At 41.8% G+C, this 250,439-nt stretch overlaps 2 protein-coding genes across 7 annotated transcripts; both read right to left on the bottom strand.

Annotated features, from left to right (window-relative positions):
* Positions 1–23,822: 23,822 nt before the first annotated feature.
* On the bottom strand, positions 23,823–59,937 carry USP14 (ubiquitin specific peptidase 14). 3 transcript variants are annotated; one of them, XM_073331431.2, is made up of 16 exons: positions 59,728–59,937; positions 56,782–56,927; positions 55,448–55,480; positions 52,970–53,074; positions 50,709–50,812; positions 40,932–40,990; positions 38,806–38,936; positions 38,351–38,431; positions 37,351–37,430; positions 34,829–34,943; positions 31,468–31,533; positions 31,031–31,123; positions 27,828–27,956; positions 25,890–25,950; positions 24,710–24,817; positions 23,823–24,538 (listed from the first exon to the last, which is right to left on the bottom strand). In XM_073331431.2, exons 1-16 carry the CDS (start codon positions 59,741–59,743, stop codon positions 24,387–24,389), a joined length of 1,479 nt encoding a protein of 492 aa, XP_073187532.1. In that variant the 5' UTR covers positions 59,744–59,937; the 3' UTR covers positions 23,823–24,386. The 3 variants fall into 3 exon arrangements, with proteins under 3 accessions (XP_073187532.1, XP_073187533.1, XP_073187534.1); XM_073331432.2 differs by lacking the exon at positions 59,728–59,937 and adding an exon at positions 59,512–59,669; XM_073331433.2 differs by having other exon boundaries at positions 24,451–24,538; positions 24,710–24,779.
* Positions 59,938–63,709: 3,772 nt separating this feature from the next.
* ROCK1 (Rho associated coiled-coil containing protein kinase 1) lies at positions 63,710–249,773 on the bottom strand. Of its 4 annotated transcripts, XM_073331427.2 has the most exons (34): positions 248,755–249,773; positions 188,440–188,521; positions 171,178–171,278; positions 170,245–170,382; positions 168,504–168,679; positions 165,959–166,043; positions 163,379–163,523; positions 154,547–154,685; positions 150,662–150,753; positions 143,016–143,175; positions 136,370–136,436; positions 131,808–131,896; positions 128,424–128,472; positions 127,612–127,747; positions 127,145–127,236; positions 126,763–127,009; positions 124,277–124,383; positions 119,793–119,943; positions 118,032–118,192; positions 116,467–116,651; positions 115,712–115,781; positions 104,427–104,521; positions 99,284–99,449; positions 97,463–97,556; positions 93,560–93,648; positions 92,700–92,888; positions 91,780–91,945; positions 85,940–86,010; positions 77,521–77,609; positions 75,844–75,922; positions 75,489–75,750; positions 74,479–74,686; positions 66,291–66,347; positions 63,710–65,211 (listed from the first exon to the last, which is right to left on the bottom strand). In XM_073331427.2, the coding sequence occupies exons 1-34, from the start codon at positions 248,845–248,847 to the stop codon at positions 65,208–65,210; spliced, it is 4,134 nt and encodes a 1,377-aa protein (XP_073187528.1). In that variant the 5' UTR covers positions 248,848–249,773; the 3' UTR covers positions 63,710–65,207. The 4 variants fall into 4 exon arrangements, with proteins under 4 accessions (XP_073187528.1, XP_073187529.1, XP_073187530.1 ...); XM_073331428.2 differs by lacking the exon at positions 66,291–66,347; XM_073331429.2 differs by lacking the exons at positions 63,710–65,211; positions 66,291–66,347; positions 74,479–74,686; ... (1 more) ...; positions 75,844–75,922; positions 77,521–77,609 and adding an exon at positions 78,456–78,630.
* Between the last annotated feature and the right edge of the window lie 666 nt (positions 249,774–250,439).

Raw genomic sequence — 250,439 nt, 5'->3', positions numbered from 1 at the left:
TAGGGTTGTTAGGTCACCTGACTACCCAAAATTCACCTCTAATGTAATGTGGGTGAGGTATTCTATCCTGGCCTGTTGTAGAGTGTTGCTGAGTGCTAGTTTAAGCTTCCTTCTTCAAATGTAGGGATGGCTGCATTTTATTGATGGGTGAAGCCTTTCTGGATATAGTTTTATTGAAAAAAAAAAAAAAAAATTTTTTTCAGGAGCTTTTGATGGTGTATAGTACTTGGCTAGAACCTACTTCAGCAAAATCAGCGTCTCTCCATGTAGAGTTTGCTTTATTAATTGAAGTGCATCAGTCGTTGAATACTCAGAAAGCTTTAGGCATCATTGGATTTTTATTTTTGAAAAAGTCTCTATTCTAGTTGCAAAATCATCTCTCTCAATTTCTATAGATGCTTGCCAATGACTGCGCAGCCTACTACAGAAAAATTATAAATGTTTCCGTAAGCGTTTCTGTCAAGTGGTATTAGATTAATTGTTCCTACTGCTGAAAACTAACAGATCAGCTATATATCCTGGCCTGGGAAGCCACCAGGCTGCCATGGCCATTAGGACCCTTGAAGCAGGACTGGCAACCATAAGGAGGAGAGTCCTTTAAAAAGCTGGGAAGGTGTCAAGCTACTGTGGCCCCAAACCTGATTTCACTGACCCCAAATTGGGGGGGGCTTTTTAAAAAGAAAACTCCGTCCTTTCTTCCCCAGCCCAACAGGACTCTTGGACGGGGACACGTACCGTGTTTCTTTGTGGGTGGAGCAAGGTAGTGGGGAGTTCTACTAGGTAGTTCTCTCCTGCAGAGCCAGTCATTCTGGGCTTTTTCCCCCATTGTTTTAAACCTCTAAGGAGTTTTGTCCTCGTGGTGTGATCAGGATCTCTATTCAAAGGACTGTTTCTGTCTAATGTGTAGATTGCTGATGTAGGTGGTTTTATGGAGAAGATTGATCAAGTATTCTTTCTATCACAGAACACAAGAACAGGGTGTGGGGAAAGGAGTCAGACAACAGGAAATAATTTTTTCCATTCAGTGTGACAGGATGTCAATTGAGGCCAAGAACGTAACCAGATTCAAAGAGGGACTGCACAGTTCTGGAGATAACAAGACTATCCAGCTCCAGTACATGCTAAATACTTTTATATCCCTTCCAAAAAAAAAAAATTCTGCAGAACATAAACCCTGCCCATTAAGGGTTAGGATGAGACTTTCATGCAGATGGTAGGTTATCCCACATCTGCATACTGCCACCTTTATTTTCAGGGAGGTGCATCTGATGCTTGCATCTGATCTGATGCTGTCAGAGACAGGATATTAGATTTGATGGGCCACAGGCATGATCCAGTGTGGGTGTTTTGCTGGTTATCGGATTGTGATTTGGGTAAAATATTAAGGGATTATTTGCTTTAGGGGTAATTTGAATGTGTGACAGTGTTGGGAACATATTTCAAGGCAGAGGTTAGATGCTGTGGAGTTGCAAGGAGATTATCTCATTTGTCAGGGAAGTAAGAGCTGTGAAATAAGAGCACTGTCCTTCAGCCCAGCATCTCCCACAATTCTGAACATCTGGGTTGCTCTCCTCCCAATGAAGCAGATGAGCTGTTTGACACTGGATGGTTTGGCCTTGATCCCTCTGGCCCCCATGGAAGTAGAAAGCAGCAGTTTCCTTTCCTCCCCCTTTGCAGTGGGGAGCAGTGTTCTCCCTCCTCAGCATTTCTCCTCTCTAGGTCGGTTGACCTTATGGGGGTTTAACCCTCCCTGCAGTGTCTCCCTGCTGGCTCCTCTGCACCTTATCCAGGCAGTGCTGTCTGTGTGAGGCAACCATCCTCGGCTTGGCAGACAGAGAATTATATCCTGCCTGCACCCAGCCTTCTATCCCTAACTCTGTTAGGTCCCTGGGCTGTGAGTCAGACAGGCAGCTGGGGTCCCCTACCCACCAGAGCCGTCGCAACTCCAGTGTGGGAAAGATGGACCAAGAGCGCCAGAGCAAAGGGGCTCCAAAAATAAGCAGGACAGTGACCACTCAACTTGGGGCAGGGGTACATAAGTCCCAGGGAACCCTCACAGAACAGAGAGGGGAGACTTGCAGGGTCATGAATCCCATTCTCCCCTCCAAGTCTTAAGGTGTGTCTTGAGTTCCCTGGGAAAAGGAAGCAAGGCTTCTGATCACCCTCAGCCAGGAGGGCTCTGACGAGTTGTCCTATTCCCTCCCTTCCAGGGAGAATGGGACGCAGTAGGGGAGGATTCTGAGACAGATCTCTTGAGAAGGCAGCAGGCCCTAAAGAAGGCGAGGCACAAAAAGCCACAGCAGAGCATCTACACATCCAAAGCACGCACACATGGTTTAAAAAAATCGAGAGGCTATAAAGGGAAAGGAAAAGAAAAAACACGTTTTAGGATCTGTGAGTCCTCTGACTCTCTTCCACTGAGGAAGGTGAGCTGTCTGGTGCTGAATCTGAACAGGATGGAGGAAAATACACCAATTTTTTTTTTCTTGCTTGCTTTTTCTTTCCCCTGAGAAACTTCAAGCTCTGTTCAGCAAGGTTGTCTACATTATTCAAATGCAACATTAGCAGGCTCCTTTGAGTAAGCCTCAGAATATATTTCTGCCCTCAAAATCCTTTCCCAAAGTTGCAATACTTCTTCATTCCTTCAATGAAGTTTAGGGAAGAATGGAACACGTCTGATAAGGGCAAGTGATTCTTGAATGTTACAGAGCCTAAGGTTGCTCTTATTAATACAAAGAGCTCTATTGCTGAGATACTAAAGGTGGAAACGCACTTTGCCGGGGGTATGGTTATTCCCTCAGAGGGTGAGTTCTACCCCAAGAACCCTGTGGATAGAAAGCCACTCTCAACAATAACTTTGAAGTCTCCTCCGCTATCCTCTGAGCATCCCTGGCATCTACCTGCTTTGTTAGAGCATCCCTTTCCTGGCTAGAAGATCTCAAAGCCTTTAAGAACAGAGAATCACCCTGACTTCAGCTCCACTTTAAAGAAAGCATCTCCCTAGCCAAAAGCATTTGTTGCTGATGCCTCCCTGGGCTTCCAGTTCAGCAGCCAAGTGCCACCTATGGCTCTAACTCTGGAAGGTGGACACTATAAGCAGGTCCTAGGCTCAGCCAACTTTATCCGCTCCCTGCTTTTTGGAGAAAAGCTGGATAAGGTGGTGGCGGAAAATGCAGCAAAATCCAAGTCTCTCCCTTCCCCACTAAGTGCCATCAGGAGAGACTATAGATCAGCCTTCAGACAGAGGCACTGCTTTTGCTCCTCATCCTCACAGAGAACCAGTAAAGAGACAATAGATTCCCCAAAGGAAATCATGGAATTGAGGTCAAGGGGAAAGTCATGAGGGACCTCAGTCTGCCCCCACTCCCCAAAACCACTTTCTTACAAAGATCGCATAGGCATCCATCCAGAACTGAAGTTAGGGGGCAGGATTTCCCATTTCCTAGAAGAATAGTTTTCATCTACCACAAACATGTGAGCCAGGGATCCTCCCTTAAGCTATGGGCTCCACCCAATCCACTCTTCATCTAGTCACCCAGCTCCAATGATCCCATAAAACACAATCTGATCCAGAATGAAATATCTCATCTTCTAGATATGGAAGTAATCCAATTAAGATTAATAGTATGTTTCTTTCAACGAAAGGGTCTACTCCGTCTTCATTGTACATGGGACAGGGGGATGTATCAGAGCCATTCTTGACCTCACAAGGCTTGACAAGTGAATGAAGAAAAAGACATTTCACCTTCAGAGGCCCCTGGCCTCTACAGTGTCATCCCTGTCCCAAGAGGTTGTCTTGACTTTTTGGTAGATCTAGCAGATGCGTATCCCCATCAGACCATGTCACCGCAGATTTCTAAGGTTTGCCTACGGTAGGAAGCATCAGTACTGAACAGTGCTGTTCAGCCTGTTCTCAGCCCCAAAGGTTTCTACAGAGATGGTGGTAGTGATAATAGCCAGACTCTGTTTCACAGGGAACTCGCTTGTACCCTTCCTGGATGATATCTCGATCAGAATTGTAGTGTACAGGGCTACGTCTTGGATGCTGAATCTTATCCAGGTGCATGGCTTCATCATTAATGCCAAGAAAAGTTCCATTCTTCGAGTGCTTGCTCATATCGATTCCAATTAGGTGTGCGCACCGCGTGCATGATCGTCGGAAGATTTTTACCCTAGCAACACTCGGTGGGTCTGCTGAGGCGCCCCCTGGAGTGGCACCGGATATATGCCCCAGCCAACCCAGCGCCCCCTCAGTTCCTTCTTACCGCCCGCGATGGTCGTTGGAACTGTGGAACACAGCTTGGCTGATCTCTACTCTCCCTAGCATTCACTTTAGTACCTGTTAATAGTTTGTGATTAGTTGTTTGTAGTTAATAGTTACTTAGTATAGTTAGATTTAGTTTACTTAGGGGGGTGGAACAGGGTCTTCTCCCCTCCCACCTGTCCCAGTACTCTAGCCCATGCCTGGGACTCCGGGCTTCAAACCCTGCTTGGTTTGTCCTGAAGCCAATGCCAATGGGAGACCCCCATGACTCTTGCCTAAGGTGTCTGGGGGAATCCCACAAAGCAGACAAGTGCCACATTTGCAAAGCCTTCAAGTAGAGAACCAAAAAGAAGCGGGACTTTAGACTGAAGCAGCTCCTTAAGGAGGCAGCACTTTGCACCGGGACTCTGCGCTGTTGTCTTTGGTGCGGAGTGCCCCTGCGGCGCCGACTGGTCCGGCACCCCGTTCGGACTCTGCTAAAGACTTGCGGCGCCAGATCTCCCTGGCACCACCTCCAACACGGCGCCGGTCCCTACCTCCAGGCCAGAAGAAGAAGCAACAGCAGCAGCCCAAACAGCTGCCGACTGCTTCTTGTTCGACAGCCACCAATGCGTCCCACACTGCGGTTGGAGCTGTGTCCATTGCCAGAGCACGCAGGACAAGTAATGGCTCCTACACTGTCGAATCTGGTACATGTAAGCTCCCCAGTGCACACTGCTGTCGAGCTAAAGCTGCCCTCCATGCCAAAGACCTTTTCAACAGTGTAGGACTTGATTGCGCTCACAGAGCCGCTGACTCTGCAGCCGGCGGCTCCTCTGGTGCGGGCAGAGCCATTGAGGGAAAAACCGTCAAAGCAGGACAGCACCGGTCCTGGTCCCGATCTTGGTCCTGGTACCCATCACGGAATCGCTCCCAGTCCCGGCACTGATCTCGTTCTTGGCACTGGTCATACTTGCGATGCCGCTCCAGTTTGCGGAGTTCCGGATTGCGGTACAGCCGGTACTGATCGAACTCCTGACACCGCTCCTGGTACCGGTCAGACCGGCACTCGACCCGGAGCCGATCCCAGCACTGATCTCGCTGGAGGTCACCAGCGAGATCCAGATCAGGCTTCTGGTACCGATACGACCCCAGGCACCGATCGATGTCTCGGTACCGTTCTGCATCACGCCACCAGTCCCCAGCACTGTGGCACCATACAGCACCGGGGGACTCGGTGATGACACGTACAGCACCGCCTTGGCCGTCTCTCTCCACTTTGGCAACACCCTCACAAGGTGGCTACCACGACCAGGGCAAGGGCGGTGCAAGCCAGTGGCTGGACGAAGGCCAGGACCTGGGCCAAGGACCTCCACAGTGGTGTTTTTGGACCCCTTGGGCATACCATCAGGCCCAAGGGGTTCCTTCGGGGGGCTTCCCACTCCGCCCTTCGGAGCCCTGAGTACCGGAGGCCACTGTGTCTCGCCGCCCCCCCACTTGGGGAGTTTCTGAGGTGACTGCTCCAGTGCCAGAACAGGCCTAGCATGGTGGACCTTAAGCATCAAGATTCCCTGCAAGAGGCCCTCACACAGGATCCCTTAGTCCCGGGGATATCTTCCTCATCCTCACCTGATGAGGCAGTGGCGGGGACTACGGTTTCGGGTCCTCCTCCTATGGACCTCCACGCCCACCAGGAACTGCTCCACAGGGTGGCACGCAATATGAACCTCCAGATAGAGGAGGTGGTGGAGGTAGAGGACCCAGTGGTTGATACTATGTTGGCAGAGGCACCGTCCAGAGTGGCCCTCCCTGTCATATGGACTATACAGGCCAAGACAATCTGGCAATCGCCAGCCTCTATTCCGCCTATGGCAAAGGGCATGGAAAGGAAGTACTTTGAAGGGACAAAGGAATATAAGTACCTCTAAAAACACACACCCCAACCGTGCTCCCTTGTTGTGGCTTCGGTCAACGAGAAGGAATGGCACGGTCAGCAGGCCCCAGCGCCTAAATCAAAGGACTCTAGACACCAAGGCTTGCAGCTCAGGGTGGTCAACCAGCAGGCACTCCTGAGCCAATATGATTATAATTCGTGGCACTCTATGGAAAAATTTAGAGTTGGTTCCACAGGAGTCCAGAGAGGAATTTGGCGCTCTAGTAGAGCAAGAAGGTGGCCAGAACCTCCCTATAAGCCTCTCTGGACACAGCGGACTCAGCGGTTAGGACCCTGGACTCCAGCATAGCCATGCACTGCATCTCATGGCTGCAGATCTCTGGCTTACCACCAGAGTTGCAGCAGACCCTCCAGGACCTGCCCTTTGATGGCCAGGGCCTATTCTCCTAAAAGACTCTCAAGACTGCAGAGTCTGAAGGACTCGAGAATTATCATGTGCTCTCTGGGAATGCATACCCCAGTAATGCAGAGAAGGCCCTTCAGACCACAGCCTCAAAGACCCTACCCTTCCCCTCGGCCAAGACAGGACTTCTTTAGAAGATGCGGCTGAGGTGGTAAAAGAAAACAAACTGGCCACCAAGCCAGCCAAGGCCAGGGCCCTCCCAAGCCATTGGCAGGGCCTAAGCAGAACTTTTTGAAGGTGCGCCCAAGGACGGAGCACTAGTCTCCAATCAGGATCCTTCTCCACCTTTCCAAAATTGTCTCTCCGATTTTCCTCCATGCATGGTCTCACATAACATCAGACCGTTAGGCCCTACGCATGGTGGAAAGGGGATACTTCCTCCAATTTGCTTTTTCCCCACCCTCCTTCCCTGTACCTTTTCAGGGACCCTCCTCATGAGCACCTCCTTCTACAGGAGGTCTAATCACTCCTAGCTGTGGGAGCGATAGAGGAGGTTCCAAGAGAGTCAAGGGGCAGGGGTTTTTACTTCCGCTACTTCCTGATCCCCAAGGCCAAGGGCAGGCTTTGGCCCATCCTGGACCTACGCGGACTCAACAAATTCGTGGTAAAGTTGAAGTTCCTGGAGACTGGTACTCCGCCCTCAACATGAAGGATTCGTACTTCCACATTGCAATCTACCCAGCACACAGACGCTTCCTTCGCTTTGTGGTCAATCAACAGCACTTTCAATTCACCGTCCTTCCTTTCGGCCTGTCCACAGCCCCCAGGGTGTTTACCAAGTGCATGGCTGTTGTGGCTGCCTCCCTTCGTCGACAACAGATCCAAGTGTTTCGGTATCTCGACAATTGGCTTATTCGGGGTCGCTCCAGGGATCAGGTGCAGTCTCCTGTTTAGCTCACCATGAATATGTTCAATCGACTGGGCCTCCTGCTCAATCTTGTGAAATCCACTCTGGTACCAACCCAGAGGATAGAATTCATAGGAGCAGTCTTAGACTCAAGCCTAGCCTGGGCACTTCTGCTGGAAGCACACTTCCAATCCCTGGCGAACATAGTCCACAGCCTACAAAACTTCCCAACCTCAACCGTGAAAACATACCTATGCCTGCTGGGACACATGGCCTCTTGCACATATATGACCATACACGCCAGGTTGCGACTACGTCCACTCCAAGCCTGGCTATCAACAGTATACCACCTACGTCGGGACAGCTTGAGCACGGTGGTTACCATCCCACCAGGGATATTAGCCTCTCTAGGCTGGTGGCTGGACCCCAAATCAGTGTGTGAAGGGGTACCATTTCATGCCCCGCAGCCCTCCGTGTCCCTAGTCATGGATGCGTCATCCCTGGGATGGGGAGCCCACCTCTGGAACCTCTGTACACAGGGTCTATGGTCAGCAGGAGAGTTATCGCTGCAGATCAACGTACAGGAACTCAGAGCAGTGCGCCTGCTGTGTCAAGCATTCCAAGAGCGCATTCAAGGCCATTGTGTTGCAGTCCTCACAGACAATACGACGGCTATGTTTTTTACATCAACAAGCAAGGGGGAGCCCGGTCGTGTGTCGTTTCCCCCCCCCCCCCAGTCCCGTGCCCCCCCCTTCCCCCCAACCCCCATCAGGAGGCCACTCGTCTGTGGGAATTCTGTATAGCCCACTCGATCCATCTGGTGGCGTCGTTTCTCCCAGAAGTCCAGAACACCTTAGCGGACCACCTCAGCAGATCATTCCAAGCTCACGAGTGGTCAGTTCATCCGTTCTGTCTTCCTGAAGTGGGGCTTTCCCTTGATAGACCTATTCGCCTCTCGCAAGAATCGGAAATGCCGGGTTTTCTGCTCTCTCAAAGGACGCTCTCCGGGTTCCCTGTCAGACGCCTTCCCAATACAGTGGAAGGATCACCTGTGCTACGCCTTCCCTCCATTCCTGCTGGTCCACAGGGTCCTGCTCAAGCTGCGCAGGGACAGAGCCCGTCTGATTTTGGTCGCCCCGGCGTGGACCGGACAGCACTGGTATACCACTCTTCTAGAGCTGTTGGACACTCCAATTCCGCTCCCCCCTGTGGCCAGACCTGATCGCACGGGACCACGGACGACTCTGTGATCCCGACTGCAGTCTCTCCACCTCACAGCGTGGATGCTGCATGGCTAACTCAATCTGAGCTCTGCTGCTCTCGCTTGGTACAGCAGGTCCTTTTGGGTAGCAGGAAGCCCTCTATCAGGTCCACATACTTAGCCAAGTGGAAGCATTTTTCCTGCTGGTGCACTCAGTTATACGCACAGGCGTCGATACCTATCATCTTGAACTATCTCCTGTCCTTAAAACAGCAGGACTTGGCAATATCATCCATCAGAGTGCACCTGGCAGCTATTTCGGCTTTCCACCCGGGTGAAAACAAGCGTTCAGTCTTCTCCAATCCCATGGTCAGCAGATTTCTCAGGAGGTTGGAGCACCTGTTCCCATGAATTTGACAACTAGTCCCTACGTGGGATCTTAACCTGGTCCTCTCCAAACTCATAGGTGCCCCGTTCAAGCCAATGGCCACCTGCTCGCTCCTGTATCTTTCCTGGAAGACAGCCTTCCTCATAGCTATCACCTCAGCGAGGCGTGTGTCTGAGCTCAGGGCACTCACATCGGAACCACTGTATACGGTGTTCCACAAGGACAAGGTACAGCTGCAACCCCACCCAGCCTTCCTCCCTAAGGTGGTGTCGGCCTTCAATCTCAACCAGGACATCTTCCTCCCCGTCTTCTACCCGAAGCTGCATGCCTCTCGATGGGAACAACAGCTGCACTCCCTGGACGTTCGTAGGGCCCTCGCCTTCTACATTGAGCGAACAAAACCTTTCAGGAAAATGTCGCAGCTGTTTGTTGCTGTGGCAGACCAGATGAAGGGCCTTCCGGTCTCCTCCCAGCACATCTCGTCCTGGATCACATCATGCATCCGTGTGTGCTATGACTTGGCTGGTGTCCCAACTACGCACCTTACCACCCACTCCACGCAGGCTCAGGCTTCATCCTCTGCTTTCCTGGCACATGTACCAATACAGGAGATTTATAGGGCAGCGACTTCGTCATCCGTGCATACCTTCGCCACCCACTATGCGATAATTCAGCAGTCCAGGGGTGATGCTGCATTTGGTTCAGCGGTCCTTCACTCCGCGACATCTCACTCCAACCCCACCGCTTAGGTAAGGCTTGGGAATCACCTAATTGGAATCAATATGAGCAAGCACTCGAAGAAGAAAAGACTGTTACTCACCTTTGTAACTGTTGCTCTTTGAGATGTGTTGCTCGTATCCATTCCAAACCCACCCTCCTTCCCCTCTGTTGGAGTAGCCGGCAAGAAGGGAACTGAGGGGGCGCTGGGTCAGCTGGGGCATATATCTGGTGCCGTGAAGGCGCCTCTCCAGGAGCGCCTCAGTCAACCCACCGAGCGTTGCTAGGGTAAAAATCTTCGATCATGCACACGGCGCGCGCACAAACCTAATTGGAATGGATATGAGCAACAGTTCTCAAAGAACAACAGTTATAAAGGTGAGTAACAGTCTTTTCACGAAAATAAACCACCTGGAGGTGGAAATAGACACCTAAGTAGCAAAGATCTACCAGTCATTAGAAAGGTTTCAGAAAATCCAGGAATTTATTTTTTTGCTCCTGAGCCACAGGAGACCTACCATAGCATTGTGCCTTCAACTTCTAGGACTCCTCATGCATAGAGATCGCTCCATGGGCACAATCATGCATCCAACATCTTTAAGCCTTCATATTAAACATGTGGGACCGCTCCCTGGAACACAAAGATCACTTATCAGTTCTGACACAGGTGTTCAACTCCTTAAAGTGGTGATCAGCCCACAACAATGTCCATAAAAGTATGCCCATCTGCCTTCCTCAACTAATGCCCACCTGGAGGGCTGGGGAGCCCACTTGGAGACCTAAATAGTCCACCTAAACAGTGAGGAGGAAAAGGCTCAGAACATAAACCTCCTAGAACTGAAAGCAGTCGATCTAGCTCTCTGAAGGTTCCAGTCCACCCTAAGAGTGAACCAGGATGTGGTTCCATCAGACAATATGACTGTGGTTACATATTTAAACACCAAGGGTGGCAGGGGGAGACATGGAGTCAAGCACTATTTGCAGAAGCATTGGAAATAATGAAGTGGACAAACGGTCCCTTATTTCCTGCAGTGATCCTCCTCAAACAAAAGGCAGATTTGGCTGAGCAGGCACAGGGTCAACAATTCTGAGTGGTGCCTAAATCAGGAGGTTTTCAATCTCATTGTTCAGATGTTTGGCCTTCCTTCAACTGACCTGTTTGCAAACTGTATGAACACAGGTTTCAGAGTAACAGCCGTGTTAGTCTGTATTCGCAAAAAGAAAAGGAGTACTTGTGGCACCTTAGAGACTAACCAATTTATTTGAGCATGAGCTTTCGTGAGCTACAGCTCACTTCATCGGATGCATACCGTGGAAACTGCAGCAGACTTTATATATACACAGAGAATATGAAACAATACCTCCTCCAACCCCACTGTCCTGCTGGTAATAGCTTATCTAAAGTGATCATCAGGTGGGCCATTTCCAGCACAAATCCAGGTTTTCTCACCCTCCACCCCCCCACACAAATTCACTCTCCTGCTGGTGATAGCCCATCCAAAGTGACAACTCTTTACACAATGTGCATGACAATCAAGTTGGGCTATCTGAACACAGAGGCCAAAATACTTCACAAGAGAGGCAAACCCCAGATGCCGTATTCCACAGTTGGCCTATTTTAAACATTTCCACCCCTTCCTTTTCTGGGGAAGGTAGTCCAGAAAATAAAATGAGAACAGATATTAATACTTATAATTTCCCTTTTGGTTGAAGAGACCTTGGTTCTCAGACCTGATGGAGATGAAACTGGAGCCTCCATTCCTGCTTCATTGGAGACCAGGCATCCTGTCACAAAGTTCTCTTCATCTGGACCTGAAACAGATTCAACTAACAGCCTGACTAGTGGGAGCAAAGTGTTAAAATGTCCTGATCTGTCCTTCAGTCATTTAGACATTGCTTTAATCTGCAAGAGTATTGACACTAAAACCATACTCCTCTATCTGGTGACAAGCACACGGTGCAAATCCCAGAAATGCAGGAATTCCAAACGTTCTGGACTTTCTCTAAGAAGGCAGAGGCCTTCAGCCTAGTACCATTCATGTCCAGTGTCTTCCCTTAGTAGTGTGCTGTTCGCAAGATCCCTTAGCTCTCTGGTAGACAATCCACAGGTAGCCAGATTCCTTTGAGCAGTCCAGTTAGCCAGACTGGCAGTCAGGTCACTTTTCCCAAAATGGGACTTCACTAGTTTTGAAGGCCTTAATAAGCCATCCGTTTGAGCCTCTGACTTCAGACTGGGCCTTGTATTATCCATTGACTTGTTTTAGTACTATCATGTCTGCCAAGCAAATGTCTCAGCTCAGCTCATCTATAAAGGAAAGCTTACTGCATGTTCCACAAGGGTAAGGTTGACCCTAGAATCCTTTCTTCCCTCCCTCTGCATTTCTCAACTGAGGTTGTGCTTTGTTCATTCTATCCAATACACGCCATCCAGCTGAAAAGTTGTGGCCACCTTACATGTCAGAAGAGCATTGACTTTAAAAGGCTCAACAAGTGGATGAAGAAAAGTTTCTGATGGAGCTCCTGCCCTTAATGGTATCATCCCTGTCCCAGAGAGGACTTCTCTACTTTAGTAGATCTAGCAGACCTATATCCCCAACAGACGACACACCACAGACTTCTGAGGTTTGCCTATGGCAGGAAAGGTCTCAAGCATACAGAATCTGAGAGACTATTTTAGACTATTTGTGTCTTTCCCTCCAAAATGCCAGGAACTCAGTTTCCAGATCCTCCATCGATAGGTGGATTAGACTCTATAATATATTCTGGAAGCCTACAAATCAGAGCCGGTCCCAGAACGGGTCCAGGCGCACTCTACGAGATGCTTAGCCACCTCCATGGGCAGAATGAGCGAGCACGTCCACCTTGTCTAGAGCTAGCTTCATTAAGCACTGCAAGGTGGACTTGTCTTCTAGAGGCCTCCTTTGGCAGGAAGGTGCTAGCTGCAGGCAGTGGTTCAGAAATAATACAGACATTTGAGCGAACTCATAAAAAGGTGGCTGGTACTTGCTTAGCAAACTTTTTTTTCATAACCTTCCCTATATCTGTTTGCTGCTCATTACTTTCCGGGCATCCAGAATTGTAGGAGATGCTGGGCTACAGACTGGAAAACTTCTTACTGATTTCCTTTCTGCTAGCAGCATTTCACAGTTCTACCTAGATGGCTCATGAGTCAAGTGAGAGATATTAAGCGGGATTGTTACCATACATCTTCCCTGATCTAAAGTACAGTTGGAATAGTGGTTTATGATAATGCTTGGGAATAACTCATTTGGCATCAAGGAGGAGCAGAGGGGGCATTGCCAGACTGCATGGTGCCAAAACGCTGATCCACTCTGAGCTGCAGAGAGGAGAGCAGTCCAGATGTCCAGAATTGTGGGAGATGCTGCTAGCAGAAAGAAACTTATGGGTAAGAAATTTTCTATTCTATGAGTGGGAATTGAATTCCATGGCACTTTGGAGGTAGGAGTTACGCAGAGAGGGATTCTGATTGGTTATGGGACTTGAGGGAATATCCTTGCTTTGAAGGGAAAAGAGATTTCTTTGGGCATGGGGCTGAATTCCTTCACTTTTGGACTGGCACCTTGCTATGGATGTGACTACTCCTGCAGGAGGCTGTATCCCCCTTTTGGGGGCAGGGGGAGGGTGATTATCCTTATTTGGGGAAGGTTGAGAGCCCCATTGGACGAGGATTCCTAAGGATTAAAGTCTTATGTTTGTTACTTTCTTGCTCATTGCCCTTGGATTTGAGACTTTTAGAGGACTAGGAGAGCAATAGTATTATAAGGTGGGTGGAATTAGTTGAGTACTAGGTGTTCTGGGACTAGATTTGTTTTTGATTCCTGAGTCTTAACCATTAATGGTGGAGTTCTGATGTTTTTGATGATTGTACATATTGTCAGGGAAAAGATTGTTAGCAAATGACTAATCCTGGCACATCCACATCATGTTTTATGTCATGAGAAAGAAAAACAAACCCACACATTGGTGCACATTGTTTGAATTGGTTCACTAAGTAATTGAGTAAACTCCCATTAATGATTTTATAGTAGTGAGTCATTGCTTATACCCAGTACTTCTCTCTCCTGAAGTGTTTTGGAGGATTGTCATGGTATCCGCCTTTTACACATGGTTTTTCTTAGCACTATAAAATATCAGGCAAGTTATCTTCTCAAGAAGGCAATTAATAGCACTATGATTTTTATAAATTTTAGGGATGTAATGAAGTCCAGATAGAACAAAGGCTGCTGTCTAGAGAGATCTCAGTGCTATAGTTTCTTTTCTAACCTCCAGAACAATCCTCATGCTGTGGAGTATTTCCAGATCAATCTCTCAAGAGACAAAGTAGTGTTTATAACTACCAGGCTGTGATCAGTGTAAGGGGCCAGGATGCAACTTCCTAAAAGCACTTATGAGTGCTGGATCTACCTTCTGCTGTAAGAATACATGGTTTCTGTAGAAAGCATGTTTTTCTTCTGAGCAGTAGCAAGTAGGAAGCTGAGCAAAATTAAGGTGTGGCAACAAGACTTACTCGTGCTCCCACGTGAGAGTGCGCCATTAATCCTGGAGAAGGAAACCGTGGCAGCCAGCCATCTGTCTTGCAAGAAACAAAACGGAAATGGGGAGCTATTGCATCTTCCTGTACAGCAAAGATACTAGAGTAGCCAAGGGCCATCTTATCCTTATGGAAGCTCTTTCTATCTGCCTCATATCCCCAAAGAATTGGGGACAAAGGGCAGAGCACCTGAGGTTCCTTTCCACAATATCTGCTGCTGAACTTTCCCCTCTATAACAAGAACCCCACTCTAATCACCATGCTATGGAGGATGTAAGAAATAATGTAGCTGACAAAGTCTCCTACCACTACAGTAGCATTCCTTCTAGCTAAGGAACTTTTTTGGATATACAGTCACTGTAGTAGTGCTTGGTGCTGCTTGCTACAGGAAATCGCAGAAAAGATGGTTCCACATCATTTAATTTTTCTCAGCTGGCTTTTTAGAAAGCCTAGGGAAAAAAGGGTTACCTACCTCTTGTAACTTGTTCTTCGAGATATGTTGCTCATGTCCATTCCAAGTAGGTTGCTGGAAGGTTTTTCCACTAGCGGTACCCATCGGGTGGGCTCGGGCACCTTCATGGCACCACATGTAGGCTGACCAACTGCCTCTCCAGTTCCTTTTTGATGGATTACTTCAGCAGAGGGGAAGGTGGGTGAGTCTTGAAATAGACTTGAGCAACACATCTCAAAGAACAAGAGTTACTAGAGGTAGATAATCTGTTTTTTCTTCGAGTGCTTGCTCATGTCTGTTCCAAGTAGGTGACTCCCAAGCCTTACCTAGGAGGTGGGGTCAGAGTTCATGGAATTGTTGATTGAAGCACTGCTCTGCTGAATGTTGCATCGTCCATGGCATGCTGGGTAATGGCATAATGCGACATGAAGGTGTGGACCGAGGACCATGTTGCTGCTCTACTGATCTCATGGATTGGGACCTGGGCCAGGAAAGCTGCCGAGGAGGCCTGTGCTCTAGTAGAATGTGTCATCAGTGTGGGGACAGGTATCTTTGCCAAATCATAGCATGCTCGGATACAGGACGTGATCCACGATGAGATCCTTTGAGAGGACACAGGGAGGCCCTTCATCCTGTCCACCATCGCGACAAACAGCTGGTTCAATATATGAAATGGCTTTGGCTTTTTTTAAAAAGCCAGTGCCCACCAAACATCCACAGAGTGGAGCCTGAGCTCCCAGCTGTTAGCGTGAGGCTTTGGGGGGAAAAAAGCTGGGAGAGAAATGTTTTGGTTGGCATGAAATCATGAGAAGACCTTAGGGGGAGAGGCTGGATGTGACTGAAGCTGTACCTTGTCCTTGTAAAAGATGGGAAAAGGAGGGTCAGATGTGAGGACCTTCATCTCGGACACCCTTCCTACTGAAGTTATAGCGACCAGGAAAGCCACCTTCAATGACAGGTAGAGTAGTGAGCATGTTGCTAAGGTCTCGAATGGAGGCCCTGTGAGCCTCGAAAGCACCAGATTAAGGTCCCAAGCCGGGGTCAGTTGCCAAACTTGTGGGTATAACCTGTCTAGTCCTCTAAGAAAACAACACACCATTGGGTTAGCAAAGACCGAGTGGCCTGCCTTTCCTAGGTTGAATGCTGAAATAGCAGCCAGGTGAACCTTTATTGACAAAAGCCACAAGCCCTGATCCTTTAAATCAGGGGTTCGCAACCTTTCAGAAATGGTGTGCCAAGTCTTCATTTATTCACTCTAATTTAAGGTTTTGCATGCCAGTAATACATTTTAACCTTTTTTTAAAAGGTCTCTAACATATAACCAAACTATTTTTGTATGTAAAGTAAATAAGGTTTTAAAATGTTTAAGAAGCTTCATTTAAAATTAAATTAAAATGCAGATCTTATCCATTTTGTGTGATCCTTGCCCTTGCTTTTTCTTGCTGAGTTTTCCAATGTCTGGCACATATTTGGATACTTTAAGCTGCACACAAGCTTCTGAGTGATCAGTTAACTGGCTCCGAGAGGGACAGAGGAGAAATTTCATGTGTGCAAATACCTGTTTACACAGGTATGTGGATCCAAATCCTGAAAGCATTGCAAATGCAGTTTTCTTCAAACAGTTAAATTTCACTGGCAGGGATGTCCAGCAGATCAGAATAGAGGCCCCATTGTATCTCTTGGTAGCTTGAAGTGCACTCCACAGATCTCCAAACATTGATGCCCACAATTCTGAGCTTTTTAACTGAATGAGCTGCATTTCGAAATTTTCAACACCCATCCACTGAAATGCAGACAAATCCAAGTCGCTTTCATTGAACTTTTCAGGTTTAATTAGGAAAAAAAAGCATTGGGCCAAATCACTGGAAATCTTGAAATCTGTCAGAAAATTCTGATTCCAGTTCTTGCATGTACATTCCAATCTCATAGACACTGACAGTGCAACGTGTCGATACCTCTTTTATGTTTTGGAAGTAGTGGAAAGTCAAAGTTTGAATATCCTGAGAAAAAACTGCTTGTTTTACAACATGATTTCCAGGTTTCATAAAGATCCAGAACCGTTTGCCCTGCACCCTGGAGATGGAGGTTGAGTTTGTTTAGGCAAGTGGTGATGTCAGTTAGAAACATGAGCTTACACAGCCATTTGTCGTCATCCAGTGCGGGGTAGTTTTGTCCTTTTTCCTACAGAAAGGACTTGATTGCATCAAAACAGTTTACAAAGTGCACAAAAACCTTGCCACAACTTAGCCACTGAATGTTGCTGTGAAGTGGAATGTCATTCTAAGCACTGTCTGTCTGTGAGTCAAAGCAGATCAAGCAACAAGGAAATTCACAATTCGCACCACTGTATTCATCACATTATTAAGCTCTGAAATAGAAATTTCAGCACACAGGTTTTCTTGATGGATGATACAGTCAAATTTGACTGTCGGGGGGCCAATTTGATCTTCAAGTAACTTTACAAATCCCTTCTGTTTTCCGACCATCTATTATCACACACAATATTTTTCTGATGTCAACTCCTCGTTCTTCAAAATGGTTTACAAAAGTTTCCGCTGTATCTTTCCCCTATTGTTGTGCTATGCAGGGGTTTTAGGCAACAAAGTTCCTCTTGGATTTCATCAGAAGCACAATATCTTGCAACAACTGCCAAATGTGGAATGTCGTTTATATCCATGCTCTCATCAACTGCAACCGCTTCTTTTAATGCAGTTGTCTGCTTTTTGTTAATGTTTTCTGCCATTTCGCTTACTCATCTCTCAACTGTTCTGGCAGAGATAGTAAGTTTTTATTCTAGATACGATCGCATCTTTATTTGGCAAATCATTGAACAAAACCTCCCAACTGCTGAGAAAAACTTTTTATATATATATATTCCCCATCTGTAAAGGGCTTTCCTTTTTTTGCAATGCACTATGCAATCTTGTAACTTCCTTCTCTGGCTTTATTTTTACTTACACTTAAGCATTAAAACTGCTTTGCTTCTCATATCCTGCTACTGTCTTTTTGATCAACTTCAGTCTTGTCTGCTTCAGCAAGAGAGGTTTCCTCATGCTTCATTTGCAAGTATTGTTGAACACTTCATGTGCAACAAACAACCCTTTCACAACAGAAAGCACAAAAACACAGTCCTTCTGAATAAATCTAAATGTGTCTGTCCAAGAAGGCTGAAATGAACGGACATCTAACTTTGCTTTCTTAGAAGCTGACACTTTGTCAAATGTACCCCTCAACTTAGGGGGAAAAAAATTGTGACAGACGGCACGCACAATGTCAAACGCAGTGCACTGTTCCACATGACATGATCGGGATGTAAGCAGCAACTCAGGACTTTAAAATATCCCAGGACAGGGGTGCTGCAACAATTTTTAAGATAGGGTTGCTGAGCTGTGCCCCATTTGCCTGTCTGTACCCCCTCACTGCCCCAGGATGCCGGCCAGTGGGCCACAGCTGGGAGCGGCTGCAGAGCCACCAGGACCCAGGGCTGGCAGCGGGATGAGTGGGGCTGGCAGACGGGCCCTGGGGTGGCATAGGCTTGGAGCAGGACTTGCAGGGCTTGAACCCCTGGGTCTTGCTAATGAAAGCCCTCCCAAGAAAAAGCAGTTGGGATAGAAGGCAACCCCTCTTCTCCCCCCTCCCCAGCCCAACTGCTAAATACTAATACTAAGTAAAAATTAAACTAACTGAAACGTATAAAAAATACATGGGGCTAGGAAAATGTGGTAGAACTTGCTGAGCAAGATGCCACAGTTCCAATGACTGTCACTGGCGGTAAGAAGGAACTGAGGAGGCATTGGGTCGGCAGGCTCATATAATGAATGCCATGAAGGTGCCACTCCAGGGGGCTCCACAAGTGATCCGTTGGGTGCTGCTACGGGAAAAACTTTCTGATGCATGTGCACACACACACCCTAATTGGAATCAATATGAGCAATCACTCTAAGAAGAACTTTAGTTTCTTGAACTTGTTGAGGTTGTGCAGGTCCAGGATGGGTCTGAGACCCCCTTTGGCTTCTGGTATGAGGAAGTAACGGGAGGAAAAACCCCTTCCCCTTGGTTCCACAGGAACCTCTTCCACTGCTCCTGCCACTAGGAGAGTTTGTACTTCCTGTATTAGGAGTTGCTCATGAGAGGGGTCCCTGAAGAGGGATGGGAAAGGGGGGGTGGGAGGGAGGGGCTGAACTAAATTGGAGGGAATATCCCAGTTCTGCTGTGCGTAGTACCTAATGGTCTGAGGTAACTTGGGACCACACATGATAGAAATCATAGAATATCAGGGTTGGAAGGGCCCCCTGAAGGTCATCTAGTCCAACCCCCTGCTCGAAGCAGGACCAATTCCCAGTTAACTTTGTCAAGCCTGACCTTAAAAACCTCTAAGGAAGGAGATTCTACCACCTCCCTAGGTAACACATTCCAGTGTTTCACCACCCTCTTAGTGAAAAAGTTTTTCCTAATATCCAATCTAAACCTCCCCTACTGCAACTTGAGACCATTACTCCTTGTTCTGTCATCTGCTACCATTGAGAACAGTCTAGAGCCATCCTCTTTGGAACCCCCTTTCAGCTAGTTGAAAGCAGCTATCAAATCCCCCCTCATTCTTCTCTTCTGCAGACTAAACAATCCCAGCTCCCTCAGCCTCTCCTCATAAGTCATGTGTTCTAGACCCCTAATCATTTTTGTTGCCCTTCGCTGGACTCTCTCCAATTTATCCACATCCTTCTTGTAATGAGATAGATGGGGCGAGAAGGGTAGTAACGGATCCAGCATTTGGGTTGGTGTGTTGCCCCTGTGCATACCTTCCTGTGGGTTGTGTTGCCAACCCTGAGCGCTGGTTGATAGGGGGTTGAAACTGGCGATGCCAATGATTTCTGCCCCTTCTACTGCAGTCCTGCCTAGAATGCCCGGGTTACAGGCACAGCATAGGTTGAGGTTTAAAATGCTTGTGTTGAGTGGCAGGTGTATGCAGCTGCACAGATTTTGAAGTGGCTCAAGCGACTTTTAAACTATGCAGCTTTAAGTCTGCTTTTTTCTGAAAATAAGGTGGAGCCTGTGATAGTGCCCCCCCCCCATAAGGCTTTATGGAAATATACTATGAATATATGTGACATAACTGGAATATGTTCTATGTAACATATCTATGTGAAAGTTATTATCTACTGAATCCATTAGTCCTATTTGTATGCATGTATCATTTTTGTATTTGAAGTTATGAATATTGGCTGTGTACTGGCTTTATTTCTAAAGTCCGGTGGGGGGGGGGGATTGTGTAAACAGATACTCGTATCTTTTTGATGGCACAAAATATTTTCTTTCAGTCCCTTTTGCTGTGGGGGTTAGAGAGGCCAGCATCTGCCACAGGGTCTTAGTGGTCATCTGTATTGTTTTAATAAGGGGGAGTGCCACCCTGGTGGGGCCTGTGGGGCATAATATGTCCATCATAGGATCTGACACCTCAGTGACCTCCTCCATCTGGAGCCCCAGATTTTGTGCCACCCTTCTGAGGAGCTCCATCAGGTGGGACAAGGATGTTCCTGCTACTGCCTCATCAGGTGAGGATGAGGAGGTGGCTTGGGCCAGTATAGGGCCACCTTGTCTGTCTGGTTCCGCAATATGCAGCCAGTCGTCAGTATCTACCCCTGTCTGCTATGGCACTGCGAGATAGCTGTCTGGCCCTGGATGGGGCTCATCTAGCTGAGGCAACTGAAACAGACCCTGGGGATTGGTGGTATGCCCAGGGGGTCCAAAAGGGCAACTACACTGGCATCTGCCACTGCCCTTGGTGCTGGCTCCTCCTAACTACAAAGGACTCCAGCTCTGAGTCTGATACTGAGGAGTCTGAGCCCATGGTGGTGGGGTGCTGGACAGTCCCAAGGATCAGTAGAGCCCTGCAAAGCTGGGGGTATCCACTTCTATCTGTGGACCATTTCTGTAGATACAGATACTGTCAGAGCCCAGCCCGGATACAAAATTTGTAAGAGTGGACAGGCAGCTGTGAGGAACCACAGTGTGGATTCTCCACCTGTCTTGGGCAGAGGAGAGGGTCTCCTGTGGCTCCCCCCAACTGCCTGCCCGGCTCTTACGATGGCTCTGAGCTGCCCTCCTCCCTGACCAGAGCCTGGGCAGTGAGAGCAGTGCTGGCAGCTGTAGGGAGCCTGGGTCCCTCTACCTGCTCTGGGTAGGGGGCTGCTTGCCCCCCCCCCAGGGCAGCTGGAGGGACCCAGGCTCCCCTCAGACCCTGGCCACCTCAAAGGTCTGCAGTGTGGAAGGGAGATCCAAGTCCTCCATTTGACCCTCTTCTACTGGCTCTGGACTAGATGGATCCCTCTGCAGGCCTGGAGTCAATGGTGCTGCCTCCTGCACAGATGAGGTGGAGTGGTGCAGTATGGGTCACGCTCCGCTAGCAGGCTCAAGCCATTTGAGAGCCCTCTGTCGGTCTTTTTAGGTTTCTTACACAGCACTGGCCACCGAGCGGTGCTGGGGGAGGTCTCCGAGTCCTACCTTGGTACGACATCCCTGATTGAGGCCAGTGTGCCAAAGAAACCAGGGCCAGGTCTATGGGACTCAACTCAGATTTGTGGCCTCAGGGCTGTGTCCATCAACAACAGTTTCAGTCTGTGGTCCCTTTCCTTCTTTGTGTGGGGGTGGCATCCTCTACAGGTTTTGCACCTATCCTGATGGGATTCCTTTATGCACTTTAAGCAGGACGGGTGCGGGTCACCCTTTGGCATGAGCTTTTGGCAGATCCTACACAGCTTAAACCCCTAGGACTGAGGCATGCCCTGAGCAGGGGAAGGGAAACCTGACTAACAAGGGTGTTCAAGCACTGCCCTAAACTACAAACTGACTCTTGAAAACTATTTATAGGTAGGATATGAGTACACGAGGGGATCATTTGAAAATGGGAGAAGAGAATGCTCTGAGGACTGTCACTGGTGGTAAGAAGGAACTGGAGAGGTGGCAGGTCAGCAGGGACCTATATGTGGCATCCTGAAGATGCAACTCCAGGGGGCACTGAAGCTGACCAGACAGGTCCTGCTAGGGGAAAAACCTTCCCACGACTGTGCATGTGGCAAGCCCCCCCCTACTTGAACTTAAATTTAACACTTCCCCCACCCATTAAAAGACACATTCAGGGAATGCTAAGGCATGCATTCTAGTTAAGAAATAAGAATTAAGGTTGCCCATTCCTAGTGTAAATGCCTTATAATTCTTAAATACATCACTGCTTTTTTTTTGGTTCATGCAACAGTGCTTAAGGAAAAATTCAGCCTTGTGTAGTCAATGTATCTGGCTCTAGGACCCTGGTTCATTTACTTTAAAAGTTGGAAAGTATGTAAAAAATGGGGTAGGATAGTGCAGGAACAGCAAGGTTGGTCTTGCAGTTAGGTAGGTGAATACCATTAGAGAACTTGATTCTATGTATGACTGTGATGATAGAAAAACCATGTAAATCAAAACTTTCCTAGGGGGTCACTTCTTTCTGGGTGCACAGCTTAAGACAGCAAAGGCCTGACATTTCAAAGTGCAAAACATTCAGAACTGCAGCTGAAGTCAGTGGGAGTTATGGATACTCACTGTGGGATGGAGGAATGAGCACAGGCTTGAGTCAGGAGGTCCTGTTCTCTGTGGGCTCAGTCAAATAACACGTCTGCTTTTCCTACTTGCAAAATATGTAGCTACCTCTTGCATGTGGGTGCTGAGAAGACTAATTACACAACTGCATACACTACTACCTTTTGCCACAGGATCTCCTACCTCAGTCAGTGCACAAGCTGAACGATACTTAGAAAGGGGGAGCTGGTTGGTTGGTTTTTTTTAGCTCCTGCTATGGAGACCTAGGCCGCAAACTCTGCCCTGAATATGGAATTATGACCTCATAGACTTTCCTGGGGTGCTTATCACACCTCAGCACTTAACTATCTGAATGTATCGTCATCTTCCCTGCAACAAAGCAAAGTCACCCCTGCCCCCCTTTTAACAGACTTAACTAAAGCAGAAAAATAAGCCTTAATTCATAGAAGTGCCCATTAAAACACACCTCCATGTCTTTTTTTTTTTTTAGAATATTTAGTTTTGTACATTTGAAGCACAAAATAGGAATTAAAGACTGTTGTACCACACATGCTTACCCAGGCAACCTTAATTGAAACTATGTAGAAATTTAAAATATTGGGTGCAGAGTAGTTCTTAAGCTAGGCCACATACTAAATGTTGCCATCAGAAGCTAGCTTGGACAGACCACAGACTCCTAAGTTTAGAAGTGCTCTGCACAGTTCTACTAATTGGACAGAAGGCAAGTTAAGTGGGATAATGCAGTTTGAGACTCCCACATGGTTGTGCACAGGTTGAGCTGCTGAAATCTAAATATCCTGGGGCCTAACAGTTTAAGGTGTTCTGTATCAGTATAGTTAAAGTGGTACAACCTACCTCTTGTGGACAATTACCGGTGGTTTGAACAGTCATGCCCCTAAAAACAGTGGATGCAGACCAGGCCTAAGTAAATATAGCTAATGTTGAGAAATAGCTAACAGATGGTGCTACCACCATACAGGCACAAAGGCTCTCTTGTTCCGAGAGCAAGGCAAGGTACATACTTCCTCCATTTAACCAGCTTTAAAGGGACAGCAACTTGCCTGAAAAGCTCACTTCCACCTTAAAATTTCTCTAGTTTTAGCATTCAGTAGGGGTTACTTCTGTTTTACTTTCTCCATTTGATAGCACTTCAGGTATAACCACCTTTCCTGCTGAGCTCCTCATGGAGTACTTTTCCATAGGACAAGGTAAGAGGCATGGCACTAGTTCATAGAGCATGCTATGAAGTAACTAAGCTCAACGGTTACTTTTAGGATATTGCTCTACCAGTTACAGATCTAGCTTTTAAAAACTAAATTCCTAAAGAACTAATAGCATTTACCTGTATGTGCTAACAGTACTGCTAGCTGACAGTGACATGATTCTGTGGTCACTTGTAGTTTAGTTCTGGTTTAAGAGGCAGCATAAGTGCTTGCTCTAAGCACAGATGGCATGTCACATTTCAAGATAAAGAATGAATTTTAAACAGGATCGTTGTTGTTGATCACCATTTATTTTAAAGACATGAAATGCCAGCAACAGAACATACTGAGTCAGCACGTCAGGCTGGACAAATACTTGATTGTAGCCATGTTTCTGTGGGTTATGGGCAGCAGCACTGAGTTACACAAGGAGACAACAATTTCCCTTCCATGTTCCTGGCAAAATTGTCAGACAAGGCAAAGGATGGACAGCTATTGAACAAGTGGTATAAACCATGCAAGAGTAACAAATGATGTAAGAATAGGTGTGTAATAAATATTTGGTTGAAGTTAGAGGAGAAAGAGGGAGGCTCAGTTTAGTTAATTAAAAAAAAATATCCTTAGGTAAAAGCTAGTTAAGTGTCCTACTACCACTGAGTGAGCAGCAGTACAGTCCAGCAATGATTTTTTGTAAGTGTTTGGTACATAGATCAGTTTCAAATAGATTAATTTCCCACTTCATGTGAGGAGAAAGGGCTTGAACAAATTGTCTCCAATGCTAAAGCTCCCAGGATAAAGAAATGATGAGTGATCAACATTTATTTCACACCTAGGCAGGAACCACTAACACTGTAGACTAGTGTTCAGCTTCATCTTCAACTACTTCAACTCTGCGAGGTCCATAAAGTAGAACATAAGCTATATGCCAGTCTCCACCCCCAGATAACCTCAAAATATCTTCAGGTGTAACAATGCTGACTTTGTCATCATCAAACTTAATCCATTCATCTACAAAAAACAAAGATAAATTAAACATGTAAATATAAGAATTATGTCTAGTATCCTTTAGGAGGAAAGTTTAAACAGGACCTCAGTATTGACAACACTTTGTTTAAATGAAAAACTTAACTGCACTGGTTAACTTGTACAGTTAGTTAATAGCACTGAAAAGGATATTACCTTGTTTCCTTTTTACCCAAGATACATAATGACCAGAGGAACTAGATCTTCCCTGATGTGTTAGCACTGCCTGTAGGTCGTAAAAACCACAGTTATTGGAGCCAATATCTGGAAAAAAAATTGCACCATACTGATTACACAGAGCCCAATGAGTAACATCAATCTGCACGCAGTTTAAGCTTGCCTTGCTAGAATCACCTTTAGACTGCAATGTTTACGGCTAAGGATACAAATGTCACAGAGTTCATGGATTCTGTGACTTTCCAGGACCTTTGTGACTTCTGGGGCAGGACTGGCGGTCCAGCTGCAAGCCCCTGCCAGCACTCAGGGACAGGTTGCGGGCTTCGGTGAATTTTGTTTATTGCCTTCCACCTGTCCCTGACTTTTACTAAAAAAATTTAACCTTACTTACTGCAGATAATACATTTTTCCATTTAAATAGAACTGTTTTAAGCAACCCAGGTCAGCTTTTTCCTTGTACCAAGAGTTAGATTGTACTGGCCTGACATTGGTTGTCAAATGTATCAAAACCCAAATGCAAAGTACAGCTCTCTACTGCAGGTTACAGAATGGTTCTACAGTCAATGGGAAATAGAACATTTCAGGTAAATAAAGAACAGCTGTTTTTGCAGATTTAATAACTGACATCATTCATGCTGTTCAACTTGAAAGGAACCCCAATGACATCACTACCATTCACATGTAGTAATTTATCACCACACTAAATGCATCACTTAAGTCAACTATTTACTAGGGTTATTTTTTTTAGAAAAGGGGAAACGATTTTGTAATCTGAATTAGGATAGAAGAAATCCTGCTGAGTCCAGTGAGCTACCTTTGAGAGCATGCTGAACTTAAAAGCAGATCTCATTTTACCTGCCAACATTAGTTTTGGAAACAATTCTCTTTTCACATGGTAACTTAGCCCTGGTCTACACCGTGAATGAATATAGGGCTCCTGTGTTGAAGTGTCTTAAATAGATAGCAAACATGTCTTGACTTGCCATTAATCTCTCCATTCCATTACACTGCACCAGGGTTTCTGATAATTCATTTTTAAAGTCATGAAAAATAAAGTTATCTGATGGAGAGATTTTCCCCCACATACAAGATAATTTTATCCTTGCTTAATTAGGATACAAGTTTTAAAGTGACATTAAACCTCTCAAAATTCACTTACCATCAGGAAAGGAAAATGGTTCATATTTAACTTCTTTCTGTGCACCATCACCTTTACTAGACTGGAAAACAATTTTTTTATTATTAATTTTAAAATGCTTTACTATACTGTATCAAAATGTATGGCCTACATCTTTCAAGAGAGATTGTTTGCCTTGATTTTTTTGGTTGCTTGACATGAAACACCTTAACAGAACCTGATTTCCAAAATATGCTCAACACCCACATTCTGAAAATGACACCAGTAAGATCTCGAGGTGGGCACCCAAAAATCACCCAACAGGGACAATATAAGCAGCAGAAAATGTGAAAATGGACTGGAGTGCCAACAAGATTCTGCAATAGAAAGTTTTCATCTCTTCCTAGGGTCACTCTGAAAGCAGGGGAGAGGCTAGAAAGGAAAATAAAAAGATGGGAGGCAAACTAAATGCAAATCAGTTCTGTTCACAATAAACCCCTCTTCTCCCCCATCTAAAAGGGAAAAAAATCCTCCTCCTCCAAAGACTGAAATGAAAGCTGATGGGGCATGGGATATGAACAGTCCAGCTTTAGCAACAGCTATACAATGGTATAGCTTAATGTACAACTTAACATCTTTTTTAAAGAAGAACCTAAAGCAGTGTACCATACAGGATACAACAAAATTGCTTATAGAAATATCCTGTGCTGTAACAAAATCAAAGCACATAAATAAATAACTAGCAGTTTTTAAAACATACTATTGAGCCAATAAGACCACATCTACTTCCGCTCTTCAATTCAATACCAATCACAGCCACTTGGCACCCCTTTAGGATATAGAGCTGAGAGAGCAGCTTCATTCTATTGAGATTTAAATGATCTGCCAGTAAGCAGCAGTATTTGGGCATGTCACCATTTACATATTCATAGAAAGTACTTGTGCATAGCAAAAAGTACTTTGTTCTATATGAATGGTCTCCATCTGCCAAAAAAAGATCAACTGCATCATATTTTTGGAACAGTCCGTCTACTGAAATTAAAGCATAAATAACATATTTGTCTGGTAAGAGTGATTTAACTGACAATTCTTAGAAGTTGATTTTTCAGGGAATTGCCACAAACAAGTTGCTCCCATGTAAGAGCTAGCATCAGCACTTTTTTCCATTCAAACAACTATGCTGACAGCTTTGCTACACTTAGACAATATTGTACATGTATGTATGGGAGACATTTTGCTCAGTTTTTCAATAGGCAATGAGAAAAATGTGTAATATTTAAGGGAATTGTTTTTCTGGCCTATCCTTGGATGAAACTTTTACGTTGTGTGAGTTGAATTTTTTAATCAGATTAGGCATGTATTTTTTTTTTTCCAAATACTGTTGAATATTCCAATTTTGAGTTTTGAAACACATTTACTCCAAGCTCTTGAAACAAAGCTGAAGTTCTGTAATCTGATCACTATTCCTGGGCACAGCCTTGTTTATGTGCAAGTCCTTCTAAGTTAAAGTTGGTATGAATGACATTAAAGCACATTGGTATAACCAGGTCAACATTCTCTTACATAATAAGCAGCTTTCACAGCCCTCAAAACTGCAGTTTAAATTGCTTGAATATATCAATTTATGAAATTGAAAAAATCACTTTTTATTCAGTAAACCTAAAGCATCTACTATTCATCTTACCAATTACAATTGTGCGTAGAAGCTAAGATGGAGACTTTTCCGTGAACAGTTTGTGGAATTAACCTATCAAATCCAAGAATTCTTTTTTTTTTAAGTCATGAAAAAAATTCAAACTATGGCCCATTATGTCAGCATGCAGGTTTGTAAATTACCACTTGATACTATTTTATTATTAGTTTTGATTAGATATTAGTTTTAAGACATGCTGTCCCACTTTCGTTGATTATATGAAACCAAAACATTAATTCAGGATACTACATAAATCAAAATGGCTAAAAAATATTCATGTAACCTACATTCTTTGGCTGCTGATTTATTTTTTTGTCTTCTAGATCCTTGAATTTTGACCGAAATGAAACCATCTTTTCTTGAAGTTCTGATGTACATAACTCATACACATCCAACATAAGAGGAAATTTGACATCCTAGGAACAAGTTACAAAGAGAGTCAGGCTATTAGCTCAATTTAGAACTCCGTATTAAAGAAATGTTTTTTCATAGAAAGCCAATCCCATCTGATCATTTAAATGCACTTAGCCATATTTTTGACACAGCCTTTTCTTGATTTATTCAAAAAGTATAAAATAATTTAAGATGTCCACATAATAGATGTTATAGAAATGCACACAACTGTCCGATTAGCTCTCTGCTGAAAAACTGACTACAAATATTTGTGTATGTCTACATATCGGGTAGCATTGATGTGTGTTTCTGTAACAGGCCAATGCAGTGTAAGCTGCAACAAGCTAAAAACAGTTAATACCAACATTTACATGTTAACAGTCCTTTCTCTATAGACACACTGAATAACGGACATCTCAGTGGGATTCAGTTATTTGTATCTGAGCCTACAGTTTGGATTGCCTAATCACTTACTGATACTAATTTATAATTTAGTTTTAAATACAATTAATGAATGCTTTCTCAAAGTGTTCATACCTAGCACAGTTCTTTATTTTACTCTTTTACAGTACTACTTGCTGTCATAAGAACGGCCATACTAGGTCAGACCAAAGGTCCATCTACTCCAGTGTCCTGTTTTCTGACAGTGGCCAATGCCAATATTTCCCAGAGGGAATGAACAGAAGAGGCAATCAAGTGATCCATCCCTGCCGCCCATTCCCAGCAAACAGAGGCTAGGGACACCATCCCTGCCCATCCTGGCTAATAGCTATTGATGGACCTATCCTCCATGAATTTATCTAGTTCTTTTTTGAAACCTGTTATAGTCTTGACAGAAGATGTTGTGAAGGCCAAGGAGTTCCAGAAGCTGACTGTCCGTTGTGTGAAAAAATACTTGCTTTTGTTTGCTTTAAACCTGCTGCCTATTAATTTCATTTGGTGACCCCTAGTTCTTGTGTCATTTCACCTTTGGAGGAACAGATATTTCTCTGCCAAGATCAATCCATTTTTGAGTGTGAAGAGTATGAAAAATATACTCTTCAACCTCTATTCAGCTGCACGCCTGAAAGAACAGGCCATGCTCCCTGAGCTGCATGATGCCAGTCAGCTAATGGGCCTGCTCCACAAAAGGGAGAGCTTTCATTGAGTATTCCTGGAAACCTGTTCCAGGCATCTGATTTGCTGACAGGGACACGAGGCATTGAAGAGCCAATCCAGGCAGAAAAGGGCCTCTTACGCCATCCCCTACCACATGACAGGTTTCAGAGGAACAGCCGTGTTAGTCTGTATTCGCAAAAAGAAAAGGAGTACTTGTGGCACATGATTGGCCCCTGCCATTCTCAGTGCTGTCATGTTTGAAACTCAGTTTCTATCATAATTCCATTTTCACTAAATCTTAGCTTTCCTTTGGGACTGAAACTTTCCATTCTGTGTCTCATATCCATGTTTTTATTTTCATTATTTTAATTTGGCAAATGCTGAATCTCCCACACAAACCTTCCAGAAGGGAGACAGATATTTGTGCAAACAGCTGAATTTCTGAATTAAACACTGCATGTGACTATGTTTATCAGAAATTGTCACTTTGTTGGTTTTAAATACAGGCAAGTAAAATTAAAGTTATGAGGAGTTAAGAACTGGCTTTTCGCATGCTAACTACATTATTTCTACTATGTTTTCAGTTGCATAGTCACTAATGGCATCTAATTGTATTAGACACCACATGCATGGCTATTTTTCAGCTGCTGAGCATAAAAATGTGTACTTGCAGTCTAAACTAAAAAAATGATAGAAACTTAAAACTAGGCATAGAACTTGTCCTGAATTCTTGGGTGAATTATTTTGTAAATCTGTGTGTGTTAAATTTTTCTAATTGACATCTAATTGACTTATGCCCACTATAAAATTTCTGCTGTTTAACTGTGTATTCAAAAGTGGCACAATGCAGCAGCATTCATCACTACTGTGCAATTTTGTAGTGGCATAGCTAGAGGACAAAAACATGCATAACCACCACAAGTAAACACATCTACAGCCTAGCTACATATATGCTGTGCAAACAAAAAGATCCATGTATACACCTCACTAACAACCTACATATAAATTGGCATGTCTGTGCTCTATAGCTATGCACACCTTCACATCTTCCCTCATTGCAGCAATCTCTCTACTCACCCCTAAATTGTCTCACTATCCAAAACAGAGTACTAAATATAGGATCTGTTACATGCAAGCATTCAGATCTTTTCCCACCTCTCACAAAACCAGCCTTTACTTCATGATAGAAGGAAGCGAGACTTTTTTCTTGGGCTGCTTTTCAGCGGGTTTCAGGAAAGGGCTGGCTTAGGACTTGTCAAAGCAGTAGAGGATTATAGGTCCCTCCAAATAAGTAAAGCCCCAACAGGGTTCTTATACCTAAAGCTGCCTCTGCCCTCCTGCTCTAATTTCACACACATCCTTCTTCCATTCTATGCGCACACATTTTCTTGGAGACCCAGTCATATCATAATGGGCCACACAAGCCTTTATTTTATATATTTTCTACTTTCTTTTTCATTCCTTTTCCTAAAAGCAGGTGGAGAGGCAGGTTCTTCCCTGTCTGACAGTCAGGAAGTAATCTAAGCATCCCTGCTGCCTGAACACTACAAATGAAGCAGTCAGTCAAAGATAAGAGGCCCACTAAGTTTGGAAGTTCTCCCCTCAGAGTGTTGATAGGGGAGTAAGCTGAAAGCAAGAGCCCTCACCCCAGACAGGATAGTCACAAAGTGGCAAATGTGACATCCTCCTCTGAACTAATGGAGAAAGACAGGGTAAAAAATGCTTAATAGCATCAGGGCAATTTAACTTCAGTCCCATGCAGAAAAAACAACATTTAATTTGACAATGTAGTTTCTCTGACAGTTTCAATATATTTCTTTATTCAAAAATACTGTATGCTTTTGGAATTATGTTCTGTCTATATAAGGAGTAATTTGAGAGCAAACACACTTCAACCGAATAGTATCTGTAAGTGTTAATGAACTAGAATAAAATTCTGATCTCCAAGTGTATAAAAACTCTAAACTTCAATATAATGTTGATGAAGATTGCTACTGACCTTAAGAACTTTGGCATTCACTGATTCCTTCTCTTTGTAAAAAAATCGAACCATCTGAATAGTCAGGTAGGCAGGCAAACGACTAATCTTGGACTAAATAAGAAAATATTTAGAGGGATCCATTATACTTCAGATTTTCACAGAGAATTTAGACATTTAGCATTTTTGTCTTAGATTGTAGGCTCTTCTTGGAGGGACTTGGGTCTTCCTATGTCTTTGTGCAACACCTAGCACAAAAGTGCTACATCTTGATTGGAGCCTCTGGATTAAATAAAGTAATAAATTGCTCAGATTTTTACACTTCTTGGTTCTGGAAATCTGCAAAGGTTCACCACATTCTTTTCCAACAGCAACTTAGTGTTTTGAGCCACAAAATTCTTGTCAACATGATGAAGTTAATAAGATTACAAGAATAGTGATGACTGATTACTACTCACAGATTTGATGTACAGAGCATTTCTTTGCAATGTTGGAGAAAGTTTTGTGATTTCCTCTTGAAGACGCTGTGAAAGAAATTAGTGATAATATTAGCACTGAACTAATAATGGACACCTATACAACATAAAAACCAAAGCAGTTGTATGGAACATATACAATCTTAACCCCAGTCCTTATTCTACCAAGCGTACTCTTCTACCTGGTTGCTACAGCTTGATATTTTAGAAGAGCTCAGAATATGAGAACGCTCTGCACAAGGACCATGTTTTTCTTCAGTGCCATAAACATTTGTGATGCTTAACTTAAAGATACCATACAATTATCTGCTATCATCAAGCTTTTTTCCCCCATTAGAAAATTACATGCTATAAACTAGTTGTGCAGTGAGAGATTTTAGATAGAAGCAATTAAAATATTTACAGTATTACTATTATATCAGTGTAATTAACAAAAGAGGAGTATAACCCTGAACTGAGTAACAGACTTATCTTAGAACACTGTTTGAATTATTTAGAAACACATTGGTAGAAAACATAAATGTAAGATCCAAACAAAACCAAGTAACATGAAAACCAAAGACTAATTAGGGGGAGCTGATAAAACATTCAGATTAACCACCTGGTATCCATCTAGGTTCTTAAAGGTTTAGGAACCATGATTATTAAAAAAAATGTGATTAAGTATATCTTTGTATAAAAGTTTAACAAACACTTAAAAATAAGATCAAGAAAATATATCACCAAAGCTAAGCTATTACTAATAGTAAACTACAGAATAAAGCAATATTAACTATTAAATCAATACATTAGTCTCAATATTGGACTGGGGTTAAAATCATGTAGTTAAATAATCAAATATCAAAAAACCAGTCAATACTTACACATTTTACAGAGGATTCTAAGGAGATTGCTGGTTGTTTGGTAAAATTGATTAGTTGGGATTTGTAACCAAAGTCAATTAGATTTATAACTTGGAGCTGATTAATACTGAAACCAAAACCATCTAATGTCTAGAGCACAACCTCAGAGCTAATTATAAATCTATCTTCTTAGAATTCAGTTCTTTGTAGCAGCTACTTTTCTTTCCGCCACCCCCATCAGAGTTATCATCAAAGGAGTCTGTTAACGTGTATTATAAACATAAGTTTCACCACTCTTATTTACCAGAAATTACAGATGGAAATTTCAAGCCTTTCAGGATTTTTAAACACACTTTAGTGAACAGTTTTATTTGCAAGTATTTAGAGCTCCTTCTGGTGCCTTCCTCGTGTGGACTTTACGCATGCACACTGCACACACCCTCAAAACAAAAAGGCTAAAATAGACTGGGATGTCTCCAGACAATAAAAACAAAACAAAAAAGAAAAATATGACACTTAAGGTAATGGGTTTTTTTGCAAATTCTTCAGTTCAGTCTTCTGGCTCTCAGAGCAGGAGCTGGAATTGCAGTTCAGAAGCCAGACAGCGATGTTCTGCTGGCACAGCATTTCTTGGTCATGGACCTCCTTAAGACTAGTAAAAGGCTAGACTGGCCTGGTTGTTGAGGTCATGAATTTCTCTCCCCAAGTTTACAAGTTTGGGGAATTCTGGAAGGTCAGTCTTCCCTCAGGTGGCTTGTCCCAAAAAGAGAAGATTCTCAGCCTTACCTTTGATTTTTCTAGTTGGAGAAATTTACTTACTCTACTTCTATTTAGATGAAACCCATGTAATTTTTTAAAAATTTATCTAAGGTTTCTTACCCCATATACACTATTTCTCTCACAAACAACAGTGAACTCTTGTGGAAATAATTTATAAAATGTAAACAACTCTTAAAGTACTATTATTTTATACAAATACGACACCTAGTGGTAATCTAGGCCATGCATATATCATCGCATGTTAGGCTCAAATTCACAGGAAAGCCCCGCAATTTTTGCAGGAGTTTAATAACTCACTTTTAAATGTTCCTCTACTTTATGCTGCTGTAAATTTGTTTGCCTCAGAATTTATTGCTGACAGTACACTAACCGTTCTAGCAGTTGCCACTGGATGAGTGAAGTGGAAGAAAAAAATCTAATAGTTTGGCTGCTGAGGAAGCAGGGAGAGTTAACAGATACTCCTTCCTCTCCCTTGCTTCTAGGTTTCTCAGCTTAGCATTCCCCTACACCATCTGTGTAGAAAGAGTTCTCAGATTTGGCATTCTGCTTGCTCTGCCCGTCAGTATGCTTCTGCTCCTGCTTGGTATGACAGCTCTTTCACCAACAGCCAAACCAGCATCTTTCTGTAGGTGGTAGCAAATTCAACAATGGCCGACTTGATAAACATATCCGCAATTACGAATGGTGCTACCTACATGTTTCTCTCAATTGTACAAAGTACTTGGCCTTATTCCTGGAAAGACATGCTCCAAGCGTTTAAGTCATTTGTTTTTTCGTCTCAGTTCAAAGGAGAATATTTATCTAAACCCTATGCTAGTTTGGGAGCACAATTCAGCATGATTAAGGCTACAATTTAATCATGGGTATTTTTAGTAAAAGTCATGGACAGGTCCCGGACAAGAAAAAAAAAAATCACAGCCAGTGACCTCTCCATGACTTATACCATAAATACCCCTGATTGAATCCGGGGTGGGGGGACCCCAGGCCGCCCGCTGCTGCTGCTCCTGTCTTTGCTGGTTGGGGGTGGCGCGGAAACCCCAGGGGGCCCGCTACCGCTCAGGTTGCTGCTGGGGGGAGGGGGCAAGCCCCAGGGGGCCTGCTGCCACTAGGATTGCCGACAGGGGGCACGGAGAACCCTCTGGGGGCCAGCGGCTGCCCTGGCCACTGAACCAGCCGTCTTGGCTGCTGCTCAGGCAGCCCCCAGGGCCAGCTGCCCAGGGCCACCAGAGCAACACCGGTGCAGCTGACCCTGGGGCCACCCTAGCGGCTAGCTGCAGAGTCACTCCAGCAGCGGCCGGTGTTGCTGCCTCCAGGGCCGCCTGAGTAACTGGCCCCAGGGGCAGCCCTGGGGTCAGCCAAAGTAGTCACTTCAGAAGTCAAGGTGGTCGCAGAATCCGTGACTTCCATGACCTCTGTGACAGACACAGAGCCCTAAGCATGATCAATAGATTTACCTGAAGAGAGCTGGAATTAGAAATCAATCTCTGGCTGCACTACGTCAGGTTCCAGCTAGTGCTCCAGTTTTTTTGGTTAATATGCAATTCATCCCCCCTTTTCCTCTTGCCATATTCTACTCAAAAAGGTCTACTCATATTCTACTCAAAAACTACCTTTTACAGTTGGGAAGTGAAGCTTGCTGTCAAATATTGTCTCTGATAGCCAAGGGCACTGATATAGGTAATTTAGAATGTAAATCAAACAAGATATTTAATACTACTCACCAATTTAAGTCCTGTAAAAAGATATTTGACTTCTTGATTAATAAAGCAGCTAAGTTGAAGCTGATTCTCTTTTCCTTTAGTTACTTCCTCCTCTTCTGCTTCTGTACATTTCATGCTTCATGCAATTAAGGAAAACCATCACACCCTAAGAGCTGAACTATTGCTCTATTTACACGAGTAGGATCAATGGAATACTAAATCAGTTAATACAATCTGAAACTCCTGATTAGGCAGCATTTTTATTCATCCCTTTAAAAGGCTTAATTTTTACATAAATGTGGTTTTAATATCAGAAAGAAACTACTAAGATTTGGAACAATGAAAAGCCCTTCTGTTAAATAAATCCCCACCCACTTTTCTCTGCTTTAACCAGTCTAATGGCTAGAGTGTTAGTCCATGGAAACAGCAACAGCTCACAATACACGTTTTGTTGACACTTAGCCTTGCAAAGGCCATTTTACTGCTCTATTTAGTTTGCCAGTATCAAATCCTAGGATCAGCTTCAATATTACACTCCACGAACAGTGGCTGAGTGGAGTAGAGACAACTGCCCTAAGTTCTTCTACATCTGCTATCTCCCAGGCTCCCCCCACTTCTTTAGACCACTGAACAGCCTTCTCTTTGAAAACTGATAGGTATTTTATCATGGTTAAGGTTAAGATTTTATCATGGATATTTTTACTAAAAGTTGCAGACAAACAAAAGTTCACAGGAGTCTGTGACTTTACTAAAAATAACTGGGGGGCAAGGCTAGGGAGGGAAAAGGAATGATGACTGGAGCCCCATTTGGAGGAGAGAGGGGATATGACAGAACAAGTCCCACTGCCATGGGTGGGGAGGGGGCACAGCTTTGGCTTCAGCACCAGACACAGTTTGTGGGGGGGGAGGGAAGGGGAGAGAGTGGGAAGTAGAGAGCGCACAGCCATGGTTCCGGCCCAGAGGCTGCAGAGCAGGGGCACATGGCCTTGGCTGCAGTCACTGGGCACAGCCCCGAGGAGGGGCACAGCCCCGAGGAGGGGCACATGGCCCTGGCCCCAGCCATTATTTTGGGGGGCCAAGGGGGAGGAGGGAGAAGAGCAGTAATCGTGGCTGCAACGCCAGCCGAAGCTTCAGAGGGGGCACACAGTCCCGCCTTCAGCTGCTGACAGCTGAAGGTCAGGGACATCTGGTAAAGTCACTGAATCAGTGACTGCCGTGACTAAATCGTATCCTTAAAGATGGTATACATCCCCTTCCATACCTTCTCCCTTTCTATCTCAACTGCCTTTCTTTCTTCCCTAATTCTATAACTAGTCTCCCCATCACTTCCTCTTCTGTAGTTTTATCCATCCCCTCCTTTCACTGTTCTTCCTATCAGGTGACCTAGTTGATAGTGGACCACTTATGTCCAGGCTTTCCTCATTTGCAGTTCCTTTCACCATGCACCTCCTAGTCTCCCTATCAGCTAATTTTTCCCTTTCCTACACCTTCATCTCTGTTCCACATACCCTTCCATTACTACGTTCTCCCCATTCTCCAACCTACACCCCAAACTTTCTGTGGACTCATTTCATCATGCCACTGACCTATGTATCTATTCTCCTACCATACTCATTCTGTTCCTCCACCCACAGTTTACAGGCTCAGAAACTGAAATGAGGTCCATGGTATGAAAGCAGAAAAGCATGGCCCTCTTGCTCCAAAAAGATCTAACACCTGACTCTGCATCAAGAAAGTTGTATAAGATTACTACCCTAATCTTAACAGATATTTCCCCCTCAACAACTTAGAAAAGCAAAATATTAAAAACTGCCTCAGGTCCTTCCCCATATGTCCAGGGGAAAGAAAAAAAAAAAAATACTCCACAGGCCCAAATATGGCATGCACTCAATTTCATTATGGGTAGGTGATCAAGAATAGTACACTATGCCTGAAATGCCACTTCCATGGAGCATGTCAATCTTGATCCACCTCCCAAAACAAATTATTTTTCTATAAAAAACCCTACTCTTTGAAAACTGTATGATGAATCCACTTCCTAGTCACCTGATGGTGTGAGATTTATTTGTTATATATTTATTGCATTTGACGAAATTCCTCAGGAAAGGGATAGCAATGTACAAAACGTGGAGTAGACTAAGAACATCAGCAACCCTCAAATTAGCAATTAAATGCGTGGCCATCTAGTCCCTTTTGTATTACGATATCGTTGGTATCCATGTAAAAGTAGACTTTCAGCATTTCCTGAGGCAAAGAATTTCAAATGCTATTAGTTTCTAGAGAAGAACCATTGTATATTTAAGTTTTGTTTTTAAAAAAGTTTCCAAAGGTACCATTTTTCCCATTACTGCTTATTCTAATTTTTGTGATGTGCTTTTATGTACTTCTACAATACAGATGTATCTTTTCCCCAAGTATCTTCTCTCTCTAGCCTCTTCTGGGTTAAGTTTTTCATTTTTGTTATCCCTTATGTGTGAAATCCCCTCCCCACTATGAGTTACTAAATCACTACTGCTCTTTAGACCTTAAAATCCTTAGGATACGTTGTTTCAAATTCAATGCTGAAGAACTGATCAACTAAACTCTTCTTTTTAGAAGCTGCTGCTGAAGCTCCAGAGTCAGTCTGCAAAACAGGTTTTCTTATTATAATTTTAAGTAGCAAACAAAAACACCATCTCTTCCATGCAGACAACAATTAAGTACTTTTAAAAGATAGTTCATGAATGCCTATTCATTCAAAAAGAACACATACCTATGGTTACATAAGAAAACTAGATATGTTGAAATTTCATCTGCTTAGTCTCCCTATCAGAGTGAAAAAGATTTAGACTAGACACCAACATTAGCATTTAATTACTGTGAAAGCAGTCTCTTTAGACCATAATACTGGCAAGAAACAGCAAATGTCTTTATTAAAAACAGCACCACTTTATTTTTCACTGAAAGGTAGAGTTCTCTATAATACTTTTTAAACTATAAACAAAACTGTTTTATCACTGATCTTTGTAAACCAAGACACTCCACAAAGTATTTTTTTTAAAGCTACACTTGGGGGGAAGTTTCACCCTTACCCTGGAGAAAATAAAGTTCTCGGTGAATTGACTAAGCTAATCCTGTTTGCTGCAGCATTCCTGCTGACATCCTTCTCTGAATCCCAAACCACAATAATGCTTTTTAGAAACAGCCAACATCATATAAAATTAATAGAATGTTAGGGTGACTGGACTCACATAAGCACGGATCTTGTGGTCTTCCACACTGGCTTATGTAGGGCCAACATGGAAACTCCTTCCATAGCATAGGCACCCCAATGTGCGATTTAAGTGGCATGGAGGGCCTTGCACTGGCTCTCAACATCATGAGGCAATTTCATTTATTAGACTATAAATATAACCTAGGGAGAACTTGGTAGTGCTCCAACCTAATGAAATTTGTTCAACTATTTATTGATGTACCCCCCAATAAGAATATCAGTCATGAATACTGTATTATAGCCTCATCTATAGTCAGAATCAAAGAATAATACAAGATGATGTCTATTACCTCCATAAGAGCATCACCTTCTATCCCTTCCAGCTTTTGCTGTAGTACCCTCATCATTTGTACCCAGCATTCATTGGCATCCTATGAAAAAACAGAATATTGAAATTTGACTAGATACCAGTAATTTGCATTTATGATTTTAGGTATGTACTCTTATGAAACTACTATCAATCCCCTGATAACATGAAATTTGTAATCTGAGTAAGCTGAGCTGGTGTTTGACTCTTCATGCAACTTTTTCTCTACACCCTACAAAAAAACATCTAGCTTTTGGAATACAAAAGGCTACAGAATAATATTTGGACTTCAATAGCTAGAAGTAGTAATTTTCTGTTGAGTTAATGTTTTGCAACTGTATTCTATGACAGAATAAGTTATTTGATAAATACATCTTTTCCAGAAATGTATTCCTTGGACACTGTATAATATATCGGAAGTTAAGTGAAAGTCTTTACCTGTTGGAGATATTGGCCTTGATCACCTTTCTCTGCAAATTGTGGGAAGGCCATGTGTAAAAACTGCAGGAGAATGATGGGTGGGATGCTGGAGGACGTTTTATCCATGGAATCAAACAAATCTCTAAGAGCTTAAAAATAAAGCAAGTGAGTTTTGAAAATAAAAAAATTAAATGTAAAAAAATCCTCTTAAAAATACTACAGCAAACTAGTAGTTAAAATGAACAGCAAGAAGGCAACAATATCCAAAGGGAACACTTATTTAACAGTGTCAAATTAGAACTTTTCACCAAAGGGCCCAGTTGTTTCACAGTAGGTACAATAGATGCAAAATGTGCCTGCAAACATGATTACGCAGGCATAGCAAATGACCCAGATATGAAAGATAGGCACATAGTGCCTTGCCCTTTGATGCCACTTGAAGCTGGCTCCTCACTAACAGTCCACAAATAGAAATGTCGTTCACCAAAAACTATTTAACACACTCCTGAAGCACAATGTCTTTGTAACATGTCTATACCTAAAAACAAAAGGTGTTCAGGTTAAGATCCACTTTCTATAACTGAAAGCCACAGTGACTTAAGTGTCACTTATTGCTGATAGGACCAAATCTAAACTTGATTTTTCCACACTTAAAATTCTTCAGAGAATACTTAAACTTCGCACCCAGGAAAAGCAAGTCAATGTACACTAGTGCAGAAAGTTCAAAGCTATTTGCAGTGTAGTGGATGATGCTGATTAAGAATATGTTGAGTGGCAACATACACACACACCCCCTTTCCTTCCATTCCTAGCTGCATATATGAATCTTATTTCTAAAAATGTATCCATTATACAGAACTTCAAGTTTCCAAACGCTTTACAGACACTGACTGCTGCTCACAACAGCCTGTGATGTAGGCTTTACAGGTAAGGAGACCGAGGCATGAAGCTTTTATACCAATGGATATAGCTAATGTTATTTTATAACAAAAAAAACTAAATTTTATGGCCAGTTTCTTCCTGTCCCTGTGATCCAACATCTCAAACACTGACTCCAAGAGGCATTATCTCAATATGACACAGGCATTAAAAAATGCGTGTGTGTCATGCAGGAGCTCCTGACCAGCCCAGCACCAACGAGTTAACTAAGGATTTACTTATCAATGTATTAGACTCCTCAGAAGCAACGTTGTCACCTCAAAATAAAATAATAAGGGACACAAAGTAGAGGCAGTGAGAGGGGAAGGGGCAGGCATGGTTGTATAGAGTAACCATTGAACTTACCACCCCAAAATTCGATCAGCAGGCATACCCACAAACTGGACCTTTCCTTCTTATTTTGTTTTGTTTTTCCTTAAATGGACTGGTAGAAATCCCAGTGTGCTGGCCCAGCATCTTAGTGGGGCAATGAAATAGAGTAAAAAAAGAAAACAAAGTGGACAAGTAGTACCCTTGTTCAAATGTAAAGGGTCTAACTAGAGTTCTAGTTAGAGCTCAGAGATACTGGGCCTTTGTGAGCTCCTGCTACCCAGACCACCATCACCACCACCAAAATAAAATGTTACTTTCCCTTTGGAGATTAAATATATGATGCTATTATGAAGTTTAGGGTAAGGATTATGGCATATTGAGGATAGCAGTCAATATTACTCCAGTGGTGTTGCAAGACCAATAACATCTATTGAATGTAGTGTCACTGGCATGGTGAGTTCCAGAAGTACAGTTATAACCTACTATTAAGTGAAAAACAAGAACTGTCGACTCAGATGTTTACATGGGAAGTGTTCACCTCAAATGATGGAGAGGAGTGCTTTACAAAGTCCCAATTACTTTAAACCACACTTAAGAAATAAGGGCTAATGCTTTACATTTAAGGCTAGATTGTGCCTAGTTTCAGGTGGGTAATCCACACTACTCCAAATATACCTTTGTTGGAGTAAGTTTTGGAAGGTGCAGAAAAGTATGCTAGATTAGTCTAGTCCTTAGAAGTACATTAGGTGGTAAAGGTTAAAATGAACCCCTCAGTGCTCTGGAGTTCCTAAGGCATAAACTCCAAAGAAAAACACACATTAAAGACTTGCAATAACAATCCTGGACTCCAGCAAATAATAGCAAAAACACTCTGTTCTAATCCAAATACCGACCTGCAGTAATATACTGAGCAGAGGCCATTTCTCCTGAAGCTCTCAAGGCACCGGCATACCTAAAAGAGATTCAGATAATTTGCATGCAATTAAACTAAATCATATAAAATAAATTTTTAAAAACAAACACCAGGTTTTTAATTCACAAAAGAGGGGAGTGGATAAAATGGTCAGATAGACATTTAAAAACATTCTGAAAAAGGGTTCTGGGTAGATTCACTGAACTTGATGTAATCCAAGTATTTACCGCCTGGCAGCATTCATCCTCTAGTGCTTTGACACCCACCCCAAACCATCATTTCTACTATAATCACGCTGAAGCAAAGGAAAGGCTGGCATCCCTCAAATCACTTTTGCTTAAGAGTAAATGAAAAAAAAATCTTATTAAAAATTTGATTACTTTAATTCTATGTGATTTTGCATACACTCTACTTCCATTTAATTCTGTCCCCCCTTCTCTTCCTGTTTCTTGGAAGAGGAGCCTTTCCTTGCTTAGCACATGAAAAGTAAGGCTGAACACTTGTCTAACCACAGGTTTCTACTGCTTCACATGGGAGCAACAGCTACCTCCTAAAATGATTTGAGTCAAGGTGGGGAGGAATAGTCACACTCAGTGGTAAAAGCAGATGAAAGCTGAGCGGAGATCACTAGTTCTGGTAGCTATCGTCACACATCTCCCTCTTATGAAACAATGCAGTGTGGCAAGGGGAAGGGAATGGGGACAAGAGAGTAAGTAACCAAAAGGAGTTCATGTCCCCAAGCAGGTTCCCAGCCAGCTAGGGGGGGTGGGGGAAGCATGCACCAAGAGTATGGAACAAAATGGGGCACATTTCTGGTGTGTCCAATCGTGATTTCTACCAAGGAGGACAATGTATTTTAGAAAAGCACAGGAAAGGGGGAGCACATGCAGGAGTTACTCCTTAGAAATTTCTGAAGTATCGAATGCAACTTCCTCCATCTTATGAGATTAAGATATTTAGAGTCACTGTGGAAAGTTCTCTGAAAACTTCCGCTCAACGTGCAGTGTTTGAAAAGGCTAACAGTATGTTATGAACTATAGGAAAAGGATAGAAAAGAAGACAGAAAATATCATAATGCTACTATAAATCATGGTGTGCCCACAACTTGAATAGCGTGTCCAGTTCTGGTCACCCCATCTCAAAAAGTATTTAGAAGAACTGGAAAAAGTTCAGAGAAAGGCAAAGATGATCAAGGGTATGGAATGACTTCTATGAGGAGAGATACAATACAAAAAATAGGGGTCACCCAATGAAATTAATAGGCAGCAGGTTCAATACAAACAAAAGATCATTGCCATGAGATGTTGTGATAGCCAAAAGTATAACTGGGTTAAAAAAATAACTAGATAAATTCATAGATCATAGAATATCAGGGTTGGAAGGGACCTCAGGAGGTCATCTAGTCCAACCCCCTGCTCAAAGCAGGACCAATCCCCGATTTTTGCCCCAGATCCCTAAATGGCCCCCTCAAGGATTGAACTCACAACCCTGGGTTTAGCAGGCCAACGCTCAAACCACTGAGCTATCCCTCCCCCCCTAAATTCACAGAGGATAGGTCCATCAATGGCTATTAGCCAAGATGATCAGCAACTGAAACCCAAGATTGAGGCAACCCTAAACCTCTGACTACCAGAAGCTGGGAGAGCAAGACAAGGATGGATCACTTGATAACTGCCCTGTCCTGTACATTGCGCCTGAAACTCTGGTATAGGCCACTGCTGGAGACAGGATACTTGGCAAGATGGACCATGGTCTGACCCAGTATAGTAGTTCTTATGCTCTTAAGATAAAGTCTGAATAAAATTTATAGAGCTGGTGGGCACCCCTTCTTCCTTGCTCCACTCAGAGAGAAGTAATGGATGGAACAGATCTTTCTTTAAGAAAAGAAGGAGTAGGTCAGGTACATATTTTCCGTCAGGTGATGCTGCTGCTTCACTCACTGCTGGGCAAGAATGGGAGCCTCTCCTGCTACTCCTATATCAGATTTCTCTTCCTAATGAGACCTTACTTTAGTATGTAAAGGAAGAGCTCTGAGGAAATAGGCTCCTCCAAGATAGGAAGAGGGATCTGTGATTCTCTTACTTCAACCTTGGACCTGGCTTCCACAAAAATTCATGTCAGGGAGGACCAGGGACAGTATCCCTTTCATCAGAAAGCCGTACATCAACCATGAGAAGCTAAAGGGGGATGATGCTCCTGGATACCTCAATGGGATCGCTGATGTGAAGTGAAACCAGAACACTAAGCTTGCCAAGCTGAGCTAACAGCTTTACTTTCCTCCTCACTATCCTTTTGTGCTGTCATCAAGAGAGAAGAGAAAGGGTGAGTCCTGCTAACACCATTCAAAGCAGTGGATTTGGTTTTTCCTAGGGCTGGTTTCCCAGAAGATAGAATACTGCCACCTTTTATTGCATCCTCCTAGTTTTATAGGATATATCTTGACACAACCCATGGGACATTTAAGATACTAAATACAGCTCTAAAACTAAGTGTGAAAAAGATTTCCTGACTGAAATTAAGATTTATGGGATTTCCCACACAGATTATTTCTGAACAGTTTTCCAGTGTATTTAAATGTGTACATTTTACAGCCTAGAAACAGCTATCAAAGTTGTTACAAGGCAACGTTTATGCCAGACTCATTACTTTAACAGTCAAATCTTAATTATTTAATAGAATGGAAGGCAATTAATTTGAATAAGTATCTGGATAATCAGTATTACTGTACTGTTACTCCTGGGGGAATTCTGCACCACTGTGTGGGTGCAGAATTCATGTGAGTGGTGCAGAATTCATGTGCCCTACAGATTTCTTTGCTTCCCTGCAGAAAATGACTCTGAGCCCTGGTCTACACTAGGACTTTAGGTCGAAATTAGCAGCATTAAATCGATGTAAACCTGCACCCGTCCACACGATGAAGCCCTTTATTTCGATTTAAAGGGCTCTTAAAATCGATTTCCTTACTCCACCCCTGACAAGTGGATTAGCGCTTAAATCGGCCTTGTCGGCTCTAATTTGGGGTATTGTGGACACAATTCGACGATATTGGCCTCCGGAAGCTATCCCAGAGTGCTCCATTGTGACTGCTCTGGACAGCACTCTCAATTCAGATGCACTGGCCAGGTAGACAGGAAAAGAACCGCGAACTTTTGAATCTCATTTCCTGTTTGGCCAGCGTGGCAAGCTGCAGGTGACCATGCAGAGCTCATCAGGAGAGGTGACCATGATGGAGTCCCAGAATCGCAAAAGAGCTCCAGCATGGACCGAATGGGAGGTATGGGATCTGATCGCTGTATGGGGAGAGGAATCCGTGCTATCAGAACTCCGTTCCAGTTTTCGAAATGCCAAAACCTTTGTCAAAATCTCCCAGGGCATGAAGGACAGAGGCCATAACAGGGACCCGAAGCAGTGCCGTGTGAAACTGAAGGAGCTGAGGCACCCCTCAGAAAACCAGAGAGGCGAACGGCCGCTCCGGGTCAGAGCCCCAAACATGCCGCTTCTATGATGAGCTGCATGCCATTTTAGGGGGTTCAGCCACCACTACCCCAGCCGTGTTGTCTGACTCCTTCAATGGAGATGGAGGCAATACGGAAGCAGGTTTTGGGGACGAAGATGATGATGATGAGGTTGTAGATAGCTCACAGCAAGCAAGCGGAGAAACCGGTTTTCCCAACAGCCAGGAACTGTTTCTCACCCTGGATCTGGTGCCAGTACCCCCGAACCCACCCAAGGCTGCCTCCTGGACCCAGCAGGCGGAGAAGGGACCTCCGGTGAGTGTACCTTTTAAAATACTATACATGGTTTAAAAGCAAGTATGTGAAAGGATTACTTTGCCCTGGCATTTGCGGCTCTTCTGGATGTACTCCCAAAGCCTTTACAAAAGGTTTCTGGGAAGGGCAGCCTTATTGCGTCCTTCATGGTAGGACACTTTACCACTCCAGGCCAGTAACACGTACTCAGGAATCATTGTACAACAAAGCATTGCAGTGTATGTTTGCTGGCGTTCAAACAACATCCGTTCTTTATCTCTCTGTGTTATCCTCAGGAGAGTGAGATATAATTCATGGTCACCTGGTTGAAATAGAGTGCTTTTCTTCAGGGGACACTCAGAGGAGCCCATTCCTGCTGGGCTGTTTGCCTGTGGCTAAACAGAAATGTTCCCCGCTGTTAGCCACAGGGAGGGGGGAGGGTTGAGGGGGTAGCCACGCGGTGGGGGGAGGCAAAATGTGACCTTGTAACGAAAGCACATGTGCTATGTATGTAATGTAAACAGCAAAGTTTACCCTGAAAGAGGAGTGTAGCCACTGTTTTATAAAATGTGTCTTTTTAAATACCGCTGTCCCTTTTTTTTTCTCCACTAGCTGCATGTGTTTCAATGATCACAGGATCTTCTCCTTCCCAGAGGCTAGTGAAGCTTAGAAAGAAAAAAAAACACACTCGAGATGAAATGTTCTCTGAGCTCATGCTGTCCTCCCACACTGACAGAGCACAGACGAATGCGTGGAGGCAAATAATGTCAGAGTGCAGGAAAGCACAAAATGACCGGGAGGAGAGGTGGCGGGCTGAAGAGAGTAAGTGGCGGGTTGAAGCTCAAATGTGGTGGCAGCGTGATGAGAGGAGGCAGGATTCAATGCTGAGGCTGCTGGAGGACCAAGCCAGTATGCTCCAGTGTATGGTTGAGCTGCAGCAAAGGCGCTGGAGCACAGACTGCCACTACAGCCCCTGTGTAACCAACCGCCCTCCTCCCCAAGTTCCATAGCCTCCACACCCAGACGCCCAAGAACACGGTGTTGGGGCCACCGGCCAACCAGCCTCTCCGCCACAGAGGATTGCCCAAAAAAAAGAAGGCTGGCATTCAATAAATTTTAAAGTTGTAAACTTTTAAAGTGCTGTGTGGCATTTTCCTTCCCTCCTCCACCACCCCTCCTGGGCTACCTTGGTAGTCATCCCCCTATTTGTGTGATGAATGAATAAAGAATGCATGAATGTGAAGCAACAATGACTTTATTGCCCCTGCAAGCGGTGATTGAAGGGAGGAGGAGAGGGTGGTTAGCTTACAGGGAAGTAGAGTGAACCAAGAGGCGGGGGGTTTCATCAAGGAGAAACAAACAGAACTTTCACACCGTAGCCTGGCCAGTCATGAAACTGGTTTTCAAAGCTTCTCTGATGCGTGCCGCGCCCTCCTGTGCTCTTCTAACCGCCCTGGTGTCTGGCTGCACGTAACCAGCAGCCAGGCGATTTGCCTCAACCTCCCACCCCGCCATAAACGTCTCCCCCTTACTCTCACAGATATTGTGGAGTACACAGCAAGCAGTAATAACAGTGGGAATATTGGTTTCGCTGAGGTCTAAGCAAGTCAGTAAACTGCGCCAGCGCGCCTTTGAACGTCCAAATGCACATTCTACCACCATTCTGCACTTGCTCAGCCTGTAGTTGAACAGCTCCTGACTACTGTCCAGGCTGCCTGTGTACGGCTTCATGAGCCAGGGCATTAAGGGGTAGGCTGGGTCCCCAAGGATACATATAGGCATTTCAACATCCCCAACCGTTATTTTCTGGTCTGGGAATAAAGTCCCTTCCTGCAGCTTTTGAAACAGACCAGAGTTCCTGAAGATGCGAGCGTCATGTACCTTTCCCGGCCATCCCACGTCGATGTTGGTGAAACGTCCCTTGTGATCCACCAGAGCTTGCAGCACTATTGAAAAGTACCCCTTGCGGTTTATGTACTCGGCAGCTTGGTGCTCCGGTGCCAAGATAGGGATATGGGTTCTGTCTATGGCCCCACCACAGTTAGGGAATCCCATTGCAGCAAAGCCATCCACTATGACCTGCACATTTCCCAGGGTCACTACCCTTGATATCAGCAGATCTTTGATTGCGTGGGCTACTTGCATCACAGCAGCCCCAACAGTAGATTTGCCCACTCCAAATTGATTCCCAACTGACTGGTAGCTGTCTGGCGTTGCAAGCTTCCACAGGGCTATCGCCACTCGCTTCTCAACTGTTAGGGCTGCTCTCATCTTGGTATTCATGCGCCTCAGGGCAGGGGAAAGCAAGTCACAAAGTTCCATGAAAGTGCCCTTACGCATGCGAAAGTTTCGCAGCCACTGGGAATCGTCCCAGACCTGCAACACTATGAGGTCCCACCAGTCTGTGCTTGTTTCCCGAGCCCAGAATCGGCGTTCCACAGTATGAACCTGCCCCATTAGCACCATGATGCATGCATTGGCAGGGCCCACGCTTTCAGAGAAATCTGTGTCCATGTCCTGATCACTCACGTGACCACGCTGACGTCGCCTCCTCGCCCGGTATCGCTTTGCCAGGTTCTGGTGCTGCATATACTGCTGGATAACGCGTGTGGTGTTTAATGTGCTCCTAATTGCCAAAGTGAGCTGAGCGGCCTCCATGCATGCCTTGGTATGGCGTCCGCACAGAAAAAAGGCGCGGAACGATTGTCTGCCGTTGCTCTGACGGAGGGAGGGGCGACTGACGACACGGCTTACAGGGTTGGCTTCAGGGAGCTAAAATCAACAAAGGGGGTGGCTTTACATCAAGGAGTATTTCAGGCAGGACTTCATGGAGGGTTCCAATAAGAAATGGTGCACCTAAGTTATTGTTCTTACTGGAACAAGGAGGTTAGCCTGGCCTCTGATTGATATATGGCTAGATTTACCTCGCTGCACCTTCTCTGTGAGTAACTGCAGCGTGACCTAGAGGAATGAGTCCCCTAGACGGGGGAGGAGGCAAATGATTACAAAACAAATCTGGTCTATTTCTTGTTTTGATCCACTCCATCTATCTTTTACATCTTTGGCTGGCAGCAGACGGTGCAGAAGGACTGCATGCCATCCACATCTCATGGCTGCTCAGCAGAAGATGGTGCAGTAGGACTGCTAGCCATCCTCATCTCTTGCCTGCCCGGCAGAAGATGATGCAATAGGATTGCTAGCAATCTGTATTGCCTGCCTGCTCACCATAAGACAGTTCAATAGGACTGACTGCAGGACTAAAGAGAATGACCTGGTCAAGTCACTCCAAATTTAGTCCCTGCGCCCATGTCTGCCCAGGCACTCCCAGCCAACGTGGCCAGGAGCACCTCGGACACGACGAGAATGGCTACCAGTTGTACTGCACCGTCTGCTGCCAGAAGGCAATGGGTTGCTGCTACTGTGTAGCAATGCCGTACCGCGTCTGCCAGCACCCAGGAGACATACGGTGACGGTTACCTGAGCGGGCTCCATGCTTGCCGTGGTATGGCATCTGCACAGGCAACTCAGGAAAAAAGGCGCGAAACGATTGTCTGCCCTTGCTTTCACGGAGGAAGGGAGGGAAGGGGGGCCTGACGATATGTACCCAGAACCACCCGCGACAATGTTTTAGCTCCATCAGGCATTGGGATCTCAACCTAGAATTCCAATGGGCAGCGGAGACTGCGGGAACTGTGGGATAGCTATCCACAGTGCAACACTCCGGAAGTCGACTCTAGCCTCGGTACTGTGGAAGCACTCCGCCGAGTTAATGCACTTAGAGCATTTTCTGTGGGGACACACACACTCGAATATATAAAACCGATTTCTAAAAAACCGACCTTATTCCGTAGTGTAGACATACCCTGACAGGGAATCAAAGAGAAGCTGCAAGAGCGGTCAAGTGCCACTCCCCAGCAGCTCAGGCGCATCCTTTCGGGCACCTGGGGCAGCCAACAGTGAGCTAAATTACTGTGCAAGGGGGTGGGAGGGTTTGGGGACTCCCCAGGTGGTGCATGGTAAGACCCACCCCCGTCCACCCAACCCCCATGCATGCAGACTCCTCCCCTGATACTCAGATTCCCCCCCCAAATCTTCCTCTACCCAAGTCTCAACCCCACCCCGCACTTGGATCTCCCCAGCCCCACCTGGTGGCTCCTACCCTGCTATGGGCTCAGCCTGCAGTCCCATCTGGGCTGGGGGAGGAGCACAGCTTCCCTGCACAGGGTAGCTGCGGCTGAGGCTGGGTCAGACCCACCCCCAGAAAACTCCCCCAGCTGCCGGAAGTTCTGCATCCCTCCTCAGCTGCATGGGGAGGGGTCACTGTACAGGTAGCTGCTTCCCTGTTCATCCGGAAGCCCCCATTCCCAGACCTCCACACCGAGCCTCACCCCCCCCCGCATCTGTACCCCCCAGCGAGCTCCTCCCCCTACATCCAGACCCAACAGTGTACCCAGACCACCTCCCCGCCAAGCCCCACCCCCTGCATCCAGGCCACCGCCTGATGAGCCCCCGCATTTGAACCCATACCCCAAACCCCACTCCCTGTTCTCCTGGACCCCCACTGCACTGTGCCCCAACCAGCTGCATCCGGACCACCACCCCACCAATCCCTGCACCCCCAGCACCCAAACCCCTGCCACACCCAGACCTCCCCACCCCCACTGAGCCCCAACCGCCTTCACCTGGACCCACTGCAGCCCAATTGAAGCTGTAACCCAATCTCCCATCACATCCAGACCCCCCCACTGAGCTTCCTGCACCCAAACCGCCTCACCCAGAACCCTCTCAACCCCACACCTCAATCCTTTCAATAATAAGCTCCTCCATACTTAGATCCTGCTGGGTTAAGCCTGCCTGCCCACAGTTGGTACAGAGGGGCAGGGCCCTGGGGTGTTTCTGAGGTAGGCCCAGCCCTCGTGCTGTTTCAGGCTTAGGTGCAGCCTCACCGCTGAATCCATATCCCGGGCTCGGGGGTGAAGGGGGCGACCTGCAGGGTGATCTCCCATCTCCGTGCAGCCATTGGCCTGTGCTCCCCACTGCCATGCTGGAGCCGCCACATTTTTTTTTATTGACAAATAAAATTTGTTGGATGTTTTTTGGCACAGAATTCACTCAGGAGTACCGGGGAAACCAAGTCAAGTACAGAGGTGTCAAGAGTTCTGATCATTCTACATGAGTGAAGTAATCCTGCCTAAATAACCACTATTCCCACAATTCTTGAATGTTAAAGACCTCTCACATTGTGTGCCTGTTGGCTCTCTCACTGGAATTCTCCAAAGGTAAGTCTGGAAGAACAGATTTATCTATCTTGCTGACCCTCAAGACGGTAGAAAAATCCTTCATGCATTACTCACAATTAAATCTGTGTAGAAACTGGTTGTTTCCAGACCTCAATCCAGAAGAGTCAGGAAAATTAGGAAGTACCAAGTGTACTAAGAAAATGCTTGTGGATTTCTAAAACTAAATCTTCCGCTGTGTTGCCAACAAAATGTAACATACTGAACATCACAAGCTACATAATCTGTAATTGGACAGTTTGCAAACAAACTAGTGGACAGAGTTATGGAAAAGTGTTTTTGCAAAGGAATAGGACTGTTTCTTAAGTTAACTGCATAACACAGGTTTTTAGTTTTTTGTTGTGTGGGGTTTTTTTTTTTTTAAAGGAGAGATCATAATTCTTTAGACGAAAAAAGAATATACGTTAATCCCAAAAGAGTAGATGATCAAAGTTCACAAAACTGTTTAGGCAGGTTGCTGAAGACTTACTTGCAGTAGACTGCATCAGAATTTGGATGTGAACTTTTTTAGTGAGACAGAACCAATTCTCTATTAAAAATATTTTAGCTCCTATAAATATGCAGCTGCTTTGACTTCTTAGTAAGGACAAAGATGTAACCAACACAATGATTCTATTAGTCTGTAGCTCTATTAAAACGACAGTTTTACACAGACACTTCATAATCCAAAGAAAACAATTTTCATCTTAGTACTTTTGTACTGAACCCTACCTCTTAAGGGCCTCTTTCAGTTCTGGCACAGAGCGGATACACTGAACTGTAGCATTCATGTAACAAGTGTTGCCAAGATTTGTCAAACCACATGGTAACTCCATCTGCCAAGGAAATATACATGGTGCTTGAAGATTTAAGAGACATTTGAAATTATTTTGGTATACACACTGTAACTCAGACAGTAGCTTGTTAAGACAAATCTGAAATTAAAAGAAACCTGATCAACCATCATGTTACATCAAATTTCATCTAACAGATCTATTAATTCAGATTTATTTTTATAAAAAGTGTATTTATTTTTAGTTCTATTACCTTGTTAGTTTGAAGTATTTTACCTTTTAGTGCACTTTATTGCTTTTAAAAACATTAAAGAGTGCTTCATTTTTGTGTACCTTTTGGTATAGTGAACAGAATTAAATTTAGAGGGCAAATCTCCTAAAAGTAAGACATTTACAGAGGTTCCAATTATAATCAAATTCAAACTTTAAAATATCTTTTATCTTGCTGATTGCCTTGATAATCTTGCATACGCGTTTTTAAGGATAGTTGTAATATAATCAAATCAATGTTAAAACAACATCTATGTTCTCAGCAGAACTCTGAGAAGTAATGAAATCCATAGTTAAATTGTTAATATTGCTTTTGCTTTATCACTAGTTTACAGGGAGGAGTTAAAAGAGTTTTTTGAATTTCTGAGGTCCTGAAGTTTACATTTTAAAAATATTGATCTAACTTCTTAAAAGAAGAAAATGGTCATACTCATGTAATAACTGGACCATAACAATTTCAGAAACCATTAGAAATAATTACAAAATATCATAACATATTTGTGCAACACTTATTTAATACAAAGTGAGCCAGATATCAGGAAAAATTCATTTGTACAAAATGAGTCAATTACACATTTGGATAAATTCTTGGGAAAAAGCATTAATCTAGCTACACAATCTGTGTTAATGTGTCTGCTAAAAAAACCAGCAGCACAGAGTATAGGCATATTTGAAATTCAGAGACATAAAATTTGGTAAGAGAAAAAGTAACATGTAAAGTCCTTCAAATTTTATCCAAGATTGATGTCTCCTTGTTCACCTCTATTATTTATAGTTAGTCTAAGTGACTGGATAGCTCTAGTCTCATAGGTTTATATAATTTAAGTATCAATTATTTTCCTCTTAGACCATAGGCGGATCTTACGTAAGTATTAAAATACATATCAGTCCTAAATTACAAAGCCATCATCATATGGATATTTATAATTGTGCAGTAGCCAGGGTTCAAAAGTCACCATGACTGTTTTACGTTAATTAAAAAAATACCATAAGAGCTCCTAGTTCAGACTAAGGACAAACAAAACTATTCAAGTTATTAAAAAAATACATCCCAAACTAGGGAAACTTTTGTTTTCAAACATTAAGTCAATTTCCCCCCCGCCCAGATCCTTCTCTCACAAAGAAGATTTCTTCTACTCCAACAGTTTAAAAAAGGAGTTTCAAATTTTCAACTAGGAACCAATGTTCCCAAAAAGGAGACTAGGATATTTTCAGGGTGCACTACTGTAAATATAGAAAAGCCACCAAATAATTTGACACTACTAGCAGTCTTTGTTCAAGAGAAGCCCAGGATCAAAACCACAAGGAGGATACAAGTCTGGCTTCAGATGCCTCTCCAGGGACACATCTGGGAAGTTTGTACTATGGTAGAACCTGAAAGTTACGAACACCTTGGGAATGGAGGTTGTTCATGACTGAACCAAATGTTATGGTTGTTTTTTAAAAGTTTACAATTGAACATTGACTTAATATAGCTTTGAAACTTTACCGTACCGAAGAAAAATGCTGCTTTCCTTTATTTTTTTTTTTTAAAAAAAAGGTTTACATTTAACAGAGTATTGTATTGGCTTATTTTTCCTCTGGTGCTGCTGCCTGATTGTGTACTTCCGGTTCCAAATGAGCGTGTGGTTGACTGGTCAGTTTGTAACTCTAGTATTCATAACTGAGGTTCTACTGTATGCCTACCCCACAATAAGGTTGGTTCAAGCCAAATGATATTAGTTAAATGAGCTATAATTTAAAATACACTTTTTACCATTTCCTCCAAAGTCACATTACACTGTCAACACTTTCAGGTTTGTTAGATACTAGAAATGATAACTAAATATGCTATAGTTGAAGATCCACTTTTAAATAAACATTATAAATACACTGAAAAGTGCAGTTATCCAAAACATAACAGGAATCTGAGGTAAAAAATGTGCTTACAGCTGAGGCTAACTGCTCCTCTGTCATGTCTTCTACAAAGACAGGTCGAGCTACCGGTTCCTCAGGGAGTGCCTCTGCAGAGCCCATCATTAATAAGGTCATCCCCTGTAAACACAGCAAATATAATCAGACACATTAAGGAACATCCATAAAATACAAGAGCAAGAAAGGTAGAAATCTGCATACCTCTAAAATTTAGTAATTTCAGATATCTCCTATTGGAGATAAACAAACAGCTCTCTCTTACAATGTCTATTTCATACTGTATTATTGTTTCTAAAGACAAAGCTAACCAATGGGAAAAAAAATTAAGTGAATCTACCGCTTTATTCTTTTATATTTATATTGAATTACTGAATCACCCTTCCTTCATGAAAACTAAGAAAAGGCTTTTAGTTCATTAATCTCTAAACAGTACTACCAACTTCATAATTAAGTAGAAAATGCACAATAGGCAAAATTTTAGTATTTTTAAGCAAGTTTCCATTTGGCCTGGATGCTATATCAGTCAGTAGACAAGATCTTTCTACTAAACAGCTTTAATTAACATCAGGTTCCAATTATGACTAAAAAATTAATGAACCACAGAATATCTTTAAATGAAAACTCCCTCTGTTTTTGACCCTTTCAAGTCAAAAGTCTTTCATACTCCAGTAGTATACAAGGGAAACTACTTTATCCTCCTTTTCTCTGATCTTGGGCTTTAAGAAGTTAGGAGCCAGAACTACGTTCAGATTTGAAAGGATAAAATAAAGTTTACTAGAATCTCCACGTGTGTGTGCAAAAGTTGCTAATTATTCAAGTTCAGACTACTCTGAATAGAAAGAAATTCACCCTTCTTTGGCCAAGGATTTGGGGGACCTTGAGAAGGATCTTGTTGAATTTACTACTGTGAAAGCTGGCTTGTGGGTTTTGGACCTGTGTGTTTTCTTGGGATGGGTATACTAAGAGGAGGGGAACAAGGGAGATGCCACCTCTGAGGACAGGGGGGGCTATTTGAGGAAGTGAGAAATACTTGATCTAGGGTGGCCAATATGGCATAGGTATGAGGGAAAAATGGGTTGGGGATGCTCCACAGTATTGCCCAGAGAACAAGAGGTGGACAGTCCAGGGAGAAAGGTACTGGTGCTATGACCTTTCCTGGGCCAGTATGTGCAAAAGGAACTTGCCATCGTGACAACCTGGGTGGCTCCACACCATAGACATTTCCTTCCCCTTTGACCAACAGGTCAGTGTTTGAAAGTATGACGCTGGTGGTGAAAGGGGTATATCAAAAAATGAGTAATAAGTACCCAGAGACTCACCCCAAGCAGTATAAATTCCTTACAATATCCGAAAGTGTGGTTAGATTATTGGAGGAAGACTATCAGCACCTGGTGCACAGTGCGAGACCAGAATTTTACCTATCTAGCCCTCAGCACAATAGTATGCGAGTGCCTTTGCCACAGCTCTTTGATCTACTGCACCACCCTGCTGATACTTCATAATAAGTGAAATACCCCCAGGCTAGGGGAATCAAGCAACTTTCCCCTGTCTGTTCATTAAAGATCCCTTCCCTACCAGACTACTGCTGAATCTTAGGCTACGGCCACACTGGCACTTTATAGCGCTGCAGCGTTCTCGCTCAGATGTGTGAAAAAAAACACACCCCTGAGCGCAGCAAGTTACAGCACTGTAAAGCGCCAGTGTAAACAGTGCCCCAGTGCTCCCAGCGCTGGTGCGTGACCACACTCACACTTCAAAGCACTCCTGCGGCAGCACTTTGAAGTTTCAGATGTAGCCATGCCCTAAGAGAAAAGAACTACCAAGTTCCTGCAAGAAAGAAGAGAACCATCAGGGAGAGCTCAGGAGCAACCTCTGCCTTTCGCTGGTCAGGCAGAATATCAGATAAACAACATGGATATGTTGAGTAAAAAAGTGCTAGCAGGCTCCAGGGAAGCAACAACAACAAAATCACAAGAATCTCTTGCATTACCCCAGGGATTGGAAAAAACAGCAGATAAGCCTCATCATTGAGGCGGTGAAAGTAGTACAGACCCTATACCGGAGAAACTATCCTATGAGAGCAATTGAGTGAGTAGCAGCTATCAATGTAAAATGCAATAAAAAATTCTCCAAGTATCAGGAAGAAAGTGTCATTTCCCCACAGGTCCTAGCTCACAAAGTTCTCTCACCATATTCCCAGAGAACAAATGTTAGAAGACCCAGTGTGGAGATTTTTAAAAATATGCTTGGGTAAGACAACTACATCCTAAAATTGTTATTTAGTCTAAAAACAGAAAATCTAGAAGCCACTGTGGTTATAAAACAAAGCCTATGACAATTTTGATTACTGTTATCTCTCGTTATTCACAATGGCGTTCCTATTTTTTCCTGCAAGTCATAAGACTATCACCCCACTTATGATGATCACTATAATAAAACGGACAAGTTTTAAGCCATTTACCTATATGCAAGTGAATTTTTGAGGATACTTACGTTCTTGATTTTGATGTTGCCCCACTCATCATCCTATGTTTGAAGGGAAGAAAAGGACTGTGTTACTGTCTTACAGTAGAAGACATTTTAGAAGACTCAAAAGGCTAACTGACGCTTTCACCAACATCAGTCATTTGTCTCTGAACAGCACATTATAGCAGTGTTAACACTTTACTTGGTTAGTCTCTAAGGTGCCACAAGTACTCTTTTTCTTTTTGCGAACACTTTACTAGAGATTATTCTTTTTCCAATCCTGTGTCAATCTATACTAAAAACAGCAAGGTACTCTTTTCTAGATGGCTCTTGATAGTTTTACAACTAGTCAGCTCAAGTATCTGTTTCAGAAGGAAGGGAAAAAAGGCAAGTTGACCAAATTAAGTCACATTGGCATAAAAAGTGCATGGCAGAGATACATTGTCTGTTCTGGATTGTTTTCACTGGCCTGCAGTGCAGAAACAAGATAAAATTCTTAACCGAGCAGAAAGTACTGTTCAAGTTCTGTTAATTTCTTAACGAAAATATCAAGAGACTATCTTTGTACAAAGGGGTGGGGAAAAGTTTTGAAATACTGGTTTGTGTTTCAGAGTAGCAGCCGTGTTAGTCTGTATCTGCAAAAAGAAAAGGAGTACTTGTGGCACCTTAGAGACTAACAAATTTATCTGAGCATAAGCTTTCGTGAGCTACAGCTCACTTCATCGGATGCATGTAGGGGAAAATACAGTGGGGAGATTTTACACACAGAGAACATGAAACAATGGGTGTTACCATTACACTGTAACAAGAGTGATCAGGTAAGGTGAGCTATTACTAGCGGGGGGAGGGGGAGGGAGGGGACGGACACACCTCCCCGTACTGTTCCTCACAGGTTCTTGTCAACTGCTGGAAATGGCCCACCTTGATTATCACTACAAAAGGTTCCCCTCCCGCCCCCAGCTCTCCTGCTGGTAATAGCTCAAATCACTCTTGTTACAGTGTGTATGGTAACACCCATTGTTTCATGTTCTCTGTGTATAAAATCTCCCCACTGTATTTTCCACTACATGCATCCGATGAAGTGAGCTGTAGCTCACAAAAGCTTATGCTCAAATAAATTTGTTACTCTCTAAGGTGCCACAAGTACTCCTTTTGGTTTGTGTTGACCACCAATTAATCAACCCGTATTTTGCAAAACATTTTCCAGTAACAAGCAACAGACCTACAGCATCAACACATCATACTATGCGTTTTTTGAACTGTTCATGGTCACATTTATACATTTGTAACATATATTCTTACTGTTGATTAAACACTAAACAGAATTAGACAAATAAAAGGAAGTTATTGGTGATTTCTACCTTTAGAGCTCCTCCTTTCACCACAACTTTCTGTCTGTCTGGTTGAACTCCAGTCAATGCGAAAAGCTGAGCCTTGAACACCATTGGAGGTTCATCAGTATTCAACTCTACACCATCAAATTTCTCTTTCCCCCATTTTACGTTCACTGCAAAAACAATGCATTACACATGTGGCTCATTCTCTCCCACATGAGCTTATTTAGTTTCTAGAATTAACTATGAGTATATAATATTTTACCAAAGACTGACCTTGGGCGCCCCACCATATGTTCAGTTTCAGGTTGGCGATCAACAAGTTTGAAAAAATTATTCAAGATTCATGTTTTCACAATAAAACCAAGCAAAAGTATTTCTCTGTCCAATCTTAAGAAGTCATTAGAAAGTTAATTCCCGCAATCTATGGTCAGTTATAATTCTGTGTGGGATAACCCTATGTTCTTCCAAAACAAAACTAATACTTCTGGTGGAAAAGGTTATTTACATGAAAATGCATACTGCACGTCAAATATGTACCCAAACTATTTTGCTCTATCTAGCCCCAGTTACACCACAACCATTGTTAAATGCCTTACTGCTGGTACAGTACAGTCACAAAATGATTTTAGCTCAGTGTAGTTGGACATAATAGGAATGTCCTGCAGCTCCAGTCAATTATAGATTGACTCCTTAGCAGCAGAGCTGGAATCCATGCATGGCATAGCAACTGTTGCTAGACTAATCTATCACTGACCCATAGCAGAGAAAAAGCATGGTTTTCCAGCAGTGTTGCAAATCTTCAGCCAGTGGGTTACATCAAATGCTGTTATATATTTCTAAAAGTTATTTCAAAATGTTACTGCTTCATTGAAAACATTGAAACACAGCATAGCTTATAATGAGGCTACACTATCAGGAAAATTTATGATAGCTAAATTGTTTTGGCTATCAGTTACGGCAATGTTTGTCCCTGTCAAACCAGCAAGTTAGGGTTTTTCAATATACGATAAAGCAGCTGTGATTTAATAAAGGATCTTCCATCATTTATATATGGGGGACCAGATGTCCCGATTTTATAGGGACAGTCCCGATTTTTGGTTCTTTTTCTTATATAGGCTCCTATTACCCCGCATCCCCTGTCCCAATTTTTCACACTTGCTGTCAGGTCATCCTATAGGTCCAGGATAGCAGACTATGGGAAAATGACCAGGGGGTGATTTTAAACAATTTTTTCCACACAGACAATCTGTAAAAAGAGCATGATTTGCCTGTCCTTCTGCATTTTTTCTTTACATTTGTGATTTGTTTTTTGCCATGACACCATGACTTCTCCTACTTGTTTGTCATGACAAATAAGTAGCCTTAAGCAGGGCATTACAGTCAGAGTATTCATTCTTGAAGAGGCAGTTTCCAATCATTTTTGCAATTTGTTCAAACAGAGAAGGTTTTGGAGTACAAAAAAAAAAGAGCTCTTATGTAAACCATGCTAATAATCAATTGCACGAGAATCCAATCTGAACATTAACTATACTGAAAGACAATAAACCTTATAATCTCAGACACAACTATCTTTAAAAACTTAGTATCCATAGAAATACACTGTACAAAGTTTTTCCATGAGTTTACATATCATAATAGAAATGTCCAGCATTTTCCAACATACAACTCATTAGCTAGTGCCTAATATCAGTGCTGCTGATAAGGAAATAAAATAATTCAAGCAAAGATTATACAAACTAAAACGGAAGTCACGCTATCTATTGAAAAAGCATTGGGGGGCTGCGGGGAGAGTAGTAATGATGCGTTGGCCATGCAGAATAGAAACAATGGATTGTTTAAATGAGTTTGAGAAGCCATATTCACCAACTCCAAACAAGGCCCCAATTTGCAAACCACAGTTCAGGTTGCAGGGAGATAGATAAATTCACAGTGCCATTTTAAGTTCATTGGCCAAGCACTGAAATGTTCTGACAGGCCTGGGAAGGCTGAACTGTGAAATGCACACACACCAGCAACAACTCCCTGAAGAGAGCCACCAGAGAGTGGAAGTTTCCAGCTGTTAAAGCTTTTGCCAGTAACTTTTCTTAGTGGAAACAGGGGTGGGTAGGATGAGAGGCAATTGTGCTAAATTGCAACTTCTCTAGCATTAGCTAGAATACAGTGCAGCTAAAAAAAAAAAAAGTACAGGCTGATGGGCCTACATTAGGAAGAGCAAGTGTACAATTATTTCTTGTTTTGGTGAACACCAGTGTGTTTAGACAAATAGGTAAAATCAGTATCAAAGGTTTTTAAATTCTCTGTATATACACCCCCCGCCCCCCCCACAGCGGACACAGTCACTGACACAGCAGACCATTCATTGCTCCAGTGCTTGCTTTTGTAGTGCACACCATGCCCCTCTCCCCAACCTCCAGGAGACGTTGATGAGCACAAAACTAATACCTATAACATCAGACTCCTCTCTGGTGTTTACAGAATGCAGCAGACATGATTTGTTTGCATTTTTGACACTGTCCCACACGATACTCTCATCAGGAAAACAGGGACATGTGATTAGACGAGTTTACTATAAAGTGGGGGCACATCTGGCTCAAAGCCTGATAGCTGCTGCTTGTCTACAATGGCTCACGCTGAGCCGAGAAGGTCTAGCAAGTGGGTCCCACGGGGGTGGGGGGCCGCCCCTGTCCGGGGTCCGCCCTAGGGGCATTTCCCGGCGCTGCGCGGCGCTATTAAATAACTGAAGCAACGACCCACCGGGGAGAGGCGGGAGCGCCCCACGCGGGGCCCGAGCTGCGTCCGTTCAGTCGCTCGGTAACTCCGGCGGCCCGGTCACCGCCCACCAGCCGCCCCCTCGTTAGGGAGCCTGGTCCGTGCTGCCCCGAAGGCGGGAGACCCCGAGCCCCCAGGCGCGCCCGCGCGCGCACCCGGGGGAGGCCCAACGCCGGCCAGCGCGGGAGGGGCCCGGCTCACCTGAGAAAAGCGGCATGGCGGCGGCGGGCGGGCGGCGTGTCCCGAAGCGGGGAGGAGGCGTCAGTCAGCGGGCAGCGGCTCCGGCGCGTCCCACCCTCAGGGTCTCATTCAAACCGGCCCCTCACGATGACGCCGCAAGCGGAACCCAGGCGCCGGAAACGGTGGGGGAAGCGGCGCGCGCAGCTCCGGAAGAGGCGCCGGGGCTTCCCGTCACGTGGTCGTGCTCCCCGCTGCGGCGCCCGGCGCCTGCCTGTGGCTTGGGAGCCGCCACGCCCCCCCCCGAACTCGCGCGCCGCTGCGGGTGGCTGCGCGCGCACTGTCGATGGGGCCGCGTTCCGCCTTCACGAGCCCAGTCCCCGAGGCCGGCTCAAAAATCACCGTGTTTCCCCCCGCCCCGCTTACTTCTCTGCGCTGCTACCTTGCAGGCAGGGGGCCACCTCCCGGCATGCCAAGAGCGGTCGGGTTCCTGGGGTTCGATCGTTTGGGGGATTCTTAGCCTTTTCCTTACAGCCGCAGCAGCTGGCAGCAAGCGATGGCACGGGAGTCCCAGCAGTCGCTCTTGCTAAGGCCAAGGACAGTTCCCGGGGGCAGAGTTACAGAGAAAAACTTGTTTCAGAGTAACAGCCGTGTTAGTCTGTATTCGCAAAAAGAAAAGGAGGACTTGTGGCACCTTAGAGACTAACCAATTTATTAGAGCATAAGCTTTCGTGAGCTACAGCAAGCAAGTGCATGGAAAAGGCTCAGAACCAGCCGTAGGGTGACCAGATGTCCCGATTTTGGGCCTTTTTCTTATATGGGTTCCTCTTTACACACACACACACACAGCCCCAAGCCCCTGTCCCGTTTTTTCACACTTGCTGTCTGGTTTCCTTCACTAGAAGGCAGAGAAAAAGAACCCCCCATTTATTGTTTTAAGAAAGCCTTATATTATAAAGGTAGAATATATCCTAAAGCTTTTTTTAAAAATATTTTCTTCCTCCCCCACTTTATTTTCAGTCATTTAACAAGCTCAGAAGCGTAGGAAGAGAAAAGTGTCAAAATAAAATTTCAATAACGCCCCTGCCCTACCCACCTCCTTTTTTTTTTTTTCCCAGTTTCCAAGCAGATCTGCAACTTAGCCTTCAGTAACATCTATGCAATATTGTCGCTAAAGAATGTGCTTGCTGGCCTCTATCCAACTCTCAGTTGTCTCCATTCCACTGATCTTGGCTTCCAGCCATACTCATGCTTCTGGGTCTCCAGCTGTCTTCGTTTTAGCTCCTCTCCTGAGCACTTCTGCAAAGGGAGAAGAGACAGTTAATCCCTTTCTTACTGGGGATATGGCATTGACCTGCAGCTGATCACAATCAGTGTTCTAAGAGTCACTTTTTTCTAACCACTGAAGTAACATGTATCTGAATATTTCCTGTGTGTTGATAAGGGAACCAAATGGTTCCTTGCCACAGAGGGATGCTGAAGACCATAGATTCGTTGGCAGGGGGATTCTTGTAAAAGAACGTCTCTTCTGCCATTCACTTATCCTTCTGGATGGCAGAGACCACCAGGGCTAAGTAGTTTTTTGAGGTACGTGCTTCTACATCTTAGTTTGTTGCTGTTAGGTCCATAGGAATTTCTTTAGCACTCCTCCCATTCCTTGGAGATATCGGTCCTTCCATTAAGGTGGTTTTGCTCCAGTTTACCCATAAATGAGGTTTCTTTTTCTGCTTCCTTCATCAGGGACCAGGATGATTTGAAGAGGGAGAGGTTCATGAAGACATGGAACTGGTCACGGCATCCTACTCCTGCTAAGGCACCACGTGCTGCCTTCTGCAGCGAGAGGACATAGGATGAGGGGAGAAAGGAGCTAGAGTCCACAATGAAAACCTGCCCATTATTGGTCAGAATGAGTCTGGTAACTGGTCTCTTCAGAATCTCAACCGGTATATATCAGGATAGCTCCACCAACAGCGGTGGAGCTATGTTTATTTATACCATCCCCTAACTGTAGTTCTGAAATGTTCAGATCTCATATTTACTCTTTGCACTGTATTAAAATTCATATGGATAAAATATCCTTATAGGATAATGGAACTTTAATGGCATCAAAAGTATTTGAGTTGCCTTAAGATGGTATGAACAGGTAAAAAGATACAGCAGTAATAAATAGAGTTTCATGCCTTCTTCCATAATGGTACAGTTGATGTTTACTAAATATTTAATGATAGCTCACACATTGTAGAGTCAAAGTCAAGATTTTTTGAGAGTGAAAATATTTGTCCGGGTATGTCATTCAAAGTACTTGAATATATACAGCACACAGTAAACAATTACCAATGTCTACATACCAGCACATAAATTGTAATTTGCACATCTAGACTTTATTTGGTTGGAACATACCCCAGACATACAAATCAAAGTAAATTTACACTTCATTAGATCTTTTTCTTCTTCTCCAAGTAAAACCAGAATAAAAAGAAATGTAGCATTTTAGTGCAGGTACATATTAACATTTTTATAGTGGTTAAGCATTCTATGAAGCCTATCCGTTGCTTCACAATCATACCCTGTTTTCCAAGTCACTCCCTACCTTTAACATTATGTTATGTATCTTTTTCAGGCCTTCAACACACTTGTACTCTGAGTGGGGTATGACATTGTTCTTGCAATGAGGTATGATTCAGCAGCAGGGTTCTAACTCTCAAGTACAAAAATTCAGTCCTACACAATGGAATTGGGAAACCAACACGAAAAATAACCCAGCTCTCCAGATTTATCTGACCCCATAGGCCCCAAAGAGGGAGGAAATGCCTGTCCTGTCAGTCAAATTTAATCAAATACCTTTTATGATGTGCATTTCTGAAGCAAGATAATCTAAATTTGATCAGTTTACTTTACTTTGTGACGGTGGGGGTTGAGTGGGAGAAGAGGGGTAGGTTTGGATTTGTTTGTGCATACATGCATGCAAGTTCTAACTAAATAAACCCCTTATTTAAAAAAAGTTTCAAGTGTATTTTTCTGATTTAAGCCAATTATAGACATGGATAAATCTATTTCAGGGGAGAATTGAATGACGGTGTCTTGTTTTTGATTTTTTTTTCCTTTTCCCAATTTTCTTCCAGCTGCTCCCTTAGTTTCACCTCATTCTCAGTTTCAATACCATCTTCTCTTTACTCTTGAAGCATTATCTCACTTCTCATCTGTTAATCATGTATCACTAGTTAAAATACATTCTTTTTGTGAAACTTCCCAGTGCTAAGCTTCCACACCAACTTCTTACCACCACCTTCTAAATTGTTTCTCGTGGCTTGTATCGAGGGGGTTGAATTAGACTGTAAACTACTTGGAGTAGGGATGCTGTGTTGTTAATTATTGTATGGCTCTTCAAAATAAAAGAGGCATCAGAGGTATGTAAGATTAATGAGAGTCCAGTCCACCCACTGAGTTGCCATAACCTCATCTGTAGCTCTTTAAGGCAGGGACTAGCTTTTTCTGAATGTTTGTATAGTGGCTAGCACAATGGGCTCCTGATCTTTGACTGGTGACCCTAGATGCTACTGCAACACATACACACTAATAATAAAGTTTAGCAGAATTTTACTATTAGTCATGCTACAATTATAACCGAAAACATAGTTAAAGATTTTTTTTGTTTTTTAACAACAAAGTATTAAGTAATTATTAGGTTACCAGAAACAGTTCTTGACATCTATTTACCACTGTTACAACTCAAGATTTCTTCAGCTGAAAATCAAGAATGTTTTACTATGGTATTTACTTGTTCATGTAGCAAACCAATATAGTCTTCAGTCGCATAAACACTGTTACAAATATACACTGTACCAACTTCTTGCAGCAAATTAAACAGATGCAACCATTTTTAAACTAAGAGAAACTGAAATCATGTTTTGACATACTCGTCATACTTCATAGCAAATTTTTTAGGCGCTCAAAGAAATGTGCACTTTAGTCAGGCAAAAACACTATACCAGTCATTTTCAAAAGGGTCCTTCCATAAATTACTTTTATTTCTCATTGAATGAGCACAGAGTCATTACCATATTAATAACAGATATGTTTATTATTACATATCCATCAGTGCGGCTTTCAATACCACTTGAAACATGCAAATCGTCCTGAGGACGAATCAGTTTTCCAGTGCTTCTTATTTAATACACAACTGCAAAGCCATTATAAATTACTGAGGAGGTATTTGGTTAAAAAAATAAAAATAAAACCATACTGTCCATACCATGAATGTATCCCTGCTACAAAGCAAGAGTTTAACAACATTTATACTTTAATTCCTGAAATATCTGGAGTTTTAAAAGTTTCATGGGTGTATTGTTGTTTCTCTGTTACATGCTTTTTGCATTTTCTGGAAATCTCGTCTTATGAATAAGAATTCTTTCTTTGTAACAGGAGTTTTCATTCAAAGATTGTATTCAATTTAGGAAATGCATCTAGCATCTACAATACTTTAAACCAATTAAAGTTCAGTAAAAACTACTGATGCAGAACAGGTTTTTGAGATTTCTACGCTTATTGACATGGCAATAATACAATTATCTCAAAATAAGGCACTAAAAGGGCAATGCAACACCCATTAAAAGTGTTCTAAGAATAATTTATATTTCAAACAGTGCATACATTTCTTAAATGTCTATTAACTTAATGTACGTTATCACTTAAAACGGTAAGGCAATATGTTATACAATTACAGAAATCATGTACCCCCGAAATATGCTTCCAGACTTGGTTCTTTTGTAGTTAGTTTCTAATGCCTCTAATAGTAAAATAATTCAGTATGGCTTGGCAAAAATGCATAGATTAAATGCTTGTTGTCCCCATCCCTTTACACACTTTCTGAATCAGTATTTGTAAAGCATAATGAAAAGTGTTTAACACTTTGATCCACTCTATTATGGGTGATTAGCATTAACGCTGTTAAGAGCTCTGCAGTGAAGGCACTGAAGTTCAAGTGAGTATACGGCTTCATTTTTAAGCTACTTCTGCAGTGTTCAAGAGCACAACTCAGAGTCTTCAAAGAAATTTCAGTTCTTCTCATTTTGAGAGATCTTCCTTCTCTGCTCAGGTTTGTGTACTGATTTTGATATAAATATCCTCTCCAAAGGGAATACAGTCCTTTTCTCTCATTGATATGAGGAAAGTTGATTGCATTTCATCATGATTGACAGGCATTTTCTTATAAATCCAAAAAGGCAGCACCTTTTTCATACACCTAGCTAAGCGTTATTTGCTTTAACTTGCATTACATAGTAATAATTAATCTAATCTACCTTTAGGCAAACCCGCAATAAAACACCCTCAGTGTGCTTTTTGTGCCAAAGCAAGGAGGAGAGAGTAACAGCAATCTTAACCCTGAAGCCTGTGATAGTTGTGTTGAAAGGAACAGCAGCCTGTCTACACTGCTCTGTGTGGTTAAAGAAGCCCAGTTTCTCAGACTGCATCCCATGAGATTCCATAAAGTATTGTACATGTGGTTAGCTGGAAGAAAAAAAAATATTGCAATTAATGAAGAAATCACAGGAACCCTCTTCGTTCATGTTAACCAAAAGTTTAAATGAAAAAACGTGTTCTACATAGCAATGTTTTATAACTTTTTTTCAATTTATAACAGCATAACACTAAAGGCACACTTGCGTAACTGTAAATTTAAATAACACAAACCTCACATAAAATTAAAAGTAAATATATTTCCTGATCTATTCAATGAAAATTCATTCACAGTATCATTTTATATGAGAACAATGACAGGTTTCAGAGTAGCAGCTGTATCTACAAAAAGAAAAGGAGGACTTGTGGCACCTTAGAGACTAACAAATTTATTTGAGCATAAGCTTTCGTGAGCTACAGCTCACTTCATCGGATGCATTCAGTGAAAAATACAGAGGGGAGATTTATATACACAGAGAACATGAAACAATGGGTGTTACCATACACACTGTAACGAGAGTGATCACTTAAGGTGAGCTATTACCAGCAGGAGAGAAGGGGGAAAAAAGCCCTTTGTAGTGATAATCAAGATGGGCCATTTCCAGCAGTTGACAAGAACCTCTGAGGAACCAGTCCTTACAGTATGTGACCATTAAAATGCAAAGTATGCTGTAAGTTATGTTCTTCAAATAAAGTATATCTGTATTTATCCTGAGACACAATGAAATGAGATTGCTCAGGGCAGATTTCTTTGCTGATATTAAGTACACCTCCACCAAAATATTCAGAGTAAGTCTGAGAAGAATATATTGCCATTAAAGGTTTAACTCCCATCATCCTGGCACATATTGTATTAGTAAAATTCAGATCCTAAATTGTGAGAGCATGCATCTGTTTCTTTACAACCGTGGTAGAGATGCAAAAGAAGGTTTGGGCAAAAGATCTACAATGAAGTAGAAAGAGAGAAAAACAGATACTTTAGAAAATTAGCTTGAGGGACAATTCTGTTTTCCTTTTTTTCTAATAAAATTCCTGGTTCGGTGCTGGAACACGATGACTCTTTACCAGATTTTTTATGATTGTTACATGACACAAAGGTGTCAATGGGACTAAAAGGGAAGGTTACTCACCAGTAACTGGAGTTTTCTGAAAGGGTACTTTCCCCCATAGATCCACAATCTTTTGACCTATTGAAATGTAGAAATGAACATTTCAAGAAAAATTTCAGATGCACTGAGTGCTGTGTATACACTCTATATGAGCATCTAAAAAAGTGAACTGTATGCCTATGCTGGTTAAAAAACAAGACACAAGCCAAAATCTCTATTAAAAGAGAGCGAAAAGGATTCAGTGAGCTGGTCTTCCACTTCTCAGAAAATTTCTTTCCATTATTATTGAAGAGTTTGAATGGAAAGTTTCTATCTTCCCTAAATAATCTGTAAGAATGCCTAGGCAATGTTCAGATCTTGAAATGAAAAACTCAGAAGCCTAGTAGCTAGATTCAAGGATGCATGATCTGAGTGAAGAATCTGACTGTTCTTCCAACACAAGAGAATCCAACAAGGGGGCTGACAACTATAATAGAGCTGAGTAGCAGAACTGTTTGATCTAATGTGGCACTATGGCAAAAAATGAAGCTCTTGTCTTAAGTGAGCCTTGAACTAAGTAGAACCAGAAATAGAGACAGAAGATGGTTATTTTTGTTTTGTATATTTCAAATGATCAACAATACATTTTGTTATAAGATACATACATGCAGTATGTCAAATTATTCCCCTTTTTCCTTAATTCATCATTTAGAAGAAATCTGAGATATGTTTCAGAGAGATATCGAATAATGCTCCTTCCTTTTTAGCGGTACCTTTCCTTATGTTTAGGTCATGCAAAAGCTCCCTTACAAACGTCTACAACTACAAATGTGACTTCTCCAGCATTCACTATATGAAGATCATTTCAAAGATGGACATACAAAAGCTTTGAAAGCAACACACCAATTTAAAATAGAATCCCCAAATCTAAGGTCAAGTGAGTAGGAAACCAAGAATCGTGTGTGAAGATATCTTAAAAGAAGCAGAATTACAAAGTAATGTTAAGAATCAGCTGAACAATCTTGAATCAGCAGTGGGTTCTTTTTTTGATGAGGAGAATTAGAGGTCACCAGAAGTGGAATGTTTTATGTCAGATGGAAGGACACTTAAGGCCTAATCCAAACCTATTGAAGTCAATGGGAGTCTTTCCACTGGATCAGGACTTTTGTTAGATTGGGTCAAAGGCAGGGTGTCTGGGTTGTACTGGGAAAAGGGTAGTTGTTTCGCGACAGTTGGAGCATGGACCCACCAAGTGCGACAGCCTTAATAGTTGAAGCATCTAGGGCTTGTTGAGGCATGCACTTTGAACACTACTGAGTGTAGGGCAGTTCTCCAGACCTCATGAAGGGGCAATGATTATCCAAGTGATACAGGTGGGATCCCATTACATTCCCAGTGGTATGACGGAGAGCTCAAATGGTTAATTTGGTAGGCAGAAGTTAGGAGTGAGAAAGGTGTCAGACAGCTACTTGGCACTGGAAGTGAGTAACCCTGACAATTCAAGTCTTTGCTATATCTGAGAAGAAAAACAGACACGATAATTGAGGTGTAGAACCACCACTGCTCATATTCATGCTTGGAGCGTACAACAGGGATGGCAGAGGTCTGGCCAATCATATCAACCATTTTGAGTGGACTGCAAGAATAAATAGATGGAATGAGGCCACCAATCTGGATTTTCTGGATCTGCTATTCCAACACAAAGTCAATAAGGTGTTTCAAAGGCTGGCATCTGACAGGCAATGGGGATAAGCATTTCCTAAGGATGACCTACATGTCTCTGGACCAAACCACAGATTCAAAGTATAAGCAAGCAGACTTCAATAACTGGAGATAAGAACAGGGGAATCAGACAGTGATTTTGGCTATACCCTCTAACATTTTGCCAGTAGGCATTCCCACGTTTTAAGGAACAAATGCAGGGTTCATTGTACCAAGGCCAGTTTGTGACCTACATATATGAAAGGGAGACTGGGATAGCTCTTTGAAAGAAGAAACCTTAAGTACTGGAAGGAACAATCACTGTTGCAAAATTGGAGCTAGCCAGAGAGGTTGCAGAAGAAGTGGCTCAGCTCCCTGGGCAGAGGTGGCTAAGATCAAGTGCTTACGTAGGACTGGTACACCTGGCATGATAGTGGTGAACCACAGCACACCAGGAACTTATGAGCAGGCCATGATTACAGTACAATTATTTCCATTCTTGAAAATATGCCATATAGATAGGATTCCTACTATAAGAGAAGGATGTCAAGGAATGTTTCATAATAAACAAGTAGAAAGGTACTGCTAAGTAAGCTGAGGTTCAACAGAGCACTTCTGCCTTGACAAAGTAGGAGCTGGATGATATTGCTACACTTAGTGGGGAAACACCTGCTCCACAGAGCCCTTGCTTCACAACTTGTATATCAGTAGGGATGGAGAAATTCCACTGCTGTGTCATCTTTAAATGGAAGCTCAGTAGGCTGGCACTTTAGATAAATGTCTATGCCCCATGACCTGGCAGGTGTGTTTGCTCCAAGGCAAATCTAATATGGATCCCACATCATCAATGAATCAGAACACGGGAAAAGGTAAGGCAGCTTGCACTAGGAAGAAATTTAAACCAGGAGTGTTTAAAAAACAAACAAACAAACAAAAAACCAACAGTATCTAGAGTAAAACTGCCTTAAAATTTGGAGTGTAAAAAGAACACAGCCATCTTAGCTGGCTATATGGAACTGCTGATGTCCAGCTTGGAAAGAATTCTTGAGCTCCTCCTGTAGGTGAGAGTGCCTGTGGCGTTCACTCCCCAAAGTAGTTCCTTCTGGGACAGCTCAGCTGCTGTCAGAAAAGCAGAACAAAGCAATCTGAGAGATACAAAGCGAACTAAACATCTTTGTTCAGGTGGTCAAATCCTAGACTGACAAGAACATCAGTGAATTATACTTGTATATGTTAACATATTCAACAGTGATCCTCAAGACTATCTCATCTGGGGAAATGACTTTCAACATGAGCGGCACTAATTCCAGGAATGTTGCACTAAAGCTCACAGCCACTGCAATGGCAGAAGGAGGAGGACACAAGCAGAAATCTGTGGCCAGTGAGTTAAGAACAATAAGGGTTTTTAAAGTATATTGTGGGGGGAAATGTTTAACAATGGCATTGGTCCATTACTAGATGGTAGAACTGTCAACAGTGAAGAAAATGCAGAAGTTTTCAATAAATATTTCTGTTCTGTATTTGGGAAAAAGCCAGATGATCCATTCATATCATATGAGGATGATGATAAAATACTTTCCATTCCAACTAAAGAGAAGTCAAATAGCAGCTATGAAAGCTTAATATTTTAAAATCAGCAGTCCAGATAACTTGCATTCAAAAGCGTTTTAAGAGAAGCTGTCTCTACCATTAATCTTGATTTTCAACAAGTCTTGGAGCACTGGGGAAGTTCCAGAGATCTGGAAGAAAACTAAAATTATGCTAATATTTTAAAAGGGCAAATGGTATGACATGGGTAATTATAGGCTGTCCCAGCCTGACATCAGTCTTGAGCAAAACAATAGAACGGGTGACAAGGGATTCAATAAAGAATTAAAGGTGGGCAATCAATGCCAATCAACACTAGTTTATGGAAATTAAATCCTGTCAATCTATTTTGATATCTTTTTTAGATGAGATTACATATTTTATTGATAAAGGTAATAGAGTTGATGTAATATACTTAAGACTTGTGTAAGGCATTTGACTTGGTGGTATACAACATTTTGATTAAGAAACTAGAATGATATGAAATCAACATGACACATTAAATAGATTAAAAATTATCTATCTGATAGGTCTCAAAATGTGAATGGGAGTCATTGAGTGTGTGTGTTTCTAGTGGGGTCCTGCAGTGACTGGTTGTTGGCTCTATGATATCTAACAATTTTTTTTTTAATCCATGTCCTTGAAGGAAACATACAGCATAATCTGGATTGTTTGGTAAACTGGGTGCAAGCAAATAACGTGCATTTCAATATGGATAAATGTAAGGTCATATATCTCGGAACACAGAACACAGGCCATGCTTACAAGACGAGAGACACTATTTTGGGAAGCAGTGACGGTGAGGAAAAAAAAAAAAAAAAAAGACTTGGAATCATGGTGGATAATCAGCTGAACATGCAATGCTGTGGCCAAAATGGTTAATGCAATACTTGGCCCCTTCTGACCTTATAATCTATGAATAACCTAGCTGGTGAAGTCCAACAACAGATCCTAAGCCACACACTAATGTGTTGAGCTGCTTAGTTCATGTTCCAACACAGGCCATTAGAGAAGGTATTGTCAGTGGGATTATTCAAGCCTCTCCCCACGGGTGTTATGCCCAGGTTCTGAGCAGTTCTTAATATTGAATGGTGGAAAAGTTCAATGTTCTGGATTGTGAGCTAACAGAAACATGATGCAGAATCAAAATTGATCTGGCAAGCATCATCATAACACTCTGCCTTATGAAGAGTTTGTACCTCAGGGGCAAAGGAAAAGTGAGAAAGAAGTATAAATGCTCCGAAGTGTCACCCCACATCAGAACACTAAAGGTCCCAAGTTATTGCTGATGCAACAAAACAACTTCCCTTCCCTGAGTACCAGGAGAACCTGGACAGAAACTTGGCATCTAGAGATAAGAGGGGCATCAAATCCTTCTTGCAGTGATGCCCAGCACTGCTGCACCTCACTTTCATGGTGCTTGAATGCCAATGGCTAGGCACTAGGTCACCTAATTTCGAGATGCTATGGCTATAGTGCTACAACTCCGGAATATCTCATCTCTACAGCTCTGATTCAATGAGACACACCATCTCTGTGACAGCAGTGCACATATGCAACTCCATGTCCCCTTGGCAGCAAGGCACATCAGATTCATGGTGCCAACACAGAGAGGTCAAAGCACTAGTGTATCAAAGTAGTTGTGCAAGAAGGTGGAGGCAGATGCACCAAACTGCTTCATCACATCAGTGTGATTATTCTGAGGCAGATGCACTTCTTCATCTGAAACCAGTGAACCAGGATGCCTCTCTTGTATGGCACCAGCGTTGAGGTAGAGATGACAAAGCATTGGAGTGCCTCTTCTGTGTGGTGCCAATGTGTTGAGGTAGATACGTCAATGTGCCCCTCCTGCCCGTTGCTGGGGTTTTGAGGCAGAGGTAGTATACTTAAGATTACTTCCACTACATGCTGTTGCTGAGTCTAGGCAGAGGTAAAAAGAAAAGGAGTACTTGTGGCACCTTAGAGACTAACCAGTTTATTTGAGCATAAATGAGCTACAGCTCACTTCATCAGATGCATACTGTGGAAAGTGTAGAAGATCTTTTATACACACAAAGCATGAAAAAATACCTCCCCCACCCCACTCTCCTGCTGGCAATAGCTTATCTAAAGTGATCACTCTCCTTACAATGTGTATGATAATCAAGGTGGCCCATTTCCAGCACAAATCCAGGGTTTAACAAGAACGTCTGAGTGGGGGGGGGTTAGGAAAAAACAAGGGGAAATAGGTTACCTTGCATAATGACTTAGCCACTCCCAGTCTCTATTCAAGCCTAAGTTAATTGTATCCAATTTGCAAATGAATTCCAATTCAACAGTTTCTCGCTGGAGTCTGGATTTGAATTTTTTTTGTTGAAGAATTGCAACTTTCATGTCTGTAATCGCGTGACCAGAGAGATTGAAGTGTTCTCCAACTGGTTTATGAATGTTATAATTCTTGACATCTGATTTGTGTCCATTTATTCTTTTACGTAGAGACTGTCCAGTTTGACCAATGTACATGGCAGAGGGGCATTGCTGGCACATGATGGCATATATCACATTGGCATATATCACCTGCACATCCACCAATGTGATATATGCCATCATGTGCCAGCAATGCCCCTCTGCCACCTTGAAGTCTTTAAACCATGATTTGAGGACTTCAATAGCTCAGACATAGGTGAGAGGTTTATTGCAGGAGTGGGTGGGTGAGATTCTGTGCCCTGCATTGTGCAGGAGGTCAGACTAGATGACCATAATGGTCCCTTCTGACCTTAATATCTATAAATCTATAATAGAGTGGTCAAATACATAACGCATCTAACCCCCAAAGCAATCCTTGACCCTTAAGTGGAGGAAATTTCTTAACTCCGGCTAGGAATAGTTTTATAGACTTTTGGAATCTGGTGACAGAAGATCCCTGGAACAGGCATATGTCACCCAGAAAACATTGCCAGGTACACCTCAAGTGCTATGTGGTGAGGGAATGATGGAAGTAGCCTTCACAGATAAACCCCTGAAAGAGAGCAATATATAAGGAGAAACATGATCAACAAACTACCCATACTAACAAATTAATTGAGCGAAGGAGATGTCCTCATTCCTGACAGACAGATGTGTTAAAGATAAAGCTACTGTTCTAACGTGGCACAGGCAAATTAAGACTTTGTAGAAGACAATTGCTTTAAGCTTTGACAGACAGAAAAATGAAGTAGCAGCCTCAAACCCCAGATGTAAATTATCTTGGAAACAACCATGGTTTCCAAGGAAGCTGCTATTCAAATCTGAGTCCAAAGGCTCAGCACCAACTAAAAGTAATGAATTAGAATGAAAAAGAGCAAGAACAATGAAGGATCCAGTGGAGTATCTAAAATAAAGAATGTTCTAAAAAAGAGCTGGAGTAGCAGTGGCATGCAGCTTACATGAAGAGCTCAATTACTGACTGCATTCAGAAAGGAGCTGACTAAGAAGGTTCTGGAGTGAGCTGATCAATTGGAACTGTGCATGGGGAAGAGTTTGTGCTAATGGTGACTGCCTCAATAGGTAAAGAATCTATGAGCTAGGGAAGTCACAAAGAGCTCTTTTGCAGGGGCTTGAGATGCAAGCATGGGAATTATGTATGTATGGTGTCTTCAAAGAAGGTTCTTTCTAATAAAGGTGTTCATAAAGAATATATATATTACTGTCAATTTTCAAAAAATCCACATTTGCCAATACCAACATCTGTGATTAACTTTGCTAGAAAATAAGCTAAGGAACTGGATACAAGCCTTGTATCCTGGGTTCAACTAATTGTCCGCCAAAGCAGTACAATTTAAATTTACAGTCATATTACAAATGTGGTGTACTTTAGCTTTTTAAGGTAGTAAATCAAAGATTGGTGCCATCCCTTGTTCGTGGGGATCTTGGCAGTGCCGACCTGAGAGATTCTCCAGGATTGAGACTCATCGAGCTTCTACAGGTGCCATGTGGAGCCATGAAACTTCAGATACATTATGCAGGGGAGGAGAGCTCCTCTTTGCCCAACTCTTAGAGGAGGATCTGCCATTAGAGTTTCCTGTGCTCTGATTTTTTTTCTTTAGCAGGCCTCTTTTCCATTTTTATCAACTTACAGGTCATGAAGAATGACCATCTGTGTGGGGTAAGAAGCCCGCACGTGCACTTTTCAGAGGAGAGAGTACTGGGGGGTTGGTCAGCCTGGATTTGATGTCAGCTGTATGGATCTAGAACAGAAAAATCTGAAATATTGCCTCCCCGTTCTTACAGGCCTGGGATGTGAATAATTTGCAATTTTTATATTTTCCAAGAATGTGTGATTCTCTGAGACAGTAGAGGCCTTTAACATGCTCATTATTGGTGGGCATAGCTCCCTCAGAAGAGGGGCAGTAGTTAAACCTTGGAGGTCCTGAGGTGGCCACCTCAGGAACAGTCTCTTTAATTTAAAAAAGTATACTAGCTATAACTAACTATAAATATGAATACACTACTAAACTGGAATACAGAGGGATGGACAACAATTGCTCTGTCTCGATACCAAGAGGTGACTGAGAGAAACTGATGGCAGATGGTGTTCTCCACCTCTTATGCCCTCACTGAGGAACATGAGGAGCTGCAGGGTGCATGTACACTGTACAGATATGCTGGCCAAAAGGCTCTGAACTCAAGTGCAGGGGTACACGCACACCATTAGTGGAATATGCATATGGACAATCACTCAAAATAGAAAGATGAGCTTCTCAGAGCTAAATTTCAAAATTGAATGATTTGTACCTCATTTTCCCGAAGACTATTTTCAATCATGAAACTGTGAAACAAAGGAATTTTAATTCTGCTGTAAGTGAAAAGTTCAGCACAACTTTAACTGCAGAATTAGTAACAAAGCTCCCATGTTTGATACACAGACATGGCACAGACATTTTTGCATTAAAAGGAGCTGGAAATTTTATAGTTAATTTCTCACCTAGTTTTTCCAGAAGCATTTTTAACAACTTTTCGGAAAGACTGATTTGCGGAGGATCTTGCAGACAGAGTTCTAGGGGAAGCACGAATGAAACTGGATGGGGGTGTCTTGGGGATCTTCTTTACTAAATGCGTGACCCATTTCTTCTGTTCATCCTGACAGGATGCCAACAACAGCATATCTCTTGCTGTAGTTACATCATAACTCACTATACATAGGAGAAGAAATAGGACTGTTCAGTGAAAAACTAGGAATAATCATCAATATAATGTTTATGGTGTTATGATAATCATGCTGCTAGGATAATGCTGGAATCTGCATACCTAACAAATTTTTATTTAAATGGGTTATATATTTGTAAAACACATAACAAATATCAGGGGAAATTACAGAAATTAAACATAAAACTATGCAAGTCTGTCTATATTAATATAATTAATATTATGGAGATTGACTGGTTTACTTCAATTTTAGTCTTAATAAAACTGGTAGAATTGTATCAGTGCTCTGTGGCTCAAATTTTGAAGAGAAACACACACCCACAGTACAGGGATGTGTACTGCTCTGTGGGAGCACAAAGGCGGAATGCTCCCCTTCAGCCCATGGGATAGATGAAGTCTCTCTCCAAGGGTGCTGCTCTAGAATTAATGCTGCCGTATCCTCTATGGCCCCCATGTGTCCCTTTATGAAGGTGCGGAGAATGATGGGAGGATCCATGTAGCAATGGGTGCTCCTTAGTATTCCCCTCCTACGGCCTCTCTCTGCATATAATCCTCTAGAATCATGCTCTGACCTCATGCAGCAGGTGGAGGCAGGGTACAGTTTGCCTCTTCAATGGCAATGTGTTCACTGTCCCATTATTTTAACACTAGCCTTACCAGTAAAGATTTTTCTAAGCCTATCATTAATAAATTATTTTTGTTTTCATCTGGTAATTTGAAGTACTTAGCTAGAAATGCACAGAATAACCGTTTCAAGCTACAAAAAACATAATAGATACAGCTCCTTACCTTTGCATGGAGCAATTAATTCCTCCTTTTTATCTAGGTGATCTTTATGGCACTTAACATGGCACTTTCGACACTCCAAGGCAGGGGGCGGCTTAAAGACATGCCAGAGGGGTTTGGCACAGGCCTCACAGTTGGCTGGAAAGTGGTATAATGTTGGAATAAATTCATGACCTTTGTGATTTAGAAAATTAATTTTCTCCATTGTCTGTGCTGATTCTGCTTCCAAATCTTTCCTGCATTCACCCTCATTAGCATACAGAATCTGAGCAAAATAATAATAAAAAAAGATACATTGGAAAAACTTTTATAACAGACAAATTGTATTTATTTTAAAAATTATTTAGGTTCCTGTTACCTGGAATATTTTAGGGATTTCCTCAGTTTCTGCTCTATATACATCTCCTTGGGTTACAGGTCGGACATGGAATAGTTTACTGAAATTACAGAAACAAGATTTTCAAAGTGTTAACAGAGTATAAATCAAATCTCTTTAATAAACTGCTCTGGATATAGATTGGAGGTTCAATCTTATCACTCTAACTTCTTGGGAAGAGTCCTTTCCCATGCAAGTTGTCCCACTGATGTCAGGGCTGTAACATGGATTTAGTAATGTGTTTATACACACGGTTTAATCCTTCCTACACAAGGAATACCAAAATATGTTGTAACATGGGAAGAGGACCACCTTATTAGGTATACATTATCCTGCATAGCAAATTCACTTTCGAAGACAGGAAGGGAGTTTTAGAGCCTCAAAGTATTATTATGAGGCCTAATTCATTGTTTATAAAGCATTTTGATAACCTTGGATGGAAGACTATTGGAAGTGCAAAGCATTTATTGATATTGGGCTAGACTAGTGTTTCTCAATCAGTCAGCTGTGAATGCCAACACGGTCATGTAGAAAATCAGGACCGTTATGAGACACTGAAAATTTTATTACAATCCACAGCAAAGAAAATCTCACTTGCCCCACTCCTCATGCCTCCTTACCCTTCAAAGCAAAGTATATTCTGTCAACATCTAAAACACACAACATAAAAATCACAGACTTTTGTCTTTTATCCATTTTTTACTCTTTTATATTAAATGTAAGGTGGTTGTGAAAATTTTTGACTTCAGATAAGGAGTGGACAACCTAAAAAGGTTGAGAACACTGGGCTAGATCAAACCTGATCCTTGCCCAGAAATATAGGAAAGAGGAAGTAGTGTGGTGATGATGGGACACAAGGCTCTGGAATCAAGGAGCCTTTCCCTCACCTTTGTGTCCCAGACAAGGGCCATGTACAATTGCAGTTCTTCTGTTTAGGGAACATAAGGACTGTTTCCTCAGTGCAGCTCAGGGAGCACAAGTCATCCCAAAAGGGTTTGGCAGGGTCAGGAAGTCAGGGCCATAGCTTCATGTTCCCCTCCCCTACAGACCTGGCTGGCCACAGAAAGGAGAGAATACTGCCATCATACAAACATGTGGTGTAGTGCATGTGTTCCCCTGTCCCTGTGCTCTTCCTGGGATGATGTGGCTCTGCACCACCCTGAATACAGCCAATGGCTAATCCCATTATCATATTCTTCTGTAGTTAATTTGTTTCCCTTGTATTTTATCAAAACAAGATTCTGGGACAGGGGTAGTCAATTATTCTTTGTCAAGGTCCAAATTTCTTGATCAAGGTATAGTCAAGGTACAGACTCCAGAGAAAATAATACAAATACAATACCAATGATAATAAAACAAAATGATTTTGCGGTCCATTCAAAAGCATCTGGCAGTCCAGATTTAGCCCACAGTCCATCAGTTGACCACCCCTGCACTAGAAACGGTCACTGAAGTCTAAATGTTGAAAATACTAGAAACAAAATACTTCTGTATATCTTGAAGTAGAACAGATAAACACGCATCTTCAAAAGGCCAAAGCAAACTCAAGGTTATTTACTGTATCTTGATCCTGAGTTTTCAAATTTGTCAGTTACACTGTACATAAAATGCTTTTCTGCCTTTTTTTTTAAATTTCAAATTAACAGTAGCATCACTTACTCGATATCTAGTACCATGGATGGACTGGACTGGTCCTTGTCCTTTTCATCATTATAGAACAAAATCTTTTTACTGCTTACCACAACATACTGAAAGAAAAGGAAAGGGAAAAAGGTTACACACACACACACACACACACAGTTAAGTACCAATAACTGGAGTTTTTCCAGGATGAACCTCTGCACTACCTCACTATTGGGAGACGTGCTAGTAGTTCAACTGGGTTGGCTGAAATCTCTAGAAGCAGTGACTACTGGAAGCTCCAAGGCACTCCCTCCTTGCAAACATTTTGAAGGTGAGGCAATAGAAAGGAGTAAAATGCTTTCAACTACTTCTGTTACTTCCACATTTAATTCCACAGCCTAGTAGTAACAGGGATCTGAGGAAGTGGGGAAGGTAGGAAGTAGCATGAATGTGCGAAGACTCATCTTGAAAACTCCAGTTACTAGTAAGCATTTTCATATCTTCTTGGAGTGGGCCTCTGCATATTCCCACTACCTGGAGTCTAGCAAGCGGTGCTTATCCTCCCCAGAATGGTCAGGTGAGGAGTCCTATTTAAATGGGGACTGTAACATAGCTCTCCCAAATGGAGCATCAGATCTTGATGCCACATCCACCAAATAGTGTTTTGGGAATGTACTGACTGATCTTTACACAGCAGCTCTGCATATCTCAATTACTGGGATATACCTAAGAAAGCATAGACGTTGCCTTGGCCTTGGTTGAATAGACCCCAAGCTCCTCTGATAGGGACTCTAGGCAGTTTATAGCATTCCTTAATACTGAGTCTGTCAACTTGGACACCTGCCAAATTGCAATGACCTGACCCTTGTGATTATCCCCACTGGAGAAAGCTTAAGTGAATACTTATATCCTTTTGACTTATGTAAATAAAATGCTAATACCGTCTTTGCCTCTAAACTATGCAATTTCACCTGTCCTGGATAAGAGTGAGGCTTTCTGCAAGGATACTGTCCTTCCCTGCCAGATGGAGAGCCACACACCCAGAGGGTCGCTGTCCTCCTGCAAAGTTGTCAGGAGTGGATCTTTCCTTGCTCATTGATACAGCACATGGCCATGAAATTGTCAGTGGCTACTGTACTACATGTCCTTGAATACAAGAAAGAAACTACTTGAGAGATCAGTAAGTCACCCACAACTCTAGAGTTGAGCTCCTTCCCAGACTCCAGTAGCCATGGACTCTGAAGCACTGGCAGCAAGTGCCCAAAGACTGGCAGTATCTGAAACATTCCCTATTCATGAAGCTAAAGGATGAACAAATTGTTCCTTGTCTCTTTGACTCCACTAATCGAGTAAGAAGCATGTCTTTGGGTAATGTCAGTAACAGGAACTTGTCTCCCATGTGGGATATTGTGTCTTGCCAACCAATGTTGGAAAGATGTCTCATTCTCAGCCATGCAAATGGAGCACAGTAAATTACTGAGACCATTAAGCCTATTAGCCCGAGGAAGAATATTACTGGCTGGGACGAGTAATCCTTCCAGTTCTCTGTGTCATGAAGATTTTGAGGTACCTGTTGTAGGGAACATAGGCCACACTGGGACTTAGAACTGAGTAAATTTAGTCGGCCAAATGTTTAATAGAAGTTAGCAGTACTAAGAAATGCTCAAAGCAGCTTTCTGGCTTCTAGTCAAAATGTTGTTAGGGTAAGGTCATTCACTTCCCTAAATTCTGCACCTACTTCCCCAGTAACATAATTAACTTACTGTCATGAAGATGTGTGGGAAAAAATGGATATGTGAATGCTGACAAGGCATAAATTATATTTATACAATTAAGACATTTATGTCTTGGACTTACGTGGAAGTTTGCCTACCAGCTCCTTAGCACATGGCACCTCCTTGCAGCCTGCTTTCAAGATGCAGCCGTTTGCTATTATCAGCTAATCGTTGCAAGACATCCACACTAACCTGGAATCTTCAATGTGACTTCAAGATCAAGATACCAGGCCATTGGCTCACATTAAATTATGGCTACCAGGCTGTAACATCTAATTGGCCTTTGACGATATTAGGGTATCCCCTGAGGTGGAATAAAGGGATGCTGATCCCTAGAACAGACCCAAGCTATGCAGAAGGAACGGGTTGGGGCTCTCTCTCATAACCACCACCACATCCAAAATTGTATCCTGTTCTTTTCCATGGACTGACCATCCAAAGAAGAGGTGAAAGACTGACCATCAGCTAAGCCAAACCTGAAGTCTACAACCGAGAAAGATAAAAGAGATCGGGTTTCCCTGCCTATATGTAACAAGCCTTCATTGATAAAAATACTGGCAAATATTAGCTTAGTTCCGAATTAAGTCCAATCCTGTGAGCTAAAAACTTTAAGACGACAGTGCAAAAATCCTTCTGTACAGCAATTTGAGGATGGTGGAATCACTCTAACACTCAGTGTGAGTGGCTGTATGCTGAATTTCCCACCTCCCCATCATTAACTGTTCCCTAAAGGAGTCAATACACCCTTAAGTCTGTTCTCTAAATAGTAAGATCTCTAAGTTAACCCAGTGTCATTTTAAAACTGCTATAAGCAAGGGATTCTAGAAACCATTTTATATCTGTGCAAGACTGCCAGAAAGATGGAGACATTGCCACTTACCTTAGTAACAGGCAAGCCGGATAACTGAACCACTGATGTATTGATTATATTTCAATTATAACATAATGTGACTAGTGCATCATATTACCGTAAATTAAGTTCAGAAAACTAAGTTAAATTAGCTAGTGACATTTTTTCTAATCACATATTTGTTTTAATAACTACTTGCTTAATATTTTAATACATTTATAAAAGATACAGACTGGTTTCTCTCTCAAAACTTCAATGCAGACAAAATAGCCTACGTAGAAGAAAAAGATTAAATAATTAACCATTCCTGAGGTCATCCTATATTTATTTTAATTACTTAAAATAACACCCTATTATTCCTGCACTGTCTTTGGAGAGAAAATGCCTTTCTGTACACCAAATCTGGGACTGAAGTTATTAGAAATAATTCATTGAGTAGAAGTGAAATACTTCTTCTCGTTGATGAGGTAACCAACTCCTAAAGTAGTTTGCATAGCTTCTATGGATATGTCTACACAGCAAAGAAAAACCTGCAGCTGGCCCGGACCCACCTCGCAGGGTTCTAGAGGCTGGGCTCTAACCAGAGCCCAGACATCTACACATCAGTAAAACATCTCCGCAGCCCGAGCCTCATGAGCCCAAGTCAGCTGGCACATGCCAGCCATGCGTCTAGTTGCTGTATAGACATACCCTATGAGAACCCCCTGGTATTGACACCCTGAGCAGCCAGTCATTGATACAAGGGGAGAGGGTGAATGATCATCTGCGCAGATCAGATGCCACAGCAGAGAGACACTTCATGAAGAATCAAAGAGCTATAGGGAGACCAAAAGGGAGGGCCTTGTATTGATAGTGGTCTTGTCTGACAGAAAAGTGCAGACACTTCCCATAAGAAGGCCTCATACTAATGTGAAAATAGGTGTGTTAGAATGAAAGACTAAACCAGTCTTGAAAGGATATAGAAGAGATAATGGAAGTCAAAGAAAAATGTACTATATCTGAATTTTCAGATGAAAGAATTCAACTTCCTGAGACCCAGAATATGTCAACCACCACCCTATACCGGAAACCTACTGACCGCTATACTTACCTACATGCGTCCAGCTTTCATCCAGACCACACCACACGACCCATTGTCTACATCCAAGCTCTACGATACAACCGAATTTGCTCCAACTCCTCAGACAGAGACAAACACCTACAAGATCTCTATCAAGCATTCTTACAAATACAATACCCACCTGCTGAAATAAAAAAACAGACTGACAGAGCCAGAAGAGTACCTAGAAGTCACCTACTACAAGACAGGCCCAACAAAGAAAGTAACAGAACGCCACTAGCCGTCACCTTCAGCCCCCAACTAAAACCTCTCCAACGCATCATCAAGGATCTACAACCTATCCTGAAGGACGACCCATTACTCTCGCAGATTTTGGGAGACAGGCCAGTCCTTGCTTACAGACAGCCCCCCAACCTGAAGCAAATACTCACCAGCAACCACACACCCCACAACAAAAACACTAACCCAGGAACCTATCCTTGCAACAAAGCCCATTGCCAACTGTGTCCACATATCTATTCAGGGGACCCCATCATAGGGCCTAATCACATCAGCCACACTATCAGAGGCTCGTTCACCTGCACATCTACCGAGGTGATATCTGCCATCATGCGCCAGCAATGCCCCACTGCCATGTACATTGGCCAAACGGGACAGTCTCTACGTAAAAGAATAAACGGACACAAATCAGACATCAAGAATTATAACATTCAAAAACCAGTTGGAGAACACTTCAATCTCTTTGGTCACTCAATTGCAGACCTAAAAGTTGCAATTCTTCAACAAAAAAAGCTTCAAAAACAGACTCTAACGAGAGACTGCTGAATTGGAATTAATTTGCAAACTGGACACCATTAAATTTGGCTTGAATAAAGACTGGGAGTGGATGTGTCATTACAGAAAGTAAAACTATTTCCCCATGTTTATTTTTCCCCCTTACTGTTCCTCGCACGTTCTTGTCAACTGCTGGAAATGGCCCACCTTGATTATCACTATAAAAGGGTTTTTTTTTCTCTCTTGCTGGTAATAGCTCACCTTAACTGATCACTCTCGTTATAGTGTGTATGATAATACCCATTGTTTCATGTTCTCTATGTATATAAAATCGTCCTACTCTATTTTCCACTGCATGCATCCGATGAAGTGGGCTCTCGCCCACGAAAGCTTATGCTCAAATAAATTTGTTAGTCTCTAAGGTGCCACGAGTACTCTTAATCTTCCTTTGGCATCAGGAAATACCTGGAGTAAAACCCTTTCCTTTTGGACTCCGCAGGAACACACCACATTGAACTTCAGGAAGGCCACACTGCCAGGTCAACAGGAGCCTGTGTGAAGGATCCCTGAAGAAGGATGAGTATGGGCCTTGGGGAGATAATATGGAGTGAAACTGGTTTGCATAATTGGATTCCAAAAATATCCATGGTGATTTTGCAGTTTGTTGTGTGAAAGAATGCTAAGTGGTCTTCAAATGGGAAAGGGAACCAGAAAACATGGTTAAGACTGGTTCTAGGCTTTTGGGCACCCCAACAAATTTGAGGTCTCAGGGATGATGGTGGAGAAAAGTAAATGGTAGAACACCTTTTTGTCACTTTAAAACTATAATTTCTCTTCTGCTACTCCTGTTAAGGGTCCTACTGATATGGTATCTCTTCAGAGGATGGATAATTTTGCTTCCCTTTGAATAGGAGAATCTCCACCTGCGCTCAAACTTGGAGGATAAATCAGACTCTCAGCCATGTGTGCTGTTTGTACTAGCCAAGGGGACTTCCCTGGAAGCAACAACTGACAAATCAAAGAATTCCCTCAGGGCACATCTGTAATTGATTAACCTTCTGTGATTTGGGCCTTGTCTAAATTTCTCCAATCTTTGGGTGAAGTCTGGGTGAAGACAGTCATCTTGTCCCACAAGAAGTACTGGTAGCAGGACACGACAGATTAGTAGTTTGCCACTGACTGCTTAATGTGACCAATGAAAAGACCTTTCCAAACAATACTGTCTAGCTTCTTGCCCTCTTTGTCTGATGGGGTGGAATGAACTCGGCTACCAATAGGGCATTCCATAACCGTGGACACAAAGAGAGAATTTGGAGCGAGGTGGGTACTGGAGAACATGAAACATTCAAGAGGGGCTTGTTAAGTTATATCAGCCTTTTCAGAAACAGGCCCAGATGCTGGATTAATTCAAATACCCATGTCTGTTTGCAATTAACCACACAACATGGAAAAGGTCACTTTTGCCCTTTCGCCAGATGTGCGATTTTCTGAAATGCCACTGCAGGTATGTTGAGAGTGATAGCCATTCCCTCCACCACTCAGAAGCCATTCACTCCTAAAACTGACAAAGGTTCTCTGGAGAAGATGTGAAAGAGGCCCCAACATTCTTGTATAGGGAGGCTGAAGAAGTCTGGGCACTGGGATCCAAAGCTGGATTCATAGTAGTGCTATCTATGGCTGCATCCAATTCATCTTAAGACAGCTATCTGTGATCCACATGAGAGACTGATCTAGTGGGTCCAGAAGCGGCAATGGGTACAAGGCTTTCAGCACTGATGCACAGGAAGAGCTTTTTTAACGCCTCCCCAAGAAGAAGGATCCTTGTAAAACAGCTGGAAAATCGTTACCTCCCCTGTCTCACCCCATATACAGATAGGTTGGAGGCTAAGTGAAGGGGGCCATCACCACAGGCCCCATTATTCATACTTGTATCTTGAAAACATGCCAGTAACCCTGATAAAAATCCAACCAGTAGGGGGCTGGGGATCCTGATCTGCGCAATCCTCTATTCTGATAGACCCGAGATACTGTTTTATGCTCCAGTCCAAGCCCCACATCTCCTGCACGCTTTTGATGTCTCCCAAAGTGTGTGAAAGAGGAGAGCAGTCAACCCATAGATAAAGATCTGAGGGTATAGTCAAAAGCAGATCCAAGAGTGCTTCCTTGCAGGAAGGTGTCCCTAGGGGTCAACTCCTGAATAGTGGTCTGGCTAGGCCTTTTTGCTCCTGGAGAAAGATTAGTAGTTGAAGGCCTCTTGGAGACCTGTAAAGAACACAGAGTTCCAGAAATCTTGAGTGTGCAAGATTTAGTTGTCACAACTGCTTGACTAAGGATAACCTGGAGCCAGTTCTAATGCTCCTTCTTCGCCAATAGGGTGAAGCGCTTGCAGGAGCATCTAGTGGGCTCATGACCTTCCCTCAAGCAAGTCAAACACCAAGTAAGGGCCTCTGAAACCAGTTGGGCAAGAAGTACATCTCTTAAACCCCATTTTTTTTATGACAGGATCCATCATTACATATCTGCAAATTTATGGCAGGCACAAAGACTACAACTACATTACTTGCTAACACTAAAAACTACTAACTTATGGCATTGAGAAATAAAGTTTCTGTAATGCTGTTTAAAGACCCAGCTGAGATTCCTGGTCTGCACACTACCATGGCTGAAAGGAAATGACGTGGTTCAAGCACCCCACACCCCCCTTTATAAGCTTCTCTCCAGAACGTTTGGAGCTGGGGGATGCAAAGGAGGCACACACTGCTCCAAGAGGTTTCCACTGGTCCAGCTACACTACCAGCACATTTCCCAATAGTGGGAAATAAATAGCGATTCACTCAAACAAGAAATGGGATTTTTGTGCATAGGATCTAGAACAATTTTGTGGAAGAACCCCTCTCAAACTTGGCCACTTAATATAGAATAGTCCCTGCATAAGTCTTAAATAGACTTGGCAGAATCCGATTTTTTTTTAAATTATTTTGACAGATAATTTTTAAATTCTTAAAAATAAACTGATCTCTTTATTCTTTTAATCAATTTAAATTTTTGTTGCAGGAAATTGTGGGGAGGTTAGACAATGTGGGGAGGAGTCAGACAATTATTTAACGATAGTGGACATTGAGATTGAAAAAGTTAAAGCATTATAATTGTTAAAACAGAAACTGTAAACATCACATGTCAAAATATACAAAGTAAATATCCTTAAATTAAACTTGAAAGTTCTCAATCAGAATTTTTTTAAATTTTTGCTTAAGTGTACATTTCTGTTATCATAGATGGAAATATTTTTTGTGTTTGTGTGCGCACAGTGAAATCCATATTTATTGATATTTACCAATAAAAATATAATCCTTCCAAGCCCCCTTAAATAAAAAGTTTAGGCCTGCGTATCTGCATAATTTTGGATCTATTTGCTACTCTCCTAAACCTCTTCAATACTGCTATGGGGAGATGCAATGAGCATATCCAAAGCTTACTTAACTAAATTAAAAGTTTCTAAGAGTATTAGATTAGGCCCTTCGTACACAATGGGTATGGATGGACCCCTATGTAGTTTCTTTCATCTGTAAAGTGTCTTCTGTGAACTCAGAAAGGAGATGGGGAGCATTTAGTCCTTAATTTGTTTTATTGCCAATTATATAATCATACTTAGACCAGTTATTCCTCTGCAGAACGCACTGTAAAACATCTTCACATTGCTGGCAATGCTTAGTTGCCATGAAAAAAATCCAAATATTGCAGTTTGAAAAAAAAAACAAACCAGAAAATCCACAAAGCAGACTTAGTCCTACTTGAAAAATTTTTTACTGCATAACTCTAGATGCCAGATGGAACCCTGAATTTTGAAGTTGTCTGTGTCTTCCTGCAATAATGTAATACATATAAACTAAATTACTCAATTTTTTTTCTAAATGTAAACTGCACAGTTAATATTAATATGCTTAAAGAGCTCTATTCCGGGATGGCAGGGTGGGAATGAGGGGAATTATTTCATACCTGCTTTTTCCAGCCATGTCGTTTTATATTTCCTTTGTTTGGTATCGAAAGCCAACCCTCAATTCTTGACTCTGTTTTAAAATACAGGAAAATTAAACAGTCTTAATATATTATAATAGAACAAAATAATATAACAAAGTGCACTTGACGTCATGCGGCAATAGGCAATTACCCAATAGATCAGCAAAGCAGGAATTAAAAGAATAGCTAAATAAAACAAGGATATAAGCATTTGTATTTCATGCTTCATCACAAACTAACATTTTATGTCCACACAGCTACTGCAGAAAAAATATCAAGCTGTTTTCCATAAGGCTAATATCTAACACTGTATTTAAAAAAAAAAATTAAAAAAGCCAGACAGGATGCTTTGGTTTGAAAAATGTGTTGCAGCTTAAATGGAAGATAATTATAAGATTATCAATGTAAATATCATTTAACTTTCAGAGTGGCTATATGAAAATATTTAGCAGAAAGATTCTGCAAGTGAAACAAACCAGAGCCACAATTTACAAAACACAGAGGAAGAATGCACAAGAAAACAAGCAAAGGTACGCAAGTGTCCCATTACTCACAGAAGATAGGAACAGAAGATAAATAAATAAGGAATGCAGGAAGAATCAACTAGATATAAAGAATAAGAGACAAGCATTTTATTTGTTTTTCAAAGGACAATTTTCTGAGTATTCTGATAATGAATTTTCTTACAATATAGCTACTGAAATAACAAATCATTATTTTGAACACTGATAAAAAAAACCTGAGGTTTCCCACACTGACACTTAACATTTTGGCTATCACTACAGAAAACTCTAGCTATCTGATGTTCTAAATGTATTTCTATTGTTTGGGGTGCATTTTTAAAAATATGCATGAAACTGATGATAGTAGTGAAACACCGTCTGGCTTTCAACTGAGTTAAAATGACATGATGGATATTCAACATGGAAAATCTATTTATAATTACTTAAGTATAGTTTTATAAAAGGAAAACAAGAATCCTAAAAAGTAGTTTGTTTAAAAAAAAAAAGTTACCAGAGAACAGTAACAAATATATAAATCAATCATTCAGCCATAACAATGAATTTGATTAAAATAAGGCTAACAGCATTTCAATATCCCAAGATCATCAACTAAACAAAATTATTTATAACTTTCTGTCTGTATATTTCTCCAACACACACTACCACTGTAGGGATAATTCTGGAAAGCAGCTGATAAGATTTAGCCATGCAAGTATTAATGCACTGCTGTGAAAATATACCCAAATATTTTTCCAAACGTCCACATATTTTGTTGACTAAAATTAGGAAGAGTTTTGCCACCCTAATTTTCCAAAAAGAAAAATTATTTTGCATGCATTATTTCAGTGAAATGGTAACATTTCTTGCATTAATGCCTATAATAAAGACAACATTATGTAATCACTTAAAACTGGGTTACTTATCAATTATTGGAATTCTCTTTGAGTCTCTTCTCCACACTCTACAGATGTTCCCCAAACCACTTGAAGAATGCAGAGTCATTAAAATCTTGAAATTCAGATAGGCAAAGTGCATGCCAACATTACCTTTTTGCAATCAGAAATTTATCTGCCATGTAAAAGCCAAGGAAATGCCCTTTTCTCTGCTTCTCACGTTTTCAAATCTATACACATATATTTTTAAAAACCTCCTAAAAACCCTCTCTTTGCTCTCTGACTCAACATTCAATAACTTCCTAGCAGGGAATATATTTTCCTCAATCTCTATAGCAGTCACACTTAAGAAATTTGTTCTGTTTTGAAATATATTGTTCCTGTGGTATTCTCAATTAAGCAAGAATGAATATCACTAAACTTGGTGTAATTTCTGAAAATCTAAAAAAAAGTTAGGGGTTCAATCCTCAGAGCAAAATAGAGTAATAGCTGTCATGAAGATGAAGAGGTTGTGCTCATAAGGACACCGATTGTGAGCAAATTACAAAGGCTTCTATTTCAGTATGTGGCCTGAGTTCCTTGACAAAGTAAGTTTGCAGGAACAAGAGAAAGTCTGAGATATTTACAATGTTTCATTGACTGAATGTTGAATTGGTTGATATTCTTTTCTGTGCACCTGCTGACAGATCTGTTCCAGTGTGCAAAGTACATTTGTATAGGGAATGGTTTTCAAGCTACAAAGAAGCACCTTGCAATTGAAGATATGTGCTCCTCAATGTCCTGCTTTTCTAGGAGGCTCAAGATTCCTTAGTATCTAATGAGCTCTTGAAGGAGTACACATTTCCTCTCAATTAGAGACACTGATGGTGTCACATGGGTTTCTTTAGACTTTAATTTATTGTCCTGTTTTATTTGATTTAACTGATTGCCAGTTAACTTAACCAACACAATTTTAAATGCAGGTCTAGTCACTCCACAAACATTTGATCCAGGACAGAAATATCTGGTGTTATCCTGAAGAAGTAACTCAGAAAATATAGGATGGGTGGGCTAGTGTGGAATAGTCATCTCATAGTTCTGCTGAGACAGCCTGCCTTCATATTAAGGACACCCTACAGGTACTTGGCTCTGAATGATAGAACATGTTTCTGCCAATCTGAACAGAAACAAGCCTTCTGGTGCAACTGTGTCCCTTCAGTCCTTCCTTGCCAAATGAGGTAGGATATGGTGGTCAATTTTTTTTTAACATAAGGGTAAGGTGTTCCTGTTGAAAGACTAACTGAAAGGGAATGAGTGCAAGGCAGACTGTCCTCAATTTCAGAAAATTTATGTTGCTTTGCCTTTCTTCCCAGGACCACTGTCCCTAAGCCAAGAAGTGCTTCCATCTTCTCATGCTGCTGTCCAATGTGAATACTGCTCTAGACTCAAACCTGCAGCAGAATGCCCTTCAAGACTCTCTCTTGATTTGTCAGTTAAAATGAGTATGCTAACCAGACGAGGTACCATCACTTTAAATTCCAGTGTATTTTGTATTCTCATAGGGTATTTTGCTGGGATACATCCTCAGTGTTTCATGATCCAGCAACCCCAGGGTATGTATACCAATATGCAAAGCCATTAATCCAAGGATATTTAGAAATATTCAGATTGTGGTTCTCATGCAGTCTCAGATTTTAGAAATTACAGGTAAGGTACACAATGTTGTTAGCGGAGTCTATCACTACTCCCCAGACTGGGATTTCTGGATTATATTCTAGGATGGTGTTTGGTCAATCACAAATACATGTTCCTAGAGAGAGTCAGAACAGTTATCTACACAACCCTCTGTGTCCTGAATGAATTGACATCTCAAATAAATGTAACATCCAGGAACAAAGTGGATCCCTAGGTAGTGAAGGGTAGCAACAATGGTCACTAGCACTTCTATAAAGACTTAGGGGTGGCTGAAAGGCAGTGCTTTTTACTGGTAGGCTACTAAAGTCAGTGTAAACCTCAGAAACATTTGATGGGTGGACCTGACTGAGATGCAGAAAGGCCTCTGTCAACTCTACAGAAGTTAAAAAGTATTCCTGGTTGCATACTGGTAAAAGCTGAAGGCAGGATTTCCCTTTTTTGGGCATTTGTTGAGTGCTTTACATAAAGAGATAAGAACGGCCATGCTGGGTCAGACCAATGTGTCCATCTATCCCAGGATCCTATCCTCTGATATCAGATGCTTCAAAGGGAATGAATGGAACAGGGCAATTATCAAGTTGTCTAGTCCCAGTATCAGGCAGTCTGAGGCTAGGAACATGGGGTTGCATCGCTGACCATCTTGGCTAATAGCCATTGATGGACCTATGCTCCACGAACTTACCCAATTCTTTTTTGAACCCAGTTATAGTTTCAACCTTCACAACCTCTCCAGGTTTTGTGGTTCAGTACTGCCACAATTTTATCCTCATGATTTTATCAACATAAATAAGATTCTGAAGCGATTTAACTCCTTCTTGTGGGGAACCTGGTGGGGAACCTCCCTGGTTTGGAGCAGATGAAACACAAGTATGTACATGGTTAGAGCGAATTATTGAGTACTTTTGGTAGTTTAGGACTTGATATAATTAGGACTCGACAGTTCAAGACTGCCCTTCCTAGGCAACATAAGACTTCTAATATGTTGACCAATTTCAGGAAAATTTTATGAGTTCAAATTATAAGAGCTCAGAAATTAGGCAAGGAGGATCAATGGAGGTTCTTTTCAGATAGGAGATATTGTCGAACATAGGACTTGATGCCAGTTAGCAACATGAGGAAAGCTGCCAGCTGAAGGTCTCTGATCCCTTTTCAATACCTCAGTAAATGGTATGCATTAAGAAGTGCTATGAAGGAATAAAGTTCCTTGAAAAAGACCTGGATATTTCTGACAGCTTGGAAACAACAGGAGGGTTCCTAGAATCTGACACAAGGGGAGATGTATTTCTACATGGATATGACGACTGTAGGAGTCACCACCAGCAGATTTGGGAGGGGTTTAACATCAAATATACCAATATCCTGAAGATGTTCCTGGAACAAATACAGCAGACATACGCCCTTTAGGTTTTTAACAGTCTGAATTGTGCTAGAAGCCAGAAGACTTATTACGCAGCGCAGCAGTTGTGAAGATTTTGACACACCATTAACTGACTAAGAACACATTTTAGAAAAGGTATATAATTTAAAATCAACATCTAAAATAAAAAACAAAAATTAACTAAGGGAAGACATGACACCAATGCAGACAAAAGGGGAGGGAGGCTAATATCTAGAAGGATTCACGAACGATTGTTACATACCTGAAATTCAAGATTTCAGCCATTTAAAGATCTTTGGAAAAACTGCAGTGTGAAGATCTAGGCAGCGGAAAGTGCATCGATAGGAAGAGAGACATGCCTAAAATGTTTCTTTTACACTGCTCATCCTCTGACGTCGTATGGTCATGTGTAAACCAATATCCCTTGTCTAAAATGCTCTTGATGACATAGGTCCTACCCTTGTTTACAGATATTCAGATGTATTCTGCTGCGGTGTATTCAGATTTTAAAAAGTCACATGACAAGCATATTTACTACTAATTTCACAAGGAAAATTATATCCCTGTATATAGAAAATAAGCCTAATAACTTTACCTTATGGGCATTTTACAGCACAGCATATTATTGAATGTTGTTCTGTATCAAAAATAAATCTTGTGTGCTGGGATAACAGAGATCAGGTTATACTCTTGCAGCACCACAAAAAGTAACTAGTATCTACAACAGCAGTTCTCAAACTGCAGTCCATGAACTATATGCTCATGGTCTGCAAAGAGATGGTTAGTAACATGATGCTCTCTCTCTTTGTTTTCAGCTACTGAATCACATCACATAGCTAAAAATGTATTAAATATTTTCCTAACATTTACTTTCCAGGGAGGCAATTTTTGTCATTGCCACAGCGATGCTATGTGAACTCTAGGGGAGGTGGTCCAGAAGGCAATTTTGCATTACAGTATGGTCTACACTATGAAAAGATTTGAGATACCTCATTTACAACACATATCACATCCATTATATTCACACAGTGCAGCAACAACAGCTGTAAGGATGGTCTCTTCCACTGACTGGAAGTGATGGTTCTAACCTGGAAAGACTAATTTCAGATGAAACTAAGACAGTGCTCTATAAAAAGCTAGCCAAGCTATGAAATCCTACCTGGCCTCCAACATAAAAAGTTAACACTATTTTCCTGCATTCAGGACTTCAACAAAAGATTAAGTACATGTTTTTTTAAAAAATAGTTAAAATAATGGAGAGGGGATGCAGAAAAGGTAAGAGAAGCCATTTTAAAAGGTGATGGCCAACAATTTCTAAGACTAAGTATATATACACAAAAGACAAGTTGTCCAAATGCATAATTCTCTTACCTGTAAGGTTTCCATCAGTTTCGTCTGGCTGGAGGCTGGCAACACTGGTAGAGTCCATTCCTTGCTGAAGGTCCAAAATTTTACTACGCAATTGTTCTATATCACTCTCTTTACTATCCAGCTGCATCTGAAGTTCATTCCTATATGTTGACTCTTCTGCTAGTTGCTGTATTTATATATATACACACAGTAAGCATATGATCCAAAGCGAACATGGAAACAAAATAATAAGATATTTAAAAAATTAAGAATGAATTATGATGGATTACAAGCTTTCAGTAAATCTATGGATTAATTTAGTAATATTACTATTCATTTGGAATCTTTTACTATTCTATTACAATAATAGAATTCTCTGAATTGGTTTGGGCTTTTGTTTGAGACTAATATATGCTAATTAAACAATCAGCCCAGTTATCAAGAACTTGTGGGAATACATTAAGTTAGGAAATAGTCTGATTAATTTCATTAATGTTTTTCTTAAAAAGAATATCCCCAAATATTAAATCAGCCATTTAGACTCTAAATTAGAGCAATAATAATTTCTTTAAGTTGTAATAAAGCAAGCTAGAGACCACATAAGGGGAATTTTATACTAGAAAGTACCAATTTACATCTGTAAACTACTGTAAATTGGTTTGCAAAAAACTATATTATTTATGTCATTTTTTTCCATTGTTCAGTCAGTCAAATGCATGGCGTCGGATTTGTTCCCTGGCAACTGTCACAATGAAATGGGTCTATAAAGTAGATTCTACTGTATTAGGAAACATAATCAGTGTTTTGGACAGAAAAAAAAAAAGGTGTCTTCTAGTACATATATTTGGTTCATAATTGTTACTTTTAAGGAAGATAATGCCTGCACTCTCTTTCCCTTTGGACTGGATCACAGACTACCACAAAATAGGAAAAGGTTTTACCGCTTGCATTTCATTGAGCTCCTTCTGGTATTTCACTACCATCTGATTGAATTTCTCTTTTTCTTGATTAAGCTCCAATTGTAGCTTTCGGTTTTCCTTTTCTTTTTTCCTCAAATCTTGTATATTAGCTTTCTTTCTGTCTATTTTAAAATCTTTCCGATTCATTATCTCAGCCAATTTGTTCACAGCCTGTACAAAAAAAGTACATGAATTAAGAGAGATGCTATACACATAAGCTTTTGTAAAGAACGTAAAAGTTTCTCTTGGTTCAAAACCACGTCAGAGAGAAAAAGATCATTTGGGTTACAGAAGCCCACGTTATATTTCAGCATGACATCATACTGAAGACATGCATCTAGAACTCCGTGCCTTTCTATCCCCTTGTTATTGCAGCTGTCAACCTGACTACTAAAATACTTACATTTCAGTAAGAAAAAGTAGAAATAAGAGAGATGTAAAATGTAACATTTCCAATTTTGGAATAGATTTTTTTTAAATGAGCTGAGACCATCTTTAAAAAGTGTAGATTTCCCAGAACATAATTAATTATAGAAGTGAATGCACTGGATACAAAAAAGCTCCTATTAACATGTCATCTGTGGGTCTGATCCTGCAAACCCTTACTCTCTTGAACATTCCATAATCAAGTGAAAAGTTTACAGGATCAGAACCTATGCTTTTAGCTATAAATTACACTAATGCAAATTTCAGATTTATAGATCATCACGAATACAAATTTCATCTAGCTATAGTGCTGAGAAGTAATCACACAGAGTAATTCATTAAAATTTGAAAGCTATTTATCTGGTATGCCACCATGAAGTCAACATGCTCATATTAAAATGTCTAAAAATTAATACCTGTGTTTTAAGAGTTCTTTCAGTGTGAAGATTCTTCTCATAATGCATTCTAATATTGTTGATTTCCTCTTCTTTCTTCAATTTAAATTCTGTTAAAAATACCATTAAACTTTCTAAGATATACATTTTATGGCAAGAAAACAATTTTTAAAGGTCATTCATTTCTCCATAGTATGTGGGTTTTTTCCATCTTTCTGTTCTTTGACTTTGCATACAAACACAGACATTTTGTAACCATAAAGACCATTTATTTAATGATACTGGAATATCATAAATATCTCACAAGAGAATACTTCAGATAGATAGGGCAAAGCTAAAATGCATATATATGTAGCTCCTAACCTACTGTTATAACATTTTTGACCACTGGCAACACTGAGCAGAAGTTTTCAGAGAACTGTCCACAGTGACGCCAAAATCTCTTTCTTGGATGCTAACAGTTAATTTAGAACCTATCAGTGTATATGTATAGTTGGAATTATTTTTTCCAACATGCATTACTTTTCATTTATCAGTGTTGAATTTCATCTGCTATTTTTGTTGCCTAGTGACACCATTTTGATATATCCTTCTAATTCCTTGCAGTCTGCTTTGGACTTAACTCTCTTGAATAACTATAATTTGCAAACATTGCCACTTCACTGTTCATCCCCTTTTCCAAATCATTTATGAATATGCTGAACAGCACAGATCCCAGTACAGATACTTGGTGGGACACTGCTGTTCACCTCTCTCCACTGTGAAAACTGACCATTTGGTCATACCCTTTGTTTCCTATCTTTCAACCAGTTACTGATCCATGAAAGGATCTTCCATCTAATACCATGACTACTTAGTTTCCTTAAGAGCCTTTGGTGAGCAATCTTAAAGGCTTTCTGAAAATGCAAATATATTATATCAACTGGATCACAATTCTCCACATGCTTGTTGATTCCCTCAAAGAATTCTAATCGATTGGTAAGGCATGACTTCCCTTTACAAAAGCTGCATCAACTCCTCCCCAGCAAATTATGTTTATTTACACGTCTGATAATTCTGTTCTTTACTATATATTGTATGAATGTGCCTGGTACTGAAGTTATGCTCACTGTCCATTAAATGCCAGGATCTCCTCTGGAGCCCTTTAAAAATCGGTATTACATTAGCTACCTTCCAGTCATCCGATTCAAAGGCTGATTTCAGTGATAGGTTACATACTACAATTAGTAGTTCTGCAATTTCATATCTGAGTTCCTTCAGAACTCTTAGATGAATACCATCTAGTCCTGGTGACTTATTACTGTTTAGTTTTTCAGTTTGGTCTAAAACCTCTTCTATTAACACCTCAATTAGGGACACTGTTTCAGATCTGTCACCCAAAAAGAATAGCTCTGATGTGGATATTTCCCCCACATGCTCTTCAGTGAAGACCATTGCAAATAATTCATTAAGCTTTTCTACAATGGCTTTGTCTTCGTCGAGTGCTCCTTTAACACCTTTGGTAAAATCCAATATGGCTCCAATTAATTTTATCTTCTGCATAGGGATCAATACTGGTATTTCTTTCCTAACAGTCCCAGAAAAGAAAACAATCAAAGGATGTGATGAATATTGTTCCTCTACCTCTGCCATAATCTCCCACAAACTAATCAATAGTCCAAATATGGGCATACTTGGATCCCCGTTTTTCTGAAGTAAGCTGCTACAACTAGACACTTTGCAAATACTCTGGCAGTGGCTGATAGGCTGAATGGTAATTCCCAACCACAAACATCAAATATCATCTGTGGAATGGGTGGATTGTGATAGGGGAATGTGTCCTGAAGGTCGAGAGCAGTGTACCAATCAGTCATTTGGGCACTGTACCAGTCAGTCTACGGATGCGATGATGGTGGCTAGGGACACCATTCTGAACTTTATCTTCCTGAGGTAAGTGTTCACTCTTCTGAGTTCTAGGGCAGGCCAAAGTCCCCCCACTTATTCTTGGAGATGAGGAAGTACCTCAATTAAAAAGCCCTCCCTCTGAAGCAAAGCAGGGGTATTGTGCCAAGAGCCAGAAGTGACTGGACATCTTGGTCTAACAAGCTCTTGTGAGAGGGGTCCCTGAACAGGAACAGGGAAGGTGGGCAAGTGTTGAGTATGGACTAAATTAAATCTCAGATCCCACTCCAATGATTTCCAGTACTCATCCATTTCTTGTTATATCAGTCCAGAAACAGTGGAAATGAGACAGGCGGTCCCCAAAAGGGAGGAGATGGGATAGCTAGATCTATAATAACTTGTAAGATATTCCTGGGTGAGCAATCAAATTTACAGCCTCAATAATGAAGACAGGTGAGATGAAGTCCCAACTGTTTATACGAATTTCTCCCACAAACTTCTGTTGTTTCCTTTGAGCATCCATTTGTCAGTACCGATAGTAAGCAGGCTACCTGTGGTAAGCTTGAGGTCTGAAATGCTTATGTTTGGGAGCTGGCATGCATACCCTCAATGACCTGAGGGTTGCTCTGAAATGGAAATACACCTGACCTTTGATCAGATGCAGAAAATGCACTGCTGAGGCTGCTGTTAGCTGTCAAACCACCCGAAGGACACAAGAGGCTCTGATGTGTCTCCCTGCCAGTGTAAAGCTCACCTCTCAACCTTCAAATCTGCTAGTATGTGACACCAGCAAACAAAATGTGGGACAAATGACTGAAATACGAAACATTATTTTGGTGATTCAAAGTATAAGGTACAGATTATTGTGGTTTTAAAGTACAAAACCTGTAAGGTGTCTTCTCACAATGTTTAACCACATACAACCATAACCCATAGATCAGCAGCAGAGTGGCAAGATGTGGGTCTGCCATGTAAGAGATCTGGACTCCACTCTTGACTCTGCCTGCAGTGACCCTGCATACCTCTCTGCTAATGTATTTTAAAAATGAGAGGGAAAGATGTGTGTGCAGCAACTCATACTTGATTGTGTTCTAGGTTTAGAACCTTAACCAACAATAAGGGTAACGAAGAGCATGGGAATATAAACACCATACTAGAGGTGTGATTTGAAGTCAAGGTATACTTCCAGCTCAGAGGATTTGTAAACCTGCCAAAAGTAAATGATTTTGGAATGCTTATTATTCTCTCTGTAATAAATCTATTTTTCATCCAACCACCATGAAAAACTCAAATAGCACTCAAAAGAGATTAAATTTTATGTTTTGATTTTTGCCGTTTTTATGATATTTTTACAAAACAAAGGTTTAAAAGTCTTGTCAAAACAAAAACTCAAATGCAGCCTTAACTATGGTGTCATGACCAGATCTGACAAAACAAAAAAAATTCGTACTATAATTTTCAAAGCTCCATGGAAATTTATGCGCCATCATGAAGATTAGTAGACATGGAATATGAAGAAGAACGTTTGTTTACTTCTGGTCTGGGAAATTCTTTCCTTATATCATGTTTAACAACATATTCTGATACAATGTTAAGCTAAATACACTAAGCTTATTATTATTATTATTATTATGTATTCTTTTCCATCATAAATCATGAAAGGATGGGATTTGCAATCTCTCTATACAAACGAAATGGGCTGGGAATTTGGCCCACAAAACCAGCAGATTCAGGCAAGTCTTATAAAACTTTTCACTAGCTCCTGGCTCCTCAGTCTTTTCTCATCCTCATGGCAGTACAGGCTCCCTCAACAGCTACGTCCACCAGAAATCCCTAGGAGCAGAAAAGGAACCACATGTCCCCCATCACATGGGGGGAGGAAGTAATTAATTTCATGCTGACAGCATGGAAAAGATAAGGTCCTTAATACTGAAGGAAAAAATGGCCAAAACTGGTTTTCAAGTCTGTAACAGCAAACCTATATTTCTCTGTAATCAATTCTGCATCATCCTAATATAATTTAAAACTTAAAACATGCCATACCTTCCTCCTGTTTCTTATTTTTTTCAAAGAGCTCTGCATTTTCTTTTGTTAGAAACTTAACATCATTGGTTAATGTATTATTTGTTTCTTCCAGCTAAACGAAAACAAACAGATTTTAAAACAAAGCATTTGCTATACATCCTACCCATATTCAAAACTGTATTTTTTCTTTAAAATAATCTTAAATCAATAATAGTATTTTACACAGAATTACCATTCTTAGATTGCATACTCACTAATCTGTTCATACTTCAAAACTGTACATAAAATTCTAGATATTTTACTTCTGATCCCTCTTTCTTTCACATAGACACTGGGTATACAACTCTCTCTAAGAAAAGGACTAGGTCTACTTTTATGATCCATGCAGCGTTGAGCACATTTTCAGTGTCCAATAAATAATACCCAACAGAACTTAAGGAATTAAGCAGAACTTCAGTGTTACTTTGTTCAACAGCTTTCAGTAAATTTTAAGGAACGTCTATGTAAACGATAACACGTAGCTACCTACAACTGAACCCAGAGAATCAGGTGCTTGTTATGAAATTCCAAGATTTCAGGCTTTCCATAATTATTTAATATCACTCTCAGTCCATGGAATTTACATTTGAGTAGTGTTATATATCATGGAAAACAGACAGGCACATATGGGTAAAAAGAAAATATTTGTTTTTTGTCAAATGGGGCACACAGGATTTGTGAAATGAACTGTAGGGGGAAATTAATATTATTTTCCGATATTAGCTCCGAATCAGGATCATTGTGCTGGATGCTATACAAACATATTAAAAGACAAAAAGACTGCAGTTATGTTCAGTGAGAAAGTTTTGTTTGAAACCTACAGAAATACATTGAATGATTGTGTGTTGAGTTATGTTATCAATAATATTTGAAGTTGACAATTTATGGGTAGGAAGTTCCTACTTAGATTCCATATTGATGCAGTTATTTAAAATAGTCTCAAATGAAAATGGGGCATTCTGGAAAGTGAAAGGTTATTTCTTGGGGCTATTGCACGTGTAACATTACTGCAACAAATGTTACTTCAAATAATTTAATGTGGGGGTGTAAAGTACATAATAGCATGCAGAAAAACAATGCATTTTGGTCATCATGCGCAAAATTTTACTGCTGGGTTATGTTAGGCAGTATCTGAGTGCATGCATGCCTCTGCATGCAGAAGGCCAAAGTGGAAGAACACAGTTTAAAGGTATTATAAAATAGAAATATTACACTGCAAATTAATAGGGTTTGTGAGTAAAAACTCTTAGTTAACACATTACTGTAAATGTAATGCAAAAATTAAATGGTTGCTCTTTTAAGTTGAGACTTCCTAGCTTGTATATTTTGATTTAAAAATATTTGCCTGGAGAAAACCCAGTATCTTTCAAATCCTTTCTGAATGAGGAAAGTGATTATGTAGTCAGATCCCTGAGTACACTATTAAAGAAACTGATGATTTAAAAAATATATAGTGATGAATGGTGGACTGACTGAAAGATACTGTGCTTGATTTTCAACTTGGCCTCAACCCAGACCCTCTTTTTGTGTCCACATTTATTTGGGAGCTCAAATAATGTAATTTAAATGTCTAAGTACCTGAACGTGCCCTCAGATATCTAAGTGGCAGCAATTATGTGCACAAATAACAGCAGATGCAAAACTGCCTCAATTTGCACGCACAAAGATGCTGGACTTTAAAAACCTGTCTCTAAATTTTTATGCACACACACACACAAATTTTTAGTTATAGTTGTAATGTTTGATATTTTTTTTTGACAATAAAGCCACTTTTTATACATTTAAACAACAACAACTTACCCGGCTTACAATGTTGTCCTTGTCAGTAATTTCTTGTCTATTTCTTGACGCTGCTTTCTTGCTCTCCTGAGTCAATTCAAAATACTGTTCTTCCAGGAGACCTCGGGCCAACTGTTCTGACTCAGCTTTGGTTTCAGCCAGATCCAATTGTGCAGCAAGAGTTTCTCTATAACAGAATGTTAAGATCTTATGTTTCCTGTGGAAAATACTTAATATTTGCAGGGAGAACAAACAAGCCCACACTGTACTTTTCAGTGCATCGTTTTTTAAAAAACATTGCCTTTAAAGGATTGAGGGAAGCAAATAGGTCTACATTAAAAAGGGATATGACACCTATGTAATGCACTACAAAAAGACATAGGTCCTGTCCATATCAGCACTTGATACCATGTTTGAAACCTTTTTCAACCACGGTTACTGCATAAGAGTTGTTACATTTCTAGCATCCACAGTTAATGAAGTTAAAGGGACTAACTTGAAGGGGAAAGGAGTCCAGGAGAGCTGGCTGTATTTCAAGGAATCCCTGTTGAGGTTACAGGGACAAACCATCCCGATGAGTCGAAAGAATAGTAAATATGGCAGGCGACCAACTTGGCTTAATGGTGAAATCCTAGCGGATCTTAAACATAAAAAAGAAGCTTACAAGAAGTGGAAGGTTGGACATATGACCAGGGAAGAGTATAAAAATATTGCTCGGGCATGTAGGAATGTTATCAGGAGGGCCAAATCGCACCTGGAGCTGCAGCTAGCCAGAGATGTCAAGAGTAACAAGAAGGGTTTCTTCAGGTATGTTGGCAACAAGAAGAAAGCCAAGGAATGTGTGGGCCCCTTACTGAATGAGGGAGGCAACCTAGTGACAGAGGATGTGGAAAAAGCTAATGTACTCAATGCTTTTTTTGCCTCTGTTTTCACTAACAAGGTCAGCTCCCAGACTGCTGCGCTGGGCATCACAAAATGCGGAAGAGATGGCCAGCCCTCTGTGGAGATAGAGGCGGTTAGGGACTATTTAGAAAAGCTGGACGTGCACAAGTCCATGGGGCCGGATGAGCTGCATCCGAGAGTGCTGAAGGAATTGGCGGCTGTGATTGCAGAGCCACTGGCCATTATCTTTGAAAACTCGTGGCGAACCGGGGAAGTCCCGGATGACTGGAAAAAGGCTAATGTAGTGCCAATCTTTAAAAAAGGGAAGAAGGAAGATCCTGGGAACTACAGGCCAGTCAGCCTCACCTCAGTCCCTGGAAAAATCATGGAGCAGGTCCTCAAAGAATCAATCCTGAAGCACTTGCGTGAGAGGAAAGTGATCAGGAACAGCCAGCATGGATTCACCAAGGGAAGGTCATGCCTGACTAATCTAATCGCCTTTTATGATGAGATTACTGGTTCTGTGGATGAAGGGAAAGCAGTGGATGTATTGTTTCTTGACTTTAGCAAAGCTTTTGACACGGTCTCCCATAGTATTCTTGTCAGCAAGTTAAGGAAGTATGGGCTGGATGAATGCACTATAAGGTGGGTAGAAAGCTGGCTAGATTGTCGGGCTCAACGGGTAGTGATCAATGGCTCCATGTCTAGTTGGCAGCCGGTATCAAGTGGAGTGCCCCAAGGGTCGGTCCTGGGGCCGGTTTTATTCAATATCTTCATAAATGATCTGGAGGATGGTGTGGATTGCACTCTCAGCAAATTTGCGGATGATACTAAACTGGGAGGAGTGGTAGATACGCTGGAGGGGAGGGATAGGATACAGAAGGACCTAGACCAATTGGAAGATTGGGCCAAAAGGAATCTGATGAGGTTCAATAAGGATAAGTGCAGGGTCCTGCACTTAGGACGGAAGAACCCAATGCACAGCTACAGACTAGGGACCGAATGGCTAGGCAGCAGTTCTGCAGAAAAGGACCTAGGGGTGACAGTGGACGAGAAGCTGGATAGGAGTCAGCAGTGTGCCCTTGTTGCCAAGAAGGCCAATGGCATTTTGGGATGTATAAGTAGGGGCATAGCGAGCAGATCGAGGGACGTGATCGTTCCCCTCTATTCGACATTGGTGAGGCCTCATCTGGAGTACTGTGTCCAGTTTTGGGCCCCACACTTCAAGAAGGATGTGGATAAATTGGAGAGAGTCCAGCGAAGGGCAACAAAAATGATTAGGGGACTGGAACACATGAGTTATGAGGAGAGGCTGAGGGAGCTGGGATTGTTTAGCCTGCAGAAGAGAAGAATGAGGGGGGATTTGATAGCTGCTTTCAACTACCTGAAAGGGGGTTCCAAAGAGGATGGCTCTAGACTGTTCTCAATGGTAGCAGATGACAGAACGAGGAGTAATGGTCTCAAGTTGCAGTGGGGGAGGTTTAGATTGGATATTAGGAAAAACTTTTTCACTAAGAGGGTGGTGAAACACTGGAATGCGTTACCTAGGGAGGTGGTAGAATCTCCTTCCTTAGAGGTTTTTAAGGTCAGGCTTGACAAAGCCCTGGCTGGGATGATTTAACTGGGAATTGGTCCTGCTTTGAGCAGGGGGTTGGACTAGATGACCTTCTGGGGTCCCTTCCAACCCTGATATTCTATGATTCTATGATTCTATGATTCTAAAGACTGCTCAGATATCATGCTCTATACTGTTTGGGTAGTTTCTGCAGAAGCACAGTTTTTTGCAACAGTGTTGTGTCTAAGGGTCCACTTGCCCTACAAATGCAGCCATACTGGGAGGTTAAAACACAGTTGGCCCCTGTAAGCTAGGTTCCCTTTGGTGCCAACTGGTAGAGGGCAAAGTGGGTGCATATGATTTTACAGGGATCCCTTGGGTCAGATATATGCATAATAGTTCACCAAAGAGTGGCGTGCAAAATCTCTCCCAAGAGCTAGAAGCCCACTGGTTGTCATAATCACTGCAAAATGTATGTGCACATGGTATACTAAAAATTATGTTGTTAAGGTTTTGGAGTTATGGCAGGTCACCAGGAGATGACACACCGTGAAGATGTTCCTTTCAGGCAGGAGGTAACTGACACCAATCTCCATGTCTGGCCATTTGTTTATTATATACCTACTATATGCATACTGGACCAAGTGTGAATGGAGTGATTGCAAAATCTGCAAGTGAGGAAATCTACAGGAAGCAACATACAGGAGAAGGGGTGTCCTCTTTATGAAGATCGACAAAAGATTGGTCTAGTATACCTTGGAGTGCAAATGAATACATTGAATCCTTCACCTAGAAGGCAAATTGACAGCATGCTTGTCTCATGAAAGGTGCATCACAGCCAGCCTGGCTGTAAAGCACTGCAAGGATTTTGGGTGAGCAATACTCTAAAATTAAGGAGATACTCGAATGTCTTAAGGTTGGGATCTTGAATGTGTGTTATTTTATATGTAACTATTTGTTTCCAATACTTCTAATTGCTACTACTTGAATCTCTAGGCTTTGTTAAATAAACTTATTCTTGATTTCACTATAAATACATCTAAGTGCTAAGCAGTGATCCAAGATGGAACTTGTAAACTGGGGTGTACTTGTAAGCTGCATTTGGAAGAAGTGAATCTGTGGAAACTGTGAGAGTGTCCAGCAGACAAGGGCCAGTACTCCAGGGAGACATTTGGAAGGTTCAAGGGCTGGGGGGTGTGCCAATCGGTAACCTATAGAGTGACAGTGTGGCCTGCAGGGCCTAGAGAGCAGTGTTTGTGTTGCCTATGGCCAGTGGAGTTAGGCAGCTGACCCACAACTGGCACAGTTCAAGGATTTTTCATGTTAAGGGAAGGTTGTAGCGAGTTGCCCCACAATCCAGGGAAGCATCACAGCCCCCAATATGGTAAAAAACATGGTGGTATGTTACAATATAGAGGGGATATTCACAGGTTCCCCAAACCATACTAAAGCCAGGTTAAGTTTTTACTGGAGTATGAGGTTATATTAAAGGCCTATCCATATTGCAATATGAAAATATGCTTTCATAGTTCAACGACAACTGTGCTGCAGCTGAGTCCCTGATTTCGTGTATTTGTAAGAGGGCCCCTAGCGTAGACAGGCAACAATCAGACAATTAGTTTGGAATAGCTCATGTATAGATCTAATTAAAAATGTATACAACATATCTTATGCTGAAGGGGTAAGGGAATAAAAAGCCTCCATAAGACGACAAAAAAATAAATGGGAATGGAGAGAAAAAAAAAGAAAAAAAAAGAAAAAAAAAAAAGAGAAGAGACACCGAAAGGGCTAAAGGGAGTGTCTCTTCCCTTGTCCCCACCTTGGGGAATTGAGATTCTCCTACATTTTCTTGCTCAGGGCTGTGATTGGCTGATAATCTCTCCTTATATCATATTTAACAACATGGTGTCTTCTCTCTCCTTCCTTTCCTTCTTCCCAAATCCACAGTGAACATTGTTCTTAACATGCCCTAATTTACTCTTAAAGACTTGTCTGCAATACTTATGCAGACCAATGACCATGCTTGTCAAGTACCACAAGTTCTGTACTATATTCAAAAAGTGATGGTTTTGCGCCTGTGTAAAGTTTATGAAATGGACAGGCCTAATTCTGCATAGATAGAAGAACAAATTAGTGAATTGGAAACAGTTTTAAGTAATAGTCTTTCGTAAGTTTTGAAATACTGTAAACTGTATATTCTTCAATTATTTGAAAAGATTCACAAAATTGGATAAACTTAATTGGTTTGGTTGTAGTTAGTACGACACATTTAAAATGAGCTTTCAAATGAAGTATTATCTTCATTAAAATTCTTTGTCTGAAAACCATTTATTGGCTCAAAAACTAAATGCAATTACCAGGCTAACAACATTTTTGGAGGAGGGAAGTGAGTCTGACAAAATTATGAATCCAACAAAACTATTTTTCAAAATGTCAGACATTTCTAAACTCTCAGGACTAATAACATTTCTCTCCAAAAACTCCAAACCTAGTCCAAGAAAATAAACATAAACCCTGACTCCATTCTTAATCATCCATCAATATAAGTAACATCCTATATATTCACCATATTACAAGACCTGTTATACTTTTTGTAAGTAGTCATTTCTCAGCATTATTGCAGGGGAAAAAAAAATTTTTTTATCCTGGATTCAGGGCTTCAAGATTGATACCACACTACTGTATAAGGTAAGGATTTTTCTGCTAGAAAATATAAAATGGACATACTTTTCATTTTGCAATTCCTGTATTTTTCTTTGAGTTTCTTTATTCTTCTCCTCAATTTCTTCTTTAAGCTCCTTTACCTGAGTTTTGTAAAGTGTCTGTAAGGGAAGTATTGGAAAGAAATCATAATTCAAATCCTTCCTTAAAACTCTCCTTTGCTGTGATACCTATAAAAACATTTTCACAACGGTTAGACAGCTGGTACACTGATATCACTTCTGATTATGCTAACTGATAATATTGTCTCATTGTTTCCTTGTACTCCCCCGTCTGTCTGTATCCATCTGTTGTTTCATACTTAGATGGCAAGCTCTTGAGAGCAGAGACTATAGTTTTGTTCTGTTTGTACACGGCATAACACAATGAAGTCCTGGTCCATGACTGGGATTCCTAGGTTCCAGGATAATACAAATATTAAAAACAGTAATAATCATCCTCTAAGCTTAAAATTAACATTTTACTCTGAAGAACTATGGCTAAGAATTCAGATCATACTGATTAATACTTCTTTAATTACATGAGTTCATAAAACTGACGAAAGGATCAGGGTAAAAACACTGTACTCCTGGTCTTCCAATTAGTAAAATGTTACACAAATCATGATATGTATGATAAAATTACAGTGAAGTTTAGTTAAACAAATGATTACAAAATAAACTTCTTTGTAGTGGGTATTATGATAGATACTGCATTATCTTTGGGGACCACACTGTATTAACTGTATTGTATGAATGGTTTACATATTGTTTTACATGTAACTCCAGGGGGAGAGTTACCACAACTTCTGAAATCAAAAACAGTGATTACTCAGTGAACTACTCAGGTTGTAAACACCTCCAGGGAGGTACCACACCCTGTGGAGGCTTGCATATACTGGTCCAGAGACCATCAGACAAACAAAGCGCTTTTGGCATAAAAAGGCAGAGTTTAAACACAGTGCCTTTTTTCAGATCCAGTAAACAGATAGGACCCTGTGTCCAAGGGATGGGGTGGACCCCAATCCTTGTGGAAAGGTTGAAAGACGTTGATCTACTAGGACCCAAAAGACTGATGGGTGATCTCTGGTAAGCTTTTAGCATGTTTATAGGAACTTTTATGGTTTTTATTTGTTGTCTCTGTAATGCATTTACCACAAGAATAAATGTATTATGCTTTATGAAGGCTAAATGGTAACAAGTATACACTGCTGTAGCAATGACCCTAAGTTAACCACAGTGTTGGACCATGGTCAGACCTGCTGGGGAAATGACAGTGAGGTGCAGAAGGAATGCAAGCCTAAACCCCAGGTCTGGAGAGAGAGAAACGGGTCTTTTTCTGAGAGAGAGGTGACAGCTGGAAGCCTGACAGCTTAAGTAGGTGCCTTCAAAGAAGGCAAGGAAGGGAGTGGTCAAAGGTGAAGTTAACCCTGAAACTGTGACAGGTATAAAAATATTTCTCAAGCTGAAATCTCAACTGACTATATAAATTCACAAGGATATTTCAAGTTCATGCATTAGAGAGCATCTTACGCCGCTGTCTGTACTCACACAAATGAAACAAATCCTCCAGCCAAATGAGAGACATGGAAGGCCCTGAGTACAATATTGATACAATCCCAGTGCATGAAAGTGCAGAGAATGGTTTCTGAGTGCTATGAACCATTGCTCTGTTGGGGCTGAATCAGCAGAGATGCCCATAGGATGATAACAAAGATGTTTTCCTAGCATTCTGAGGAACATGTACAGAATGCATGGGGTGCTATTTTCTCTGTAATTTGAACAAACACACTGAGGAACAACATTGTGGAGCCTACCATAGCACAAAAGTAGATTTCATCCCTCCTTCCTAAGATTCCCTTGTGCAAACCCATTTACACTGACTCAAATACTTTCCTATTCCCAAGATCAAGATGATAGTCATTTGGTTGAATATAATAAAAAAAGTCAACTATTTGGATTAATAGACTATATTACAATGAATTTGGCTTGACTAAACTAAGTGTCTGATTTTGCCATGCCTACTCATATTGAATAGTACCTTACCCCCTGAGTAATCCCACTGGGGACTATAGGTAATGGGTGTCAAAATTAGGACCTAAAATATAACAATTTTATATAGAGCCCTTATATGTTGTCTACATATACACACTTTAGTTTGTTTTTCTTAGATTTGTATATGTCTATATATAGCTACCCAAATGAAAAAGAATGGTTACTTACTCTACAGTAACTGTGGTTCTTCAAGATATTGTACTCAGTGGGCATCCCACTATAAGTGAGCATGTGCCTCATGTGAGGGAGACTAGATTTTGTTTGACTAGCCGTGTGAATTTTTCTTTTTTCTTTTCTTTTTTTTTTTTTTTTGACTAGCAGTACAGTCCCACTGCAGGTGAGAATGCACTCTGCCTCCTTATGCTTCCACATGAGGGCACAAAGGGCAAGGTGGCTGCGACCCTCCCTCAGCTCCTTTGCAATTCGAAGCCTGTGTAGCTAAGAGCTCCAGAAATCAGGGATGGAAAGCAAGTGGTGGGATCACACTGACATCATCTTGAAGAACCATAGTTACTATATTGCAAGCAACCATTCTTTCTGCTTTGATACTGTGTATCTGGAGATCCCACTGGAGGTCACTGAAAAGCAGCATCCTTTCTGGATGGTGGGAGTGATGGCAGATATGAAAAAAGCTTTGAGAAATCTGAACACCACAGGGTGTAAAAAGACCGAAGGTGACTGAATTGGTGCATGGCACCCTGATATCACCGCCAGGTGGACTTTAAAAGAGTTAAAGGCTAATCATGCTTGTAGACCAGAATCTTTGGAACAGGGCCTTGTTTATGGGGAGAACAATCCTGGGAGGGCTAGTGGCTGACTAAATGTCAAATAACTTGTGGAATTTTTCAGGGATGATTGAAGTCTCATCTTCAAGATGTCTGCAGTCTGCACTAGGAGCTCCTGAATTGCCTTGAAACTATCTACCACCAGAGACAGTGAGGAGAATTTCTTAAGAGGTGAGGGGGGCTGCTGGACCTCTGGATCTCGCTCCTCTGTGTATGCCCGTGACTGAGGTCTTATTAGAAAAGCTGCTAGAGAGGGAGACTTCCTGGTCTTCTACCACTGTAGGGACAAGCTCCTAAAGGCTGGGAAAAGTAAGCTGCAATAGCCACAGTGGCATCCCATACACATACAGGTGGCTCTCGGATTCCTGGCTGGTCCAGTGACAATCCTGGTGGGCTAGTAGCTGAGGTCTGTACAGGTCCTTGGATCTCCTAGTGGTACAATTTGTGGACTTTAGTGGAGACGGATCTCTGCAGGCTGCCAGCAAAAAGATGTGCCTGGGGGAAACGGTGGAGAAGGGGTACACCTCTTCCACAGGTGGTGCTGACTGGTAAGGTATTGTTGGTGTCAAGGTCTGTACCAGTGCCAATACATATCTTGGTGCCGACCATGACTCCAGTGCACTCCAAGTCTGCCCTGCTGGTGCTGGAGTCAACATCGATGGGGACACTTCCACACAGGTAGAGTCTGCTACATTGCAGTCTGCTCCTTTCCACTGATCCTCAAGGCCACACTGGACTTGACTGAACTATCTTCTGATGTCCTGTCCCTTTCTTTACAAGGAGACAGAGATCCTTCTTGAGCTCCTACCCCAATGCTGAGAGTGACCCCTTTCAGCACTTTGCTTCAACCTCTGAAATGCTGATTAAATGTTGGGGCTGTCGGTGTCTTCAGCACCAAAAGTGATACCGGTGCTGACATTGGATCTGGCTTCACTGCTGTTTTCTCTGAGGAGGTCTTTGAAGTCATCAGTCCACCTTATGCAATCTACAGACTACTAGAAGGGTCTTCTAACGCAATACATCTGGATCCAATGCCACTTCCGTGGATTGCTCCAGAAGGTGGAGCATTACTCTTGCTTCTCACGACTTCCCAGTCCTCACAAAGAAGGAGACTGAGACCAAGAATCTACTTCAGTTACAGGACTCTCCAAAGTGGAATAGGTATCTGTCAAGCCAGTCTTTCAGCAGAATTAGTCCACTGCAGGATGGACAGACTTTGAAGCCTATGGACTGAGAGTCTGGCATTTCTAAAGTCATGTACTAGAGCAGACTAAGGCGACTAAATGAAAATGAATGAAATGGAAAGAACTAAATGAAAAGAACAGAGATTGTTCAGAAGAGTCTCAGAATAACAGAAATTTAGTTCAAGTTAAGGTCTAGAGCAGGGATGGGCAAACCTTTTGGGCTGAGGGCCACATCTGGGTGGGGAAATTGTATGCAGAGCCAGGGCAGGGGGTTGGGGTGCGGGAGAGAGTACGGTGTGCAGGAACAGGCTCAGGGCAAGGGATTGGGGCAGAGAAGGGGTGCAGGTGTATGAGGGGAGTCAGGGAAGGAGTTGAGGTACAAGACAATGTGGGGTGAAGCAGGGGGCTCAGGGCAGGGGGTGGGGTGCAGGAATGATGCGGGATGTGGCAGGGGGTTGGGGTGGACAGGGTGCAGGGTGCAGAGGACAGAAAGTTGGGGGCGGGGGGCAGGGTGCAGGAGGGGTTTGGGCTCCAGCCTGGCATCACTTACCTAAAGTGGCTCTGGGGCAGCAGCTGCGCTCACCGGAGCCAGGGCAGTCTCCCTGTATGCTTGCCCTGGCCCCATGCTGTGCCACTCCGGGAAGCAGCCGGCACCACGTCCCTGCGTGGCCACTGTGGTGGGGGGTAGGGGGAAGAAGGATGTGTGTGGCAGCGCACAGGGCTCCGCGCACTGCCCTTGCAACGCCTCCAGTTACCTCCCCCGAAGCTCCTATGAGCCACAGTTCCCTGTTCCTGGTCGGGGACTCTCTCCTCCGGGGGACTGAGTCATCTATCTGCCGCCCTGACCGGGAAAACCGAGAAGTCTGCTGCTTGCCAGGGGCTAAGATTCGTGATGTGACGGAGAGACTGCCGAGACTCATCAAGCCCTCGGATCGCTACCCCTTCCTGCTTCTCCACGTGGGCACCAATGATACTGCCAAGAATGACCTTGAGCGGATCACTGCGGACTATGTGGCTCTAGGAAGAAGAATAAAGGAGTTGGAGGCGCAAGTGGTGTTCTCGTCCATCCTCCCCGTGGAAGGAAAAGGCCTAGGTAGGGAGCATCGAATCGTGGAAGTCAACGAATGGCTACGCAGATGGTGTCGGAGAGAAGGCTTTGGTTTCTTTGACCATGGGATGGTGTTCCATGAAGGAGGAGTGCTGGGTAGAGACGGGCTCCATCTTACGAAGAGAGGGAAGAGCATCTTTGCCAGCAGGCTGGCTAACCTAGTGAGGAGGGCTTTAAACTAGGTTCACCGGGGGAAGGAGACCAAAGCCCTGAGGTAAGTGGGAAAGCGGGATACCGGGAGGAAGCACAGGCAGGAATGTCTGTGAGGGGAGGGCTCCGGCCTCATACTGGCAATGAGGGGCGATCAACAGGTTATCTCAAGTGCTTATATACAAATGCACAAAGCCTTGGAAACAAGCAGGGAGAACTGGAGGTCCTGGTGATATCAAGGAACTATGACGTGATCGGAATAACAGAGACTTGGTGGGATAACTCATATGACTGGAGTACTGTCATGGATGGTTATAAACTGTTCAGGAAGGACAGGCAGGGCAGAAAAGGTGGGGGAGTAGCACTGTATGTAAGGGAGCAGTATGACTGCTCAGAGCTCCGGTACGAAACTGCAGAAAAACCTGAGTGTCTCTGGATTAAGTTTAGAAGTGTGTGCAACAAGAGTGATGTAGTGGTGGGAGTCTGCTATCGACCACCGGACCAGGGGGATGAGGTGGATGAGGCTTTCTTCCGGCAGCTCACGGAAGCTACTAGATCGCATGCCCTGATTCTCATGGGTGACTTTAATTTTCCTGATATCTGCTGGGAGAGCAATACAGCGGTGCATAGACAATCCAGGAAGTTTTTGGAAAGCGTAGGGGACAATTTCCTGGCGCAAGTGCTAGAGGAGCCAACTAGGGGGGGTGCTTTTCTTGACCTGCTGCTCACAAACCGGGTAGAATTAGTGGGGGAAGCAAAAGTGGATGGGAATCTGGGAGGCAGTGACCATGAGTTGGTTGAGTTCAGGATCCTGACGCAGGGAACAAAGGTAAGCAGCAGGATACGGACCCTGGACTTCAGGAAAGCAGACTTCGACTCCCTCAGGGAACGGATGGCCAGGATCCCCTGGGGGACTAACTTGAAGGGGAAAGGAGTCCAGGAGAGCTGGCTGTATTTCAAGGAATCCCTGTTGAGGTTACAGGGACAAACCATCCCGATGAGTCGAAAGAATAGTAAATATGGCAGGCGACCAACTTGGCTTAATGGTGAAATCCTAGCGGATCTTAAACATAAAAAAGAAGCTTACAAGAAGTGGAAGGTTGGACATATGACCAGGGAAGAGTATAAAAATATTGCTCGGGCATGTAGGAATGTTATCAGGAGGGCCAAATCGCACCTGGAGCTGCAGCTAGCCAGAGATGTCAAGAGTAACAAGAAGGGTTTCTTCAGGTATGTTGGCAACAAGAAGAAAGCCAAGGAATGTGTGGGCCCCTTACTGAATGAGGGAGGCAACCTAGTGACAGAGGATGTGGAAAAAGCTAATGTACTCAATGCTTTTTTTGCCTCTGTTTTCACTAACAAGGTCAGCTCCCAGACTGCTGCGCTGGGCATCACAAAATGCGGAAGAGATGGCCAGCCCTCTGTGGAGATAGAGGCGGTTAGGGACTATTTAGAAAAGCTGGACGTGCACAAGTCCATGGGGCCGGACGAGTTGCATCCGAGAGTGCTGAAGGAATTGGCGGCTGTGATTGCAGAGCCACTGGCCATTATCTTTGAAAACTCGTGGCGAACCGGGGAAGTCCCGGATGACTGGAAAAAGGCTAATGTAGTGCCAATCTTTAAAAAAGGGAAGAAGGAAGATCCTGGGAACTACAGGCCAGTCAGCCTCACCTCAGTCCCTGGAAAAATCATGGAGCAGGTCCTCAAAGAATCAATCCTGAAGCACTTGCATGAGAGGAAAGTGATCAGGAACAGCCAGCATGGATTCACCAAGGGAAGGTCATGCCTGACTAATCTAATCGCCTTTTATGATGAGATTACTGGTTCTGTGGATGAAGGGAAAGCAGTGGATGTATTGTTTCTTGACTTTAGCAAAGCTTTTGACACGGTCTCCCATAGTATTCTTGTCACCAAGTTAAGGAAGTATGGGCTGGATGAATGCACTATAAGGTGGGTAGAAAGCTGGCTAAATTGTCGGGCTCAACGGGTAGTGATCAATGGCTCCATGTCTAGTTGGCAGCCGGTATCAAGTGGAGTGCCCCAAGGGTCGGTCCTGGGGCCGGTTTTATTCAATATCTTCATAAATGATCTGGAGGATGGTGTGGATTGCACTCTCAGCAAATTTGCGGATGATACTAAACTGGGAGGAGTGGTAGATACGCTGGAGGGGAGGGATAGGATACAGAAGGACCTAGACCAATTGGAAGATTGGGCCAAAAGGAATCTGATGAGGTTCAATAAGGATAAGTGCAGGGTCCTGCACTTAGGACGGAAGAACCCAATGCACAGCTACAGACTAGGGACCGAATGGCTAGGCAGCAGTTCTGCAGAAAAGGACCTAGGGGTGACAGTGGACGAGAAGCTGGATATGAGTCAGCAGTGTGCCCTTGTTGCCAAGAAGGCCAATGGCATTTTGGGATGTATAAGTAGGGGCATAGCGAGCAGATCGAGGGACGTGATCGTTCCCCTCTATTCGACATTGGTGAGGCCTCATCTGGAGTACTGTGTGCAGTTTTGGGCCCCACACTTCAAGAAGGATGTGGATAAATTGGAGAGAGTCCAGCGAAGGGCAACAAAAATGATTAGGGGTCTGGAACACATGAGTTATGAGGAGAGGCTGAGGGAGCTGGGATTGTTTAGCCTGCAGAAGAGAAGAATGAGGGGGGATTTGATAGCTGCTTTCAACTACCTGAAAGGGGGTTCCAAAGAGGATGGCTCTAGACTGTTCTCAATGGTAGCAGATGACAGAACGAGGAGTAATGGTCTCAAGTTGCAGTGGGGGAGGTTTAGATTGGATATTAGGAAAAACTTTTTCACTAAGAGGGTGGTGAAACACTGGAATGCGTTACCTAGGGAGGTGGTAGAATCTCCTTCCTTAGAGGTTTTTAAGGTCAGGCTTGACAAAGCCCTGGCTGGGATGATTTAACTGGGAATTGGTCCTGCTTTGAGCAGGGGGTTGGACTAGATGACCTTCTGGGGTCCCTTCCAACCCTGATATTCTATGATTCTATGTTCCTGGCCAATGAGAGCTGTGGGAGGAGTGCCTGGAGGCAAGGGCAACGCACAGAGCCCTCTGCCCCCTCAGGGCCCCAGGGATGTGGTGCTGGCGGCTTCTGAGAGCGGAGCGGGGCCTGCAGCACCACGGGAGGCAATCCCGCGGGCCGGATCCAAAGCCCTGAGGGGCCGGATCCAGCCCTTAGGCCGTAGTTTGCCCACCACTGGTCTAGTGGATCAAACATCAGCTAGGTTCTGTCCCACTAGCATGAGCAGCGAGAAGGACATGAGGGAAGACTGAGGCTGCCCCATCCACCCCACTCCTTACCTCATGTAGGAGCATGGAGGCAGCACAGGACACATGCAGAGCCCCAACAAACATGACTAGTCAAAAAAATCCATTCTTGCATGCTTAAGAGACATAAGCACCTAGAGTGGGATCCATGCTGACAGACACTCAAAGAATTCATAGTTTTGAAAAGCTGTCTCTACTTAGGTTAGACTTGGGCTGCAGCAATGTAAAGCTATATTAGGACAGTGTAAAAACACATCCAGTGAATAATATAATTATATGTTAAAAGGTTATTTTCTCTCCAGCCAAAATCCTAGGATTGTAAATCAAGTGCAATAAATACACTCAATGAAAGAAAAGTTACTGATTAATAGTAAAAAGAAAGACAGGGAAGGTGGAATCTGGGGCTCCAGTGCAGTTCTTTACTGTTTGGCTATTCACTTTCTGTGATGCATGGATAGACGGGTATTAACCTACACCACAGAGTGCAACACTCTGAAAATCTTCGGATAAAGAGCGTTTAACTTAAAGATGGTTTGGTTAGATTGGCCCAATTGTGACTCAAGCATCCCACATATTAAAGAATGAGGTTTTGTGGGCATGAAGAGTCGTGTGTGCAAACTGGGTATAGTATTACATACTAAAGATATATTAAAAATTATTTAAGTTGCAAAGTCAAGTACTCAGTAGTTAAGAAATGCCACATTTACAGTTGTCTATGCAACCTTAATTCAACCCCCTATGCATCCAACTTGTGCGGTGAAAGAAGCAGGTGTCCTGCAGGAAAAAAAACATTGTAGGTGATCATATAATTAAAGACTGTTATCATTCACACACACAAATAGGCAGAAATAAGGTTGCAGAGAATAACCATAGATCTGGCATCTTCCTGATTTTCGAGTAATTGATTTTGCAACCTAAACAACATTTTAATGTAGTTTTTCATGCAATTTCCTATATTTCCTTTTTTTTTTAAAGTAAAAACAAATTCTATTATGTACAACTGGAACAACTGCCCAATTATGCAGCAGCAGCAGCATCTGAACCTTTACCTTCTGCAATGTAGCACAGATTTCTACCACATGAGCTATAGAACTAACTACATTATTGCTGGCAGCAGCAGAAAGCTATTATCTCAGAGGAATGTATAGGACGCTGGGGCCATACAGTGGGTTTTGGAGGTGATGAAGAAGCCCTGCCTGGCTCTCTACCCACACTGCTGAGTTTTTTTTAAATGTTCCTGTTCAGTTATTATTTTAGCGTGATGCCAAAATTTTTGTGAGAAATGCAAGTGAGACATATGAAACTGTGATTTTTAACAGTTTATCTCTCAGCCAAACCTCAATGGAATCTCATGGAACAAAGGGAAGACATTCCTTTAGCCCACGGGCTTGCTCCTTGACAAATGTAAAGGGCCTATGGCAAAGAATGGAAGTGTTACAGCTTAAAAAGCTCAGTTATTTTTATCAAAAAAAGTGTTAGACAACCAAAATATAGGGATCACTATCTGTCCCATCTGTAATATCCTACAAGGTTAGAGCCTGGACTGAGTCTTCAGACGCCTAGACTAAGCCAAATTTCCTCAAATGCTAAGGCTTTGCAAACAGAAAAGTTAATAAACCTTACTGACTTGGATAAATTGGATATTAAGTATCTCTTAGCATGGCCTTAGTATATGGTGAGGCTGATATTGGACTACTGTATCTCTCTCTGTTGTCCACATTATAAAAAGAATGTTGAAAAATTGGAGGTTGCAGAAAAAACCCACAAATGATTTGAGGCCAGATAAAATACCTTACACTGAGAGCCTTAAAAAGTTCAGTATGTTTACCTGACTAAAAAAGAAGACTAAAAGGTGACTTGAATACAGTGTATAAGTACCTTCATGAGGAGAAAATACTGGGCACTACAGGGCTCTTTAACCTTGAGGAGAACAGCATAACAAAAACCGATTTGTAGAAGCAGAAGCCAGACAAATTCAGATTAGAAATAAGGCATAAACTTTGAAAAGTGAGGGTGACTAACCACTGAACAAACTAGTAATGGAAGGGGTGGATTCTCCATCTCTCGATGTCTTAAAATCAAGATAAGATGCCTTTCTGGAAGATCTCTTTTAGCCAAACACAAGTTATTGCGCACCGTCACAGGGATAACTGGGTAAAATTTAATAGCCTGTGATATACAAGAAGAGTGAGGCTAGAAGATCTAATGGGCCCTTCTGGCCTTAAACTATATGAATCTTCTTTCTTTCAATTCATCCTAAAGTTCAATGCCAAATGCATTGGCTGAATCTTGTATAAATCTACCCAATTTAGGAGGTAGATTAAATAAATAGAATAAATCTACCCAATGGGAAAGTGACACCTGGCTCTCTAATCAAGTCTGCTAGATTATGAGCAAACTAATTTGGAACTAGTTTACACCTGAGGCACTTTTAGGAAGTTTTTGGAGGGAGTTCACTACTATATGCATATGAAGTGTTATTACTTATGCAACATAAATGGAACACAGTACCTTTGCTGCCCACAAAATCATATAAAAGAAGGGTAATAGACCAAGTACAGTATTTATGATTGTTACTATATACATATCACTATCTTTTCATGTTGTTAGCTTGATTTTTGTGTATTATTTGTATATTTTAGTAGTATTTTGTGTGTCACTCATTTATGTCAGAGCATTGGGGTATTTAGTCATGAAGTTATTGAACAAAACAATCATTTATTTTTGTAAAATTAAACCTACTGAAAAATACTGTTCAGCTTCAAGCTGATCCTGAAGTTCCCGCATCTGACCTTCATTTCCTCTGTATTGCCTTAAAGAGAGAAAACAAAACCTCATATAAAAGCCACCCATTACACTTGCACCTTTAAACTCAACATTTTTCTTTCATATGCACCCACCTCCTCCTTCACACACCACCTGTAAACATGGTAATTCATAAACACCACATTCTAAGATTCCAGTGTAACAATATAATTTATGGTACCATAATGGTAGCCGCCACAGATAATTTGGATGGGAAGCAGTGCTCCGAAAATGCTTGGTTTCGGTCTTCGACCTGCAGACTATTGTGGCACAGGTCCAGTGAGGGAAGGATATTCTTGTTGGAAAAGTAATGCGGGCTCCTGTCAAGCTAAAAAAATCATAAGTGAGAGGAGGAGTGTTTTAAGGAGAAAAAATGTACCCAGTCATGGAGCTCAGTGGTCCTCCAACAGACGCTCCAAAGTCTAAACCTAAAATGGTGGTTCTTGGATAGGCACTTCAATTGCTCCAGAAAGGCTGGACAAGCCTGAGCATAGAAGTATCAGCAAAGCAAAGCTTTTTATATTTCAAAATAAAAATATTCTAATACAATAAATACATACACATCTTCACGAAGCACATTTAAAAAATGCCAACAAGTATTTTTGGTTTCTGGAAAAAGGTGACCGACAAAATACATGAACATGGGAAAAAAAAAGAAAGGATTTTCCATTTTATGTCAGGCCTCTACTTACTTAGTGAGTTGAGCAAACTCAAATTCCAATAATCTCTTCGCTTCCAACAACGTATTGATCTCCTGTTTCAGCTGCTTCTCAGAACCCTTCAAGTTGTCTGCCTCAAAGGCTTGTGTTTTCAGTTCATTCTGTGTCATTAGTCGCTTATTTATCTCTTGTTCCAGCTGAAGTGTTAGATTCTTAACCTAATTGTTTAATAAATCATTTTAATTTAAAATTCTTTTACCAAATATTTTCCTGGATTTTGTTAAAAGTAATAATGTTTCACATGTGCATTATTTTATGTCAAGCATAACCATTTCCTACATTTTAATCATGAAATAATGCATACAAATATTCAAAATAGCCTTCAATATTACTTGGGTGCAATATCATAGAAACTAGTTTTTCTTATAGATTTTAGTCTATATTTCGGCCTCAAGAACTGCCCTGTTCCCAGCCATTCATTTTTTCTTTTGTAACAGACTCTGGGGTGGGGCATGAATTCATTCTCATCTATTCTACCTTAAGGGGGACAGTGGAAGAGGCCCAAGAGGTTTGACAGACCCCCATTCTTTGTGGAATTCAGGTTTTACAAGCTTTATGTCTTTTCACCCTAGAAAGTTATGCGGCCCAGAGCGGTCTAAAATTTGAATTGCAGACAACATGGCCTAGCAGAAAGGCTTTCAGACTGACTCTTCCAATTTAATCTGAAAGGACAGTGGGGATGAGACCTAATAACAATTAGCTCTTATATATCTTACAACAACTTTCAGCTGGTGTTTCTGAGATTAAATTTTGCATGCTCTGAATGATACACTGCATTTTGAAGAATTCAAATTCAGAATACACAAAATATCTATTTTGCAAGTGTAATAAGAGTGCATGTTCAAACTCATAGGCAAGCTTTATTTAAAAAAAATAGAAATAAAATTAAATGCAAAAATTACCAATCAGGTAAGAGTTCAAACACAAAAGCGACAGGACACCAAAAAGTTAGCTTCTCACAGCAACATTAACTAGCAATGTTATAAATTAAGGCATACAATTATAACAGCATAAATGAATACATGTCAAATGTTAGATCTGGCTAAGTAACATTAATATGGGAAAATTAACGTTTGAATTTACTAACTGTTTTGCAATTCAACTTAGTGTCCTTTAATACACAGATAGTATATTCTTCAGTAATAAATTGATGGCTTTGATAATGCAGAAGAAAATATGCTAGCCACTTTGAAACCCATCTCTGCAAAACTTACTTCCTGCATAACTCTATTGCGTAGGACCCCACTGACTTCATACCTGGAATCAGTTCACTATTAATGCATAGCACTTATAAAGGAAGACTGAAAGAAAGACATATTATCCAGGGTCTGAGACAGACATGGCATTTGACCTACTCAGACATAAATGTTTACACCATTTAGGTGAAATTTCTTAGTACAGTTATATTCAATAACGTTACGCTACATAAATATCTCAACTTAAATAGATTCAGTTTTCTATTTCTTAATGCAACTATCATTCTTTAATTTGTCTTTTACATAGAAAACATGATAAGTAAAAATGCAGGTTTTGCTTACTTCATCCTCAAGCCTCTCCTTTTGCTCAGTGAGGTGCTCAAGCTTCTGCTGAGACTGCTTCAGGTCAAAGTCCAGCGTGGAACATTGTTTTTCAATCTGAACTATTTGATTTTCTGCCCTGTCTCTTGCTGCCCTCTCCTCCTTTACTTTTTTTTCCATTTCTAAACAGGAAACAAAAGCAATTGACCGCACAATAAAAAGGTATATTTGCAAAAATACAAATATGTTACTTCTAAGAACATGTTTGCTTGACCATGCCTTTCTTAAATACACCTAATATTCGAGCTTTGATTCTATCCTTGGGAGTTAAGCACAGGGTTTCTCTCCCCCCACACAATGGCTGGGGTGTTTGAAATCCTTTACATTCAGATGAGTATGCATCTCTAGTCTACTACTGAACAAAATCATTATAGTATTGTTGCAACAAACAGAGACACAGTGATAGTGATTGCCAGAGTGTTAGGACCCTCCTACAGGCAGCTACTTGTCACTCCGCTAACTGCCATTATATCAGTGCTTGAAATGTTCCAGCCAGTTCATGTGTTGCTCAAAAACAGAGAGCTTCCAACAACAGCCATTGAAAAATGAAATTAAATAAAAATTTTGATAGAACGAATAGCAAAAAACATCCTAAGGTGTGTCAACACAGTAGGGTTACCAACTTTCTAATCGCACAAAACCAAACACCCTTGCCGCCCTCCTGCCCCGAGGCCCCACCCCTTCTCTGAGGCTCCATCCCCCGCTCACTACATCTCTCCTCCCTCTGTTGCTCACTCTCCCCCAACCTGACTCACTTTCACCAGTATGGCAGGGGGTTGGTGTATAGGAGAGAGTGAGGGCTCTGGCTGGGGGTGTAGGCTCCAGGGTGGGGCCAGACATGAGAGATTCACGATGCAGGAGGGGGCTCCGGGCTGGGGCAAGGGTGCAGTAGGGGGCTCCAGGCTGGAGCCGAGAGGTTTGGGGTCTGGGCAGCACTTACTTCAGGTGGCTCCCAGAAGCAGCCTGCATGTCCAGCTCCTAGGCGGAGGGCCCAGGGGGCTCTGTGCACTGCCTGCACCCACAGGCGCCGCCCCCACAGCTCCCATTGGCTGTAGTTTCCGGCCAATGGGTGTTGTGGAGCTGGCACTCAGGGCGGGGGCAGCGCACGGAGCCCCCCATGACCCCCACTGCGCCTTGGAGCCAGACATGCCAGCCACTTCAGGGAGCTGCATGGAGCCAGGGCAGGCAGGGAGCCTGCCTTAGCCCTGCTGCACCACCGACCAGACTTTTAGAGGCCCAGTCAGCAGTGCTGACCCGAGCCAGCAGGGTCCCTTTTCTACTGGGCGTTCCAGTCGAAAACCGGATGCCGGGCAACCCTAGAACACACTAAAAAAACATGGGCCTCTAAATTATGAAGGGAAGTGGTTGGATGAGTACAAGTCATGTGTGATAACTTCAAAGCAGTAAAATTATAGGTAACTAATGTTTCCTTAACTTAAAGATATAAACAGTACAGGGTTTTCATATTTGTAGTACAGAGACGTTAACAGATCCTATGCTGACTTATACCAACTAAAGAGAGAGCCCAGGATCTTTAAATAATGTATTACATTATGTATGTTTTCCAATTTTGATATGCATATACATTTTCTCTACACCAAGGATTAAAAACTGGTTTTATGAACACTACATTAAAAACATTCTTTGACATTGTAACGGAATTAGGAAAACAGACCTTATTATTGCTCAGTATTTTGTTTGAAACTAAAAGGAAATACATACCACACATTGCAACTGATTTTGCCTCTTCAATTGATTGATGTTTGTCAGTTAACCGAGCTTTAGTCACTTTATGCTCATTTACCTCCTGTTCCAGCCGCTGTTGTAATATTTTGAGTTTATAGTTTAAATCTATTTCTAAGTTATTCTTTTCCTGCAAATTAGGACAAAAAAAGCATACTTGATTAAAGCAGAACTGTAAAAATAAATTCTGGAGTATTTTACCAAGCCGTCGAATGGACCCACATTTCCTTTTCTTCCCTTAAAAAAAAGGAAGGGTTACATTTTTGTTTATTCGCAAGTCATAATATTAATAGGATGTATTATACCATGTCTTTTTAGGTGTTTAAAAATGAGGCTTGAAGGAGAGGAAGGGGGTAATAAGACTTTGAAGAAAAAACACTCATTTTATTCAGCAATCTATGAATTCATAAGATATCAATCATTTCTCATTTTGAATGAACTGAAGAATGCATTAATCAATAAAGGTTTTAATTACTGCTAGCATTTCTGTGCCTCTTCCTTGGTAGTGGTTGTCTAAGTGAAAAAAGGTTACTCATCCTGTACAGTAACTGAGGTTCTTAGAGATGCGTGTCCCTATGGATGCTCCACTGTAGGTGCGCCTGAGATGGGAGACCTTCAGTAGAAGCACCCATGGGGCTGCACATGCATTTCTCCCCATCTCGCACCATCTACATAGAGCTGTTCGGTCCAACCACCCTCAGTTCCCTCTCTACCGCAGAGCCTACATTTAAAACTCAGAAGCAGAGGGGAGGAAGGCGGGTAGTGGAGCACCCATAGGGACACACATCTCGAAGAATCTCAGTTACTGCACAGGGTGAGTAATCAATCGTCTCTTTTTCAAGCAGTGTCCCTATGGGTGCTCCACTGTAGGTGACTGTAGAGTAGTGCCCTTAGATGGAAGGCTGGGGCTTCGGAGTGATGTGAACCAAGGACGATAGGACAATATATCCTAGTAGGGCATCTGATGCCACGTCATCGGTAATGACACAGTATTGGCTAAAGGTGTCTGTGGATGCCCAAGTGGCGACTTTGCAAATGTCAGTAATCAGCACGTTGTTTAGAAAGTCAATCGAGGTAGACAGCGAGTGAGTAGGATGCATTCAAGATCCAGTTTGTGTTGACAGCAAAAGGTGGATGTACTCTGAGATCTGTTTGGATAAAACTGCTACCTTTGATCTTTCAGCAATAGAGAGGAATAAGCATGGTGAATGCCTGAAAGATTTTCTTCAGTCAAGATAAAAGGCTAATGCTTATATGACTTCCAAGATGTGCAGAGTGGCTTCATGTTGGCTGCTATGCAGCTTTGGGAAGAAGGAGAGAAGGTGGATAGGTTGGTTTAGATGGAAAGAGGACGGCACCTTGGGTAAGAGTTTCGGATGTGATCATGACTTTGTCTTTGTGAAAGATTGTGTATAGTGGGTATTCCAAGAGAGCACCTATTTCTCTTATCTGTCGGGTGGATGTGATGGCGACAAGAAATGCTGTTTTCATGGATAGGCGTATGTAGGAGCATGCTGCAATGGGCTCAAACGGGGCACTGGTGAGACAGCGCAACACTAGGCTGGGATCCCAAGGTGGGATAGGGTCTTGTATTTGATGGTACAAATTTTGAAGGCTCTTAAGGAATCTTTTTGTTCGTGCATAGGTAAATACGGAATGACAGTCTATCTTGAGGTGGAATGCAGTGGTGGAAGCCAAATGGAGCTTGTGGGCAATCCTGCTCTTTTAAGTTATTCTAGAATGTAGTCTAGAATGAGCAATAAAGGAGCATTTATTGCGAGGACATGTTTGGTGTTGCACCAAGTTTGGAATCTTTTCAATTTATTGAGATAAGTAAGGCAAGTTTTTATCATGCCTGCTACCTAAAAGAATCTCTTTTACCTGTTCTGAACAGGTCATCTCCAAATCCCAGAACCATGAAGGAGCCATGCCTTCAGATGGAGGAGTTCTAAATTGGATTGGAGGATTTGGCCTGTGTCTTGAGAGAGGAGGTATGCAATCAACTGTAGGGTGATTGGTGGACAAGCCACCTGCACACAAGGTAAGGGTACCAAATCTTTCATGGCCACGTTGGGGCTATGAGAATGACTGTAGCTCATTCCACCTGTGTCTTGTGAAGCACTGTGAAAATAGGGGAGAGGGTGGAAAAGCGTAGAGTAGGGGTGCATCCCATGTAATGAGGAAGATGCCCCGCAGGGACATTTGGCAGTTTTGGCCATGGAGAGGATATCTATACTCAGAAATTCACAGAAGTTGAATATGTGCTGCAGGTCTCTTGTGTCTAACTCCCACTCGTGGTCTTGTGAGAATCTCTTGCTCAGTGAGTCCACTGTGGTGTTCTAGTGTCCAGGTGAGTATGAGGCCAAGATGTTGATGTCATGCTGGATACAACAGTTCCACAATTTTACTGCTTCCGAGCACAGGAATTGGGACCTCGCTCCCCCTTGTCAGTTGATATAGAACATACAAGCAAAGCTATGGCCACAAAGAGGCAGGGAGAGAGTCTAAGGACTCATTTCTTTTGGGACAATTGAACATGACCCTGGAGATGCTAGAGGATGGAGCACCTTTTCTCCTTGTGAGGACTGCGGCTTTCCAAAGAAGACTGGCAGGAAAATTGATTGATTCAGGTGAAATTCCAAGACTGCCTTAGTTATGAATTTGGGGTATGGTTTCATCACCTTCCTATGGAAGGATATACAAGGTGGTCTGGCCACAAGACCTTGGAGCTTGCTAACTCTCTCTGCTGATGTAATGGCCACAAGAAGAAACATCCTGATGGTAAGACAATATACCGAGCACTCCAACAGCAGTTCAAAAGAAGGCTTTATAAGCTTTAAAACGACAACACTGAGGTCCCCTATGGAAGTCGGTACTCTTACTGGGGAGAAAGTATAAAGAAATTAAATAGCAGGGGTGTGACAAGACAGAGTGCAACTGTACTGGAGTGTGACAGGCCAATGTGGCAGTGAGGTTAACTTCAAGGGAGTTAAATATCAGTCCCACATGTGCAAGAGCAGGTCACAGTACATCATCTTTGATTACGGGGGCTCCACTGGGTCAGTATTATTCTAGGTTGCCCAAATGGAGAATTTTTCCCATTTGGAGAAGTAGGTCAACTTTACGGATGGTTTCCTGCTCTGTGTCAGAATTTTATGAACCCGTACGGAACACCTTCTGTCAGTGTTGTTCAGCTAGCCAACATCCTGGCTGTCAGGTGCAAAGACTGCATCTAGATACATTGTCTGACTGAGGTTTGGGATATCACATTAGGGTAGGAAGGAAGATGTATGGAAAGCTTCTGGGACATCTCGAGCAGATCTGATATCCAGAATGGTCTCAACCAATATAGGACTAGCACAATGATTGAGGCCCTATACTGTTGATCTTGGATATCCTGGGGACCAGGGGATACAGTACGATACCATACAGGCGTCCTCAAGAAGACTGAAATAGTAAGGCAATCGGCTCTTAGCCTGGACTCCCCACCTTCCCTGAAACAGAAGTTCTAACACTTGGTATTGTCCTCTGTGGCAAACAAATGTGTGGTGGGAGTCTCTCACTGACAGAATATTGGATCTAGTATGGATTTTTACACAGATCACTCATGGCTGGTTACCACATTTCTTCACTAAACATCTGCTAGGTCATTGCTAATCCCTGGAAGGTGTACAGCTAGTGGAGTCACCCCCATGTTGATAAACACCATTTCCAGCATTGGATGGCTTCCAGCAGGAATGCTATACAGATGAGTCAGATGGCTCTTAGTTCCAAGGCACTCATGTGTAGGTTAAAATCATCATGAGACCAGGTATCTTACATTTGAATGTGGTTCAGGTGGGCACCCCAACCAGTCCCTATAGTGTCTGAGATAAGCATTACTGTCCCCTTTTCTCATGTTCATCAGGACAAGCCACCAACAAAACACAATCCAGGGACATTCTGGTCTTCTGCTGGGCCTGCTTCTGATCAGCCAGTCATCTAGATATAAACAGGTGTAAATTCCATGTTTTCTTAGATCTGCTGCCATTACAGCTAGGAAGTTGGTGAAAACTCTCAGTGCCATGGAGAGCGTGAAGGGCAAAACACTGAACTGGGAATGGCTGGCCCCTACTGTTAACCTTATGCACTTCCCGTGAGACAGATGGATGGCAATATGTAAGTATATCATCCTGGAAGTCAAGAGCCATGAACCAATCTAGAGCTTGGAGCAATGCAGGAGAGTGTTACCATCCTGAGACTGAGTATGTATTTGTTGAGTCTCTTGAGGCCTAAGATAAAAGCCCAGTCTCACCCAGGAGGCACTGGAGAATCCTACAGTGGGATCCAGACTGACACACTTGAAGAAGCTGTGATTTATTCACACAATACAAAATAATTCAATACATGATCATATTCTGACCACAGCCAGTGAACTAACATTAGCATTTTCCTGAATCATCATGTATTATTAGTTACCTTACCTTTTCACAATGATTAAGTGAGTCTTGTGCTTGTTTTCTTTCCGTTTCCACTCTTTCGAGATTATTTTTAAGATTTTTTACTTCTTCTTGTAAAGATGTAATCCGAGCTAGCAAAAACAAATTTAAAATAGTTCAATTTCAGCTACTACGCCTAGCTGCAGAAACAGGACTTTGATTTTATTTTGTCCAACTGCTAATGTATAGATGTTTCCTTTCATTAATATAAGTGCTGTTACAACATACAACAACTGCATTTTCACAGACATTAACTCTGCTGAAGTCTTATTATGGGTAATGTGACAAAGTTCCTCCTCTGCCGTGGTGGGTCCTGCACTTATTGGCAGATATGCTCGCCTCAGAGGTTCACGGCAGCCCTCAGTTTGGCCACTTTCATGGCTCAAATCTGCCGTTCACTCAGTTAGCCTCATCATTGGCCAGCATGGGGAAAATGAAGAACAATAATCCCTGCAGTCTCTGCTGATCCACCTAGTGGATCAGGGAACAGGCCAGAGACCTTCCCCTCTAGTGGAACCCACAGTCCAGGTCAACTCTTCTGGTACCAAGTAGGGAGTTGGGGGGATGGAGGGAACCCAGGCCCGCCCTCTACTCCGGGTTCCAGCCCAGGGCCCTGTGGATTGCAACTGTCTACAGTAGCTCCTGTAACACCTGCGTGACAGCTACAACTCCTTGGGCTACTTCCCATAGCTTCCTCCCAACACCTTCTTTATTTTCACCACAGGACCTTGCTCCTGATGTCTGATAATGCTTGTACTTCTCAGTCTTCCAGTAGTACGCCTTCTCACTCTCAGCTTCTTGTGCCTCTTGCTCCCAGCTCCTCACACACCCATCACAAACTGAAGTGAGCTCCTTTTTAAACCCAGGTGCCATGATTAGCCTGCCTGTCTTAATTGATTCTAGCAGCTTCTTGATTGGCTGCAGGTGTTCTAATCAGCTTGTCCTTAATTGTTTCCAGAAAGTTCCTGATTGTTCTGGAACCTTCCCTGTTACTTTACCCAGGGAAAAGGGACCTACTTAACCTGGGGCTAATATATCTTCCTTCTATCACTCTCCTGTAGCCATCTGGCCTGACCCTGTCACAGTAGATACAACATATAACACAATGGAGCCCCAATCTCAGTTGGGGCCTCGAGGTGCTCTTGCAGTACATAAACATAATTTAAATAACCTGCACTGGAGAGGTCCTTCAGAGAAAGAGGAATTATTTTTACCCTACTGATCACTCCACAAAAGCAAAGGCTCTCCTCCAGCCTTGAGTTTGAAAAAGCTTGCCCCACACCGTATGCAGCTACTTCAGTGTACTATTAAACTGAAGACTTTAAACAGAAACACCAAGACATTTTAAGTGAAGTTTCCAATTGCAACTGTAATTTGGTTTCTTGTATTACTCTCCGTGTTAACTGTTATACCTTATACACACTATGTCAGCAACATAGCTCACAAGTATGTCAGACTATCTTGAACACTGCATGCTTAGCATAGTTTTTTTTATCTTAAAATGTCCTAGGAATTTCTAGATGACAAAATGATGTGAAAGAAAACACTTCTTCCAGAATTTCAATGCTGTGCTTAGTTGTCAAACATTTGCTTGTTAAAAACTGGCAATAGCGTGTGCAAATTTCATGTGGAACTCTCTGGCTAGATACCAACAGAACATCCTGTTCTATATACTTTAGGAACTCTGAAGAAGATTATCCTTTCATGCACACCTAAAGAGCTGTGTAGCTCTAACACTGCATCAGTGAGGTCTGCTCCACCACACCATATAATCTGTACAGGAGACCTTCCCTCTTGTCCCTTTCTATTCTGACTTCTTTGAATATATTTCTTTTTCTTCATACTGGATAAATTGCCCTCTCATACAGTTACCCCGTGGCAATCTAGAGTAATTAATCTGTAATGGATTCATTCTATTAAGTTGTCTCAGTGGCTAAGCAAGTTGTCAGTTGGCTGTCATCTTGGGTTAGAGAATCTAATTATTCTCTTAAACACACAACTCTCTAAACTGTATGGAACTTTCTGATATTACCTCTGCTGTGTCAGTGTCCCAGAATCCATAAACATTGCTCTAAAGGGGTTAATATCCACAGATGAAAAAAAATCATGTTGGAGGACAGAGAGGAGAAATCGCTGTTGTCCGCAATACTGCTTTCCCTCTCATCCCCAAAACTCAACCACACAGGAATTATGTACGTGAGTTAATACTGAATTGGTAAGACTTTTGGTACCTTAAACTGTATTTACAAATGTTCCCAAGTATTAGTCCTCTAGGGATACGCAATTCATATGTTGATTACTGCTCTGCTACGCTAAATGAATAGAATTAAACTCCTTGAAAACAGCTGGTACATTTTTTTCAGGCTTTAGACAATGGTACAGAGCAACAAAGTGAAGTTATGAAAATGGATTTTTGTAATAATAAATATTTACTGCAACATTAAAAAACTATGTACGCATGGAATGGTTACCTTGTAAATCTCCAATCATTTCAGAACCATGACTTCTGTCCCTTCGTTCTGCTTCCAATGCTGCGTGCAATTGATAACAGTCCTTTTCCACTTCCAATTTTGTGCTCTCTAGAACTCTGCATCTTTCCTGAAGTTCTCTGTTTAGTGATTCTAACTGGCTTATAGTCTTGCTCGTTTCTGTATGACTCTTTCTCAATCTTGCTGCTGTATCTGATTCTGTCCTTAGCAAATCATTGGCTTCTTCTAGCTGTTAGAGTAAGAAAAGTCAAGATTCCCATTCAAAGTGTAACAATTAACAGATTCAGCTTTGCTACATTTATGTAATCAATACTAAATGACAAATTTTAAGTAACAATGAAAACACTGAACAGCCATCACTTACTTGCTTTTGTAACTGTGTCATCTTCTCATTTGTCGTTTGTGAATGCTGGCTAATTTTTTTCAAGTCTTCTAACTGATCTTTTAATGTGGACACTAGAGACAGAAATGAATATGGAATTCAATTTTCCTAGCAGCTCAGAACAGAAAAGCTTTGTGTTACTAGATATTTCTACGTGAAAGACAGCAAAATAATTAGAATATTTCCTTTTAATTTCGTGAGGTCAAATTTTGTTCTTGAATATGTACACCTGGCTCACTCAAATCACTAGGGGCTCCACGTGCATACATCTAAGGGAAGAATTTGCTACTTCAAATATCAAAAACAGAAATAGCTATTTCCTGTGATAACAGAATTTCAAGAAAAAAATCTATTCTAAAATGCTTCAAATGCTAAAAAAGTAAATTTTTCATAAAACTGTATAGTAGCGTACACATCAACATTTCTAGCACCTGGGTAACATTGCTTACCTTCATTTTCTACATTCCGTCTTTTTTCATTCTCCTGTTCAACTTTTCTATGGTATTCATTTATTTTATGTTGCAGCACCATCTTTTCCTTCTCAGTCTGAGATACTGTTGATTCTAAATTTTTTCTTTGATTTCCCTGAAATTATAATAAACACTGGTATTTTCCATTTACATTTTACAGAATGATCCTACAAACTTTTTTTAATTCTGTTGTTCTGTAAGTAGTCTCATTGACTTCAAGTGGTGAAATCTTGGCTCAATTGAAGCCAGTAGGGCCAGGATTTCACTCACTGAGACTACCAATATGAACAGGAGGTTTGCAGGATAGAGCCTAATAATTCCCAACATCACTTTTGAAGTTTGTCTCTGATTAAATCTTCCAAACCACTGCAATAACTGTATTTAACACAAAAGCAAAAATTATCTGTCTACTAGGTCTATGAATACTACAATATAATGATGTCCTAGAGGATTATCTGCAAACTGATTTTTAGAAATCTAGCTAATTTTGAAAAATTATATTGAATATTCTGAACAAGGCTAAACAGAGAGTTCAGCACAGGATTTGAAATGAAAGAAAGTAGTTTTCAATTGTAGAGGCAAAAAAAGTATTTTAAAATTACATTTTTTTACTTTCATAACAAAAATGGCCAAAATGATTTGGTGTTTTGGAATGTGGAGATTTATTCTCAAATTTAAATTGGAGTGCAAATTTTTACAGGAAAATTATAAACCTCTAGCAGTATTATGAGGACACAGATTGACTCAACACAGTTAAAAATTCTGTGATTAAGAAACACACACCAACTTACCTCTTCATCCAGTTCCTTCATTAGCTTGTCTAGTTTTATGTTTGCAGTCCTATAAATAATGAATTATTTTAATATGTAAAAGAAGATGATCTTATTTTACATGCCTGGTATTTCAATATTTAAACTATTTAAGACCATTATTTAAAAAATGCTTACTATGTGCATGCCCTTCATCCTAAAACCAACATTTTAAATTGAAGAATGTCACCAATCAACATCAGTAGTTTATAATAACACAATCATCAAATGTATTGACAGTTCACTGGAGGCAATGTGTGTCAAAAACGGGAAGGGTCAAATTCTGTCCCTATATCCACAAAAAGGTGCAGAGTAAGAAGTTTTTATAACTAGTAAATGTTGGTCAACACTTCTTCTGCCATTCTCTAGAAAGAATGGCTCCAGTTGTGCACATCCCACATCTCTAAGAATGTGGATCCCCAATACTGATCAATTATCCATACAAATATATCCATATCATATATAGAGATATCTACATGCTATTACCACAAGAAAGTATCTCTAGAAAACTGGGGGGGAAAAAAAGTTACTACAGAGAGAAGGTGAAATAAGTGTTGAGTAACATCCCACAAAGGAAATATGAACTGGTCAGCCAGCAATACAGAACATCCGTTAATCCACAGCAAGATCTCCTCCAGTTCTATACATTTCGTATGGATGTCTGTCCCTAGTTTTGGCCTTTATAAAACATTAGGCCACATAAATGTTAGCCTTCTGTAGTTATTTACCTCTGTCCAAAAAAGTTATAGCAAAAACAATTCAGACAGTATTAACTAATGTAATAAATAGCAGTTTATACCAACATATGTAATCAAATTAGGGCTGTTGATTAATCGCAGTTAACTTACGTGATTAACTCAAAAAAATTAATCACGATTAATTGCAGCTTTAATTGCACTGTTAAACAAAATACCAATTGAAGTGTATTTAATATTTTTGGATGTTTTTCTACATTTTCAAATATATTGATTTCAATTACAACACAGAATACAAAGTGTAAATTGCTCAATTTATATTATTTTGTATTACAAATATTTGCACTGTAAAAATTATAAACAAAAGAAATAGTATTTTTCAGTTCACCTCATAAGTACTGTAGTGTAATCTCTATATCATGAAAGCGCAACTTACAAATGTAAATTTTTTTTGTTACATAACTGCACTAAAAAAAAAAGTAAAACTTTACAGCCTACAAGTCTACTCAGTCCTACTTCTTGTTCAGCCAATCATTAAGACAAACAAGTTTGTTTACATTTACAGGACATAATGCTGCCGGCTTCTTATTTACAATGTCACCAGAAAGTGAGAACAGGCATTTGCATAGCACTTTTGTAGCCAGCATTGCAAGGTATTTACATGCCAGATATACTAAACATTTGTATGCCCCTTCATGCTTCGGCCACCATTCCACAGGACATACTTGTTAAAAAAAAAAATTCATTAATTAAATTGTGACTTAATTCCTTGGGGGAGAATTGTACGTCTCCTGCTCTGTGTCTTACCCACATTCTGCCAAATATTTCATGTTACAGCAGTCTCAGATGATGACCCAGCACATGTTGTTTATTTTAAGAACAATTTCACTGCAGATTTGACAAAATGCAAAGACGGTACCAATGTGAGATTTCTAAAGATAGCTACAGCACTCGACCCAAGGTTTAGGAATCTGAAGTGCCTTCCAAAATCTGAGAGGGATGAGGTGTGGAACATGCTTTCAGAAGTCCTAAAACAGCAACACTCCAATGAAGAAACTAAAGAACATGAACCACCAAAAAAGAAAATCAACCTTCTGCTGGTGGCATCTGACTCAGATGATGAAAACGAACATGAGTGAGTCTGCACTGCTTTGGATTGTTATCGAGCAGAACACCTCATCAGCATGGACGCAAGTCCTCTGAAATGGTGGTTGAAGCATGAAGGGACATATGAATCTTTAGCACATCTGGCATGTAATTATCTTGCAAGGTCGGCTATAACAGTGCCTTGCGAAAGCCTGTTCTCAATTTCAGGTGACATTGTAAACAAGAAGTGGGCAGCACTATCTCCTGCAAACATAAGCAAATTTGTGTCTCTTAGCGATTGGTTCAACAAGAATTAGGACTGAGTGGACTTGTAGGCTGTGAAGTTTTACATTGCTTTATTTCTGAATGGATTTATTTTTTTGTTCCCAGTTCTACACTTGTAAGTTCAACTTTCATGATAAAGAGATTACACTATAGTACTTGTATTAGATGAATTGAAAAATACTATTTCTTTTGTTTTTTACAGTGCAAATATTTGTAATAAAAGAGTGAGCACTATACACTTTGTATTCTGTGTTGTAATTGAAACCAATATATTTGAAAATGTAAAAAAAATCCCAAAATATTTAAATAAATGCTATTCTATTATTAACAGCCAGATTAATTGCAATTATTTTTTTTAAATAGCACGATTAATCACAATTAATTTTTGTAATCGCTTGACAGCCCTAAATCAAATCTATTAACTCTGTGATAAAATGTATTTAACTGTGAGACATCAGAAGACACACTGATGTTACTGAATACTCGCTGTCAGTGTGATTGTAGGGATACAATTGTTGAATATATTTCTAGCATCCCACATGCTGCCATGTGGTCGGTAGTCAGTATGTGGACAGTGAAACTCCGGATGTGTGTAAAGAGCACACTATGTACTAAATATTACTCTGTGGTCTGAATTCCCATAAGACCATTTTTGGTAGCAATTCTTCTAAGATAACCAACAGCAATGTGTGCACATTAAGTTCCATGATTATCAGATTTTCAGAACTGTATGCTCATGTTGTTGAAGGTGCAAGAATAGGCAGTAATTTGTCAGATATTTACTTTTTTCAAGAATATAACAGAATTTAGTACTCAGATAGAAAACTGCTGCTCATCTCTGTCTTAATCTCAACAAAAGTTGCATGCTGGATCTTTCAATAGTACTGCAGCATTTAAGATACCAAGATGCTGGACAATCTTAAACTCCAATATTCTAGAACATGTGGTGCACATAGTATTTTACGTTCTTTAAAAAAAAAAAAAAAAATCTATGTATTCACTGTATCCCGCAGATGTTTTGAAACCTATCAGGGTAGTGGAAAGAAAAACAACATGGAGTTCAAATATTCAAGATGTGTGTCACTGATGCGAACACAAACAATTAATCTTCTTCTTTAAATACACAAGAAAAACATTCTGAGATCATTTTAAAGTGATTTAATTTATGGCCTTGAATCTCAGACCACTGAATTACTATAGTAGCAATATTGATATCATGCTTGTTATCCTTAATGTGTTTTTTACAGAGCTGATGGTTTATATTATTTAATTCTGAAAATGTATTTAAATTCAGTCTCACCTGCACTTTTGCTCCATTTCATCTTTCAATTGCATTTCATTTTGAAGTTGCTCTTCCAACTGATAGATAGTTTTCTGCATATTTTCCAGCTTAAAATATATATACATACATATTTAAAATATATGCACTACATTCTATGAAACTTGTAAAAAAAATTCCAGCACTTGCCTGGACTAGCTAAATGATGTCATAATCTATCTATTTTATATCAAGCATTTAATGACAGAGGAATGGAAGAGACTGGTTTCCACTCTGTGCACAAACACTGGCATGAGAAGAAAAATGTAAAGACTATGTTTTGTTAGTTATTAAAGTGTGATATTCTCTTCTTGAAGCTTTTAAAAAAAGTTACAAAACAACAATGCAACGTAGCAGTTGCGAAATCAAACAAAGTATTCTCAAAGTTCAACTTATTCCTGCAGTGCTATCTCAGTTCATAGATTTCATTATACAAAATATGTAAAATAGAGTAAGGCCTGATCCTTCATGCATCTAGGCACAAGAGTAAAGCATTATGTACCTGAATAGTACTGCTGAAACACATGAGTAAATTGCTCATATGCTTAAGTGTTTACAGGCTCAAGCCTAAGTTATTATTGCAAGGGATATAGGAAACATTATTTGTATTTACGTGAAAATTTCCTTTTTTTCTCCTCTAGTAGGAAGATCCACAGACCTTTTTCAGTGAATCTTCTGCTTGTCAACAGCTCTGGAAGTAGAATCTGACCTGGCAGCCTCTGACAGGGAGGAAATGGCTCAGTGCCCGAAGATATAGCTAATCTGAGAAAATTTCTGCAGCTTCTACTATATGACCACTTTATAAACCTTTGAAACTACTAACAAGAACTTCAGATCCTCTTACTACAATAAAGTTACTGCACAGGATCTCTTTGCCATAAAAAGATGACCACCAAGATACATCCCAGATGTTCAATATTTTCAGTCTCTTCAGGTGCTTGGCCTTAGTTGGTTCCCCCAGTCTTCACTCATAATATTTTAAGAGCTGCATGGAAAGGGATTAACAGTTCCAATTTATATCCTGAAAGGAAATGTATCCAAGTGGTCTTGCTATCTATCCAGTCATCTTCCTCAAATAACTCTTCCTAAGGTGGGCTGTCTGGAGGAAAGCATAGATGTGTTGCTACTTTTCAATAAAACAGTATCTAAATACTCTGGGGCAAGAACTTTGTTTTGGGTCTCCTGTATTCTGAGGAGTCAGACAACTGTCAGTCATTTCAGAAAGGACTGCTCTTCCTAGGTCTCTTGAGATTCACCCCAACCACTCCCCATCCTACCGAATTTGTGCTTTGAGAAATTAGGTTCTAAGGCTCCATAGTAGGATGATAAAGAAAGGAGGTTCCACATGATATCTGTCCCTGCTCCTTCTGAATACTTTATACAGGAACTGTTCTGCTGCTCTGCTGGTATCTGATATTTGGGGAGAGAAGCTAATGCTCTTTACCCATCTTAGATGGGAGCATGTGAGAGATTTATTTTCCTGCTTCTGAGCAGGATGTTTCCTTGCCTCCTTTTTCTATTTTTTAGACTTTTCTTGCTATTCCAATGGAAAGAGGAAGACAGAGAATTTATACTCCTCAAGAGGCTGAGGAGTTTGGCAGGTGCCTACCCCAGCTGGTTTTATAATTTTGCTTTCTTCCACATTATTGGGCTGCTCTGAGGTATCCAGAGGTAGAGTGGAGAGGCTCTGTAATTTTTCTCCATCTAGATAAGACAATATGCTTTATGAGTTTATTAGACTCTGCCACAAAGCTTTGAGATATGAGGGAGTTCCCCAATCTCTTCCAGAGGAAGTGGACTTGATCCTGAGATCTTAGAGTAGCCCTGTCAATGAAATCTAAAGGGAGAATTCCACCTACTGCTGCACCATAGAAAGCATGTGACCCTTGAAAGAGACTATTCCTAAGTGGTACCCCTTTGACTTGATGGATGGTGTCTAACCCCATAATTTGTAGGGACAAGGGGGGGACCAGGGGAAGCCTGTACATGGAGCAGCCACTTTGCCTGAATGAGTCACACAGAAAATAAGGCTGGGTTACATAAGGGCTCACCACACTTTGCTAAGAAAGGGCATGGGAGTTGGACAGAAATAAATGAAGGGCTCCTTACTGCCTACTTGCGTCTCTGTGTCTGGGTTGCTCTCCTTTTTTCTCTCTCCATGCTGACTACTTTAGGGTGTTTTTTGTTTTTGCTTTTTGTGGAGGGAAGAGGAATAGTTGTCCACACTGACAGTTGGGGATGACAGCCCAGGAATTTCTGTACTCAATCTTGCTGCCTTGGAGCTGGCTGCCTTGTGCCTCTGGCTGCCTGTGTGCTGCAGTTCCCTAAGAGGCTTGCCCAGACATGCTGTGCTAGCAGCTGCTGCAGCCAGTTACCTTAGTTATCAAAAGATGTTCTTTCAGAGAGGTTTCTGCCAAAGTCTAAGGCTAAATAACAAAAACCATCAAAAGCCTGGAATTCAACAAACTGAGCAGTTAGAATAAAAACATTTCTTTATGTTTTTGTTTCTGTTCTGCATTCTGGGGCAGGGAGAGTCTGGAGAAGTTTGCCGACAGTAGAGAAGGCAAGAACAAAAACTCTCTGGGATCTTTAGGGGCTGGCCACACCCTCCCTGACAATGACTTAACATGTCTGGTTCTACCTCCTCAGTGGTGAGAAGACTGAAGATTTTCTAAATCTTTTTTAACTTAACTTTTAGACTCTGATGGGCACTGAATTTCAAGTGTTAAAACAAAATAAAGGAGTAAAGTTAATTCATACTTCCAAATAGATTCAGAATTTCAATTAAAGGACTATGGATTCCTTCTCTCTCTAGAATCTTAAGGTCGAATCCTATGAGGTCCTGAAGATCCTCAAAACCCAATGTGTTCCCTGGAAATTGCAGACACTCAATTCCTCCCATGAGGCACTCAGCACCTTGCAGAACTGTACACGTAGGCAGTATCTTGTGTCACATTTACTTAACTTTGTTTGCAGTGTTGTTGTAGCCGTGTTGCTCCCAGGATATTAGAGAGACAAGGTGGGTGAGGTAAGATCTTTTATTGGACCAACTTCAGTTGGTGAAAGAGACAAGCTTTCGGCTAGAGAGAGCTCTTCTAGGGGATTCTCGCAATGACTAAGCAACTCAGGTGCCTGCTCAGGCACTTTTCAAAACTCACTAGGAGCCTGTCTGCACCTAAATACCTGAAAATCTGGCCTTAAATTCTTATTTTCTCACATCACCAACCAAAGGAAGGTGAAGTAACATACAAGAAAGAAGACACCAGTCAAAATGGGCACAAAGAATCAGCATCCTTCAAATCAAACATTTACTGAACTATGTTAAGCCAATATAAGATATAACTGGTTCCTCTGCCCTTTAAAAATATTTCTGTAAGTGACACAGTATTTAAGAACAAACTATATAGAGTCACCAAAAATAGGCATAAAACAGAGCACGTTCTGCAGTTGCATTTTTTTCCTTTCATTCAACTCTATAGCCTTCCTCTTCTTCCTCTGTTTGGAAAACACCTTGTATTGCAATCTAATAATAAATAGTAACAGACAGTCATTGATATCTGCTTAATGGAATGGACAATAGAAACAAGGCATGGATCGGGCTAGTAGCATCCAAGCCTAGCACGATAGCTATTAAAGCTAACCAGAACATTTTTGGATAGAATATTTTTCCATCAAAAAACGCCAATTTTAAATATTCAGCAACAATGGGTTGATTTTACAAAAAAATTAAATGGAAACCTGCCTGATTTCCTTCCCCAACCCAGCCGTCTCTCTGGAACCTGGGGCTTCAGAGGCTCCTCAACAGGTCACCTGGCAGGGAGTTTGGGATCTGAGGCTCCCTGTGCCTCAGCATCCTGTCTCATGGGGAGCTTGAGAGCCGTGGCTCTCAGGGTTACTCAGCAGCTCACAAGGCAAGTTGTCCTAGAGCTGAGGCTCCCAATGGTGTCCAGACCATACAGGACTCCCTGATTCTTCCAATGCTCCCAGAACTTCCAGGGTTTCTAGGCTCTCAGCTCCCCAGCAGGCTGCTGGGCTCCCAGACATCCCTAGACCCCACACTAGCTGGCTCCCTGGGCGAGATCCCTCCCCGCACTAGCTGCCTCCTGCTCCCTGGTTGGCCTAGTCACAGGCTGCCTAGCTTCCTAGCTCTGTGGTGGCCTGCCTGGCATGCTACTGCAGATCTGACTTCCAGGGAGCATATTTTATTTTGGAAAACCAAAGCTTTTCTATTATGGAAATGTTTTGGTGTTTCTTAAAACTAAATATTGTGGAATTTCCATTCAGTGAAAATTCTGAGATTTCAGCATTTTTCATTCCAATTCAGGATAATTGTTTTCTAAAGTATCAATTTATTTTTCAGAACTGAAATTCTGTTTCCCTGCCAGTTCTTAAAACTATGTCAGTCTAAACAGTTAAAATAAATGTACTGTTTTTCCATATTTCAAAACACTACAGCAGTTTCATGTCATTTAAAATTACTTCAGTATTTCAATGTGCAGTGTACCCAATGTCAGTTTACACAAAACTAATGTCAAAATACATACCAGACTTTTATCTGTACTTGAACTTGTTCTGTTGTCATTTGACTTTTCTGTAGAAGCAGATAAATACCTATAACAAAATATTTAATTAAAAATGTTTAAAAGCAAGGTTAAAAGAAAGAGAAAACAAAGAGTAAACTAGTTAAAAAGGATCTCCAAAGATCACAAACTCTGCGAGATCCAGGTAGCCATGAGGACTATAAGGACAGATTTTTAGTGCTTGCATTTATTATGTTATAAAATGTAAACACATTTAATTAAAAGACCATACAATTCGTGGTATAATTTGTCTTACGTTAAGTAGAAATCTGCAGTTTTTACCATTCTTCTCCTAGGAAAAAAGTACTTCCTTTTATAGTAAGTTAAAAGTTTTACTTTCCATGGTTCAACACTCTCTTGGGCCCTGATCTTGCACACATTTACTCACATGATTAATTTTTCCTCACAGGAGTAGTACCATAGAAGTCAACTCTGCAGGGAGTATGGGCACGGAACTCCCAGTGAAGTTAACAGGAGTTCCATAGCTGGAGGGACTTGCAGCACAGGGCTCTTTGACAGTATTCCTGTTTTATGTAATGGTATCAATTCGGAGTACCAAGTAGATCTATATGTTTATTTGCCATGACTGCGTATGCTTATTTGTCATGGATTATGAAAGTCAGATAAATAAACGCAAATAATTTGCTGATTACCTTAAAAGCTTGGGATGAGATTCTGCTCCCAACTCCTACATTTTTATGCTTGAGTAAAGGAGACAGAATGGCATAAAAGGGCTCCACAAACCCTGGATCCATCTTCGGAAGAAGAAGTCTAACATGCAAAAGACAGCCACAGACTCTCTTCTGAGGACTCCCTCCCACATCCTGATGTAAGGAGAGTGTCTGGGGCAGGACTAGGGGTGGGATGGATGTGCTGGAAGCAAAGCTGCAGCACAGAGTACTGAGGAGATTTTGGGGAGCATTATTACTCATAGGCGACAATACCAGGCTCCCCATAAGTCAGACAGCTCCCATAAATTAGGCTGCCTAACTTACACCTGGGGCCACTTTGGCCCCTCGAGGTAGTCCAGAATCAGGAGGGTGCAAAGGTGGCTTAAAGTAACCTTAGCCCTTCCTTCCACTGGACTTTGAGGTCTGTGAAACACAACCCAAAATCTCATCCTTGAAGATTAAAAATATGTATTGCCCTACTTTTTCCATTTGACAAATAATGATTTTTCCTGCAATTTCAAAGGAACAGGAGTTAATGTGGCTCTTTGGGTACACTGGATTCTAGTGTGGTAACTACAGCCAAAGCCAGGATGGGAAGGGGAGTACATAGAAAGTAGCAGCTAAACAGTGGTGTCTATCAGTGCTATATCTGTAAAAGGTAGAATGATTCCAGAAACTTTGGGGAAGCATGTTCAGAAGTGGCACTTGTTACACACTTAAGAGGTATAGTATGTGCTTTCCCCAATGCCAGCGTCTGGAGTACTATCAAGTACATAAGATATGGGGCTATGAGCCTGCCTGATTACATTCCCCTTGGGATGGTCAGCACTAGCCATCTCAATCTCCTTGTACTTAAGAGCGCTGCCTGCAACACTGAGGCTGAGTCCTTCACAGGTGTGATGACAGGCTCTCAAGCACCTTCTCCCCCTTAAACAAATGCATGCAGAGACAGCCAAAATTTGTCCTTTTGTTGGTAATACTGTATTCTATAACAAATGTAAGAAGTTCTTATTTTAAAACAATATAATTGGTGCTGCTATCAACAACGCAAAACAATGCACAGTGTATTTATGATTTGTGTTCCGTTGGATGACTGGATGGCAATACAATAGCAAAGCAGAGATGTTTTTGTATTCCACAGGAACGGAGTGGTTGAATTAAAAACAGAACATTTAGAACCTGAAGGAACAGCTACAAGATTATTTTTTAAAAAAGAAGGGAGTATAAAGTAGACTGTAGGGTACTATCCCTTTAAACTTACTGGATCAGACCAATGGTCCATTTAGTCGTGTATCCTACTCAAACAATGGGCAGAAACAGATGCTTCAAAGAATGGTGTAAATTACCTATAATGAAATAACTTATTTGTGGCAATGGGAGATGCCCCCCATCAGTCAGTCAATGTCTGGTTTATGCTCTGAAGCAAGTGGGTTTATACACCTTATATATTTTTATTCTATCTAGTATATCTAGGGATAGCATTATAATAAGAACATCTTAGCTTTTTCCGAATCCTATTTTTCTGACTCCTACACTAAGGATCTGATCCAAAGCCCACTACAGACAATGAAAAGACTCCCGCTGACTTCAAAGGGTACTCGATCAAGCCAAAGCTCTTGGACTCAATAATATCTTGTAGCACTGAGTTATATAGGTTAATCAATCACTACATAAAATATTTCCTTCAGTTTTGAATTTGTTGCTTTTTAATTTCAGTTAACATTGTTCAGCACTCAGCTTTTCTGAAACGTTAAACAAGAATGTTTGAAAACCACATTAAGGAGATGTTGCAACTCAGAAATCCTGGTTCTATTCCACGTTCTCAACATGTATGTACTCTAGTGCTTATAGATGATTCTGATCCCGTCCACCCCGTATTCCTCCCACTCCCATCTTCTGTTCCCTTCGGTTGCTATCCACTCTGCCCTGTCCCCTCCTATGCTCCCTATTCCTCCCCATCTTGACTCCGATCCCTGTCCCCATCTTCATTCACCCCCAGCTCCTGTCTCGGTATTCTCCTATCAACCCCAACCTACTCCTGCCCCCACTTTATTCCTCACCCCCTTAAATTCAAGTCAGTTTCCTCCAGAATGCTTGAGCACTAGCAAAGGAGCACTGGGAGGACAGGAGAGACAGCCTCCCTATTTTTAATTCTTGTGCCTCACACTACAGTGGTCCCTGTCAGCCAGGAAGAATAACTGCAGAGAAAGTTGTTCTCAGCTCCTGAAGCCCCAGAAGTAAGCATGCTCAGTCACTCTGTGCAGATGAAACATGCATAGCCTGGTTGGTACATACCCGCGAGTGCTTTGTGGGGATAGAGCATGCTCAGCACAGACAGAATCTTCAGAGAATTTAGCTGATAGCCTCTAGCAACCCACTGGCAAGCATGTCTAAATTGTTATTTTCAGAGGCTTATTTGGCAGATTTTCACAGGGATGGCTAAAAGCACATATCTGACACATAGGCAAGTCACCTGCCAAATTTCAAGTCCCGGCTCCAAAGCACAGAGGCATTATAGCTTCTCCGTAATATACTTTAACACGGGCAAAACAATTTATTTTTTCCCTAGCCTCATTCTCAAACAGCTAACCTGATTTTTTGCTGAACCTGTCCAAACAAACAAAGAAAAAAGTTATTCCTTGATTTTAGCAAAACTTTTGACATGGTCTCCCATGGTATTCTTGCCAGCAAGTTAAAGTAGTGTGGGCTGGATGAATGGACTATAAGGTGGAGAGAAAGCTGGCTAGATCGTCAGGCTCAACGGGTAGTGATCAATGGCTCCATGTCTAGTTGGCAGCCGGTATCAAGCGGAGAGCCCCAAGGGTTGGTCCTGGGGCCGGTTTTGTTCAATATCTTCATTAATAATCTGGAGGACGTGGATTGCACCCTCAGCAAGTTTGCAGATGACACTAAACTGGGAGAAGAGGTAGATATACTGGAGGGTAGGGATAGGATACAGAGCGCCCTAGACAAATTAGAGGATTGGCCCAAAAGGAATCTGATGACGTTCAACAAGGACAAGTGCAGAGTCCTGCACTTAGGACAGAAGAATTCCTCGCACCGCTACAGACTAGGGACCGAATGGCTAGGCAACAGTTCTGCAGAAAAGGACCTAGGGGTTACAGTGGACAAGAAGCTGGATAGGAGTCAACAGTGTGCCCTTGTCGCCAAGAAGGCCAATGGCATTTTGGGCTGTGTAACTCGGGGCATTGCCAGCAGGTCGAGGGATGTGATCGTTCCCCTCTATTCGACATTGGTGAGGCCTCATCTGGAGTACTGCATCCACCATTAGGCCCCACACTACAAGAAGGATGTGAAAAAATTGGAAAGAGTCCAGCGGAGGGCAACAAAAATGATTAGGGGACTGGAACACATGACTTATGAGGAGAGGCTGAGGGAACTAGGATTGTTTAGTCTGCAGAAGAGAAGCATGAGGGGGGATTTGATAGCTGATTTCAACTACCTGAAAAACCTGCCTGAGGCAGACATCTGGCCTGGAAAATATCAGTCTCAACAGCTAAGTTATGGTTTAATCATGGCTATTTTTAGTAAAAAAAAGTCATGGACAGATCACGGACAAAAAACAAAAATTCACAGCCAGTTCATGACTTATACCATAATACCCCTGATTGTATCTGGAGGGGAGGGAGCCCTAGGGCACCAGCAGTTGCTGCGGCTGCTATGGGGAGGGAGGAACAGGGAGCCCCGGTGCCAGTCACCCCAGAACCACCGCAAGCCGCATTGGCCGCTGCTTGGGCAGTCCCCGGGGCCAGCTGCCAGGGGCTGCCAGAGCAGCAGCCAGTGTGGCTGGCACCGGGGCCGGGGCTGCTCCAGCAGCAGCTGGTGTGGCTGTCCCCAGGGCTGCCTGAGCAGCTGGTCCTGGAGGCAGCTGCTTGGGCGGCCATGGGGTCAGCCACACTGGCCGCTGCAGAAGTCACAGCGGTCTCAGAAATTCACAAAATCCATGACTTCCATGACCTCTGTGACAGACATGAAGCCATTGTTATAAGCAACGGAAAACAGGGTCCTATAATGGAAGGCTTTGAGCAACCTTTAACCATTGTTGCTACCAACACAACCTATTTGTAATAACCATATAAATAGCAATGCATGCAGTTTGAACTGATGTTATTTAAAGCCTCATGGGCAGTAGTGCAAATTATAAAAATCACATCAATTTCATGCTGCTGCTTGGGAGAACTTTAAAAGAAAAAAGGAGACTAAGAGGCAGAGTGGAGTCACTATCTTCACAACAGCCAAGTGAGAACGAGAAACTTCCTTACCCTTTCTAGCAGCCATGAGGAGACTTTAAGTTTATCAGATATCTATTAGCTAGAAACCGATCTAAAAGAAAGTCCCCAAGCCAAGTCAAGGAACATCATCCTAGGGATAAAGTGAGTTTTCATTGCCCTGGGATCAGTGGTTTTGCGCTCATCCTTCTGGCCTCATACAGACACATTCACGAACTACTCTTTAACCTTTTGTATGTGATTCTGTCTAGTAGATGTGTCAGGGGTTTTGGGTTTTTTTACTTTGAACTTTGGGGTACAGATGTGGGGACCCACATGAAAGACCCCCTAACCTTATATTTTATCAGCTTAGGTTAAAAACTTTTCCAAGGCACAAATTTTTTGTCCTTGGACGGGGTATTGCCACCACCACCAAGTGATTTAAACAAACATTTAGGTAGGGGCCACTTGGAACCCTATCTCTCCAAGCCCCTTTACCCCCTTTTTTGGGGAGGCTTGAGAATAATATACCAACCAAATAGGTTAACAAGGTGAGCACAGATCATAGCGTGGGGTTTTTAGGACACTAAAAACCAATTCGGTTTTAAAATTAAAAAAAGAAAAAACTTTTTATAATAAAGAGGAAAAAAAACCACCTCTGTAAAATTAAAATAAAAGATAATTTTACAGGGTAATAAAAAGATTTAAAACACAGAGGGGTTCTTTTTAGGCTTAACTTTAAAGTTATAAAACAGGAATAAACCTTTCTTTTGGCATATCCCCCCAAGGCCCTTTATCCCCTTTTTTGGGAAGGCTTAAAGATATTATACCAACCAAATAGGTTAACAAGGTAAGCACAAACCAAACCCTTGGGTTTTTAGAACACTAAAAACCAATTAGGTTTTAAAATTAAAAAAAAAAAAACTTTATTATTAAAAAAAAGGTAAAAACACACCTCTGTAAAATTAAAATAAAAGGTAATTTTACAGGGTAAAAAGGTTTAAAATTAAGCCTCAAAATTTTTTTGTGTGTATTTTAAAATTACAAAACAAAAATAAACCTCTCTTTTGGCATAAAAAAATTTACAAGCTAAAACAAATAATTGAATGCATTTTTTTACTATTACTTACAATTTTTGTAATTTTAAATATATTATTTTAGTAAAAAAGCTGCATTACCTACTTGGTTTTTCTTTTTAAACACACATACAAAACACGCATGTCGTGGAAACTGTAGCAGACTTTATATATACACAGAGAATATGAAAAAAAAAACTAAACTAATTAACCCCTTGCAGGTAAGTAATTCTGTACCTTTGGCCAAAAAAAAAAAGGGGGGGGGGTTATATTACTACATACATAAAGGTTGTTACCCTTCCCTTTATATTTATAACAAGGTGCTTATATGTATGGTTAATTCAGAATCAGTAACACTGACCAGATTACAAAATTCCTGTAACATTTTAAAACACTAACGTCTAGCGGTGGGACCATTTTCATATAAATACCACAAATTATGATACTCTAGAAATTTTCCCTTTTAAACAGTCTATTATTATCTAAATATACAGAGAGAGAGAGATTGTGAGTGAGTGAGAGAGAGAGCAAGCATGCGCTTGCATGTGTGTACACACAAAAATATGTAGATAAGAATCAAAAATACAAAACTTGATGATAGTACATAACATTAGTTTGTTTCCTCCATACTTACTGATGGTTGCTGTAGTATGTAAATCCTACAAAAGGCAGCTGGTTGCCAACAAATGCTTTTGGTATAGGGAATGTTTCTTCCTCTCCCTTGTCTTCTTCCAAATCATCAAAGTTACTAGTGTCAATATCACTACTTAAATCAGGAACAACTGGTGCTACAGCTACAATAAAATAAAATTATTATTCCACTCAAACGATAACCAGCTGAATGACAAATGTAAATGTTATTATCAATATTAGAATTTTCCCTTCTGTTACAGTCTTACAGTCCATAATTTTTGTGTTATTTTAAATAGTCATGCCTTGACATTTAGGGATCTGTGTATGTCAGTAGGTGGACGGATGCGACAGTAATCATCTGAACAAATTTAGGTCCTGATCCCATAGTGTATGGGGCAATGCAGATTCAGTAGGGTACAGCAGTTCACTTTTGTGCTATGTAATACATAGGATCAGGGCCTCAACTTAGATCTGTCAAATTAACCATGCACATCATGAAAAGTCAATAGAGGAGTTCAGAAACAAAAACTGAAGTGAAGACCAGTGAAGAATCAGTAAGTTCTTTAGTGCCAGAGTCTCGTGTGTTCTGGCTCCTTTGTGTCACTCTGGCCGTAAAAGAGAGGCAGAAAAAAGCCAGATTTGACCAGCTGAGAACTTTGTTGGTGTTGATGAGTTCTCAGTTGGAGCAGAGCAAGCATATTTGGTTCCTGCACTACCCATCTTTCCCTACTCAGCCATGGATCAGAGGGCATGTCAGGGACATACAGAGACAGAAGGGGGCTTGATCAGAGCACCTCCTACCCAACCCCCAACTGACAAAGTCTGTTTGGAGACTAAGAGCAAGGAAAGTTTAGAGCAGAGGTCTCAAACTCCTGGCCCGCGGGCCACCTGCGGCCCAAGAACTTCCCCACTGTGGCCCGTGGAGGAGAGACACAGGCAGGCAGTTGCCCGCGATGTCCGCTGTAGGAGCCGCCCCTCCGTAGCTCCCATTGGCTGGGAGAGGGACAGAGATATCATCATTAGTTGCCAGGCAGAGTCAGCCATGGAGGCAGCATCACTTTTTTCCACAATGAATATAAACAAGTCAAAATACCAAACACAATTATCTGAGGCACACCTCGCTGCAATCCTGAAAGTTTCAACTGCTCAGTCACGGAGGCCAAACATCAACAAACTGACAGAACTGAAGCGCTGCCCAGTGTCTGGCAAACACTTAAAACTCTCTGGCAAGCAAAGCATTGTATAAAGTTGTATAACAGCTTTATTATTTCTAATAAATTCAAAATAAAAAATACAATATAAATGTTTTCTTTTTTGAACATCATCTTTAGTGACATTATTGACCTGCTGGGAGGATTTGAGGACTGGCACTGGCCCTAAGGCAAATTGAGTTTGAGACCCCTGGTTTAGAGCATTCCCCACTGAATGGATCAAAATTCTGGGCAGCAGAGAATCTGGCCCTCAATTCTCCAAGAGGTTAAGGTACAAAGAAAAGCCCCATATTTTCAATAACTCTGAAGAACTGTGTTGGCTTTACAAAGGCTGGCTTTCGGCAGGCAATTTTTGCATTCAAATCTATTCATTTATCACATGCACTTACACTGTTCCCGTTCTTTCAAGAAAAAAAGTTTATTTTGGGTTCAAATCAAAATTAAGTGTTTTTAAAACTATTTCTATAACAAGGAGATACAGTTACTCTCATGCCTTATAATCACGCATCCTTTGGTCTTGCCACAAGCCCCTTTGTGGGCAACCATTTGCACCAGCAGTAAAGAATGATTACTTATCCTTTGGTGCGCATACGTGTGCAATCGGATTCTTCTGAATATCGAACTTCATTGGGGGAGGGGGAGCCTATACATATACCCCCTCATGCTCCCATATGAGGGCATAAAGAGTGAGCCAGCCACCACCCTCCCACAGTTCCCTCAACTCAAACCCTGTGATAACTGAAGGCTTCAAAAAGCAGGAATGGGAGGGGAGCTCCCACAGGTCATTGGATCCACACTGCCAAAAACATCTCAAAGAACCACAGTTACTGTAGGGTAAATAACCTTCCTTTATTTTTGAGTATGTGTCAGTATGGATTCCAGGTAAGCAAATGGCAAGCAGTATCCCTCTAGGAAGGTGGTAATGAGGAGTTCCAGCTAAATCACTTGAATAATGATTTTAGTACTGCTCTACCAGCTAAGTCCAAGCAAAAGATGTCTGACAGAAGTCCATGGGTTACTCTACATCATTGCTTTGCAGATATCTGATACTTGTCCATTTCTGATGCCGCCTGAGCTTTGGTGGAGTGAGTCTGATATATGATGGGAGAGGTATACCAGCCAACTGGTAACATGAGGAGATTCTTTGTGTATCCATTTTGAAAGTCATCTTGATGAGATGGCCTGACTTTTAGAGCGCCTGGCTATAATGAGAAATAGACAGGGCCACAGACTGAACAGTTTGATCCTCTCAACATAATAAAGCGAAGTCCTGGACACAGCTAGTACAGTAGAACCTCAGCGTTATGAACACCAGAGTTACAAATTGACACGTCAGCCATACACCTCATTTGGAACTGGAAGTACACAATCAGGCAGCAGCAGAGAAGGAAAAAAGCAAATACTGTGTTAAACCTAAACTACTAAAATAAAAAGAAAAGCAGCATTTTTCTTGTGCACAGTAAAGTTTCAAAGCTATATTAAATCAACGTTCAGTTGTAAACTTTTGAAAAAAACAACCATAATGTTTTGTTCAAAGTTACGAACATTTTAGAGTTACAAATAACCTCCATTCCCAAAGTGTTTGTAACTCTGATGTTCTACTGTACAGGCAATTTCTTTTCTCCCAGTGCCTAGTATGGTTTCAGGAAGAAGAAAGGTAGGTTGATTAACTGGTTTAGATGAAAATCTGAGACCACCTTGGGAATGAATTTCAGATGAGGTCTTGCACCATCTTGTCTCTGTGGGGTGTTGTATACGGGAGCTCAGCGTAAGTGCCAGAAGCTCTCACACTCTTCTGGCCAAAGTAATAGCCATGAGGAAGATTAACTTCAGTGCATGTCAGGAGCATTCTGAGAGGTTCCATGAGGCTTGGGAAAATTTGGTTGAGCTCCCAGGCAGGAATAAATTCTTCACACAGTTGGTAAGTATTTATTCCCATGGAGGAACTCTGATACGGTCAGATGAGAAAAGAGAACTGTGTAAGTGAACAAAAAGTAAAATTATTGCGAAGTGGATCTTAACAGAACTGAATGAAAGACCAGCCTTCTTCCAGAGCAACAGATACTCAAGGATCTCCAGTATCAAGACCTGAACTGAATCCAGACCACGTTGATGTGCCCAAGTTGAAAATGTCTTCTATTTAGAAGAGTAAGTCTTTCTGGCTGACATTTTCCTGTTTTGTATCAAGATTTTCTGGACGCAGTGACTTTGGGTCTGGATAGAGTAGCTGTCGCAGCCAGACCTAATGGTCAGAGCCAGAGTCCATAGTCATGAGACAGGAGTCAAAAGTCAGGATACAGGGATCAGAAGCAAGAGACAAACTTGAGATCAGAACCATGAGTCAGGAACCAGAGTCATGCCGGCTCAGGATACTAGGAGGTTAGAGGCTGGAGAAAAAACTGGAGATCAGGAACCACAAATCAGATGCCATGAGTCAAGCCAGGTCAGGATGCTGAAAAAAAAAAAAAATCAAGCCAGGGGAGCAGGAAGCAGAAGGCACACTGTCTGGGACAGGGTGAAGCCCAGTTGTTGAAACAGCTTCCTGGTCCTGCTGTTGGCTTAAGTACGGCCAACAGCTCTGGGACTCTGCCAATAGGACCCCAGGGGCAGAGCCTCAAACTGGAGCTGGGTTTCATGGATCCTAGGTAAGCAGTTGTCAGTAGGCTATCAGGTGGAGGTTTGGAGCGTGGCCACTCCCATTAACAGACCCAAGTTTGAGACAGCGGGTCATGACAGTAGCTGTCAATAGTGTTGGAAGATCAGGTGCAGGCAGTCCAGAAACTAAATGTATATCTGTAACAGTTCTGTCATCCAAAACTGCCTCTGCCAGTATGGAGCTTACATTAATAGATTCTAGGTACAGAAATTTTCACTCCCCTACCACAGCCAGCCAGATGGGGATTTGAACCCAAGGCCTCTAGCATTGGGAGCAGAATCCACGTTCCTACCCCATCAGGCCATCTAGGAGAACATTAGTGCTTTTTCTCCTCAGATTTTGGAACTCACCCTGAATATCAGAAAAATCAGTGGAAAGGCATATAGGAGGCCTTGGGACTACTGAAGAAGGAGGCATCTAGTATCAAGCCCAGACTCAGGCATGGTCTGGAATAGTTCTAATCATTGGTGGGAAATAGGTACTGTAACAAAGGAATATCAGACCTCTGATGGACATCTGCAGTGACCACTCAAGAGAAATTACAGATGGTCTACTCAGAAAATCTACCAAGTTAACTCCTGGGAAGTGAAAAGCCATGGGGGTAAACTTTTGTAGGTGGCACCATTGCTTGGGTTTCATATCTTCCAGACAGAGGAGAGAGAGGCTTGTGCCTCCTGGCTTGTTTATCCAGAGCATGGCAGAGGTGTCATCTGCCAGGACGTGCACTGTGGAATTTTGAAAAACAGATAAAACTGTCATGGATGCTACCCTGATGTCTCTGAGCTCCAGAACATTGATGTGGAGCTCCTTGTTTTCTGGAGTCTAGGTCCTTTGCATTTGTAAGTGACCCAGGTTGGCTCCCCACCCTGTCCCTGACGCATCCATGATTAAAGTCCTTGTCAGAGAGGTGGCAGAAGAGCAGTACCCTTCCACACGTTTGTGGGTTCCTTCCACCATCTCAGTTCAGTAACAATGTAAGGTGGACTCATGACCTTCTTGCTCATTTGGTGTTCTGCAGGGAAACCAAGCAATATGAGCCAAAGTAGGAGCAGTCACAGATGAAATCTGGCAAGTGGCATCACATATGTGCACACTAACATATGGCCTAGCAGTCCCAGACACATGTGGTCATGTTTGAGTCTTTCTTGAGCCCTAGTGATTGCACTGACAGAAGGTAGGCTATCTTCGGGAAGGTACGCCTTCATCGACCTGGAGTCAACAAAGGCTCCTATGAACTCTATCATCTACAGTGGCAAGAGAAATGATTTTTTGTAGTTCACCAGAATGCTCAATTGAGATAACAGGGAGATGGCATAATTCCAAGCTTGCCGCCATCTCCTGCTAGGATCTTCCCTTGATCAGTCAATCCTCCAGGTAAAGGTAACAGTGAATGCCCCTTCTTCTGAGACATGTCACTATTACTGATAGGCACTTTGTGAAGACTTTCAGAGTTGTGGAGAGTCCAAATGGCAGTACCTTGTGCTGGTTATGACTGGGCCAGATGGAGGCTACATGGAAATATACATCTTGCAAGTCAAGAGTTGCACACAATTCTTGAGCATGACGTGATGGAATTAGAAAGTGTTACCATCCTGATTCTGAGGCAGCATTTGTATTTGTTCAGTCTCCTCAGGTCTAGGATAGAACAAAACAACAAAAAAACCCTGTCTTCAGGATAAGAAAATATCAGGAGGAGAAGTCTCTTCCCTGAACTCTTGCACTATGACTTCTACAGCTCCTACACACAACACTTAAACAGGCTGTCATGATAAGAAGTCCCTGAAAAGGAACAGGGAAACAGGGTGGATAGGAGGCATGCATTGGAAATGCTCCCGCAGGCAGGTGTGGGGGGGAGGTGGGGAGGCAACCCTCCAAAGTTTGGGGACTGTTGTCTGGATGGCCTCCACTTCAGTAAAAGAGGGACCAATCTCCCTGTGGACAGGCTGGCTAGAGTAGTCTGCAGGGGGTTAAACGAATAGCAAAGAAGAGGGTAAAAAGAGGGAAGATACGAGCACTCAGTTAGCACAAAATCAATATGTTGAGAACAAATTTAGTCAAGAGCCCAAAGGACATGAAGAGAAGAAATTTCTGAATTGCCTACACACTAACACTAGGAGCCTGGGTGGCAAACAAGAGGAATTGTTCATGAGCATAAATTTGATCTAGTTGGTATTACTTAAATCTGGTGTGACGATTCACGATTGGATGTTAAAATCAACGGTTATAATCTATTTAGGAAGTACAGAGTGGGCAAAGGGGGTGTGTGGAGTGGCTCTCTACATCAAAAATGGGATTACTTGTTTCCAAGTCACTAACAACTTGGAAGAAAATGATCTCCAATGCTTATGGATCAATGTCCTAACAGATAAAGCGTAAGATGAGCTATTAGTTGGTGTCTGCTGCAGACCACCAAATCACACTAGGGAACAGGATATGACCACTTCCTTGCGCACCTGTCTATACGGGGAAAAAAAACCTGCGCGATCACGTGGGTCCTTCAATTTGAGTGACGTGTGCCAATACTAAAACACTCTTGGAATTTCTAAATGTTATAGATTACAATTTCCTAACTCAAAAAGTTTTGCACGCAACACGGGGAAACTATGTTAGACCTTGTTCTAACAAAGAGGAACTGACCACAGAACTAAGAGATAATGGTAGCTTAGATACAAGCCAGAGATGGTAAGGCTCAAAACCGCTCCACCCTTTATGCCCTCACACCAGAGCATGAAGAGGCTCAGGGTGCATGCACAGTTCCAATGGACATTGCTATTCAAAAGAATCCAATCTTGGGCACATGAGGTATATGCACACCTACAATGGGATCCACACTGACATATACTCAAAGAACACTGAACTACAACAGTACCAGCCATTACCCTCTCCCGTAAAAATCTACCTCCTTGGGCTTGATGAGCATGACCTCATACCACCCACTCTGAAAAAGTGTGACTGCACAGTTCTTACCTTATACAAAAAGTTTTATCCTTGTGAGTTCAGTTTATGAAAAAAATTAAATAATCTTTATAAAAATAAAGATGAAGAGATTCAACCCTGAATCAAACTATAAAAATAAATAAGCCACAGCACTACCCTCCCAGGCATAAACCTGAACAAACAGGCTTTACACTGTGTTCTAAAGGTTAAACTGATGTGATTTTGTCAGACCCGTGGGAGAAAGAATGCAAGAGTTGAATGACCCTATACTGAAAACTTTGCCTCCAGCTCCCAGGCTTTCAAAGTGAGACATGATTAGCAAGAAGTTACCAGTTGAGCGCCACTGTGTGATGACCCAGAGGAGAATTATTCAGATAACTCAGACAAACATTGTGCTTAAAAAAATATAGTTCCTGAAGCACAGTGATAATATGCTTTCTATGGCTCAAACCAATAAGCAAGCAGACAGATGCATTCTGTACCACAAACTTCTAAGACACTTTAATCCCATGTCAAAACTTTCTATTGTCACTTACCTTCCAGAAGCTTATGATATCATTATGAATTAAGAAATAATAAATACAGAAGACAATATTGCTAAGAAACTGATCTGGTCTAAGCATTTGCTAAAAGAAAAAAAAATAGACTGAAGAAAATCTTGAACTATGTGGGAAATCTAAACAGACTTGCCTCTTAGCAAAGTATTGAGCAAAATGTTAATTACATTAATTCAGTATTTAAAGAGAAAAAAGCCTTCCATTAGAACAGACAGGTGACAGCCCTTTTGCTGATACACCATGTAAATAAGAGAATATTACTGCTTCAGTACAAAGAACTACTTACTGTCTCTAAGAGTTTCCCAAGCCCACTGATCATTTTTGAAGAAGAGGTGTCGTTTGATTTCTTCTACACCATTTCGTCCTAACCTCACTTCCCTGTAAACAAATGTTTAAAAACAAACAAAAACAAAAAAACACCATGTAAGATTTTTCCTTTCCTTTAACGAGGTCAAATATCCTAGAGTTTAGAGGTGAGAGTCTACATCTGCCAACTAAGGGCAGTATAAAAGCTCTAGTTTCTCTGAATTTGTAACACAGAATGCCCTATACCAGCACAAGTAGGTTCATGGCGTTTCTTCCCTTCATCCCATAATGCAATCTGGTCTTAGGTCTTGTCTACCACAGGAAAGTTTTACTAGTTATACTGATATAGTCGTATCTGTAGAACATCGCTCTCTTTCCCCACCCACCCCCATATATATGGGCTCTCATTCAGGTATAGCTATCGCATTTTTGGTTTAGCTTAAACCAAATATGCCAGAGTTATAAGTGACATAAGCTAAACATACTAACCAACGAACTCCACTCTTATTCTACAATTAGAGTACCTAAAAGGAGATGTTATACTGATACAATTATATTCATTTAAATTCACACCTTTGGGCATACAAAATAAATTTTTAAATTTAGACAAGGCCTTATGCTATCAAATTTGCAGCTAAAGAAGTGTCCCTTTAATTTAAGAAACTGGGCCCAATTATTCTCTCACTTCCATTGTTTCAGAGTAACAGCCGTGTTAGTCTGTATTCGCAAAAAGAAAAGGAGTACTTGTGGCACCTTAGAGACTAACCAATTTATTTGAGCATGAGCTTTCGTGAGCTACAGCTCACTTCATCGGATGCATACCGTGGAAACTGCAGCAGACTTTATATACACAGAGAGATCATAAAACAATACCTCCTCCCACCCCACTGTCCTGCTAGTAATAGCTTATCTAAAGTGACCATCAAGTTGGGCCATTTCCAGCACAAATCCAGGTTTTCTCACCCTCCACCCCCCTACACACAAACTCACTCTCCTGCTGGTAATAGCCCATCCAAAGTGACCACTCTCCCTACAAATGTGCATGATAATCACGGTGGGCCATTTCCAGCACAAATCCAGGTTTTCTTACCCCCCCACCCCCATACACACACAAACTCACTCTCCTGCTGGCAATAGCTCATCCAAACTGACCACTCTCCAAGTTTAAATCCAAGTTTAACCAGAACGTCTGGGGGGTGGGGGGGGGGGGGGTAGGAAAAAACAAGGGGAAATAGGCTACCTTGCATAATGACTTAGCCACTCCCAGTCTCTATTTAAGCCTAAATTAATAGTATCCAATTTGCAAATGAATTCCAATTCAGCAGTTTTTCGATGGAGTCTGGATTTGAAGTTTTTTTGTTTTAAGATAGCGACCTTCAACTTCAAATCCAGACTCCAGCGAGAAACTGCTGAATTGGAATTCATTTGCAAATTGGATACTATTAATTTAGGCTTAAATAGAGACTGGTAGTGGCTAAGTCATTATGCAAGGTAGCCTATTTCCCCATGTTTTTTCCTACCCCCCACCCCACCCCCCGGACATTCTGGTTAAACTTGGAGAGTGGTCAGTTTGGATGAGCTATTGCCAGCAGGAGAGTGAGTTTGTGTGTGTATGGGGGTGGGAGGGTGAGAAAACCTGGATTTGTGCTGGAAATGGCCCACCTTGATTATCATGCACATTTGTAGGGAGAGTGGTCACTTTGGATGAGCTATTACCAGCAGGAGAGTGAGTTTGTGTGTGTGTTTTCTGGAGGGGGGTGAGGGGGTGAGAGAACCTGGATTTGTGCAGGAAATGGCCCACCTTGATTATCATGCACATTGTGTAGAGAGTTGTCACTTTGGATGGGCTATTACCAGCAGGAGAGTGAGTTTGTGTGTGGGGGGGTGGAGGGTGAGAAAACCTGGATTTGTGCTGGAAATGGCCCAACTTGATGATCACTTTAGATAAGCTATTACTAGCAGGACAGTGGGGTGGGAGGAGGTATTGTTTTATGATCTCTCTGTGTATATAAAGTCTGCTGCAGTTTCCACGGTATGCATCCGATGAAGTGAGCTGTAGCTCACGAAAGCTCATGCTCAAATAAATTGGTTAGTCTCTAAGGTGCCACAAGTACTCCTTTTCTTTTTGTGACTTCCATTGTTGTAAATCAGTAACTCCATAAAAGTCAGTTTCATTTGCTGTAGGTGAGAGGAAAATCAGGATCATTATCTCTTGTCCAAGTTCTTTACGATATAAACAGTATTCACTGACAGCATTCACACACTTTCAGAAAGAGCAGAACCAACCAATCAATAACACTGCTCCATATGACTCAGTCAACTTTCCTATGCAGCATTTCCATGTGCAGACCACTGCTACTTGGCTACAATGCAAAAGAAAATGAAAAAGACAGGTAAAAAAGAAAACAATAAAAAGAGGGGAGAGGGAAAAGGATTGAGAAGGCAAGACAAGGAAAAAAACGACAGACCGAGAAAGATGAAATGAGAGGAAGAGAAACAGACAATATTAGGGCAGAGGTAATGGCAAGGATAAAAACTAACACTGGTACTCCACATACAATGTTCACTTTAAAATTGAAATAAATTATTACAATTAGATTTTTTGTAGTCCACCAGACTACCATAAAATAAAATGTTAACCTTATAATAATCTAAAAATTTTTAAATACAATTTTTTCTTACTTCAGAACTTAAGATTCTCTCTTCTCTTGCCGTATACTTACCTAGATATTTGTTTACACTGTTGGAGCCTGGATAACATTTAACCCCATGCTCTCAAAATCCCACACTGAATTTGAAATGTCCAGAATTAACTGTCCTATTGTCTTTTTATGGAATTTAAAAGATTGATTTCCCAACTATGTTTTCAATTAGTTCCCAGGTAAGCATGTAATTCTGTTTTTAAGCGTTATTAATTTACTCTAAAATCAAGCAACTTCCATTTAGCAATGTAGCAAGTGCTATGTCAAATTAACAATTTAAAAGTTTCCATGATGAAAAACACTTCTCATGTGTACAAACTGTGAATTAAATGCGAATTTAAGATAGGAATGCCAAATTGACATTTCAAGTCTATTTTTATTTGCAAGCCCTATTGATGAGAGTGGAATAACATTTGAGATGCTAGCAACTGAACCAACAAAATTCTCTGGTTCCATTGCCCTTATCACCTGGGGAATCAGAATATCACACACACACAGTCTTTACTTTTTAAGGGAATGTGAGTTGGTTTTTGTAACTTAAAAGAAAAGCCTATCGAAGCTTATAGTGAAGAATAAGATTAGATGAGACTAAATACGCAGGCTGTCTGTTTTAAAATCTTTTTTTTCTGTAATGTTTTGTTCCAACTAGTAAATAAAAATAGTCTTTTTTAAGGCTTTAGTCAATATGACTATTCACAGGTTCCCAAACGGAGGAAATGCAGATGCCTGAAACCTAGTCAGGCCTATGGGGTGATATGCAGCTGAAATACACACAGTAGTGTACAGGTATCCTAGTCAAATAAGGGGAGAAATTGTGAGATTCCAGCCCAAGAAAGGTAAAGAGACGTGGAGGGCAGGAGAAGGGGAGAAGAAAAAAGAAAAAAATGAAAATAAGTAAACCTGATGGAGGTGCACTCAGAGAGACAAGAAAAAGGATAGAAGGTATAGCTGGCCTCACATCTGTGAGGGTGTCTATATGGTAGAAGAAATATATTACATAAAAGGTCAGAACAATGGATGTTTCTGATACTGTTCAACAGTTTAGAATACCACTAGAAAATCATGTATACACAAAATGCTTTTTTTGTTTTGGTCACAAGAGGAGAAAATGTTATTAACAAAAACTTATTTAAAATTCTGAATAAAACTTTGAGCTATTTTACCTGTCAGTTAAGAAGGCACATATAAGGTTTTTTGCATCTTTAGAGATATCATTATCATCAGGGAAGGTAAGAGAGTTCTTATGGTTCATAATCTTACTATATGTTCCAACCAAGGAATCCGCATAAAAAGGTGTATCACCTGAAGAAACAGCAGTACAAAAATTAAATATCTTCATATAATATAAATATCAAAAGTAGTGGAAGTTTTAATTTAGAACATTTTATTTCTTTATCATACACTGTGCCTTTGAAGGCTCTCAGTGCCCATACACAATTAGAAGTGCATACATTCTTCTTTAATAAAAATATCTACTAATAGTCCCCATATTTGAGTTCTATAGCACACCACTTACTTAAAAACTTGATGTTTGACATACAACGTGCAAGTTTCTACTTTTTGTGCACATTCATTTTAGACCTTAATAGGTATAAAATAAGTATTTCCAGGCTCTATAGTAAAACAAATGCCTAAGGAACCTTAAACATTTGATTATAACATCATTTAAACCAAGGTTACTGTCAGATAACAACATTTAAAACATCTAAGGTTTTCAGACAATGCCTCAAAAGGAAACACAATGAAGATCCCATTATTATCCGTCTTTCGTGTTACTCAAATTACAAGAAACAAATTTGTCACAAGATGTCTTGATATATGCTGGTATGCAGCTGAACTTCATTGAACGGCTTGACTTTTTAATTTTTCTAATTCAACTTTGACATTCCTGCAGTTATCTGGATTATTGTTGAACACGAGCCAGAGTTCGCCTTGCTTCCATTTTTACAAAATGGAAATCAAGAAAAACATAACATTTTGAATAGCTCTTGGAGAAAATTTTAAAAATGCCATTAATGAGAAGTGTATGTAAAAGTGTGGGGAGAGGGACCTAAAAAAGGTAGACAAGTGTGGGGAGTCTTGGCTGGAAAAAAACAGTTACTAACTTTTTGTAACTGTTGTTCTTTGAGATGTGTTGCTCATGTTCATTCTATGCTAGGTGTTTACATCGCACATGCACAGTTGCTGGAGATTTTTTTCCCTTACTGGTATCCGTGGGACCAGCCGTAGGGTCTCTGCAATCTCTGCAAACATGCTGGGGCTCTGTAATCTCTCAGTTCCTTCTTGCCAGTAACTCCGATAGAGGAATAGGAGGGCAGGTCATGGAATGGACACAAGAAACACATCCTGAGAACAACAGTTACAAAAGGTTAACAACCATTTTTTCTTCGAGTGCTTGCTCATGTCCATTCCATGCTAGATGACTCACAAGCAATACCCCCGAGCTCAGAGTTCATGGACATGCTGATTGCAACACTGCTTTCCTGAAACTGGCATCGTCACGGGCCTGTTTCATGAAAGCGTAGTGGGATGTGAAGGTATGAACAGACTACCATGTTGCGGCTCTGCAGATGTCCTGGATTGGTATCTGTGTGAGGAACACTGCTGACAAAGCCTGGGCTCTCATGGAATGAGCGATCATGATGGCCAGAGGCGGAACCTTTGCCTGCTCATAGTAAGCTCAGATGCAGGCAGTTATCCAGGATTAGAGTCTTTGGGATGACACCGGTAGTCCTTTCATCCTTTTCACTACTGCTACAAAAAGTAGTGTAGACTTACAAAAGGGCTTAGTCCTCTCAATATAGAAGACCAGGGCCAGCCTAACATCTAACATATGAAGCAGATGTTCCTCATCAGTGCTGTGGGGCTTTGGAAAGAAGACTTGCAGAAAAATGTCCTGGTTGTTATGGAATTGCGACATCACCTTCGGGAGGAAAGCCGGGTGGGCCTGCACCTGAACCTTGTCCTTGAAGAACATCATATAAGGGGATTCTGAGTCAGGGCTTTGATCTCGGAAACCTTCTGGCCAAAGTGATCAACACTAGGAAGGCAACCTTCCAAGAGAGGAGCAGTAAGGAACAAGATGCCAACGGTTGGAAGCGGGAGCCCCAAGAGCTTTGATAGGACCAGGTTTAAGTCCCATCGGAAAATCAGGTCACAAACTGTATGCAGCGTCTTCCAAGTCCTTGAGGAACCTGATCATCATCTTGTGTGAGAAGACTGATCTGCCCTGTATTGAAGGTAGGAAGGTGGAGATGGCTGCCAAGTGAACATTAACAGATGATAGAGCCAGACCTCGATGTTTCAGGTAGAGCAGATACTTCATGATGGACTGCAGGGAAGACCAAGATGGAGAAAGATTCCATGTGGAGGTCCAAAAAGTGAAATGCTTCTACCTAACCATCCACCAAGACTATCTACTTGGCTTTCTCCTACCTAGCAAGACTTGCTGAACCTGATTCGAGCAGTCTTGCTCCTCAGGGTTCAGTGACGCACCAGCCAAGCCATCCGGTATAGGGAGGTAAAGTCTGGGTGAAGCAACCAGCTGTGGTCTTCCAAAATCAAGTCCAGATGGGGTGGCAGCGCTAGTGGACCTGCCACTGAGAGGTCCAGAAAGATGCTGAATCACTGCTGGATAGATCATGATATCATGAGACAACAGAGTTATCATGATAACCTTTGCCTTGTCCCTCTTGATCTTTAGGAGAACCTTGTAAACCCAGGGGATCAGGAGGAAGGCGTACAGCAGGTCATCTGCCCATGAGAGCAGGAAGGCATCGGAAAGGGAGCCCTTACTGAGCCTGTGCACAGAACAGAACCAGTGGCATTTCCTGTTCTGTCTGGTGACTAACAGGTCCACCAGGGGAGTTCCCCACTTCTGGAAGATAACACTGGTGACCTCTGAGTGAAGAGACCACTTGTGGCGAGAGGAAAAGGACCTGCTGAGATGATCTACCAATGCATTCCAGTCTCCCTGGAGGTGCGAGGCCTCAAGACAAATAGCGTGCTTCATGCAGAAGTCCCACAATCGGAAGGCCTCTTGACTCAGAGCTGAGGATCAAGATCCCCCTTGCTTGTTGATGTAAAACATCAAGGCCATGTTGTCTGTCAAGACCTTCACGACCATGCCTGAGAGCTTGGCGGGGGGGGGGGGGGGAAACGACACCTGGCAGGCCAAGCGTATCGCTCTGACTTCCCCAACTTTTACATGCAGGGAGAGTTCATCCTGGGTCCTAAGACCCTGGGTCCTGAGTCTGCCAATGTGGGTTCCCCACCCCAGGTCTGACACATCTGAAACCAAGGTTACTGTCAGATACAGGGCACCAAGAGGCACCCCTTCATCACAGAACATGGTTCTTTCCACCAAGTCAGAGAAGCGAAGATAGGCGTTGGAATTCTGAAAACCAAGTCCAAGCAGTATCTGTCCATTGAGTAGACTGACATGAGCCACGTCTATAGGGGTCTGAGACATAGCCGCAAATACTGCACCACTTAGGTACACGCTGCCATATGACCTAATAGCTTGAGGCACACCAGAGTGGTTGTAAGTGGGTGAACTGTAACCCAGGCAATTAGATCCGACATAGTTCGGAACTTGGCCTTCAATAGGTAGGCCTTGGCCTGGGTGGAGTTGAGCACTGCCCCAATACTCTCTATTCTCAACACCAAGACCAATGTTGATTTGTGCGTGTTTATTAACAGACCCAGTGCTCAAACGGTGGCCCGTACTATGCCAATGCTGTGCTGAACCAGAACCCACAAGCGGCCTTTGATCAGCCAATCATCGAGGAACGAGTAGACTTGTACACTTCAACATCTGAGATAGGCTGCAACCACCGCCATACATTTCGCAAAAACCCGTGGGGCAGCTGACAGACTGAATGGAAGAACAATGAATTGGTAGTGGCATTGGCCCAGCATAAACCTAAAGAATCTTCTGTCCATGGAACATGGAGATGTGGAAATAAGTGTCCTTTAAATTGAGGGTGACGTACCAGCTCCTGGATTCAAGGAGGGAATGATGGAGGCCAGGGAGACCATGCCAAACTTCAATTTCTTGAGATATTTTGTTGAGACAATACAGGTCCAGGATGGGCAGTAGGCCCCCTTTGGCTTTCGGGATTAGGAAAAATCAGGAGTAAAACCCCTTCCTGCTCAAGCCTCAAGGAACTTCCTCTATATTCCCTAGACATAAGAGAGCTTGTATCTCCTAGATGAGATGCTGCTTGTGAGAAGGGTCCCTGAAGAGGGACAGGATTGGAGGGGTAGGATGGAGGGGTGGATGAAAACTGCAGGATGTAACAAACTGTTGCAGTACTGGGCACCCAACAGTCCAATGTTACATAGGACCACACAGGGCAAAAGCGCGATAGGCAGTCCAAAAACAAAATGGGGGATGGATCCTGAATCGAGTCTGGTATGTCATCCTCAGGCGTGCCTTCAAAAGGCCTGCCTGGTCCCACCGGGTACCTACTTGAGCCTGACTGGGAAGCTGAGGCAGAAGGCAGGGACTGACTATGCTTTTAACCCTTCCCTTTCCTTTTCTAGGGTTCCCGCCTGTGTGCCCCGAAAACCCGTTGAGGCTGTTGAGGCCTGAAATGCTTCCTGGAGGCCTCAGGAGCAAAGCATGGCCCTTGAGTCTGTGAGGTCATGAAGCTTGGAATCCATCTGTTTGGAGAACAGAGAGGTACCCTCAAAGAGGGAGGTACCCTAAGCAGACTGCTGCACCTCATGTGAGAGGCCTGATGATTGGAGCCATGAACAGCGCCTCATGGTGATCGCTGATTCCATAGTTCTGGCCGCTGAGTCAGCAGCATCCAGAACTACCTAGCGGAAGGCCCTAGCCTCCATCTTGTCTTCCTCCAGGATGACCATGAACTCCTGCCTTGACTCCAGCAGCACAGAGTCCCTAAACTTGAGCACTGAGTCCCACAAGTTAAAATCATACCTCCCCAGCAGCGCCTGCTAGTTAGAGATGCAAAACTAAAGGTTGCCCACGGAATCACAGACTTTAAGGTCAGAAGGGACCATTATGCTCGTCTAGTCTGACCTCCTGCACAACGCAGGCCACGGAATCTCACTCACCAACTCCTGTAAAAAAACCCTAACTTATGTCTGAGCTATTGAAGTCCTCAAATCATGATTTAAAGACTGCAAGGTGCAGAGACTCCTCCAGAGAAACCTTTCACTGAACAGATCCAGCCTCTTAGCTTCTTTATTCTTTGGGGTGGGGCTCTTTGGGGTCCCACTCATTTGAGACTGACACCACCAGGGGGAGGGAGGAAATGTGAGTACATGTATTCAAACCCACTAGCCAGTACACAGTACTTGGTCTCTGCCCTTTTAGAGGCAGGGGGCTGAGACTAAGGGGTCTGCCATAGCACCCTTACCAGCCCCAACAGCACTTCATTGACTGGCAGGGCCATTCTGGAGGGATCCCCTGCAGCCAGGATATAAATCAGGCTATGCGTGGACTCCTTTAGCTCCTCAGCGTCCAGCCCCAAGTTTGTGACGACCTGTTTTAGGGGCTCTTGATGGGCCCTGTAGTCATCTGGCAGAAACCGGTAACTAGGACCTACAACTGCCTCATCAGGAGATGAGGAGGAAAAGGCTAGCACAGTAGGAGGGGCTGGTCCTTCCTCTTCCACCTGCACCACCTCCATATGGGCTACTTCAGTGACCTCAGTGCTGAGGTCACTGAAGTACCGGAGTTGGGGTCCGGTGCCGGTCAGGATGAAACAGTGGCTCATCTCTTGGACACCACCAAGTACGACTACAGGTTCCAATATTGCCAGTGCACTGGCCAATGGCCCCGTGGCCAAGCACCAGCTGCGGTGCCTGTACCGAAGTCCAGTACATAAGTCGGGTACCGGTACTTTTTCGGCAGGGTGAAGGATTCCCCCTCGGATTCCAAAGAGGACTCTTCCCTTGGAGACCAGGTGGTGCCGGGAAATCGGTAACCGGCACCGGGGTGGGGACCGCTGTGGCAGGGCCATGGAGGACTTTCCTCTGGGAGGTGCCACGGTGGTTGCTATCGCACCACCCCCTGAACTCTCTATCCCTGGTAGCCCTGGCTGGCAAGTGGCTTTGGGGGGTGGGCGGTACAGGGAGAAACATCAAATCCTTTGCAGCCAGGAATGCCTCCAGAGTCAAGGGGGTTCACAGGCACGAGGTGCCATGACCAATCTCAGGAGTTGGAGATGGGTCCCAGACTGGGCTCGGTGCCCTAGGCAGAGTCACCAGAGCCAACCATGGCTCTGGGGAAGACGTGTGGCCTGGCACGGGTCTCACTGCATCAGCTGCTCCCTGCTTGGCCCTCTTTGGCACCAGAGAGTGCCCTCTCTCAGCAAGCTGTTTCTTATGCTTCTTCCTCAACACCAGCAATGGAGAATGGTGCCAGGAAGAGCACAGTGCCAGTGGAGCACTTCACCTGGAGGCTGAAGTGCTTGGCCCCGATTTGGAGCGGCACAACTCCGAGGACAGTCTGAGGGCTGCCTCCATGAGCAAAGCCTTCAGACCAAATATCCCTGTCTTTCTGAATGCAGTCTGAAGCCCCTGCAGATCTCCTTAATGTGAGCTTCCCCAAGGCACTTTAGACATCTCAAATGCAGATTACTCATTGACATGGGCTTGCCGCAGGAGGTACATGACTTGAAGCCTGAGGACCAGGCCATGTCCAGTCCCTGGGCCAACGTCGCTTGACAACTGGGACTGCTATTTACACTACATACACTAATATTAACTGATAACTAAAAACACTAACTGCAAAAACTATGTGGAACAGACTACAGAGTCCAAACCACTGGGAAAGCCTTGCAAGAGCAAGGAGGTAATTCCAAGCAGCCATCCTGCGTGTAAGAAGGAACTGAGAGGGTGCAGATCCGGCAGAGCCCCTTATACCAGCACGTGTATGTTGCTACAGGGGGCACTAGGGCTGGTCCTACAGATACCACTAAGGGGAAAAAATCTCCAGCAACTGTGCATGCGGCACACGCACACCTAGCGTGGAACGGACATGAGCAAGCACTCAAAGAACAATGGGAGCTTTATTTGGGCATCATGCAGCTTCAGCTCCAGGAGGTCTCTGCTCCTCAGCAGCATGGCCCCAACCCACTCCCCAGCAGTGCCTCTGGATACCTGCAGTGCTGAACAAATTTGCACAGTAGTTCCCCCTGGTGGGAGGAGGCTCCAATTTGAAGAACCAGGCAAATCACCTTAGTTCTATATAGCCAGGCTTTTATCCACCAGACGCAACCAACCACCCCTGCCTCCCAACTTCCCTGCATAGAGATGAGGGAATTTTCCATCTGCCTCCTGCCTCGCAGCCTTGCAAGGGTTAGGCTGCCGGGTCTGAAGGGCAGGGAGTACAGTGGGAGATCCTGCTCTACAGCAAAATTCCTGCATGACAGTCTTTTGGTCTCAGGGCTCCCTGTGGCTGCAGGTTTTGCAGCCACTCTGAACCAGCCATGTATGCAACCATCTTTTTAGATAAGAGGGTCTCTAGTGGACTGATATGGAACTTCACAAGTTTACCTTAGTAGCTTAACCTACGAGGCCCAATACAAGCAGGAGGTTAGTCTTAACACAAAGCCAGTCAACTATGCACCAGATTAGAGTACGACACCTATCTGCATAGCCACAGCGCACAACACACCACTAAACAGAACTACTATGCTTGCATGGTGAGTGAATGTTATTCATCTTTATGGCTGAAAGCAGCCAGGAGAGTACAGTTTGCTTCTAGGATGTTTTCTGACACCCTGCTGTGCATGTTGCAACTGTGCACTGAAACAAAATTTTGTTGTTGTTCAGGTACCACGGACAACAAGCTCACATACCAGAGTTTATTAACTGCTCTAAAGAATTTTCAAATATGGTCAATTCTTGCTGTTGGAACCTTGATTATGGAATTCCTTCTTTCTCTCAGTCCACCAGTGACTGTTAGTTGACCCTGCCATGACTTAAAGTTAATTTAATTGCTCAATTATTTGCTTGATTAAGTAGTAGTTTTGATGGGTGGCTACTGCTGCAATCTATTACAGGCAAAATGACGGATATATAATTATAGGTACATATATATGCTCAGATGTTGAGTTGGGTGCATCATTAACCACAATAATGTAAGTCCTATTAATATCGGCATCCCATTTAGTGAAAAAGACATTTTGTGCCGATTCATTTTATCCAAATCAAAACAGGATTGTTAGGGTGCTTAATGTTCAATCAGACTCCAGGGGAGAAGTCTTAAATGTTTCTAGAGTGTCCACCACTGAAGTGCTGACAATATTTTAACAAGGAGCTCTCAATTTTTTTCCTTAGCCTGTGATGTATATGCTTGCAAAGAGAAAGTGAATTTATTAATTTGTTTGCCCATTTTAAAAAAAATGGTCTCATAACCATAACCAAAAACAGAGTCAGCAACACTGGGCCAACTTCTATTCAGTGCCATATGCTGAATTTTTATATTCTGTTTCTGAATAATATACCAATGTATTAATACAGCAAATAATTCAACTTGTTTCATCTGAAATGGGAGGCAAGGTGAATTGAGATCTTATAGGATCATTCGAACTAGGCTTCCTTGCGAAACATCTTTGAAAATACCTGATACTTGATGCACTTTGGTACTTTCCACAAGTGGAAAAAAAAGAAAGAAAAAAAAACACTTTTGATAAATTATATCTGGAAGGGATGGTTTAGCAGTATCTAGTGAGGGGAATAAAACTGCATCAGAAGCAAAGAATTCTACCAATAGTTCCTTTAACGTAATAACAAAATTAACAACACTAACCCACAAAAGCCCACTGATATAATATTGCTGATGCCTCTGTACAACACAAACATATTTTGTAAATACTACAATTACTGGCAACCAGTAAAGCAGGATAATTCTGAATTAAAGTACATGAGAAACATCATAATGTGATTTTAACATGAAGTCAAGAAGCAAGTGCAGTTAATTTTACTCATAAAACATTGATGACCTTGTTACTCACCAACAAGCATTTCATACAAAAAGACTCCAACTGACCACCAGTCACATTCTCGTCCATAGTAACCATCACCCCCTTGGGATTTTAATACTTCAGGAGAAATATAATCCGGTGTTCCAACAGCTGTATCACATCGTACCATACCTTCCTACAAAGAAAACAAAACAGTAAGGCTCAAATATTTAGAATGGGAATTGCACAACATTTTAAGGGAATATTTATCATCTAGATGAATACTCCTTTCCTAAACAATGGAAATTTCTGAAAATGTTGGTCTGAGGTGGGCATTTTATCATTCTAAAAATATCTTTTAAATGCAGCACATAACTCCAGATCTGCCGAAGATACATTTTAATACTATTAAATAACTATTAAACTGCTCTGAAAAAAATCCACAGAACCACAAAAAATTAAATATTAAAACTTGAAATCCTAAGTAGACAAACTGCATAAGGGACAAGGGCTGAAAGGAATGTCCCATGGCTGCTTGTGCCAGTGGAGAAAGAACGGACAAATTAAGGGCAGTCTCTTGGTTGTGATTTGGAATACTGGATTCATGGTCAGCACCCACTTGCTCTTCTCTATTGGTCATACAGTTCTGAAATGATTCTAGGCTCCATAGGACAGGGCACGCTATTCATAGAGAGGGGATCTGCAGATGTAATTACATAATGAAAACTGTTGCTTACAACTAATTTTTGCTTAACATATCCAATTTAAAACCAGTATTGTACTTGCAATTTTTTTTTGAGTGAAATTAAGTGTATTCCAGACACTGAATTGCCTCTGCAACACCAATATATGCTAAAGTCTATTTATTGGGGATAGATGTCTTTTTTTTTTTTGGTACTTTGCCGCTCAAAAATAAAAACAAGGTTAACATCATCATAATTTTCTTCATCAAAATTCATCATTACCTAACTGTGCCATAGTTAAGATATAATTAAGCTTAACATACAGGGCCAAATTCATGCCTAGGATATTCCACTAAAGCCATTTGAGGCAATTATGAGGAACTGCCTGCACATACTGCCCAAGTCTGGCCTTATTTGAAGGAGCTCTTAGTGCCTTTTATTTATTTATTATAAAGCAGCTAGACAAAGTTCTTCATTCAAGTGTTCCTGAAAAGATTTAACAGATGTGCTTATCAGTTACATGTGATCTATCAAGGATCACCCATTTCAAGGGTTTTCCCCTAGTATATGTTGATGTATGCGGTACTGTCTGACAGAAACCAATAACACTGTGTAGAGAACAGCAAAAAAATTTTTATAGCGTTTGCAAACTTGCTTTGGAAATCATTTATTATTTTATGGCCTCATGAGGACATATTGCAATAGAATAATTCTGAGATTTCTTTCACCTGGTTGCTCAAACATTTTTGCTGAGTGAAGTTATGGCAAATAAGCACATAAAGGGCACAGTAACTTTGGATACTGATTGTTTCATCACAGACAATTGACACAGAAATTGCTTCAGCTCATTTCTTTTTTTACTTCAGTAATATGATAACCAAAGACATGAAGGAGATAGTCAGTATGCAACCACTGAGACACTGCCATGACCTCGGATTTTTCTAAGGAACAATATGGATTTGATTCTTCAGAGCTTTGAGTAGCACATTAGCAGACATAAATGCTTCCATCAAATTAAAAAGAGCTCCTTTTCATGTTTCTCATTGCACTGGTTTGCTGTCAACAAGTCCTTCAATAACCTGATTCTACACTGAAAAGGTTGCAGCAGAATCAACCTTTACTTTTCAATTGTGATGAGGCTGCTAAATGGCAATCACATGTAACTTTTTAAAAATGATCAATAAGAAATCTCTTAAATTCTTGCTTTTAGTTTCCCCCTATTTACCACTGCTAAATAGCTTAAGTCCCCTCAAGCAGATGAAACAAGAAGCTCGCTCTGCAGTCTAGGTCAACGAGAGGAACAGAGGTAGGAGGAAAAAGAAAAAACAAGAAAGTACAACAAAGGAATTTCAGACTCACTCACATTGGAAAAAACAGTCCTCTTTTTCCCAAGTTCGGGGGGGGCGGAGGGGGAAGAGTTTATGTACTCTCCCTGTTGATAACAGAGACATGGACTGCAGTCTCAGACTAAGAGGTGTCAGGACTTTTAGTAGTCTCCTTTTAACCAACAGTAAAAATAGAGGATACAAATGTTATTTGCTCTCTTGGTACTGAAACTGTGGTGCACAATTCAACAATTAATTTTCCACTGTACACACTGTGGAAACTAATATACACTCTGATATGGAAAGATTTTCTTATGACTAAGGCAAGTACCAGGACATTTAGGCTCCTTTTATGTCTCTGCCACAGAATTCCTATGTGACTGAAAGGCACTTAATCTCTTAATGCTTCAATATCCCATCTGTAAAACTGATAATAATTTCTCCCTAATTCATAGGGATGCTGTGAGGCTAAATTTGTTAACAGATGTGAGGTTCTCAAACACAACAGTGCTAAGCACCAGAGAAAGTCAATCAACCAATAGCAGATGGAAACCCAAAGAACAATATTCACAGGATGCGCTCCTCAAATAGCAGTGCTAGATTCAAGGTTTAAATATACCAACCTTATTCATCTTCATACAAGTACCAAAATCTGCTAGTTTTAAATGACCAGCTTTATCCAGCAGCATATTATCAGGCTTCACATCTCTGAAAAATATTACATTATACTTAATTTGACAAATTAGTTATACTTACCAAAACAAGACAACTATTTTTCTGATGTGACATGACAAGAAGAGACTAAGACTCTTAAGATGGCAAGAAGACACTTCAAAAAAATGCAAGTGTTCCTTTTGCCCCCTCCAATTTTTCAAACTCTCAGTCAAATTACCCCCAAATTTCAAGTATCAGTAAGTATTGTCTTCTCATTAAGGCAGTGAACTATAACTCTGTAGATGTAGGTTCAATTCAAGAACCTGGGTATTACTCTTCAAACTCAAGTTCCTCATATCCCTTCCTAATGAGAAAGTGATTTATCCAGTGGAGAAGGTCAGTACAATTATTTACATAACAAAGAATATGCCATTCTGTGCGTAAAGAAGTTGGACGCAGCACATTCCAACTTGCAACCACAGGTGGTGAGAAGGAACCAAGGGAGAGCAGGGGATGCCCCAGCCTTTACATCTTCAGTTGGAGGCATGAGACACTCATGACACAGGTGTGGCCTCCAACAGGCACTGCTGGCCCAAAGATTTTAAACTGAAGTGCAGGGCGAACATGCACACCACTAACAGAATATATATGGACAAGCATAAGTATTAATCCTAACCTCCTGGCCAAATTGCAATTTGGATATTTACATTACCCCAACCTAAAATTACCCCTATATTTTCAAGTGAAGCAATTATTTTTCAGTTCCCAATTAATAAAATAAAAAACCAAAAACTTTACACAAATGCTAACCACGGAATAGCTATTATAATCTACCCCCGATGTGATTATATTTTAGATGTGCTTAAGTGATTCTTAAATGTATACAGTATACAAAGTATTTTGGGAACCTTCACAATGAAATGCACTATACATATTTAATGCAAAATAATTTGATTAACTTATGCTGTTTTTATTATACAGCAGCAAATTTGTATTTAAGATAGCTTTCTTTTCAACTAAAGCTAATATTCTAATCTTCCTTTGTTTAGTGGTTTTGAGGTTTTATTTCAACTCTATATTTTGATTAATAGTCTAGTAAATTAGAACTATAACATTCTGCTGTTTTGAATCATAACAAAAATGAGAAATATGGATATATATGTAGAGCCCCGAGTGGATACAAAATTTGTATCCACCAATATAAAATGGATATCTGCAGATTTGCAGGACTTTAGTTATATGTAATTTACTAAGACAAGCCTCTCATTGACTATGTAGCCATTTTTTATTTCTATATCAACCAATGACGATTGAGTTCTCTTCAAGAAAAAAAGAAAAGAAAAGAAAAGCAATTAAAATTGTTGTGTTATATCTAGCCACACTGCTATTCCAAATAAGAAGGGATGGATAAAAATCAGAGAGGAGGACTACGAACGAAAGTATGGTATATGTTAATTTTTTGTTCCCATGACACAACGAACAAACATAGGCAGAAATACATGTCTAGGGAGTTTAAAAATAATTACTATAGTTGCAGGTAGTATTCTTCCTTTCCATGACTTGCTCTTTCAATGTTACCTCATTAGTAAGAGGCTGAAAGAGCTACTTTATTTACCAATCTATCTATATTCTCTCTGTATCGCTCTCATATTTGCACCCTCTTCTCACATCTCTCTTTGGAGACAAAACTAAATTAAATCTATTGGAGTGGATCACCCATCAAGTAGAACAAATATGGAAAGACTGCACCCAATCCTGAGATTCATTCAATCCGATCATAATGTGAGGATTGATTAGAAAACAAGACTGATTAGATGTCATTAGAGGTATATTCTAATACAAATATTGCAGCGTGGTCCAGTGGATTAGGGCATTGAGTCTTCTGAGTCCCAGTCCAAGTTCTATTCCTGTCAGAGACCTGCTGTGCAACCTGTAGTAAATCACTCTACCTGTCTGTGACTGTTTCCTCTCTTACCCTTTGTCTTCTTGTTCCTTTAAACTGTAAAAAAATTGTCGCAGGGACTATCTCTTATTAGGTGTTTGTACCGTGCTTAGCTCCATGGGGCTCTGATCTCTAGGCACAACAACAACACATCTAATAAATAATAGTACCTAGTAGTGGACACTACCAAATACTATTATTATCCAGTTATTAAACCATGTGCTTTCTCTACTCAGGAAAGAAACCAAACTAAATGCTTGGGATAGTTTATTAGATCCATCTTGGTTTTGTTTTTTCCACCTGTAAAGTGGGCAAATCCTAGAAATCCAAGCTCAGGCAGAGAACAGAATGCTCAAGTACTGTCAATTTGCTGAAAATATCTTATCTTGAAGATTATCACCTCAGATTCACATTTTCTCACACTAAGAAATGTTTAAGGTGTCTAGTGGAATAACCATGAAGTAATAATACCAGCAACAATTTAAAAACAGATTAAGTAATGCTTATAAAGACATTCTGACAAAGTAAAGATTAATATAGATCTAGTTTAACTATAGTAATTATATATGCACCTGTGAATAAAGCCCATTGAGTGAATTGCATCCAACGCAAGAACAACTTCTGCAGTATAAAATCTTGCCCATTTCTCAGGAACATCATAGTTGCTCATTAAATTCACAAGGTCCCCACCAGGCATATATTCCATCACCATGTAAAGGTAACGGTCATCTTGGAATGCATAAAATAACTATAAAAACAAACAAAAGTAAGTAACTGAATATTCAGTACATCTTAATATAAAAGCTTGAAAATTTTGCATATTGCATTGATCAAATTAATTTCACTGCAAATGTTTTAACACTTAAAGATTAGTAGAATTACTAGAGCCATTCCAACAGCTTTTGTCAACCAGAATTCCCCTTATGAAGAGGAGGCACTATTACTGCTGTCTTCTGCCTCTTTACACTGCCAAAGCGTAGTTTAAAGGAGACTGATTGTGATAGAGTCTCTGGCTCAATGAACACTGAGATCACCGTCAGACTACATACACCTATATAACTGAGCAACAAGCTTCCATCAATTAAATGAGACAGCTGATTAGTTTACAAATACATTAAAAAGGAAATATTTTATCAAAGATATCTGCCTGCATTTTTTCTGAAGTGCCTGCATATTTTCTTTAGATAGCTGTTTTATTTAGGATCTTACGAAAATAAAGTATTGTACAGAACTGCAAACTGGTCATCTTCTAACAAATGCATCAAGCAATCCAGGAGAGTGGATCTGCCTACCAAAATGCACAAGCTATGAATGAAAACTATTAAAATTTTTTGCAGCGTTCTTATAGCCCTAGTTACTATATTTGATTTACTATTGCAAATTTATCATTCTTCTATCAAATCATACAGTTTGAAAAGTGAGTTCCTATTTTTTTTTTAAAAAAGTACAAATCCATGTTTATCGGTTGGCATAGGCCTGCTCAAAATAAACAGTACCAGTAAATTAACGGCTCTTGAATTTACACATTGTTTGCAAACAATGCAAACATCTTTCCAGATAATCATTCTCTAGAAAAATACTAACACGATTTTTTCCCAAATCAGTGTAAATAAGGCTTCCATGAGCTTGAAAGTTAGGTCATTTAAACCATCAAACAACAAAGATGTAGGCACCATTCTTAAAATTAAGAGTAGTACCACTGAGCAAGTTAGCATATGTGCAAGTCTTTGCAAGACCCAGTCCTTATATTTCAAAGAAGAAACTGAGGCTTGGAAAAAAAAGTTCATACTGTAAATTATATAGGCTAAACTGCATTTATCATCACAAATCTACAATACCACATTGCTCAATTATGGCTTCTCTTATCTCATTTCAAATTTTGCATTTAACCTCATTTACCAAAGACACAAGAAAACAGATATATATTTGTGCAACTACTTGTTTTTTAAAATATGCTTTTTACGTGAATAATTGTCACATACACTGGGGTGACACAAAGAATTCTTGTCCAGCAGGCACAACAATTTTAACAACATTATTTTACCATATATTAATTCAGAACATAACTACTTAATATAACTTTAAAAAGAATTACAGTAACTACAATTTTGTTTTTTGCAGTTTTTAAATTTTCAATGGCTTTTCCTAACAAAACATTTCAACTTAGCTGAAAAAGGAAGTTTTGTAAGTTGCTTAGGAAACAAAGCTACAAATGAACATTTATATAATTCTTCAGTTACAATGTGATTCATCCAGTGATAGAACAAAATCACGCTGCCATAATCAAAAATATTAACAGTGGTATAACTATACCTGAACAACCCAGGGGCTATTAGCAAAAGCCATAATGTCCCTTTCTTCCCAAAAGAATGCAGAATCTGATCTTTTTATCATCTCAAACTTGCTCAGCAGTTTCATAGCATACACCTTCCTTGAAGATTTATGCCTTACCTTTGAAGATAAAATTAAGATACAGAAAAATAGATTAACTTTTCATATTGATGATCTATTAAGATATTTAATTCAATATTTTTTCTGCTTTGAGCATTTTACCTTAGTTCACCAATTTTATCCAATTCTTCACGGTTCTTTCGTAAAAATAATTATTCTATTGATCTACATGGTATAATATTGCATTTTTTAACTACAATACAACTATCAGAATAGAACACTTGCTAAGAATATTAAAAATAAAAGTCCATGTACATTACAATAATTGCTCTGTAATTTACATTTATTTGTTTTTAATAAAAGTGTAAATATTTTTGCTAAATAATGTAAAAAGAACATAAATATTTTGAAGAGCACATTTGCCTTATTTTACATCTCTTCCATCAGCTACCCAACTCAGTGATTCAATATGAGCAGGCCTGGTTGTTAACTCACTACACACCAAAAAATGCTATATGTGTAAAATCTGCGTTCAGGTTTTGGAGGCAGTTCCTTGGGTGATGTAAATTGTCAGAGCCAGCTGAAGAGCTGCCTCACAAATTCCTAGAGTTGCAGTGGCCAGGATGAGTATAGTGAAAATGCACATTCAACTCAGATGTCTGTGGATGTGAGTATTAAAAGTTAAGATCCTAGAAAACTTTCTTTCCAAGAATAAAATTCTCACTAGGTTTACGGTCCCTATATTAGAAGATTAGCTTAATTTTTAAAAAAATCTTATTAAAAATACAAAGGTAAGTAGCGCTGAGTAGCGTAAAACAAAATCCAACTCTATTTACACACTGAAATATAACCTACCAGCTGAACTTCCCCAAATGCACCTCTGCCAATCACCTTCACTACTTCATAATCTTCAGCTTTCATGCGCAAATCTCTGATTTTATTAGTTGTGTCTTTATCTGTATAAAGAGAAAAATATAAATCATTAAAACAGTACAGTAATTCATTAATAAAGCCTTCACTGTCTTTCTATATTGGTTATTACAGAGCTACACATTACACACCTTGGGGAACACTACAAGCACAGAATTAATGTTCCCTGCAGATTATTCCCTTCCCCACCCCTGCAGAATAATTTATTCTGATGGGGAGGCAAAAGGAAGCCGCAAGAAAGGTCATGCTACAATTACACCATTTCTGTATTGTAGTTCAAATGAATTATTACACAAAGTTCTACATTAATATGCCTAGTAAGGAATCTGTTTTTCAAAATATATTTCCTCAATCTTTTCTGTTGTCTGTATTGTTACCGAAAGGTATTTTGAAATAAATTACCAAAATAATTGAAACTGGCGTGATTATGTTATTTTGACAAAACATGCAGAATTTTACAGAATTTAAAAAGATTGTGTGCAGAATTCACCCAGGAGTAACATTAAAAACATTATTAGAAAGGAACTTTCATATTAAGAAAATATTTCAAGTGTATTGGATTTAACACAAAAATCAATTTACATTTCATTTACTGATAACTGTTTTTACAACATCTGATGCTTATTAAAATATACGTTTAAGACAAGGTCTTGCTCATATTCTTATGGAAATCTGTATTCTGAACCCATGACCTCACTTTCATTGCCATGATAACAGAAAAATGTCACAGTTCAACTTCATTGCACGATCAAACTAAGAAAGAAACAGTTTAAATGGTGAAAGCTCTCATTCAAAACAAATATCGGAAACAGCTACTGGAATGCGGAAATTCTGCATCTAGGGTGACCTGCTTGTATACAGAACAATATAAAAAGATCATCATTAAAAGGGCATGTATGTAAAAGATTGAGAAACTACCATACCACACGTATAAAACACACTTAAACTGCAGGTACTTTTATTACTTTTCTGTAGTTGAAAAAGTGGATTTTAATTTAAAACATGCAGTGAGAATCATTGCAATTATTTATATAAACCTATCATTCTTTAAACTACAAAAATTTACAAACTCCCAGTGGGCAGATATTCTAATTCCAAATTTGGTCATAGATTAAAAACAAGCTATTTTAATCCATATGGGTCAGCACTGGCATGAGACTACATGGAAAAGCTTCATGTTTTGGTACAAGCACAGAACAGCTTTTAAAACAGCCCCATTTCTAATAAAACATTCACAGCAATAATTCTGTTTTATTTCCAAAATACAATTTTAGACCAAAAAGGAAAGTTTTGAAAGAACTGCGAGGGGAGGAACTGATATTCCAGTAATCAAGATTCTTTTTAAATAATTATTTGGCATGCTACTAAAAATGACTTGGTTACCCTACATACAGAGCACGTTTAAAAACCAAAAGATGCATGCAGAAATTAATTTTCATATTAAAAAGGACCAATTTAAAATAAAGCAGCAGGAATGCAACTGACTTCCAGTAACAAGGAGTTTTCATAAAACTCCATACCTTGGTTTGAATATTCTTTTCTCTTGCTTTCTAATGTAAACCCATTGTTTACAGAGCACTATATATAACACACAGATTTTAATAAACTATGCTACAGAAATAAAGAGTTACAAGTGTGATTCAGATTCTGTAAAATGGTTAGAATCTTTAGTAAACTGAATAAGATCTAATTTAAGTTCTTTGACTATTCAAGCAAGGTTGACTTAGTCTAAAGCTAGAGGATCAGTAGGACTGGATAGGGTTGAAATGTAACAATCACCATGGCAAATTTTTTCTGTTTGTCAATAATTGGTTGCCTCACAATCCCATTACAAGAGACTATCAACACTGTAGGAAAAGTCTTCACACTAATGCAGATAAAAGCAAGACATGACGTGAAAGTTTGCCTCAAATGGTTTCAGACATAAACCTGGCCTGTGACCACGTAAATGTCACTCATTTCTGAAGGATCAAAGGACAGAAAAGTTTTAAAAAAAAAAGTGAAATTTTTATTCTGTCATCAAACAGCTGTTTAATACTATACACTCAGATATTGTTTTTCACAAGGTTCATATTTTAGTCACTTTAATTAACATAAGGCTAAAACTGGCATATGAATAACATCAAATGCTTTTTTTCTTTAAGTTACTATAATAGATATTTATTTTGTTTTTAAAGAAGATGTGAAACAAAATAAAGTTTGGGGTGGGTTGTGACTGTTGACTAGTTTAAAAAAAAAAAAAAAAAGACCACGTACTTATTTTGAAAGGCAAAAATTTTGTAATAATTTATTCTATAGTGTATTGAAGTACCACTTGGTATCTCAACAGAGAGAATGAAAATGCATTGTTACCAGCAATTTAGGTCCAAATATTATAAAATGACTAGGTGGGCTTTGTGGGCATTTGCAAATTGCAACTTAAATGTCTGAAAGACAGCCATTATACGCACACATTAAATTCTTAAACAACTCCCTAAGACAATATCATGTTACAGTAACATCATAAGTCATACAGAATCTGCTGCTTGTAATAGGAAAATGTATCTTACGGAAAATTTCCTCTTTTTGATTTACAAAGTCCACAGACCAATTAATCAGTGGGCTCTTAGCCTGCATGCAGCTACAAAGGCTGTCTGTCACTGACAGGAGAGAGCTTGGCCAGCTACACCTGAAAGCCTGCCAGCTGAGACAGCTTCCATAGGCATGGATATCTCCCTTGTTGTCTGAAATTTGTTAATGAGCTTATATGCACTGAACGATAAACTCTGAATTCCTACTGCAGACTAAGTTTGTGAACCATTTTGAAGGAACAAAACTTGATAGATCCTCTCTGGATAATTTTCAGAAACCACTTGCTGGAAGCAATTCAAGGCCAACAATCTACAAACTGAAGGAGATGATCACCATTGCAATGGTCTATCCCATTTTCATGTGGCAGTGAGACATGACAGGTTTCAGAGTAACAGCCGTGTTAGTCTGTATTCGCAAAAAGAAAAGGAGTACTTGTGGCACCTTAGAGACTAACCAATTTATTTGAGCATGAGCTTTCGTGAGCTACAGCTCACTTCATCGGATGCATACCATGGAAACTGCAGCAGACTTTATATACACACAGAGAATATGAAACAATACCTCCTCCCACCCCACTGTCCTGCTGGTAATAGCTTATCTAAAGTGATCATCAAGTTGGGCCATTTCCAGCACAAATCCAGGTTTTCTCGCCCTCCACCCACCCACACAAATTCACTCTCCTGCTGGTGATAGCCCATCCAAAGTGACAACTCTCCACACAATGTGCATGACAATCAAGTTGGGCCATTTCCTGCACAAATCCAGGTTCTCTCACCCCCCCACCCCCCTCGCAAAAACCACACACACAAACTCACTATCCCGCTGGCAATAGCTCATCCAAAGTGACCACTCTCCCCACAATGCACATGATAATCAAGGTGGGCCACCCCCAGCACAAATCCAGGCCTTCTCACCCCCCCCACCTCCATACACACACAAACTCACTTTCCTGCTGGCAATAGCTTATCCAAACTGACCACTCTCAAAGTTTAAATCCAAGTTAAACCAGCAAAAGGCTGACAAAGGAGGTGCTGTTGTCATCATGAATAGGTCAGAATATGAACAAGAGGCTGCTCGGCAGCTCTCCAACACGAGTTTCTACAAGCCATTACCCTATGATCCCACTGAGAGTTACCAAAAGCAACTACAGCATTTGCTCAAGAAACTTCCTGAAAAAGCACAAGATCAAATCCGCACAGACACACCCCTGGAACCCCGACCTGGGATATTCTATCTACTACCCAAGATCCATAAACCTGGAAATCCTGGGCGCCCCATCATCTCAGGCATTGGCACCCTGACAGCAGGATTGTCTGGCTATGTAGACTCCCTCCTCAGGCCCTACGCTACCAGCACTCCTAGCTACCTTCGAGACACCACTGACTTCTTGAGGAAACTTCAATCCATCGGTGATCTTCCAGAAAACACCATCCTGGCCACTATGGATGTAGAAGCCCTCTACACCAACATTCCACACAAAGATGGACTACAAGCCGTCAAGAACACTATCCCCGATAATGTCACGGCTAACCTGGTGGCTGAACTTTGTGACTTTGTCCTTACCCATAACTATTTCACATTTGGGGACAATGTATACCTTCAGATCAGCGGCACTGCTATGGATACCCGCATGGCCCCACAGTATGCCAACATTTTTATGGCTGACTTAGAACAACCCTTCCTCAGCTCTCGTCCCCTAAAGCCCCTACTCTACTTGCGCTACATTGATGACATCTTCATCATCTGGACCCATGGAAAAGAAGCCCTTGAGGAATTCCACCATGATTTCAACAATTTCCATCCCACCATCAACCTCAGCCTGGTCCAGTCCACACAAGAGATCCACTTCCTGGACACTACAGTGCTAATAAACAATGGTCACATAAACACCACCCTATACTGGAAACCTACTGACCGCTATTCCTACCTGCATGCCTCCAGCTTTCACCCTGACCACACCACACGATCCATCGTCTACAGCCAAGCTCTGCGATACAACCGCATTTGCTCCAACCCCTCAGACAGAGACAAACACCTACAAGATCTCTGTCAAGCTTTCTTACAACTACAATACCCACCTGCGGAAGTAAAGAAACAGATTGATAGAGCCAGAAGAGTTCCCAGAAGTTACCTACTACAGGACAGGCCTAACAAAGAAAATAACAGAACGCCACTAGCCGTCACCTTCAGCCCCCAACTAAAACCCCTCCAACGCATTATTAAGGATCTACAACCTATCCTAAAGGATGACCCAACACTCTCACAAATCTTGGGAGACAGGCCAGTCCTTGCCTACAGACAGCCCCGCAACCTGAAGCAAATACTCACCAACAACCACATACCACACAACAGAACCACTAACCCAGGAACTTATCCTTGCAACAAAGCCCGTTGCCAACTGTGCCCACATATCTATTCAGGGGACACCATCACAGGGCCTAATAACATCAGCCACACTATCAGAGGCTCGTTCACCTGCACATCCACCAATGTGATATATGCCATCATGTGCCAGCAATGCCCCTCTGCCATTTACATTGGTCAAACTGGACAGTCTCTACGTAAAAGAATAAATGGACACAAATCAGATGTCAAGAATTATAACATTCATAAACCAGTCGGAGAACACTTCAATCTCTCTGGTCACGCAATCACAGACATGAAGGTCGCTATCTTAAAACAAAAAAACTTCAAATCCAGACTACAGCGAGAAACTGCTGAATTGGAATTCATTTGCAAATTGGGTACTATTAATTTAGGCTTAAATAGAGACTGGGAGTGGCTAAGTCATTATGCAAGGTAGCCTATTTCCCCTTGTTTTTTCCTACCCCCCCCCCCCGAATGTTCTGGTTTAACTTGGATTTAAACTTTGAGAGTGGTCAGTTTGGATAAGCTATTGCCAGCAGGAAAGTGAGTTTGTGTGTGTATGGAGGTGGGGGGGGTGAGAAGGCCTGGATTTGTGCTGGGGGTGGCCCACCTTGATTATCATGCGCATTGTGGGGAGATGGGTCAAACCTGGACATGCCATCTCTGGATCTAACCACTTTCTCCAGGAATAACAGAAATTATTTTGTCTGCCAAACCTGCTGGTCTGGAAGCCTGAAAAGGATTGCTTGGGTTTGGAATAGGATTTATATTCCCTCCTGTGGAGCTTTGCAGGAGACAGGGTCGACTTTTCTTTGACTCAGGAATCTGTCACCACTTTACCCCTCACTTCTACAACTCATTTTCCTTTTAATATTCTGATAATGCTAAAGTCACCTTAGCTTGGACATGTCTTCCAACTGCGGAATCACACATGTCAATGGGTAACCACATTGTAGCCCATTACTCTTGCTGAATACTAGTGGGCATCCAGAGAGTTTTCATAAATACAGCCTGATGCCAGGGACATCTTTCCAGGAGAGACAGACAAACCGTGGCACTTCCTTTATTTGAGATGATAGATTCAGACAGATCTATCTGTGCCAATACTGTTCAGGCAAAGCATTTGGATGCAATTAAAGTTCTCAGTTATGAGAGAACTCAGAGCTTCTTCTGCGTGCTGTATCCATCCTCCCGTCTGTGGGATTTTTAAGACTTAACTCTCCATCTGTAGGTACTGCATTACCCTTAACTAGGGATGCCAGTGCCACATCAACATTAGGAAGGGAAATGAAATCTTATTTAAACTTGCACACATTTCTTAGTCATCTTGCTTAGTCTCAGGTTTTCCTAGGAACTCCCATTTCTTTCTGACCACATCTATGGAGGCTGGGTTGAGAACAACATATGGTTCAATTCTGAATCCTGAATGATAATACCTCTCGGTAGTATTACTGCTCTTCTGAACTGGCTCCTCCTCGTTTGTCTTAGACATTTCCTCAAAAGTTGGATATAAACTGCCCTGTTAAGCATGTACTTAAAGAATTCTAACTGGAAGAGTTTTTCCTGCTTTTCTCCTCCTGTGGTTCCTGTTGTGACTCTAAAAGTTGTCCCTCCTCCCAAGGGGGCAATAAGGAGCTCCTGTACCTGCACCATCTGGATTTATGCTTCCTTCTCTTGGCCCTTAGACCAAAAGAATATGCATCAGAAGATTTAAACAGATATAGATGAAAGATTCCTGTGCCAACAACTGGATTTAGCTTTTCTGAGCACTACAGCCTTTTTAGGGGTATTTTTCTTTTCCTGTGTGGAGCAGATGGCACATATCCATGTTTCCCCCTTATTCTAGGCGTTCACCATGCTGCAATCAGGGTGAGTGTAAGCATGGGAGATAGAGGGCATAATCAGATACTGAAGAGCCCACCAGTTTTTCATTGTGTTTCCATAGCTTCAAGCTTTACAAGATTTCTTGCAGCACAGCAAAAACATTTAGATTAAAAACAAACAACAACAACAAAAACCAAACTTGCTGCTGTATCTATGTTCTTGGTACTATGCCGTACAGGGGGATTTAAAAGTCCTGTTCCTCTCTACTGTAGAAACACACTGCCTATCAGTGGCTGACAGGTCTGGGTCTGACTATGTAGCTATACACAGGCTGAAAGCCCATTGACTAACGTATCTGTGGATCTTGTTGGTGGAAAAAATGGAAATATCTTAATGCATGCTAGCCTTAACAAAACAATATGAAGAGACACAAATTAAAAACAAAAATTGATGCAGGAGTATATGAAAAATTTATCACCCACCACTAGCCAAGGTCAACAATAAAGAAGACGAACACTGGAGGGATCCCAGGACGGTTTGCTTGTGTCACCATAACCACTAGAAGTGTATGCTGGACAGATAGTACTCTAAGCATTGTTTGGAGCTACATTTTTGATATCAGCTTTGGCTTCTAAGTGTGCAGTAAACTTGGATAATCATATAGACCTAATAGAAACTGAGGGGAAGTACCTCTGTGAAGAGGAATTAACACCACTTTTCCCCTCCTCCAATGGCATGTCCCCTTCTCTCCCCACCCACAATCATGGGAAAGAAATGAATACACATCACCCCTCTCACTTTTGTGGGGCTTGTTCTTCAGTGTCTGGGTGCTCCAGGATCTGTTAGATACATGTGTATCAGGCAGAAGAAGTTAATGATAAGTACTTCATTGACTGGCTCCACTTCCCAGTTTGGCTGGAGCATACCAAACAGAGTAGAGAGTGGAATGCCCAACCTATGGGTTGGGCTGCCCTCATCTAATTGCTAATTTGAATCTCCTTTGGCAAATACATTTTCATGCTGTGATCTTTCCTCATTTTATCTTATGGTATATTATTTCCTGTTTGTTCAAAATACAAAAGAATTGGAGTTGAAATTTTAAAAAATGATAAAAGCAAGAAAGTGTAGTTAAAAAACACTAAGTTATTATAATTGATTATTTTTAAAATTTATTTTTTGCACTTCTTTCAACTTGGACTGTAAAAGCAAAGCAGCAAGTTCACTTCTGTTTATAGTCAACTTCACGTTAGGGTTTTAGAACAATGCTACACCCTTTAGATTGCAAACACTGCAAAGGAGTATTTCTTGTTTTATTTTTGAACTGTTTTCCACTGGAACTAAAAAAAATAAAAAAAATCAGATTCGTTTCAGTATGTCTTAGGTTATGTAAAAGCTTTAAAAAAAAAAAAAAACAACAACAAAACCCCAACAATATGGACCAAATAAGACTTGACTGTGTCTCTTTATGGCAACCACTCACTCAGACTCACCCCACTGTGTTTTGGTATTTATGCACACAGAACACTGTCATCTTACCTAATAAAATCCTATATTCCTTTGTTTTTTGTTGTATATATCTCCACCTAGATTCTATTTCAGGCTATATTTTTATGCTTACATGTGATATGCAATTTTTACTTAGAGAAATAGGTTTTAATGGAAGTGCAACCGTGTGAGTTTCATTTTCTTACCTCTAATTCAAAAATGGGAGTTTTTCTGAGCCTAATAGTTTTTTTAATAATCAAAATTACATTAATTATAATTGCTGCGATGAGTATTCTATTTGCCCAGTTCCAGCTTCTCCTTTCTCCAATAAAAGTTTCACCACACCTTCTCTGAAAACAATTGAGTACACAATATGTTCACGATAACAAGGTTATGCTAGCTCAGGTATAACTTCAACTATGAAAAGTTAAACAAAACACTTGTTCTTAGGCATCTGAGCAATCAGCCCACAGCAAAAAAGCCCTTAACTAAATCTAGTAGGCCCTACCTATTTCAGCTTTCATTATACACTATATTTAGGGCTGGTAGTTTGTAACAGTAAGATTATTTGAAAAGTCATGGGGAAAAAAACACAAACTCAAATTTACAGTAAAAATATTAAGTCATAAATTGCATTATTTTAATCAATAAATTCAATTAAAAGCTATATAACTCATTATTTAACAGTGTTAAAAATTAAATACATTACAAAACACTATCATAATAACTGTCAGTTCAGTCCACAGTAACACCCAGACCAGTATCTGCAACCTCTCTGTCATCAAGTGACATGGTGGACTGATTTAAAATCAGAGCAATTTAAAATCATGATTTAAAATCAAGCAAACTGGAAACCACGGTTTAAATAATTCATTTTAATCTTGTTTTGCATTTGTACTTTTTAGTTATTTTCCAAAATGCTGATTCTCCATGGTTGGCAACCATTAAAACGTATCAAGTTTGTAACTGAATTTGGAACTTTTTGCTAAATCAGGATACACTATACCTACACACATTGATTTAAGCAATTATATAGCTTAACATACATTCATAATTTTTACTGTTTTATGATGATAGAAAATGGTAAATGAAACATTTCTTATTCATTAGAGGATGATTAATTTTTACTCATGATTTGTGTCAAGCTCTATTTGACTAGAAATTGGAATTCTATTAAAATGCACAATACCAATATTTAAATGTTTTGATTTTTTTTAATGTTAATCAAGTGAGCTGGACATGTAAGACACAGTTTATTAAAACAAGTTTTGCATTTAAAACTAATTGATTTATTCAATAAAAGTAGTATTATTTATCACTAGTGATTTAATCAGCGTTTTTCTAATCACCATGTCCTTCAACATTTTAGAACTAATCGATCTCATCCTCTCATATCAGTTTTTATGTGCAGATTGGAAGAGAAAAATACAGCAATGCTTGTTTTCAACTCCATATCTGTTTCTTAACTTTGAATGAACTAGTCATTGATCTGAACAAGCTGAATAAACTGAAAAGAAGAAAATATCCTCTGTCTTCCTGCAAAAAAGGCTACTGATGTCAAAAGTACTTCAGCAAACTCTGGTTCTAGGTGCTTAGCCACTGACTTCCAACAATCTAATACAGGTTTCAGAGTAGCAGCTGCGTTAGTCTGTATTCGCAAAAAAAAAAGGAGTACTTCTGACACCTCAGAGACTAACCAATTTATTTAAGCATAAGCTTTCATGAGCTACAGCTCACTTCATCAGATGCATTCTAATAGTTTGACTTGCTTTAAAACTTTGGCAGCAAACATACTGCTTATTTATTTAATTTAAATTATTTCAATAGATTATAGTAAATTTTAGGCCTTAACACAGGTTGTCATAATTTCAAATTTCAACAGGATTATTTATTTTTAAAATTATTGATTTTTATCTGCTTTGCCATGTAACAGACCATTAGTCCTCATTTATTGATTCCTGATCCCTCAAACTATTACACAGCCCAAGATTTAATTTGGCAGCTCGCAAATTTCTCAATAAAACTGATTCAACTGTCCACTATCACAGTCAGCAAACATAAGTGAAAGATTTGTTAAAGATTTTCTAAAGTATGAAAATTATAGAAAAAGGTTACCTTTTTAACTGTTGTTCTTCAAGATGTGTTGCTCTTGTCCATTCCATTCTAGGTGTATGCATGCCCACATGCACAGTTGTCGGAGACTTTTGCCTTAGCGGTAAACGTAGGGATGGGGGTGGCGCTCCCTTGAGTGCCGCACTCATGCATCGGTATATTAGACTACGCAGATCCTATGCCCTCTCAGTTCCTTCTTGCCAGCAACTCCGACAGAGGGGTAAAAGGGTAGGTAATGGAATAGACATGAGCAACACATCTAGAAGAATAACAGTTGCAAAAGGTAACCGTTTTTTCTTATTCGAGTGCCTACTCATGTCGATTCCATTCTAAGTGACTCACAAGTGGTATCTGCAGAGGTGGGCTCAGAGTTCAGTTTCGTGGCTTGCAGCGCTGCCCTGCCAAAGCCAGCATTGATCCGGGCCTACTGGGTAGGCGCGTAGTGGGACATAAACATATGGACAGACGACCAGATGGCTACCCTGCAGATGTCCTGGATAGGCACCTGGGCTAGAAAAGCTGCCGAAGGGGCCTTCGTCCTGGTCAAGTGGGGAGTGACAATCACCGGGGCAGCACCTTTGCTTGATCATGGCAGAAGCGAATGCAGGCGGTGACCCAAGAAGAAATTCTTTGGGCGGATACAGGGTGCCCTTTCATCCTGTCAGCCACCAAGATGAACAATTGTGTAGACTTACCGAAGGGCTTGGTCCTGTATCAATGTAGAAGGTTAGTGCCCTCCTAACGTCCAAGGCATGCAGTCCACGCTCCTTCTCTGACTTATGTGCTTTGGAAAAAAGACAAGTAAGTAAATGTCCTGGCTTGAATGAAACTGAGAGACCACCTTTGGCAGGAAAGCCGGGTGCAGTATCAGCTGGACCATGTCCTTGTAGAAGGCCATATAAGGCAGTTCCAAGGTGAGTACCCAAATTTCTGAGACTCGGCGGGCTGAAGTCACTGTAACCAGGAACACAACTTTTGAGGACAGGAGGAGAGAACAGGAAGCCAGAGGATCAAAAGGAAGACCCATGAGCCACGACAGCACCAGGTTCAAGTCCCACAGAGGAACAGGGTCCTTGACATGCGGGTAGAGGCGCTCAAGACCCTTGAGGAATCTGGCCATCAAAGAATAATAGGACTGGAAGGGACCTCAAGAGGTCATCTAGTCTAGTCCCCTGCACTCATGGCAAGACTAAGTATTATCCAGACCATTTCTGACAGGTGTTTGTCTAACCTGCTCTTAAAAATCTCTAATGATGGAGATTCCACAACCTCCCTAGGCAATTTATTCCAGTGCTTAACCACCCTGACAGTTAGGAAATTTTTCCTAATGTCCAACCTAAACCTCCATTGCTGCAATTTAAGCCCATTGCTTCTTGTCCTATCCTCAGAGGTTAAGGAGAACAATTCTTCTCCCTCCACCTTGTAATGAACTTTTATGTACTTAAAAACGGTTATGTCCCCTCTCAGTCTTCTCTTTTCCAGACTAAACAAACCCAATTTTTGAAAGATTTTTTAAGACTTAAATCATTTTTGTTGCTCTTCTCTAGACTTTCTCCAATCTGTCCACATCTTTCCTGAATGTGGTACCCAGAACTGGACACAATACTCCAATTGAGGCCTAATCAGTGCGGAGTAGAGAGGAAGAATTACTTCTCGTGTCTTGCTTACAACACTACTGCTAATACATGCCAGAATGATGTTCACTTTTTTTTGCAATAGAGTTACACTGTTGACATATTCAGCTTGTGATCCACTATGACCCCCGTATCCCTTTCCGCAATACTCCTTCCTAGGCAATCACTTCCCATTTTGTATGTGTGCAACTGATTGCTCCTTCCTAAATGGAGTACTTTGCATATGTCCTTATTGAATTTCAATCCATTTATTTCAGACCATTTCTCCAGTTTGTCCAGATCATTTTGAATTTTAATCCTTGCAACCTGCTCCCAGCTTGGTATCATCCACAAACTTTAAAAGTGTACTCTCTATGACATTATCTAAATCACTGATTAAGATATTGAACAGAACCGGAACCGATCCATGCGGGACCCCACTCATTATGCCCTTCCACCATGATTCTGAACCACTGAAAACTACTCTCTGGGAACGGTTTTCCAATCAGTTTTGCATCCACCTTATAGTGGCTCCCTCTAGGTTGCATTTCCCTAGTTTGTTTATGAGAAGGTCAAGCGAAACAGTATCAAAAGCTTTACTCAAGTCAAGCTATACCACATCTACCGCTTCCCCCCTAACCACAAGGGGGGATGGAGATATGGAAGTAAGCATCCTTTAAATCGAGGGCGTCAAACCAGTCTCCCAGGTCCAGGGAGCGGATGATGAAGACAAGGGAGACCATGTGAAACTTTAACTTTTTGAGAGACTTGTTGAGGTGACCCAGGTCCAGAATAGTTCTGATGCCCCCTTTTGCTTCTGGAAATAGGAAGTAATGGGAGTAGAATCCTCTTCTTTCCATGCCCCTGGGACCTCCTCCACTGCCCCCAGGCGCAGGAGGTTGTTGACCTCCTGAACAAGGAGCTGCTCATGAGAAGGGTCCCTGAAGAGGGACAGGGAAGGGAGGTGGAAGGGGTGGTTGGCGGTAAACTGTAGGGTATAGCCCAGAAACTGTATCAAGCACCCAACAGTCCAAAGTGATACAGGACCATGCCGACCGGAAAGGGCTGAGGTGGTTGAGGAAGGGGAAGGATGGATGGTTCCGTCAGACTGGCGGGGGCCCCATCCTCAGGCACACCCTCAAAAAAACTGCTTTTGGCCTCCCTGGATTTGGGGAGGGTCAGGTTGTGCAGCCAGGTGGGAAGAGGATAGGTATCACTGTTTATGCCCCATGTTTTTATCCTTCCTCCTGTAGAAGCCCACTCTGGGAGTTCCCCAGGACCTAGACTGCTGAAGGGGGAGGCGGCGGCAAAGGACAGAAAGGCTTCCTGGACTGTTGCGGGGGATGAAGGCCCAGGGAGCAGAGGGTGGCTCGGGAGTCTTTAAGGCAGTGTAGCCGAAAGTCCATAAGCTCAGAGAAGAGCCCGGTGCCATCAAAAGGGAGGTCTTGGATCGTGGCCTGCATCTCTTGGGACAACCCAGAGGACTGCAGCCAAGAGCCGTGTCTCATGGCCACCACAGATCACAGATCATAGAATATCAGGGTTGGAAGGGACCTCAGGAGGTCATCTAGTCCAACCCCCTGCTCAAAGCAGGACCAATCCCCAATTTTTGCCCCAGATCCCTAAATGACCCCCCTCAAGGATTGAGCTCACAACCCTGGGTTTAGCAGGCCAGTGCACAAACCACTGAGCTAACACTCTCCCTACGACCACCCTGGCCAAGTCAGTGGCGACTCAGGCTATTTGGAGGACCCTCTGGCGACCAACGTGCCTTCATCCACCAGTGTGGGAAATTCCTGGGTTCGATCTTGTGAGACTGTCTCTTTGAATTTATTCAAGGAGTCCCACAGATTGAAATGATAACGTCCCAGCAGACCTGGTGATTACAGACCCTGAATTGTAGGCTAGCCGTCAAATAAACTTTTCTGCCAAACAAATCAAGTCTTTTGGCCAATTGGTTCTTCGGCGTGCTGCTAACTTGACCCTCTGTCCCTTTCATTCACTGTGGACACAGCCAGTAGTGCCGCAGGGGGATGAATATAGAGATATTCAAATCCCTTCGCAGGGACATAGTATTTCTGTTCTGCTTTCTTAGATGTCGGCAGAATAGAGGAGGGGGTTTGCCACAATGACTTGTCAATTTTAAGGACCCCCGGGTGTACCGGCAATGTGACCCGAGCCAGGGGCCGAAATGACGTTGTCGGCCTCTTCAGCATGGAGGTTTAAGTTCTCAGACATCCATTGAAGGAGGGCTTGGCGCTCCTTAAAGTCGTCCGGGGGACTGGCCTCGTCAGGACTCAATGACAAGAACTGTTCCACTTGCGGAGGAGAGCATTCCCTCTTCTTGTCCGGGGAAGGCTCTTTCGGTGCGCTGGTGTCGCGTCTGGCTCAGTATCTTGCTCTGGCTGCAGTGCCAGTGGTGCCAGGACTGTCTTATCCAAGGAAGCCAGGGAGGACTGAGAATATGTGACCAGCATCACCGGCACTCCATCATGGGTTCCAGTACTGCCACTAGGTAGGCCACTGTCCCTGCTGCGACAACACTATGGTTGGTGCTGCAACAATCTCCCGCGTACGAGGATAATTCCCTTGTTGGGGTGACGTGCTAAATTCTTGTTCTGACCCGGACCACTGTCCCTCTGGCAACCACGGTGGCAACCAGAGTTTGCCTGCTGACCTTGGACGGTGACCAGGGAGGCGAAGACGAGTAGCGATGTCTGCCAAAGGAGCAGTACCGGGGAGACCGGGACTGGCACCGTGATTCTGAGCAGCCAATCCAGGACAGTGACCGATATCTAGGAGACCACCTGGGAGAGAGTGACTGGGGCCTAGCTGACCTATGGCCGGAAGTTTTCTGGTACTTGCAGTACGGGGAACAGCGTCGCAGCTCCGGTGTCCCGCGCCTAGTAGGCAGGGAGCACGTCAGAGACCTGGGTTGTCTAGCTGGAGAGCTAGGATATGGTGCTGGGGACCGAGGTCACAGAAACGGGGATGTGCACCTCCGGTCCGGTGATTGGGGGTGCTCCACCCTCCTATGAGGCTGCACTCCCATAGGTTTCCCTTTCGGTGCTGGGGTCGTAGCTGGGACAGTCACCTGGTGTGGCGCCTGCAGAGCCACTGGTACCGCTTCAGGTCCTGACAACCATGGGAGAGGCTGGGGACCTTTGCCGCTTTCCAGGGTCACGGGTGGATCCCTGGCCAGGCTATGGGGTCCAATCTCAGCGCTACCCCAGTCAAGCCTCACGGTGGGCGTATGGCCTAAAAGTCATTTGCCCACAGCCTCCTTGTCTTCTTCTGGCGCTTTTTCGGCACCGCCTGGCACTGTTCCCCCTTGCCGAAGCACCTCGCACAGAAGCCGAAGTACTCGATGTAGGTTCTACGGCGGAGGGCTCTGACATTGGGCAGAGCACAGCCTCCGGAAGAGGGCCCTCAAGCGGATATCCTGCTTCTTTTGCGGATGAGGAAAAGTTCTTACAAATTTGACACTTGTCCTTTCTATGGGCTTCCCCCAAACACTTCAGATAGATGTCGTGGGAGTCACTGATAGGCATCGGCCTGCTGCATGACGCACATGGCTTGAAGCCGGGTGAGCAGGGGATGCCCCCCTGGGAGGCGAAGTCCCAGCCAGGACTCTACATACCCTAACTTAACATTGCAAAGACTACCTAACTACTATGTACAGAACAGGTAGAACAAAGGACTATGAAGACCCGCTAATGCTCTTGCTAAAGGCAAGACCAGGCACTCCAACCAACCGCCACGGGCGGTAAGAAGGAACTGAGAGGATGTAGGGTTGGTGGTGCCTAATATACAGACACATGAGCGCAGCACTCAAGGGGGCGCCACAGCCAAACCTATGGATACTGCTAAGGCAAAAGTCTCCAACAACTGTGCACGTGGGCACACAATCACCTAGAATGGAACAGACATGAGCAAGCACTTGAAGAAGAACCATGACTCCTGTGAAAAAACAGCTGCATTCATAATGAAAAATCTTATGGTTACTTTAAAAGCCATTCCATTTAAAGGGTAAAGATTAGTTAAGAGTTTAGAATTCTGAAGTTCTTTTCAAAATGTAGCAGATGCCAATATTAACCATAACCACAATGCAGTAGTACACAGTGGTGGCCCTCAGCTGCAAAAGAGAATACATAATTTTATATAGATGAGTTTTTCACTGCTCCCTTACAGGACTAAAAAAATATTTCCTTCTTCATTTTGTTCTTTTGCACTAGACAAACACTGGAGTTTTTAATGAAGCTTCAACCACACAGCTAAATTTCATTTGCTTCCTTCTTGTGCACCAAAAATAATTTAAATCAGCAAAAAAGAGCAGAATTCTGCACAGCTAGCACTAAGCACACACAAAAAAAGAAGAAATGCATCAACTACAATGTTTAGGCTTCTCATGTAGTTTAAGGCAAGAGACCTTATACTACTACTACCATCACCTCCTCCTAAATATATCATGTATCAATAGCCTACTAATCTACACTCCTTGTGGCTTATATTTTTATTATATTGTCTCTGTGATGGTTTAGTAATGTTGTGTTGTGATAACTGTTTATGATTTACTATTTTAGGAAAAATACAAAATATTAAGAATGTGATGACTGTAAATTTGATTTTGAATAAATGGTTTTATCACACAAGTGATCTTTTCTTAATTCAGTACAACTTCAGAGCACTGTACAAATCTTAGTAAATACTTAATGTTATCATTACTTAAAATTCTAAGTTTCCAAACCAGAGTACAGTCCCTCACTTCTGGCAATCTAGTATGCTGGGTGTGGGAAGAAAGGGGTGCAAAGGGATTGTTTAAATAGCTAGTATCCCCTCTAGCTGCAAAGTGGCAAAGCACAGCTCCCAACTTCTTCCAGAAGGATTGCCCTGGCACAGGTTTTGATGGGGAAAGTGAATGTCCAGGACGAAGAAAAATACAGAAAAAGGTAAGATGTAGGCCTACATTTTCGAATGTGACTAATGAGTTTGAGTGCCCAACTTGAAACACCTTGAAAGGGCTTGATTTTCAGGGCTGTGTGTTCAGTCTTTTCTGAAAGTCAGGCTCCTTTAAAATTTCAAGATTGGCCCCCAAAAACTGAAGCACCAAAAATCACTTGTAACTTTTGAAAATCTAGATCCTAGTTACTAATAACTATTTATATTTAGTTATAACTTGTTATTTAATATTATAATAAAAATATTAAATACTTACATCTGTTTAAAAAGTTGTCTATATTTTTGTTTTTTCTTAAGGCAGGAAAATCCAAATCATACACCAAAGCATCTAATCCATCCTGAACAAAGAAAAGCACAAACAAAATTATATATCCTTTTGAAACACAATTAATTAGGTTAATCATAGAGACAAGACAAACAATTACCTTTGCCAAATTCCCACATTAACAGAATGAAGATTATTATGCAATTAGCAAATTTAAATATATTTAAAGGCAATACACTGTGATTCAGCTTTTATTCCACTTCTTTCACCAGAAAGCATGTCTACAACAGCCTCCATGCATCCCATAAAAGAAAAAACAGAAAAGGATGGACAAACATAATTAACTCATATGTTTTAAAAGAAAAAAGCATGCCATTTCTCAAGTATTCTTCTTGTACTTTATTACTGTGTTTCATTCTAGAAAGTGGAGAAAATATAATTTTGATGTGGACTAAAGCGCACTGCTGCCAAAGACTAAAAAGTACATCAGATAGCAAGAAGTAGAGGCCCTGTAAGAGTTAGAGGGTAATTGTGAGAGAGAGAAGAGCATGATGTTAATTTAAGGCCAAGCTTCAAGTTGAGTTCTAGCATTAGGTTCTTTTTATTTTTTATTTTAATTAAGATTATTTTTCACATTTACACAGCAGTGACTTCATCCAGCAAACACATATGTCACTTCATGCACGTGTATAGTCTCATGGAACTTAATGGGACTACTCGTAAACATGTGAGTTACTTTATGTACAAGTGTTTTGCTGCAACAAAGCCGAGCACAGGATCAGAAACAGCCCACCATGGGTTCTCTAGCTACTACAAAACTGCAAACTATTAGGGTTTGTCTTGATAAACAGTGAGTGACACGCTGGGGTGTAAATGTACAGCACACAAGTGTGCCACGCACTAACTGTCCATATGGGCCTTATTATCGCACACTAAAAGTTCCCTAGTGCATAGGAAACTATTTAAATTTCAAAGTGGAATAGATCAAAGCACATTAGGGAACTTTCAGTGCACAGTAGCAAGGTCCTCATGAAAAGTCAATGCTTTGCACACTAGTGCACTGTATATTTACACCCTAACTTGCCGCTCACTAACTGTTCATCTAGAGTCTAGATCAGGGGTCGGCAATCTTTCAGAAGTGGTGTGCCGAGTTTTCATTTATTCACTTTAATTTAAGGTTTCGCGTGCCAGTAATACATTTTAACGTTTTTTAGAAGGTCTCGCTCTAAGTCTATATATTATATAACTAAACTATTGTTGTATGTAAAGTAAACAAGGTGTTCAAAATGTTTAAGAAGCTTCATTTAAAATTAAATTAAAATGCTGATCTTACGCCGCCAGCCCACTCAGCCCGCTGCCAGCCTGGGGTTCCATTCATCTAGGCAGACAGAAGACTGAGCGGGGCCTGCGGCCGGGACCCGGCTGGGAAGGGGCTGGCAGCCAGAACCCCAGACCGACAGCAGGCTGAGCAGGGCCGGCAGCCGGGACCCCAGACCAACAGCGGGCTGAGCGGCTCAGCCCGCTGCCGGTCTGGGGTTCCGTCCACTGGCTCCTGCCAGCCAGGGTCCCTGCTGCCGGCCCCGCTCAGCCCGCTGCCGGTCTGCGATCGCGGCCCTGTCCACATAGAGTGGGTACCTACCTTCTCCCTGGTTCTAGCCCATTCTCTTCCTCTCTCTCTGCACTGCGCTGAGGGTGGGAGTGCACCCAGCACAGGACTGGGGGTAAAGGAGCAAGCTGGGGGTTGGGGTATAAGGTCTGGCCAAGAGCAGGCTCAGGGTTGGGGCAGGAGGTTTGGGTGTGGAGTGCTTACCTGGGCAGCTCCCAATTGGTGCAAGGGGTGCAGGTGGGAATGTGTGGGGGGTGCAGTAGCTCCCGTTTGGTGCTCAGGGTGGGGGTGGGAATGTGGGGGGTGCAAGAGTCAGGGCATGGGGTGTGGGGGGGCTGGAGTCAGGGCTGGGGTCGTGGGGGGGTTGAAGGGGTCAGAGCAGAGGGCTGGGGTGTGTGGGTGCTCCCAGCCCCCTGCCCAGAACGGCTCATGGCAGGGGGCTGGAGGTGATTCCACCCCCCTTCCCCAATGCCCCATCCCCAGCTCTTCTCCGCCTCCTTCCCAGAGTAGCACACGCCCTGCAACTCCACTTCTCCCCTTCCCTCACAGGGGCCATCAGCTGATGGGTGGCAGGGAGGGAGAGGAGGAGGGGGGCCAGGAACCCAGCACGCTGGGGGAAGAGGCGGGGGAGGGGGGAGCTTGCCTGCCCTGCAGCAGCAGCCGGCAGGACAAAGCTTCTTCACCCTGCCCCGGTGAAGAAGAGCGGGCCGGGGTGGGCATGATCTTTAATGGCACACTGCTGCCTGCCGGAGTCCAGGCTGCCGGCCTGGGTTCGACAGCCGGCTGAGCGGGGCCGGCGGCTGGTACCCAGCAGGCCTCAGCATGCCATTAAAAATCAGCTCGCGTGCGTGCCATAGGTTGCCAACCCCTGGTCTAGATTCTAGACAAACCTTAAGATACTCAAGAACAAGCGTAAATGCATACAAGATACTTTGCAGGTCCTATGAAGTACCGTGTGGCTTTTCCATTAGGAGCTGAGTGTGCTCTTAAACTTCACAGGAAGCATACAGCACCTCACATGGTTATACCCTACATCTCTGGTAATAAAACAAACTCTTCACCTCCCAAGAACAAATGGCACCTAGCTAATAAAGGCCCATCAAGTGTTCTGGATGACTAAACCTCAGAAAATTCAGTTAAAATTGTGTTGGAAAACCTTTTTTTGCAGTCAGATAATGTTTAAGTGGCAACTACAAAAATAAATTAGAGAGTGACTTGTGCTAGTGCAAGGTCTGAGACTTTCTAGATTAAGTCTTTGACCAATACCTTAAAATAAACCCACACTACTGATCCAACGGATCAATATCCCACAAACTTGCATGGCTGGAAAAGAAATGCTATGGTATACATACACCATTTGAAAAGCATTCCATTACACAGCACAAACAAAATCAAAACTTTCTGATAAAAAACAAAAAAGACAAAAACAAAACACTTTCCCTGCACTTTCAATTTCAACCTAGATTTTTACTGTCCTCCATCTCAAAAAATTTCAGAGCTAGAATCAACGCCATCTGAATGCAAGTTATGGAGAAGCTTGGAATCCATACTTTTGAATGACAAAGTATCAATCTTTAACTTCAGAGGTTTGAGTGAGGAGTGTTAAAAATTACACCAGAATTAAATTTAGTGATGGTAATGGGAATAAAGATAAGAGGTAATCAGAATAACCTGACTTTAAAACATGGATGTTATCACGCTTGTTAAATTCATTACTTTTTTTAAAAAAAATTAAAAACTGCTGCTGAACGTTAGTCATTTGTACAGGACCTAACACAATGGAGTCTCAGTATTGTTTGGTGCTCCTAGGCACTACTGTAATATAAATAATAAACAACTAAGTAGAATGTCTCAATATTTTCACAAAACTTAAAGAAAAAAGTTAATATTTATACTTCTCCTGTGATTCTCTTCTACTGTAAAGAATGAGAGGCTTTCAGGACCAGTATTCCTTTTGGCCCTGGAGTAGTGATCAAAAAGATAAATTATCAATAACTGGATAATAGAGTAGACTAACTATTTTTATGGATCAATAGTTTGGAGGAAAGACAAGAAGTCAAACAATTTACACCCCAAAGAGAAATGGTAATGAAGGTACACAGCATGAAAATGTGAAAAAAACTTACAAAAAAATGGTTAACTAAACTAATGAAAATTACATTTTCCAGACTTTGCCTGGAAAATTGAATAAAAAGGAAAACAATCCATTTAAACCGGATGGTGTTAACAAAAGAAGAGGATAATCCCGGGCCACATTGTGATCTAGCTAATGTGCCTAAGCAACGGAGCACAAGATAAACTATTACTCCAATGGACTAGCTACCCACACATTGTGGGGAACAGAAGGTGAAGGAGAGCAACCTCTGCTCAGCTGCTACTATCCCCTCTCCCCCGCACACCACAGTTGTACAGGGAACGGGTGGTCAGGAACGAGGAGTGTGCAGACCCTTCATGTCACTCTGCCCTCCACCCCCAAACACTCTGGGTGAAGTAACCTGCTTTAGTCATACCAGCACAAAATACTTCTCCCACGAGTGGTGGGGGGGGACACTAAGAACCAGATTGTGACTCTGATTTAGAATCAGGTTCTTTGTCTGCTCCTGGGGTAGTACAACTATATGCTTGCTTCATCTAGCTCAGGGCTTGCAGAAAAGCCACAATTTAGCCCTTTCTTTTAAAAAATACAATGCTAAAATATTGCATATGATCATCTGTGCCAAATTAGAATATTTGCAGGATTCTAAATTTTCCTCTCACTTTTTCCTTTTCTAAATATTAAGATGTACAGTATGTCTAGTGCAATAAGAATCTCAAAATGTATATATATTTGAGGTTCGTTTAAAAAATAAGGGTGAGACACAATCCATAAGAAGTCCACAACTATCGTAGGTGAGAGTGGATTTTAAATACAGATCAGTCATACACAGTATATGTGAACAGAGTCAAATACAGAATTAATCCAAAAACACAACTGGGTTCATAGTAGTCCATAAACACTTCTCAGATCATCACTGTTTTACTTGGAGGCACCCTCTCTATCAAAGATCAACTATGAAGGATGGCTAAATTGATACTGAACAATGTCAAGCTATTCAACAATCTGAAGTTCAGTTTAAAAATAAATTTGAAAGTCAGGCAAAAAAGAGTGTTTAACAAAGTTGTCATCAGCCCAAGAGATTCCTATTTAAACATGCTTTGCTGGGGAAAAAGAAGCAGGCCTTCAGTATCCAGCGACCCATTGCTGAAGTCCTGAGAGTGGAATCTACTCTGCCCCAGCTCATTCAAAAGAAAAGAGGATACAGGATTTCAAACTTTTTTAAAAGAATTTTAATATTGTTTTAAAGGCGAACTGCAGAGAAAAGAAAAAAATGAGTTAAGGCTGGATTTTTGTGCTGATTTCCCCCTCTACCTAGGCTAAGGGTTGGGGTATTCAGAATAAATAGGTATTAACTCATTTTTTAAAAAAATTACTCCTGTGTGAAATCCTCATTACCTCCTGATTAATTAAAATATTTAAAAGTCTACTAATCTTTTAAAAGGGGAAAAAGGAGGAGCAAGGGAACTATAGACCAGTCAGCCTGACCTCGATACCTGGGAAGCTACTAGACCAAAATATAAAACATTTAAACTGTGAATACCTGGAGGATCAAAGGGTAATCACTAGCAGCCAGCACAGATTTATTAAGAAGAAATCACACCAAACCAGCTTGATTTCCTTGTTTGACAGGGTAACTGGTTTGGTGGATAGGGGGAATGTGGTGGACATAATATACTTGGACTTCAGCAAGGCTTTTGGCACTGTCCCACATGACATCCTGATAAGTAAGATGGAGAAATGTGGGCTCAGCAGAGCTACAATTAAGAGGATATGTAATTGGTTAAAAACGACAAACAAAGAAAAGGAGGACTTGTGGCACCTTAGAGACTAAGAAATTTATTTGTTTCATGTTCTCTGTGTATATAAATCTCCGCACTACTTTCTACTGAATGCATCCGATGAAGTGAGCTGTAGCTCACGAAAGCTTATGCTCAAATAAATTTGTTAGTCTCTAAGGTGCCACAAGTCCTCCTTTTCTTTTTGCAGATACAGACTAACACGGCTACTACTCTGAGACAAAGAAAGAGTAACTATTAATGGAATGATGTCAGATTGGAGGGAAGTCTCAAGTGGGGTTCCACAGGGATCTGTTCTGGGTCCAGTGTTGTTTAATATCTTTATTAATGACCTGAACGTAGCAATAGAGAGCATAGTCATCAAATCTGCAGAGGACACAAATCTGGGGAAAGTTGACAACACTTTTCAGGATAGAGCTAAAATTCAAAGAGATCTCGATAAATTGGAGAACTGAGCTATAAACAAAATGAAAGGTACTACATGAGGGAAGAAAATCCAAATGCACAAATACAGACTAGGGTATAACCGGCTTTGCAGCAGCACTGTGAAGAAGGATCTGGGAGTTGTAGTGGATCATAACCTCAACATAAATCAACAATGCAATGCGGTTGCAAAAAAAGCCCGCGGGCCGTAGTTTGCCCACCTCCGCCATAGAGGGCAGCACAAGAGGCAATAGGTTCAAATTACAGCATGGCAGATATAGATTAAATCTCAGGAAAAACTTCTTAACTGTAAGAACAGTCGCACAATGAAAGAGACTACCTAGGGAGGTTGTGGAAGCACCTTCCCTAGAAGTTTTCAAAAGGAGGCTGGATAACCATCTATCTTGAATGGTTTAGACACAACAAATCCTGCATCTTGATAGAGGATTAGACAAGATGACCTTCTAACCCTATGATTTTAAGTATTTAATATATGAGGTACTAGTATGTGAAAACATGAGGTAGATTTGTTCTATTTTTCTATTTTCATAAAGCTTGCTTAAAACCTATTAGCTCAGATGGCAGAGCTTGCAAACTCCACAGGCTGTGCATGAATGGAATGATGAGAGGATACTCGAACTCTGGCAATTACAGTTACACCAACAAGAGAGTGAAGAGGGAATAAGTATATGAGCACCAGAACAGGGGTTCTCAAACTGGGGGTCGGGACCCCCTCAGGGGGTCGTGAGGTCATTACATGGGAGGGGTCACGAGCTGCCAACCTCCACCCAAAACCACGCTTGCCTACAGCATTTATAATGGTGTTAAATATATTAAAAAGTGTGTTTAATTTATTAAGGGGGGGGTCTCACTCAGAGGCTTGCGATGTGAAAGGGGTCGCCAGTAAACAAGTTTGAGACCACTGCACCAGAAGTGAAAAATGCCTTTTAGCAAATCAGTTGAAACAACGAATATGGAGATTGGGGAGAGTGGAACTGCTATGGTATATTAGTAGTTATACCTGAAAGAAAGTGAATGGGAAGTAGGGCATGAGCTCTGTCATTCCTTATTCCCAGCCAGGACCAGGATTGGCTGCACAAAGGTACACATCTCTCTCTGCATTATAGTTTCCCTCTTTCTTTCTAATCTTTCCAGTCATTTTTGCTATCTAACTTCCCTCTAAATTAAACAAGTAGATACCTCTTTTTCTAAAGACATCCAGTGCTCATGTACTCTTCCATAAAAGAAAGCAGTGATGCACCATTACCAGTAGTCGCACAGCCCCTAGCCCACCTTTCAACTTTAAACTAGCTTTGCATGACTAGTAGGGAAGATAGTTTGTCACAGGTCTAATGGAAATCATATATTCCATTTACATTTTTGAAACTTTGGAGTGGTCCAAAAGTGCTTCCCCAAGAGCGACATGTGTGGTGGTGGAAGAAGCTAAATACAGCCTCAATTTTGGAGTCCCCGTAATGACTCTATACTACCACTATGTTGACTGGCCTGACGATCTCATAGGCAATTCCCTCAGCTGCTACCTTTATGTTCTGATCCATCCCTAATTTAATCTGATCATGGTTTGTCCAGTGTCAAAGTCCTTTTCTCCCACTGTTTGGTTCTTTTTGTAAATCTAGCCCTCACCCCCTGCACTCCAACCCCATGCCCCAGCCCGGATCCCCCTCCCACCCTCCAAACCACTCAGTCCCAGCCCGGATCCCCCTCCTGTCCTCCAAACCCCTCATCCCCAGCCCCACCCCAGAGCCTGCCCCCCACCCCCCACCCCAGCCAGAGCACTCATCCCCTGCCCCAACCTCCTGCCCCAGCCTACAGCCCCCTCCCTCACCCTGAACTCCTCATTCCTGGCCCAACCCCAGAGACCCACACCCCCAGTCAGAGCCCACACCCCCTCCTGTACCCCTATCCCCAATTTTGTGAGCGTTCATGGCCTGCTATACAATTTCCATACCGAGATGTGGCCCTCAGACAAAAAGTTTGCCCATCCTGCTCTAAATTCTTTCCTTCTGCTATTAGGTTTATTTCTTAATGCTTGTTTTAGTATCACACATTTCTTCAGGTTTTGTAAAATAAAATTAAGCTTTCAGGAAGATATGAGAGTTGTGTTTCTCTTTAGTTACCTGAAATACCTTACCCTAATTATTCTACCCCTTCTGCCAATTTCTAATATAGTTCAGCTGTATTAACTTGAGCATCTACTCCCCCCATCCAAATAAGACTATTTTTGCAAAACAATCTCAACAACATTGTGATTGGTATCATTTTCATTCATCCAGATTATATTCATATTTTGTGTAATTCCATTTGCACATTCTACAGATTCTTCTGTCATTGGACTAAATAGTCTAGAAAAAAATGTTTCTAAACCTAGGACTGCATGATGAAGCACTGTCTTCTTAACTCTTATCATATAGTGCTTTACAGCATATTCCTTTTCTTTATAAAAAATGTGTTTGGAGTTGACAAAATACTTTAAAACTCCATAATTTAAGAATACATTACTGGCTTTATCAAAGTAATAACTCGTATAATTTTTTCAGAATTCTATCAATACAATGTTCTGGGTAGTTTTCAGAATCTTTTTCCACACAGAAAACACTTAATACATATTTTTCAAAAATATATTATGGCTTTGGGGGTTTTCAGATACAATTGAATCTTTGGCATTATTTTGATATAATGATTTTTCCAATTTTTTGATGTGGCAAACAATCATGCTTACATATAAGAATTTTCTACTAAGCTAATTATCAAAGTTGTTTAGCAGCATTTGAAAGTCTGCTAAGCAAGAATTAATCTTGATTTAACAGACTACTTTTCCCTTATGGTTTTGAGTCAGGCAGATAGATTTTCAAATGTGAAAGTATACTCGTCACTGCTATTGCTGCTTTAAATTTTGCAAAATGTTCAAATTGGAAAAAAGTAACATTCAAAATGTATAAGTTACATTCACTACAATGAAGAGCTCTCTTCATTTTTCCACCTGCAGGTAAAAATTTTCTTCAAACTGTCTAAAGACCAAGAACCACAACCTCTTCCCTCCCCCATTATTTTACATTCACACCTTCTTGACTCCGAATTTGATTTATGCCCTGGAGCATGAAAATTCTATTTGTTTTAATCTCATCTAATGTAAACGTGGATATTTTCATTATATAAAATGTCTAATCCTTTTCCTGATTCCCACTAGATTGTGGTCTCTCTTCGGCTATCCCTCAGTGCGAGGATGATGTCTGCCAAGGGGGTTCATTGGTGAGTTTTTAAGTGGTTGAGGAGCCCAGTTCTTGCCCTGCAGATTTTCCCCACAGAAGTGACAGGTGTAATCTTGGAGACATAGTTGTTGGCTGGACTGTTGCGCCCTCTCTTTCCTCTTCGGTTGCTTCTCTGTCTCATGAGCACATCTGTTGTCCTCAAAGTGAGCTGTGGCTTGGTGTATGGTGTGGCGCCACTGTATTCTGTTCCGTGCCAAGTCCTCCCAGTTTGCTGGGTTCATGCCTCCCTTTTTAAGATGTACTTTCAGTAGGTCTTTGAAATGCTTCAGCTGCCCTTCTTCCCTGACTTAACTGAGAGAAGAGTACTTGCTTCGGGAGGCGAGTGTCAGGCATACATACACAGTGGCCAGCCCAGTGGAGTTGGTATTTCATGACTTGTACTTCTATACTGCTGACGTTGGCTGCAGAGAGAATGCTGATGTAGTGTGTCAGCCTTTCAAGCTGATCCTGAGAATTCTCCTGAGGTAACGCTGCTGGAACCACTCCAGCTGTTTGACATGCCATCTGTAGGTTACCCAGGTCTCACACCCATAGAGAAGGGTGGGGATGACAACTGCCTTGTAAACTAAGATCTTGGTACCTGTTTGTAGATCCCTATAATTGAAGACTCTTTTGAGTGGTCTTTCAACGATGTGCTGGCACAGTGGATCCTGTATTCAATTTTGGTGTCAATGCTGGCTGTTTGGGAAAGGTGGCTGCCAAGTTACGGAAAATGGTCCACATTTTCCAGGGGTTCTTTGCTGATGGTGATTTCTGGAGTACGAAGAGTAGTTTGTGCAGGTGAGGGTTGGTAGAGTACCTTGGTTTTCCTGATGTTGAGAGACACCCAGGTTGTGATAGGCATTTGCAAAAAGATTTAGGGTGCTTTGCACGTCTGCCTTTGTGTGTGCAAGAATGACAGTCACCTGTACACTGAAGGTGAGTGATGCCAATTCTCATGATCTTGGATTTTGTTTGGAGACATCAAAGATTGAGGAGTTGGCCATCCATACGATACTCAATCCCGATTCTGTCAGGAAAGAGGTTGTGAATGAGAATCAGGATCATGGCAAGGTAAATGGAGAAAAAAGTGTTGGAGCAAAGACACAGCCCTGCTTGACACAGGTGCGAATGGTTCAGCCTCTGAGCCGTTGCACTAAATGGTGGCAGTCATCCCATCATGGAGTAGTCTGATGATGGAAATGAATTTCTGTGGACGGCCAAATCTACACAGCACCTTCCATAGGGCATCATGATTGATAGAGTCAAAGGCCTTGGTTAGGTCAATGAATGCCATGAACATTCCATTCCTGGTGTTCCACTCTGAACTTCTCCTGAATCTGTCGTGCCATGAAGATCATGTCAGTTGTGCCTTGGGATGGCCTGAAGCCACACTGTTTCGGGGAGGAGTTCCTCAGCAAGGGGGAAGAGACAGTTTAGTAGGATCTGGGCAAGAATCTTCCCTGTGATGGAGAGGAGAACAATACCGCTGTAGTTCCTGCACAAAGATTTGTCCCCTTTCTTGAATATTGTAACAATGTTGGCGTTCTTAAGTCAGGGGGAATTTGTTCACAGGTCCATATTTTGTCAGGGAGTTGGCAAAGTCTGTGCTGGAGCATTGTTCCACCATCTTTAAAAACCTCAGCTGGGATGCCATCTGGGCCTGGTGCCTTGTGATTTTTTGTCTGGGTGATGGCATCCCGGACTTCCTCAAAAATGGGAGATCAGCAAGATGGTCCATTGCTGAGCATTGTGGAATGTCCATATCCAGCGTAATCACTCAACTCAGTGGCCGAAACAAGAGAATAAGACAATGAATTTCACCACCTGGAATTTCCACACCCTTATGGACTCTCAGCATAGTGAATTCCCAGAAAGAAGAACTGCCATAATTGGCAGAGAACTGGTAAGATTATAATGACACTGCAGCTCTTAGCGAGACTCGTCGGGCCGATGAGGGCCAATTAAAAGAGGATGGAGATGGCTACACCTTCTTTTGGAAAGGAAAGCCACCTGAAGAGAGACACATTCATGGGACTGGCTTTGCCATCAAAAATAAGATCACCAGTCTGCTTTTGGAGCTTCCCGTGGGGATCAACGTGACTCTTCGGCTCAAGCTGAGCAACAACCAATATGCCATGGTCATCAGCACACATGCCCCAACACTCAAAGACGAGGAAGACAATAAGGAGCAGTTTTATAGAACTCTTGATGCAGTCCTCGCAGCCACACCTAAGGCAGACGAACTCATCCTCCTGGGAAATTTCAATGCCAGAGTCGGAAGGGATTCCCAACTCCGGAGAGGCACAACAGGCAAAGAAGGGGTGGGAAATGTAAACCCCTCAGCAAATGTGTGGAGCATGACCTGCTCATCACAAATACCATCTTTAGGCACAGTAACAAATTTAAGACCACCTGGAAACATCCTCGGTCCAAACACTGGCACTTCCTTAACTAGGTTATAGTCAGAGCCTGAGACTATACCAATGTCCATATAACACGAGCTATGAGCGGTACCGATCACTGTTGGACAGACCATCGATTAGTAAGATCAGTCATGTACCTGCAGCTCGCTCTACCACATCACAAACACCCAAAGACTAAGGGAAAGTGGTACAACGTCAAAGCACTTCAAGACCAAGCCAGTTGCGAGACATTCCAGCAACATCTGTCTGAGTAACCTGCCTGACAGTAACCTGCCTGACAATATCACTGACGTTCAAGAGCACTGGGATCAACTTAAAAACACCATTCACAATGCATGTGCTGAAACCATAGGATATTCCACTCATTGGCATCAAAACTGGTTTGACGAAGACAACGAGGAATTCCAAGCATTAATTCAACAGAAAAGAAACGCATTTGTAACTGGCAAAAAGATTCCTCTAACAAATGAAAACATGAGGCCTATCACCTGCTTAAAGCCAAAGTCCAAAGGAGGCTATGTGACATCAAAAACAAGTAGTGGCAATAGAAGGCCTCTGAGATCCAGGATTTCATAGACCAGGATGACATAAGAAACATCTTTCAAGCAACAAAAGCTATATATGGTACAAGCTCCAAAGACCCAACCCCGTTACACCCTCCTCAAGTACAATGCAGCTATTAAACAACACTGGAAGGAGCACTTTGAGAGCCTACTAAACCACAAATCCATGGTCTCTGAAGACACCATCGAGTTTATTCCACTAGATTGGGGCACACCTACACAGCAAAGAACACACGTGTCAGTGAGTTTCAGAGCCCAGGTCAACCAACTTGGGCACATGCCACACGACTAAAAATAGCAATGTAGATATTTGGTCTTGTGCTGGACACCAGGCTCCAAGAACCTCCTGCCTCACCAGGTTGCACAGCCTGGGCTCCAGCTCGAGCCCAAAATTTTAGCCTTTCAGCGTGAGCCCTAGTCAGTTGACCCAGGCTCTGAGACTCACTACCGTGATATTTTGTTTGGGTTTTTTTGTTTATTTTACTATTTTTTAAATCTATCATTCAAAGAAATAAGAAAAAAATTTAGTGGGAATTAGCGGCATACAACAGTTGCATTCCTTAGGCTGACTGGCTGTTTCCCAAGTTTAAATGTCCTTGCAGCTTTTCCTTTTTTGGACAGAGGGCACAGTAAGTCTTGAAATCTACAACTGTAACTTTCCAAGTTATAATTCCCTCAACCATAGCCTTTTTTCTGTTATCTGAAGTTTTACTTTTCAAAGCTTCTTTATATTTAAAAAAAATAGCCTGGTGATGGATTTGTTGGAGTGTTAATTGCTCCATTTAATCTCATTACTCTAATGCACAATTGTACACACACTAACCTTTAAGCTTAAACTATCTTTAAACCAGCCTATTTATTCAGTCGTAGAGAAGAGGAGAGTGAAATCTTTCTGGAGCCTACTGCCATTGCATGTTTAAGTGAAGTGTCTACCCAGCCCCCCAAAATTAATGACTTCTGAAACTAACATACAATATTGACCCTAGGTCAAAATGTCTAGTTTTCTCTTGTATGAAGATGAGAAACCCAGCAATCTGCAGATGGGAAGGAGAAGAAATAATGAAAAAGTGAGTACATTGTTGAGTTGGAAGACCTATAACAGCAAGTGAATGGAGAGCATGCATGGGGCGGGAGGGAGTGGTGGGTTTGCAGACAGGCAGGAAGAGACTGATTTGGGAGGATACCTGTACTGGTGAGATGGACCGTGACGACCAGGCATAGTCAATCAGTTATGGCAGCTCCATCCTGTCAATGGCCACTTTATAGAAGCCAAGATGATAAAATAATGCTGCTGTGTACTAAGTCTACGGTGGCCTGGCAGAAGGCATGTGGCATTTGCTTTGGAGCACTTGAGCACAGTGATTGTAGGAAAGAGAAGACAAAGCAGGAAGAAAAATTGGGTATAAGGAATAAGTAACAATCCATACAATAAGTCTTTATTTTGCTGGTTTCACCTACAATTACCTTTCAGAAGGTTGTGATGTCAGCAGACAAAATTCATGGATTTCAGCTCATGCTAATTAATCCAACAGGAGCAGGTAAAATGTCGAGAATCCACGATCAGAGCAGATTTAAGCCCCTCCCCCCATCTCTTTTTGCAATGTATTTCCAAACCTGGTTGGATGACACTTGTTAGCCAGTTTTGTCACATTGGCTCTAGCCAGATATTCAACAGAGTATAAATCTCCAAGGAATTTACATCTGTGTGGCTGTTCTGTTTGAATCAAATCTGCATTATAAGTGGTTTTTATACCCAAATAGTGGATCAAAGAGAGTCCACTATATATGAGAGTCTTGGGCTGGAGTTAAGATTGGACTGAAGTTCGTGTACAAATCACCCCACTGCACTACTAAATCCCTTCATGAGCTGTTAAAGTCAGTTACTTGAATAGCATCAAAGGCCAAAAGGTTAACAGGATTCAGTAACTACCATCCACGTGATACTGATTCTTCTGTGAGAACCATGAAATTCTGAGCTATCATAACAACCGTGAGACTCTCACAGGCAGCTGCTTATTGAACTCAAAACATCTGGCTACACCCATGATTTAATGTTTCAATGAGGAAACTGTTACTCAGTCTGTTACTGACTAGTCACTGCCTCCTATAAACTGAATTTGGGATGTCTCTCTAATGTGCAGATTCTGTTTGACAGTCCACCCCCAGAAACCAATGGAACCCAAATGTTTTTTTTAAAAGATGCTGAAGAAACATACTGTTGTTACTACTGTGACAAAGAGCAGAAACAGAAATACAGTCCAATATACCAATAGTAGAACTATATAATTATTTTTTTTGTCCTCAACTACTGGAATAGGCCCTATATGTCCTTTACCTAAGCTTTATCCACAGACATCCACAATTTACAGATGACCCACCACAGCTGAAACAAAAGAGAAGTTAGCTTGAGTACAACTCGGAGAGGCTTTATGTCAATCCTGACGAACCAGGAGCTTGTCTACACTGGCAATTAACAGCGCTGCAACTTTCTCGCTCGGGGGTGTGAAAACACCCCCCCCCGAGTGCAGGAAATTGCAGCGCTGTAAAGCGCCAGTGAAAACAGTGCCCCAGCATAGAGGTGGTTTTTTTAGAGCGCTGGCTGCACCGCGACCACACAAGGCACGTTAAAGCGCTGCCACAGTAGCGCGTTAGCATTGCCAGTGTAGACTGACCCTAAGGAAAGCATTTTTTGAAGTCTTAACTCATAGTTGTATGGGAGGCAAAAAAAAAGGACTGTTGCCTCCAAATAGGGTTCCCTACATTTCCCTCAGCAAAATTTACTGCAAAGTAGTGGACAACCAAGTTAGTCGAGGCGGTCTCCACACAGTGAATGACATGGGCCCTCTCCATCATGAGGACATTTCGTGTTGTACTGCGGAAAATATCAAATAGATTTGAACTGAACTGTCTGCTCTAGGACTGCAGAGTGAGATCTCAAGAGTACACACTAAGGCCCAGAGTCACAAAGGCATTTAGGCACCTAACTCACACTGATTTCAATGGGAATTAGGCACATAAGTATCTGTGGTTGAATTTAGGTCAGCAATTCCCTTAAGACATCAGAGAGGTCAGAAATACTTTGTCACAGATTGAGCTTTCGACTCATGACCTTCCAGATGGTTAAAGCCAGCAAGTAAGAATTAAATCAATAGCTTTGTACCCCACTCCCAGAGAAGTACTAAAGGGTAATTTTGGACAACTGCTTTCCTATGCCAAGGACTCATGTAGAGCTCGAAAAGGGCTCCTCCCCCCTCCTCCCCATTTAGCGGAGTGTGCACATTGGGCTATTAGGAGAGTTAGTAGATGCACACACTATGGGATTTTCAGTACTTCACATCCATTTAGAAATTGAAGGTACTGGCGAATGTGGAGTTTGTGCCCAGAACACATGTCACTAGTGCTCTATAGTATGTTCTGGCTGCTCATTGAAGAATATAAGGTGGTCATTTGACCCACAAAATATTATATGGCTTAGGACTAGTGTATTTGAGGCATCATCTCTCTATCCCTGGGATACCGCTGCAGTTGTGATTAGTGGATACTATCAAACTGCACCTCATTCATTTTAAAATAAAAGGAGACAGTAGAAATATGCTCTTCATAAGTATCCCTGAACTCTGGAATTCACCCCCAGCTAGTTCAAAAGAGGTGAAGTCAGACACATTTCTCACAATTCTGTGAGAGATCTACCTCTTTTACCAGGCGCTCAGGGCTGGATTTGTGGACATAGTTCTCCGCCTTCTCTGGAGAGTCTGCTGCACTTATTTGTTTCTGAGAGTACTGACTGCATTTTTATTAGTACTACCATAGCACAAACATGTCTTAATAATGGACATTTCCATCCCCGATTGTGCCAGACACAGAATATTAAGATGGTCCATGTCCCAAAAAACTTAAAATTTAAGTACAAGACAAAAGACAACAGATATTTACGGACAGATAAGAGAGTATAAGACAACAATGAGACAGTATGGGCCAACATAATAGGCAATGTTCTAATATATAATTAAGGGAGACTTCCAGCAATTAAGTTGTTTACCTAGATAAATACTACTAAACGCTCCCTTTCAAGTGCTGGTCTGTTCTCACTTTGGTGTCAGCACGTAAGGTTTAGAGAAATAGGTAAAAACATAACTGATCAAACACTTTTTCCCTTATCAAAATTATAATTTACACCATAATCTGCTAATCAAAAGTAGTAGTATATATTTATATTTTACCCTTCCTGACAATGGAGAGCTAACCACAAACAGGTTTTAGAGTAGCAGCCGTGTTAATCTGTATTAGCAAAAAGAAAAAGGAGTACTAGTGGCACCTTAGAGACTAACCAACTTATTTGAGCATAAGCTTTCGTGAGCTACATCATCGGATCTGGAAATGGCCCACCTTGATCATCATTACAAAAGGTTTTCTTCCTCCCCCCCGCCCTCCTGCTGGTAATAGCTCATCTTAAGTGATCACTCTCCTTACAGTATGTAGGATAACACCCATTTTTTCATGTTCTGTGTATATATAAATCTCCTCACTGTATTTTCCACTGAATGCATCCGATGAAGTGAGCTGTAGCTCACGAAAGCTTATGCTCAAATAAATTGCTTAGTCTCTAAGGTGCCACTAGTACTCCTTTTCTTTTAACCACACCAGGTACTCTCATACAACTCAGTGAAAAAAATAGCTATATCCAGTGGCCACAGTATACAAGATATTGCACAATTAAATAAAAATTGCTTGAGTGCACAATTAGGGCAAGCAGTGGTACAGAGAATAGAATCCCAGAGTATTATTTAGGAAGAAAGCATGTTAGAGTGAGGAGAAAGAAGATCAGACTGCTTTTTATTGGCTTTTAAAATACCAGTAAAGTTATCAAGATAATAAAGAAATGATGTATAAGTCTGCTTTATGGAGTCTAAAAGCACAGTTTTTGAATCATTCCCTTCCTCCTCTGGGTAGGCATAATAAGCGCTCTATATGTCTAATATTTTAAATTATATTTTGACAAGTGCATGTAAAAATATTCAGAGATTAACCAAACTTTAGAAGTGAGCCCTTAAGTCAGAATGTCTCCAAGATTCCAGTTCCTCTAAATTTCAGATTAATGCCACAAGTCATTCAGAATCAGGATATACTTGGAATAGAGCAAATCTGGGGGCGCAGGGGAAGGGTTGAGTCTCCTTCAGTTAGCTATTCTCCACCACACTTTCTCTTAAAAAATAAAAGATGAACATAGAAAAGGCTCAGCTACAGCATATTAGTCCTTGCCCAACAGGGGACCTAATTTACTAACACATTCAGAAACTTTCCATTAATATCTAACATAATATTTATTAAAATGATCTGTAGGACACAGATTTCCTTCCAATTTACAAAGGCCAATATACCTGGCAGATTACATGGCAAATTATTCCATCTCTTTACCCTTCCCTGTTAACCAGAGGTAGCAATTCAACTACAATTTTCTTTTTTCTTATCAGGCATTTTATATACTGAATAAATATCAGTATGGATGTTGGCAAGTAAAACTCTCACAAAGGTGGAAGTTATTTTGCTCTAAACTAATTGACCCTTTAGAATGGATAATTCTCATTTTGGAAGGCTGAACAGCATATTCTCTGACACAGACAAACGGAAAGCTAGGGGTATTTTTGGAGTGAGTTGGAAGAGAGGAGATGGGGAACGGACGGACACACAGTGAACAAATTTGACGCATTAAGCTTCCACAGCACATTTTTACTTGTAAAAAGTTAGATAAGATCAACAAGTGATTACAGAGAAATGAAACAAAACAATATAAGACAAGTTAAGAGCCATATTTTGATGTGACTAAGACAGACAGATAGAAAGTCAATTCCTAAGCTTGAATGACTTAGGAGTATTGGGTGAATTTTCAGGAATTTTTTCATTCAAGTAAAATTGTCCTGAAAACTTGTCACTTACTACTTTGTTTATTGCTATATTGATTCTAGATAATGAAGTTCAATTACTTTACAGAGATCAATAATATTCTTTCATCTACAGTAAACTTTTCCTAGATGTTTCTAAAAGATGGATAAGAGATCTTGAAACTAAAGCTAACATTAGCTTCCACTGCTTTCCCAGTTAGTTTGTTTAGGTTTTGGTTTGTTTGTTTTTTTTAAACACACATATTATGTGATGGCAAACTCTGATCTTGTTAAACTTAAATGTATAATTATTTATTTGAATATATGAATACAAAATATATCAACAAAAATTTTAAAATTTTGTTCACAGAGCCAGCTGGCTTTTATTAGAGTACATCATTACCACATAGCTGAGGGCAGTTTAAATAGTATTCCAGTGCCACAATACATCTTCATATGTACCCAAACCTGCTCTCTGATCTAGGTCATAAGGACTCCTTTCAATGAACTCTATTCAGAAAATTCTTCTCATAAAAGAGTGATAAGTTCTATCTCAGAATACCAAGGGAGCTGCTGGAGAGGGTAAAGTCTTATCTTTCATTATTTTAATCTACCAGCAGGAGTCCAGGTTTGACTCTTCCATTTAATGATACATCCTTAGCAAACACTGCCAGGAGTTGATAATGTTTTAGGAAGTTATTCTCTTCTCCATGCACACTTACACAATAATATCGGAAACAAGATACAAAATTTTAGATACACACACATGCACAAGATGAAGTGACCTCAGAGCCATGAACTGTTATATTAAAAACAAACGGTACGGAAAAAGGTTAGTAGGCTTTCCGAAAGCAAAATTAGAAATTACAAAGAAAGGTTAGAATGAAAAGATGACAGGTTTCAGAGTAGCAGCCATGTAAGTCTGTATTCGCAAAAAGAAAAGGAGTACTTGTGGCACCTTAGAGACTAACAAAGTCATTTGAGCATAAGCTTTCGTGAGCTACAGCTTATGCTCAAATAAATTTGTTAGTCTCTAAGGTGCCACAAGTACTCCTTTTCTTTTCATGAAAAGATGGATATTTGATACACCAAAGGAGGAACTTGCAGACTATAAACAGAATTTAAAAGGATCAAGAGTAAACAGAAGAGACTTGTATAAAGAAAAAAGGAGGCAGTGAGGATAAAGATATATGCAAGAGCAGAACTAGCCAGAGTGTTGATGGTAAGGACAAGAAATTTGAAATGTACATGAATGTCAATGAAAAGCATCAAAAAGGGAGGCATCCCAAAGTTCAAGGACCAAAACAAGATTTGCCAAATGTAGCGAGGAGGGATGGCCTCCCTCAGAGTTAGACCAGGAGGGACCACAACCCAGCTTGTGGGCTGCAGAGCTAGGAAAGCCATGTCCGCCCCACAGAAGCTAAGGGGCAGGACAGGAAGCAAAAGTACTAAAGGTGAGCCCTACATTCAGTTGGGCTGGAGCTGCTGAGGGAGACAGACGCTTCTCTCCCGCTGCTGGAGCGGGACGCCAAGGAGGAGCTAACGGGGCTGCTACCTGAGGACTGGCCCGAGTTCCCAGGGCTGCCACCAGACCAAGGTGCCAAGGAGCTGCTGGGGCTGCCTCTTGAGGACTGGCCAGAGCTCCCAGTGCCGTTGGCCAACTGAGATGCCAAGAAGCTGCTGGGGCCGCAACTGGCCACCTACCCAAGAGAGATGGAGGATACCCTGATAACAAAGGAACTAAACCAAGGGAACGCAGGAAGTAGCCCAGGGAAACTAAACTACAGTCTGGTTAACTGTTGGCGTGACACTAGGTCAGTGTGTTGCAGGCAGATCCCCGCTGACCCAGTGGCGGACTACTCCACCACTGTTACGGCCCTGGGCTGGGACCCAGTGGAGTCAGGTTGGCCCAGGTCCCCCTACCACCCTACCCCTGGGATGGCAGCCTCCTCACCTTAGGCTAGGAGGCTTGCGGTAGTCTACTGTCCACCAACCTAGGACACTAGACTCTTTGGAGCTCATCCCTGCCTGAGCCCCTAGACTGCTTTATTGATCTGCCCTGATTGTAGGCCAGAGACCCCCGAACTATTTGCTGCCCCACCCTGACTGAGGGCCTGGGCTTATAGCCCTTGTTGCTCTGCCCTGACTGCAGACCAGAGCCCCCAACTGTTTTCTGCCCCGCCCTGACTGAGGGTCTGGGCTCAGAGACTCACTATTGCTCAGCCTGGATCAAGCAACCTAAACTTTGAAGACTGCTAATTCCCCCTAACTGATTGCAGTGCTAAGGGCATGACAGCAAGGAGGCGCGACCTCCCTCAGAGTTAGACCAAGAGCGACAGCAATGTATGCTTACGCCAAAGTTTCAGAGAGACTGAAGGGGACTGAGGTGGTAGAAAGCAGGTAAAGTGAAAGAGTTAATTATGGTATAGACAACAGTTTTTGCCATAGGTGTAAGAACATTTAGAGATGCTGTAGAGATAGAAGAGGATTTGGAAGACGTGACAATTAAATATAACTGAACACGGGGGGTGGGGGGAGGCAGAAAAGACGACAGAGGTATTACTGATCATACTGGAGAAAAGAGATGTGAGTAATTCAGGTTTTTGCAATACTGAGTTTAAGATGGCAACAGAACGATGTCAAACAGCTGTAGGATGTCAAACAGCTGGAAAGTTAAAAAAATTAACGATGGGATAGACAGAAGTGAGGGAAGTCAGGACTGGCGAACGGAATATACTCAAGATTTAAAAGCTGAAAGAAAACTCAGTGAAAAAGGAAGAGAGATTTTATGAAAGATCAGGAGGAGGAGAAGGAGGAGCAAGAAGTCAAAGCTCTCACACTTCAGTTAAAGAGATTTCTGATCTTGGACAGAGACTGAGGAAGAAATAACATTAACTCTCTTCCCCGATGAAGTCATGTAACGATGCTATTATTTGCCTGCTCTTTCTTCAGCTATTTTGCAAAGGGAAAAAACAAATCTGCAGTGCAGGAAAATACAAAGGATGGGCCAGGGCCGGGGATTAGTAGGATAAAATGCTGAGAAAGGAGAGCAAGAGTAATGTGACCCCTGCAATAGGAGTTGCATGCCACATGATCCATGGAATTATGCTTTATAGATACAAAAACTGAGTTCCTAGTAGCAGTTCAGAAGTCTAAACTAGAGCTACTGGGAGAAAAGACATTACAGAGACTGTTACCAACTACATTAGGCTCCAAATCATTTTTGTAATAATATCTAGCTTTTTATATTGCATCTTTTATCAATAGATGTCACTACACTTTACATAGGTCAATATCATTATCTCCATTTTACAGATGGAGAAATGGAGGCAGAGGAGGGAAGTGACTTACCCAAGGTCTCCCAGCAAGCCAGTGGCAGAGCCAGGGTATTCAAACCAGGTCTACTAAATCCCAGTCCAGTGTTCTATCCAACCTCATGTGTTTCAATAGAGTAATGATAGAATTAGCTTGGTCTCTAGCCCTTTCAACCAAATCCAGAACATAGTGATCCACTTCCAGATGAAGCTAATACAGCAAAAGATCAAACTCTCCAAAAAGTTCTTCAGGGACTATTCATGCTGATCTTATCCTCTGCAGTTTAAATTTAGGGTATTCTTAATCTCCCTCAGAAGAGCAGATTAATCTCAGGAGTCCACAGTCAAGTTGCAAACAAGACTTTTTAACCTTGCAGATTACACATCTGCAGCCTCAAGCCAAGGTAAAACAGGTTGTGGTCTACTGGTTTGAAACTTTGCTGTTAAAGTCATTTTCCTGACATCACTAAATTTCTTCTGATGACAAGTTAATGTTCCTCAATCCACTGAAAGTCCTTACAGAAATCAGAAGGGCTCCTAGACTGACTCCCATACATTCACTCATAACTGCAATGAGTTGAGCAGGGAACATATTTGCACAAGAGCATGAATCACCTCTTGATGTGATTGTATCATTATTGAGATCACTGGATGGAGCCCAATTTTACCAAGGCTTACTGGTGAAGATGGGCAGCCACCACTTTCATGTACTTGATATACATTCTTGAAGCTCCTGGCAGCCTGAAAATTAACACTTTGTACTCAGTGATTTTTGCCCAACTGGAACCTGAGACACTTCCTATGCCTCTGTCTTTCTGAGGTACACATCAAGGGCCTCAGACCAGTTTTGAGACTTTAAAGAGGTACGTTTCCCCATAGAAGTCATATGGAATTTCAAATTTTTTTTAAATCTCGAAGAGTACTGAATATACATCTCTTTGGGGAGAGCAAAATAACAGAAAATAGAATAAAATAATTTTTTTTAAAGCCCCCACTCTGCCCTTCTAAGACTCACGTTCCACTTCTATCATTTTTATTTTAAAATGGGAGTTGATTTTACCCTGCAGAAGGATCTCCTAAAATGAATTATTAAAAAGGCACGGAGAAAAAGATTGGTTTTGATCTGACTCTTGGCCATGACAGTGAACTCTGGAACAATAAAAGTGGGATCCAAGATCCTCTGGAAAAAACAAACAAGAAAAAAACAATACCAAGAAACTCCCCAAATTTCTTTACTGAACCCAGAGAAGCAGCTGAGAGCCTAGAGACCAAAGAAAAACCACCTTGCCCTCTGCTGACCCTTGAAAGACTTTTCAGAGTGGGACACTCTGGATTCCTGAAGGAAGTGGAATCGCTGAGTAGCGGTTCGCAAACCACGGGCCACTTGCAGCCCAATCAGCACACTGCTGCAATCCATGTGACATCCTAAGGCCATAAAGGTAGTATATATTTATATTTTGTGTGGATGTGGCCCACAATAGTAAATAGGTTGAGAATCACTGCCCTTGAGGAAGAGAGCCAATAAAACTGACCTTCCAATATGAGGCATATGACCACTTCTTCCAAAAGGACACCTGCACCAACTGCAACTAAAATAAAAATAGCCGTAAAAGGGCAGATAAAAAAAATAAACAGAACAATGAGGGATGCATTGAGGACACTGCATGCAATCTGAAGTTGCTATAACTTTGGGAGTTAAAAGAACTAAGGAAAGTTTGGGGCCCCCCCTCCCTTTATACCTTTGGTACCCTCTGCAAGGGATGAGTCGCCCTAATGGACACTGCTCTCTAGAAGATTCTGCAGCTCAATGCTGGTGCCACAAGCGGGAATTTACAGAAGCCACTCTAAAAAGAAAGATGACTGTCTCAGAGGTTGAGTCATAGTTATGAATCTGGTAGTCTTCAATTTCTCCAAGGTTTCAAGAGTCTTTGGAAAAAAAATCTGCTCTTCAAACAGCAGGTCTATCACTTTTATTAGACCAGAAGTGGGCAAATTTTTTGGCCCAAGGGCCACATTGGGGTTGCAAAACAGTATGAAGGGCAGGGTAGGGAGGGCTGTGCCTCCCCAAACAGCCTGGCCCCTGCCCCCTATCCGTCCCCTCCCACTTCCCATCCCCTGACTGCCCCCCTCAGAAGGCCCGACCGATCCAACCCCCCCACCCCCTGACTGTCCCCTCTCGGGAACCCCCTGCCCCAACCCACCCACCCCCCACTCCCTGTCCCCTGACTGCCCTAACCCCTATCCACACCGCCACCCCCAACCGCCCCCCAGGACCTCCTGCCTCTTATCAAATCCGCCGGCCCTGTCCGCGTGGCAGCATAGCTGCGGGAAAGGGGGGATAGCGGGGGAGGGGCCGTGGGCTAGCCTCCCTGGCCGGGAGCTCAAGGGCCAGGCAGGACAGTCCCGCGAGCCGGATGTGGCCCGTGGGCCATAGTTTGCCCACCTCTGAATTAGACTCTCAAATCAGAAGGTCAGAATCTCAGTGCAAAGAGTCCCTGCAAACAATAACGTTTGAAAAACTAAATGCTGACTAAAATGAGGCCCACACTGTGAACCTTGCCACCTCCTGACTTAATTTCCTTGAACTCCAACCTCTTTTCAAGAATGTGATCAGTGAGAACATCTAAAACAGCTCAACTACTTCATCATTAACTATATTAATTTAGGTCCAACATGCCATACAAGATGTCAGACTTGAACCATAAACTAGGAACAGAACACAGTCACCTTTGTTACAGCTTTCTTGTGAAGCAAGCAGTAAACTGAATCTGTAGAGAGATCACCTAATATGCTGGGCTCCCACAAGATACCATTTACCTTGCAGAAAATCAGAAAAAGGAACTATACCATCTCCAGAGGCTACCAAAAGAAAAAAAAAAAATCAAACAATGAAACACTGAATTCGTCCTGTGATGCAATGAAACAGGATATATTTGTTGTAAGCTACCCTATTATATTATTTATTGTTTCTGGCAGAGAGCAACATATAAACACCACCAGTACAGTCCTTCTCCTGAAGAGTTTACAAAGCTTTTCTTTTAAAAAATGGAAGACATACAGAGAGCAAAGGAAACAAAAACATAAAAAGAAAGGAAAAAGTTGGCCAAGTGAAAGTACCAATAGGTTAAGTCCTGTTAATGAGATTTTAGTGAAGTGTTTTTAAAGAAAAAAAAAATAGATGTATAGCTAATTCCAAACTACATTACAACCAACAATAGTTATTTGTTGGTGTCACAATAAGAGAGAGACTTCAGAAGGAATTTGAATGAGCAAAGGATTATGGCCTGACAGACCAGCTCATTAAGAGCATTTCAAATAAAAGCATAAAAAAAGCTGCAGCATACAACTGATTTAAAATACAAGCAGCTGGATTTCTAATAGTTACTACAATCCTAACAGGGTTAATATGAACAGGCTTTATTTTATTTGTCTGTTGGGGTGAAGGAAATCTGGAGATGCTACTCCAAAGTGAGTCACAGAAGGCATGAATATCTTGATAAAATTAACATATTGGTAGTTATAGGAAACAAATCTACACTAGCACTCAACAATCCTTCTCTCTCATCTATTCATTTTGCTCTCCTACACACTGGGATGGTTTGGTATATGCATCCCCTTTGCAAAACAGATTCAGAGCTTAAGGTCAGAAGGGGCCATTGTGATTATCTAGTCCAGTGATTCTCAAACTTTTGTACTGATGACCCCTTTCACATAGCAAGCCTCTGAGTGCGATCCCCATTATAAATATATTAAAAAGTGTGTTTAATTTAACACCATTATAAATGCTACAGGCAAAACAGGGTTTGGGGTGAGGGCTGACAGCTTGTGACCCCCCCTCCCCATATAATCACCTCATGACCCCCTGAGGGGTCCCAACCCCCAGTTTTAGAACCCCTGATCTAGTCTGACCTCCTGCATAACACAGGCCCTAGGACTTCATGAATTAATCATCTACCTTTTAGAAAAAAAACATTCAATCTTTATTTAAAAGTTTTTAAGTGCTGGAAAACCCACCACAACCCTTAAGTTGTTCCATTGGTTAATTACTGTCACTATTAAAAATCTATGCCCTATTTCTAGTTTAAATTTGTCTAGTTTCAACTTCCAGGCACAGGCTCTTGTTAAACCTCTGTGTGCTAGATAGAAGAACCCCTTATTATCAAATTTCTGATCCCTATGGAGATACTGATAGACTGTGATCAAGTTCTTAACCTTCTCTTTGATAAACTAAATAGACTGAGATTCTTCAGTCTCTCATCAGAAGGCAAGTTTTCTAATCGTTTTATCATTCTCATGGCTCTTTTCTGAGCCCTCTCCAATTTATCAACAACTTTTCTGAACTACTGACACCAGAACTGGACACAGTATTCCAACAGCAGTCGTACTAGTACCTAAGACAAAGGAATATAAATTCCCTACTCCATATTCTTCTGTTTACAGATCCAACAATCACAGTAGCCCTTTTGGCTACAGTGTCACTCTGGACACTGAGCTGATATTAAGTTGATTATCCATTGTGATCCTCCTTTTCATGCTTCCCAGGATAGAGTCTTCCTTATTGTAAGTAGGGACTGTATGCCTTGTTCCTAGATATATGTTACATTTGGCTATATTGAGTCACAGACTGATTGTGCCCAGTTTACCTAGAAATCCAGATCACTCTGTACCAATGGCTTGTCTTCTTCATTACCGCCACTCCTCCAGTCTGGGTCATCTGCATATTTTACTACTAATAAAATTATTTTTTCTTCTAGGTCATTGATAAAAAAAAAAAGCGTTAAATAGCATAGGGCCAACCTCCAATCCCCGCAAGACCCCACTGGGAAACACACTCATTATGATTCTCGGTATACAATTACATTTTCAGACATCAGTTAGCCAGTTTTTAATCTATTTAATGCATTGTGTTGATTTTGTGCTGTTCAAGTTTCTTAATCAAAATGTCATGCAGTACTAAGTCAAATGCCTTACAGAAATTCTTTGTCCCCTTCTCCACTGAGAACTCTGAACTACATGACGTCCCTTCTCTATGAGGTGGGGTGTCGATGCTGCTATTCCACATAGTTTTCCTTTTGAGACATTAGAACAGTGACAGGATAGAAGTTGGCTCTCAATTCCCTCCTTATCCTAGCCGCTAGCTTCTAACTGAAGAGGGAAAAAAAGGAGACAATCAAGGCTGTCACTCTACAGATTCAGATGAACCTTCCCCATCCCCAAGTCATTTCAAGAAAAAGCAATGAAAAGGGATCTGAAGCTTCAAGACTTCATATCCCATTACCCTGAAATCTCTGATCAGCAAATGGCTGAAGAGATGAGCATGAGGCTGAACTGTCCTGATCTGTACAGAGAGCATCAACCCTTGCTCTCAAGTGAGAATGACTTTGTCTATATTGAATGGGGATGGTTTGGATGTTAACAGAGAATCATCATCCAATGGGAGCATTCTAGTGGGGTCCCACAAGAATCTGTCCTTGGCCAATGTTATTCAATATCAATCAGTTATTTGGAAGAAAACAAAATCATTGCTGGTAAACTCTCCAAGTGACACAAAAGTTGGTTGAGGGCTAAACAACAAGGGCAGGTCAGTTCTACAGAGTTATCTGGATCACATGGCAAGTTGCAATTAACTGGACATATGTTGAATATAATAAAATTTAAGATTACAGGTCTAAGTCAAGATTGCAGGTCACACTTACAAGATGGGAGACTGTATCCTGGAAGCAGTAACTCAAAAGAGGACTTAAAGATAATGGAGGATAACCATGCAGTGCAATGCAGTGGCTAAAAGAGCAAATGCAATCCTTGAATGGATCATGAGATTATAAAATAGAAGTAAGGAGGCATTATTACCACTGTATATTCTAGTAATGGTCTCACTAATGCCATACTGTGTCCTGTTCTGATGTTCACACTTTCAAAACTGAAAAAGAGAGTCCAAAATAGTTACAAGAATGATTCACGGTCTGAAAACTCTGCCTTAAAATTAAGAAACTAAAAGGTTGATCCGTTTAGTTTAATAAAGTGATCAAGCAACCTATAACGATCTATAAAAAAAACTATACGGGAAAAAGATTTTGATTGTAGAGAGTTCTGTAATCTAGCAGACAAGGATACCTAGATCCAATGGATGGATGAAGAAACTACATAGATTCAGAGTAGAAATAAAGGCCCAGATTTTTAACCATGAGGGTAATTAATAAGATTGGATTGGACTTTTATCGGTAAACGATGTCACCGTACACACAGTTGAAAAAATAATTTCCATCAATAGTAATCAAAATTTTTCAGATCAGCAAAGTAAAAAAATGCTGCCTGAAAAATTAAATCAAACTAAGGATATTTACTTTGGTATATTTTGATGTGATATTGACTATTTGTATTATAACTGTTACAAGGCTTTTAACTTTTTGAATTTCAATGTCTGCTACCATTAAATAATTGTCTGACTTCCCCAAATAACTGTGCAACTGTGAAAATCTAACAATTGATAAAAAATGAAAAAATGTGTAAAGATAAAGATCTATATTATCCATCAAAACTATTTTTTTAAATCAAATTTGCAAGCCTACTAATTAATGGAATAATTTAGGCAATAAGGCAATAATTTAGGAATAAGGAATGTGGTGGAACATCACAAAGTCTTTTAAAGATGACTGGATGTCTTTCTAAAAGATATGCTCTTGCTCAGACAGAAGTTATGGGTCTGAAACAGGAATCATTTGACAAAATTCCATGGCATTTTACACAGGTGGTATGACTCGATAGTCATCAGAGTCCATGCTGGCCTTAATCTCTGAATCCAATTTTTTTGGAAGTCTCCCATCATTGCATTACTAACCTTTCAGGCCTTCTTTACATATCAAAAAATAGCTAAAAAAGGACAGCCCCAGTTTTATTCCTCCCTTTTAAGTCACTATTAAAATTGTGTGTTCCCAACAAAAAAATTTTCAAGAGTCCATCAATCAGTTTCATACTTTTATTGAACAAACATTCCTAACAGAAATTAAAGAATTGTAGTTGGCTCCAGATCTAACAGTAGCAAGTTCCCAACCTGCTCCCACAAAATCCACTTTCAATATGGGGATCAAAAATAATCATGACAACATACAAATTAAGATCATAATGAATTAACAACAATTAGATCACAAAGTATCTGTGAACTACTATTTACATTTCTTTCAAGTTTGGATAAAATTTTTTTTGGTTGTCATGTGTAGCCCAAACGTATAAGATGTACAACACAAAGAGACTGAATTTTTGCAGAGTCAAAAAGTACTCAACTTGACATGCTCATGATTGCACAATTTCCTGTCGTGACTCAAGCTACATTTCTGCAGAATTCCATCGCAAGCAATCACACATCAAGCAGTTATTTAAAATACGTAACTGAACAAGAACTTAGCACTGTTAAACTGTAAAATCAATTTATTATGTAGTTCTACAGAGCAGACACCAGGAAAGCGTATGGGCTTGTTTTGTATGTGCTTATAAAAAGGCTGAATTGTGCCTTTTGGTGAATGCTGTTTCCTCAACAGCTAAAATCATTTTGTTTCTTACACTTCATGATTTCCTCTTTATCAAAAATATATTCTCAACAGACCTGATTTTCAACTTCAAGTTTAGAAATCTTAAATCAACATGCTGATTTCATGTTATTAAAAATTCCATATTAAGTACTCCCAAAAGCTAGAAATACTTCCACACAACATTTATGGAATTTCATCACCACCACCACTAAAAAGAACCAATATGCATACTTGTAGATTTTCAAAGAGTATTTTCAAGCTGTAAACACAGCTTTTAGCACATTATGCACTTAAAGGAGTTTCAAAATTTAATACAGTGGTTGTCAATCTTTTTCATTTGCGGAATTCTAAAAAAAAAAAAAATATCAAATGCGGGCGCGGACTCCTTTGGAAATCTTAGTCTACAGATGCACAGGGGTCCGCGGACAACAGGTTGATAACCATTCATCGAATGTAAGGCTACGTCTACACTGCTGGAGCCATGCAGTTGTAAGGTGCACTGTGTAGTCTCTCTTTATAGCCAGGAGAGAGTTCTCCTGGCTACAAAATAAAACCGCTTCCACCTTCACACCCCTGAGCGACAGAAGTTTTAATGATGAAAGTGCAGTGTAGACAAAGCTTAAATCTAACTATTACAGCATGCCTTTGACTACAGCAATAAGGCAGCAGATTTGACAATGTTTGTCAAAAAAACCACACACAAAACCAAAGGAAAAACATATGTAACAGACTTAAAATTTCTGAAAAAACAGGAGTACTTGTGGCACCGTAGAGACTAACAAATTTATTAGAGCATAAGCTTTCGTGAGCTACAGCTCACTTCATCGGATGCATAAAACAGAACATACGGTAAGATAGATACAGATATACACACACACACGTACAGATAAGTTAGAAGTTACCATACAAACTGTGAGAGCTCATCTTAACTAATTAGCCTATTATCAGCAGGAGAAAAAAAAACTTTTGTAGTGATGAAACTTAAAATTTCTAGTTTTTCTGCATCCACTTGAACAAAGAAAGAAATACTGGCTAGCTCTGCCCACAGTAATAAAAAACAGTTTTTAAAAAAAGCTCTGAAAATTTTAAAGTATATTTCTAAGTCATTATCAATCACTCATTGTCTTCCAAGTGATGGGTCAGCTCTTTTCACTTAAAATATTAAACAATCACAGCAAAATTGTGTGGATATGAATTTGATACACAAAGCAGCACTTCATCTACATTTCTTTTTAACAACAGATACTCTCTCTTCCAGGGTGCCCTCTCCTTCCACAACTAAGATAGGACTAAAATACATAGTGCCATATACAACACACACAGGTGTGATCATAAATTTAAAAACTTACATTAAAAAAATGAAGGTTACAATGTCAAGCACCCAAACGCTAGTAAGCATCAGAAATAAGGTTGCCTATGCCAACTTAATTTGGCTCCGTTCACATACGCATTATGAAAGTCTTGCCCAACATCAGAAAATTTGTAGTAGAGCCAGAAACACAATCCAGCACCTTAAAACATAAGCACTGGGGCTGTCAATCACAGTTAACTCATGCAATTAACTAAAAAACATCATGATTAGTTGTTGTTTTAATTGCATTGTTAAACAAAATGCCAATTGAAATTTATTAAATATTTTTGGATTTTTTTTTTGCATTTTCAAACATATTGATTTCAATTACAACACAAAGTGTACAGTGCTCACTTTATATTATTTTTATTATAAATATTTGCACTGTAAAAATGATAAACAAAAGAAATAGTATTTTTCAATTCATCTCACGCAAGTACTGTAGTGTAATCTCTTTATCATGAAAGTGCCACTTACAAATGTAGATTTTTTTTTTGTTACATAACTGCACTCAAAAACAAAACAACGTAAAACTTTACAGCCTACAAGTCCACTCAGCCCTACCTTTTGTTCAGCCAATCACTCAAACAAGTTTGTTTACATTTGCAGGAGATAATGCTGCCCACTTCTTGTTTACGTCACCTGAAAGTGAAAATGAGTTCACATGGCACTGTTGTAGCCAGTGTCACAAGATATTTACGTGCCAGATGTACTAAAGATTCATATGTCCCTTCATGCTTCAACCACCATTTCAGAGGACATGAGTCCAGGCTGATGACGGGTTCTGCTCTATAATGATCCAAAGCAGTGCAGACTGACACTTGTTCATTTTCATCATCTGAGTCAGATGCCACCAGCAGAAGGTTGATTTTCTTTCTTGGTGGTTCGAGTTCTGTAGTTTCTGCATCGGAGTGTTGCTCTTTTAAGACTTCGGAAAGCATGCTCCACACCTCATCCCTCTCAGATTTTGGAAGGCACTTCAGATTCCTAAACCTTGGTCTAGTGCTGTAGCTATCTTTAGAAATCTCACATTGGTACCTTCGTTGCGTTTTGTCAGATCTACAGTGAAAGTGTTCTTAAAACAAACAACATGTGCTGCGTCATCATCCGTGACTGCTATGACATGAAATATATGTCAGAATGCGGGTAAACCACAGAGCAGGAGAGATACAATTCTCCCCTAAGGAGTTCAGTCACAAATTTAATTAACACATTATTTCTTTAACGAGCTTCATCAGCATGGAAGCATGTCCTCTGGAATGCTGAACAAAGCATGAGGAGGCATATGAATGTTTAGTATATCTGGCATGTAAATACCTTGCAATGCTGGCTACAAAAGTGCAAGACAAGCGTCGCAGGAAGTGCGGCTACTCCAACGAGACCCTGCCCCACATCCTGTGCTGCTGCAAGCCCCACTCCAGAGCCTGGCAGCTGCGCCACAATGCCATCCAGAACCGCCTGGTGAAAGCCATCGCACCACGCCTGGGGGAGGTCGCCGGGAACTGCACCATCCCCGGTACTGACAGCCAGTTGCGACCTGACGTGGTAGTCACCGATGAGGCCCAGAAAAAGATCATCCTCATCGACGTCACGGTCTCCTTTGAGAACAGAACCCCGGCCTTCCACGAATCCCGAGCTCGTAAGCTGGAAAAATACGCCCCCCTGGCCAACACCCTGAGAGCGAAGGGCTACGAGGTGCAGATGGTGTCCTGATCGTCGGAGCCCTGGACACTTGGGACCCCTGCAAAGAGCGCGTGCTGTGGACCTGTGGGATCGGTTGATGCTACACATGGCTCATGCGGTGCCTCATGGTCTTAGACACCATCCGATGGTCCAGGGACATCTACATCGAACACATCACCGGCCACCAACAGTACCAGGAGGTGTGAGCTGGTACGACATCGTGCATCAAATATGGGAAAGGGACTGAGAGACTTTTTCCATTGGACCATATGAACTGGAACCATAAACTCACTGAACATTAAATCTCACCAAATGAGGGTCAATCCATCCTCATCATCGTATCCACTCATTATACTCCACACCTGAACATAGCCATTATATATCAGCAACATACCCCCATATCTCAATGTCTGTACTTTGACCTGTTAATCTTTTACCCCCAATCGTGGAGATTGCAGATTATGTATTCCTTACGCCACCCGTTCCTAAATCGAATTCTGCACCCCTTGATAATCTGTAACTTATTCCCTGATAACCAGAAGCTTCTGTGATTAAACTCTGTACCGTTTTCTTTTTACTTCAACATCATCTTAATAAAATTATATCTGTCATGTAAATACCTTGCAATGCTGACTACAAAAGTACCATGAGCACACCTATTCTTACTTTCAGGTGACTTTGTAAATGGGCAATGTTATCACCTGTAAATGTAAACCATCTCGTTTGTCTGAGCGATTGGCTGAACAAAAAGTAGGGCTGAGTGGACTTGTAGACTCTAAAGTTTTACATTGTTTCATTTTGGAATGCAGTTTTTTGTTGTTGTTTTTTTTAACATAATTCTACACTTGTAAGTTCAACTTTCATGATAAAGATATTGCACTACAGTACTTGTATTAGGTGAATTGAAAAATACTATTTCTTGTTTTTTTACATGCAAATATTTGTAAATATAAAGTGAGCACTGTATACTTTGAAAATGTAGTAAACATCCCAAAATATTTAAATAAATAAATGTAAATGATATTTAAATAAATGGTATTCTATTATGGTTTGACTGCCTGTGATTAATCGCAATTAATTTTTTTACTTGCTTGACAGCCTTAGTAAGCACATATTGTCTTCTTGCAACTTTGTCTTATTCACTGTGCCATACGAAGTAGGGGTTCTTTAGATCAATATAGTACAGTATAATTAAAACTACCATAAGGCATATGGACAAGGAGGACAAATTAAGGTTGAATACACAACTTCAATTCTGGTATTTCCTAAGAGCTTGGGACTTTGCAACTTTAAGTGTTTTTTGAACATAGTTGTATGTAATTTACTAGTTTGTTTAAACTAAAAAAACCAAATTCCATTATATGGAACTTTGTCTCCAATGGGTCACTAGTAGGCTTTAAACCAGGACTCTAAGGTCTGCAGCACATAACTCCACCAATTAGGCTAAAGCAGTGGTTCTCAAACTTATCTGATCTGGCCCCTCTTCTTTTGTTCCTGTAGTTGTTTATGCCCCTGCACACACACAAGTACATATACCACCACCCTTTTCTGGCAGCAGAGCAAAGAGCAGCGACTGCTAGCTTGGAGCAAGCTCTGAAGGCAGTGCACAGCAGCAGCACAGAAGTAAGGTTGGCATTGTAAAAAATAATATTTGTCAATATCACTTTTCCCAGCAGACTTAGCACCCCATTGCCACCCTTAGTTCTGCACTGCTGCAGCCACCCTGGGGCTGACAGCCAGAGCCTGGGCTGCCTCCCAGTGAGGTACTGGGGGGAAGGGAGAAGAGCCTGAGCCAAAGTGGCAGGGCTCCGACTGTCAGCACAGGGACAGCAGGGCTCCTCCGGCTGCCCCCTTTCTCCCTGCCTCCCAGATGTGCATGGCCCTTCTGCACGAGCCCCAGCCACCCAGTGCTGACAGCCAGAGCTTTTAAAAAAAAAAAAAAGAGAGAGAGAGAGAGACACAGCTTCCATCTTCTTTGACACATTCCCATGCCTGCCCCAAAGAGTGAGAACCACTGTGCTAAAGGAGTAACATGTAGTATAGTAGTAAGTTATTACTCCCTGTGGACCAGCCACAAGAGATGTGACACTGTCTACCAGAAGCTTACACAACTATTTGTTAGACAGAAGGGGAAAGCTGGACGTCCCATATTCCATTCCTGTCTCTGGATAGAAGTGTTGTCTAGTAGTTACAGACAGCATAGAGATCTTGCACATTCATTCTGAAAGGCAGCATTGCTATGTGACTGAGACCTGGGTTCTATTCTCAGCTCTGTGTGAAGTTATCTTGTGCTACTATTCACTCTTACAACTGCCTGGGCTCTCCTATTCCATCTCCCTGTTCCAAAAATCCATTTAATATAAAGTTCTCAGAGACAGAACATAGCAGATATTAAACTGGTAATAACATATATAACTTAGATTTTTTTGTACTTCATGGTCCAGGAGACATAGACAAGGTTTTCATCTCAGGGACAAAAGACCAAAAATATCAAGACACTTGATCACAGCCTTGGACAGACCAAGAGACTACTTACACTTGATCTTAGCTCTAAGGAGTCAAGAATGCTTGCAACCAGGTCTCCCGTAGCTCCAGGAGGAGTGGGCAGATGCTGACCTTCTCCTATTGCAGCTACCTCGCTGGCCATCTGATGCTTTGCAGGGGAGGAAGACTAGCAGCTCCTGCTGATCTACTGCCAGCTCACCTGCTAAACTGAAAAATCGCCTGTGCGACCATGTCCCTTAAAAAGCTATAGCCATCCTCCCCACCCCTCAATTATACATACTAAGTCACCATCCCCCAGGGCCCCAATTGTCCAATAATCTATTTACCCAGGACTTACCATTCTAAACTGCAACAAAGCTTCCAAGTAGCTGGGTTTTTTTTAAATCATTATTGAAAAGTAAAGGGAAATTTTCCTTGTTATTCCTCATATGACGTTATTCCACCAAAATTATACCTGTTTGAGGTCCAGAACAAGCAAGATTCAGTCCTGGGCCAGAACAGCTTTCCTATTCTTAAATGCAATAAGTTTAAAGTCCAATATTTGCAAGACTAGAAGGAAATACTACCAGTTTACCATTGGGATCCAGCATTCTCTTCTAATCTTGGAAGAGCCTTGGTGTGTCACTACTTGTAGATCAGACTTTTTAGGTACGGAAAGAGCTATCTGAGATCATTTTAAATATTTTTATGGCTGCCTATCAGTCCTGTACAGTTGACTGAAGGAAACTAGAGTCATTTAGCCTTACAGGCAGAGAGATATGAAGTGAGAAAGTTGGGACTAAACATTCCTAAAGCAGCTGTTCAAACATATGCAACATATGTAGGATACATGACAGTGTAAAGCAGGGGTGGCCAAACTTACTGACCCTCCAAGCCGCATATGACAATCTTCAAAAGTTTGATAGCCGGGGCGGGCCTACGTAGACTTGGGGCTTCAGGCCTACTCCTGCTGAAGCCCTGAGACCCCCATCCCCATTGGGCTGAAGCCGCAACCCCACCAACTTGCTGCAAGGCACAGATGCTGAGCTCTCCCACCCCCACACCTATCCCGTCTAGTAGGTGAAGAATGGGGCAGGATGTGAAGCGCTCTGCATGCCACACCCAGGGCTTCAGAAGCTACCAGGCAGCTTTTAATGTCAACATATACGTTAAAGTATATATCTTTCTTTCAAAATACAATTCTCTTTTTGGATTTTTCTTTAAAAAAAAAGAAGAAGAAGAAGATTCTGGCCCCTGTGCTTAGAACCAAATAAGACTGAGGCTGCTCAAGTCAGTCTCTGAGGTTATGTCTACACTGCAATTAACATGCCAGTGGACTTGGGCTCATGGGGATCGGGCTGCAGGACTGTTCCATTGCAGTGTAGACTTCCGTGCTCTAACTGAAGCTCAGACTATAGGACCCTGCGAGGTGGGAGGGTCCCAGAGCTCTGGCTGGAGCCTGAACCCAGAAGTCTACCCTGCAATTAAATAGTCCCACAGCCCGAGCCTCTGGGGCCTGAGTCAGCTGGCACAGGCCTTATCTGCAATATAGACATACCCCTAAGGGTACTGAGAGTTAGCAGCACAACAGTGGCACCATGAACCTGCCACTGAACAAATCTGTTCACAGCCACACCTAAAGTATTTTCTGTCCCTCCAGCCGATTAACTGCTCTGTGAGAAACTGAAGGCAGCTGCCTGAAACAAAGACAGTCAAACTGAGGAAAGTGCAGGAGCCAGCCAGGAAGAGGAGGGCAGACGAGTGGGGGAAAAAAAATATTATTGGAAACAGCGACTGGTTATTCATTCTACATGCCAGATCTGAATAGCAAAAAGAAACCCACTGGATTGTTGAATGAGAAGGAGCAGAAACATCCCTAAATGAGAGTACCAGCTGAGAAATGAGAGCAGGGGACAAAACATTCTCAGTTGAGAAGATTCAGTTATGAAAAACAACTTACAAAGACTAGATTAATCTGAAGTCTAATAGCCTTTAGGAAAAATTCAAAGCCTCCCTTGCTAATAAGCTTTTCCCTCAGAACCAGAATGGCATTAACACCCCTCCCTCTAATCCAGGGGCAGGCAAACTTTTTGGCCTGAGGGCCAAATCAGGTTTCCAAAAGTATATGGAGGGCCGGTTAGGGGAGGCTGCATCTCCCCAAACAGCCAGGTGTGGCCCAGCCCCCACCCCTTATCGGACTTTCCCCGCTTCTAGCCCCCTGACAGGTTCCCCCCCGCCCCCCAGGACTCCAGCCCCATCCGACCACCCTGACTGCCCCAGGAACGGCCTGACTACCCACCACCGCCCCATCCAACCCTCCCTCTCCTTCCTGATTGCCCCCCTGGTACTCCTGCCCCCATTTAACCTCCCTGTTCCCTGCCTTCTGACCACCCCGACCCCTATCCACACCTCCACCCCCTGCCCACCAACCCAAACTCCCCTGCCCTCTTTCTAATGCCCCCCGCTCCTACCACGCTGTCTGGAGCACCAGTGACTGGCGACGCTACAGCCGCACCACCCAGAGCACCAGAACAGGCAGCCGTGCCACCAGCTGGAACCAGCCACATCACCAGGCAGCACAGAGCACTGGGTCACGCCACGGCTCTGCAGCTGTGCTGCCCAGCAAGAGCTTGCCACTCCACTGCCCAGAGCATTGTGCCGGCAGCGCAGTGAGCTGAGGTGGAAGGGGAAGAGCAGGGGAGGGGCCGGGGGATAGCCTCCGGAGCCAGGAAGGAGGGTCCCGCGGGCCAGATGTGGCCCGCGGGCCGTAGTTTGCCAACCTCTGCTCTAATCCATCCCCACACAAATTCCTCCCACACATACAACCCCACTCCAAGCAGAACCTTCTGTACTCTGCTTGTCATAGGGCATATCTGTCATGTAGGACCCTTCTGCTGAGTTAGGATGGCACTGCACTTACTCACTGCCTTAGTTTCCTTCTCAGGAAGCCAATAAAATCAATTTGGGCACTTTTGATTCTTGACTTAATATGAGGGCTATCAATTAATCACAGGTTTCAGAGTAGTAGCCGTGTTAGTCTGTATTCGCAAAAAGAAAAGGAGTACTTGTGGCACCTTAGAGACTAACCAATTTATTTGAGCATAAGCTTTCGTGAGCTACAGCTCACTTCATCAGATGCCTACTGTGGAAACTGCAGAAGACATTATATACACAGAGACCATGAAACAATACCTCCTCCCACCCCACTCTTACCAGCAGGAGAGTGGGGTGGGAGGAGGCATTGTTTCATGGTCTCTGTGTATATAATGTCTTCTGCAGTTTCCACAGTAGGCATCTGATGAAGTGAGCTGTAGCTCACGAAAGCTTATGCTCAAATAAATTGGTTAGTCTCTAAGGTGCCACAAGTACTCCTTTTCTTTTTGCGAATACAGACCAACACGGCTGTTACTCTGAAACCATACACACTGTAAGGAGAGTGATCACTTAAGATGAACTATTACCAGCAGGAGAGCGGGGGCGGAAGGAGGGGGACGACACCTTTTGTAGTGATAATCAAGGTGGGCCATTTCCAGCCAATTCTTCAAACAAAAAAACTTCAAAAACAGACTCCGAAGAGACTACTGAATTGGAATTAATTTTCAAACTGGATACAATTAACTTAGGCTTGAATAGAGCCTGGGAGTGGATTGGTCATTACACAGAGTAAAACGATTTCTCCATGTTTATCCCCCCACCGTTCCTCAGACATTCTTGTCAACTGCTGGAAATGGCCCACCTTGATTATCACTACAAAAGGTGTGTATGGTAACACCCATTGTTTCATGTTCTCTATGTATATAAATCTCCCCACTGTATTTTTCACTGAATGCATCCGATGAAGTGAGCTAAAGCTTATGCTCAAATAAATTTGTTAGTCTAAGGTGTCACAAGTACTCCTTTTCCTTTTGCAATTAATTGCAGAACTCAACAAAATTTATCATGATTAACCACGGTTTTAATCACACTGTTTAATAAATTTCAATTGGTATTCTATTGTTTAATATTTTGGATGTTATTCTACATTTTCAAATACATTGATTTCAATTACAAAGTGCACAGTATTCACTTATTTTTATTACAAATATTTGCACTGTAAAATGATAAACAAAAGAAATAGTATTTTTTCAATTCACTTCACACAAGCACTCTAGTGCAATCTCTTTATCGTGAAAGTGCAACTTACAAATGTATTTTGATATACAGAGGTCTATTCAGAACACAGAATGTAGTCGTTGCTACAGCCGAGCAGGTACAGGGAGAAGCAAACAGGCAGGCTGCAGCTGAGTAGGCACACGGAGCAGGCAGAGGGGCTGCTGGCAGCAGCTTGCATGGGGAGGAGCGGGGAGAGCTCAGCTGAGTTGTGCAGAGGGATGAGTCCCCCCAGGAGCAAGTGTCCCCCCAAAAGGGGAGCCAACTTAGGGCAGCCGAGCAGGCACAGACACCTGCCTTAGAGTAAAAATACAAGCCAGATGCTTAATTACATCTCCAATAAAGAAGTAAAGAAGATGGAAATTAACAATTTCATAATAGTTAAATTTTAACTACAGCACTAATAGAACCATACAGTCCCAACCAACAATGGGAACCTGGAGCTTCTCTTCCCAAAGTACAGCCAAACTTTCAATCCTTTGTCATTATCTTCAAGGGAGCAGGCACGCCTAGCAGGCACAGGGAGAAGGGAGCAGGCACGGGACAGAGCAGACCCAAAAAGGGGAGTCAACTTACAGTACCTGCATCGATTAACTTTTATACCTGATTTAGAATTTAATACAACACTGACACAGTAGAGTAGTGTTGGTTTTTTTAACAATTTTGCATATATTTTGCATATATTTAATTTCTTTCACAGTTGCTTCAGCCCACAAAGCCCCTTCAAAAATCGAATATGGCCCTCGTCTCAAAGTTTAGAGACCCCTGCTCTAAAAGTAAAAAAAAATAATAATAAAAATAAAAATTATCCTTTTAATTTATTTTTATTTTAAAGTTATTTGCTTGCTTAATTTAGATCAAGGGAAACTAGAAAGACCAAAGACTGCCCTGGCAACTACAAGAGACTTGTAGTAAACTGGACCCTCGCTAGAACACGGGATTTGGGATCCATGAGCGGTACCATGTTAACGCGGGGACCATGTTAACGCGGGGACCATGTTAAAATGAATTCCCATTAAAGTAATTCAGTTTGGAATCCATGGCTGCAACTGCATTATATGCGAATTCACGCTATATAGACACGGGTTCTAGCGAGGGTCCAGTGTACTTGATGAAAAATTGCAGATCTCAAGCAACCATACATTGCAAGTTTGATTATACAAAGCTCTATGCTTCTCATCTTAAAACTCTGATAAGCCCTTTACAGAATGTAATTTGATGCCTTTCTGAAGAAAATTCTTCTTGGATGCTTTTGCATGCTTGGTATGTATGATATAATCCATTGAAAGAGCAAAGTCATGAAGGCCTTCAAGAAAGTTTCAGGATCAACATGAAGAATGAACAAAGTTATCTTTCTCCTCTCTTTGGTCTGTGTAGATTAAGCTCATTTCACATTCAATTCAATAACGTCTCCTCCCTTCTAATATTTGGATTTAAAACAAAAATAAGGAAATACACAAAAAATTCCACTTAAACTAATTTATGTACAAGTCATGCTTAGAGATAGCTATATTAAATTTAGATCAAATAAATGGGCCCAAAGAATCACAGATGTTAATATGAGCCTGTCACTGTCCAACATTAAACAGTTTTAAACAAGTTTTTAGGTATTGGTATGACACCTCAGTTTTCTTCATATCATGGCAAACACACCATTACAAATCCTTTTTATCTTTTATTAAAGATACAGGAAAAAAGGAAAAAAACAAAGCATTTGAAATGTAAAATATTAAATAAAGCTTTCATTTTAACAACATCCCTTGTTCCCTTTCCTTGTAGGTGTAGCAAGTCTTCAGAAAGAAAAAACCTCTTGTCTGACAATTTCTTTGGTGGACTGGTGAGAACTGTCCTTTTAGGGAAAGAGAAAAAAATTTAGTTGAAATGGGCTAGATCTGTTGTTAAAGGCCTGTCCCATTTCCTAAAAGACAAAACACCACACGCACAAGTGGGAGAAAAAGAACAGCAAAGACAGAAATTGCAGTTTCTGCCCCTAGTGTTGACTTTCACTCACAATCTCACTGCTTGATTTCAAAATATATATCAGGCATAGCACATGGTCTTACTAGCCACTTCAAGACTTGACAAATTTGTACCAGCAACAAGATGATTACAGTATTTCTTTTAGCTGGCTTTTTCTGGGCACAGAGTGTGTATCAAAATATAATCTTGGCCACGAAAAGAAATAAGACAGGGAATAAAAAGAACACATGTGGGGGAGAGGATGGTGACAGAAGCTCACACCCCAGGTAATATTCAAGATTTAGCCCAACCTGGTAGTTATGTCATCTGGACTCCTCTCTGGCCCAGTCTGATCAGGATATTTTCAGGATCAGAATGAATAAGGTCTGTGGTCCAACAGACAGCAGGGGTGGCAGCAACGATGAAACTCGCTCCATCCCCTTCTCTTTCAGTTAGCTAACATCCACATCCAGTCACCTAGTCTCTTTCCAAGGCCCTCAAAAAGGAATGATTGGCAGAATAGCCCATCCACTCATCATTTTGTCCACTAATTAGGCCTAATTTCCAAAGCACCAATTTTGATTTATTGATTTCAGCTTCCACACTTTTTTTTTTTTATTTACCAGGCATGATTTTAAACACAGTCCCTAAGTCAGTGGTGGGCAACCTGCGGCCCACCAGGGTAATCCGCTTGCGGGCCGCGAGACAGTTTGTTGACATTAACCGTCCACAGACACAGCCACCCGCAGCTCCCAGTAGCTGCGGCTCACCATTCCCAGCCAATGGGAGCTGCGGGAAGCAGCACGGGCCGTAGGGACGTGCTGGCCGCCGCTTCCTGCGGCTCCCAGTGGCCAGGAACAGTGAACCGCAGCCACTGGGAGCTGCAGGCAGCCGTGCCTGCTGACGGTCAACGTAAACACTGTCTCGCAGCCCGCCAGCAGATTACCCTGATGAGCCTCATGCTGCCCATCACTGCCCTAAGTTATATTAGCAAGCCTTTTTGTTTTTACTTTGTCTTCCTTTTGCACTTTTCCCCTCCATCAACATTATAGGTTATTGTGACTTTTATGAACATTCAACTTTTTACAGTTGAGTGCACGGGCTAAATTTGTAGGTTCAATTATTAAAACAGAACCTATTTTCCAGGAAAAATAAATAAGGTTATTTAACTGTCAAAATTCCCAACCCACTTCAACTACTAGGAAACACAATCCTACAAGAAAGAAAAACAGACAAATACAAGGAGGATTATTTTACAAAGAAGGCATGAAAAGGATCTGAAGAACCAGGCTGAAGTGTTACAATTCCATAGTGATTCTCCTGTGCAATAGCAATGCAGAAACAGGAGATGTCAGCAGAAAACTTGGATTAATAAAATTCAAAAGTCAGCAGAACCTTTCAGTAACAGAGGCTTAATCCCTTATGGAGGCCAAGAACACAAAGTTCTGTGGCTGTCCAACAGATGCTAAAAACCGATTTAGACTGATGTCTATTTCCAGGTAGAAGAGGCCCATATTCTCATATGCTGTGGTTATGGAAGGTTCTAGGATTAACAGAAAATCCACCTGTTCTCTGAAGTATCCACAAGAGCTCACTCAGGTTCCAAACTAAAATCAAACCTGTGAAGGTCAGGATGAGTGAGTGGGTTCCCGTGAAAGAAACTGTTTAAAACCTAGATTGTGTCCAAAGTTTGCATGTTGCCATCCATACGAGCATATGGAGCTGTGGTCTGAGGCACCAGATATGATATTATCACAGGATTATAGATACCCTGTCTAGTTCTATTTTCTGAACCATTTTGGTGATGTGAAAAAAACAGGAGAAAGGCATAACCAAAGACACAGGTGAATGGGAAAGAGAAGGCATTCCTCTTCCATGCTGAGGGACACTTCTGCAAGAACAAAATACTAGAATCAGAAGTGTGGGACTTGACCTCTTGAGAATTCTTCATCTAGTCCAGTCCCCTGCACTCAAGTCATAACAATATAATAACCAAACCATTCCTGACAAATGTTTGCTAATCTTTTCTTAAAAATCTCCAGTGATGGAGATTCCACAACCTCCCTAGGCAATTTGTTCCAGAGCTTATCTACCCTGACAGGAAGTTTTTCCTCATGTCCAACCTAAACCCTCCTTTGCTGCAATTTAATCCCACTGCTTCTTGTCCTATACTCAGAAGTTAACGAGCACAATTTTTCTGCCTCCTTCTTGTAACAACCTTTTGTACTTGTCCCCCCTCAGTCTTTTCTTCTATGCAAACCCAGCTTTTTCAATCTTCCCTCAGAGATCATGTTTTCTAGACCTTTAATCATATTTGTTGCTCTCCTCTGGACCTTCTGCAATTTGTAGACATCTTTCCTAAAATCTGGCATCCAGAATTGGACACAACACTCCAGCTGAGGCCTTCTCAGTGCGGAGCAGAGCAAAATTAGTAGTTCTCATGCCTTGCTTGCAACACTCCTGCTAATTCATCCCAGAATGATGCTTACTTTTTATGCAAGTGTTACACTGTTACATACTTAGCTTGTGATCCATTATAACTCCCAGATCACTTTCCACAGTACTCCTTCCCAGGCAGTCATTTCCCATTTTGTATGTATGTAACTGACTGTTCCTTCCTAAATGGAGTACTTTGCATTTGCCCTTACTCAATTTCATCCTATTTACTTCAGACCATTTCCTCCAGTTTGTCCAGATCATTTTGAATTTTAATCCAATTCTCCAAAACACTTGCAACCTCTCCCAGCTTGGTATTGTCTGCAAACTTTATAAGCGTACTCTCTATGCCATTATCTAAATAATTGAAGATATTGAACAGAACCCAACCCAGAACTGATTCCTGCAAAACCCCTCTTGACATGTCCTTCCAGCTTGTCTGTGAACCACTGATAACTACTCTGCGCGAATGGTTTTCCAACCAGTTATGCATCCACCTTACAGTAGCTACATCTAGGTCGGTGTTCTTCATTGCAAGGCCTGGAGCGAGTGGCGGCTCCCATCAATCCTAAGTGTGGCTCACTAAATTCCCTCTAAGCTGTGCAGCAGGCTATAAATAGCAGCGCAGAAGCTCTATAGGGCCATGCAGCAGGAACCTGGAGAGGAGAGAGGTAGTGGGTGGGCGGGAACTGGGGAGGGGAGCAAGTTAGGGCTTGCAGGGCTGCTTGCTAGCAGAGAGAGAGATGCACACCCCTTCCCCGGAGCTAGCTGCTGCTGGCACTTAGAGGGCTGGGGGGGAGGGGGAGAAGTCCTCTGACTCCAGCCCCAGGGTAGACTGCCTGCATGCCAAACACCTCATCCCCAGCCCCACTTCAGAGCCTGCACCCGCAGCCAGAGCCCTCATCCACACCACCCTCCCCCCGTCCGCATCCCAACCCTCTGCCCCAGCCCTGAGCCTCCTCCTCCACCCTGAAGCTGCCACAGCGGTGAAAAGAAAACAGGAACAAATTGACCAATGAACATTTGGACTATCTTACCAGAATTGCAATGACATTACAGATACTGCAAGAACAAAGTCAAGGTGGAACAGGCACATTTTTGCTCATCCAGTTGTTAAACTAAGTTTTGCATTATTCTGCTCAAAGTTTATTCGCATAGGTACCTTTTTAATTCCATATATTTTCCTGGTTATTTTATAAAAAAAGAGTACTGTTTTACTGTACAAATAGACTAACTTTTAGTTACACAAGGGGCTCTGTAACATTACATCACTGAGTAGTAAGCAATCTGTTAATTTAGTAGTTGATGTGGCTCTCACATTGAAGGTTTTTGGCCCCCACTTCAAAAATAGTGAAGAGCACTGATTTAGGTTGTATCAAAAGCTTTACTAAAGTCAAGACATACCATATCTACCACTTCCCCCCTATCCACAAGGCTTGTTAGTTACCCTGTCAAAGAAAGCTATTAGGTTGGTTTGACAGGATTTGTTCTTGACAAATCCATGCTGACCGTTACTTATCACCATATTATCTTCTAGGTATTTGCAAATTGATTGCTTAATTATTTGCTGCATTATGTTTCTGGGTACTGAAGTTAAGATGTCTGGGTCTAATTTACCAGATTGTCCTTAATCCTCTTTTTATAGATGAGCACTATATTTGCCATCTTCCAATCCTCTGGAATCTTGCCCGTCTACTGAGTTTTCAAAGATAATAGCTAATGGCTCAGATATCTCCTCAATCAATCCCTTGAGTATTCTAGGATGCATTTCATAAGGCCTTGATAACTTGAAGACATCTAACTTGTCCTTTCCCTATTTTAGCCTCTAATCTTACCTCATTTAACACAGTGAACGCCAGAGAAGACATCTAATCGCTAATAAACTTTTTGGAGGGGGGAGGAGGTCATGTAGTACTTTTGCCATTTCCACAGTTTCTGTTATGGTCTTTTCTCCTTTACTGAGTAATGGGCCTACCCTGTCCTTGGTCTTCCTCTTGCTTCTAACGTAACTGTAATACATTTTACTGTTTCCCCTTCTGACTCTACACATTTAATCTACTTTTGTGCCTTGGACTTTCTAATTTTGTCCCTAAGTGTTTGTGTTGTTCATATTCATCCTTTAGGTCAAATTACAATTTCTACTTTTTTAGGACCCTTTTTTTCAGTGTCAGACCATTGAAGATGAGAAGGTTACTCACCCTGTGCAGTAACTGAGGTTCTTCAAGATGAGTGTCCCTGTGGGTGCTCCACTCCAGGTGTTGGTGCGTCCCTGCACCTTTGGTCAGGGTGTTTTAGTAGCAGTGTCTGTACAGGTCGCGCATGTGTGGTGCCTGCCTCACAGCACCATTGTCGCTTCATCTAGCACGTACACAACCCGGACTCCTCAGTTCCTTCTCTACCGAGGTCCGCCATTTGAACTCCAAAGTAGAGGGGAGGAGTACAAGTAGAGCACCCACAGGGACACACATCTTGAAGAATCTCAGTCACTGCACAAGGTGAGTAACCTTCTCTTCTTCTTCTAGCCATGTCCCTGTGTGTGCTCCACTCCAGGTGACTGTAGAGCAGTGCCCTCTTTAAGATGGGAGGGGCTTCGGAGTTGACAGGTTGAGTGAAGATAACATAGCTAGGCCAATCCATGTATGCGCTTCTGTGCCTTATGTGATTGTGTAGTGTTTAGCAAAGGTGTATTCGGAGGCCCAGCTGGCAGCTTTACATATGTCTACATGAGGGACATTGTGCAAAAATACTACTGACGATGTTATTGATCTGGTAGAGTGTGTTCTGGTCCCCACGGGCAGTTGTATGCCCTTTAGTTGGTAGCATAGGTGAATACATCTAGATTTCCATTTTGAGAGCCTCTGCGTAGATATAGCGGCTCCTTTGGACCGTTCTGCAATAGACATAATAGTTTTGGTGAAGCTCTAAATGGTTTCGTTCTCTCCAAATAGAACGCTAATGCTCGTCTAACATCTAGGGCAGTGGTTCCCAAACTTGTTCCACCGTTTGTGCAGGGAAAGCCCCTGCCGGGACGGTTTGTTTACCTGACATTTCCGCAGCTTTGGCCGATCGCAGCTCCGGCCGATCGCAGCTCCAACTGGCTGCGGTTTGCTACTCCAGGCCAATAGGAGCTGCTGGAAGCAGTGGCCAGTATGTCCTGCAGCCTGCACCGCTTCCAGCGGCTCCCATGGGCCTGGAGTAGCGAACTGTGGCCACTGGGAGCTGTGATCGGCCGAACCTGCAGACGTGGCAGATAAACAAACTGGCCCGGCCGGGACTTTCCCTGAACAAACAGAGGAACAAGTTTGGGAACCACTGGTCTAGGGCACGCACTGTAGCTTCAAGTGTGTTCTTATGTGGTTTGGGAAATAATGCTGGAAGATGTATTGGTTGATTTATATGAAAGGACGAGACTATCTCAGAGACGAATTTTGGATGAGTCCTTAATGTAACTTTACCAGGTCTATCATGAGAGCCCTTATTTCTCTTATGCATCGAGCCGATGTGATTGGTATTAGAAATGCAACCTTCATGGAAAGGTGTAGTAGGGAGCAGGTAGCCAGAGGTTCAAACAGTTTTCAAGCGAGACCTTTTAAAACCAAGTTTAGGTCCCAAGGTTGTGTGGGCAGTCTTACTTCTGGATAGATGCTCGAGAAATCTTCTGGTGATTGGGTGAGCATTTTTTGGTGAAAAGCAGCGATAGCCACAAGGTGTACTTTTGTTGAGCTGATGGATAGGTCGGATTATTTTAATTCAAGAATGTAATCTAGTATCAGTAGAAGGGATGCCGACACCGCTGTGAGTTGTTTGGCGGTGCACCATGTAGTAAATCTCTTCCACTTTCGTAGGCAGGTTTTACAAGTAGATTTTCTACTGTGGAGTAGCACTTGTTTGACCTGTTCTGAGCAATCTAGTTCGTCATTAAAGAACCACAGAGGAGCCATGCTTTCAGTTGTAGCATCTCTATGTTCTGACGGTGAACCTGACTCTCGTGTTCTGTTAACAGGACCATCTGAAGCAGAAGAGTGACTGGAGCACATGCTGACATCCGTGTTCAACCAGACACCTTAACATGTCTGATTGGTCCCTCAGAATCCGAAGCATCTCATCCTGCACCACACACTCATGCTCATGGGAAGCTTTCCTGCTCTCCATGTCCACATCTAACTTCCCATGCAGTGAACTCCTCCATGCTCTCAGCTCTGTGTCAACTCTTCCCAAGGCATTCGTTATCTTGGTGAACATGTCCTCCCATGTTCTCCTTTTAATCACCGAAAGCCTGCTTTCAGGTGTTGATGACATGCCGAAGGACATTTCCAGCTGTCAGTCAGGGGGAAAAAAAATAAAGGCGCTATTGTAAATGCAGAAAATATTTCCATAGCAAGGCAGTTTTCATGAAAAAAAAAACCCCTTATTACATTAGGTGCAAGCCATAACAATCAGAATCCATAACTGTTCACTGTGCCCTTTTGCTGTTCCAGAAATGGTGAGTAGCCCACCCCCTAACCCATCGAGTCATGGGTGACCACACTTTTAATCAAGTTTATAGCAGGCTCATGTAGGGAGCACAGGTAGCTAGTCGAACAATGGCCCTTCCCTATAGCACCACAGGAAGCTGTTTACAAACAGAGCGGGGGGGGGGAACGTTTTCACTCCCAAGTCATGGAATCTCACTTGTGGGGCCCCAGTCCCCTATCAGGGCCAGTTCAACTACTTGCCGACCCATGCCGAGCACAGTAAAGGCACATTAGCGGCTGCGTGGTTTGGCAATCTGGAATGTGGGGGAGGGAAGGGTCTACATGATCTTTTTCCTTGTAAGAGCACTTTTAATGAGAACTTCCTCAGTTTCCCCTAGGTGACCCTACGTGATAGACTCCTGAGGGTAACAGAGGCAGAAAGGAAGGAGATGCTTCAAGCATCTGGGTATAAACCCGGTCCTTATGCCATTATGCTATGTACCACAATGACGACAGCAGAATTCATTCAGGAGTTGCATGGGAAAGTATCCTACCATGGTGGAAGAAATAAGACTGCCCTGCCCACAAACCTTCTGCACAGGATTGCAAAGTACCTCCATGAAAGTTTCCTAGAGAGATCCATGTAGGATCCCAGGCTATCCCAGTCCACATAAACAGTATTTTCCGGGGGCCACCGTCTGCGTAGCTGGAGCACCCTCTTGTAAGCAGAGAGCCACAGCACTCACTTTTTCCTCACAGTAAACATGCAATACCACCAAATGCGTGTGCCAACTAAAGTTTCAGTGGACTTTCTTTGTAATTGTATACTCACCAGAGGTGCCTTCCCCAGCATCACGGTCGGGCCACAGTGATGTCTTGCAACCCAGAGGGCTTAAAAACATTTCCTGATTCTCAGGGAGAGCGGATCCACCGCTCACCTGTCTCCCATTCTCTTCCTCTTCCTCATCCACTGTATCATCCTCCTTGTTGTCTCTAGACTCTCACACCTCTGAGGTGCCCACGTTGCTTGTGGGGGTACTGGTACAGTCACTCCCAAGAACACTACATGCAGTTCATTGTAGAAACGGCATGTGTGGGGTTCAGCACCAGAATGACTGTTCACCTCCCTTGCCTTCTGGTACGCTTGGCGAAGTTTCTATTTTCACATGGCTTGCTGTGTGTCCCTCATGTAGCCCTTCTCCCCCATTCCATGAGCGATCTTTGCATAGAGGTCAGTGCTTCTTCTGCCGGATCCGAGCTCTGCCTGCACAGACTCTTCTCCCCACACAGCAGTGAGATTCATCACCTGCTGCGCAGATCAGGCTGGAGCGCATTTGGGGAGTGTAGTCTCCTTGACCAGCTGTGCTCAAGCTGGCATGCTCCCAATGCTGAACAGGAAATGGGAAATCAAAAATTCCTGGGGCTTTAGCAGGGGAGGGGTTGTTTCCTGTGTACCTGGCTGCAGTGTAGCAGAGTTGAGAACGATCTCCAGAGTGGTCACAGATGAGCATTGAGGGACACCTGGAGGCCAATTAAGTCAAATTACACAACACTGCATCTGCACTACCTCGCAGTCCACCCAAAAAAGTCGAATTAAGCGCTACACCTCTCACAGAAGTGGATTACACAAGTCGACATTAGAGGCGACTTAGGAACCGGTAGCGTAGACACATACATTAACAGGTCGACTTAAGGCAGCTTCCTTCGACCTACCTCTGTAGCGTAGACCAGGCCTCAGTTACAGATTGTGTTAACTATGCTTTGAGGAACAAACAACAATTTCTCTCCTTGCAGAAGATGAGATCTCTCTCCAGTCCCCACCCCTTTTAATCAAACCCAAGTTCCCCCTAACAACAACAAACCCAAGTCTTCGGCTGTCAATTTCCATTTCTATCATGGATGATCCACTTGTCTCCAGGCTGGGTGGAATCTGTGGACCTTATTACTTGAAAAAATAAAATACAAAATAAATAAATAAAGGAAATTCTCAAGTAAGCACTGATACCCCTTTTTTCTATTTTCCCTTGTGCTAAGGTCTATAGAGCTATTACAACAAGATTTTCACATCAGTGTGCCTCCCAGGTGGGAAACAGGCTCATCCTTGAAACAAGAATATCCAAGACAAGGTCTGTAATGGATTTCCTCCATCTTTCCCCAGGCAATAAGTGGTGGAAAAGACTTCTACCAGAAAATAGTCACAGGATAACCAATATGCTGAATTTGGTTAACTTGCATTTTCATGGCCATGAAGCTGCCAAGCATCTCTCAGAAGATAAGACTACTTTGCCATGAGAGAGACTGCTAGTGTTCCTAAGGACTGGACTTTAATGCTTGACCAAAAGAAGGCTATTTCTTAAATGTACTTAGGAGAACGAATGCTACGATAGTAGTGAGGACTGCCTGTCTGAATTATAGTTACAGTACTGGGTCTTGTTCAAGAAAGCTCCCAATTTAAAAAAAAAAAAATTGGAGGGAACTTCAGGGACAAGATGCTCCTCCACTGTCAGCGATTGAGAGTTCTGGCTCTGTCGCCAAGCTGCAAGCCATTGTAATGAATCTGTGGAACACAGCATAATGAAGAAGATACAAATCCTACAAGAACTTTGTTGTTGACCCCTGTCCCCCCTCTTTAGGGCCAAAAGCCACTTTCATGGCACAGATAGTAGGATATAGCAACCTTAATCCATGACAAATGTTCCACACACACAAAAGACCTCATGTAATTCTTATAATTAAATTAATCCTAATCCACAGTCTGGATAAAACTATAATCTGCCAGATGCATTTTCTACTGATGTATTTATATGGTCATTACCCTTGAATAATCATAGTACTACCCAACTATTCAGAAATAATTTAAAACAGACATCTCTTTCTTTCCAGCCTGAAGAAATAGATTGATTAGTTTCTATTTGTGCATGCACACAAAAATTTTAGAGGGAAATCTGAACTGAATTGAGTTTTGAGTGATATTCATAGTAATTCATGTCTTGTGGAGTGAGTTCCATAGTTTAGGGCCAGTTCCTTTGAAAGTTGTGTGTACTTACAGCCTCCCCTTACTGATTAACCAGTTTCATAGTTCCTGTATCATATCAGTCATGGAAGGTCATGACTGTGAGAAAGGAGCAATCTCTCAAGTAGGTAGGGCCAATCCCATGAAGAATTTTTAATATCAGGGCAGACTTTGAACTGTACTCTGTATTCAGTTAGGAGCAAGCACAAAGTGTAGGATGGTGTTCACAGCAGGCAGGTGGTGCATTTTGTATGAGTTGAAATCTCTCCAAAAGAAGTGTTTTCATTCTTAAATATGCAGTACTGCAGTAATCAACCCCACAGGTCCAAAATGCATGTATCAATTTGGCCAGGTCTGTGGTTCACAGGATACCATCTTTTGGCCAACTGTAAATAGACAGGGGTGGGCTTTTTTTTTTGGGGGGGGGGGGGGAGGCATAAAAAAAAAGTACTTGTGGCACTTTAGAGACTAACAAATTTATTTGAGCATAAGCTTTCGTGAGCTACAGCTCACTTCATCGGATGCACACAGTGGAAAATACAGTGGGGAGATTTTATATACACAGAGAACATGAAACAATGGGTGTTACCATTCACACTGTAACAAGAGTGATCAGGTATGGTAACACCCATTGTTTCATGTTCTCTGTGTATATAAAATCTCCCCACTGTATTTTCCACTGTGTGCATCCGATGAAGTGAGCTGTAGCTCACGAAAGCTTATGCTCAAATACATTTGTTAGTCTCTTAAGGTGCCACAAGTACTCTTTCTTTTTGCGGATACAGACTAACACAGCTGCTACTCTGAAACCTGTTTTTATGCCAAGGCTCTTTGGGCATCTATAAACCATGAAGAGCCCAAATGAACCCCAAGATTACAGATTAACAATGAAAGCACACATGTGCACAACAACAGGGAAGGCTATAGAGTACGCAAGTTCTTCAAAGTACTTCCTTCAGGTTCAGTAAGATCAAGTTTCAGCTTTAGTTCAACTGCTCTTTATCAGGGTGCTGATTTCTGAAAAGCTTCGAGAGCACTAGGGGTCAATGATATTTGCATTTGATTAAATGAGTGTTGGCTGCATTCTGCTGTTATTTCTGCCCACATTGTCTCACCAGCTCTATTGCTTTATGTAGAATGTTTATCATCATAACGAAGAGGACTGAGCTTGTGTGACTCTGCGGGCAAAAAAGGAAGAACAGTTACCCATAACAACCCTCTGGGTCTGAAAAAGGAACTGATTCATCTCAGTATGTTTCCATTCACATACAGGACAAGAGAACTTGATGATCAATGGAGTGAAGTGTCTAGCAGAGAATTAAAAAAAAAGTCAGAATTTTTATTAAATACACTCTTTTTAGAGTAAAGTATTAGAGGGGTAGCCGTGTTTGCCGCTTTTACAGATCCAGACTAAGAGTCCTGTGGCACCTTATAGACTAACAGACGTATTGGAGCACAAGCTTTCGTAGGTGAATACCCACTTTGTTATTCACCCACGAAAGCTTATGCTCCAATACGTCTGTTAATCTATAAGGTGCCACAGGACTCTCTGCCACTCTTTTTAGAATATTTCCCACAAATACCATGGGAATGAAAGGTAAGGTTCTACAGGCTGCTCTCTCCTTAGCTTTACAATATCCTACAGCAAGACACTGACATGCAAAAACTTTTAATATGGGATTGAAATGTACCCCAAGTAATCCTCAGGGGTTGTTTGTTTAAGAATTTCTACTCTGTATCCACTGAATCCAGAGATACAAGTTAGAGGTTTAGTTTTCAACATATACCTCATTAAACTTCACATGTAACTGTTTTGAGGGGGAAAAAACGTGACGTGTTTATATTTTGAGATTACTGAGAAGACATTGTTAGTGTTCTAATGAAATATGCATTATTTGATAATTGATAATGTCTAACTATTTGCTTGCCTGAAAGGGCTTCCGTTTTATTAATGGAAAAATAAATACATCATCACTCAGAAACCAATTTTTTTAAATTAAGGATTTTTTAAACATCCCAGGGTCTTATTGTTTTTCTTTTTATGCTAAACAAAGTTTAAACTTTTAGAAGAAACAGTATGAGCTATATCAGCACATTATTAAATTGATGGGTGTTATCAGCACCAAGCAACCTAATAACTGCTTCCGCATAGCTTTACGACATAGGCTGTACATACGAAAAGGCCTGCATTTTGATTAAACAGCTAAATTAGCCAACCATACAGCCTACATGCGCCTCAAACTTTTGCAAAGTGCTAAAAACCCTTAGCAAGTAAAGGTCAAACCTAGATCTAGAACCCACTTAACCAAGTTCCACAGCCAGTGCCTCCAAGCCAAGTTACTGAATATCTTGGTTCAAGTTTCACCATCTAAAGTTGTGATTAAAATCTACAGATGGAGAAGGGAATGAAGTACAAAACATTATTTTAAAGCACTTGGGTAAGCGTTATTAGCCCGATATTACAGGTAACTACTAGGGCTGTCAATTAATCGCAGTTAACTCACCCAATTAACTAAAAAAAATTAATTGTGATTAACTGCACTGTTAAACAAGAGAATACCTATTGAAATTTATAAAATATTTTGGATGTTTTTCTACAGTTTCAAATATATCAATTTTAGTTACATCACAGAAAACATGTATAGTGCTCATTTTATATTTTTTATTACAAATATTTGCACTGTAAAAATGATAAACAAAAGATAGTATCTTTCATTTCACCTCATGCAAGTACTGTAGAACAATCGTGAAAGTGCCACTTACAAATGTAGACTTTTTTGTTCCATAACTGCACTCAGAAACAAAACAATGTAAAACTTTAGAGTCCACAAGTCCACTCAGTCCTACCTTTTGTTCAGCCAATCGCTAAGACAAATATTTTTGTTTACATTTACGGGAGGTAATGCTGCCCGCTTCTTATTTACAATGTCACCTGAAAGTGAGACCAGGCGTTTGCATGACGCTGTTGTAGCTGGCGTTGCAAAATATTTACGTGCTAGATGCTCTAAAGATTCATATGCCTCTTCATGCTTTGGCCATCGTTCCAGAGGACAGGCTTCCATGCGGATGACGTTTGTTAAGAAAATAATGCATTAATTAAATTTGTGACTGAACTCCTTGGAGGAGAATTGCCTTTCTCCTGCTCTGCTTTAGCCTCATTCTACCATATATTTAATGTTATAGCAGTCTTGGACGATGACCCAGCATATGTTGTTCATTTTAAGAACACTTTCACTACAAATTTGACAAAATGCAAAGATAACAATGTGAAAATTCTAAAACTAGCTACAGCACTCAACCCAAGATTTCAGAATCTGAAGTGCCTTCCAAAATCAGAGGGATGAGGTGTGGGACATGCTTTCAGAAGTTTTAAAAGAGCAACACTCCAATGCGGAAACTACAGAACGCTAACCACCAAAAAAGAAAATCAAACTTCTGCAGGTGGCATCTGATTCAGATTGTAAAAATGAACATGCATCGGTCCACAATGTTTTGGATCATTAGCGAGCAGAACCTGTTATCAGCACAGACACATGTCCTCTGGAATGGTTGTTGAAGCATCAAGGTACATAATCTTTAGCGCATCTGGCATGTAAATATCTTGTGACACTGGCTACAACACTGCCATGCAAATGCCTGTTCTCACTTTCAGGTGACGCTGTAAACAAGAAGCAGGAAACATTATCTTCTGCAAATGTAAACAAATTATTTGTCTGAGCAATTGGCTGAACAAGAAGTAGGAATGATTGGACTTGTAGGCTCTAAAGTTTGACACTGTAGAAAACATGCAAAAATGTTTAAATAAATGGTATTTTATTATTGTTTAACATCAATTAATTCTTTTAGTCGCACGATCAATCACGATTAATTTCTTTTAATCGCTTGACAGCCCTACTAACTGCAAAGATTTTAACCAAATTGTCTAAGACATACCGTAACATGGTAAATAAAATTTTGGGGTAGTATATTGATGAGTGTATTTCCAACTCTGCCACAAAACTCCTTTTTAACCATGAGTAACTGAAGAACATAGTTGTCAAATCTATAAAATGGATCATGTGCACACTCACATTAGGATTTTACTAGATGTGTGAGTTTCCCCTTCACTTTTCAGGAGTGGCATTAGCCAGTGAGGAATGGGATTGTGAAATTGACAATTAAGATATTCTCAATCAGTATTTTCTCTCTTCAAAGGCTTCATTGATAAAGAAAGTTTAAGTTTCAAATAGCAATATCTTAAATGATTTACCCTTCCTGACTTTGAAATGTTGTCTCTTACATGGACCAATGTACGTCTTTCACTATGTCATGTAACATGATTGTGTTTTGACAGATAGGGGGATAGAAAGGAACACTAAGACTTGCAAACATTTCAAAGAGGTGCTAGTTGAAAGGGTTGGGTGGGGGTTAAATCTCCAGAAGTAATCAGTGAAAACTTGCAGAAAATATTCTAATAGCAAAGGAAACTTATCGCTAAATATTTTAAAGCCAAAGGATCTCTTTTTGGGGGGTAGGGGAAAGGATGCAGAGTTAAATAGGTAAATCAAGTCAGACTAGTATGACTTTACTGATTTCTGTGTTAATGGGACATCCAATCTCATTATACCCAAGGAAGACCATAATGTCTAAATCACATTGTCACCAAATTGCTGGGAAACGTATTCCATAATCCAAAAGCTGCACTTACACATATTTTGAAGCAACAGAATCTGGTACCTCTTCTGAGGCTAGATTAAATTAGCAGTGGATAATGCAGTACACACTATTGTCAAACAGGTTTCAGAGTAACAGCCGTGTTAGTCTGTACTCGCAAAAAGAAAAGGAGTACTTGTGGCACCTTAGAGACTAACCAATTTATTTGAGCATAAGCTTTCGTGAGCTACAGCTCACTTCATCGGATACATACTTTCCACAGTATGCATCCGATGAAGTGAGCTGTAGCTCACGAAAGCTTATGCTCAAATAAACTGGTTAGTCTCTAAGGTGCCACAAGTACTCCTTTTCTTATTGTCAAACAGTTATTTTTAAGCCAACTTTCTGAACAAGTCAAGAGGCACTTTTCTCCTGAGGATTAAGACTACAGTGAGTTTGAAGTTTTAAAATTAAGCTGTTTGAGTTAGTCAAATGTCTGAACAATATTTAAGGTGTGAAAAAAAATTAGAACTTTTTGTACTCTGAATTCAAAAATAACCAAGTGGAATTTTACCGAACTACCATTTAAAGTTACTTTTGAATAAAAAACAAGCATGAGACGTTTCAGACCAAAAGGTTTTCCTGCAGAAAGTTTTAAAGTACTAAAACACAAAGATTTGGGCCATTTTCTGACTAATAATACAAAAATGATACAAAAATGGATAAAGTATATTCAGTGAACAAACATTTTAACTAAAAAGAAAAGGAGTACTTGTGGCACCTTAGAGACTAAGGAATTTATTTGAGCATAAGCTTTCGTGAGCTACAGCTCACTTCATCGGATGCATACTGTGGAAAGTGTAGAAGATCTTTTATACACACAAAGCATGAAAAAATACCTCCCCCCACCCCACTCTCCTGCTGGCAATAGCTTATCTAAAGTGATCACTCTCCTTATAATGTGTATGATAATCAAGTTGGGCCATTCCAGCACAAATCCACGCTCTCTCTCACACACACACCCCCCAACCCACTCTCCTGCTGGTAATAGCTTATTATTACCAGCAGGAGAGAGGGTTTGTGTGGGGGGGAGGGGAAAGAGAGAGGACGGAACCTGGATTTGTGCTGCAAATGGCCCAACTTGATTATCATACACATTATAAGGAGGGTGATCACTTTAGATAAGCTATTGCCAGCAGGAGAGTGGGGTGGGGGGAGGTATTTTTTCATGCTTTGTGTGTATAAAAGATCTTCTACACTTTCCACAGTATGCATCCGATGAAGTAAGCTGTAGCTCATGAAAGCTTATGCTCAAATAAATTGGTTAGTCTCTAAGGTGCCACAAGTCCTCCTTTTCTTTTTGCGGATACAGACTAACACAGCTGTTACTCTGAAACCAAACATTTTAACTGTTTAATGTTATTAGTGAAACAGACAGCTTGCATTTATTTTTGCCTCTGGCCCTGTTTAATACACGAGGTGTGCAGCAATCTCTCATTAGTGCACACCCTACAGTGTCTGACTACTTGTTTAACACACCCTCTGCTGTTTTATTTGATCTTTTCAACATTACATACAGTATTAGATTCCTAGGGCTTGATATTTTGAGAAGTTACCTGATGCTGTGACATGTACTTTTTAAAAAGAAAGAAACTAAAGCTGTAGAACTACCATGCCAACACATAATAAAGTTAACTGAAGAGAGTTATAAATTAAGTAGTTAATAAAAAGCTGTGTGAATTTCTTTTGTTCTTCCTCTTCGTATCATTCTGTATCTATTTTCTGCCTTTATATTTTTCGCCCCAAGTTCACTTTGTTCTTCTTCCTGGCCAGTTCAGCTTTTCTCTCCCAGATGATGTTTTTCCTTTCCCAGGGTATGTGTTTCCTTGGCTCTGTTATACGTCCCTCATTTACACCTACCTCAGTTCATACTACCCCTTCACTTCTTTGGCACTTCCCATTCTCTTTGCATTAGTTTTCCTTGTCTTATGCTCTCACAATATTTCAAATCTCAATGCATGCACAGCCAGGATTAAAGAGAAACTAGTGCATGATGTGCACAAGTCTGAATGGACACAGAACTACATAACAAGGAAACACAGGCATGAAATAATCAAGTTGGGAGGGGCAAGAGAGGTTCAAGAAAAGGAATAATGGGGAAGGGGAGGGGAAAAATAAGTACACCTGACAACTACCCCCCCCCCAAAAAAAAGTGTCCTGCACCTAAAAAATGTTTGATGCATTTAAACCTACGTACATAGAAATGAGTTTGGGGGTTTAAGATATTCATACAATAGATATTACAGTTGTAGAATGCTGATACAGTTTAGTCTAAGAATAGAAAAATATTCAGTACTACAAACAGCATTAATTCAGTCAAATTAAAAGTTTTTTTTAAATTAAAAGCATTGTGACGAGTAGCAGAAGCAGCCCACATAAGTTGACCAAAGCCTATGTGAATGAGACAGGGAGCATGTAAAGCAGACATTGTTTGTGCTAGCTCTATAGACTAGCCTTTGTTAAACAGAAGTCTAATCATTAAACTTTTCCCAAAAAAAAGAGTGTAGGTAGGGTTTAGCCAGCTTCAAATGCTATTTTAAAAAATAGTAAAATATGTTTTTCTGCAGAATGCATTGCTAACTTCTTTAATGCCTTTTTTTTTTTAAGCCACAGAAAAGGCTATGCCACACAGAGTAAACCATTCAGGCCAGAAAACATGTATTTTGTTTCTGAGAAATAGCATATTAAGTTGTGGTGCTAGATGGACAAGAACCAACACATACCCAACCTCTTAGGACAACTTAATTTAGTGTAGAGATTTTAAATGCGCTGGCAGTAAGCTTTTACTAAAAGTGTCTAAAAAGCAGGGGCATGAGCGTCAGCATCCAGTCAGTATTGGTTTTATATGTAAGACACCAAGGACTTACACCATTAGTCCACTATATTGAAACTATTTGAAATGTTTTTTTTCTATCAGCAAAAGTAAGTTTTGGACTATATTTTTTGTTCTCTTCAAACGAGTGCCCACTAGGGAAAGATAAGAAATAGTTGGAAGTAAATCTCATTCTGAAATTTGTATCAAAAGAACGTACGTTTAAAACTATGACCCACATGAATCCAATCCAACTTATCTGTCCAGTAAGACTCCAATATTAAAGAGAGAGTCAAGCCCTGGGATGGAGCTATGTATAGGCCCTATCTATCTACACTACAATTAGGTCAGGGAACCTGGTTCCAACACAACTGTCCCCCACTTCTGGCTCCAGACTGTAGAGCAGATGAACCAAAAGAAGGCTACGAAATATGGATAAGGTCCAGTCTACACTATAAACTAGAGCAATGTTTGTAACCAAGTTCCCTGACATACTTGCTGTCTAGACATGTTGGGGTAAGCGCTGCCAAAACACCTCAATTCTGCTAGTTGCAACATCCTTGCAATCCCTATGTCACAGCTCCCATGTTATGGCTGTAGTCAGATTTATGAGGTGGACAAGCAGATGTGCTAGTAATTTGCTACTTAAACTGATAAAACCTGATAACGTTGTATACATAACACGGGGAAAACATTTGACTTTCAGTGGTGAAAATAGGGTATAGATCACAGGTACAGCTACCCCAAGACTTAGCTTACAGTGTACATCATTATCAGTTCCCTATGTTAGGTAGGAGTATCAAATTTGTTAAAAATAAGAAATTTCTGAATATCAAGAGTAGTGTTTCCTTACATGCAGAATACTATCACTCATTAGGACTTCAAATATGTTAGCATGTACAGCCATCAACCAGATATTCAAATTGCCCCAACTTGCAAGCAATAAATTGACCCTTGCATCTTTTAGAGCATGAATTTCTCAGAAATTACATGAAACAGTATCAGCTTGCATACCCTACTCCCTGCTGTTCAGTATGAGATGTTTATCTGGTAGGCTAAAATACAAGATACTAGAACATCAGAATTCCATAATTAAGTAGTAATTTCTGCATATCTTACAAATGATTAATGCATTGTATTCCACCACCCACGTTCTACGTACAGGTGCACATTCTGTTCGGCACCACATAGCCCAGGTAGAACGAAAGGAAGAATTTTTGCCTTCATTTGAAGTTGAATCTTACCAAGGCAAGAAAAGGTAACTCAATAGATGATGAAAACAGGAACAATTGTGTGTATGCCTAACACAGCTTTTCAAAAGTTTATCAGGTACAAAACCTACTTCACTTGCCCTTCACCATGACAATGCTGAAAAACTAAAAATCTATTTTATTCACTTGGCACTTCACCCCAGCAAGAAGAAAATTTTACATAACTGGTTTACTAGTTTATGTAATTTATTGTTACTACTTTTGACAACTGTAAAATTAAGGCATCCAGCAATACCTGAGTCTATTTCAACTTTACATTACAATGCAATCAGAAACTAACAGTACACAGGCATTAGTTTCATATGAATGTCAGCCATTAGCATTTTAGAAAAGCATCTCAAGAACTAGATATTATCTTTCATTTTAGCACATGCTACTCATTAAGATGCTGAAATGCGTCAAGACACTAAAGAATTGAGGAAGCAGCATGGGCTACAGGATCAAGTAGGGGAACAGAAAACTGTCCCCAGTTCTCCTCCCACCAATCCAACAGGCTTGCTAGGAAGTTTTGAGCAAGCCATTTAACCCCATATCTATTTTCCCCATCTGTAAGATTAATTTTCACAATGTTGTAGTAAAGGTGGTAAAAACAGTTAGTATTTGCACAACACTATGTATATGAGCAGTAAGTATTCATAGCACTGAGATGCTCTACTGAAAGTGGTCATACCTTGCGTATAAGACTCACACTTCTCAAAAAGAAAGGAGTACTTGTGGCACCTTAGAGACTAACAAATTTTACACCACGACACGTGACTATCTGCAGGATAGTGTCTGGGTTTAGAAGTGGCAATAACTTGTCATCCCCTTGAACAACAAAGTTAACATTGCCCCCTATAAAAATAGTGAAAGAACACAAGACACACGATATGTATAGGAAACGTAAGGGTGAGGTGTGAAGAATAGGCAAATACTTCAGTGGTACTGAAGATTCTCACATAGTTCACAGATTCACGCACACACTACAGCACTCATCACAGGTAAACAAAAGTAAGTAGGAGTTAAGTGACGCGACTAAGCAAGGCGTGTAGAGTTTGGTCCTACAGCGTAGTAGATTCACAGAAACAGGGCGCAGACGGATCTCCACGCACACGCTACTTACCAGTAAGCAGTCACAGTTCACTTCAGATTTGGGGTCCTTTAACATCACATCGATTTTTTCAAACCGAGCCTCAAAGTTTTCGCCTGTCGACATGTTTTCGAGAATAGAGTTTTCCTTATTCCAGAGCAAAGCAGGGTAAGCTACCAGGCTACGATGCTTCCTAGGTAGCCTCCGGATCAGAGAAGTCAGGGGCGAGGGGGAATGGAAGTCTCACGCGCTCCCCAAAAGATTTAGAGCCGAGGGTGGGGTAGGAAGAGCTGCCCCCTTCTATCCACACACACACAAGCGTTTCTAGGCTGCGATCGCAACCCCGCAGACTCCCTCGCTCCACCGCGGTCTCGCCAGCCGCATTCCCCCAGCCAGGCGGCCGCCCTCGGAGCCAGCGGAGCGGTTCCTCCTCTTGCTGCTGCTCGGCGCCAGCTCCCGAAGAGCAATTTCTTTTGAAGCAAAAACCACCATGAAAACAGGAAACTCCTCAGCGCCTCGGAGCTACTCCCTCCATGGAGCCCCGGGGCGGGGTGCGGGGACCGGCGCTGCCCCCGCCCTGTGCCCAAGCTGCTCCGGGCAGCGGGGTGCCAGCTGCGCAGGCCGCCCTGGCCCCCACTTCCGGGGGAGAGGCCCCCCCCTCGAGCGCGGCGACACCCCTCGGGCACGAGCGGCTTCAGCGGAGCGACGGCAGCATCTTCCTCCCTCGCTGCCTGCCCCCGGCGGCGGCGGCTCCTCCTCGGCTGCCCCGCGCCCCTCCTCACCGGCCCCGCAGGGACTCGCCGCCCGACTCCAGCCCCCGGCCGGGAGCCGCGCTTCAACTCGCCGCAACTTCCAGCCCCGGCTCCTCGCCCATCTCCCTCCCCCACAGACCAGTCGGAGGAAGCCGCTGCTCCCGTGGAAGGGACCAAGCGAGGCTGTGGAAAGGAAAGGGCAAAAAGGAAGCGGAGCAAGGTCCGGCCGCGGCTGCCTCCGGGAGCGAGGAGGAGACTCGCACAAATATGTCCGCCTTCCTGTTTAAACAGACCGAAAGGGCCGGAACCAAACGCGCATGCGCTGCGGAAGAGCGCGCGAGCGAGCGAGCGGGGCGGGGAGGAAGCTCGCTATCCCCAAGCCCACCACTGAACGGCCGCCGAGCACGCGCAAGCGAATCTCCTGCCCGCGCATAAATGAACTGACGGGTGGAAGCGCGCCCCCCAGCCGGATGCACACGTGCCTCCGATCGGCGAGCGATCTCTTGTGGGCCAATCACCGCCAGCGGAACGTTGAGGTGGCAGGAGGTGAGATGCTGCAGAGAGTAGGAGACTTGTGACATGTCTTGCCCCAGAAAAGCAAAATGTCCAGGGCACTGTAGACTGGGAGTGGACATTTGGCCGGGAAGGAGTGTCTCTAGCTCAAAGTCTGCTTCCCTGGACACATTCCATACTAGTCTGCAGTTTACAATCAGCCAAGAGCGACATGTAGAACAGACTGAGAAAGTAAAAATAATACATCAGGAAGTTTAGAAAGACACCTCACCTGTACAGTATTTCTTATGTTGCTACTTCATTTTGATAAAGTGGAATATCTATGGACAAATATTAATTTGTAACATTAATAAGGAACATCCCTTTTAATTATTAATCAAGTGGTATAGCCTCATTACTGGGGCCCTACCAAATTCACAGCCATGAAAAACATGCCATGGACCGTAAAATCTG

Source organism: Lepidochelys kempii, chromosome 2, assembly GCF_965140285.1.
Source record: "Lepidochelys kempii isolate rLepKem1 chromosome 2, rLepKem1.hap1, whole genome shotgun sequence".
Taxonomy (NCBI): domain Eukaryota; kingdom Metazoa; phylum Chordata; order Testudines; family Cheloniidae; genus Lepidochelys; species Lepidochelys kempii.
Note: the sequence above shows the minus strand (reverse complement) of the source record. Positions and strands in the feature narration are given on the sequence as shown.

Excerpts from the sequence above, each read along its gene's own strand:
- ROCK1 (XM_073331427.2), bottom strand. The coding sequence starts at position 248,847 with ATGTCGACAGGCGAAAACTTTGAGGCTCGGTTTGAAAAAATCGATGTG. Across the intron at positions 166,044-168,503 it reads TCAATGGGCTTTATTCACAG|AGATGTGAAGCCTGATAATA; the intron begins GTGCATATATAA and ends AATATTTTTCAG. Across the intron at positions 118,193-119,792 it reads AAAATCAGTTGCAATGTGTG|AAATGGAAAAAAAAGTAAAG; the intron begins GTATGTATTTCC and ends TTTCCTGTTTAG.
- USP14 (XM_073331431.2), bottom strand. Across the intron at positions 55,481-56,781 it reads TGAAAGGAGGAGCTCTAAAG|GATGATGAGTGGGGCAACAT; the intron begins GTAGAAATCACC and ends CTTCAAACATAG. Across the intron at positions 24,818-25,889 it reads ACCATTTTCCTTTCCTGATG|ATATTGGCTCCAATAACTGT; the intron begins GTAAGTGAATTT and ends TTTTTTTTCCAG.